The sequence below is a fragment of the Sus scrofa genome, chromosome 17, assembly GCF_054392235.1.
Source record: "Sus scrofa isolate SSC_HxYL_T2T_F1_AM1 chromosome 17, Sscrofa_HxYL_maternal_Yorkshire_Landrace_v2.0, whole genome shotgun sequence".
In the NCBI taxonomy this organism is placed as follows: Eukaryota; Metazoa; Chordata; class Mammalia; order Artiodactyla; family Suidae; genus Sus; species Sus scrofa.
Window position 1 is genome coordinate 55,848,382 of NC_139399.1, and position 228,292 is coordinate 56,076,673.

Here is a 228,292-nt window from a genome sequence, read left to right on the forward strand (position 1 = left end):
CAGGACCTCCTAGCTCTAGGCTTTGAAGAAGAGAAGCCTTCCCAGCACTTGAAATGATGGGAAAGAAAGGGTTTTCTAGCCTTTACTGTGCATCCACCACAGAGATATTGCAAAAAAAAACCAGAAGAGCAAAATTTTTAAGTGGTTTGGATCTAGGCAGACCTGGTTCAAATTCTGCTTCTGCCATTTTCTAAGAGCAGAGGTCAGCAAGCTTTTCCTGTAAAGGGCCAGACAGTATATATTTTGGGCTTTGCAGGCCCTTTAGTTTCTATCGCAGCTCACCTCTGCCGCTGTAGCATGAAAACAGCCATAAACAATACTTTAAGAAAGAGACTGCTTGCTGGATTGGATCTATGGGCTGTAGTTTCCTACCCCTGTTCAATAGTAAAATTAAAAAGTAAATCTCAGAGTTCCCTGGTGGCTCAGTGTGTTAAGGATCTGGACTTGTCACTGCTGTGGCTCCAGTCGCTGCTATGATGCAGGTTTGATCTCTGGCCCAGGAACTTCCATAGGCCACAGGTTTGGCCAAAAAGGAAAAAAATAACAAACAGTGAATCTCCTATATTTAGAATGGATAGAAAACAAGGTCCCACTACATAGCACAGGGAACTATACCCAGTCTCCTAGGATAAACCATAATGGAAAAGAATATTTTTAAAAAGAATATATAGGAGCTCCCGTCATGGCTCAGTGGTTAATGAACCTGACTAGTATCCATGAGGCTGCAGGTTCGATCTCTGGCCTTGCTCAGTGGGTTAAGGATCAGCATTGCTGTGAGCTGTGGCATAGGTCACAGACGTGGCTTGGATCTGGCATTGCTGTGGCCATGGCATAGGCTGGCAGCTGCAGCTCTGATTCAACCACTAGCCTGGAAACTTTCATCTGCCCAGGGTGAGGCTCTAAAAAGACAAAAAAAAAAAAAAAAAAAGAAAAAAGGAATATATGTATGTGTATAACTAAGTCCCTTTGTTGTATAGCAGAAATTAGCACAACATTGTAGATCAACAATAATTTTAAAAAAAGAATTGGAAAAAAATAAAAATAAAAGGTACTTTAATCCCTGATCTGGAAACTTCTGGATGCCTTGGACATGACCCCCCCCCCCCCCCCCGACCAAAAGGTAAATCTCCTTATGAGCCTCAGTTTCCACATCTGCAAAATGGAGAGGATTTAGTACCTGCCTCCCTCCCTGGGTGGAGAGATTTTAATGGGATAAAGTGTATAAAGGGCTGAATCTAGTGCTTGGCACAGCAAAGTGCTCAATAAATGTCTCTAGTTGTTAGTATTAAGTAGTTGTTCAGCAAACAGAAAGTGCTGTGCAAATAAGAACTCAAACCTCACCCCATCCTGTAGGAGTTCCCATTGTGGCTGAGGGGGTTAAGAAACCAACTAGTTTCCATGAGGATGCAGGTTCTATCCCTGGCGTCGATCAGTTGATTAAGGATCCAGTGTTGCCACAAACTACAGCATAGGTCGCAGATGTGGTTTGGATCTGGCGTTGCTGTGGTTGTGGCGTAAGACTGGTGGCTACGGCTCTGATTCAACCCCTAGCCTGGAAAATTCCATATGCTGCAGGTGTGGCCCTTAAAACAAACAAGCAAACAAAAAACCCTACAAAATGGGTGCCATCATCCCCACTTTACAGATATGGAGACTGAGGTGCGGAGGTGAAGTAATTAGCTCAAGTCAGTCTGGCTTCAGAGCTCACGCTCTTAACCGAGTCACTCTATCATCTGGCTTTTTGAATAATCCCATTTAATCCTCAAGGCCATCTCTTGAGGTAGCTAGTGTTGCCCACTTGGGAAACTGGGGTACAGCAGGAGGAAGAAGTAACTGGTCCCAGTGGATAAACACAGGCTCCACTAACCATGGGATACCAAGTTGGATTTCTGCCCAAGAAGTCAACACGTGGGTAGCCTGGCTCCCCACCCCCCCTCCCTGCCTCCAGCTGTGTTTTCTTTGGATCCTTGCATGGCTTGGAGAAGCTGCGTCAGCCCATCTCCCCTCCTGAGTATTCCCCCACCCCCAAGGCCCACCCAAGCCACCCCTCGGGAGATAATCCCCTCCCTCTCACTCTGCCTGAGCCCCTGAGCCCAGCCTCCTGTGGGTGTGTGGGGAACATGCGATGGGGGCCTGGCTGGAATGAGGGGACGGGTGTGTGGTGGGGGAACAGATGCCAGATGAGGAGACCCTGGGTACATCTCCCCAAACACCTGTTTCCAGAACGAAGCTGGACAGAACAGCCCCCCACAGGGGCCAGACATTTACCAGAAGGACAAAGGGAAATAACAGGCCAGGGCTTTCTGGGTGCAGCCAGGGAGGAGCTGCTGACTGCTCTTTTGTGGCTTCTAAAGCTTGGCTACCTGGTCATCTGGTTTCTCCTATTCTTTCCCATTTCCTCCTTTGACTGGGGAAGGAGCTGGCCACCTGGTTCTCCGAAGGCTCTGCCAGGTTTGAAACTCAAGGTTTCCAATGCTTCTCAAAGGATGAGCTGCTTCCCCAGCTCCTGGGTACTTGGCACCCGTGTCCTTGACACCGCTCCAGCTCTGCTTGGATGCTGACCTTGAGGAGCTCACTCATTCTTTCTGATTTCTCTTTGTTTTCTTCATGCTCCACCCTCCTTTGCAGTTTCTGCCTGGTGCAGCCTGCGAGCTCTCTCTGACCCACGGGGGCCTCTCTTTCTCAATGGTCCTCTAAGCCTCCTGCCCTTGTTTGCATTAGTCACCCAGCGTGGGCCTCCCAGCCTCTCTGCAGATTTGAGGAAGCGGGTGGAAGATTTGCAGCAGTGCTGTCTAGATGTTTGGAGTTCATAAACCAGTAAGAAAATTTCAAAATAGTGAAGGGAATGGACAAAAAGAGGTGGTGACTTTTCCTTTTGATAATAAGAATGGGCCACATCTTTGGTCTCAGCTTGTCTCTATTTTTGCAGGGCCTTCTTAAGGTTGCTAGAAGCATCCTGAACATTCCAGCACCTTGAATTCTTTGGAGATGTTTTAAACTAGCCTCAGGGGCCCAACACACACAGGCTTTGATCTAACAAGGATCAACCAACAACCCCAGCAGGGAACCATGAGGACGTTGTAGCCCACCCCCCACCCCCCACCCCACCTCCCTTCTCTCTTCCTTCAAGCTACGTCTCTAGTTCAGCTCCCCCATCTTTGGTACCAGTTCTGCTTCTCTCCTCGTCTTCTCCATCTCAATTGATGGCACCGTCCTTCACCCAGATGCTCAAGTCAAAAACGTGGACATCGTCCTTGCCTCCCTTTTCTCCCTTCTTCTGCCTCCTGATGTTTCTAACTTCAAAAGACGTCCCACATTTATACGTGGCTCTCTATTTGCATCAACACTGGTCCAAGTCATTTTCATCCTTTACCTCCTGGAGAGTTTGCCTCATCTTCCTGCCTCACAGTTGCCCCTATAAGGTCTGGTTTCCCTCACCAACCAAAGCATTTTGTTGTTGTTGTTGTTGTTGTTGTTGTTTTTTGGCTATGCCCAGGCATGGGAAGTTCCTGGGCCAGGGATTGAACCCCATACCACAGCTGTCAGTTTCTTTCTTTCTTTCTTTCTTTCTTTTTGGCTTTTTAGGGCTATACACATGGCATATGTGGTTTCCCAGGCTAGGGGTCTAATTGGAGCCACAGCTCACAGCAACACTGGATTCTTAACCCACTGAGCAAGGTCAGGGATCGAACCTGCAACCTCATGGTTCCTAGTCGGCAAACCTGCAACCTCATGGTTCCTAGTCGGATTTTTTTTTTTGGTCAGTGTGTATTAACTTTATTTTGTTTGTTTGTTTGTTTATTTATTTTTAAAATACTCAATGAATTTATTCCATTTATAGTTGTATAATGATCATCACAATCCAATCTTATAGGATTTCCATCCCACAACCCCAGCACATCTCCCCACCCCCCAAACTGTCTCCTTTAGAAACCATAAGTTTTTCCATGTCTGTGAGAGTATCTGTTCTGCAAAGAAGTTCATTCTGTCCTTTTTTCGGTTCCACATGTCAGTGAAAGCATTTGATGTTGGTGTCTCATTGTCTGATTGACTTCACTTAGCATGAGAATTTCTAGGTCCCTCCATGCTGCTAAAAATGCTGGTATTTCATTCCTTTTAATGGCTGCGTAATAGTCCATTGTGCATATGTAACACATCTTCTTGATCCACTCCTCTGTCGATGGGCATTGAGGTTGTTTCCATGTCTTGCCTAGTTGGATTCTTTTCTGCTACTCTCCAGTGGGAACTCCACTGTCAGATTATTAACCTGCTGTACCACACAGAAACTCCCCAAAGTGATCTTTAAAAAGTAGAAATTGGAAGTTCCCATGTGACGCAGGGGGTTAAGGATCTGGCATTGCTCTTGTTGCAGGTTGCAACTGCGGCTCAGGTTTTATCCCCAGCCCGGGAACTTCCACACATTGAGGATCCAGCCAAAAAAGAAAACAAAAACCAAAACGAACAAACAAATGAAAGTAGTAGAGGAGTTCCCATCATGGCTCACTGGAATCGGACTATCATCCATGAGGATGCAGGTTCGATCCCTGGCCTTGATCAGTGGGTTAAGGATCCTGCGTTGCCGTGAGGCTGTGGTGTAGGTCACAGACGTGGCTCGGATCTGGCATTTCTGTGGCTGTGGTGTAGGCTATCGGCTGCAGCTCTGATTAGACGCCTAGCCTGGGAACCTCCATATGCCATGGGTGTGGCCCTAAAAAGACAAAAAAATAAAGTAGTGGAAATCATAGCATGTTACTCCCTGGCTCAAACCCCTCCATTCCCTCCGCATTGCACACAAAATAAAACCCGGACTCTGGCCATGACCCCCACCACCCCACCCCAAAGGCCCCTCGGGGCTCCCGTCTTGCCCGCCTTCCTGTCCAGCTCCACCTTCTCCCACTGTCTGGGACTCACCAAACTCACGCGGTCTCAAGCTTTCTGCAAAGTCTTCCCTCTGCCAGAAACACTTTGCACACAGAGCTTTGCATAACTAGCTTCCTTCACTGACTTAGATTTCTTCTCAAATGCCACCCCACTGAGAGGCCCCCTCCCCATCATTGCCGGTCATTCTGTTTAATTATTTATTGTCTGTTTCTTCCTGTAGATGGTAAGCTCCATGGGGGCAGGAGCCTGACACTAAGTTATGGCTGTATCCCCAGTGCCAGGGTCTGATACATGGAAAGTGGGCCCTTCTTGTCATCTGCAGACTCGCCAAAAGGAGGAGATTTTATCACAGACTGTGTGGCCCTGGCCCAAGTCCCCCCTAGGCCTCTAAGCTCCCTACTTCCTGCTGTCACCACCACGCCCTTGCATTTCCCCGGGGTTATCTGGAGCTGGTCTGCAGCCAGGAATGTCATACTTTCCTAATCTCTTCAGAGGCCTGAACAATCCCTAAGGTCATGGGAGATGCCCTCTTAGGATCTCAGCTGGGGCTGCAGAAATCAGGACCCTTTGACCCAATCCACTCCCAGACCCCTCCACCTCACCTTCCAACCAGCCCCATCTGCTCTGGGGCTGCCTGTGACTTCTTGGGCGGTTTCTTGTTTCTCACCCCCAAGCCTATTCTGTTTCCTGGTGTGGGAGAGACTGCTGGCCATCTTGAGCTGCCTCTCAGTGAGGTTCCACAGAACTTCAGGCCGAAGTTAGATCACAGGTCCTCAACCCTACTGCACATTAGTAGCTTTCAAAGTAGGGAGGTTTGGAGTTCCCGTCGCGGTGCAGTGGCAATGAATCCAACCAGGAACCATGAGGTTGCGGGTTCTATCCCTGGCCTCTGCTCAGTGGGTGGGGGATCTGGCATTGCCATGAGCTGTGTTGTAGGTCAAAGATGCGGCTCAGATCTGGCATTGCTGTGGCTGTGGTGTAGGCTGGCAGCTACAGCTCCAACTGGACCCCTAGCCTGGGAACCTCCATATACCATGGGTGCAGCCCTAAAAAGCGAAATAAATAAATAAAGTAGGGAGGTTTGGAGGTCTGGTTGTGGCTCAGCAGTTAATGAATCTGACTAGCATCCATGAGGACCCAGGTTCGATCCCTGGCCTTGCTCAGAGGGTTAAGGATCCGGCATTGCCGTGAGCTGTGGTGTAGGTCAAAGACCGGGCCTGGATCTGGCATTGCTGTGGCTGTGGCGTAGGCCAGCAGCTGTAGCTCCAATTCGACCCCTAGCCTGAGAACCTCCATATGCTGTGGGTGCGGCCCTAAAAAGCAGAAAAATGAAAATAAAAATAAAGTAGGGAGGTTTCTGGGAGTTCCCATGGCTCAGCGGTAATGAATGTGACTAGTATCCATGAGGATGCAGGTTTGATCCCTGGCCTCGCTCAGTTAAGGATCTGGTGCTTCTGTGAGCTGTGGTGTAGGTTGCAGACGCGGCTCAGATCCTACATTGCTGTGGCTGTGGTGTAGGCTGACATCTACAGCTCCAATTCGACCCCTAGCCTGGGAACCTCCATACGCCACAGGTGTGGCCCTAAAAAGACAAAAAAAGCAGGGAGGTTTCTGCCCTGTTTTATGTTTTGAATACCTCTGTCTGGAGCAGAGACAGAGGTATTCAAAACAAGATTGAATCCCAAGATTCTGATTTAATTGGTTAGGGATGGATCCTGAGAATCAGTGCCTGCTTTATTTTTATTTTTAAAATTTTATTTATGTTTTGGCTGCAACTGTGGCATGTGGGCATTCCCGGGCCAGGGATCGAACCCACACCATGGCTGCAGCCTGCACCACAGCTGCAGCAATGCTGGATCCTTAACCCATCACACCACATGGGAACCTCCAATGTGTGTTTTTATTTTTTTATTTTATTTTTTTGTCTTTTTGGGCCACATCCACAGCAGATGGAGGTTCCTAGGCTAGAGGTTGAATTGGAGCTACAGCTGCTGGCCTGTACCACAGCCACAGCAACGCCGGATCCGTAACCCACCAAGTGAGGCCATGGATTGAACTTGCGTCCTCATGGATGCTAGTCCAATCAGATTCATTTCCACTGACCCACAAAGGGAACTCCCCTCCAATGGGTGTTTTTAAAAAGTTCCTCAGGAGTTCCCGTCATTGGCGCAGTGGTTAACGAATCCGACTAGGAACCATGAGGTTGCGGGTTCGGTCCCTGGCCTTGCTCAGTGGGTTAACGATCCGGCGTTGCCGTGAGCTGTGGTGTAGGTTGCAGACGCGGCTCGGATCCTGCGTTGCTGTGGCTCTGGCGTAGGCTGGTGGCTACAGCTCCGATTCAACCCCTAGCCTGGGAACCTCCATATGCCGCAGGAGCGGCCCAAGAAATAGCAACAACAACAACAACAACAAAAGACAAAAAGACAAAAAAAAAAAAAAAAAAAAAAAAGTTCCTCAGGAGTTCCCACTGTGGCACAATGGGATCAGTGGCGTCTCTGGAGCACTGGAACGCAGGTAAGGTTCCCGGCCTGGCACAGTGGATTAAGGATCCAGCATAGTAGCCGCTGTGGTGTGGGTCACACCTCCAGCATGGATTCGATCCCTGGCCTGGGAACGTCCATATGCCATGGGTGAGGTCAAAGACAGGAAAAAAAAAATGTTTTTCCCAGCCAGGGTTGCAATCTCTGGAAGAGTTCTAGAAACCCTTCAGCTGGGACCCAGGATCAGTTGGTGCCCTCCCCCTCCCCTCTCTAGGTCAGTGTTTGCTCTGATCTCAGACTTTCAGGAAGCTGCCAGCTGACAGCCTGGCTTCTTTTTTTGGAGAAGTCTGGGATTTAATTCTGCAGACTCAGCTCATTTGGGGTGTAAACACTGTAAACATCCTGCCTCTTGGCCATGCTGCCCAAAGTTGAAAAATGGGCATCAGAGGGAGTGGTTGGCAGGATGGAGGGGACCATGACAGGTGCCCCCGACCCCATCCTGAGATGACTCAAACACTGCCTGGGGATGCAGGGCCCTAACCAGAGCAGGGACCGAACTTGGATTCTGAAGCCCCTGGTCCCACCTGCCAGCCCCCATTTCCTGGCAGTGCTCAGACTAACTAGTCCTCCAAACATAGCATGCCTCTTTGCCTCTTCTTTTTTCTTTTCTTTCTTTTCTTTTTTTTAGGGCTGCATCCACAGCATATGGAGATTCCCAGGCTAGGGGTTGAATCGGAGCTACAGCTGCCAGTCTACACCACAGCCACAACAATGCAGGATCCAAGCTGTGTCTATGACCTACACCACAGCTCACAGCAACACTGGATCCTTAACCTACTGAACAAGGTCAAGGATCGAACCTGCAACCTCAGGTTACTAGTTGGATTCATTTCTACTGTGCCACAAGGGGAACTCCTTATGTCGCATTCCTAACCGGCTGAGCCATGACGGGAACTCCCTATAACATGCCTTGTCACACCTCCAGGCCTTGGCACTGGCCTTACGTTTCCCCTTTCCTTGCCCACCTGGAAAATCCTATTCTTCCAACAAACTTCATCGTTATCTCTTCTGGCGCCTTCTCCTCTGCACGTCCCCCCCGACCGTGTCATCCCAACAGGACCTTATCTCCCCATAGCAGAGGATTTATTTATGTGTCTGCTTCCCTCACTGATCCATGGGCTTCCTGAAGACAAAAAGTCTGCGTTTTTTTTGTTTTTTTTTTTTTGTCTTTTTGTCATTTTAGGGCTGCACCTGCAGCATATGGACATTCCCACGCTAGAGGTCCAATCGGAGCTGTAGCCACAGGCCTGCAGGGATCCAAGCCGCATCTGTGACCTACACCACAGCTCACAGCAATGCTGGATCCTTAACCCACTGAACAAGGCCAGGAATCGAACCCATGTCCTCACGGATCCTCGTCGGGTTTGTTAACCACTGAGCCACAATGGGAACTCCCAAGCCTGTCTTGTTTATCACGGGTTCTCAAGGTTCTGGGGCAGCCTGGGCACCGATCGGGCAGAAATGGAAGGGAACAGGACACCACATCAGACAGCACAGGGCCTCGGAGACTGCGGGAGACGCCCATTCTCCTCATCTATTCTTGGCCTAAACAGCTTCTCTCATCTGGCCCCACAATGGCCAGAGAGCCACTCCCTGCGGAAACCACAGCTTGGGGTGGAAGCCTCCTTTCACAGCTTTCTTAGGACCAGGCCCACTGGCCCTGGAAACTGCCTTAGTGTTATTTAAACTGCAGACCAGGGTCTCTGGGCAGCTCAGGCCCGGCCTTGGTGGGGCGGAAGGTGACCGGGACCAGGAGCGTGTAAGAGCGTCCCTTCCCCAACTGTCCGTGGGGGGCAGACGTGTGGTTCTCTCTCAGCAGCTTCTTGCTGGAGTGAGAAAGAACAAGGGAGTGAAGGTACTCAGTCACCTGAGCCTGTATTTTTTTTTTTTTTTTTTAGGGGCCACACCTGCGGTATATGGAGGTTCCCAGGCTGGGGGTAGAATTGGAGCTGCCAGCTTACACCACAGCCACAGCAATACCAGATCCAAGCCACTTCTGTGAACTGCCCCACAGCTTGTGACAACACTGGATACTTATCCCCCTGAGCCAGGAATCGAACCAGCATCCTCACAGATATTATGCCTGGTTCTTAACCCCCTGAACCACAGTGGGAGCTCCCCGAGCCTATATGTTTCTGTTTGTGGGTTTTTTTTTTTTTGTTTTTTTGTTTTTTTGCTTTTTAGGGACACACTCACAGCATATGGAAGTTCCTAGGCTAGGGGTTGAACTGGAGCTACAGCTGCCAGCCTACGCCACGGCCATAGCAACGCCAGATTCTAACCGTGTCTGTGACCTACACCACAGCTCACGGCAATGCCAGATCCTTAACCCGCTGAGCGGGTCCAGATATCAAACCCACAACCTCATGGTTGCTAGTCGGATTCGTTTCCTCTGTGCCATGACAGGAACTCCTATGTTTCAGTTTTAACATGGAGATAGCTTTGTCCTGATTTGAGGCCAGGGTCCTCAGAGGCCCAGATAGCAGGCTCCTGGCCAGGCCTAGCTATTTCTGGAGGGTCTCTTCTTACCCCAACCATTTCTCCCAACCCAGACCTGCTGTCTATAGAGTGAGGCTTCTTCAGAAAGGTTGCTGGAGTGCTTGAAAGCCCTGGGATTGGAGTTCCCGTCATGGTTCAGAGAAGATGAATCCAACTAGTATCCATAAGGACCCAGGTTCAATCCCTGGCCTCGCTTAGTGGGTTAAGGATCTGGCATTGACATGATCTGTGGTGTAGGTTGCAGATATGGCTCAGATCTGGCATTGCTGTGGCATAGGCCAGCAGCTGTAGCTCCAATTTGACCCCTAGGCTGGGAACCTCCATATGCTGTGAGCACGGGGCCCTAAAAAGACCAAAAAACAAAACAAAAAAAAAAAACAAAAAACAAACCAAAAAAAAAAAAACGGAAGAAGAAGAAGAAAGAAAAGAAAAAGCAAGCCCCGGCATCTTTACTTGAGCTGCTGTCTGCATCTTGGGAGTAGAGGAGTTTCGGCTGCTGGCAGACACTCTGCCACAGTGAGCAGCGTGTTTTTCTTGGTGTCTCAAAGGGCACTGCCTTGGTGTTCTCACCACAGAAACCAGAGCCTGAAATAGACATGGGGATACCTGAAAAAGTCACCCAGGTTTCAGCCCAGTGTGGTCTGTTTGTGGTCAGAAAATATTTACAGAGTGTTGGGTGTAGCACTGAGCCTTGGGGAATGCAGGGGTGACAAGCCGTGGGCCTGCCCTTAAGCAGCCCACAGCCTCCCTCGTGGACGGAGAAATGGACAAACACTGAGCCCAGGCTGCTACAGGAATTCAGCAGAGGGGGCCTGACCTGGCCAAGCTTGGGTGGAGGCCAGTACAGCAAAGACCGCCTGGTGAAGTGGACATCTCAGCAAAGACGAAGCCTGGAATTCGGGGGTGGGGGGGCACACGCCATGTGCAGAAGCCCAGGGTCAGGCGAGAACCTGGCCCATTTAGGGGAATTACAAGTCATTCAAGATCGCTCGGGCCAGAGGAATGACACGAAGCTCCAGGTTGTGAACCACACGAATGTACGTAAAGTGCTCGGCACAGCCCACGGTGAAACACTGAGCTGCGGTCGCTCTCCTTACAACTCTAGGCTTGCAGGCCAAGTTAGAGGCTTGGGACTTTATTGCACAGACATTCAAGGGTTTTTTTGTTTTGCTTTCTCTTCTTATTTTACAGCTGCACCTGCGGCATATGGAAGTTCCCAGGCCAGGGGTCAAACCAGACCTGCAGTCGCAGGCTTACGCCACAGCCACCGCAATAGCTGCAACTGTGACCTAGGACAACACCAGATCCTTAACCCTCTGAGCGAGGTCAGGGATCCAACCCGCATCCTCAGGGACACTGTGTCGAGTCACAACAGGAACTCCTGTTTGTGTACTATTCTTAAAAGAAAAAGGGTTATGGAGTTCCTGTCGTGGCGCAGTGGAAACGAATCCGACAAGGAACTACGAGGTTGCAGGTTTGATCCCTGGCCTCGCTCAGTGGGATAAGGGTCCAGCATTGCTGTGAGCTGTGGTGTGGGTCGCAGACACAGCTCGGATCTGGTGTTGCTGTGACCGTGGTGCAGCCCGGCAGCTACAGCTCTGATTAGACCTCTAGCCTGGGAACCTCCATATGCTGGTGTGGCCCTAAAAAGACCAAAAAAAAAAAAAAAAAAACTAAAAAATAAAAGGTTTAAAAAATAATGGGGCTGGTTCTAGGTCGTGGAAATGAGGATGGAGAGAAGGGATGAGGACTACATGGGGAGGAACAAGTCTGGGGAGGCAGATGAAGAGCAGTGTTTTACCTTCTAAGGTAGAGAAACGTGCCAATATTGACATGGAAACATCCAGGATGTTATTTGCACAGACACGTCACTTGCCCTGGGTCCAGATTCCCTTCTCCACAAGACAGTGAAGCAATGCGGTTTTAGGAACCAGTCTTGGGTTTTGGTGTCAAGAACTCTGGGCTCAAAATCCCAGTTCTCAGGCGTTTCCGTTGTGGCTCAGGGGAAATGAATCTGACTAGTATTCATGAGGGCGCAGGTCCGATCCCTGGCCTCGATCAGTGGGCTAAGGGTCCAATGATGCTGTGAGCTGTCGTGTAGGTCACAGACACAGCTTGGATCCCAAGTTGCTGTGGCTGTGGTGTAGGCTGGCAGCTACAGCTCCTGATTGAACCCCTAGTCTGGGAACCTCCATATGCTACAGGTGTGGCCTTAGAAAGATGAAAAAAAAACAAAAACAAAAACCCAAACCCAGTTCCCTTACTTCCTGGCTGTGAACCTGTGCAATTACTTCGCCCCGCCCCCTCTCCCAGCTTCAGTTTCCTCATGGGTAGATTTGATATAAACATTTCTACTCTCAGGGGTCTTATACTTTACACATGGTAAAGCTGGATATGCACTGGGGATGTTTATGGCTTTGAGAATCAATTCAGAGAACCTAAACTAGGAATGAGAAAATACATTCAAAAATAGCAAAAATAGGTAAAGATTTTTTTTGTCTTTTAGGGCCATACCCATGGCATATGGAGGTTCTCAGGCTAGGGTCGAATCCGAGCTACAGCTGCCAGGATACACCACATCCACAGCAACACCAGATCAAGCCGCCTCTGCAAACTATACCACAGCTCATGGCAATGCCAGATCCTTAACCCACTGAATGAGGCCAGGGATCAAACCCGTGTCCTCATGGATACCCGTTGGGTTCGTTACCGCTGAGCCACAACGGGAACTCCAAGAATAGGTAACGATTGCTGTATACCCTTTACACTCCAATGGAAGGAACTAGATGGCAAGCCTGTAAAACTGGGCATTCTGTAGGTCTAGAGTGACCATATAATTTATTGTTCAAACCACTGCCCTTTTGAGAAAGGAGGCAATATTAATAATTATGTCGGGGAGTTCCCATTGTGGCTCAGTGGTAATGAACCCAACTAGTATCCACGAGGTTGCAGGTTCAATCACTGGCTTCACTCGGTGGGTTAAGGATCCTGCATTGCTGTGACTGTGGTGTAGGCCAGCAGCTGCAGCTCCAATTCAACCCCTAGCCTGGGAACCTCCCTATGCCACACCTGTGGAGAAAAAATGTATGCCAGCACAACAGACATAAATCAAGACTGTCCTGGGCAAAGCAGGGCATGCAGTCCCCCAGTGTCAGTCTGAAGTGGGGACCTGGATCTGATTTCCTGTCAAGCCTCTCAGGTGAACAGTTTTCACTGTGAGGGCAGGATCACTGCACATCCCGTGCCTTTATGGAGCTGGTTTATTTCTAGAAGGTTCAGATCTACTTGGAGCAATTTCCCCAACCCCATGAGGTGATAATAGCTAACATGTATTAGTGCCAGATACAGTCCTGAGTACTCGGCAGTTAATTCACACCAAGCCTTTATGAGGTAGGCGGATTTGTGGTCTGTTAGAGGAAATGAAAACTTAGATGTCAAGCAGCTCCTTCAAGGCCACACATCTAGGGTGGAGGAGCAAGAGTTTGATCCCCGTTAGACTGATGGGAACCCTAGTTCTGTTCACAATACTGCCTCGGTTTTGTTTTGTTTTTTTCCCCTACTGTCCACACCTGCGGCATATGCAAGTTCCCAGGCTAGGGGTCCAATCAGGGCTAGCTACCAGCCCACCCTACAGCCTCAGCAACACCAGATATGGGCCCCATCCACGACCTTCTTTAGCTTGCAGCAACACTGGATTCTTAACCCACTGAGTAAGGCCAAGGATTGAATCTGCATCCTCGCAGATATTAGCCCGGGTCTTAACCCACTGAGCCACGGGTTTTGTTGGCACTCCCGTTACCCCACCAAGTTGCATGGACCAGGCATCAGGGACACCCGGGGAGGCCCAGTTGGGGTAACTGCAGCCTCTGGCTCCACGTGGGAAGCACAAGGCGAACAGCAGGTGGCAAGCTTGTCTTCCTTCCTCTCAGGCTTTCTTCTTCTCAAGCTTTCACTGGGAGGTGAGTTTACTGGGGAGACCAGGAGTGGAGCTAGTGAGTACTCTGCCAGACCTTACCAAAGAATCCGGCAGGCCGCTGGGCACGGGGCACCTAGTGACTGCCAGTCTCCTGCTAGGCTAACTTTTGTGGCCGGTTTGAGGTCTCAGAGAGGTTTTGTGCTGCAACTAGCAACCACTGATGTCAGAGTTAGAAAGTCCTCTGATGCATTTAGCTTATTACAATTTCCTAACTTTACCAAAAGCTTTGTTACATGTCTCCCACATATGGTTGTTTTGAATTTCTTCTACGCAGGGGCTCTTAAAACTTGTGCAGCCTTATTACGGGAGAAGGTTCGATGTGCATGCAGCTTGGGTATGGGAAAAGGTTGGAAAACATTCTTTCTGAACCGAGAACCAGAGAGGGCAAGCGATCGGCCGGAGGCAGCAGAGCCGTGCGGGAGCTAGGACCCAGGTTCCTCCATAGGTACAGAGCCTACGTCATCAGGACTCCGCCCTGAGGGAGGTATCTGGGCCGAGCCCCCCGCAGGTTCCAAACCCACCCCACGCCCCCTGGTGCGCACACTCAATCCGACGCAGCCAGCGCACCGCCCACCCAGGTCCGCTAGCACCAGTGGGTGTGCTCGCGGGGGAAACTGAGGCAAGGAGCGTGCTTGTGAGTGCGTTCCTTCCTCAGTCCACGCCTCAGGGCCCGCGAAGCTGCCCTCCTCCACCCTAGACCTGCATGAAACAGCAGGGAAGAACGGAAGGAAGGGGAGGGGGGCCCAAAGCGAGCAGGGTCCAAGGAGCTGGCCGGTCCTGCCACACTCAAGATGGCGGAGCGGCAGCGGCGAGGTCCCTCAGAGGCGGTACCAGCGCATGCGCAGCGCGGAGTCCCGGCCCGGGACACAAGATGGCGGCAGCGGCGCTGGGGAGGGCGAGGCGGAGGCGGCAAAACGGGCGGTCGAGCAGAACGTGTAACCGCGTCCCCTCGAGTCCGCTACGGGCAGGTAAGAGCCCCAGGAAGCCATGGTCCCGTCGCGAGCCGCGCCAGGGTCCGGGAGTCCGAAGCCAGGCGGCGGTGGCCCCGCCGGCGCTTTCCACTCCTGGCTACCGCTTGCCCCGTCTCTGCCGCCGCCGCCATCTTAGGCCCAAGGGTGGGCGGTCGGGCCGGTGGCCTGGATGAGGGAGTTCGGTCCGGAGAGCGCGGGCGGAGCAGCCTCTAGGGCCCCTCCGCTGCTGCCGCCGCCACCGCCTTTGTGTCGGGCTCCGACTCTGAGTCGCCTCAGCCCGGGGGCGGGAGCGCGCGGCGGGGCGGGGGGCGGAGCCGGGAGATGGGCCGGCGCGCGCGCGCCGAAAGAGCCCGCCCCCCCGGGGGGGTGGGAGGGAAAAGGTGCGCGCGCTAGGGGTCGCGCCTCCCCTCAGCGCGCGCCCCCGCGCCTGCGCACTTTGCGAGGCCTTTGACTCCTCCCTACTGGGTTGGAGTATTCTGATTGGTGCGTTACTGAAATGATCCCGCCTCATCTTTCTCCAATCCTGGACTCAGGCTCTTTTCTTTCTGGTGGGTTCTTTGGTTGCGCAGATACAGTTGTTTATCCTAAAGCTGGTCGGCAAATTGCGGTACGCGTGGGATTAATAAAGACGTTATTTTAGTAATAGTCGTTATCTCTTAGAGTGTACAGTATGCTAGGCTCTACGTATAGAGACTGTAGAGGTTGAGTGATTCTGGTTTATAAATTGGAAAATGGCAGAAGGGTCTGGAACCCGGTTGTGTTCAAACCCAGAACTGGTACTTTGGCTGCTGACCTGCTGCATCCACATCACCTGGGAAATTAAAAAAAAAAACTCCTTAGTCATTAAAAAAAATTGGCAAAGATTTAAAATGATGTGAAGAAATTAATCATCTGGTCTCTCAGTCTCACTCCTGTGGCGCATTTTAAAAAATGCAAATTCTTGTGTATCTCCCCTCCCCATCTCTGACTCCTAAGATGTGGAATGAGGGACAGGAATCCGAGGTTGTTTAACACGTTCCCTGATGGTTCTGATGCACAGAGCTGGCTTTGGGAACACTGCAGTGTCCCAGTTTGGCCTCACTAAGGAATGCAGCTTGTGCCGCCTCTGCATAGTTCATCTGCCTGCTGCATCAGTATCTCACAGTGTTTCTTATGGAAAATATTTTTTCAATAAAGGTGAACTTGCTCCGTTATATAACACTTTTCATGCATTGTTATTTTTTAAAATTGAAAACCTGATTCACATGTGTTTTTCACTCACTCTGGGTGGCTTGGAACTGTGCCCACCTTGAAACTGTATGTTTGTTCACTTTTCTCTTGTCATGGGGTACCTTAGCAAGATCAGCAACACAATTTGTAGGGTCAAGTGTGCAAGGTGAGAGTGTGGACCCCTTGTTAAAAAAGGTATTAAAAATTTGAAGACAGGGAATTGTCTGATGGCCTAGCGGGTTGTGGCTCCTGCGTTCTCAGCGCTGTGGCTCTGGTTGCTGCTGTGCGGTGTAGGTTCAATCCCTGGCCCCGGAATTCCCACATGTTGCCTGTGTGGCAAAAAAGAAAAAAAAAAAAAAATCCCACAAAAAACAAGAGAGGACCTGAAGTAAATGTTGCAACTCTCATTTAAAAAAAAAAAAAATTGAAGACAGTGACAGCAGAGCATTAAACCTCCTCAACGTGGGGCTCTGTGGGACTGTGCAGGCTGCAGGTCTGTGAAGGTGAACCTGTTGGTTGGGAAGCTTGGGAACTACCGTTTCCTCTCCCGAATCCCCAGATCTCCCACAGTGTGTCCTTGGGGCTCCCGACGTGCTCTGTGTCAGTGGCCATCTTGTTGCCCCCGATCTGCACCATTTCACAGGTCTGCGACTCTCTTTTCTTCTCTTTGCTCTGCAGTTGCTGATGCAAGAAATCCCCTGGGCCCCCGTCCACTCCACTGCTGACCAGCCCACCCGCCTGCGCTGAGCTTTCCTGCAGGCCTTCCCACTGCCTCTGTGGGACCCTGTGACGTGGGGGTCCATCCGGCTGGAGAAGAAAATCCTCTCATGCTAGCATTGCAGACCCCAGAGGGTGAGAGAAAGTGAGACCTCGTTCAGCCTTGAGACCGGTGGGCCCAGCCCCAAGGCATCAGGAATTCCTCCTCCCCAGAGAACCAAGGCAGCTCCCTTGGTCAGTGGTTCCAAACCTTTTCGTTATCCTGGCCCCCTTTTGTTGTATGTAAGTTTTCTTGCTCCCTGTACTTTTATCCGCCAAACTGTGCAAAGTAACCATTCATTTTTTCCCCTTCCAAATTGACCAAGGCATCTCTGAATGAGTGAATGAGTGTACAATAAAATGAACGACCCAGTGATTGTAATGATGTTGTCAACAACCAGTCAGAGCTTCTGATGAGCATGGGAGAATCAGTGTGACCACAATGAGTTGATAAAATTTTCAACAGCAAAGATAACTGTTGTTTAAATGTGCCTTTGTAGTCTTTTTGTGGGCAAATGTTCAATTTCTTCTGGGGGTTGTGACATGGCAGACATCTTTAGGAGCACCAGTCTGACCTCACTTGGCCCCTGGCGTCTAACAGCTAGCTTAGGAACCACTTTGGCCATTGAGGCGTGTGCTGGGTGTGCTTTGGGTGGAATAATAGGGAATACACATCAGAAGGAACTGACCTTCTTCCTAGTTTTTAAATTGTCACCTGTGAATTATGAAGGACTGAAACCAGTATCCCTTCTCAGTCCCATTGGTTCTTTTAGTCCCATTGCTTCCTGCTCTAGAGTTAGAACAAGGCATCTAATTCGATGCCATGTCCCTTCCTGGGCTGTGCTGTGGGGATGGGAAGGGGAGAGGGGAGGAGTTACTGTTTCTTCTTATGGGAATAGCTTCTCAAGGGCAGACCCAGTTCTGTTTTGTCTGTCATTGCTGGTGCTTTGTAAACATCAACAGAATGAACAGGGCTCCTGTTGAGTCCCAGTACTGTAACTTAGTGCTGGAGAGAGCTGAACTGGGCCTGGTTCTGAATCCTGGGGATCTAATGGGGAGACAGACTGAGTTGATGGGCCAGACTGTTTGAATGCTGCAGTGGAAGTGTTCATGGCCTTAAGGGGGGGCTCTGACCGCCTCCCCGGGGCAGTGAGGGTCAAGGAGGGCTTCCTGGAGGATGTGAACCTACCTGGTGGTAAGCCAGGCAGAGAACTGGGGAGAGTATTTCAGGCCAGAGGAGCAGCAGAAGTGCGCCCGTCTTGCAGTTGAGAGAACTGCGACTTAGAAGTGCGGGCTTCTCCTGTGGCCCCAGGCTGGCCTTCCAGGACAGAACTGGATTGACTTCTCCACATGGGCAGGTGGTCACTGGGGCCCTTGGTGGGTTGCAGTTGATAGGTGGGGGATGGCGGCGGTGGTGGTGGAACTGACCTCCATGCCCTGCTGGCCCTGACACCCTTCGGTCTTCTCTGCCGCAGGTCCGGTGTGGATGCCGAGATGGCCAATGAGAATCACGGCAGCCCTCGGGAGGAAGCGTCCTTGCTGAGTCACTCCCCAGGCACCTCCAATCAGAACCAGCCCTGTTCTCCGAAGCCCATCCGCCTGGTGCAGGACCTCCCAGGTACTGGTGAGGGGCGGTGGTGGGGTGGTGGGGTGGGAAGGGTGCCCAGGGGCAGCCCTGACCCTGGCTGGCTTCCGTGCTTGTTTGCAGAGGAGCTGGTGCATGCGGGCTGGGAGAAGTGCTGGAGCAGAAGGGAGAACCGTCCCTACTACTTCAACCGATTTACCAACCAGTCCCTGTGGGAAATGCCCGTACTGGGCCAGCATGACGTAATTGTGAGTGTCTGCCTCGGGTAGAGGCCTCAGAGCAGCTTCTGGCATCTGGGTCCACCCCAAATGTACTCCCAGCAGCTGTACCTAGCCCTGTGTCAGGACCTGGGGACACAGTGACAAGCAAGATAGACACAATCCCTGCCCTCATGGAACCTATAGCAAGAGAGACTCTGATACAGAGAAAGGGATTATAATAGTTCGTGATGTTGAGCGTGTACTGCCTGGTGGGCACGGTGCCCGTGATGTGGTTGTGAACCAGACAGACCTGGCCCTGCCTTTGCGTGCTTAGGGGGTGCGTGGCCTGCTGGGGGCGGGGGAGGATTACAGTGTAGCCCCTCAGGAAGACTAGTGTCAGGGTTTAGCAGAGTCTGGGTTGGGTCTGGGGAAGGGGAGGGGACTGGGGAAGCCTCACCGCTTAGGGTCAGAAGGGTGGCTGAGTGCAGGTAGGAAGCGGCAGGTCAGCCTGATGGGGCAGCGTGGGCCCCGGCTGTCTGGCAGGAACACGGGCTTTCAGATCCCTGTCAGTCAGGGCCAACTTGCTCTTCTGGGCACAGTCCGCCCCCATTTTGCAGATGAAGATGCTGAGGCTCAGGGAGGGGAAATGCCTAGCTTGAGACCTTAAGCTGGTAAGGGGCAGAGCAGGGCTCGCACCTGACAGGATTCCAGGGCCACACGCTGCCCTCCGTCACGCTCATCATGCTCTTTGTCACCAAAGGAGATAGGTTCACAGGGCCTTGCTCTTTAAAAAATGAATTTCTTGGAGTTCTCTGGTGGCCCAGTGGGTTAAGGATCTGGCATTATCACTGCAGTGGGTCAGGTCACTGCTGTGGTGTTGGTTCAATCCTTGGCCTGGGAACTTCCACATGCTGCAGGCACGACCAAGAAATACCAAAAAAAACCCTGAGCAGTTTTTGGGTTTTCCCTTTCTTCCTGGCCTTTTTTTTTCCCCTGGTTCTTAAGGAAAAGACCACGTACTTGGCATTGATCTCATGCCAGATGTCATGTCAAAGCGGTCGCATTCATTGACTCACTTAACCCTTTTCCAGTGGCAAGGTAGGGCTCAGGTGGCTGTTTTGACAGTGAGGGAATCGGGACGGGGAGGAAGCCCCAGGTCACGCAGTTGCAAGTAGCAGGCAGGAGTGGAGCCCAGTTCCTCCTGCCTCCCAGCCCCCTGCTCTTCTCCAAGGAGTAGGAGCGGGGGCAGGAGGGCATCAGGACTCCTAAGCTGCTGGCCCTGGCTGCAACTCTGCTGGTCTCCCTCCACCAGTCGGACCCTTTGGGGCTGAATGCGACCCCCCTGCCCCAAGACTCAAGCTTGGTGGAAACCCCCCCGGCTGAGAACAAGCCCCGAAAGCGGCAGCTCTCGGAAGAGCAGCCCAGCGGCAATGGCGTGAAGAAGCCCAAGGTGAGTGTGTGCGGACACTCAGGAGCCAGCTGGTCAGCGGCAGCCTAGGCCGGCAGCGGGCAGGTCCCCTGTGAGGGCTGGTCAGGAGGGGGCCTGGGGCGCAGCTCACCAGGTGTGTGCAGCAGGGGCCAGCTCTCCTGACCTGATGCCTTTGATTTTTGTTGCAGATTGAAATCCCTGTAACACCCACGGGCCCATCGGTGCCCAGCTCCCCCAGCATCCCAGGAACCCCTACACTGAAGATTTGGGGGACGTCCTCTGAAGATAAACAGCAGGCAGCTCTCCTCCGACCCACTGAGTAAGTCTCTGCTGATTGGCTTGGGGGTGGGGGTGCACGTCACTGATGGCCAGTCTGCCCAGAACCGTGGGGCGGCAGGCAGGGCATCTCCTTTCCTTATTGCTCCGGCCTGTGCCCCCAGGCTGTACTGGGACCTGGATATCCAGACCAACGCTGTCATCAAGCACCGGGGGCCCTCGGAGGTGCTGCCTCCCCATCCTGAGGTGGAGCTGCTCCGCTCCCAGCTCATCCTGAAGCTTCGGCAGCATTACCGGGAGCTGTGCCAGCAGCGAGAGGGTAACTACCTCCCGGCCCTGAGCTCCTTTGTTTCCATCCACCGTTAGCACAAGCCCGGGGGTGGCCTGCTGGGCTTGGGGAATTGCACAGTGCAGCCTAGTGGTTGAGAGCATGTGTTGTGGAGGGGACAGGCCTGTTGGCTGTCCCCTCCACAGCACACTGCTGGCTGTGACCTTGGTCTTACCGATTAAACCTCCGTGCAGTTGGGGCTCCTCATCTGTAAGATAGTGACAGTAGCAGTGCTGTGTCAAGGGAGGTTGGGCTCGGCAACTCCACAACAGTAAAGCAGTTGGTAGCACTTGCAGAGCACCCCCCATCTGCCAGGCATGGTGGAAGCCTTTTTAGGAATGTGAAAAGGGGCATTAGAAAAACAAGAGCTCCTACCCTTCACAGGAGTACAAGGAGTGAGTGCTTAATAAACTGGAGCTTTTATTAATTAGTAGGTAAACCTGCTTGATTTTGCTGAAATCTAGAAAATCCTCCCTCTCCTCTTTGTTAACCTTTCAAGGACCCTTTATAAAACTAGTGGTTCCCAGAACATGCCTTGGGAAGCGTAGCCTAGGATGCCAGCTCCTGCAGGAAGGCGCTGTATCTTGTTGATTATTGCACCTCCAGTGCCCTCCCCGTGTCTCCTGGGTGCAGCCTGCCACCTGGATCCAGACCTTCATCAGCTCTCCTGTCCTGCAGGCATTGAGCCCCCTCGGGAATCCTTCAACCGCTGGATGCTGGAGCGCAAGGTTGTGGACAAAGGCTCTGATCCCCTGTTGCCAAGCAACTGTGAACCGGTCGTGTCACCTTCCATGTTTCGCGAAATCATGAATGACATTCCCATCAGGTACAGCCCCACACCTGCAACACCCCACCTCCCCACCCCCCGGGGAAGTTTGGTTTGTGTGCCCAGGCCCGTGTAGAAGGCCCTGACCCTGACCCCCCTCTAACTCAGGTTATCTCGAATCAAGTTCCGGGAGGAAGCCAAGCGCCTGCTCTTCAAATATGCAGAGGCTGCCAGGCGGCTCATCGAGTCCAGGTTTGGCTCTGTCTCCTGACTCCAGCACAGTGGGGCTCTCACCTGAGTGGGGAGGGCCTAGGCCATCTGGTCCGCTCACTGGGCTCTGGGAGCAGGCGCGGGCCAGTTCCCGAAGGAAGAACAAGGGCTGATGGCAGCCCAGCCGTTGACACCCAAAAGCCAGTGGAGTGGGGTGGGAGGAGTGAGGAGGGTGGAGGCGACGCTTACCAGCCAGTCCCTGTCTGCGCCTCCACCGCAGGAGTGCCTCTCCCGACAGCAGGAAGGTGGTCAAGTGGAACGTGGAGGACACCTTCAGCTGGCTGCGGAAGGACCACTCCGCCTCCAAGGAGGACTACATGGTGAGTGGCCCCAGGCAAGAGGCCAGGGAAAGGCTCCGTGGCCACTGCCTCCGAGAAGCCCACTCTGCCTGCCGAGGTGGGGCAGGGCCCCACAGCAGCCTGTTCCTGTACAGACACTCAGCAGTCCCCAAACTCCTGCCCATGGGGATGTCTGTCTAGGCTCCTGGCTTCTCCCAAAGAACATTTATTTTCATTAAAGTTCTTAGTGGAATCCTGTGCCCGGCCACACACCACAAGGAGCTGCCTTTTCAACTTAATAAATGTTCAACATCCCCTTGGAATCTTGGGAAACAGATCGACAAACGGCCTTTTCTTTCGTGTGTGTGGCCCCATTGCAGTTAAGAGCTACCACTAGGTTCAATTGCCCACTTTAACGTGTCCAAAAAAATGCTGTTTTCTGGCCTAAACCCATCACTTCTTTAACTCTCCACCAGCACTAGCAATGGGCTTTCTTTTCAGGATCATTTTTCACAAGAGACAAGGTTTCGCACTTCACGATAGTAACTGTGTACTTGACACGTAGAGAGTGACGAAGGTAGGTGTACTCACTAGCCAGAGTGACTCATTTTCACCCATCACTTTGACACGTGCAATTCAGCATAATTACAAATGCCTACGGTTAACTTCCCAAGTTGCTAAAGGCGCAAGTTGCAAACCTGCAGTGACCAAGGAGTCCCCGTTTTATGACGGGCTCTCTCCCCATAGACTGAAAATGCCTTAGAAGTGGGAACTGTGCCTGGTTTGTCTGTTTCCCCAGCAAGTGTCGGGGGATTTGGCACAGTGTAACCCCAACAATGAGTGCTGGCATTTATTGGACACTTACTGTATGCCAGGGGCTTGGTAAGCCCTTAATGGGAATGATAGCATTCAGTATTCAGACTGCCTTGTTACCTAAGTATATGTTCCCCTAACAGTTGAAGAGTAAGATTCACAGATGCCAAGGGATTTGTCCGAGCGACACAGCCAGCAAGTAGCGCAGAGCGTTTTAGAACGAGGACTGTCCGATTCCAACAGTCCCTGTTCTGAAACAGCCCTCCCCTGCCAGCCCACTAGAGCCCTGATCAGAAGTGTCTCCTCCAGGATCGCCTGGAGCACCTGCGGAGGCAGTGTGGGCCCCACGTCTCGGCCGCAGCCAAGGACTCTGTGGAAGGCATCTGTAGTAAGATCTACCACATCTCCCTGGAGTATGTCAAACGGATCCGAGAGAAGCACCTTGCCATCCTCAAGGAAAACAACATCCCAGGTAGGGGCTCAGGTGGCAGGGAGCCCGGCTGTGCCATCAACTCGGTATCAGGGTCCTGATGAGAGGGACAAGTGAGGCTGAGCCTCCAAGGCCACAGACTGCTTTGGGGAAGCCCACTTCTCCCGGGAGTGCCGGGGGCAGGACCTGCTGTGTCCTTTTGCTTGGTTTCAGCACTCCTTTAGCAAACAGAAGTGATGAGAAAGGGAGAGCCAGGGGTGGAGCGAGAGACAGGTCAGGGGTGAGGAGTTATGTCCATTCTGGTCACAGGATCTGGGGGGAACTCAAAAGTTTGGGCCCCAAAAGATCCCTAAGTATGGAATTGTGACTATTAGGAAGTCAGTGTCACTCTCATGCTTCTGTGTGGCGGCAAACCCACAGCTTGGAGTCCGCTTGCCTGCCAGGCCCCAAGGCCGGCAGGCTGGAGCCCCGAGTCAGTAGAGCGTTGCCTGGCCGTGAACTGCCTGAGCTGCACTCTCCTCTTCCCCAGGATTAGACTTACCTCCCTCGGGTACTGGGATGGTGCGTGTGTGAAGTGCCTGGCACACCGTAGGCACTGTCTGGGGGGAAAGTTGGCAGCCCCTCCTTACTCTCCTGCCCACAGAGGAGGTGGAGGCCCCCGAGGTGGAGCCCCGCCTGGTGTACTGCTACCCAGTGCGGCTGGCCGTGTCTGCACCCCCCATGCCCAGCGTGGAGATGCACATGGAGAACAGCGTGGTCTGCATCCGGTACAAGGGCGAGATGGTCAAGGTCAGCCGCAACTACTTCAGCAAGCTGGTGAGAGCTGCGGGGAGGCCAGGCGGGGCCCCGGGCGGGAGACCTGAGGGCTGGATCGTTGTGGACCTGGTCTTCCGGGGAGGCCAGTGAGGAGGGAGGGCCGCTGCTGAAGCCCACTGCTTTCCGCCCCACAGTGGCTCCTTTACCGCTACAGCTGCATTGACGACTCTGCCTTTGAGAGGTTCCTGCCCCGAGTCTGGTGTCTTCTCCGACGGTACCAGGTACGGGCCTGGGGCAGCTGGGGGAGGGCTCCTGGGGCGGGCCTGTGCCCCCAGGGGCTGAGCACGTCCACTCTGCAGATGATGTTTGGCGTGGGCCTCTACGAGGGGACAGGCCTGCAGGGATCGCTGCCCGTGCACGTCTTCGAGGCCCTCCACCGACTTTTTGGCGTCAGCTTTGAGTGCTTTGCCTCACCCCTCAACTGCTACTTCCGCCAGTACTGCTCCGCCTTCCCTGACACCGATGGCTACTTTGGCTCCCGCGGGTGAGCGTGCAGGGCTGCTGGGTCCCCTCTTGCCCGGGCAGCCCGATGCTGTAGGGCTTTGGAGTTGGGCAGTCTTGGGTGGCGTCCCTGCCTTCCCTCCTCACTGGTTCTGTGAGCTTGGACATATTGCTGCTGAACCTCTGGGAGCCTGTGACATCCCCTCTCCCAGCCTGTGGCCTTCTCAGTGAATGAGCCCAGGTTTGGAGAAGGAGCACTTGGATCCAGGCACTGAGAGGAATGAGCTGTAGTAGAGCCGGGGGCGCAGGGGGGATGAGAGGGGAAGAGGCAGCCAGGCCAGCACAAGGGAAAGCTCAGCATCTGGGGGACGCCTGGGTGTGGCTTGTGCCGTGGTGGCAGCGGGGTCAGAACTGGCTCTGGGCTCCAGCTTCTCCACTACACCTGACCCCTCATCCCTTCAACAGAGGTGGCTACACCTTGTCCCGGGACCAGTTAACAGTGACTCTGGGCCTCAGGCCTGACCAGAGCCATCTCTTCAACGTGGCTGCCTGGGGGTGGGGGCAGCACCTGTTCTTGGTTGAGGGACTGAGTCCTGGTAGGACCTAAAATGCTCACCTCTGTCCCCAGGCCCTGCCTGGACTTCTCTCCCCTGAGTGGCTCCTTCGAGGCCAACCCTCCATTCTGCGAGGAGCTCATGGACGCCATGGTCTCCCACTTCGAGGTGGGTGCGCTGCTGCTGGGGGCAGGGCTGGCAGGCGCAGCGCCCGGCCACCTGGGGGGCAGCCCCTGACGTCCGCCCTGGGCCCCCCTCTACAGAGACTGCTCGAGAGCTCGCCAGAGCCCCTGTCCTTCATCGTGTTCATCCCCGAATGGCGGGAACCCCCGACCCCAGCGCTCACCCGCATGGAACAGAGCCGTTTCAAGCGCCACCAGCTGGTCCTGCCTGCCTTCGAGCATGAGTACCGCAGCGGCTCCCAGCACGTCTGCAAGAAGTGGGTGCTGGGAGAGCGGGCGGAAGGGCTGGGCTGTGGGGCCCGGGCCGAGCCCCTCCCTGAGCTGCCGCCTTTGCCCGCAGGGAGGAAATGCACTACAAGGCCGTCCACAACACAGCCGTGCTCTTCCTGCAGAACGACCCCGGCTTTGCCAAGTGGGGGCCCACCCCCGAGCGACTGCAGGAGCTGAGCGCCGCCTACCGGCAGTCGGGCCGCAGCCACGGCTCCGGCAGCTCATCATCCTCCTCGGAGGCCAAGGACCGGGACTCAGGCCGGGAGCAGGGCCCCAGCCGGGAGCCTCACCCCACTTAACACATCCTGCGGGGAGGCGGAGCCCCAGGGTGCTGGTATGGACTGCAGGGGCTCAGGCTCCTTCTGGGTGGCAGCAGGACTCAGGCTGCCAATGACGTAGGAAGATCATGGCTCTGCCAGGGCTCCCCCTCCCTGCCCCATCCCCCAGCTGCCCACCTCAGACTCACTCCAAGCCCCCTGTAAATAGGCCCCACGCCTCTCCTTCCCCCATCTTGTTGCCACCTTGTTTCATTTGTAAAAGGAAATACAGAAACCTCCCAAGAATGTGTGAGGGTCTTGAGGGCAGAGAAGGCTGAGAAACCTGGAGCTCCTTCTGGGACCACACCCTCTGCATCCAGGCTCACCTCCTCATGACCCCTGGGCCTTCACACCCAACCCAGGGCTCCAGAATCTAACTCCTCATCCCACTGTCCCCACACTTGGGTCCCTGGTGGCCTGTGCCCAGCAGGTCAGAAGAAACCAGAGCCTGGCACCACCCACCTGTAGGCCCCAGACTCCCACAGCTGGGCCTGCGCTGATAGCTCTGGGGAGTAGACGGCAGGGAGTTGGGTCCTGGCAGAAACCTGGATGCCTGCTGGCCCTGGAGCCACCACGGTGAGTGGGCAGCCAGGTGTGTCTTACGCTCACAGGGAGAAGAGCAGCTCTAAGCATGGGGCTGGGGAGGAAGCAGGGTCTGCAGGTGCCCAGTGGGGCTCTCACAGCTTAGCCAGCTCTTCCAGCATCAGGCCTCTGCCCCAGGGGTCTGCCCTGCTCCGGGGCCCTGTACTTACAGAGGCAGAGCAAGATGCACTGTTCCTGGGCAGCCTCCACCTCACTCCCACCCTCGTGGGCTGTAACAGGCTCCTTCTGCTTCCCGTGTCCTTGACCGGTTCAGGCTGTAGCAGCATGTGGACAAAGTGAGCTGTGCAGGGCTGGACTCCGGCCCCTTTATTGATGAGGGACCAGTGGGTCCATCCAAACAAAAATAAATTTCTTTCCCAAAGCCTGCCTGCAGGCTGGGACACCCAGCATGTCCTGGCTGGGCCCCTTGGCTGTCCCCTAACCCCAGCAGCACAGGTCTGGCTCCCCAGGAGTGATAGGATGCTGGCTGCTCAGCTATCTGGAGACCCCACGTGGAGCAGGCAGGGAGCTTGCAGGGGTCCCCCACCCCCAGCAGGGCTGGCCCTCCAATCCGTGTTCTGTGTCAGGGCCCCTGGGGCTCAGTCATCGGTCAGGGTGATGACGTCGTACTCGATGCCCTGGTGCTGCAGCTGTTGGATGTGTTCAGGCACTGCCTCCTCTGTGCCAAACAGGCCTTGGGCTTGGGCCATGGCAGCATCGGCCACCGCTGCCAGGGGAGGGAAAGGATGGTGAGCCTGAGGCCCAGGTGTTAGGCCTGGCCTCCAGCCCCCGAGACCCTCAGGGTCCAGCCCCATACCTGTGACAGCTGAGTGGGCTGCAGCCTCAAGCTGGGCCTGTGTGACGAGCTGTTGGCCCGGGGACACAGGCACATACTGGATCTGGATGGGAGACGCCAATGAGACATGGTCTGACAGGACCCCTGTCCTTGCCCCTGCTGCACCGGGCTCCCCAAGGGCCTTACCTGGGACTCCTGAAGGAACGAGCCCCCTTGTTCATACTGGATGTGTGTGATCTGGCCCTCCTGCACCTGGAGAGAGGAAGCCAAGCCCATGGTCCTGGAAGGAGGCGAAACGCCCTCTCCCTTCACTCCCTACCCTCGGCCGAGGCCCGACCTACCTGGATGTGATGGCCTTCTGGGACCACAACGTATTCCTGGGGGAGCAGGTGCTGGACTCCGTCCTGGGAGATGATGTACTGGACCTGGGGGCGGGGGAGAAGAGGCAGGTGCCGGGGCCCTGCTCGCCAGGAGCTCAGCAAGGAAGGTGGGGGGACACCCCCCATCAACAAGGGCAGCCGCAAGCATGGACCCGCACGGGGTGGTCTGGAAAGAACTGTCCCTCCCTAGAGGAGGAGGCTGGGTGTTCCGCTGAGGTGGGCGGCAGCTGCTTACCTGGTTATCGGCTGTCACTAGGTGCTGCACCGTCTGACCGTCTGCTGTCGTGATCTCCTGGATGTAGGTGGCTTCTTCCTGCCAGGGCCCAGCCAGCTCTAGCTTGAGATCTCTCCGCACCCCCACCCCTGCCCGTGACCTGCCAGCAGGGCCCCCGACTCAGGCTCTCACCTGATTGGTCACTGTCTGTTCCTGGGCCACGATGATGTGTTCCTGGCCCAGTGCCTGTTGTAGCCGCTCTGGGCCCAGGACCCCGTGACTGGACTGCAGCGCAGCTGGGAAGAGATGGGAGGATGGCCACAGGGGCAGTGGCTCGAGTCTGCCCTGCCCGAGAGCACTGTCCAGGGCAGTGGCTCAAGTCCCGGTCCACCGTGGGGCCCCAGGGGCTGCTCACTGTGCAACGTGGCCAGTGTCTCGTCATCGCTGTTGAGGATGATGGTCTGGGTGGGGGTCCGGGCGGGGGCCCGTGCGCTCGGGGTCGCCGCCTTCCTGCCATCAGGACTGTGCAGCCGCTGGATGTGGAACTTGAGGTGCCCGTTGCGGTTGAAACTGAGTGGGGGAGGAAGAAGGCTCGGGGCAGCCCTATCCCGCGTGCCCAGCAGCCCCTGCCCACCGCACTGGCCTCACCGCTGCCCGCAGAGGTGGCAGGCAAAGGGCTTCTCGTTGGTGTGGGTCAGCATGTGCCGCCGCAGGTCCTTCTTGTTCTTGGAGGCAAAGCTGCACTGGCTGCACTGGTGGGGCCTCAGGCTCGAGTGCTGTGCCATGTGGGCCTGCAAAGGGGCAGAGTCAGGGCCGTGGTGGCTCAGACCGTCCCCACATAGAACCGCTGGGACCCCTGACCTCAGCCATAAGGTCTGGAGCTGCTGGGCGTTGAGAGGGAAAAGCCATGGGCTGTCATAAGGCCCCCAGGGAAATCCCTGTCCTTGCTCAGCCAAGGGGGCCTCTGAAGGGAGGCCCCACCCCCCCACCCCACAGCTGCCCTGCCCATTTGGCACGTGGTTGGATCTGAGGACAGTAATCCCCAGTGAATGGATGGCGCCCCAGGAACCTGGCCTTCTCCACGCTGCCCCTCGCGCCTCCCTGAGCCGCTGTGCCGTCAGTGTCCTGGCTGCCTCATGTCCCTAGCTGCCTCGAGCCACCACCCCTCTGTGCTCTGCTCCTGCAGGCCCAGCTCAGCCGTCACCTCTGTGCCGTCCCCCTTTGCACCCCAGGCCCAAATGACTCTTTCCCCATCTGTGCTCTGCCGGGCGGTCTCAGTTCACCCTGGGGACACTGTCAGGTGTATCCAGGTCACCTGGTTTGTTTCCTCGCTGGGCTGGGCCCCCTGAGGGCTGGACCTTGCTGAGTTATCTCTGACCCCAGTGGGGAGCTGGAAGGCCTGGCTCTGGGGGTGGGGGTGCACAGCAAAAGGTCTGGAAGCAGGACGTCAAACTAATACTTGAGATGTAGGGGAGCACCTACCCGGACCTCGGGCCACTGGCGAGCACTGAAGGGGCAGTCGGGGCACTTGAAGGCACTGGGCCCCGCGTGGGCCCGCTTGTGACTCTCCATCTCAGCGCGGCCAGGGAAGGCCTCGGCACAGATCTTGCAGGAAAACTTCTTTGACGACGCCGTGGCTGAAGACGGTGGCGAGGAGGGCGCCACGAGGCCCAGGGCTTTGCTGGCTGCAGGAGGTGGGGAGGCGGAGCCCTGCGGGTCCCCTACCCCGTGGGTCCTGGCTGGAGATGGGGGCTCAGGACCGCTGTCTCTGGGCAGCCCCCCACACTGCAGCAGGGGCCACTTGGCTCCAGAGGCCAGGGCGTCTGGGCTTGGGAAGGAGATGGAACCATCTGCAGTCAGCTGTGGAGAGATCAGGGTGCATGAGGCGCCCAGGAGGTGGGGGGGAGGGGGGGGAGTGCGGTGGGAGGGGGCCTGAGCCTCACCTCGATGTGGTGCAGCTGGGTCCCGTCGGCTGCCATGATGAAGTGGGTGCCAGCGTCTTTCAGGGTGTCATTCACCACCACGGCCTGGGCTGCCTCCCCTGGGGGCTCCTCGCTGTGGACAGAGGAGGGGAGGGGTAGGGCAGCTTCCCCGAGAGGCTGGAGGGCCACAGGAGTGCCCTTTCCCAAGGACGTCATCCACGGAGGAGTGACTGTGCCAGAATGGTCCCCGATGTGAATCCTGGCTATGCCCTCTACCAGCCACACCTCCACTGCCTCTGCCATAAATGCTGACCACCTGTCCAGCTCCAAAGCCGTCACCCCCTGCTCCTCGATGGGCCTGGCAGGGGTGGGGTGCGGCAACAAGGCGAAGGGCTCCAGGACTCCAGCCCAAATCTGGCCAAGCGGGACAGGAGGAGAGGCAGGGCTGCCAGGACCCACGGTCCAGGGTCCAGGGGTAGAGGGCTGCCAGGGCTGGCCCAGGGACCTGGCTCCCACCCAGCTGGACAGTTCGCTCCTTGGATTCAGGGCTTCCTCAGGCTGCCCAGGGGTCAATGAACATGGAAAACAAACATTTTTGCCCCAAGCTCGCTCAGTGTGGAGGAAGCCAAGTACAGCTGCAGGGCCTCCAATGTCACTAAGGAACTGGAGCTCGTTCCACAGGTCAGAACTGACCACCACCTCAGGTATCATCCAGAACAAAGAGCATGTGGGCTCTGGAACCACAGGAACGGGGTCAGATCTACCTCATGTCTGACCTTCGGCGAGTTACTTAACCTGCCTCCTCATTTGTAAAGCAAGGCAAACAGGAATGGTTCAGGTTGAATTCATGAACGACAAGTGGCTGGGACATCTTTAATGGCCAAGATACAGTAGCTCCTGATCTCCTGGGAGGGATGTGACTCCCTGACAGCCCACGTATTAGTTTGACCTCCTGCCCCCAGGCTTGGGTGGGTGGGGTCCTCATCTGACACCGCCCCCACCCACAGCATACCTATAAATGGCTGAAGGGGGTCTTGCAGGTAGTAGGCCTCACCTGTAAGGTGTTCCAGGAGCTGATGAACCCTCCTCCATGGTGGGTGCTGTGATGACACTGTAGCCAGCCCCGCCAAATGGCCCGGGTGCCAGGGTGATCTGCCGCAGGTCAGGGGGGCCCAGCTGGCTCTCAGCGGCTGCGCTACCCCCCGGCTCTGCCATGTGGAGAGTTACCACTTGGGGAGTGGCACCTGCTGGGGAGGGCTGCCCGACAGGGGCTGCCAACTCTGCTTCCACGTCCTCTGACTTCACCACGGCCACCTGCAACGGCACCAGTAGGCATTCTAAGCATGGTTTGTGGCCAAGGAACTTGCGTTCAAGGCCCTTTTCTATCTCAGGGCCTCAAAGCTCACCCAGACTCTGGCTGGACTCTGTGCCACTGCCACTCATTTGCACAACCGCCATTGGGCATTCCCGGCAACTGGAAAGAGATTTAAAAAGAACAGCCTAGTGCTCCCAGGGGCACCGGGTAGTTGCTGGAGACATTTTTGATCATCACAATTGGGGGTGGGAGGCATATGCCTCTGGCACCCAGGGGGTAGAAGCCAGAGATGCTGCCAAACGTCCCACGATGAGCAGGACAGCCCCCCACAATGAGGAACTATCCAGCTCAAAGCCAAGGTTAAGAATTCCTGAGATAGAGAAATAAGTGGCAAATAATTTAAGGAAAAAAAAAAAAAAAAAGCCAGAGGCTCTATCTCACATCTTACCCCCAAGTCTGCTTCAAACGAATTAAAGGCTAAAATGTAATAAAAAAAAAAAAACCTGGAGATATATTAAAAGAAACTGTAGATATTTTTATAACCCTTGGGTTAGGAAGATTTTCTTAAAACAAAGGAAGGTGCTAAAACCTACAGCAACACGAACCATAAAAGGAGATCAGAAAACAAACTGGCAGGGAATGGTATTTACAATTCGTATCACAGGAGTTCCCGTCCTGGCTCAGTGGTTAACAAATCCGACTAGGAACCTGAGGTTTTGGGTTCAATCCCTGGCCTTGCTCAGTGGGTTGAGGATCCAGCGTTGCCGTGAGCTGTGGTGTAGGTCGCAGATGTGGCTCAGATCCCACGTTGCTGTGGCTGTAGGCTGGGAGCAACAGGTCTGATTAGACCCCTAGCCTGGGAACCTCCATATGCCGCAGGAGTGGCCCTAGAAAAGGCAAAAAGACAAAAAAAACCCAAGAACAAAACAAAAACAATTCATATCACAGATTAAAGGTGAACCTCCCACATACACAAAGAGCCTTTACAAAGTGATGATAATAAAAAGACTAATAATTTAATAGAAAAATAAATACAGACACAAACAGGTAAGTCAGAGGAGAAATAAAATGGTCTATCAACATACAGGAAGAGGTTCGATCTCACTTAGGATCACAGAACTGTACCTGGAGCCATGCTGTATACCTCGTGTACCTCATGACACGGAAGCGGTTCAGCGAGGCGGTGGGGACGCGCACTCTAGTGGCACCCATGTAACTGGCCTGTCTTTGAAGACGCTTCATACCTTAGGACCCCCATGGATTCTACTCCCAGGAGGTTTTGTTTTGTTTTTTTGCTATTTCTTTGGGCCGCTCCTGCGGCATATGGAGGTTCCCAGGCTAGGGGTCTAATTGGAGCCGCAGCCCCCGGCCTACGCCAGAGCCACAGCAACTCGGGATCCGAGCCGCGTCTGCAACCTACACCACAGCTCAGGGCAACGCCGGATCGTTAACCCACTGAGCAAGGGCAGGGACCGAACCCGCAACCTCATGGTTCCTAGTCGGATTTGTTAACCACTGCGCCACGACGGGAACTCCTGTTTTGTTTTGTTTTTTAAGACTAAAAAATGTGTTTACAAGCACCTGAAAATCTCTGTGCACTAAAGCACCTCCTTGAGTTAATGAAAAACTGGAGACCACCGACTCATCCAAGGACTGATCAAACAAGCTTCGGAACCCCTACGGCGGAAGGACACGGGGGCAGTGCGGGCCTGGCTGTGCCTTGCTGGCCGCTGAGGGAAGAAGAGCTAGGTTGTCGCTGAGCACGGAGAGTGAGATCGCATTTTTAAAGGATCAAAAGGTCTCCGAGTTAGTGAGCACATGGACAAAACTCGGAAACGCGTATTAACCCGGTAGAAGTGGAATCAAAGGGGTGGGAGGAGCACTGAGGACATGCACCTTCTGAAGAGAGTATTTTTTTTCTTTTTCTGCTTTTTAGGGCAGCACCTGCAGCACATGGAGGTTCCAGGCTAGGGTCTGAATCGGAGCTGCAGCCGCCAACCTACACCACAGCTCATGGCAATGCTGGACCCTCAACCCACTGAGGGAAGCCAGGGGTCGAACCTGCATCCTCATGGATACTAGGTTGGATTCGTAACCTGCTGAGCCACTCCCTGAAGAGAACATTTCTCAATGTTCAAGTTTCACGAGCACATGCTTTATAACGGAGACAGAAGCAGAAGACTGCTGTGCCTGTGGGAATCCAGCACACGACAAAGGGGATATTTCCAACCACGGGGCCAAGTTAAAGGACCTGACCTACTGCACTGGACGATTTTTGGAAAAAATAAATAAGGTTGGTCCCCTACCTTTCTGCATCCACCAAAAGTAAATTCCAGGTGGAATAAAGATTTAAGTGTAATGGAGTTCCCGTCGTGGCGCAGTGGTTAACGAATCCGACTAGGCACCATGAGGTTGCGGGTTTGATCCCTGCCCTTGCTCAGTGGGTTAAGGATCTGGCATTGCCGTGAGCTGTGGTGTAGGTTGCAGATGGAGCTTGGATCCCGAGCTGTTGTGGCTCCGGCGTAGGCTGGCAGCTACAGCTCCGATTAGACCCCTAGCCTGGGAACCTCCATATGCCACGGGAGTGGCCCAAGAAATGGCGAAAAGACAAAAAAAAAAAAAAAAAAAAAAAAGATTTAAGTGTAAAAAAATGAAACTCTAAGAAGAAAATACAAAAGAATGTTTAAATCATCTTGAGCTGAAGGCGGCCTTTCTAAGGATGATATCATAGGCAAAAACTATAAAGGACCGATTTATTTAACTATCTAAAACTTCTGTATTCTCCCAAACCCCACAAACTAAACCTATGAAGAATTCTAGGTCCGACAGCGGGCTTCCTCCTCCACAGAGCCCTGCCCCTGGCAGTACATCCCTGTTCCAAGGTCCAGGAATGTATCATCTCAAACCACAGCCTACATTTTTTCAAGAGGCTGGGAGAGAGGAGGTGCTAATGAGCCTCTGGCCTCAGGGCAGTGCGGCAGTGTGTAGGGGAGGGTGAAGTTAAGACGAGGACTTGGGGGTGGATGTGCTGGGCCGGAGGTGCACAGAACACATGAGAGGTCTGGGCTGGGGAGGCCTTGGGCGCCTTTGGGCTGCAGAGGGTGGACAGGAGGAGGGTGCCGGGCTAGACCAAAAGCCAGTTCAGACCCACAGGCATAGGGTGGCCACGGAGCTAAGGGGAAAACTGGGCAAGAACTGGGTCCTAGAAGCCACGGGGAGGTGCTTCCTGCTCAGCATGGTGGGGTCACTGGTGACTCCGGAGAGCAGAGCGGGAGATGCCCTGCCCTTCCTGGCCTCCCAGCACAGCGGCTCCCCTTCCTCTGCATCTGCCCACTGGGTTTCGGTGGATCTGCCTCCCACTAACTGGGAGCTCCCTGAGGGCAGGGCGCGTCTGCTTCATCGCTCTCCTTCATCACTCATCTCCTCTGCGTCCAAAGCAGAGCTGGCCCCAAAGGAAGCCAGGCCCCAAAAGGAGTGCTGGCAGCTCACCTGCAGGGCCGTGCCGCCCAGCTCCCGCTGAGCGCTCATGTTCAGCAGCAGATCCAAGGCTGTCTGTGTGGCCATGGCCGTTGACTCCTCAGCTCCTGGGTCAGGTGGGACCTGAGCCTTAGAAAGGGCTGGAAAACTGGCACCCACTGCTCCGCCTCCCCACCCTCCGGCCCCCAGCAATGAAAGCCTGGCCCATGCTCCCACCCTCTCTGGCGCTCACCTTGCTGGTAGATGATGGTGGCACCACCCAGGGTGTCAGAACAGAGCAGCGGGGGGCTCCCGGGTGATTGGAAAGGTGCTGTCTCTGGGGGGATCTGTGGGGTGGGAATACGGCCACGTGTGACAGGGGGGCAGCTCAGATTCAAGTGCATGTACCAAGCACCTCCTCTGTGTCAGACATCTTACATCTGCTGGCTTGTTTCACCTTCACACGAGAACCTTTCAAGGTTTTTACCAGCTCAATGTAACAGAGGAACGAAAGTCAAGGATCCTACAGCTAGTGAGTGGCAGAACTGGGACTTGACCCCCAGCCCGTCTGACTCCAGAGCCTCTCTGTCTCCTACCAGCACCCTGCAATGGTCCATCTTTGGGGGCAGGGAGAGTCAGACAACATACTCAGCCTCAAGATTATTTCTCAGCCTCCCTTGCAGGTAGGCAAAGTGTGGCCATGTGACTATACAAGAGCTTCCGGTGAAGTTCACAAGGAAGATAAGACGGATAAATGGCAGGCATTCTTTGTGCTCTTCCCCATTCCCTTCCTGCTTCTTGCCTGGGATGTGGCTAGGAAGGCTGGAGCTCCTGCAGCTATACTGGACCATGAGGCAACCACAAAGCTGGGAGTCAAATGCCTTGGATGGCTGGGAAAAAAATATGGCAAGCTTGGTCCCTAATGACTGACCATGGAGCTGCCAGCCCCGGGCAGCTGATCTTTGGACTTCTTATGAGAGAATAATTAACTATACCACAATCAAGCTACTGGTATTTCCGTCCTCTATCACTAGCACTAGAAAGCCACCTGCACTCTAGGCTTAAGAATGGCATATCCATGACCTCTTAACCACAATCCAGAAAGGCAGGGGTTATTTCATTACATCCAATGTGCAAGTGAGGACGCTGGAGCTGGGAGAGGTGGCAACATGCTGGCATCCTGGCCATGCCCACAAGCCCCTTCTGTCTGCTATCTGCCTGGCTGACCTTACCTCAGGAGGTCCTGGGGAGCTAGGCGGTGGTCCAGGGGCCGCACTATGCTGCTGCTTCAGCTCCTCAATCTGCTGCAGAGAGAAGAAGGGGCGACGGCGGGAAGGGGGCTCCTCAGGATGGCGCCGCCCCCACTCCTCAAAGCTGCTTGCATGTCGGCACCGTACGTGCAGGCGGAGATTCTTCTTGTGCCGCGTGCTGAAGTGGCAGTACTCACAGGCAAAGGGCTTGGCCCCTGCAGGCACACGGGTAGGGATGCTTGGGCTTGCCCGCCCCCTCTAGGAAGCCTTCCGTGACCCCAAGGACCTCTCCAACTGATCCACTCCCAGTGATGTGTCCCCAAGCTGAAGGAAACACACTCTGTTCACGCCGGTGTGCCAGGGCCGAACAGAACCGTGTCTACTCTCTGCACTCAGCCTTCCTCTGAGGGCTTATTTTCAAGGTCACATGACCACACACTCTCTTATGAATCACTTCCCCCTGTAGCCAGGAATCTGCCGAGGGTGCCCGTGGCTGCTCCCTTTCTCCATCTTCCCTAGTGTGCCTGCCACAGGCCGAGCCACTAAGGAGGAGAAAGAACCGACTTTTGCTGCCCATCTTCAGTGGGCCAGAAGGTGATGGGGCTGAGGTCAGGGCCTGTGTAAGATGTGTCTCAAGCCCCAGCGGCCAGCAGACACAGATCAGGGAACAAGTGGAACTCACTTTCATTTATTTTTTTTGGCCATGCCTGCTGCATGAGAAAGTTCCCAGGCCAGGGATCAAACCTGTGCCACAGCTGTAACCAGAGTCATAGCAGTGACAACGTCTAATCCTTAACCTACTGAGATACCAGAGAACTAGAGAACTCACTTTTGTAACCACCACACACGGTCGGCACTTCTGATTCCCCACTTTCATAGATAAGAAAGACTCAGAGAGGGCAAGTGACTGGCCCCAGGCCACACAGAGAAGAGTTGGCAGAGTTGGAATCCGAGCCGAGATGAGAATGACAGTCCCAGAGGGGACTTCCTGGCAATAGGAGGGCTGAGGCTGCCAAGCAGGAGGAAGATGACAGAGCTGAGCCTCCAACTGGGGGCCACGATGTGCTGAGGGGTGGGGCTGGCCTGACCTGTGTGCTTGACAGCCACATGGGACAGCAGGAAGTCCTCTCGGAAGGTGCGATAGGGGCAGAAGTTGCATTTGAAGGGCTTGTCGCTGACATGGGACAGCTGGTGATTCAGCAGCGCTTTCTTGTCTTCACAAACAAACTCGCAGAACTCGCACTTGAACCTGGAGGTGTTTAGAGGGGAGAAGGTCAGCGACAGGGTGCAGTGGGGGTGCTGCAGCCCCAGGGGCCTCCTCTGGGATGTACCTGCGATTGGCGACAGCCTGGATGTGCGTGAGGAGGTGCATCTTAAAGGTGTAACGCTTCTTAAAGGACTTTCCACACTGCGGGGGGTGGGCTGAGTTAGATGGGGGATCCCCTGGGCAGAACCCTCGTCCCCACCCCTGCCCTTGACCCCACCCACCTTGTCGCACATGTGGGGCTTCTCTGTGCTATGTGTCTTCATGTGCTGCGTGAGTCTCTTCTGCATGGGGTACACACGGCCACACACAGGACAGGGGAAGGAGCTCAGCTTCGGGGTCTGGGAAGGGACAGAAGGGGTCAGGTGGAGAGAGAAGAGGGGGGTGGAGGGTGGGACCTCGCCCCCCTGCCCCCCACCCCAAAGGCAGGCCTTAAGCAGGCTCCCTTCCTGGGCCAGGGCCCCAGACTCACCGGATCTGGCCTCTTCTTCCTGGGGGAGAAGGCACGGGAGTTAGATCATCACTTCCCAAGCCCCCCCAGACCTTCTCTCATCTACCAGACGCAGTCCCAGCCCCCATGCGAGCCCTTCTCTTCTAAGAGTATTTCCCCAATTACTTTGCTGGGGAAACCGCCAAGAGGTGCTCCGTAGAAAAGCTCTGCAGTCACCTAAGTCTGGAACAGTTCACTCTCTCAGTCAAAAAATATATTTGCATTTTAAAGGCTCTGAGAAGTTCTGCAGGAAAAAGCTGTTGAACCAGGTGTTCAACCTGGTATCACAAATCTTATTCGGACACAGAACTGCCCCTCGTTTTTAAATTTTTTTAAAGAAAATCTATAAGCATCTTGGAGAGCTGGCTTTCCCACAAAGTCAAAGCCATCATGGATCCCCGTATCCGACCTCTGCTCACAGAGCACCCCCTGAGAAGCTAACTCCTTCCCGGGGCTGTAGATCTAATTATCATTCAATGAGTTATCACCAGGCCCCGAAGGACTTCTGTCCTTCCACTTTCTTGTCCTAAGTCCCCCCATCAGAGCTGTGAGAGATGGAGTGTGCCCTTGGAGCCTGGAAGAGCTTCAGATCATTTTCTGAGCCCTTTTAGGGACAGTTTCCTTTAATCACCTCAACAAGGACTGTCCTCATTTCACAAACCTCCAAGCAAGAAAGAGACCAAATGAAGGGCCTCAAGACCCTGCCGCTGCCTTATTCTGAGCCAAGTGATCTGGGATGAACCGCCCAGCTTTTCCCGCATCTGTAACGTGCTGCAAACAGGGCTGGCCCAGAGCAGGGGCTCAGTAAGCGGGAACCATGGTCACCTGGGGCCTCCCCGCCCCCGGCCCCCACTGACCGGTCCCGGCTGTGCACGGCCGCGTGCCGAATGACGTCCTTGCGGTAGACGCTGGTGTAGCTGCATTCGTCACACTTGTAGGGCTTACTGCCCACGTGGTTGAACATGTGCTCCTGGGAGAGGGGCGGACAGAGGGCTGGGATGCAACCTCTCCTCATGCCTACCCAGCCTTGCCTATAGCCTTAGAGCTGCCCTTCCCCACTGCACTCTGGGACCCCCTCTCTGATGACAAGGTTCCAGAGGACTTCTAGGTCTGGGTCCCTGTCTGCGGGAGGAAGTCCTATGTACAGAAAGCACAGGGCCGTCTGCCCGAGGTGATCCCCGCACCCCCCAACGGCCAACTCTGCCGCACTTTGGCCAGGCCAAGCTGCAGGGTCCCCCGGTCAGTGGAACGAGACTCTCGACACCTGCAACCTTGTCAGGCTGCTTGAGAATGAAATCAGAGCACCTATCAGGCCTGGGTACCGACAGATGCAGGCTGTTGCAGGCCCAGAGGACACTCCTGGGGAGGTGATAAAAGGAACCCTTTTCTTGAGACATGTTACTGCCACCTGCTGGAAGACTTGCTAACACACTGAACTAGATTAGGGCGGGTTTACTGCCATCCGCCAGATGTGGAGCTGTGATGGCATCACGAGGTGTGTGGCCTGCCCACCTCCCATCTTCCTGTGCACCTGCAGCCCAGACACCCGCCCAGGGACGGGGGGCAGGAGGGCACCCGGGGGTGCCTTCTCCTCCACCCAGAGTCCCTTCTACCCCACCCTCCAGCGCCTTCCGCTCCCCTCTGCCGCACCTTGAGCGAGGACCAGCGGCGGGAGCGGTAGCTGCACTGCAGGCACTTGAAGAGCTGGGGGTCGCCGGCCTCATGGGAGTTGACGTGGAAGCGCAGGTCCTCATGGGACAGGAAGCGGGAGCCACAGATGCGGCACAGGAAGGGCCGCAGGAGCGGTTTGGGAGACTTGTAATAGTACCTGCCAAGAGGGTGTCGGGGAGAAGTCTGGCTGGGCTGGGGGCCTGGCTGCCCACCCCCCACACCCCCAGCCCTCATCTCTGCTCCCCGTACTTGCGGTATTTCTTGCCCAGGAAGCGCCTGGAGGGTCGACCCCGGCGGCGGGGCGGGGCGTCGGGCTCGTCCTGGCCGGAGGGTGCCGCGTTCTCCGCATCTGACTGGCTCACACCAGGCTCCACGGGGGGTCTGTCGGCCTTGCTCAGGGCCACCAGGCGTCTTGGCCCCGAGGAACTGGGCGCCTCAGGGTCTTGCGGCTCTGGAGGGCTCTGTCCACTCAGGGAACTCACTAGAGGCTCTCCTTCCACACCTGCCACAGACACACCAGGACAGACGTGGACACGTGTGCCCGAGGCCAGCCACACCACCCCCACCCCCAATGCTGTCAGACCCAACGTCCACACCAGATGACAAGACAGACAGCCTGTGATTAGAGGACACACAGCTGCTCCTACAGCTCCAACGGGACAGTGTGGAGCAGCAGCGAGACAGCTGGTACCACCCAACCAGGAGACCTGCTTGTAGGCTGAGCTCTGTCACCAGCTTACCAGGTGTCCTCAAACAAAGCCACTCCCCTGAGTCTCATTTCCCTATCTATCATACGGAGATAACTGTTGCTCTAGGGACTTCAAAGGAACATCCTAAGGTCTAGGGAGCAATAGTGAGACTTAAACACTGGTTTTCCTGAGGGAGGCCGCGTGGCGGGAGGGGAGGGGAGGGAAGCCATCACGGTACACACCGCTGAAGTCCCTGCAGTCTGGACCACCTGAAAGGGTTACCTACTCAAAACCACCACGGCACCTCGATGCAGTGTTTCAAAAATTGGAAAATGGTATGAAATAGGCCATGCTGGTAACATCTTGTTTCTTTTGGCTGCATCCACAGCATAAGGAACTCTTGAGCCAGAGACTGAACCTGGGCCACAGCAGTGACAACACCAGATCCTTAACTCACTGGGCCACCAGGGAGCTCCCTGTTTCCTGACTGGGGGCCAGGTTATTCAGGTGTGTTCATCTTGTAAAGATTCACTCAGCTGTGCACTCTGGGTTTGCGTGCTTGTCCACACACATATTTCAGTAAAAAGTTACTTTTAAAAGGAGACTGGAGTTTCCAGTGTGGCACAAGAGGATCAGCGGTGTCTATGGAGGGCTGGGAAGCAGGTACGATACTCAGCTGGCAGAGTAGGTTAAAGGATTCGGTGTTGCCGCAGCTGCAGCATAGGTCACATCTGTGGCTTGGATCTGATCCCTGGCCTGGGGAACTCCAAACAACAACAAACACGCAAAACCCAAAGAAAAAATATTTTTTTTTAAAAAAGGAGCTCCTTGGGTCACTATGCTGTACAGCAGTAGAAAACTGACAGAACACTGTAAACAAGCTATAATGGAAAAAAATAAAAATCATTATTATACATATATAAAAACTATTGTGAACAAAGTCAACTATACTCCAATTTAAAAAACCCTGTAAATAAGTGTTTCATATTATAAATAGTCTTTAATGATTTTTAGAGAATACATTGTAAGTTTTAAATGAATAGTTGTCAAAAGGTGAATGATTTCCACCTTAAACAATCAGGTAACAGAAAAAGGTTAAAAAAAAAAAAAAAGGAGCTCCCGCTTTGGCACAGTGGGTTAGGAATCCAACTGCAGCCACTTGAGTCACTGTGGGAGATGTGGGTTCAATCCTCAGATCTGACATTGCCACGGCTGTGGCGCAGGTTGCAGCTGTGGCTGGGATTCAATCCCTGGCCTGGGAACTTCCATATGCAACTGGTGCAGCCATTTAAAAAAAAAGAGAGAGAGAAACTAAAAAATATACTGCACCCCCTCCAAGTGCATGTAGAAAAACCGCTACTGTGTTTTTGGTCTCTTTAAGCCTCACAACAATCCTAAGGCGCAGGTGCTATCACCTCCATTCATAATAAGGGAGGTAAAGTAACAAGCTCCAGGTCACACAGCAGGTGGCAGACAGCACTCACGCCCATGGTGGGTCTTTCCTGTCCCTGGCCTATAATGCTCCACGTCCGTGCTCCTCGGACATAGTCTCAGGCCTCAGACTTGTTCTCATTTCAGTAAAGTCTTATTATTTTACTCAGTTCTAAAGGCTCACGCTTCTGTGCTATGACAGCTTATGGCTGAAGAGGCTTTTCAGAAAGCTGCTACAGCGTAACTCTCAGGCTCGCCATGGGAGGGCGTTCCTCTTGACAGGAGGCCTGCAGGTCACCGCGGTGGGTCTGAGATGGGCTGCTCTGCATGGCACACTCAGTCCCCAGGCTGCACAGCAGCAAGCGAGGAAAGGGGCCACCTCTGGATCCCACCCGCACAGCCCCTCCCACAAGAAACCTTACCACCAGGGAGGCCCAAGGTCTCCAGGCGGGGCAGCTTCCGCGGACGGCCAGGCCTCCTTCGGGGTCTTGGAGTACTGGGAGCAGGGCGCTGGGGCCGCAGCTGCCGGCCCCGGGGCTCGTCCTCAGCAGGGTTGTAGTCGCTGTCCTCTGTGGGGGTGGCAGGGGCAGCATCAGTCCTGACCTTTTGGCCCTGATCCTTTGCCAGCTTCCCTGGAAAGAGGCCCCTTCCCCATGCCTACCTGCTCCTCCCGTCAAAGCCACCAGGGATGCTGCCACCAGGGATGCTTCCCCCAGGAGGCCCTCCTGATGTCCCCGTGGCTGACAGTGAGCTTCCCTCTCAGAGTCCCCGCAGTGCTTTCTCTGCACCTTTTCCTAAGACCTACCGTTAGCTCATAGGGCGCCTTTGTGTGAATGGAAAGAAGGGCTCCTTCCTGGACATACTTTACAGCTGCTGTCAGAAAACAGCTGTCAGTCATTCAAGTCTACAGAATGTGACTTTGTATCCACTGCAGAAGCCACTGGCTGTGTGTGGCTACTGAGCACTTGAAAGGTACCCAGGCTAAATTGAAACATAATTATAACTCTACACATGGGCAGAGTTCCCCTCATGGCACAGCAGAAATGAATCTGACTAGCACCCATGTTCCACCCCTGGCCTCGCTCAGTGGGTTAAGGATACAGCGTTGCCATGAGCTGTGGTGTAGGCCGGCAGCTGTAGCTCCGATTCAACCCCTAGTCTGGGAGCCGCCATATGCTGTGGGTGCGGCCCTTAAAAAACAAAATAAATAAATAAAATACACATTGGATTTCCAAAACTTAGTGAAGAAAGTAAAAATAATATACCAGTTTTTAAAATGATGATTGCATATTGAAATAATACATGTATATTTTTTTCTTTTATGGCTGCACCCACAGCATACGGAAGTTTCCGGGCCAGGGACGGAATCCAAGACATAGCTGTAGCAACACGGGATCTTTAACCCACTGTGCCACAGCGGGAACTCCTTGAAATAATATATTAGACATAATGGGTATACAAAGCATAAAACTGAACTTAAAATTCACTTTTCTCTTTTTTTACTTTTAAAAACGACTACCAAAAGGTACAGGTGTGGCATTCTATTTCTGCCAAATGTGAACGTGACCCTCTTAGACATGTGCTCTTTTTGAGGAACTGGCCTGTACAGCCGCACACAAACGTCCAGGTCTCAAAGCCCCGACTCCTCTATCTTACGCTGGAGGCACTCATGGCTGAGCCGAGCCTGCTCCTCCTTCCTGGCCCTCCCTGCGGGCCAGGGACAGCTCAGGATTTGTTGATGTGGGTGTGGGTGGCAGGTCTGGGTGCCGCGGCAGCCTACCCTCCAGGTCATCGATGGCACCGGCATCTACAATGTCATCGTCATCTTCCTCCTCTGGGCCCTCTTCCTCCTGGGTCTTGGCTGAGGGGCCCCACTTGCGCAGACGTCCCTTCTTACCAGCTGCTGCTGCTGTGGGGCATGTAGGACAAGCTTGTCATGCCGGACTCTTGGCACCCTGGCCCCGCCTGGGCAGGCAGTCAGGTAGGCTGCTACCGACGCACCTGGGCGGAAGTGCCGTTCTCGCATGTGGCGCAACAGCGTGGCCTTGGTGCTGCTCCGGTACTGGCACATCTTGCACTTGAACTGCTGCACCACCACCACCTCCATCATGGCCTCCAGGCTCTGCAGGTCCGGCTCCTCGGTGCCAGAACCCAGGGGTGGCTGCACTGGGGAGCTGGGCCCACCCTGAGCCTCCTCAGGTGGCTCCAGGCACGTAGATGTGGATGTGGGCCCATCGGCCAGGGCCTCAATGGCTGCCAGGCTGTGGGCCAAGGTGGAACTGGACATCGGTGATGCCATGGGGGCACCTGGTGAGGTTGAAGGAGTCAGAGGGAAGTAGAGGGGAAAACTGGCCATGAGCTACAGCTGCCCCCTCAGGCAGGCCCAGGGATCCTAGAACCCAAGTCCCCACCAGAATAACAGTGGGGAGACTGAGGCCCAGAGCAGTAGATAAGCTGCCAAGATCACACGGTGTGCCTGTGGCAGAGCCGTCCTCACCCACTGCCCCGCCCACTGTCGGGCTCCCTAGGTCCAGCGCCTGGGGTCTTACCATCATCAGGCCCTTGCAGGATCAGGTACTGTGTCGTCTTGGCCCCACTATCCTCAGCACTGGTCACAGTGATGCAGCCTGGGAAGAGATGTGGGGAGATGCCCCTCTGATAACAACTGTCACTGGCCACACTCATCCTGACCCAGCCGTGTGACTGTGAATCAGTTCTTCTGCCCTTTTCCCTAGCTCCCGTCCAGGGCAGGGCTGTTGGGACATTTGGTGTGACATGCTGGCCCAGTATCCAGTCCACAGCCGCCTGCCTTTACCATTAAACCTGGAGGATCCTCCTCTTTCCTCTTCAAACTTCTCCAAGGTCAAGGCCTGGCTCCCTCACTACTTTCTTAGGATCGGCTTTCCAGACCATCCCAGGGCTTTTCCAGGTGCTATGGCCCTTACATGCATCATTAATAATAAAAGGTACAATGTGGTCAATCTTGAGCATCAGCTCTGGAGTCAGACTGTCTGAGGTCACGGCCCAACACCTGCTGATGACAGCGGGTACGTTAATTTACGTCCCCTGTGCCTCGACTTTCTCACCTAGACTGTGAGGATGATAATGGCACCTACCTTTTGGGGTTACCATGAGGATTAATGAGCTACTGCACGTAAAGTGTTAAGAGCAGACGCCAGTACAAAGTCAGGCAGTACTGTTTCTATACCGTGTGCATATGCTGCACCAGGCACTATGCTGCCTCGTTAGAACCTCACGTCACTTACCACTGCCCTGAGAAGGGATTATGGCTCCCACATGACAAACTCAGACTGGTATGGCTAATGGCCTACATCTGCACGGCTGGTTCTGCAGGGAAAGCCCTGGGGGGCGACCCTGGCCCTCTGCAGCCTGACTCACTCTGGATGAGCTCGGGCCCGATGGTGGACTCGATGATCTTTTCGATGGCTGAGCCCAGGTCCGAGGAGGAAGCCGTGCAGTCGGACACCAGCATGTTGGGGTCCGGGAGTGCGCTGGAGTGCACCAGGGCGGGGGGGGCACCCGTCACCCCGGCCACTGGCCCGTGGGAAACAGAGGATGAATCAGGGAGGTAGCCATGGGGCAGCGGGTCTGTGCTGGAGCTGCTCTCGGATACGTCCTCCTGGGGGCCAGGAAACAGGGAGAGAGGTAGTTTAGGAGCCACGGATGGGGCAAGGCAGGCTACCCCCCACCTTGGCCCAAGGACATGGTGAGTGGAGCCACCCACACCCTGAGCCCCATCATGGACCAGTGGGAGAAGCCCTCTTGTCACAGAGCCTCCCAATTGCAAGCCCCAGGGTCTCTGGCTTTGGTGAGATCCAAGGCTCCACATCCCCCACGCTCCACCCAACAGCCAGGTGGAGCTGATCTCCCGTCTGAATCGCTCCCTAGCATCACATCATGGCTAACTCCTCCTCAGCCTTCTCAATGCCATTCAGCTGGTCCCTCTTCTGGGAAGCTGACCCTAATGCCCAAGGCCAAGTGAAGACCTCTCCATCCTTAGTGACGTGGTGGCCTGTATCCCCCATCACATCATGGTTCCCAGGTCGGACTCTCCGTGAGGGCTGGGACCACATCTCTCTTGTCTCCTGACGTATCCTCAGGGCCCAGCAGCAGCTGGGCACATGCTAGGTCCATTTCTGCTGAATCAAAATCCCTGGGCCCTAAAGTGAAGGCTATTGCTGTGTTGCTCTATAATGCAATGTCCTGAAAATGATCACCACCTTGCAGACACTGACCACGATAGTAGCTGATACTTAGCGACTGCTTACCATGCACTGACCACTGTGTTCACTGTTTAGCATGTATCGAGTCATTTAATCCTCAATAAAACCCTATTGAAGAAGGTATATTTCTTTTTTTAAATGTTTTTATTGCTATTTCCCCAGTACGATTTTTTCCCTACTGTACAGGAAGGTGACCCAGTTACACATACATGTATACATTCTTTTTTCTCACATTATCATGCCCCACCATTAGTGACTAGACATAGTTCCCAGTGCTACACAGCAGGAGAAGAAGGTATATTTCTTCTTCCCACCCTACAGATGAGAAAACTGACAGCTGAAAGTTGGGTTGCCTGCCCAAGATTACAGAACTAGGAGGTGGAAGAACCGGGAGACTATTTTACAAGGTGTTTCCAAGAAAATGTGTGGTAGGAGCTTGCAACAGAGCACTCTCAGCAGCAGGCATTTCTGCTCCGTTTTACAGGAAGAAAACTGAGGCTCAAAGAGGTCTCCCAGTGAATCAGAGGTAGAGCCAAGACTTGAACTAGGTTTCACCTGCATCTCTAAGAGTGAGGAGAGTGGGTAGTGCAGGAGCTCAGCCCGCAGTCTAGATCTGAATCCTGGCTCTGTGCCTCAGTTTCTTTCTCTGTGAGATGTGGGAAAGACTGATATATGCCTTACAAGGTATGAGAGCCAAAAGAGAAAAATCAAGCCAGGGGCTTGGCACGGTGTCTGGCTCACAACAAACCATAAACAAATATTGGTTATAAGCAAGCCTTGCTGGCTTCCCCTTGGAAGCTGCTGCCTCCCCCCAACGCCGGCCATACCAGAGAGCTGCTACCGCGGTCCGAGCTCTGACCCACGCGGGAGTCGTCGGCCTCCGCCGGCCCCGGGGCGGCCGCCGCGTCGCTGCTGTCGGCCGACACGGCTTCCGAGGTGCCCACACCCAAGCCGCTCTCAGAGGGCTCTTCGGGCTGGCCAGGCCCAGGGGCCGCGTCGCTACTGCTCTCCACCTCGTTCTCTTCCATTGGTTCCGGGGGAGGCCTGACAGGAGGGCGCAGGATCTGGGGCCTTCACTCTGCGAGAAGCGGTGACGGGGGCTGGAACAGGTGGGCCTCCTCCTCGGCCCCGGCCATCGCGGCCCACCCAGCTGCACCCATGCGCCCATTTCGCAGATGCAGAGACCGAGTAGCCGGCGGGGCGGGGCTTTCTAGTGTACCGCGAGGGGAGCTTCGGGAAAACAGAACCAGGAAGCCTTGCTTCCCCGCCTCGGGCTCTTTCCCCATCCCCGGGAGGGTCGTCAATGGCGGGTAATCTTGACCCTTTTCTCCTCCCCTCCATGATTCCAGCAGAGTGGTTCACTCTACGGGGCCCGATCAGGCTCAGTGGTTCAGCCCTTTGGTCCCCCAAGTCCCCCCGGGGGAAGGGTCGGTGGTACAGCCCGCAGGCCCCCTGGGTCAGCAGCTTGCTCCCCCCCTCCCCTGGTTCGCGTGCGGAGGGGGCTGACAGCGACGGTCCCGGGGCCTGGAGACTCGGGGCTGTCCCCGGCGCTGCCTGCGCTCCAGGCCCGACGCCATCTTGTGGTGGCGCCGAGTTTCCGCTCAGGCAAGTCCGAGAGCAACTAAAGGGCCTGGGACCCCGGGGCCCTGTTCGGACAGCCCCGCCGGGCTCGGCACCTCGCTGCCGGGTATCCCCGCATTGTGGCCTCACTTCACGGAAGGGTGCAGTGGGGCGACCTGACTCTACCCGACGCTCACCTGACGCTTCCGTAACCGCGTTCCTCCCCGACTCCGGCATCGACGAGGTCGCCATCCTCTTTCCCCCGTTGCGGAGGGACCCATCGGTGTATTGCAGGCCGGAACTACTTCCTACGCCGGCCCGGAGAAAGACAGGCTTCCAGTGTGCTGGAAGGTGGTCCCGAGGCCTCAAAAGTATACTAGAGCCCTAAGAGAATGTAGAATTTTTTATAGCGCTTAGTACCGGTGGTGGAGTCAGCTATGGTTTGGGGACTACTTTCTCTCGCGGCGGATGAATACCTAGGAGTTGTGTGACGTCATCCCTGGGTCCCTTCCTTGGGCCGCAGGGCTGGGCGCGGCTAAGGCTGGCCCCACTTCCGGGGGCGTGACTCCCAGTGGCCTGTCCACGCCCTTCCCGGAACAGTCCGAATGGAGTGCGACTGGCTTGGCGGGAGGGAGGTATCTGTTATGGGTCCTTTCGCCTGGCTTTTAACCAGTTACTTTGCATTCTCATCGTACCCAATCAAATCTTTCCCGATTAGGTTTGACGTGTCCTGGGAGGAGGGGAGCGTATAATCCTGGTTTTACAAATGGGGAAACTGAGGCCCCGAGATGGGAGGTGGCTGGTCCAAAGTCACATCAAGTATAGGGATTCTGAATGCAAACCCGAATGGCCAGAGTTGGAGAAATGGAGATGAGTGAGTGCCTGGCCCTTCTTGAGCTTTGGACACAGATTTGTTACATAATAGAGATGGAGGTCAAGCTACCTCCACAGCCCTTCTCTGCTCAATATATGTAGATGTATTTAGAAGTCTGCAGCTTTTCAGAAAGGTACGACTTTCCCCTTCTGATGCTTGAAATGCCACCTTTGGCAGTACCCTCTGTTTAAGCCTTTTTCGCATTTTGCTCAGGAGACTGGTTCTCCGGTTTGTCCCAGAGTCTTGTTGCATAAGTTGTTTTCATCAATTGAAAAACACAAATGGGGAAGGGGGCGGTGGGAGAAATCTAAACCCCTGCAAAGAAAACCTGCTTAAAAAGACAGGGTGTTTCAGCTATTATGGTTTGTTGTACTGAGTATGAGGGGGTTTCCCTGGTCTTTTCCTAGGAGCAGGTTTTGGTAGGAGGAAGACAGCATGAGGCCTCTGGATTGGCTCTGCCCACTTGCAACCACTACCCCCCATTCAGCAGTTCCAGGCTCCCAGAGCAGCCCTAGAGAGCTGGATAAACAAGGGCATGATAGCAGGTTGGTTTGCTCCCCACTAGGCAGTTTTTCCAATCTGATTCCTCAGTCCTACAGAGCCACCTCCAATCCCCATTCCACGCCACTGGGATGTATCCTGCCAAGCGACCTCCCTCAAGGACATCCGGGTACTGAGGAGTACCCCCACAGCACCTATTCCATTCCCAACCCAACGAAGGCACAGTCCTAACCTTGGCCTTTGCCACCAAATCATAAGGTTGCAGAATGTCATGATATAGAAAATAACCGCCTCATCAAGGAGCTCAAGACCAGAGAGTGAAAGCTCATGGCCTAAGGTCTTAACGCCTTGAAACAAATATCGCAGTTCTTCCATTACAAAGGCAAGCAAGCCAACCTGGTTTGTTGACTGCTGTTCCAGGGTTCTTCCCACCAGAATATGTAGTTTGTAGTTCTGGCCTCAGCTTTGATGGGGAGACTTCTAGAAGCAGTGAAGGAGCTCCGGGTCAGAAGGACGTTCAAGTGGACCGTTGAGAAAAATGCTGAGGAGAGGAGCCAAGTGGGAAGAAGGCGGGAGAGCACTTTCCGTGAGCCCTACCCCATGCCAGGCACTGCGCATGTGCTTTGCTGCATCACAGTACCTTAAGGAAGCAGGGGCTGTTACAGTCTTCCATGGCAGAGGAGGAAGCTGAGACTCAGAGGAGGGGACATGACTTGTCCAAGGTCACACAGCCTAGAGGATAGTGCTGGGATATGGACCCAGGTCTGTCTGATTCTAAAGCCCCAAGCAGTTTAAATACCATGTGAAGGATGCCTCGTAACTATGGTTACTTAAAATACTCTGTACCAGAGTTCCCGTCGTGGCGCAGTGGTTAACGAATCCGACTAGGAACCATGAGGTTGCAGGTTAGGTCCCTGCCCTTGCTCAGTGGGTTAACGATCCTGCGTTGCCGTGACCTGTGGTGTAGGTTGCAGACGCGGCTCGGATACTGCGTTGCTGTGCCTCTGACGTAGGCTGGGAGATACAGCTCCGATTAGACCCCTAGCCTGGGAACCTCCATATGCTGCAGGAAGCAGCCCAAAGAAATAGCAAAAAAAAAAAAAATACTCTGTACCACTGTTTTTCTTTTTTCTTTTTCTTTTCCTTTCCTCCTTCCTTCCATCCTCCCTTCCTTCCTGTACCTGAGGCTTGTGGAAGTTCCCTGGCCAGGGATGGAACCCACGCCACAGCAGCAACCCGAGCTACAGCACTGACAATGCTGGATCCTTTACACTATGCCACCAGGGAACTCTACAGTCACTGTTTTAAGCACATTCCCTACATTAATTTAGTCACAACTACTCTGAGGTAGTTGCCATTATCATCTCCGTTTTATCTTTTTTCTGGTCTCTTTGTCTTTTAGGGCTGCACTTGTGGCATATAGAAGTTCCCCACCTAGGGGTCCAGTCAGAACTGCAGCCGCCGGCCTATGCCACAGCCACAGCACTGTGGGATCCGAGCCACGTCTGCAACCTACACCACAGCACGTGGCAATGCTGGATCCTTAACCCACTGAGCAAGGCCAGGAATCAAACCTGAGTCCTCATGGATGCTAGTTAGGTTCGCTAACTGCTGAGCCACGACAGGAACTTCTATCATCTCCATTTTACATATGAGAAAACAGGCACAGGACAGTAAAGGGATCTAAGGTGGAGCTGGGATAGAAAACCAGGCATTCTGGCTCTAAGCACCACGCTTTTAGATTGCTATCCTACTTCTCACGTAATAAAATTACCTGGTTCTTAGGTGATCCTTTAACTCTCTTTTCCTGAGCCAGTGTGGTTACTATTTTACCATTTTATGGAAGAAGAAACTAAAACCCAGAGGGAGAAAGTGACTTGCTCAAGATCACACAGCAAGTTTTTCCTGGTCTACTGGAGAGGGCTGCCCTTCCAGGCCAGATCTCCTGCAGCAACTAATAATCACACGAGCTAATGTTTACGGAGCACTAACCAAGTACCCGGTGCTTCCTTAGGGGCTTTATATGCATCTTTAAACTGTAATCATCACAACAGCCAGAGATCCTAGATACTCTCAATATTCCCACATTACAGATGAGGAAACTGAGGCTCAGGAGCAGTGAAGGGACTTGTCCAAGGTCACGAACTGGATGATCAGTTGAGCTGAGATGCAAACCCCGGTTTCCAGACTCCCAGTCCAGTGCTCCTTCCCATGGGTTGCCCCAGGCAGGCAGTAGGTGGGTCTAGGTGCATCTCTATCTTCTCTCCCTGTGTCACCGCCATCTATGGGTTTAGCTAAACCTCTTCTTAAAAGACCTATTTTTAGCTTAAAACTCTCCCACCGCTCGGGATAATGAGTTCCTTAAGTTGAGTCCCGTGGTGTAAATTAAGGCTTCATTTTATTTGTCCTCAATCTTTCTTTGTCAGGATTGGAGCAGGGAAGCCAGGAAAAAGCCCTGGGACCAGAATACTTGCATTCAGAAGCAGGCTTTAGTCCAAATTGTGTTGACAATTCCAGAGACCCAGGCAGTGGGTGACATTTCTGCAGACATCTCATCTGATCATTACAGAGACAGTATTTTCATGTCTTTTAATCTGCCTTGTTTCCTGTGACATTCCTAACACTTAGCACAGCTTTTTGGTCACAAGGAAGCTACCAGAGACCTATTTGTTGAATGACTGAATGACTTTTACTTTATAGACAAGGAAGCAGAGGCATAGAATAGCAGGGGTCTAGCCAGGAAAACAAGACCCAGGCCTGGTGATTCCAAAAAAGGGAATCAGATTGGGAGAAATAGAAATGAAGGTGTTGGGAGGGTTGACTGAAAGGGAAACTGAGGCAAGCAAACCAAGGTTATCAACTCAGCACAGCCATGCTGTCCCCTTGGGCTAGAGCTATAAAAACATATGACACTACTTAGACCAGGAACTGGGGCCACCCAGAGAGGAGCTAGGAACCTCAACGGGCCCTTCAGAGACACCATAGCTACAGAGGTCACCACTCCCCCTGCCCTCCCCAAGGCTGCTTTCCCTTCCTCTTACTCTGATTGCTCACCAAGGCTGCTCATTGCCTGCATGGAGCCAGAAGCTTAGTTGGCAAGTGAGCCAGGAGACATGGTTTGCTATAAGGAGTGAGGAGGAGAAGGGGAATTGAGATAAACAGAAAAATGAACTGACCCCAGTAGTCCCATACCTAGGAGGGGGCCACATCATGTATGCGCACCAGGCAAACCCCTTCCCCACCGCTGCGTTTGCTTCTTTTATGCTCTTTATCTTTCAAGTCCAGCTGAAGCATTACCTCCTCCAGGAAGCCTTCCAGGACTCCTTTCCGGTAGAGTTGCTGTCTCCCTACTAGCATGTATTCTACGTTCCTCTCTCATAACATACATCACAGTGTGAGGCTGCCAGTTACACACACACACACCCTCCCAACTTCCATAGATTGAGCCTCCCAAGGCCGGACCTGAGTCTGATTTGTTTCTCTGCTGGGAAGAAAATGGTTGTTGAATGAGTCAGCTCTTGGGAGGGGTGATGTAGGGTCTGGAGTCAGGCCAAATCTAGGCGCCAAATATCCCAGCACCTACATTTATACGTTGTGTGACCTTCGGCAGCCTTCATTTCCTCTGAGTCTTAGTTTCCTGCTCTGTGAAATGGGAACCACAGTAGTTACCTCCGAGGAGTAAGAGGGAGAGTCCGTGGCAGCGCAGTGAAGTTCAGGCTCTGGGATCAGACTGTCTGCAGTCAGTCCCCAGCTCCTCTTTACTTACTTAACTCTGTCTCTGTTTCCCCACCTATAAATGAGATGATATTAAGAGGTTTAGGTGGAATCTGTGCGTGCGGATTAAATGAAACAATGAATGGGAAACCATGCAGGTGTTGGGAAAGTGGGCCTCGTATCATTACAGATGGTGCTTAGCCCTGGGGCTGAACGCTGAACGGGTATGTTCTCAATGAGGTACATTAAGCAGGCATCTCGTCTTGTTTACCACTATAGCCCCATTACCAAGAACAGTTCCTGGCACATAGTAGGTGCTTAGTAAATCTCTGATGGGTGACTGAACAATGGCTGAGTCATATACGCTAATGTTACTCTGTGTAGACGCCCATCCCCTCGGCCCCTAGCAGCACAGAGGATGCGGGTTCTACACTAGCTCAGCCCTGGCTTGGAGGTAACTTATATGGGTCAAGGGACCATCTTGGAAGGGACTTCTGGGCCTGTGAGGAGGGCGCATGAACAGCAGGGAACATAGATCTGGAGCAAAGGAATCTAATATTCGTGGAGCACCTACTGTGTACCAGATGCTGTGCACACCTTGTTGCATGCCATCCTCACAGGAGCCTGCAAAGCACCCATCATCACCCACATTTTAGAGATGATGAAACTGGAGGGCAGGGAGGTGGTGACACTCACTCAAGGTCATGCTGAAGTGAAGGGGCACAGCTGACTTCAAACCCTGGTCTATCTGGCTCCAAACTCATGCTCCTTCCACAGTACCACCTGCCTCCCAGAGGGCAGGGGATAGAATCTGAACCCCTAGCCCTACAGGAACCCCAGGGAGCCAGTGCCGAGGCCAGGCTCAGGCTGAGTGACAGCTTGAGAGCACGACTTTGACAGCTGTGCTGACGCTGGCCCAGAAGCGAGTGGTGCTAAACTCGGATGCCTGGGAACAGGAGCTGTGATCATAAAGACAAGAGATGGCTGGCGGTTGCAGCAGGTGCCGTAGGGGTGCTAGGCCCCCAAATAGGATGGCCTTGGGCCCTTCTCCCAACAGAAGAAGCTCCCTATTACTGGCTCTGTGACCTTGAGCAAGTCACTCAGCCGTGTCAGTTCAGCACCCTCATTTGTCATACAGGGTCACCACACCTGCTGGGTTGTCATCGAACTACACAAGACAATGCAAAGAGACAGAACTGGGGCAAGTTCAGACCTGAGCTCCAGCACTAATTAGTTGATGTGAGGCAAGTTGCTTCACCTCTCTGAGCCTCAGTTTCCCCAGCTATATAACGGACATAGTCTGTGCCTCACACGATTGCCATGAGGATGCAGCGGTAAGGTGTGGGCTCTGGCACATGATCGCCTGTTCAAATAACGCTCCACCCCCAACAGGCTGTGAGCCTTTGGGCAAGTTGCTTGATCTCTCTGTGCCTCAGCTTCCTCCTCTGTAAAGCGGGGGTGAGTATAAGCACATTCACTGCATGGAGTTATGATGATGAAATGATATGATCAACAGAAAGGACACAGAGCAGCCTCTGTAAGTAATCTGTCTCCGTGAGAAATCATTAGCCCTGGTCTGGCATCTAATAGTACCAAGTCCTTGCTCCAGGCCAGGTGCCACTTTAATCCTCAAAGCAGTCCTATGAGGTAGGTGATATTACTGTCCCATTTTATTCATGAGGAACCTCAGAGTTATTCAGAGGTCCAGTCACTTGCCAGAGGTTACACAGTGATCAGAGGATGGACCAGGATTTGAGCCACACAGATTCTCAAAGGCACTCCTTTTTTTGTTGTTGTTGTTGGTTGTTTTTTTGGCTGCACCCCCCTGACACTTGGCAGTTCCTGGGTGCCACAGCTGCAGGAACACTGGATCCTTAACCCACTGTGCCACACGGGCACTTCCTCCATGTCTGTCTGTCTCTCTCTCTCTCTCTCTCTTTTTTTTTTTTTTTGCTTTTTAGGGCCACACCCGAGGCATATGGAGGTTCCCAGGCTAGGGGTCCAATCGGAGCTGCAGCTGCCAGCCTACCCCACAGCCACAGCAACACAGGATCCGAGCGGCATCTGTGACCTATACCACAGCTCAAGGCAATGCCAGATCCTTAACCCACTGAGCGAGGCCAGGGATCAAACCCACGACCTCATGGTTCCTAGTTGGATTCGTTTCTGCTGTGCCACAACGGGAAGTCCTCAAAGGCACTCCTTCATCCCTAATAAAGGTTCCATGAAAGGGAGCTATTGGAGTGTCTATTTTATGGGCGAAAAAAATTTTGAAAGCGGGAGAGACGGCAGTTATTTGTGTCCAACTGGAGCTGAGCTTAAATGAGTGCTAGAGGCTGGGGGGAAAGGTGGGGTGAGGTGGGGGTGGGGAGGTGAGAGGGATGAGGGACCCATTCACTTGTCTCCATTTGTCTCCAGTAGGGGGCACCCGCTGCCTCTATCACATCTCACAGGCTGATGGTCCTGGCAGCAGCCTGTCCAGGCAGACCTTGGGGACCACAAGGAGGGGCAGCAGCAAGTGACAGTGTTAGTCTGTGCAAAGCTCGGGGCATGCCAAGAGGGGCTTACCTTCCTGTGATTGCCAAACCAGTCTTCTGAGCTGCATTACGCAGAGCTTCCAGAAGGTGCAGATGCTTCAGTCCTTGCGGCCACTCCTCTCTATCAGAATCTTCTGCATAAGGGGCCAGAGATCTGCAACTTTTAAAACTTGAAAGAAATTCTGTGTGGGGGGGTGCAACTCAATAAACTGGAGCTATAGATATTTACTAGATAATGCTCAAGATGTACTGTTGAGTAGTGAAGCAAGTTGCCAAATGCACAGAATTTAATGTTTGTGATGTGGAGGCCAAGGCAAGAATACCAACCAAATCCAAGCCCCCATTTGCACCCCACCCATCCCCCCTTTTGCATGTGGGCACTCTAGCCCAGGTTCAGATCCATTTCCTCCCCACTCCACCACCTGCCCCCAACAGTCAGCTCTTGGCTGCCCCTCCAGCTGGGGGTGCACACTTAGGTAGATGGCCTGCCCTCAGGAGGTTGGGCCCTGGAAAGAGTCCTGCACAGGAGCTGGAGGCAGGCTGTGTTCTTTGGGCTGGAAGTTCTCGGGTCCTGGGTCTCTTGAGTGTGGTCTTGAAGAGGCTCACAAGCCCCAGGTATGCTCACAAGCCCTTGAATTTCTTGCGCCATGGAAAGTGGCACAGACAGAGAAGGGCCAGAGGGAGACACCTCTAAAGCTTGGGGCCCAAGGCCAAACTTGCCTGGGTCTAAGAGCCAGACTATATAGATTAACGTTATAGAAAGGATAAACATGCAAAACAGGATATTGCATACTGATAGATAATGGAAGTTATAAAAGATTTTTAATGCCTGGGAATAAAAAACACGTATGTCTGAAATCACCAAATTTAGAATGGTGTTACCTCTAGGGAGAGTGGAAAAGAGCAGAATCATGGAAAGAAACATAGGGGTCTTCACAGAGTTCCTGTTGTGGCTCAGTGGGCTAAGAACCTGACATAGTGTTTAATCCCTGGCCTCGTTCACTGGGTTAAGGATCCAGTGTTGCTGAAAGCTGTGGCATAAGTCACAGATATGGCTTGAATCCCACATTGCCGTGTCTATGGTGGAGGCCAGCAGCTGCAGCTCCGATTTGACCCCTAGCCTGGGAACTTCCGTATGCTGTGGGTGTGGTCCTAAAAAGACAAAAAAATAAAATAAAATAACAAAGAAAGAAGCAGCGGGGTCTTCAAATTGTGTCTGTCATGTTAAACTTCTTAATCTGGATGGTGGGAACCTGAATTTGTTTCATGATTATCTATACTTTGCCTTTGCCTAAACAATTTCATAATTTAAAAATTAACTTTAAAAGGTAATATATCCAAAAGGTAATCTAGCTTCCTGGGTAAAAAAATTCAAGAAGTATAAAAAGGCATGAGCATTAGGTAAAAATCTCTCTCCCTGTCCCCCAAGCTCAGTGTGACTTCCTAGGGGTAACCACTGTTATCAGGTCTTTGTGTACCGTCCAGAAATGTTTTAAGAATCTGCACAGACCAGAGTTCCCACTGTGGCTCATAGGGTTAAGATCCCGACTAGTATCCGTGAGGATGCAGGTTCTATCCCTGGCACAGTGGGTTAAAGGACCCAGTGTTGCTGCAGCTGCTACGTAGGTCTTTACTGTGGCTTGGGAACTCCATATACTGCTGGGTGGCCAAAAGAGGGGAAAAAAATGTTTTTAATTGTATTCTTATTTGTTTATCTTTATTAAAGTAAAATTCACATGACAAAATTAATCTCTTTTTTTTTTTTTGTCTTTTTGCCAATTCTTGGGCTGCTCCCTCGGCATACAGAGGTTCCCAGGCTAGGGGTCGAATCGAAGCTGTAGCCGCCAGCCTACGCCAGAGCCACAGCAATGTCAGATCCAAGCCCCGTCTGCAACCTACACCACAGCTCACGGCAATGCTGGATCCTTAACCCACTGAGCAAGGCCAGGGATCGAACCTGCAACCTCATGGTCCTAGTCCGATTTGTTAACCACTGACCCACGACGGGAACTCCTAAAATTAATCATTTTAAAGTTTACAATTCAGTAGCATTTAGTACCTTCATAACGTTGTGCAACCACCACCTCTATCTAGTTCCAAACCATTTTTTCTCACCTCCAAAGAAAACCTGATATTCATTAAGCAATTCATCACCATTCGCCACTCCCATCAGGGCCATTTATTTTTCTGCATTGAAAGTTATTGGTCTTTTTCCTAACAGCTTTGTGATTTTGTATGGTGCAGAGAAATGCTTTCCTCAATCTAAGATTATTAAATAGCAAGTCATTTTAAAATGAGTATTAATGGCTAGTGAAATCTTAGAACATGGGAGCTACTGTTCTAGACACTCACCAGTGTGAGTTCCTGGAGAACAAGGATCTGCACTTGTCCCCACCGAGCACAAAACTTGGAGAATAAGTATCCAGTGCAAGTTTGTTAAAGGCAATTCCTACTTCAAACTCATCAAAAGAAAATGTCTCACAGTTTCTTGCAGTCTTTTTAGGGTGTTTTTTTCCCTTCATTAAAATTTTCATTCAAGTGGAATTAATTTGGTGATGGGAAGGTGATAGAGATACAGCTTTATTTTTTTCCCAGTGGCTAGCCAGTTGAACCAATTATTGTATAATTATTATTGAATAATCTGCCTTCCTCCCCTAATTTGAAATGCCCCCTTTAGCATAGATTACATTCCTACATGTCTTTGGCTCTATTTCTGGACTCCCTATCTTGTCCCAGTGACCTCTCTGTCTTGGAGTCTGTACTTTTTTTTTTTTTGTCTTTTGAGGACTGCACCCAAGGCATACAGGAGTTCCCAGGCTAGAGGTCGAATCGGAACTGCCGCTGCCGGCCCACACCACAGCCACTGCAACGCCAGATCCAAGCAGCATCTGTGACCTACATTCAAGCTCATGGCAATACCAGATCCTTAACCCACTGAGCAAGGCCAGGGATCAAACCCAAGTCCTTATGGATGCTAGTCGGGTTCGTTACCACTGAGCCACAGTGGAAACTCTGGCGTCTGTAGCTTTTAAAGCTTCCCAGGTGTTGCTGGTGCAGCCCACCTGCAGCAGGTGCTCATCTAATAAGAGAGATGTTTTTGGATTCTCAGTAAAACAAAGGGGAAAAGTGTCATAAAGTTAAATGTCATTTGATGGCCCATCTTTTATCTTGAGATGATTTTTTTTTTTTGGCCACACCCAAAGCAGTGGAAGTTCCTGGGCAAGGTATCGAAGCACACCATAGCAGTGACCATGCCAGATCCTTAACAGCTGGGTAACCACAGAACTTTACGAAATTTCTTTTTTGTTTTGTTTTTGTTTTTTTTAGAACCGCACCCATGGCCTATGGAAATTCCTAGGCTAGGGGTCAAATCGGAGCTGTAGCTGCCAGCCTGCCCCACAGCCACAGCAACGCAGGATCCAAGCCTACACCACAGCTCATGGCAATGCTGGATCCTTAACCCACTGGACAAGGCCAGGGATGGAATCTGCAGGAGCCACGACGGGAACTCCACAAAACTTTTCTTTAAACTTTTTTTTTTTTTTTTCTTTTTAGCGGCACACTCGCAGCATATGTAGGTTCCCAGGCTAGGGGTCCAATCGGAGCCACAGCTGCCAGCCTACACCATAGCCATGGCAACACAGGATCCGAGCTGCATTTGTGACCTACACCACAGTTCACGGCAATGCCGGATCTTTAACTCACTAAGTCCTCTTTAAACATTTTAACATAAATGAATGCCGATAGTAGAGAGTCATTCTGATTGATTTAATTTTAAGTACATTTTAAAGAAAAATGTCCATAGAGATGCGCACAAATCTTAAGTGTATAGCTTGACGGATTTTCTTTAAGTGAACACACCTGTTAGTGTCCTTGGACCCGTGGAACAAATTACCATCATGTGTTGTACAAGTTCAGCTGTTTTAAGCCACCTAGCGGCTTAAAACAACAGAAGTTTATTCTCTTAGTTTTGGAGGCCAGCGGTCAAGGCGTGTTGGTCTGGCTGCACTTAGCTCTGAAGGCTCTAGGGGAGAATCCTTCCTCTCCTCTAACAGCTTCCAGGGGTTCCAGGAGTTGCTCGGCTCTGCGGCAGCATCACTCCCATCTCTCTGCTGCCATCTTCACGTGGTCACCTTCTTCCCTGTGTCTCTGGGTCTCAAATGTCCCTCTGCCTTCCTCTTGTAAGGACAGCACTCACTGGATTTAGGGCCTGCTCCAATCCAGAATAAGCCCATCTCAAAATCCTTAATTAATCTGCAAAGATCTTTTTTTCAAAATATGGTTACATTCACAGATTCCAGGTGGATATATCTTTTTTGGGGGGGGAAGGGGGACAATTCAATCCACTGCGCCATCACGTGACCAACATCCCAAACCAAGAAGGAGAGCTCAGCACAGCCCCCAAGACCCATCATGCTCTGCCTGGCAGTGTGGTAACCACTGTCTTGACTTACTTTTCCCTCAACTTTTTTTTTTTTTTCTTTTTTTGGCCGCCCCTGACATGTAGAGTTCCTGGGCTGGGGAGCAGATTCAAGCCGAAGTTGCAACCTATGCTACAGCTACGGTGACACAGGATCCTTAACCCACTGTGCCGGGCTGGGATCGAACTCGCATCCCAGCCCTCCAGAGACATTGCTGATCCCATTGTGCCACAGCGGTAACTCCCTTCAATATTTGATTTTGAAAATTCTTTTTTTTTCCTTTTCTTCTCTTTAGGGCCCCACCCACGGCATCTGGAAGTTCCCAAGCTAGGGGTGGCTGCCCACCTAGGCTGCAGCCACAACAATGCCAGATCCTTAACCCACTGAGTGAGGCCAGGGATCGAACCTGCATCCTCATGGATACCAGTCAGGTTCTTAACCTGCTAAGCCATGACAGGAACTCCTATTTTGTCTTTTTTTTTTTTTTTTCCCTTTTCTAGGGCTGTTTCCCATGGCATATGGATGTTCCCAGGCTAAGGAACTTATCGTCTAATCGGAGCTGTAGACCCTGGCCCACGCCAGAGCCACAGCAACGCCGGATCCTTAACCCACTGAGCAAGGCCAGGGATCGAACCCGCAGCCTCATGGTTCCTAGTCGGATTCGTTTACCACGGCACCACTCCTGTTTTGAAAAATTCTTGAACTTTCAGAAAAGTTGCAGGGGAGTTCCTATTGTGGCACAGCGGAAACGAATCCAACTAGGAACCATGAGGCTGCGGGTTTGATCCCTGGCCTTGCTCAGTGGGTTAAGGTCCCAGTGTTGCCATGAGCTGTGGTGGAGGTTGCAGACACAGCTTGGATCTGGCGTTACTGTGGCTGTGGCATAGGCCGGCAGCTACAGCTCCGATTGGACCCCTAGCCTGGGAACCTCCGTATGCTGCGGGTGTGGCCCAAAAAAGCAAAAAAAAAAAAAAAATTTCATGTCACACTTGGTGTTCATGGTCTTCTTGCCCTTTCCTTAAAAAAAAAAAAAAATTATTATTGCTGCTTTTAAAATTTTCTGGCAAAAGAAAGAGTTGGCACCCTCATGTGCATTCCCCAATACTTTAGAAAACATCCTGGTCCTGGCGTCCCCCCTCTGTGACCAGCAGCACAGTCCAAGGAACTTTCACGATGCTGCAGATGATCCATGCTCCATGGGGTTGCCGTCAGCCACGGGCGGCTTTTGAGCACTAGAAATGGGGCTAATGGGACCAGGGAAGAGAATTTCAAATATTATTTAACGAAGACAGTGGCCATCGGTTCAGACAGCCTGGGGCCAGACCAATCAGGGCACAGAGCTCAGGCAGAGCCTGGGTCTGAGCTTCCCTGTCCCCAGCCATCCCCTCGGAGGTGCTGAGTGAAGGGGAGGGGCTCTGAGGTCTAGGGTGGCCCTCCCACCTTGCCAGCCCACCATCCCCTTGTTACTCCTTCCTCAGTGCTCCATGCATATTTATTGAGCACCTACTATGTGCTAGGCCCTGAGAATAAGGGATGGACCGTCTCTAATGTGGCTTTGTCAGAGCGGATCGAAAAGGTCTGTGAATGAGTTTGTCTTACACACCCATTTGCCAACCCCTGAGGTCAGGCCCGGCTGGGTGCCTGACACTTGGAAGGAGCCTAGTAACAGTTTGCTGAATGAATGAATGAATGGGATGCATGAAGGTGGGGGGAAGAGTCTTCCAGATTGCATTTGAGAGGCCAGGACAGGAAGGGCAGGAGGGATGGTGTTGTTTATCTAGAAGATGCTGGTTCAGCTCAGGAGACCGGACTTCCTGTCCAGGTCCTGGCCCCAACTTATTCTGTATTCTTGGCAAATCTCTTCACTTCTCCAGGCCTTGGTTTTACCAGCAGTAAAAAGAGGTGGCTGGGCTGGATCTGGGCTCAGGGCCCCTCTCAGGGTTGGGGTTCAGATATGGGGAGCCACACAGCACTTCCTCTTAACCTATTTTATATTCTGGGGTTCCCTTAAGATCCAGTTTCTTTTCTTTTTGCTTTTTAGGGCTGCATCCACGGCATATGGAGGTTCCCAGGCTAGGGGTCGAATCAGAGCTACAGCTGCCGGCCTACACCACAGCCACAGCAACGTGGGATCCGAGCCGCGTCTGCAACCTACACCACAGCTCATGGCTATGCCGGATCCTTAACTTACTGACCTAGGCCGGAGATTGAACCCGGAACCTCATGGTTCCTAGTTGGATTTGTATCCACTGCGCCATGGCGGGAACTCTGAAGACCCATTTTCTTAAAAGGGTTCTGGGTCTTTCAAAGTTGGGGGACTCCTGAGCCAGATGAGGCCCCCAGAGCTTGTAGGTCAGATTCGGGACAGCTTGAGTAGGGTTTTGGGGAAACTCCCTGGCTCTCCTCATAGGTTCCAGGTCTGCTCTGGGTCTGCACCCTGCGGGGACCTTCCCTCTGAGATGATGATCCAATTCCTGCAAGGAATCGGGGTGCGGTTTGGGAAATGAGCCTTGACTCTTGGGGAGGGAAGAGGGGAGGGAAGCGTACTTCTCACCCACGCAGGGATGGAGGGACTGGAGCCCCAGGGTTTGTGTAACTTGCCTCGCCCACCCATGGGTGACTCAGGCTGACACTGAATGCTGTCTAGGATAATCTGTCTAAGCCTCCTTGGACAGAACTAGACAGATGTCAGTTGCCTTCCATTTGCCCTTTAGGAAAATGCTGCTGCCCTGACAGATGGGGCCCAGATTAGAGGTTGTCAGAGCTGCAAAGCCCTGCTCCTTTTCCGCATGGCAAACTCCTATTCACTCCTCAAAACCCAGCTTGGTTGTTTTTCCTGCTGAAGTCTTCCCTGACCTCTGACCTCTTTTCCATAGAGTTAATCACTCCCTTTTCCAATATGCACACTCTGGAGCCAGACTACCTGGCTTTGAATCCCTCCCTACTCTGCCACTTAATAGTTGTGATACCTTAGGCAAGTTACTTCTGTTTTTGCTTCTTCATCTGTAAAATTGGAAAAATAATAGCACCCACCTTACTGTGTAGTTGTAGGATTAAATAAATTAATACATAGAAATACTTAGAACAGTGCCTAAGACGTAGAATGAGCTCTAAAAAAAGCTGATTATGGTTACTCTTATCCTTCTGTGTTTAAGAAATACCTGCGAATACAGTGAACACAGCAGATAAGGGTCTAGCCCTCATAGTGATCTCAGCTTACAGGGACAGACAGATGAATAAACAGGAAATTCACTCTGAATTATGAAAAATGCCACAATAAGGGAAGTGGTGGGTTGAGGGGGATCATGGGAGCACGCAAGAGCCCCCCTTCTCAGCTTGGGGTGGTCAGCAGCATTTTTCTGGAAGAAATGACATCTCAGCTGAAATCTAAAGGTTGAATAAGATCTAGCCAGGAACAGGGGGAGGGCAGAGAGGGGAGGTGTGGGAACAGTTGGAGGCAGGGCAGGGGGCTGTGTGTGGGGGGGGGCATGGGGGAAGGTGTTTGGAGAGCACAAAAGCCCAGAGGTTTGTCTGAGCGTGAGGCTGGAGGAAGGGGAGAACGGAGTGGGTGGGTGGGCGCCCTCAGCCTGTACACTGGTTACTGAAGGCATCTCCCTCCTGGTTTGTGAGCCCCTACAGGATGAAGCTCGTGTCCCCTTTCATTCCATCTGCCCAGCGCCCAGCACCCAGCCTGGCACTCAGCGGGGCCTCAGGAAATGTTTGCCAAATGGAAGTGAGAGATGAGGACGTTGCCTTTCCCATCAGGGAGCCATCTCCGGCAACCTTTCCCTTTGTTTATACTTGTGAGCAAGGCATTCGCAACAGCCTTGCAGAGTCAAGTTCATCTGTGTGTTTGGAATTGTCCTCTGCTGTGCATCCCAGACTCCTGTGAGTTGGATGGTTCTTTCAGGACAAAGTCATCCTGAAAGTCAAGTTTCTGACACAACAAGGTGACCACAGGTCCCATTCTTATGAGTCCCTCTCTGGACACCTATCAGACTTCAGTGTGAATACAGATCGCCTGGGGGCTGTGCAGGTGATGAAGGTTTGGATTCAGCAGGTCTGGGGCCTGGCCTGAGATTCTGCATTTCTGACAAGCTCCCAGGTGATGCCAATGCTGTAGGTCCATGAATTACATTTTGCATAGCGAGGTGCTAGACAACAGTGCTATTTTTCCTGGCCTCATTTGCATGGATGATTGTAAGAGTAGCTTGGGACCAGGTTCTGAAGGTCCTTTGATACCAGGCTAAGGCATTCAGTCTTTATTCTGGAGACACTGGGGAGCGATGGAAGCTTTCTGAGCATGGTCAGGGAGAGCTGATCCAGGGGAGGAATCTGGAGATGTCACTGCTGGGTATGAGAGGGACCAAGCTATTGTACGGCCAGGTGAGACATGGGAGGGCTGCAGCTGGAGCAATGGCCATGACACAGAGGATGGAGAGAGCCATGGGCTGAACTGTGGCTCCTCCCCTCCTCCCCAAATGCCTGTTTTGTTTTGTTCTGTTTGTCTTTTTAAGGCTGCACCCTAGGCATATGGCTAGGGCTCAAATCAAGAGCCATAGCCACTGGCCTACGCCACAGCAATGCCAGATCCTTTAACCCACTGAGCGAGGCCAGAGATCAAACCTACGTCCTCATGGATACTAAACAGGTTCTTAACCCACTGAGCCACAGAGGGAACTCCCAAATTCCTATGTTGAAGTACCTCCAACTGTGACTGTATCTGGAAACCAGGGTCTTTAAAGAGATGATTAAGTTAAAACGAGGGCATTAGGGCGGATAATCTGGTATAAATGGTGTCCTTATAAGAAGAAATCAGGACACACAGATGCACAGAACGAAGATCACGTGAAGACACAGGGCGAAGATGGCCTTTCTGCAAGCCAAGGAGAGAGGCCTCCGAAGAAACCCCCCCTGCCAGCACCTTGAACTCCCAGCCTCCAGGACTGTGAGAAAGTAAATTTCTATTGGTTAAGCACCCCCTTCTGTGGTGTTTAGTTATGGCAGCCCTAGCAGAGTGATACAGAGGGGAGGGGCTTAAGAGGATTACACAGGTTGTCAACTGTTTGGGTGACATGGGAGTGGGAGGGTGGCACTACAGGATTACATGTGGATGGCTTGGAAATCAAAATCGGCAGGCTCAGGGAGAAGAGAGTGCCATGAATAGAAGCGGGAAGAGGGAGCCTAGAGAGAGGTGCAGGGCTGGAGAGGCGTGGATTTGGGCCATGTAACATCGGAAGAGGCTTTTGGAAATGAGGCTGGTGGTGCTTGCAATCAAAGACACTCAGGAGTCGGAAGAGAAGGAAGGGAATGGTCCTTGGCTCAACTGCGAGCAATCGAAACTGGTTCTGAATCACTTATAAAAAGGAAGGTACTGGAGTTCCTGTCATGGCGCCGTGGTTAACGAATCCGACTAGGAACCATGAGGTTTCAGGTTCGATTCCTGCCCTTGCTTAGTGGGTTAAGGATCCAGCGTTGCCATGAGCTGTGGTGTAGGTTGCAGACGCGGCTCAGATCCCGTGTTGCTGTGGCTGTGGTGTAGGCCGGTGGCTACAGCTCCGATTGGACCCCTAGCCTGGGAACCTCCATATGCTGCAGGAGCGGCCCTAGAAAAGGCAAAAAGACAAAAAAAAAAAAAAAAAAAAAGAAAAAAGAAAAGAAAAGAAAAGAAAGAAAGAAAGAAAGAAAAAAGGAAGGTATTGCAAAAGTTTCTGGAGGCTCTCAGCAGTGATGTGGGGCCAGACTAGGGGAGTGAGCTGGAGGTAAGGGACGCTGGTCAGCTGAGGGCAGGGACAGCCTTTGAGAACTCTCGGGGCCGCTGGGCCACAGTGCCATGTGCACACATTAGCAGATTCTTTCTCAGTCTCAGAAGGGGCCTAGGAAAGATTCCATTACCAGGTAACCAAATAAAGACATGACTCCCATCACCATGTAATGAGCTTATTACTTTCATCCTAAAGATGAGGAAACTGAGGCTGGGGGGCGGGGAGTCATTAACCCCAGGTCATACAGGTCTCTCTGATTCCAGCCCTTCCACTGCATCAGGTGTCACCTGGCAGGTCTTCTTGGAGCTCGTGGATGGAGCTGGAAAAGCCTTCGTGGTCTCTAAGCCAGGCCCCCTTCTGAGGCTGGGAAGGAATTTCACCCACCCCTCCGAAAGGGGGGATCCCTCACCCCCTCTGCTGATGCTCCCCGTCCCCAACCCCCTCCGCTATTGCTATCGGGAGAAATCCAGCATTGCCTCTCACCACTGGCCTTCCTGCTGCATCTGGGCGGAGTCTGTGCCATCCTCCCCTCATCCCAAAGCCCGGGCTTCAGGTGTATCAAAGTCCCAGCGCTGCGTGAGGCTCGAACACATCTCAGCAGGCTTTGTGAATACATTAGTTTTATTTTCCCCTAACATGCCACAGGGGTGGGGGGGTGGGGGAAAGAGGGGGCACTGGAGCTCAATATGCAAATGTATGCAGAGCACATCTAAATGAGGGTGTCCCAGGATTAATGGGAAGGAAAGGCAATCAGCAGGCCTGGGGCTCTGCAGCGGAGCAGCCAGAAAACGGCTCTCCAGGGAGGGTGTCTTGGGCTCTGTTTCAGAGCATGTTCTTTGAAGCAATGTCTCCGCAGCACAGGGGAAGGAAGAGCTGCGGAAATTGGTTCTGGATACTTCCTGGCAAAATGTTCTCAATTGCTTCAACGGTGTTGGGGGTGGGCTGGGGGAGAGGGGGTGGAATCTCTGAGCCTCTCTCAGTTACCACAGCCTGTGGGGGCCACTGATTTCTAAACCAGGGGAGCTTGCTAACATCCAATTCCGGGCTCCACTGATTACTGAATCAGAGTCTCTTGAGAATCTGTATTTTTTTTTTTTTTTTTTAAGTCCCCAGCCTTGGGAAATACAGATGCAAATGAGGGGCTCGAGATCTGGAGTCTCTTACAGGTTTCAGGGGCCCTGTAGAGTGTTGCTAGCAGCCCTAGCTGCATGTGAGAATCACGGGGGCCTTAAAAAAAAAATCCCAATGCTCAGGCCACACCCCAGCCAATTAGGTCAGAATCTCTAGGGGTGAAACCCAGGCATCGCTATTCAAAAGAAAATCTCAGCAGACTCCAGTGTGCAGCCAAATTTGAGAAGCACTGCTGAACAGGTATTCTCATAAGACTCTTTTTTTTCTTTTTAGGGCCACACCTGCGGCATATAGAGGTTCTCAGGCTAGGTGCTGAATCAGAGGTGCAGCTGCTGTTTCTACGCCACAGCAACTGAGGATCCAAGCCACATCTGTGAGTACACCACAGCTCACAGCAACGCTGGATCCTTAATCCACTGAGCAGGGATTGAACCCGCATCCTCATGGATACTAGTTGGGTGTTTTGTTTTTTTTTTGTCTTTTTTTAGCTATTTCTTGGGCCGCTCCCGCGGCATATGGAGGTTCCCAGGCTAAGGGTCCAATCGGAGCTGTAGCCATCGGCCTACGCCAGAGCCACAGCCACGCAGGATCTGAGCCACGTCTGCAACCTACACCACAGCTCACGGCAACGCCGGATCATCAACCCACTGAGCAAGGGTAGGGACCGAACCTGCAACCCCATGGTTCCTAGTTGGATTCGTTAACCACTGCGCCACCACGGGAACTCCCTAGTTGGGTTTGTTACCGCTGAGCCACAACAGGAATTTCTCATATTTGTTAGACCTTTTTCTCTTTGGGGCTAATGCAGCTCCAGGCCCTCCATTGGTGGTAAAGAAAAAGCCTCTCCTAGGAAGGGGACTGATAGTCAGGGCTGATGTTCAGCTGGTAAGAACTGTGGTGAAAATACTGAAATATTGCCCTATCTGCTGGCAACAGATGCTGCTTTGAAACTTTAAGTGCTCCAGACCCCTAAGACTGCTGGTCCAGGAATAAAAGGGTTAATAATGCCCCCCACCCCCAAAGGCCTCCTGGAGTTCCTTAGGTGGAATTACTTCTGGCTAGGGGCAGGGTGGTCCTGGTCGTTGTTAAATATTTGAACCTCAGTCCTAGTTATAATGCTGCGGTGAGAAGTATCAGCTTTACAGGCCTAGATTCCCAGCTAATTTCGGTACTAGCTGTGCGACCCTGGGCACGTGGCTTCACCCCGCTGAGCCTCAGTTTCCTCAACTGCAAATGAGGTCAAAAGTCCTCCTTCTCAACGCTGGGATGAAGCTGGACTAAAGCAGAGGGCTCAGGTTCGAGCAGGCCTCAGAATCACTCGGCAAACTTGTTAAAACAGAGATGGCTGGGCCCCCTGCAGAGTTCTGGGGTGGGGGCAGGCGAGGGGCTGCATGTCTGCCCAGTTCCCAGGCACTGCTGATGTTGCTGGTCCTGAGACTGCACTTGGAGAACCGTGGAACCAGAAGATGCTGGAGAAAGTGGGGCCCGGCCAAGGGTAGGGGGGCAACCCAGGATGGTAAAAGAGGCACAGAAGCTGCCAGCTGCCCTGTGTGCTCTTCTCGCCTCTGCGCCATTCCCCAGGGTTCTCCACGTATCTGGCCAGCAGAGCCGAGTGACCACTGAATGTTTAACGTGGGATTTCCTGAGGGTTAGGTCCCCCCTCCAGACCCCCCACTGTGAACAGGCTCCGATTTAGACTTTGAGAGGCTGCAATCGCTGAGAGTAGGGTGCCTCCCCCCCATATCCCCATATGTCATCCAGGGTAAAACAACACTAAACCCTGAAGTGACTATATAAGGAAATCCACCAAAGAGCTGCCTTTTCCCATGTTGGTTCCTTGAGGCCTTTTTTTTTTTTTTTTTTTTCAAATATCAAAAACAATCTTTGTGGCAGGAAGGGATGAATAAGTGGAGCGCAGAGGATGGTTACGGTAGTGAAACTAGTCTATAGGATGGCCTGATGGTGGATGCGTGTCATGACGCATTTGACCAAACCCCTAGAATGTGCACCACCAGGAGTGAGCCGGAAACCACGGTGACTGTGATGGTCAATGGAGTTTCACTGAAGGGAGCAAAGGTACCAACCTGGTGGGGGATGCTGATAATGGGGAGGCTGCGCAGGGGTGGGGGGCAGGGGTAGAGGGGGAATCTCTGTATTCCCCCCTCAATTTCGCTGTGAACCCTAAACTGCCCCAAAAAGAGTCTTTTTTAAAGTATAGTTGATTTACTATGTTGTGCCAATTTCTGCTGTACAGCAAAGTGACACAGTCAAATGTGTGTGTGTGTGTGTGTGTGTATTCTTTTTTTAGTATTATTTTCCATTGTGGTCTATCCCAGGAGATTGGATAGAGTTCCCTGTGCTGTACAGCAGGACCTCATTGTTTAGCCATTCTAAACATAATAGTTTGCATCTACTAACCCCAAACTCTCTAAAAATAAAGTCGTAATTAAAAAAAACCCCACCAACTTTTATATGTGTATTTGGGGGCTACATCTGCTTTGCTGGGACCCCAAGCATAGGCTCACCTGCCAGTGGGCAGTCTGATGCCAGAGGAACTGGTCCCAGTGCACCCTCTTCCCCTCGATCGCTTTACCTCTCCCTCCACGGCACCATCACTTCTTGTGGACATGAACCTCTTGACTTAAAGGAAACTCTGCCTTCCCGTCATGATTCGGTGGTTAGCGAATCTAAGAACCATGAGGTTGCAGGTTCGATCCCTGGCCTCGCTCTGTGGGTTAAGGTCTGGCGGCTCGGATCCTGCATTGCTGTGGCTCTGGTGTAGGCCAGCAGCTACAGCTCCGACTGATTGGACCCCTAGCCTGGGAATCTCCATATGCCGCGGGTGTGGCCCTAGAAAAGACAAAAAGACAAAAAAAAAAAAAAAAAAAAAGGAAATTCCGCTCGACTGTTCCTCTGCCTCTTCTAGCTACCTTCATCTTTTCTTTTCCCTCTATTATTCACCCCCTCCATTCTTCCCCTAGTCAAATACCTGACACCTGTTCTCGATGTTGGTTCCTAGGCTTTAATCCCCTCCAGCCTGACTTCTGGGCACGCTCCATGCCCCAGGCTGCTTCCCCCACTGACTTCCTTCTTGCCAGATCCAGTGACCTGATCTTAGCACGAGATTTGGAGTCAGAAGACCTAGGCAAGAGCTCTGTCACTCACCAGCTGTGTGACAGTGAGCAGCGTGAAGCGCTTCTCTGGGCCTTGGGTCTGTCACCTTGAAAACGGCTTATGATCTCAGCCTCTCATGAAGTCCAAGGGATTCTGAAAGCTCAGATTCAGGTAGGCTACCAAGAAAATCCACCGTTAGGTACAAACCAGAGGTGATGAGGTACTTGACAGCGCCGGAGAAGCTGTCAAGTGCCCCCAAGCCCACCCCCAGGCGTTGACTATTGGAATGATCACAGATTGGGGTGGCTGGCGGCACATGCGCAATGCTGTGGAAAGAACAGGGGGCTGGTGTCAGGTGTGGGCTGAGTCCCAGGTGTGCTCCTTGCTAACTGTGTGGGCAACTCTCTGAGCCTCAAAGATTCCTCCCCTGTAAAATGCACTCCTGAGTCCTAACTTGTAAATGTGAGCGCACTACAGTCACAGAAACATAATAGCTAACATTTGCCTCTCGAACCTACTGCGTGCTAAAGATTTGCAATGTCGAATCTCATTCAATCCCTCCACACCACTTGGAAGCAAGGACAGTTCTCGCCCCCATTTTACAGAGGAGGACATGGAGGCAGAGAGAGGCAAAGCGACTTGCTTCAGGTCCCACTGCCAGAAGGAGTAGGAACTGGAACTTGAACCCGAGGAGTCTGCTTACAAAGTCTACACTCTACACCTTCCTATAGAAGGAGCACAATGCAGATAGGTGTGGGCATGACAAATAATAACAATTATGAGGGCCTCTGCGAGTCAGCATGGGAAATGCCAGCACCTGGGGCTGGGGTGGCAGGTGTGTTTGTGGGTGGGGTGTGGGCGCTGGAATGATGCTCTCCCCTCGGGCAACGTCTTGCAGTGTGCAGGCCTTCCTGCTTCATCCCAGACACCAGTCACATCCTGCCAGGACCCTCAGGCTGGCTGCCCCTCCCCTCTGGGGCAGATTTGGGAGAAACAGGCTTGGAGTTCCCCCATCCTACACAGGGAGGGAGAGTCCTCACCTCGTGAGGCTGACCTCGGTCTGGGGGCCTGGAGTTACTAATAGCAGCCTGCGGGCCTGTGTCATCCAGCGGGTGACTCAGGGCTCCAAGATCAGCCCCCTCCCCATCCTGAGGCGGCCTCCACCTGAGTGAGGGGCTTAGAGTCCAAGCTCTGACCCGGGACAGGGTTAGAGGGCGCCCACCTCGGGGTAGGTCCCGCTCTCCCAGTGCCTTGGCTAACCTCGGTTTCAGTACTGAAAGGAGGGGCTGGGGGACTGAGGAAGGGATGTGGTGACAGAACCACTTCCTGCCACTGCTGTGTTGAAAGTTCCCCTCGAGGGGGGTTGGGGAGCCCAGAAGGTAAAGAAGGAAGTTGGGAGGGAGGGAGGAAAGGAGGGTTCTTGCTTGGATTGACTCCAGGGATCAAGCTCTGGGGTTCCTGGGGGGGGGTGCGCTCTCCCTGTTCCCCACTTGGTCAAAAGAGCCAGCTGACCCAGAGGCAGTCATGACTAGAGGAGCAGCAGGCACTTATGACCATGTGCCAGACACTTTATTAGCCCATTTGATTGTCACAGTCCCACTATTATTGGCCCTTTTAAGATGGGGAAATGGAGGCGCTAACAGGTTATGTCAACTACTCAGATCCACAGTGGGTCTGTGCCAGAGCTGAGACTTGAAATTCTCAGCCAATTTCCAAAGCACAGGCTCTTCACTACCACTCCTTTTTGCCCCCCAATACTCTGTGGTCTACGGGAAATTCCATCTGGGCCTCGGTTGCCTCATCTACATGGTGGGGATAACTGCAATAAATAAATATGTCTCCTTCTTGTGATATCTGTCTCTCTGTTCTTAATTACTCATTCCATTTCTCCCCCATTGGACTTTCAGCTCCAGGGGTACTGGGACAAAGCCCACCTTGGCCACTCAGTTCTTTTAGCATGATGCTTGGCCCATAAGACTCAACAAATATTTCTTGAACATATGGTATTTTTTTGGGCTGCACCCACAGCACATGGAAGTTCCTGGGCCAGGGATTGAACCCGAGCCATAGCAGCAAGCAGAGCTGCTGCAGTGATAATGCTGGATCCTTAACCTTCTGTGCCACAAGGGAAATCCCTTGAGTAGGTGGTCTTTAAAGGTTTGAGGATCGTCGTCAATGGTAGGCGTATGTGATATAAGGTTTGGACCCTTTTCATAGAAAAATCGACAGATATCAATGGTTCTCAGCTGGGGGTGACTGTCCCTCTCCTGCCTGCCCAGGGAACATTTAGTAAGGTTTGGCAACGTTTCTGGTTGTCACAACTGGCAGGGGGAGGTGCTACTGGCATGGGGTAGAGGCTGGGGATTCTCCTAGCCCTCCAATAGGCAAAGGACAGCCGCTCAAAACAGAATTATCTGGCCCCAAACATCAATACCATTGACCTTGAGAAATGCAACATATATATATACAGAGATAGGGCATTTTGGACAACTGATGGCAAGTGGGGGGGGGGTCATGGATTCTCCTAAAGTCCATGTCTGCTACCAGATAAGCCTCCCTTGGATTGGAGGGTCTCTTTGTTTCCATTGCTAAAATCATATCGCTCTATAAGCCCAGACTCTCAAGTCTGGAGTATGGTTCCCTTGGGTCCTCTGTCCTAACCTCTGATTTCCCCAAGACCTGAACTTCCTCTCTGATCCTCAGTGGGTGCAGAGGATTAAGGGAGAAGGGTTTCAGGTTTACGTTTCCCCTCCCCCACCCATCCCTCCTGCTCCCCTCCAATCCCTGGTCATTTCAGTTCTCTGTAAATGGTGATAAAGATGAAAAGCTTGTGAACCAGGTAGCCTTAGGTTTGAGGCCTAATCCTGAGTACTCACTCACTGTGTGATCACAGCCAAGTTCCTTAACTACTCTGAGCCTCAGTTTTTGCCTCTGAAAATGGGAGGGGTACTCACTGAACCTACCTCACAGAGCGGGGTTGGGGGGGGAATGAAATGAGATGCTTATAGGGAACTTATCACAGCTGTCAACACAGTCCGTCGCAAAAAATCCGTTATTATTATTATGGTTCAGAGATGAAGTGACTTACCCAGGGTCACGGAGCTGGGACCAATAACCAGAACTGTGTGACTCCAAAGCAGATGCTCATTAATTTGTGAGCTCTAGAGCTTCAGGGTTTTGTTTTGCCTTTTTTTTTTTTTTTTAATTTTTTTGGCCACACCCATAACATGCAGAAGCTCCTGGATTAGTGATTGAACCAGCACCATAGCAGTGACCGAAGCTGCTGCAGTGACACTGCCTGATCCTTAACCTGACGTGCCACGGAAGAACCCCTAGAGCTTCAATTTTCTTGTAAAGGAGGTTAACTGTCTCTGTCTCACAGACTCATTTATTAGATAAGCATATAAAGTACCTAGCACATACTAGCCCTTTATATACAGCTTGTTGAACTGCTGTTGTTGTCCTTCCCAAACAACGGGCTTTGAACAAGGCAAATACAGATCCTGCCTCACACTGGAAAGAAGGGAGGGAGGATGCTGGTTATTGGCATAAGAGGTGATTATCGGAGCTGGAGTTTGTGCTGTTCTGGAGAGAGAAGTTCTGGAGAAGTGAAAGGGCTTCCATAGATCATTCCGCAAGGCCCCCCGCTATTTTGCAGTTCAAGAGTCCAAAGCCCAGAGAGGTTAAGGCATTTACTCTAGGTCACACAGCATATTAGAATCCAAGACTCCGGTCTCCTGATTCCAAGTCAGAATCATGACCTTGGCCCAGACAATTAAAAGCGATCACAGCCATTTCTAGAATACTTGCAACATACATGGTACTAAGTATTTGATGTGTCTGATCTCATTTTATCTTCACATCAATTTAAGGACAAAGGGTCCTTTTCTTTTCTCCCCAGCTGAGGAAACAAACTCTAAGTGGTGACATTTGCCCAAGACACTGGAGCCATGTCTGTTGGCTTCCAGACGCCACAAACTCCCCCTTTACTATCCTGAAGGGCTCAGCCTGTTGATGAACGGGGGTTGTCCCCATGAAATTCCCCAGGTCCTGCCCAGCAGAGCCCAGTCCTTCTGCCCCAGGTGGCGCAGGGAGAGGAAGCTGAGTCAAGGATGGCTTCCTGGGAGTAGAGAGGACAGAGCCTGGGAGTGTGGGGAGGGGCCCTCAGATGGAGGGGGTCTGATCAGGAAGGGGGATCATTAGGTTCAGAAAGAGGCCCACAGGGACTCTTCCATGCCTCTCCCTTGGGCTGACCACCTGGGGCCGTCAGATGAAGCTCAAGCCCTCCAGCCTTGCCTCCCCGCCTTCCCTTTCATGCAGTTCTTACAAGCTCTGCAGTTTGCAAAACCCAATCCTTCCCCTATGGGCCTGTGGTTTCCTGTGGGTCTGGGGTCCTGCCTGACTCGGCAATGGGGACTGTGGGCAGGGTGGGGGGAAAAGGAGGTGGTGTAAGCCCTTTCTTTGCCTTCTCATGCTCGGACTGCCCAACACACACACACACACACACACACACACACACACACTAACACACACACTCACTCCGCATCCCCTGAGTCAGCTCTCCCCTAAGCCTGGCGGGGAGGGGCGGGGTCACTGATTCAGTGACAGTGCCTCTTTAAAGCCCCCACAAGGGCAGCTGCAGTCAGACACTGCTACCCTCACGATGAGCCCCTGGCAGCCCTTGGTCCTGGTGCTCCTGGTGCTGGGCTGCTCTGCCGCCCCCAAACCACGCCAGCCCACCTTTGTGGTCTTCCCGGGAGACCTACGAACCAATCTCAGCGACAGGCAGCTGGCAGAGGTATGCACCCGCCCCAGGCTAGGGTTGGGAAGGACTGGCCAAGAGACCCAGCAAGGGCTTGGTGTCTCTGAGGAGACACTTTAGGGCATGTTGGTGGGTAATGGGCATGTCCAGAGAACAGAGGTGTCCAGGATCAGGCACAGGGAGCCTCTAGGCAGTGATTCCCAGGAATGGGCTAATGAGGGTTTCCTAGATGGGCAGTGGTGACAGGGCACTGGAGGAGTTTGGGATGGGCATGGGCTAGGGGTGAACAGGGGTAAATCCTAGGGGGCCCTGAAGTAGGCATGGCCAGGGGCATGGAGGTAGAAAGGTGCTGAGAATGTCTACAGGGAGGCGAGGGTCCCCAGTGGGCACAGGCACTGGTACCCCGGGTACCAAGTCCTGGATACCGTGCCTGTGTTTCTGGTCCCCGAGAGCCTGGAGGGATAGAGTCCTGGCCCAGGGAGCAGAGAAACGGCTCAGGGCTCTGGGATGTCTCCGCCCGTCCATCCACAGGAATATCTGTACCGCTATGGCTACACTCAAGTGGCCGAGATGACCGACAGAAAGCAGTCCCTGGAACCGGCTCTAAAGCTTCTCCAGCAGCGCCTGTCCCTGCCGCAGACTGGCGAGCTGGACACCACCACCCTGAATGCCATGCGTGCCCCGCGCTGCGGCGTCCCGGACCTGGGCAAATTCCAGACCTTTGAGGGCGACCTCAAGTGGCACCACCACGACATCACCTACTGGTGCGCAACCCGGCCCGCTGCGGGAGAACGGGGCTTGGCAGGGAGAGGGGAGAGGCCGGTCCCGCGCGCCGCCCGGCGGTGAACACGTCCGGTCCTAGGCCAATCCCTAGGTTTCCCTAAATGCGCCGCCTGGGGCGAGCGGCTCCACCTCTGAGCCTCCGTTTCCTCGTCGGGGAAATGGACCCCGCATTTTGAGTCCTCCTGCCAGGGCCGCTGTGAATGTACAAGGAGAAAAATACGTCTGAAAGTCCTTTACAGACGAAAGCGTGGAGCGTAGGGATCGTTGCCCATCTTAAGTCGCTGAGACATGGGGTGTCTGCGGTGCCCCGGCTCCCGCCCCTCACTTCTGACCTCTAACGTGCCTTTCCCCCGCAGGATCCAAAACTACTCGGAAGACTTGCCGCGCGATGTGATTGACGACGCCTTTGCCCGCGCCTTCGCGCTCTGGAGCGAGGTGACGCCGCTCAATTTCACTCGCGTATACGGCCCCAACGCCGACATCGTTATCCAGTTTGGTGTTAAGGGTGAGATCGCGAGAAAGGGAAAGCCAGGAGGGTCTGCGACGGGGACAGGGGACGGAGGACCACGGAAAGAGTAGAGAGGGCCCTGAACTGGATTTCCCGTGCCTGTCTCCGCAGCCCTGGCTGCCTCTCGCCCTATGGCACCCCCTCCCGCCTAACACCGCGCAGCGCTGGGACGCAAGTCTCCGCGGCCCGTGGTCGGGATTTCAGCCCGCACTCGGCCCAGCGCCCTTGGGCAGCGCACAACCTGCGCAACTACACGCGGCTAACTCTCTTCTCCACCTGCGTCTTCAGAGCACGGAGATGGGTATCCCTTCGATGGGAAGGACGGGCTCCTGGCACACGCCTTCCCTCCTGGCCCGGGCATTCAAGGAGACGCCCACTTCGACGATGAAGAGTTGTGGTCTCTGGGCAAAGGCGTCGGTGAGTTCCCGAGCCGCCCTAGCCCCCATTCCCTTCTTCTTTCAGGCGCACCACCAGTCTCCCTGACCCCTCTCCCTCTTTGCTGTAGTGGTTCCGACCTACTTCGGAAACGCAAAAGGCGCAGCCTGCCACTTCCCCTTCACCTTCGAGGGCCGCTCATATTCCGCCTGCACCACGGACGGCCGCTCCGACGACATGCTCTGGTGCAGCACCACGGCCGACTATGACACCGACCGCCAGTTTGGCTTCTGCCCTAGCGAGAGTGAGTGCCTACCCCTCTCGCGGACCCAGGACGCTGGGTTTTAATCCCAGCTAGGCCACTAGTGCTGTGTGGCTTGCAAATCACTACCCCGTTCTCTGGGCCCAGTTTCCGCATTTGTGAACGGAGGCGAGGAGGGGCGCAGTACGCAGGTGGTTTGTGGGTCGATAAACTCGGGGCACTTCGGGGTAATCGTGTGGGCCTCCCAGGACTCTTCACTCGGGACGGTAACGCGGACGGCAAGCCCTGCGTGTTTCCATTCACCTTCGAGGGCCGCTCCTACTCCTCCTGCACCACCGACGGCCGCTCAGACGGCTACCGCTGGTGCGGCACCACCGCCAACTACGACCAGGACAAGCTTTATGGCTTCTGCCCTACCCGAGGTACCTCTGCCCCGCCTACCTGATTCAGCCCCGCTCCCTATTTTCGCGTTGGTCCCCGAGCATGGCTCTTCCACCCATTGATTTGTCGTTCCACTCCTCATCGGCCCTCGGGATCACCTTGACTCTGCCCGCCATCGCCATAGCTCCTCCCTCTGCCTTCCAATTGCTGCCGCCGCGTCCGCGGAAGCTTGGCCTTTTAGCCCAGCTGGCAGCCTCTCCATGGGTCTCCAGCCCCAGGCCCCGCCCATCAGCCTAGCCCGGTCTCAGCTGTGCCCCACAACGCCCCCTAGGCTTTTAAAATGGGCCTCCAAGATTCTCTTGCTCCTCGATTGGCCCAACTCTGGCTCCTTTTTGGACCCGTCCCTTTGGCTTAACCTGGGGGGCTCTGGGTCTCTCCAGCTGACTCGACGGTGACGGGAGGCAACTCGGCGGGGGACCTGTGCGTCTTCCCCTTCACCTTCCTGGGCAAGGAGTACTCGGCCTGCACCAGAGAGGGCCGCAGTGATGGGCACCTCTGGTGTGCCACCACCTCGAACTTCGACAAGGACAAGAAGTGGGGCTTCTGCCCGGACCAAGGTGGGCAGGGTTCTGAGGCTGAAGCCTCGGCCAGGGCAGAGGCGTCCAGGAGGGATGGCCGGGGATGGGGGCTTGGCCCAGGGCTTACCTCTCAGGCTCCCTCTTTCGTCCAGGCTACAGCCTGTTCCTTGTGGCGGCGCACGAGTTCGGCCACGCATTGGGCTTAGATCACTCAACCGTGCCAGAGGCGCTCATGTACCCCATGTACAGCTTCACTGAGGAGCACCCCCTGCATGAGGACGATGTGCGGGGCATCCAGTATCTGTATGGTGAGAGTGTGGGGCAGGGATGGAGGGAGCAGAGGGAAAGGCTGGGTTCTGTCAGCCCCCAGTACCCTGAGAACAGGGAGGAGGAAAAAGTTACGACCCCAACATCTATCTGCAAGAGACCCCAGTGCCAATGGGTACAAATGCTGTCAGGTCAGTGCTTGGAGATGGTGATAAGAGCCCAGGCTCTAGAGTGTGATGGACATAGGTTCAAAAGCCAGTCCGTGGAGTTTCTGCAGTGGTGCTATGGGATCTGAGGCATCTTGGGAGCGCTGGGACTCAGGTTCAATCCCCACCTAGGCACAGTGGGTTAAGGATCTGGTGTTGTCACAACTGCAGCTTAGGTCACAGCTACAGCTTGGATCTGATCCCTGGCCCAGGCACTCCATCTGCCCAGGGGAGGGGGAAAAAAAAAAAAAAAAGCCAGTGCAGCCGCTTCCTGGCTAGATGACCTTGGACTTGTTACTTCACCCCTTAACTTCCTCATCTGTAAAGCGGGGCTAATACCTGCCTCATGGGGTTGTTAGGACGTTTCCCTAAGTTAGAATAATGCCTGGCATATAGTAAGCATCATATGTTTGATGATTTTTTAAATCATAATTTATCATTAGTATTTTAAAAAAAAATGGAGATAATAATCTTCACAGGGTTTTTTCCCCCCTGAAGATCAAACAAGCTAATGTGAGTTTATAAAACTCCTGGCACTAGGTTTGGCACTCCATTTGAGAGCTCAAAAAAGACTTCTCTCCCACCAGCCTGGGGGTGGGGGTGAGTGTGTGAAAGGAAGCTGCCTGTCCGGGGCTGGGGGAAGGCAGGCTCCAGCATCTAAAATGAGGAGTGAAAAGTAAAATAAAATAAAATGTGAGTGCTTGGGAGGCTTTGGGGGAGCAGCTATTCCAGAGACACCGGGATGTGTGGGAACAGGGGGTGTCTCATGTCTCGTGTCTTTTTAGGTTCTCGCCCTAAACCTGAACCCCGGCCTCCAACCACCACCACAGCTGAACCCCAGTCCACCGTTCCCCCCACGGTCTGCGTCACCGGGCCTCCCACTACCCGCCCCTCTGAGCGCTCCACTGCTGGCCCCACAGGCCCTCCTTCAGCTGGCCCCACGGGTCCTCCCACTGCTGGCCCTTCTGCAGCCCCTACGGTGTCCTTGGGGCCAGGGGAGGACATCTGCAATGTGGACATCTTCGATGCCATCGCGGAGATCCGGAATCGCCTACATTTCTTCAAGGATGGGTGAGGGGGCAAGGCTGGGCTTGGAGGTGGGACCTGCCTGTGTCTCCCGGCCCCCTGGTCTTCTGTTCAAGGTTCAGCGCCCCGCCATTCCCTTTTCATGTCCCCAGGAAGTACTGGCGACTCTCTGAGGGCAAGGAACATCGGGTGCAGGGCCCCTTCCTTATCAAGGACAAGTGGCCTGCGCTTCCCCACAAGCTGGACTCTGCCTTTGAGGAGCCGCTCAGCAAGAAGATTTTCTTCTTCTCTGGTTAGTTTCCTCATTCTCCCCCGCTGGTCCATCCCCTCCCCGACCCCCAACCTAGGAGGACCGAGAGACCGAGGATAATCCATAACACTTCTCTTGCGAATTAGAAAAAGGCGCCCCCTTCTGGTAGATACAGTTTAGCAAATTTAGCAGGGGCTGAATTTCAGCCTTCCTCACCGCACCCTTTCACAGTTTCACCCACCGAGCGGCGCTGCTTCTTGGGCACAGAGACTGAGGGCACGCCGGGCGCGGAAAGGCCTCGTTGGGTTCTCTCTCTTGACATTCAAGAAAAATGTATGCCCACTCCCTGCCCCCGGGACCGATGTGACCCTTCTCTCCTGCAGGACGCCAAGTGTGGGTGTACACAGGCGCGTCGGTACTAGGCCCGAGGCGTCTGGATAAGTTGGGCCTGGGCCCGGAGGTGGCCCGCGTCACAGGGGCCCTCCCGCGCGAGGCGGGTAAGGTGCTGCTGTTCAGCCAGCAGAACTTCTGGAGGTGAGAGTCCCGGGGACCGCCGGCAGGGGGAGCCCAGGCGCCACCCCCTGCCCGCCGGCTCAGCACCTGTCTCCTCCCTGGGGTCCTGCAGGTTCGACGTGAAGACGCAGAAGGTGGATTCCCGGAGCGCCACCCGTGTGGACCAGATGTTCCCCGGGGTGCCCTTGAACACACACGACATCTTCCAGTACCAAGGTGAGGGCTGAGTACGAGGGTCAGGGCAGGATCGCTCCCGAGACACCTCCCAGGGCAGGCTTGAGAAAGAAAAAGCCAGCGGAGGTTGAAGCCAATACCCCAGCACAGACGAGTTCCTTATGAGGCAGGGATCTTATCAGATCATCCAGGGACACAGGGGCACAACCAGAACTAGGACCCAGATTCCTGTCTCCCCAGCAGTACAGGACACCTGGTTTGCATGGAGACGTTTTCTTTTATTAGGCAATATTTATCAGGTGACTATAATGTACCAGGCACTGTGCTGCCACTGGGGATACAGTGATAAATAAGACAATTTATAGCTGTGTGTCTTTGGGCAAGTCCCTGCTCCTCGTGGAGCCTGTTTCCCCACCTGTAGAATGGAGGTGGGAGCTGGAGTTACGCTTGCTTTCTCCTCACGGCTCACATCCAATCAGCTGACAAGGTTTGTTGACTCTACCCCCAAAACAGGCACTTTTCATCACCTCCTTTGCAAACACCCTCCTCTAAGCCATCCTGGTTGTCTGATACGTCTACTATATTCTCTGGGAGTAGGGAGGGGCTGGGAGTGGAGGGCAATGGTTTTGGGGGTGACTCTAGACCCATGCCAAGGTCAAAGAAACTAACATGACCTGATCTAACCCCTCCTCCCCATCCCCTCCCACTACTTCTGTCATTCCTTTCGCTCTGCTCCACTCACACCAGCCTCTGGCTGCTCTTTGAACACATCAAGGTCATTCCCAGCTTAGGGCCTTTGTGCCAGTTGTTCCCTCTGCCTGGAACGTTTTTTCCTCCAGATTGTCACTGGGCTGCCTCCTGCTCATCCTTCAGGTCTCAGCACTAAGGCCACCTCTTCAGAGAGGCTTTCTCTAACCCTCATTATCTATTCGCTCACTTTTATTTCCCGTATAGCTTTCTCTGTTGAATCTCATTTATTTCCGCATTTGCTTGTTGACCATCTGTCTTACCTCACTCGAGTGTAAGCACCAAAAGGACTGAGATCATGCCTGCATTTTTCCTCGGCTGTACCCCCAGTGCCTCTGACAGTGTTTGGCATGATAAGTATTTGTCGGGTGAATGCATGGACTTGTTGAATGACTTTTCTGAGCATCGCCTGTGTGCCAGGCTCTGTGTCACTGCTTTGGACCTGGAGGTCTGTGCCCTCCAGCATCTCCGGGGATGGGGGGGAGGGGAGGAGGGAAGAGGTGTCCGATGAAAACCTGGGAAAGATCTCAGAAGGGCAGAAGGGATCACTGCAGAGATCCCGCTCCTGTTTCTGCACGCGTACGTGGGAGGGGTGGATTCACCTCTCTTGGGCCTGCCTCTCCCCTGCAGAGAAAGCTTACTTCTGCCAGGCCCGCTTCTTCTGGCGTGTGAGTTCCCGGAACGAGGTGAATCAGGTGGACTATGTGGGCTACGTGACCTTCGACCTCCTGAAGTGCCCCGAGGACTAGGGCTCCTCATCCTGCTTCAGCACTGCAGTGGGGGGCCCTCAAGGGGGCCATCCTGATAAGGAATGAGCCGGCCTGCCGGATCCAAACCGGAGGACAAGGAGAAGGGGAGGTGGGCTGGGCCCTCTCTTCCCACCTTCCTTTTTGCTGGAACTTTTGGAATAAACTTGGATTCTTTAACCTCGAGGAGCAGATGTATGTATGTACGTACACATCACGCGTGTACATGACCAGCCGAGTGCACGCCACGTGCCAGGTGGTGTTCTCAGCACTTCATGAGCAGTGACATTCAATCCTTCCTATTATTCCTGTTTTCAATGAGGAAATATTCCTGTTTTCAATTATTTCTATTTTCTAGCTGAGGAAGTGGCCAGCTTATTATTCATCAAACATTCATTGCGCCCTTACGTGGATCCAGGCCCTGTGCTGGGCGCTGGGGATAGAGACATGACTTGGACCATGTTTCTGTCCTTAAGGACCTCTCAGGGGGCCTCAAACTTTCGGGGGTACGAGAGAGCCCACAAAGCTTGCTTAAAGTACAGACTCAGGGCTCCATCCCCAGAGAGTCCAGCTTAGTTACATGGGTGCTGATTCTGTGGCTGGTGGGGTGGGGTCCCACTCGGAGAGTGTACAGTGTGTGACCCTTTGTTCTAGAATAATGGTGTGTGTGAGTGTGTGTGTGTGTGTCAGAGAGAGAGAGAGTGAAAGAGAGAGCGATTTTCTGCATGTTGTGGTTGAAATCAGGAAACATTTCCCAGCCAAGATGACATCTGAACTTGAACTGAATCTGAGAGGATGAGCAAGTTTCTTCCTGTGCAAGGAGGACTCGCTTCCTAGAGAGTAATTTACCAAGAACCATTAAACCTAAAAGTGTTCCTACTCCCTAACCCTCACCCACGTGTGCACAAAACAACACCCAGAAGGATGTGGATTGCAGCATTGTTCATAGAGCGAGCAACTGGCAGCGACCTAAGTGCACAGAAGTAAGGCAGTGGATAAATAAAATATGGATTATAGACGTTCCCTGGTGGCTCAGTGGGTTAGGAATCTGGCGTTATCACTGCAGTGGCTTGGGTCATGGCTGTGGCGTAGTTTTGATCCCTGGTCCTGGAACTTCCAAGGGTGAGCCCAAAAAATAAAATAAAATAAAATAAAATAAAATAAAATAAAATATGGATTAGATACATGATGAGAGGAACTGCCACTAGTACAGCACCAGCTGTACGCTGGGCATGGACCTGATGCATGTTAACCCAGCCAGTCGTTAAAGCGACCCTATGAGACAGGTTCTGCTTTTACCTTAGAGGTACTATTACTATTACAAGGACGCCACCCCCTGCCTTTTACAAAGCAGGTAACTGCAGCACAGAATTACACAGCCCACCTGAAGTCCCCTAGCTGGCGAGTGGTGACAGCAGGGGTGGAGTGGGAGATCTTTGGGCAAATGCTGGGAGAAGAGAAAAAGCGAGGGGGTATTTGGGGGAACCAGAAAGGGCTCAGCACTCTAGCGTTTTAGCAGAGAGGATTCAGGAATGGCGGAGGTAGGATTGGTGGTCTGGGCTAGATGAGCGAAGGTGGAAGTGGAGGGCAGAGGGACCTGACTGAAGTGTTGGGGCAGGTGAGTGGAGGGGATGGGCTTGGTCAGCTTTGATCATCTTGCACACCTGGGGCCAAGAGGGAGGGTGTTCAGAGAACGTCCTCCTGAGCTTCCTGTGGGCGGTGCCCCTCTCCCCTAACCCAGTTCTCCATCAGGAGCGACCCACTCCCACTGGCATACAAACGCTCCTTAATATGGCTTGTTTAGGGAGTTCCCATTGTGGCTCAGTGCAAACGGATCCGACGAGTATCCATGGGGATGCTGGTTTGATTCTTGACCCCGCTCAGTGGATTGGGGATCTAGTGTGGCCTTGAGCTGTGGTGTAGGCTGCAGACACGGCCTGGATGCCACATTGCTACGGCTGTGGTGTAGGCTGGCAACTGCAGCTCCAATTAGACCCCTAGCCTGGGAACTTCCATATGCCGCAGGTTCGGCCCTAAAAATACAACCACCACCACCACCACCACCCTGTGGGGGAGTTCCCGCTGTGGTGCAGCAGTATTGGCAGCCTCTTGGGCCCTGGGACCCAGGTTTGATCCCCTGCTGGCACAGCAGTTTAAGGATCCTGTGTTGCTGCAGCTGCGGCTTAGGTCACGACTATGGCTCAAATCTGATCCCTGGCCCAGGAGGAACTCCATATGCCGAGGGGTGGCCAAAAAATTAAAAACAGTGAAAAAAATAAAACCCCTGTGGGCCCCAGTCTCTAGATTCTGTTCCATTTCTTTACTTCCCACTCCCACCCACAGGAGAACTTCCCCAAAGTATGGTCTCTGCTCACTGTCTCCACGTCCTCAATTTCCATCCGCTCCTCGTTACTCCCAGCTGGGCTCCCTCGCCACTCCTCCCCTGAAACCGTCCCTTCAAAGCCACCCGGGATCCTCCTGTGGCCGGACAAAATGGGTACTTCTTGGTGTTCATTCTATACCATTTCTTGGCTTGTTTGATACAACCAATAATGCCCTTCCTCCTGAAATTTGTCTTCGCTTGGTCTCTGGGTCACCCCTTCCTCCTGGGTTTCCTCGTGTCTCCCCGGCTGGATCCCCCACTTTCCAACCCTCAAATGATGGCGTGCCCTTGTGCTCGATCCTTGGACGTCTTCTCTGTGTCCACTCATTCCCTGTGATCTCGTCTCGCCCCGCAGCTTTAAATAGCCTCTCTCTCTGCTAAAGACTCAGAAATTTATATCCTCAGCCTTCACCTCTCCCCTGAGCGCCAGACTCAGGGGTTCAACTGCCGACTCCGCACGGTCCTTAGGTGCTGCTCCACCTTCTAAACACCCTCTGCTGTCGGTTGTCACCACCTTTACTAAAGGACATCATCTGCCCTCAATCAAGCTTAAAACCTGACCAGTCCTCAAATCTAGGGATCTGTTAAATGCTTCATTCTGGTACAGGGTTTCTCAACCTGAGCACTCTTGGCAATCTGGACCAGATAATTCTTCACTGGGCAGGGGGGGACTCTCCATATTATTTAGGATTTAGTTTTTGGTTGCACTTGTGGCACTGGGAAGTTCTGGGGCCAGGGATCAAATCTGTGCCACAGCTCCAACCCGAGTCCCAGCAGTGATAATGCCAGATCTTTAACCCTCTGTGCCACCAAGGGAACTCCCATTGTAGAATGGTTGATGTCTTCCTCCCGGAGGTAGTGGGGTCCAAGGACAGATGCGAGACCCATTCAGGGTCTGTTGATCATGGATCCTAACTGGAAGTGGGGAGTGCAGGGAGGTGATGGTGAATCTGTGGCTTAGAGCCAGGCAGTTTTGGTCTTGGTGCAAAAGGCAGATGGCACAAGTGGCCTCTACCCACCAGATGCCAGTATCATCCTCCTTCCAGTTGTGACAAACTAAAATGTCTCTGAGTATTGCCAAATGTTCCCTGATGGGCCACACTGCCCCCCACTTGAGAACCACTGCTCTAATGCAACAAACATACAGACAGGTCAGCCCATCACAAGTGTACATTTCAATATAGTTTCACAAACTGAACACAACTGTAACCAGCATCCAGATCAAGAAACAAAACATCACCGGCATCCTAAAAACCCCCGCATGCCCTCTTGTAATCACTGCCTCTTCATCCCAAGAGTTACTATCATCATTTATAACACCTTAAAGATAGATTTTTTTTTTTTTTGCTTTTTTAAGGGCTACCCCAGAAGCATACAGACGTTCCCAGGCTAGGGGTCGAATTGGAGTTGCAGCTGCTGGCCTACACCATGGCCACAGCAACGCTGGATCCTTAACCCACTGAGCAAGGCCAGGGATGGAACCCTCATCCTCATGGACACTAGTTGGGTTTGTTACCACTGAGCCACAACTGGAACTCCTTAAAGATAGACTGTGACTATTTTCACGTTAGTTAAACAGTATTTTACAGGCATATACCTTGGAGTGGAATTGCTGGCTAGACAGGTATGTGTAAGTTCAACTTTAGCAGATGTGACCAAACAATTTTCCAAAGCGGTTCTGCCCATCTATATTCCCACCAGCAATGCATGAGATTTTCCAGGATCCTCCTTGAGGCCTCTTTCCATTACATGCAACGTCCAATCCAGCAGCAGGCCCTGTAGGTTCTACTTCCAAAATGTATCTGGAATCAGATGACTGCCACCATCCTAGCCCAGCTAACAGCACCTCTTACCTGGGGGTCTGCAGAAACCTCCTCATCAGACTCTCAGTCTCTACGCCTGCCCTTAGTTGAGTTTTCACCCAGCAGCCAGAGTGACCCCGTTAACATATAAGTCAGATTACTTCATTTTCCCGACTCAAAAACTTCTCACGGGTTCCCTGGTAGATTAGGAAAGAATCCAGATGCCTCCCTGAAGCCTTATGATCTGCCTTCATCTCCTCACCACCATGCTTTTCGCTCACCGTTCCAGACACACTGGCCTTCTTGCTGCTCCCTAAACCATCCAGACCTCTTTTCACCCCGGGGCCTTTGCACTTGCTATTTTCTCTTCAAGAGAGCTCTTCCCCCACATCTTTGCTTAATTGGCTCCTTCTCATTAGTGAAGTCTCAGGTTAAATATTCCATCTTCTGAGGAGAGGTCTTCTCAGACCATGCCCTAAAGCAGTCCTTCCCTCTACTCATTATCCCTGGGCCTTCTCCTCTTCCTCCCCTCCTTCCCCTCCTCCTTCTCCTTCCTCTTCTTCTTCTTCTTTTTGTCTTTTTGCCATTTCTTGGGCTGCTCTCGCAGCATATGGAGGTTCCCAAGCTAGGGGTCTAATCGGAGCTGTAGCCGCAGGCCTACGCCAGAGCCACAGCAACGTGGGATCTGAGCCGCGTTTGCAACCTACAGCTCATGGCAACACCGGATAGTTAACCCACTGAGCAAGGGCAGGGACCGAACCCGCAACCTCATGGTTCCTAGTCGGATTCGTTAACCACTGCGCCACGATGGGAACTCCTCACCTCTTCTTCTTAACATATACAACAATCTCAAATTATCTTGTTTATGCGTTTGCTCACTTATCATCTCTCTCCTCTCACACATTAGGACTTAAGCCACACGAGGGAAGGAAGCCAGTGGGTCTCATCCAGTGCTGTATCCCCAGAGCCTAGCACCAATGCCTGAAACACAGGTGAGCCGTCAAGATGTGCTGAATGAATGAGTGTGAATGAAACCCAGATGTTTAGGAGACCCCAGCAGAGGAGCGCCGGTTCCAGGAGCCACATGCTGGGGTCCCTGGTACAGGGAAAGCTCTCAGCAGCGAGGGGGATCCTCAAGCGGTTCCAGTGGAATTGAGAGCCCAGGGCCTCAGAGCTAAGTGATGAGATACAGAGCCTCAGCACAGCGGGCACTAGGACCCTGCGCGGCGCCGCGGCCGGTGGGGGGCGGCCGGCGTGGAGGGGGAATCCGCTCTTTCAGCCTCCTGGAGCCGGGCTGCGGCCACTTGTGCAATCTGGGCCCGTTCCACGGCCGCCCGGCCCCTTTCCGCACCATGAGCCGCAGGTTCACTGTCACTTCGCTGCCACCCGCGGGCCCTGCCGGGACCTCTGACCCGGAGTCCCAACGGCATCCAGCAGCCGGTCTCCGCCACCTCTCTGGGGAAGACGCCAAAGGTAGAGGCCGCAGGGGGGCGGGGCCTACCGATATGGGGGCGGGGCTATGGAGGGGAGGGGGGGGCCCCCCTTGGTGGGCAGGTCTTGTAGGGAGGGGCGGGGCCATGGCGGGGTGGGGTAGGGTCCCAGCCGAGGGCCGGAGAAAGGAGAGCGAGTTGGGATCTAGGAAAGTGGGGTAAGGCTGGTGGAGGGGAAATGATGAAGGGAGGGGCCAGAATAGAGGTGGGCGGGGACACAGAGAAGAGGGTGGGGCTAGAGTTGAAGGGGAGGATCTTGTGATGTAGGGGCTAAGACCTAGGGGGCTGGGCCGGAGGGCAGTAAAGGGGCGGGGTCACATCGGATAGGAGGCGGGACCAGAGAGGGAGAAGGTGGAACCAGGAAAAGGGAGGACCGTGTGATTAAAGGGTGGGTCCAGAGCCAATGGGACGAGGCAGGACCAGCTTGGGTTTGGGGGTAGAAAAGGGCGGGACCACAGAAGAAGGGGTTGGGCCAGCAGTATAGGGGTAGAGTGGCGGGCAGCAGGAAAAATGAGTTCCGCTGGGTCGCCGGGTCATTGGTGCCTGGCGGATCCTTCAGTCCTCAGCCACCCGGGAGGCGTCGCTGCCAGCCCTGGGGAATCCCGGGAAGGAGACGGGAGAAAAGAGAAGTTTGGACCCCAGACAGCTAGATCCTGGGAGGCTCCTTTGGCGACTCCAGTCCCGACCTTTTGGGACTCAGCTCCCTCTACTCCTGCTCCACAAGCAGTGGGTGGTGCCAGCACTAGAGTAATGGATTAGGGGCGTCTTCCTGGAGGGCCCAGGGCAGTGGTCACGTCATGGAAGTTACATACAGGGTACAGAAGAAAGAGGAGGGAAAGGATCCTTCTAACATTCGGTGAAGAATTAGCATCCTGGATGCACACACAGTTTTCTCCGCAAGGGCCACCTGTCAGGGGTTCCCCTCCCTGACTCTGGGCCCCTCAGGTCTGGAAGGAACGTGGAGAATCTGCTCCAAATGGCCCCAAAGCGGGGAGGAGGAAGAGCCTCCCCAGGCCTCCAGGGGTCGCTGCTGAGCCGCAGGTGAGCTCACCCCGATTCCAGCAAAACTGAGCACCAAAAACCCTTTAGGGGTTTCAAACTTTGGCAAACCTCCTCTTTGGGCAGATGACTGAACTGAGGCCTAGATTTCTGGAAGGCTCCAGTCCCGTGAACCAGCCACCTCCTGGACGTGGTCACTAGGAATTTTAGGGCTCTTTTCTTTCTTCATCTTTCCCATAATCTGCCCTTTAATCACTTTCAGGAATGTCCTTATAGCCTTACAGATTTAAAAGTCAGAACTCTAGGAGCCATCCTCAACCCCTTCTTTCCTCCTACTACCAGATCTGATTGTTCCTCATGTCTCAGCCACTCCACCTTCAAACCTTATCCTGAATCTGCCCACATCTCTCCTCCTGTCACCATCACCCTGGTCCAAACTTCCATCATCTCTCACGCAGCTGTGACCACAGCCTCCTCACTGGTCTGCCTGCCTCCAATCCTGTTTGCAAGCCACCCCCAGCCCTCATCACCTGTAAGATAAACTGCCAAACCCTTTAGTCTGTCACTCAAACTCTCCCTTCATCTGCTTCTCATGTACCTGTCCACATTCTTCTGCCCACCTCCATCCATCGGAGAAAGTCCTCATGCTGTGTGTTATAGCTCATTTAACCTCTTCTGAAAAAAACCTTTTTCGCTTTCTCTTGCTCCCAGGCAGAGGCAGACATCCCTCTTCTGCCTGCCCACTGCACCATTACAGCACATGTCCCAGTGGATGGAAGTTATTTACTTGTGTGTCTCCTACATCTCAAGGGCAAGGGCCATATCTTTTTATCTTTGTTTTCTGAGTTCCAGGCCCACAGCCTAGCACTTACTAGGTGCTTACTGATCATTAGGTCAGAGGGGTAGGTTCCCACCTCCTGGCTGTGGGGTCCTACTTCCCCCACGCCTGCCTTCTCTCCTGCCATTACCCATCCCCTGGCCTGGGAATAAGATGGCTCTCTCTTATCTCAAGGTCTTCCCATTCCCATATCCAAGCTCCTGCAGAGTGAAGTACAATCCAGCTCCCACTGTCGGGTGTGCAGGTGTGTGTACAAGTTGGATGTGAATCTGCTGTGGGCTTCTGGCAGAGGCGGTGTGTGTGTGTGTATGTGTGTCTTTGAGTGTCTTGAAGGAGGAGCATCCCACGCTAGCTCTGTTGACCTGTGGGCCAGCCAGTGAGTCAGTGCTTATGTGTCACTGTATGCCAGTGTGCTGATTGGTATGTTGATGTGTATATTTCAGTGTCTGTCTGTGGGGTGGGTACCTGTGTGCCATGAATTTAAGTTCTCCCTTGAGGGTAATTTGGGATTTTTAACCTCTTAGGCCCTGAGACAGCCTCTAGCACCCCCTCCTTGGTAGATCACTAAATGGGACATGGACGAGGACTCTCTAGGGGGACACAAGGTCTGGTGGTGTCTTTCCCACAGCCGTTCTTGTACCAGTGTTCTGGCCCAGGGGGATGCTCTCCCACCTCTTGTCCTCACTCAGGCCCTTGGGGAGAGGTGGAAGGATGTGGAAGGTAGGGGAAGGGTTGGGGGGAGGTTTTGTATGTCAAGAGTGTTGTCTTTCATTCTAGACCCAGGGAGTGGAATTTGCCCGTGGTGGTGCTTCCCACTGCCAGAGATCAGCTCTAGGTGGGAATACGACTTACAGGGGAGAGGAAAAGCAGCAAATCAGAAGCTTATCTTTAAATCTGCCACTAACCCTGGCTGCAGTCCACATGCCTCAACTGCCTCATCTGTACCACGGGGAAATCGATGGTGACTTGCCTGGAAAGAGGCAGGCCTGGCACCCACTGTTACAACTCTGAGCTACTCCCCCATCCCTCTGTACCACTCCCTGCTCTGCCTCAGTTTCTCATGGAGGAAGACAGGGCACTGGGAAGAGTGCTGGGCCTGGTTAAGACTAAGAGGAGTTGGTATGTGTCCCCATGAGTGAGAGGGAGCCAGTTTATGCTAAGGTTTGGAGCAAGACCACGATGCAGCCTATCCACACTCTAACTCCGGCTCTGTGGTAGGCACACTGCTTTCCCTCTCTGGGCCTCAATTTCCCCATCTGTAGTATAAAGAAATTCAACAGGAAGCTACCAGAGGGTCTTTCTAGACATAAAAATGCTCAGTTTCGTTGATGATCTAGAAGGGGGATGTCCCCTACCTCCCCCATACCCAAGCCTCATGTTTCAGTCTCTGTGTCTGTAAATTGGGAAGATGGACCCTGAATTATTGGTATAAATATCTGATCTGGAGATCTCCAGCCTATCCAAAGAGTTCTCCAGTCGCCCACTCGTCTCGCCAGGACTCAGAACCTCACTGCCCAGAACCTCAGCCCAAGGTGAGCCCTGGGAATCTCCATGGCAACAAACTGGTTATGAACGGGGCTGTAGTTGCCATGGTGACTGGCTGCTCCCTCTCCTTCTCCCTCTCATCCTCCTCATCTCCCCTCCCTTTTTCTCAATGAACCAGAGCGATCTGTGGGCATCAGCTCTCCAGGTGGGGTGGGGATGGGGGTGGTTACAGTAAGAAGGGGGTCCAGATTGAGAAAGAAGGAAGATGGGCTGAATCTATAGAGGAATGGGGGGCTGTTGGGGTGCCAGTGCCATTGTGATAGGGCTGCAGCCTGTTAATTAAGCCCCCAGTTACCACGGAGACAATGGTGGTTGACAAGCTCTGTGTTGAGCCCTGTGTGTGTGGGGTGTGCTGTGTGCTGGACTCATCAATTCACTGCAGCGGTTTTGGGTCTGGAGGACAGGGCCTGGGGGTTGGGGAGGAAAGAGTCAAGAAGGGACTTCAGGGCCTTGGTCTCAGAGACCAGAGCTGGGGGGGGGGCAGTTAGGTCATGGGGGTAATGATACAGAGACAAGGATGGATAGGGATTGAGCCATAGGAGAAACACTATGCCTGTCTTTCATGGAAAGAGGACCCAGTCAGGTGGCTGCACTTTCTTCCAAACAGCTCCTTGTCCTGATTCAGTGGCTGGGGCCCTGGGCTGGAGGTCAGGGAGTGAGACTCTAGTCCCCGGTCACCACAAGTTCACCGTATGAAGAAAATGTGTATCATTCCACTTCTAGACTCCAATTTCCCCATAAATGAGTGGTAAAAGATAACTTATTAAGATCCTTCTGGTTCCCAAATCCTGATACTTAAGAGGCAGCTTCCCTGACCTTTTTCTCTCTCCAAGAAGCATAAGGTGGGAGGGGAGCTGAAATTTAGAGACTCAGAGTTTGGAAATAAGACCCTCCCAGCTCTGCATCTCATGATGCTTTAATGAGAGGATTCCCCCGGCCCTAGATCCTTCTAGGGCTCTGGGTGGGGATGGGGCGCTAAGCTGGCAGCCATGTTCCTGGGGCTCAGAGCTAGGAGTCACCTTACTGGCCAAGGCCAGGCTGGCAGGGCAGGAGGTGCCTGCAATGTGTTTTCTGAGTGCCTCACTGCAGAGGGTTGGCCCAAGGCCAGAATGGGGATCAGTATGCTTGAGAGGTGGGGGCTGTGAGTCAAGGGCTGAGGTCTCCCCTTGGGGCTGTCTCCTCGCCTGGTCCTAGCTTCTCAGACAGAGATCCCTGGCTATAGTCTGAGATAAATGGGGAGAAGGCTGAGAGATTTCAGCGTGGGAAGCAGGCCCATGGACTATGCAGTCTAACGCTTCCCTTTTACAGATAGAGACACCGAGGCCCCGGGAGGAGCTCAGTTTTGCCCAGGAATACACAGAGTCTGGGGGCAGAGGATGGGACAGCACCACTTTCTCCTGAATCCCAGGTGCCTTGGGAGAGAGGAGGTCTGCTGAGGGATCACTCCTGCCTTCACCTTAGGATCTAGGTGTTTCTTTTGGGTGGGCTCAGTCCCAGAGTGGCCAGGGCTCTGGACCACCAATGGAGGGAAATACCTCTAGGCAATCATCCCAGGCCTGGGGTTGCTGAAAAAGCTCTGCATTTATTTCACAGCACTTCTCAAACACTCTATACGTTTTACTACGTTACCTGGCTCTATAGAGTAGCAGGAAACATAATGCTGCTGCTGCTGCTGGTAGTGTGTGGAGTGGAGTGCTTAGAAAATTCTTGAACACTGGCCTACTCACCTGCAACCCTTTTAACCCGTGTCACCAACCCAAACTCATCACACACATTTTTTTTTTTAAATGGTTTTCTCTCTGGGAAAGCCAAGAAGACCAATTCCCTTGTCTGAATAGCTCTCCACTCTAAAGAGTCTTTCCAGCGTCCACAAAAGCCAGCATGCAGGGGTATTTTACCGGTGGATCCTTCAGAAGCCCCTTTCAGTCAGCTGCTGAAGACTCCCTGGTTGACCCAGTCTGAATCTGAGCAGCAGGCCCTGTCTATGGTCCTGAAAATTTAAGTCCTAGGAGGGGCTCTCCAGTTACGTGTTTTTTTTGTTTGTTTGTTTGTTTGTTTGTTTTTTGGTAAGGACCCTTGAAGGTCTTCTGGGCCCACCTCCAAATGCAAGCTGAGGGGCCATCCCAGTCCTGCACTTCTGAAGCCTGGGCACAAGGAACAGGAGAAAAGTCATCTCCCACCCCATCCTTGTTCTGCTCTTAGTAGCCAAGGATCAGAGGCTGCTGAGCAGTTTGGATACGACTGCATCTCTGCCCCATTTATTGGAGACAGGGTCCATTTAAAAAGAGGTTATAGTTTATTCCAAATTAGCAAAAGAATCCTAAACTGGAATAAAGGAAACGATTCTAGACCAAGTCCTGCCATTCACTGGCACTGTGTGCACAGGCTGTGTCCTCTTTGGGCCTTAGCCGTTCTTACCTGTAAAATGAAAGCTGCACACTAGCTAAGATGAATGGCATGACCCTCTCCAGCCTTGGAAGTCTCCTGGAACTTAGCGGGCTAGAGCTGGGAGCTAGGGTGAGTCTGAAAATCATTCCCCCTTAATCTGCGCCCCCCCCGCCCCCCCTTGGATGTTAAGATCTTCCAGGGACTCAAAGGGTCCAAACCTCTGATGCCACTTTCTGAGATCTCTCTACCACTGGCCCAAGCCTGGATTCTAGAGGTGCTGAGGAGTCCTGGAACAATCAAGCTTCTAGGGGACCGGTGTTGGGTGGTGGTGGTGGTGGGGGCGACACAGAGAGCATGTCAGCTCTGGAATCCTCAGCAATCCTGGATTAGGGGATTAGACACTCCAGCCCCAGGAGAAAATCTGGTCCCAAACCGACAGGCGGCCTCATTCCCCCCTCCCCCACCCTGCTCCTGGCCAGCCTCCCACTGGCCTGCCCTCCCTTGAGGCTGCACCATCCCCCGCGGGGCGTCAGCATTCCCTAGAACCTCACTGCTGCCTTCTCTCTTCCTCACCACCTCTTCTTTCCAGGGTCATTCTACAGTCATAGGGTCCTTGTCTTTGGCCTCCAGTGATTTGGCTCAGGGGTGAGATGCTAAGACTTTTAACAGTCTAAGCACAATGAAAGGAAAGGGTTGACTGCAACTCCTCAGATTCATGCCTCCCATTTTAAGACGGGATGAGCCAGACAGTTCAGCCCAGTGACCCTGAACCCCCTGGGGGCAGCACAGCGCTTCAGTTAAAGCTTCTGGCCTCCACACATCCCTAGCTCCAACCTTCTGAATGCCGATTATGAGAGAGGGTCTGATTCTCCACCGTTCTTCAGGGCTGGCCTCTCCAGCTTTGCAGACAGGCTCTCCAGGGACCCATATTCCATGGCGCCCTACCCCTGCCGCCTCAGTTCCTCTCATCTTCCCTCTAGGGGTCACCCCAGACCCCCGGCCAGGCAGCCGCTGCGGGGCCGCCTCCCCGCGGCCGCGACCTAGTTCCCTGCCGTTATTTTTAGGGCGCGGGATGGCACCTGCCCACGTGCCGGCCCCGCCTGCGCCGGAGAGTGGGGGGGGGCGGGCGGAGCTGCGTCTGCTCAAGGGAGGCGAGGCCCCTGTCCCCCGCAGCACCCTCTCCCTCCCACCCATGCAAGCCCCCAGTTTGCGTGCAAGGGGCCTCCAGGCGCGCTCTGCCCGCCCCGCGTCGTCCCCTCTTCTTCCTCCCTCCCGCGCTTCCCCCCCCAACCCCGCCAGTGGCTCACGCCTCCTGCATACGGGATGAGGTGAGCAGCGCCGCCGCTGAGAGGGGGCGCGCGCGGGTGTGAGCGTGTGTCCGTGTGCGAGTGTGTGTGCGCCGGGCGGGCGGGCACTGCAGCTTCTTCCTCCGTGGAGCGGAGAGCGAGAGAGAGCTAGAGCGAGCGAGAGAGCGGCGCAGGCGGGCAGAGGGGCGCGGGCGAGGCGGCGCAGCCATCCCCGGGCCCGGCGCCGCGCCGCCACCATGCTAAACAACCTGACGGACTGCGAGGACGGCGATGGGGGAGCCAACCCTGGTAAGCAGCTGTCCCGGGGAGACGAGGAGAGGAGGCAGCTCCGGGGTTAGAGACAGAGCGGGGGCCGCCTCCTTCAGAGAAGAGGCCGGGATTGACGGTGGCGGTGGGCGCTCAGGGCGGCCTGGAGCCCAGCTCCATTGGAATGCGCCAGGCGCTGTCCGAGGTGCTGGAATGCGCGCCGCGCCGGGGGGACAGGGCTAGGGGCTGCCGTTGCCCACCACCTGGGGACAGACAGGGTTAGCTAAGCAGGGGAGGCGATGGGAAGAGGTTGGAAGAGCGAAATGGGCTGACGTGGAGCTCGACGGGCGGGATGACTCCTTTCCCCGAGAAGGGACCCCGGCGTCCTGGCGCAGAGCGCGGACCGCCGGCGCGGGGGTTGCGGGGGGGGGGGCACAGTCTACTGCAGTCCCCTCGCTTTGAGACTTCAAGCTGAAAGGTGGGGGGAAGGTGCTTATGGGGGTTGGAGCCACATGACAGCCCCCGTCCGAGCTGCGGTGTCTCCTTAAGGGGTCACTTGGTGCAGTCCAGGCCTCCTTCCCTAAAGCTGCCCGAGATCCCACCCCAGACTGAAGCGTACCTCCTCCAAGGATTTTTCAGCACTACTTTCCGGAATCCCCCTCTCCCTCTCGCGTGCCCGTGGGTTCCTATTCAGGACGGGGAGACAAGAGCACCCTCCTTTCTTCCCTCTTTCCCCTTCCTCTGGGTACCCTGGGATAGCAGTGAGGTTTCCAGGGCGGGGCAGAGGGGAGTCTTTCTAGTCGGCTCTGCTAGCTTCCCGAGTGAGGCCTCAGGAATGGGGTCCCAGCGAAAGAATCCTCAGCGCCGTGGCGCGGACACTGCAGACGCGCTGCGGTGGGTGCGGAGATTCACCAGGAGCAGAGGGGCTTGGAGCGAGTCTTTTCGCTGCTCCCGCTCTCCCCCGCCCTCCTCCGCGGTATCACGGCTCCGAGGTCTTTGGGGCCAGCCACCCCCTCGGGCTCCCAGGCCCCCCGCCGCCCCCCAGCGGTCTCAGCCATCCATCACGGCTGTCAGCCGCCCCCACCCCCCACCCTCCAACGGCGCTGCGTCCCTTGCGCACTAGCGCGCCTCCTGCTCTGTCTGCGCTCAGTGCCTTCAAACGCTCCCCTGGGCACTGCTTGACCCTCTGGGCCGAGACTCCTGCAGACCTCCCCCTAGGGATGGCCCAAGGGCCCTAAAGGCTGAAAGAGTAGGGCCTTCCAGGGTCTGGCGGCCTCGACTTGAAGTCCTCCAGATCCTAGGTCCAAGTAAGAGCAAAGAGGCCGCTTGGGAAGGCGGTGGACACCAGGGTCCCCGATCTTTTGTCTGATACCCCTTCTTCCTCCCCGAGGCTGAAAAGGGGTAGAAAACTACTGGCTGGCTAGCGCGTCCATCTCCCCAATGACCCTGGGGTTACCTCACTCTGCAGCCGCCACCCTCCACAGCAGGCTTAGGCTGCGGGAGGGAGGGGGTTTCGCAAAGTCGAGTCTGCAGCAGGGCCAGGCATCCCGACGCGGTTCTCAGGGAATGAAGGGGGGTCGTTTTCACCCAGGAACCCCTTCGGATGTCTCCACTCTGAAGAGGGGAGCTCTGCTCCCCCAGACACAGGGGATGGTTCAATCCCCCAGCCTCTGCTTTCTCTACCGGGACAATGGGGCCTTACTAGGCCATGGGGTTTCCACGGGGTCTCAGGTGGCCTAGACAACAGGCATCTATGCGTGTGGAGCATGAGTCAAACTTAGGAACTCCCTTCAGTCTACCCCCTCCCCATAAGTTTTCTAGACTCTGCGGGTAGCAGGCTCATCTAGAGACTTTCTCTCTATACATAAGGCTCCAGGACCTGGGTCAGGTGTTTTGGGTTCCAGAGAAAGAAAGAAGGCCTCCCAGTGGTGCCTGGAGATGGTGGTAGGGGGCTCCAAGGACCTACTGGGCTTGAGGGACGGGGGCCATCAGACCAAAACCCACTGGCATCTCTGAACTTAGGTTCTTGGAAATGTAGGTGAGGACTTGGGTGCTGACCTCGGGTGGGAGGAATGACCAGAGTAAGAAGCTCCTCTTAACTAAAGAGCACAAAATATTGTCTCCGGACCCCAGGTCTCCTTTTTCTCTTGGGGTCTGACGCCTCCCCTAGTCCCCAAATCTGGCTCAGGGATTCCCCCAGGCCTGGCCCCAGGCCCCCAGGGGACGCTCCTCAGCCCGCGCCGCTCGCCTGTTTCCTCCCCGGGAGCTCTGGCCGCAGCAGCTTAATTGAAAGCCGATTCGGGCTGAGAGCTCCCAGGGGGCGGGGGCGGGGGCGGAGAGGGCTCAGCCTCAGTCTGGCTCTGCCTCTCCCGCGCGCGGCTGCACGGCTCTCTCCCATCCTCCTGACTTCTGGCTCTGGGGAATCAGGGCGAGTTCCCCCTTCGCCGTCCTGCTCCTCCGAGAACTCATGAAGCTCACCCCTCCCCCTCCGCCGGTGTTCGAGGGAGGGGACGAAATCAGCCCTCGCAGACGAGGCCGGGAGCCTGGCGTCCCATCCAGACGGCGAGTGGAAAAGGCAGGACCTGGGACGAGCCTGAGAGCCGCCCCCTCCCCTGCCCTCATCTCCTGGCTGGGATCCGACCCGGAGTCTGGCTCCGCGCTGCGCGCCGCGTTACATAAGCCGCTGCGGGCTCGTGGCCGGCTCTGCTCCGCGCTGCGCTCTCTGCCCGCGCGGTCGCCATGGAGACCGGCGCGGGGCGGCTAAGATGCCGGGTCTCGGGCCAGGACGCCCCCCTTCCGGCCCTGCCTGCGCCTGCTCCCCCACGAAGGAGGAGGGGAGGGGGTGTGAAAGGAAGCAGGGCGGGGGATGGGGCTCTCTTGCCTGGCCGTCCTGCCCGTAAAAGCGGATGCCGTGGGAGAGGCACCCAGCCCCACAGGAGACAGGGCCTCTATATCTTGCTGCTGGGGGAGGGTGTGGGATGGCGAGCCCAAATTGGGTGGGATACCACGTATACTAATGATAATTGTAATAGTAACAGCAATAGTTACACTTATGTGCCAAGCATGCCAAATTTTACTTCATCCTCATAACAGCCCTATAAGTTAAACACCGTTACTATCCCTTTGCAAAGTAGGAAACTGAGGCTTAGTTCAAGTGACTTGCCCAACGTGTCCACAGTGAAGCTGGGACTGGAACCTAAGTCTCCCTGGCTCCAGGCCGTTTTCTTAACTATTAAGAAATTTCTTCTCATTTCATCCTCCTTCAGCCCCTCTAGTTCCCACCCTAGGGTGGTGAGAACATGAGGCAAGTGTCAGCATTTTAAAAGGCAGAGGGACCCACCTGACTTTTATTTCTTCTGCTCTCTGGCCCCAAACAGCTCTTCCAGGGGTCAGGAAGGGAGCCTGGGGGAATTTACCTCCACTGGACTTTTCTGATCACCTATTACTGTGCCAGGCTCCCACTGGGAGGACAGGGGGCTGCTAGCCCCAGGAACTCACATATGTGAGGAGAAGAGCGAGCTGGCGGTGGCCTCTGGGGCTCAGGAGTTCCTGGCTTGATGGGTGAGGTAGAGGTGGTGTCAGGAGACAGCGTGTGGTGGGTTTCCCTTGTGTATGTGCGGCATCACCTCCTCCTTCCACAATTTTGAAGCAGGATGAGCTTGGATTTATAGCAAGTTATGCTCTGGGGAGAGACCTGGACTGGGAGCCGAAGGAGGAAGGCTTCTAGGAGGAGGGGATGGGGAGGATTTGGGCAGATGGAGATGGAGAGAGAGATACAGGAGAGGAGGAGGCAGGAAGTTCAGAATGCGAAGGGCCTCAGCTTCACTTATGTTTTGGTTATTGGAGAGTTTCTCCAGAGTCCAAAGAGATGTCTACTCCTGGGTTTCAACCCTGAAATCATCGAGAAAGTGTGAGGCTGGAGTCAAGGGAGTGTGCCTGTGGGAGATCCTTGTATCTCCCTGAAAGGACCCTCTCCTAATGCTCAAGAGGCTTGCTCCTCGGGGCGTCCTGTCCAGGCACCCTGTTTCACGCGCTTCCGACACACCTCTTCACGGTGACCCTCATCTCTTTCTCCTGCCCAGCCTCTCTCCTGGGCCCCAGACTGAGCCGAGCATCCAAGTGCTTCAGGACACTTTCACTTGGGTGTGCAACAGCACCTCACCCTCAGACAAAGCCAGTCTCTTCCCCACCCCCAGTCCTCTCCTTCCCCCCCACTTGTTAAACAGCACCCTCATCCACACATTTACCCAGGCTAGAAACCCAGGCACTCTCCTGGATTTCTCCTTCCCACGCCCGCAAGTACCTGGCATAGAAATATGTGCCAATGGTTCTGGAGTCTGTTCACTGTTCCACTTTGCTCTGGTCTGGGACATCATCAGCCCTTGCCCAGATTTTCTCAAAGTCCCTAACTAGCCTCTGTATTCTTCATCTAAAGGCCGGAGCAACTGCTCTGAAACACAAATCTGTTCGTGGTACTCTTCTGCCCGAGACTCCTCCATGACTTCCCAGTGTCCTCTGCGTGAAGTCCAACATCCTTCACTTGGCCGGCCAGTGGTTTAAGGACGCAGCCGACTCTCAACCCTCTCGGCCTCATCTCCTCACATGCTGCTCCCCATCCCCCAGGGCCTCGCCCCTCCGTGCCCCTTCCTCAGAGTCCTGCAGATCACACTTCGTTCAGCTCTTCCAACCCCCCTGGGCTCACTCTCACCTCTGGGCCATCGGACATGCTGTTCTATCTGCCTGGAACACCCTCCCGCCTCCCTTCCAGTCTAGCTCTTACTCATCCTTCAGTTCTCAGCGACTCGTCACTTCCTCTGGGAAGCCTTCCGTGACCTCCCGGGCTGTGCCGAATGCTTCTCCTGTGTTCCCACAGTCCTTCGTTCATGTTCTGCCACAGACTTTACCACTCTGGGCTGGCTACTAGTTTCCCTCTCCGGCCTCTGGTTTTCCCGAGGGCAGGGATGAGGTCTTAGTCTGTGTTTTACTCCCCCCACCCCATGCCCATGTAGACACATGATAGACACCTACAAATATGTGTTGAATGAAGATGAGTGAGGGTCACAGGAGATGCCAAAGGGGGGTCTTCTCCTTCTTCAGGAGGCGGCACACCCTTGGGGCCGTGGGCTGCTGTGTTCGCTGCCTCCCACCCGCCCCCCGCCAGGAAGGAGCGTGCATCCACCTCTCAACACCAGCATGGGCCACTTATGATCCAGGAGGGGCCCCTGGAGGGTCTAGGGTGACCCAACGAATGAAGGAAGACCCCCAAGGGCAAGGAAGCCCTTCCACCCTCGTTAAATACCCCTCACGTGCCAAGGAGTGCATGAGGCACTTTACACTATCAACTAAAATTCTGCCCAGAAGGTCGTATTCGCTCCAAGTTTCTATGTGCAGATGGGGGTTCAGAGAGTTAAAGTGGCCACACAGCTGAGTGCCCAGGCAGATGGGCAACAACCAGTTGGTGGCAGGTCGCTGACGCCTCTGCCTTCTCAGGTGATGGCAACCCCAAGGAGAGCAGCCCCTTCATCAACAGCACCGACACAGAGAAGGGCAAGGAGTATGATGGCAAGAACATGGCCCTGTTTGAGGTGGGTTGCTAGGGTGTCAGCCTCTACCCACAGTTCAGCTCCCCACTTGTCAGCCGCTCCCTGCCGCCTTCCGTGGGGAGCGGTCACCTCCTCGCCACCTCTCCCCAGATCTACCTCCTTCCACAAACCTCCCCATCCCTTCTTCTCTCCCCCTTCCCCCCTGCTACCCCCGTCCGCATTTTACCTCCTCCTCCCCCATCTCGCGCCCCCTCCATGGTCTGCCCTCCTGGCCCCCATCTCGCCCACCTCCTACCATCTAGCCCGCCCGCCCCCTCCTGAGGCCCTTGTGCTCTAACACCCACAGGAGGAGATGGACACCAGCCCCATGGTGTCCTCCCTGCTTAGTGGCCTGGCCAACTACACCAACCTGCCCCAGGGCAGCAGGGAACACGAAGAGGCAGAAAACAATGAGGGCGGAAAAAAGAAGCCGGTGCAGGTGAGGGCCTTGGGGAAGAAGGGGTGAGGGAGGAAGGAGGGCTGGAGGGGAGAGAGGGTGGAGGAGGAGAAGTCGGTTCAGATGAAGGGATGGCTGATGGTGGCAGAGGCATCAGAGCTTCAGAGCTGGAGGCCGAGGGATGAAGGCAAGAGGTGGGAGGTGAGGGATGGAGCCGGAGGGGAGCGGAGGGGAGTGGTTTAAGGACAGGTGCTGGAGGCCTGCAGGGAGATGGGAGCAGGAGGGGAGGAGGGGAGGGGTGAGACTCAGAGGCAAGAGGGAGGGGGGACGGGATGGAGAGAAGAGGAAAGCTGGGGTGGATGCGCTGGGGAGGAGGAGCAGGCCTGGAGTGTCGGCAGTGACTCGGGGCTGCAGGAACTGACGCCGGCCTCCCTGGCAGGCCCCACGCATGGGCACCTTCATGGGCGTGTACCTACCGTGCCTGCAGAACATCTTCGGTGTCATCCTCTTCCTGCGACTCACCTGGGTGGTGGGCATCGCGGGCATCATGGAGGCCTTCTGCATGGTCTTCATCTGCTGCTCCTGTGTGAGTGACACGCTCCTCTCTTGTTCCCTGACAGCTGGGGCTGAGCAGGGACCTGGGGGTGGGAAGGAGGGGGGAGAAGGCATGAGACCTGAGCTTTTTATAGGAAGGGCTGCGTATAATCTTTGAGAGTAAATTAGGTCTGACTGGTCCTCCCAGCACCTCACAGGCGAGTCCCTGATGGCTGTTAACCAGGTTTTACCCGAACCTGTGTGTGTGTGTGTGTGGAATGACACAGGTAACGCAGACTCATTGATGAAAAAGATAGGTGTACATGAATAAATAAAATTCACCTACAATAGTTAACATTTTGGTAGGCCTAGGCTCACACACACAAAAAATGAGATCATGTGTCACAAACAGCTTTGTAATTGAATTACTCCCACCCTCTCTTAAAAAAAAAAAAAAGAATGTTCACTAAACACTTAAGACATTTCCACCTCCTCGCACATGACCCTTGAGCCACCTCTGCATAGGAGGTAGCCAGTCCTGAAGCTGGTACACCCGCCTATTTCCACAGTGAAGAAACTGAGGCTTAGGGAAGTGAAGTGACTTGTCTTCATTCCGACAGCTGGTCAGAGGCCAGGCTGGGATTTCCAGAGCTCTCTGATGCTGCAGCTTGTATTTCTTCCATGTGCATGGTGAATAAGAGGTTTTCTTGACAAGAAGGACTTGGCAGGAGTAGAAGTTGGAATACGACCAAGGCGAAGCTCGGTGGATGAGGACTTGTGGGTTTGGCGGGTGTTTATGGGGCATAAGGTTTGGCCCCCACCCCAGGTGCCACTCTGATGATCTCTCTCCTCGCAGACGATGCTCACGGCCATTTCCATGAGCGCAATTGCAACCAACGGTGTTGTGCCTGGTATGTGACTGGGGCTTCTTGGAGGGGAAGGGGGCCTGGAGAGTGGGAAGGAGGGGCAGGGCCCTAGGCCTGGGGTGCCATCAGGAGCCCAGAGGGGCCGTCTTGCTCACCTGGGGGCTGGGCTATGATGTTGGCGGGGTAGGTGGGGGCAGCCTTAGCAGGGGAGGGCGGGGAGCGGCTGATGGTGTTGAATCGGGTGATGTGATCTCCTCCCTTGGCCTGAGACCCTCCGCCCCATCATCCCATTCTCCAAGCCGTGACCTCCTCGGAGGGGTAATTAGCAACATGGTCATCAGAGCTGTACAGTTCACGAAGGGTGTCTAGCTGGGTCTCCCACTGGTCCTAGGGCTACAGCTGTAAGGCGTGCAAGGCCCAGAGCAACCCCCCTCCCCACCACTGTCTCTGATCACCCCCTTGCCTCCAGGGCAGCCCAGTGCTGCTCGAACCTCTTGCTGATCCTGGGTTCTTTCTGCAGCTGGCGGCTCCTACTACATGATTTCCAGGTCTCTGGGTCCAGAGTTTGGGGGCGCCGTGGGCCTCTGCTTCTACCTGGGTACTACGTTTGCTGGGGCCATGTACATCCTGGGCACCATTGAAATCCTGCTGGTGAGAGGGGCTGAGGAGGAGGTGTGGGCCCCAGGGTGTCAGTCCGTTAACCAATGCTCCCTGGACACCTCCTGTGGGCCGGGCCACTGAGTCAAGCCGAAGGGAAATCAGATGTGGTTCTGTCTTTAAAGAGTTCACAGTCTAGTTGGGGAGACAGGATACACTAATTATGTAACATGAACAGCTGTCGTTGATCAGGCACCCACTGTGCTCTCAGCAGAGTTCCAAGTGCTTTATAGTCATTAGCTTGAATCCTCATGAGGTTTAAGTGTTATTATGCCCATTTTACAAATGAGAAGCTCAGAGAGGTGGAATGACTTGCTCAAGGTCACTCAGCTACCAAGGGGCAAGGGTGGGTTGGGAAGAGCAAAATATGATAGAAATAACAACAGTCATGGCACACAATGATTGCTGCTTACGTGCCAGGGACAGTGCTGAGGGCTCTGTGAGTGGTCCCTCTAGAGCGCTGAGCACTGGCAGATCGCAAAGGAGAAGAGGGAGCTGAGGAAGAGGTCTCTCGGGAGTGGTGATGAGGAGAAGGCAGGTCCCTGGGCAGTGTTTGAGAGAAATGGCAGCTGACTTTGGTCTTGGTTCTTCCTGCCCTTGCAGGATGAGAGGGGAGTGAAGAGGGTTCCCTCGTACATAGAAAGTGGGGCTGACATTTCTCAAGCCACTCCTCTACCCAGACCCCTCGGCCTGCAATGCATCACTTCGTTTTATCCGTGTGATTCTCTCTCGAGGTAGAAGATGTGCCCATTTTACAGACGAGGAAGGCGAGGTTCAGAGAGTTTAAGGAATGTGTGGGAGGGACAAGAATCTGTGTCTTTCTGACCCTGAGGCTGGTGCTTGTCCACCCTACCACACTGCTTTGGAGAACCAGCCCTAGAAGCTGTTGCGGGAGTTCTCCCGTGACGCAGCGGGTTAAGGATCTGCCTCTGTCACTGCACCAGCTTGGGTTGCTGCTGTGACACAGGTTGGATCCCTGGCCTGGGAACTTCCACAGGCGGAGGCTTCAGCCAACAACAACAACAACAACAACAACAAAAAAGCTGTCTCAGCTTCTGGTCTGGGGACAGAATGGAGGAATCCAGGGACAAGAAGGATGGATGGGTAATAAAGGAGCTGAGAAGCCAAATTACAAGAGAATAACAATAGAGCTCTGTAGCTTTTACAAAAATTAAAAAAATTATTATAAAAGCAATTCTATCGATTGAATAACATTGGAAAAATATCAAAGAGTGTCACAAAGGAGATAACAACCACCTGAAGAAAATCATCATTAACATTTTGGTGTATCCTAGTTTTTGTTTCTCTACGTGATACTGGATTCTGTCTTTATAAAATACGATGCCATAGATTTCCTTAAGTAAGGTAAAACCCGTCATGGCTCGGTGGCTAACGAATCCGACTAGGAACCATGGGGTTGAGGGTTTGATCCCTGGCCTCGCTCAGTGGGTTGGGGATCTGGCATTGCTGTGGGCTGTGGTGTAGGTTGCAGATGCAGCTGGGATCCCAAGTTGCTGTGGCTGGCTGTGATGTAGGCTGGTGGCTACAGCTCCTATTGGACCCTGGCCTGAGAACCTCTGTATGCCATGGGTGCGGCCCTAGAAAAGACAAAAAAAAAGTAAAATTCTTCACAAATATCACTTACAAGGGAAAATAACTTGTAAGAATGTAAACATATTAATATTTAGTATAGAAATTACAGAAAATACTGATGTGCAAAAGAATAAAAATTATTCACATTTTTCACTATTCAGGGGAAACGACTTAATATTTTGATGTATCTACACACAGACAAACATATACACAAATATATTTACAAAATGAGATCATAGGACATATTTTTAAAAAAAATTGTTTTCACCTAATATGGATAGCTTTTTGAGTATGTTCATATAAATCTGTGTTGTATTTTTCATTTGTTTTTTCATTTTTGGCTGCCCTGTGGCATATGGAGTTCTCCGGGCCAGGGATCAGATCCGAGCCACAGTTGCCGCTTAAGCCTCAGCTGCGGTAACACCAGATCCTCAACCTGCTGTGCTGGGCCAGGGATCAAACCCGCGTCCCAGTGCTCCTAAAATGCCACCAATCCTGTTTCGCCATAGCAGGAGCTCCTGTGCTGTTTTTTAACAGCTTCATAGCATATTTGGAAATATCATGACTTCTTCGCCCAATCCTCTGGGGACTAATGTTTATTTCTAATTGAAATAATAAAAACAGTAAATAATCATTAAGAATTATAGTTGATAACAAAAGTAAAAGAAGTTAATAATTCCTGCCAACCTCTTTGCAATATCATCTCTCTCTCTCTCTTTTTGCCTTTTAGGGCTGCACCTGTGGCATATGGAAGTTCCCAGGCTACGGGTTGAATCAGAACTGCAGCTGCTGGCCTACACCACAGCCATAGCAATGCCAGATCTGAGCCATGTCTGCGACCTACACACAGCTTGTGTCAACACAGGACCCTTAACCCCCTGAACAAGGCCAGGGATTGAACCTGCATCCTCATGGATACCAGTTGGGTTCGTAACCTGCTGAGCCACAACAACCCTGCAATATCATCTTTTAATGACTAGAACAGTCCTTGCAGGAAGGCTCATGCTTTCCTTGAACATTCGCCTATCACTGGATGTCATTTCTAGTCTTGCACTACTCTAAATATGCTGTGACAAGTAGTATTTTTCCTGCCTGCACCTCAGGTTATTTCCTTGGGGGGTTCTTAGTTGGTTCTCACTGGGTTACTCGCCTGACCTCCTCACCCCTTTCCTACAGGCTTACCTTTTCCCAGCTATGGCCATTTTTAAGGCAGAAGACGCCAGCGGGGAGGCAGCAGCCATGCTGAATAATATGCGTGTGTATGGCACCTGCGTGCTCACCTGCATGGCCACTGTGGTATTTGTGGGCGTTAAGTATGTCAACAAGTTTGCCCTTGTCTTCTTGGGTTGTGTCATCCTCTCCATCCTGGCCATCTATGCTGGGGTCATCAAATCTGCCTTCGACCCACCCAACTTCCCGTAAGTGCCACTGCTCTGAGCTTAGGGCATCCTCCTCCTCCCTGGCCTGGTTTCAGGGTCTTCACTAGTCTCTGCCAACCCCTCTGCTCTCAGCTCTCAGAATCAGAGTGGTTGTGGATTCAGAGTAACCTCCCTTTGGGAAGGAACATCTCTCCTGGTTTAGGGACAATCTCTTTAGGGGGGGATAACATTTCTGGAGGTGGGCATAATTTCCCTTGTGAGGATCCACTGCTTGCTGGTGGTGTGGGCTTACAAAGATGGAATGATTTCTGAAGGGATGACAAGTCCGTGTTAGGGAAATTGTTCTTAGCTGGGGACCACCTTCTTGGGATGAGACAATCTCTGAGAATTAAGCACCTTCTCTATCATAGGAAAGGACACAGAAGAGAGGGTCTAGGGGCTCAGGTCCCTGTGGGTTCTGCCTCTCTCCCTAGGACAGACTCCCCTATATCCCACGGCCGAGAAGAATGGCTCACGGAGCCTGCTGCCCGTGGTGCTGAAGCACAGCTTGGCACTAAAGTTGTGGTTCTCTGCTGCCGCTGCATTTAGAAGCACTTGGGGAGGAGCTGGGAAAAAAACACTGATCCTGGGCTCCATTCCAACTAAATCGGGATCTCTGGATATGGGGCCCTGGCATCTGTGTTTTTTTCGCACTCCCCTGGTGGTTCTACTGTGAAGCCAGGGCAAGGTTACATCCCTCCCCACTCTCCTCCCTTGCTTCTCTCCCTAGGATCTGCCTCCTGGGGAACCGCACACTGTCTCGCCATGGCTTTGATGTCTGTGCCAAGCTGGCCTGGGAAGGAAATGAGACAGTGACCACACGGCTCTGGGGCCTCTTCTGCTCCTCCCGACTCCTCAATGCCACCTGTGATGAGTACTTCACCCGAAACAATGTCACGGAGATCCAGGGCATTCCTGGTGCTGCCAGTGGCCTCATCAAAGGTCTGAGGGAGGGGAGAGGTCTGGCGTCCAGAGAACACTGCAGGGAGTGCTGGTTAAACAGTTAGGATTAAGGGACTCTCCCTGGGATTCAGTTCAATTCGTCAGTTTTAATTAAGCACCTACTCTGGGCCATGTTGATCACTGAGGGGTAGAGAGGCAAGGGAGCTTTTGAGTATCTTACCACTTCGTGGGAAAGAAAGTCATCAGCTGTAACAGGTGTTCGCTAAGCACCTGCTAAATGCCTAGCACTGTGCTGAGCACCAGAAATACAACACAGATACGTCACAATTCTTGGCCTCAAGGAGTCCCACAGCATTGACAGATGTCATAGCAAATGAAGTATGACATGTGTAGATGTGCACTCAATGAACAGAGACCTCCCAAGGGAGGGAGGGGTCATGTGTCTAAGGGGGCAAGATAAGGCGTTCTGGATTCATCTGAGCAGGGTTTTGAAGGACAAATAAGAGATTCTCAGTTATACAAGGGGGAGGAAGAGAATTACAGGCAAAAGAACAGCTTGCCTAAAAGCATGCAGACAGAAGAGCATATTGTGTCCTGCCAACCACAAGTAATTTAGTATGACTGGGGCATAAAGTGCAAAGGAAGGAGGGGCAAGAGATGTTGTGGAAGAGGCTGGCATGAGCCAGACTGTGGTGAGCCCTGGGAGCCACGTGAAGAGTTCGGACTGTGTTCTCAGGGTCAGGAGGAGCCACCAAAGGAGCCTTAGGAGCCTCAGTAAGGAACGGACATGGTCAGCTTGTTGTTTCTGAAGGTTCACTCTGGCTGCTAATGCCGTTAAAAAAGGGGGCGAGAAAGAGGTAGGCAGCCTAGGAGGAGGCTGATGCTGAGTCCAGACAAGAGATGATGGTTTTCTGACCTACACTGAGGGAGTGATGGAAGTGGGACTGGAGCAGTGGTTCTCCATCAGGGCTGTTTTGTACCCCAGGAGACATGCGACAATGGCTAGAGACATGTTTTAGTCCTCACAACTGGGGGGTTGGTCTGGCATTTGGTGTGCAGAGCCCAGGATGTTGCTCAACATCCCACAATAGCCATAGGACCGTCCCCCCCCCAAAGGATTATCTGTTCTTATCACAATTACCACTAAATGCCAAGAGTGCCAAAGTGGAGGAGCCCTGGAAAGGAGAGAAGGGGCGTATTTGAGAAATATTTAGGAGGACTAAAGGACAGGAGTTGGAGATGGTTTTGAAACAGAGATGGGGAAAGGGAGCAGTTGAGAGCTGTGTCAAGCTGTCTGCGTTGATGGTGGTGCCAGCGACTAAGATAAGAGATACAGGAAAGGAGCTGGTCTGGGGTGAGTGTGTGATGCGGCTTGGGGCACACTGAAAGCAGTCTGAGTTAGGTCTTTGTGTGCCAGTGCACCCCCAGTAGATCGGACCATTTGAGGACAAGGACGAGACCCGATTCATGTGCAAAGCCTGGCTCAAAGCAGGAGCTGAGGAAATGTTCCTGGAAATAAAATGGAGCCAAGGCCCAGGGGGAGTGGGAGGTGGTTGACCTGACCCTTCTTTTTTGCCCACCCCACCTCCTGACCCCAGAGCTCTGACACCCCCAGGTCGGGGCTTCCCCCTAAGCATCCTGTCTCCCCCACAGAGAACCTCTGGAGCTCCTATCTGACCAAGGGGGTGATTGTGGAGAGGCGTGGGATGCCCTCGGTGGGCCTGGCGGATGGTACTCCTGTCGACATGGACCATCCCTATGTCTTCAGCGATATGACCTCCTACTTCACCCTGCTGGTTGGCATCTACTTCCCCTCAGTCACAGGTGAAGGGGAGCTCACGAGGGAGGACTCTGCCTGGGAGTGGGTGGGCAGGAGCGAGGCAGTCATGATGGGGGGAGTTTCTTAGTCCAGCAGCCCCATCACATGGTGGGAGCCACCACTTCAGTTCCCATTGGACAGGTGAGGGAATTAAGGCCCGGGGGAGCCGAGAAACATGCCCCAGTTCTCACGCAAGTCCGTATACCAGGACGAGAGCCCTGGCTTCCTGGCTCTGAGGCTGCTGTCCTTTCTGCTCCGTCTGCCTGGTCTCCTGTGGCTCCTATCCTAGCTGCTCCTCTGTTCACAGGGATCATGGCGGGTTCTAACCGCTCTGGGGACCTGCGGGATGCCCAGAAGTCAATTCCCACTGGCACCATCCTGGCCATCGCCACCACCTCTGCTGTCTGTATCCTGCACTGCTGGGCTGGGACCGCTGTGGCTTGGGGAGGGCTAGATGGAGGGTCTCTGAAGCTGCTGCCTCAGGCTGGCTGGCTCTGGAGGGGTGGGGAGGAAGCGGGCCACCCCCCTGGCGATTGTCCTTCATCCTCTGCTGCAGACATCAGCTCCGTTGTTCTGTTTGGGGCCTGCATTGAGGGGGTCGTCCTTCGGGACAAGTAAGTCAGGGGATTGGGGATGATCCTGTTCTGGGGGAGGGCGAGGTGGGCATGGGGACTGAGTTCCGGGAAACAGGCCTGGCAGGGGCACTGAAGCCTGTGCAAGGTGCCCTGTGGGAGGGAAGCCACAGGGAGTGCTTGTCAGGCCTCTTTTTTTTTTTTTTTTTTTTTTTGCTTTTTAGGGTTGCACCTGCAGCATATGGAGGTTCCCAGGCTAGGGGTCCAATCGGGGCTACAGCTGCCAGCCTACACCAGAGCTACAGCCACACGGGACCAGAGCCACATCTGTGACCTAAACCACAGCTCACGGCAACACCAGTACTTAACCCACTGAGCAAGGCCAGGGATGGATAATGGACTCACGGGTCCTGTTGCATTTGTTTCTGCTGTGCCACAATGGGAATTCCCCATTTTCTAACGTTATAATTCATCTTTTTGATTTATGACACTCCAGCTCAAGAAGCATGAATTAGGTCTTATTTGCTTTAGGATAATGATACTTTTTCTTTAAAATTGACTAATTCATTTATTATTTCTTGGATGTCTAGGTGTTGGTTGCTGTCCAGGGTTCTGGGGAACAGAGATAAATAACACACGGTCTTTGTTCGGGAGGAGCTCTTTGGGGATGGTCGTCAGGCTTGTCAAAAGGCTGTGAGGTGCAGAGCAGTGGGGAGGTGACAAAGCCACGCCTGGGGGCTGTGGACTTGCCCAAGAGGCTGCGATCCAGTCCTCAGAGGGTCGGGGAAGGGGAGGTGCTGCTGGAAGTGCCTTATATACACTTTCTCATCTTCCCGTCCCACTTTACATGTTGAGTGGTGGAGATTCTCAGGTGACTAGAAGGGCAAGGGCATTCCAGGCAGTGGGAACAATATAAACAAAGGCAGAGGAGACAAAGAACCACGTGGGGTGGATGTGTGTGTGTGTTGTATGTGCATGCCAGTGCCTGAAGCTATAAGCAATTCAGAGCCTCTAGGGCACACACTTCTGGAGGGTGTGTGCATACACACGCAGTAGGGTGAAATAGGGCATCCTATCACAGAGGGCAGCTTTTATGGTGCCATTCTGGCTCCTGGGAAGTGGGGGCACGAAGCTGGAGACCTAGGCTTGGAGCTGGTCTGGGAGGCCTGGTTTTTGGCACCAGAAGTTGCAGCTTTATTTTATAATAACATCTTGAAGGGTTTTAAGCAGGGAGGTGACCTGGCCAAATGGATAATTTGTATATACTGCACCTGTTAGCTTTTAGGGAAACTTAGCCTCCATTTATCTCATTTCATTTCATGGTAGACCTCCCATAAGCCTGCACGGGATTTGGCAAGTCATCCAGAATAACCCTTCACCTGATTCTCAAAGCCCATTTGAGCACACCTGGGCTGGCCAGCTCCAGGGCCAGGGCTTAACTATCTGTTGAGGCAGTGTCTTTGGCTTTAAGACACGGTCATAGTCAGAAAATGCTTTTCTTCATTCTCACACCACGTACCATCACCACATGATGAGGCCAGAGCCCCCCTTTTCCAGGTGGAGACACTGAGATTCTAGCAGTTGCAGAGACCTGCCCCAGATAACGCAGTATTACTTAACCAACCGAGTACTAGACTCACTACTGGGTGGAGGGGCAGGATGGGGGTAGGGGATCAAGAGGCACAAACTACTATGTTTCAAATAAATAAGCTACCCAGATATGGTGTTCAGCACAGGGATAGAGCCAATATTTTCTAACTATAAATGGAGTGCAACCTTTAAAAACTGTGAATCACTGTGTTGCACACCTGAGACTTGTATAATATCGTACATCAACCATACCGCAATAAAAAAAAAACTCACTACTAGTACCATGTTCCAGGCACTGTGCTAAGCATCTTGCACATGTTATCCCCTTATCCTCCCACCAATCATACGAGGTCAGTTTATAATGATCCTCATTTTACAGCTGAGAAAACCGAGGCACAAGGATGTTGGATGACTTGCCCAAGGTCACAGAGACAGAAAGTGTCCAGGACATTAGGGGTTTTGTCCCTTCCCCCCAGCACAGCCTGGCCCCCTGCTGGACATATAGTTGGTCCTGAGGTTGGCATAGGAGACCTGCCTGGTCCTGGGATGGGAGATCCAGGTGGCGTTGCTCACCCAGCATCTCCTGTCCCTTTGCTGCTTTATTCCAGGTTTGGCGAAGCTGTGAACGGCAACCTGGTAGTGGGCACCCTGGCCTGGCCGTCCCCCTGGGTTATTGTCATCGGATCCTTCTTCTCTACCTGTGGGGCTGGGCTGCAGAGCCTCACGGGGGCCCCACGCCTGCTGCAGGCCATCTCCCGTGATGGCATAGTGCCCTTCCTGCAGGTCAGTGGGGGGGCGGAGTGTGAGGACAACGGGCTGCTTCCTACACCAGCCTGCCAGGCCCCTGCCCAGAGAGGCGACATGGGGAGCTGGGGCCATGGCAAGCCCTGAACTCCTTCCCCTGCCCCTCGGTGCTGCCACTAAGAAGAATGGGTGTGTCTTATTTTTGGCCCATGACCAGTGCCATCTCTTGGAGCAAGGTTGTCTGCTCTTAGGAGAAAAATAAATGGTCCTTCTTTGGCCTCAGGGGCTCAGGGAGGCAGCCAAAGGGTGAGCGAGAAGGGCGGCTCTCTCTGAGGTGCTTTAAAAAAAAAGATTTATGGCAAATTCGATTATGACTGCTTGTGGGCCCCCTGTAGCACCTCTTCCATCTGCCCCCTCCTTTTCCCCTTCAGGGAATCACTGGAACTTCATTGCACTGGGGTACCAATGGCTGGGTGGGCAAGATACAGCATAAACCGTTAAAGGGTGAGAACTACAGCACCCTCTCCCTGCCTCCTCATTGGTTAGGGGAGCCCTGCTCGACTGTACTGGTCCCCAAGACAGGAGGAGGGAGGCAGGAGGCCCTTAAGGTCTCGGGCCCCTGTGATGGTTGCTCTGTCCTCAGGTTTTTGGCCATGGCAAAGCCAACGGAGAGCCAACATGGGCCCTGCTCCTCACCGCCTGCATCTGCGAGATTGGCATCCTCATCGCGTCCCTCGACGAGGTCGCCCCCATCCTCTCTATGTGCGTGCTGGCCTCCTGCCCTGTGCATCGCTCTGGGGGTCTCTCTACTTGGAGCCTCCAGCTGTGACCCCAGACAGCGCGCCCCACACTTTAACAACCCCACTGTCATCGAGACGGTCCTTTGTTCTGCAGAGGTTCATCCCCACGGCACCGGGGTGTGCTGGAAGGGGAGATGGCCTTTGAACCCCTACCTAAACACCAGAACATGCCCCGGGCCTCTCCCCAGTGTCTCTCCCCCTCTCCTTTCTCTCTTCTGTTTCTGTTTCTGCCTCCCCTTGCATCTCTTTCTCTCCTGGGGCCTTTCTGTGTTCTAGGTTCTTCCTGATGTGCTACATGTTTGTGAACCTGGCTTGTGCAGTACAGACGCTGCTGAGGACACCCAACTGGCGGCCGCGCTTTCGCTATTACCACTGGTGGGTGCCCGTGCCCCGTCCCCGCTCCGCAGGCCCATCCTCCCATCTCCACCTCACCCCAGCCCTTCCCTTCCAGCTTGAAGGATCCCCCCCCTCTGGTTTTTATAGCCCGACTAGCATGAGCAAAACCCTGGAGAAGGCCACCTTCTAATCACAATAACGTAACACAGTATAAACAGTCTCAGCTATAATCCCTCCCCATTCATAGTGCTCGACGTGTATAGCCTAGATAAGGAAACCTCAGGGGACAATAAAGGCACCTACCTCATAGGCCCTTGGGAACATTCCAGCGCCTGGTGCACCAAGATGCTCCTTACGTGGGGCTGGACTTCAGATCATTTTACTTGATGGCTCTTTATCCTCACAATGGGCCTGGGGGCAGACAGGGCAGGAATGATCATGCTTGTTCTACCAAAAAGGAACGGCAGCACCGCTAGGGGAAGGGACTCGCCCAAGGCCACCCAGCAGGACGATGGCACACCTGGCCCGGAACTCAGGCTGCCTGCCTCCCATCTCAGTGCTTCCTGGGGGCACATGCTTCCCAGGAAACCTTGTCTCCAACTCTCCCTGGAGACCCCTGCCTCAGCCCGTCCAGCAGGGTCTAAGGCCCTGGGGCAGGGCAGTGCGCTGACTTGGGAGTTGGCTGGGGCATGGGGCGGTGCCCTGTCTGTGGCTCTCATTCATCCAGAAGGCCCCCTGTCCCCGTGGTGCTCATGCAGACGATGCTGTGACTGCCCCTAGACCTGGCTCTAGCCTCCCGGGTCTTGTCCAGGCCCCACCCCATCTAACCCTTGCTGTCTGAGCGGGGGCACCAGTGACAGCCCTGCCAGGACTCAGAGGCGGTGTCTCCCTCCCCCTGTCCAGGACACTCTCCTTCCTGGGCATGAGCCTCTGCCTGGCCCTCATGTTCATCTGCTCCTGGTATTACGCCCTGGTGGCCATGCTCATTGCTGGGCTCATCTACAAGTATATCGAGTACCGCGGGTAAGCGTGGGAAGTGGGGGAGGGCTGGCGGAGGCCGAGGCATGGGAGGGGTGAGGAGGGGAGAGGGATGACGGGGGCTTCGCGGGTGGGAACGAGGCTGGAAGTGGGAGAAGACGGAATGACGTGGAGGGGAAAGGGTGACTGAATGGGATTGGGAGACGGGGCGGGGGCGGCAGAGGCTGAAGCTTTGAGACATGGAGGTGGCAGGAGTGATGAGCTCCTGAGACCGAGATGGACCGCGTGGCTCTGCACTGGGGCAGCCACTTCAGTGTGGCCGCTTCTCCCTGATGCTCCTTGGCTTCCTGCCTCTCGTGATCCCCCTTCCCTGCCCCCAGGGCGGAGAAGGAGTGGGGTGATGGGATCCGAGGCCTGTCCCTCAGCGCCGCTCGCTACGCCCTGTTACGGCTGGAGGAAGGGCCCCCGCACACCAAGAACTGGAGGTAAGTGGTGGGGGCTCAGGTGTGAGGGCAGGGGTGGGGTCGGCGAGGAGTAGGGCCTGACCCACCCTGCGTGCTTTGTTTTGCTGAGAGGTGGGCCTGCCACTCAGGTGAGGGTGTCCTTACCCTGCCCTCCTCAGCCTCCTCTGAGCTTGAGCCGAGTCCAGACACTTGTTCTCCAACACCCCACCTGCCAGGCTGGTCTCCTGACCGTCTAGCCGTCCCACCATTCACACCATCATTTGTTTAAAAAACAACATAGCAATGCATGTGTGTGCCCAGACCCCTTCTGGTCTCCGGGGTCGTAGTGAGCACACAGGTCTGTGGAGAAGGCACACGGAGAGACAGGTGAAGGTGCTATCATGGAGCATCCACTCTGAGAGTTACAGGGACTCTTAGAAATCTCTAGATTAGCAGCAATCCCTCCATTTGATTCACGGGCAAGTCAGGGCCTAGAGAGGATCTCGGAGGCCACAGAAGGTGGAACTGGACCCAGAATCTTCACCTTCTGCCTCTCGGCCTAGGATGCTTTCTAATCGATTGCTCTGCAAGCCCAACCCCTCATTCTCCTCCCTCAGGTTCACTTTGCTGAGGCCTGGAACGCTGAACTAGGCCTAGGACATTGCACGCAGGTCCATGCTTGTGTTTACTAAACTGGACTTCCAGAGACCTGTGCTTTGCATAATTTGCCTGCGAATCCTCAAATGCTTAGCACAGGGTTGAGCCTAGAATGGGTGCTTAGAGAATGCTACTAAATCAGTGGGGGGTTGGGTGGATGGGATGGCTAAATGAGTAAGGAAATGACCAGATAGAAAGATGGATAGATAGCTAAGTACATATATATATGAACATATAAATATATATCTATATGGGGGGTGGTTGGCTGAATAGGTAACGTGTGAATGGCTGTGGTAGGTGGATGGGTCGATAATTGAGTGAATAATGCTCGGGTAGGTAAATCATCATGGATGTGAGTTTGAAGGATAGATGGATGGATGGGTGGGTGATGGGCAGATGAGTGAGTGAGTGAGGTAGATGGAGAGAGAGGTGGATGACGTGTGGGAGGTGGCTGGATGGTTGATATTCGGGGCAGCGGGTGGGGAGATACAGGTGGATGGAGGACGGAGGATGAGTGCTTAGCGCACTCACCAGGTATGGTGTGTGGGCGTGTGAGTGGATGGTGGATGGATCACGCAACCTTGCACCCTCTTCAGGCCACAGCTGCTGGTGCTGGTGCGTGTGGACCAAGACCAGAATGTGGTACACCCACAGCTGCTCTCGTTGACCTCCCAGCTCAAGGCAGGGAAGGGCCTGACCATTGTGGGCTCTGTCCTTGAGGGCACCTTTCTGGACAACCATCCCCAGGCCCAGCGGGCGGAGGAGGTGAGCAGAGGCCCTGGTGGGGAGGGGGAAGCACAGGGCACCCAGGAAGACAGTCCTGGTTCCTTGCCACTTTGCTTCCCTACCATCTTTGCCACCAGCTGGGGCTCAGGCTTTTCTGTCCTGTTCCTTAGAAGAGGAGTCAAGGGCTCAGTGAGTGAGTTCCTCAGAATCCAACTTGCAGAACCCAAGACCATCAGAGCTGGAAGGGCCCATCTTATGGATAAGAAAACTGAGGCTTAGAGAATTCAGGTCATTTAAGGACAGAAAACAGAGATGCATATTAGAACTGCGAGATTCTAACCTCTTCTTGCCACAGCATAAATCTTTCAAAGCGTTTTCACATGGGTGGGTTCTTTCAATCCCCACACCGTGTGGAGATGGCAAGGTGAGCAGCCCTATCTGGCACAGGAATAAACAGAGGACCAGAGAGGGAAAGCAGCTCTCTGAAAGTCACAAAGCTGGCTGGAAGCGCAGTCTGGATTTGAACCAGGGTCACCTGCTCTTGTTCCCACCCACTAGTCCTGCCCATGGAGCAGTGTACGGAGCCAGTGTGGGCTGGGGCAGCCGGGGTCTGCGTGAAGCGGCACTAACAGGTGTCTGGTGGGTGGCGGGGGCAGTGGCTTCTGTGATTCAGGCCTCTGCCCTCGGGGCTATGGCTAGAAGTGGAGAAAGGAAAGGGGGCCAGAGGGAGGGGCAGTGAGATAGGGCAGGGCACCCCCTAATGGCTTGTGGCAGTTGCTAGTTTCTGCCTCACTGGGTTGTTCACACCAATCCGTCAGGGCCCAGGGCTGGAGGCCTCCACTGGTCAGTTTAATTCAACATGCAGTGGCTGCAAATATGCTGTGTACCAGGCACTGGGCGAGGCCCTGGGGGATGCAGAGAAGGAGAAGACCAGATCCCAGTTCTCAAGGCTGGAGGCTAGTGGGGAAGACAGAACCTACACAGAAGGCTCTTGAACCCGTATGAGGTTGACAGGAGCTACGTCAGAGTTAATAACTTCCGAGTAACAGAATGAGTCGCATGTTTACGATCCGTGAGGCTGTATACTAAGCTCTACTCACACCGTGTTATGTAATCCTCCCTCTTCCTAAATGAGGCAGCTGTCACGATGCCCACTTAACAGATGAGAAAACTGAGGCTCATCCAGGGAAGCGATTAGTCCAAGGTTACTCTGCAGTCACTAACTCTAATAACAGCACCTGTCAACCTCCGTCGGCTCTGAGAGCCTTCTGCGCATGTTCCACCTTCCCCACCAGCCTGTGACCACTTTGAGGGCTGAGGCTTGGTTTCCTACTTCTCTGTGTCCCTGGGGGCCCAGCACATTCTCAGCCTCTGCCTGCCGAATTAAACGGGAGGCAGTAGAGGTTGAAATTAAGGCCCTTTCTGTTTGACATCAGGGAATTGGTGAAGAGAGTGAAGGATGGAGACGGACCCCTGGACTTGAACCTTTACAATAACATCCATTAGCTGTATGGCCCGAAGCAAGCCTTTTTTTTTTTGTCTTTTTGCCTTTTCTAGGGCCGCTTCCCACGGCATATGGAGGTTCCCAGGCTAGGGGTCGAATCGGAGCTGTAGTCACTGGCCTACGCCAGAGCCACAGCAACTCGGGATCCGAGCCACATCTGCAACCCACACCACAGCTCACGGCAACGCCAGATCCTTAACCCACTGAGCAAGGCCAGGGATCGAACCTACAACCTCATGGCTCCTAGTTGGATTCGTTAACCACTGCACCATGACGGGAACTCCCCCGAAGCAAGTCTTAATTTCTCTAAGCCTCAATTTCCTTATCTATAAAATGAGAGTAATAAAGAACACTTCCCTCATGGTGCAGATGGAATGTGCATTTAAAATACTTACCGTTATGCTAACTTAAAAAAAAACCTGTTAAAAACAATTTGTCTGGCTATGCAGAGGAGCCCAGTTTCATTCTGACCTGGGGGTGGGGTGGTGGCTGCAGAAGGTGATGGTTGAGTTGGGCCAGGCGGGTGCAATGGCTGATGAGGGGAGGGATCTGAGTGGTGGTGGAGAGCCTGCAGGGGGTCTGTGTGACCTATGAGGGTGGTGGGAGGTGTAGGGTCTGAGCGTGAAGAGCTTTGATTGAGCAGTGAGAAAATGAGGGCCACAGGTGATGGGGTGCGGGAGGCTGACATGATCAGAGCTGAGCTTCAGGAAGATGGGGGTGATGGAGGGGAGAGATTCGAGCAGGGAGGCTGCAAGGGGCAGGGCAGGGCCAGGGAAGCCTGAGGCTGGTCCTTTTCTGACCATACTCCCACTCCTGCCAGTCCATCCGGCGCCTGATGGAGGCAGAGAAAGTGAAAGGCTTCTGCCAGGTGGTGATTTCCTCCAACCTTCGAGATGGTGTGTCCCATCTGATTCAGTCTGGGGGCCTCGGGGGGCTGCAGCACAACACCGTGCTTGTTGGCTGGCCCCGCAACTGGCGGCAGAAGGAGGATCATCAAACGTGGCGGAACTTCATTGGTAAAGCTGGATGGGGCTGGGGGCTGAGGAGGGCTGGGTGGGGGCGGGGGTGTGTTCCCCTTCTTTGAGCCTGGGGACCATGTCCCAGGCATGACACATATGCATTCGGCATATGCAAGGGATGGGGTTCAAAGCCAGCCATGTGCCAGGCACTGTGCTGAGGACTCAGGTGTGAAGGAGATGGTTTTGGCTCCTGCAGGGCTCAGGACCCTGGGAGGAAGACAGTGCAGGGCAGTGGAAAGAGCTGCAGCTTTGAAACCTCAGAGGCTTGGGTCTAAATCTCCCCCTCTGGCCCACCCTCGCTGTGTGATTGTTCACAAGTGCCTCAGCCTCTCTGAGCATCAGACTCCTTGGTGGTGGCTGGTAACAAACAATGTCATAACATTTATAGACTGAGCTCTGTGTGCCTGACATGCTAAGGCTTTCTCTAGGTCTCTAATTCTCACAGCAGACCCTGGAGGGCTTGGCATTGCTGTCTCCATTTTTGTTTGTTTGTTTGTTTGTTTAGGGCCGTACCCAAGGCGTATGGAATTCCAGGCTAGGGGTTGAATTGGAGCTGCAGCTGCCAGCCACAGCCATAGCCACAGAGGATCTGAGTGAGCCGGATCCTTAACCCACTGAGCAAGGCCAGGGGTCCAACGCTCCTCCTCATGGATACTAGTCGGATTCATTACGGCTGTGCCACGACGAGAACTCCCCGTCTCCATTTTATTGGTGTGAAACTGAAGCAAAGCGGGATTAAGGGCACACAGCTGGTAAACCCTGAGACTTCCTTAGCAGCGGATCCTAGATAGTTAAGCCAGCCCTGCATGGTGGAGCGCTTAGTCAGAAAGAGCAGGTGTTCTTATTACCACTCGGCAGGTGGGGAAACTGAGGCCCAGAGAGGCTTTCCCAAATTCAGACAACAAGGGATAAGGCCCAGGTAGATGGGGGTTTTCTGACTCCTCAGTTCAAGGCCAGGGCGCAGTGGGGTGGGGTGGGGTGCTGGGTGCCAGAAGGGTGGTGACCAGGGTCACTGTTTTACCGTCTGGCCGTTTCCTTGGTCTCCTCCAGAGCTGGTCCGGGAAACCACAGCCGGTCACCTGGCCCTGCTGGTCACCAAGAACGTTTCCATGTTTCCCGGGAACCCGGAGCGCTTCTCCGAGGGCAGCATCGACGTCTGGTGGATCGTGCACGACGGGGGCATGCTTATGCTGCTGCCCTTCCTGCTGCGGCACCACAAGGTGCGCGTGCGTGAGCGTGCGTGCGCGTGCAGACGCGCCCACGTCCGTGGGCGGGGCTTCTGGGCTCCCCCTGGGCCCACCTCCCTGAGGGCAGCTGGGAGAGGGCTCCAATCACCTCCTTTATTCTGAGATGTTGGGAACTGACTGGGTCCCCCTTTGCAGGTATCCTTGAATTATAGAGGAGCAGTGTTTAGCCCAAGCAATGGATGCTTTAATGGGGGAACCCTCTCCCAAGCAGGGACAGTTTTGCAGGCAGTGGCCACAGAGATAGAGGACTGCGGGGTTGCATGTTTGTGTGGGAAGGTGGGTGGGAAGGGTGAGGGACAGGGTTTTCTCTAGGTTCTGGCCCTGGGTCTCTGCTGCATCTAGGCTGGACCTTTCTGGTTCGCCTTCACCCTTCCAGGTTTGGCGGAAGTGCAAGATGCGAATCTTCACTGTGGCCCAGATGGACGACAATAGCATCCAGATGAAGAAAGACCTGACCACATTTCTGTACCACTTACGTATCACTGCGGAGGTCGAGGTGGTGGAGATGGTGGGTCCCCAGGAGCCACCTCTGAAGTTTTGGAATCCCACCTGGCCCTCTTTCCCCTTGGCCCCAGCACCAAATAGGGCAACCCCAACACCCATCAGCTTATGATGCTGGATCCCTCCCTCCGCATCCATTTTTCAGCCTCTCACATATTCTCCCAAGAGCCTGTCTGTCTATCCATCCATCCATCCATCCATCCTCTCCTCTCCTTTATAAGAATAGCCATGTCTAGCAGAGCTTGTTACATGTGAGGCACTGTTCTATGCACTTTATATATATATATATATATATATTAATTCTCACAGCAATCAATGAAATAGGTGCAATGATCAGCATTTCCATTTAACAGATGAGGAAGCTGAGGCACAGAAAGGTTAAGTAATTTGCCCCCAAGACACACTAAATGGAGTCCAACCCAGGCCGACTTGCTCTGGAGTCCGTGCTCCTAGCAGTTACACACTATAACCTCCTCTCATCTATCCATTCCCTAAGCTTAGCCACTTACCCATCCCTCTGTGTGTTCATTAATCTACCCGTATATTCGTTAATGTTTTCATTCATTCACCCACCCATTCATCCAGGTATGTATTCATTCATCTCCGTGTTCCTTTAAATTTCTTCCCCCTCTCCATTCACCCAGGTAATTAATTAATCCACTCATTCATTAATTCACCCATTCATTCACCTAGGCCTGTGTTTGGCTGAGGAGGGAATGAGCTGCTTTGCTTTCAAAGAGCATCACCCTCTGCTTTGTCCTTGCCTTCCACAACTGTCGATTAAACTAGGTCATTGGATAGGGATGCCCTAAGGCTGGCAGAAGGAAGGGCGCCTGCCTCCCTTCCCTTGGCCTTGCACCTGAGCTCAGAGCTCATACTTTCCTCCTTTGCCCCCCTCGCCCCATCCCCACCCTTGCCTGCCCATAGCATGAGAGCGACATCTCGGCTTACACGTACGAGAAGACCTTGGTGATGGAGCAGCGTTCCCAGATCCTCAAGCAGATGCATTTAACCAAGAATGAACGGGAGCGGGAGGTGAGGTTGCCCTGGCTGGCTTCAGAGAGTCTCAAGCTCTGCAGTTCTGGGTCTGCACAGGTTCCACTGCCACCTCCTGGCACTGGGCTCTCCAGCAGCAGGGTCCACACTGCAGGTGCATCTATCAAGCCTCCCAGCTGGGATGCAGAGGGGCTTTGGTGTGGGTCACAGCTCTTTTCTCTGTGACTTCTGGGACCCAAGGGAGAATGGTGGATTCTAAATATGTATGGGTGACGATACTTCAGGGGTGTGGGCTGCCAGTGTAGGGAACGAGGGATCAGATCACGTGATGGATGCTTGGAGAAGGGGCAACAGATGGATATGTCAGGATATAGTTGATGGTGAGAATTGTGGGCAAACCTCCAGGGTTTGGATGGTGGGTTCTCAGGGGTAAGGATGATGTGCACCCATGGGGAGGGGGTGTAAGAGCTCCCCAGTGTGGGTACTGTGGGACCACTAGCCCCCTGAGTTTCAGTGAAAACCCCATCTCAGGGAGTGGCATCTTTGGGGAAATGGGTGATGGTACTCTGGGACTGAGGACAGGAGAGCTCTTGAAGCTAGGTGACAGTAAAATTGTAAGAAGTGGCATGTGCCCTGACCAATCAGAACTGGCACTGAGGAGTTTCTGTTGTGGCTCAGTGGGTTAAGAATCCAACCAGTATCCACAAGGATGTGGGTTCAATCCCTGGCCTCACTCATTGGCTTAAGGATCCAACATTGCCGTGACCTGTGGTGTAGGTCGCAGACATGGCTTGGATCCTGTGTTGCTGTGGTGTAGGCTGGCAGCTATAGCTCGGATTCCACCCCTAGCCGGGTGAACTTCCATATGCTCCGGGTGTGGTCCTAGAAGGAAAAAAAAAAAAAAAGAAAAGAAAAGAAAACCCAACCCCTCCAAAAAACCCAAACTGGCACTAAAAACCAAAACAAACCAGCACTGGACCTTAGCGCTAAGGCAGAGCTCAGCTGGATCAGGTGTTAACCCTTTAGTTGCTGGATAGTAGGGAGGTCAGGGGTTCTGGGGAGGAGTTGGAAGGCCAGGTCAGTGAGGCAATAGCTATTTGGTGTGAAATCATTGCAGTATTTTAACAAGTGGCGCACGTTCTGCTGAACATCAACTCCGGGGGTAGCTCCTTGCAGGGCACGGGGAGTGATTTCCAGGAGAACCAGCACCAACCTGTGTCACTCCCTAGATCCAGAGTATCACAGATGAATCTCGAGGCTCAATCCGAAGAAAGAATCCAGCCAACACCCGGCTCCGCCTCAACGTCCCAGAAGAGACGGCTGGTGACAGTGAGGAGAAGCCAGAAGAGGAGGTGAGTGGTTGGCGTGGTTTGGCCCTAGCCAGTGGGAAGAGAACCTTGGGCTTCCAAAGGAATCACATGCTGTCGCTTCTTGCATCCCTCAGGTGCAGCTGATCCATGACCAGAGTGCTCCCAGCTGCCCGAGCAGCTCCCCATCTCCAGGGGAGGAGCCTGAGGGGGAGGGGGAGGCAGACCCAGAGAAAGTGCATCTTACCTGGACCAAGGACAAATCGGTGGCAGAGAAGAACAAGGGCCCCAGTCCGGTCTCCTCTGAGGGCATCAAGGACTTCTTCAGCATGAAGCCGTACGGGCCTGGGGGCAGAGGGCTGAGGGCTGGGGGTTGGGGTGAGCCCGCAGGGTCTTTGCCCCGGTGGCAGAGCAAACAAGCAGAAGGGGGGGGGTCCTGGTCTGGTAGTTGGAAGACCCGCCCCGACCTTGTTTTAGTTTCCCCATCTGAGGACTCAGGTTGGACCTGACTGCCGAGCACCAGAACTGCCATGTGCAGGTGGTGGAAAGGTGATGGCTTGGGGGCTGGGAGAGCAGGACCTGTTTACACTCAGGGGGTTGATGGTGGCTCAAGTCCTCAGCTTCTCCCACTTTTTCTGACCCCTCTCTTTTTCTTCCTCTCTTTGCTTCTCTTGTGTTTCCCGAAGGGAGTGGGAGAACTTGTAAGTGCCTCAGAATTTAAAAATTCTCTTTCCTAGGTCCGCCAGGGTCCCTACTCTCCTCACTCTATCACGAACTCTACATTCGTGCCCCTGACCTCGGGTCTCTGAATAGCTCAGCTTGGAGAGGTCTGGGGTTGGGGGTCCCTGGTTTGCAAGGACCAGGTCCCAGCAGCCCAGTGGTCCGGGGGCCGGGAGGGCGACTGGTTCCATCTCTCCCCTCCCCCAGCTTCAGGCGCCCTCCTCGCTCCCTCCCTTCCGCAGGAACCAGTCCAACGTGCTGCGCATGCACACGGCAGTGAGGCTGAACGAGGTCATCGTCAAGAAATCCCGGGATGCCAAGCTTGTTTTGCTCAACATGCCCGGGCCTCCCCGCAACCGCAACGGTGACGAAAATTGTATCCTGGACTTAAAATTGGGAGGGAGGGGGAGGTGGACGACAGGGGACCAAGCCTAGGGAAGGAAGAGCTGAGCCGGTTCTCCTTCAGCGTCTCAGACAGGGACGCAAGCCCAGCGTTCCCCTGACCCCCAACGCACGACCCTAATTCCATCGGAAGGGAAGGGGACAGCTTTTCTCCTTGACGGGCGCTCAGACATGGAGTTCCTCGAGGTCCTCACCGAGCACCTGGACCGAGTGATGCTGGTCCGCGGCGGGGGCCGCGAGGTCATCACCATCTACTCCTGAGAGCCAGGACCTGCCACCCGGGCCCGAGCGCGCCCGGCCCACGGCCCCGGAGCCCTCGCCGCGCCCCCCGCCGCTCTCACCGTTTACATAAAGACCCTGTGCCCGCGCCCTGGCCCCTTTCCCCGCTGCCTGAAGCCCGGAGGACACGTCCATCGGGGCTGACTCGGAGAGGACCACCCGGCGCGGAGACCGGAGACCAGAGCCCCGAGCTCCCGGTGGCACGTCGCCCTGTCGCTGCCCTTTTTCAAAGCCTGGCCTCGCCTCGCCGGAGGAGACGCTGCAATAAAGGTCGGAGGAGGCGCGGAGAGGAGCAGAGCTGGGGCCTTGTGGACCCCGGGTTGTCCGCGCGGCCCCTCCCCACGCTTCCCGCGCCGCGCCCGTCCTCACTCTGCGTCCCTCCCGCGGCGGCCGGGAGGGCGTGGGGTGGGGCGGCCGCGCTCCGCCGTCTCCGTCCTTCTTCCTCGCGCGGCCGCGGGCGCGGGCTGGCGGAGCCTATACATAGTGTACAGGAGACATCGCGTGTATTTTTAACGTCCCCATATTTCTGTGACTAGAAGCGCAACGGACTTCTCTTCTCGCCACTGTCGAGCTCTCCCGCTGGGGGCGCCCAGGGAAGGCGGAGGCCTTGGGAGGCTGGGTTTTCCTTGACGTCTGAGAGTTTGAGAGCAGAAGTGCTTTAGGCCCAGGCGGCCGTCCTGGCCCCTCGACAGCCCCTCGACGCCTCCTTGCCCTTTCCACGCGCCCTTGGCTTCCGACCCTTCCTTCTAGTTCCTTGGGAGACGAAGTGAGACAAGTGTCCGACTTTTTCTGGATTCGCCTCCCAGCGGATGTGAGCTTCCACTGCGGCTGCAGAGACGCGCGCAGCCTCTTCTCATCGGCTCTTATGCAAGCTGGGGCCAGGATAGGGGAGGGGCGCTCTTCAGGGGGAGAAACCGAGAGAGGCCCTCGCCCCACCGAGGAAGCCCCGCCCCGGTGCCTTCGCCGGGGGAGCAGGCGTCTCTCCTCAATCGGCTTGTCGCCTGCTCCCCTGATCCCATGGGCTTTTCGCCAAAGACTGAAGTCGGGGAGCTGGAGGGTAGCCCCTGTCCCGGAGTTTCCTCTCTGGGACAGGTGAGGGAGGAGGGGGCGGTTCTGGGTTAGGGGCCAGACCCACCGGGGAGGCCCCAGCGCTGCCCCTGTTGTTCCCTCCCCTGTCGCATCCGGCAGCTCCTTCTTCGAGTCCCAGGGCGGGGCCTCGCTGCCTAGCAGCGGCCTCTAGCTCCGTCTCCCAGGCACCTGGGCCTGGGGGAGGGCTGGAGTTGCCATGTGCTTTGTTCTTAGCGCCTCTCTGCCCTCCTCCAACTAGGACCTAAGGCCTTTGGCTTCTCCAACCCCAGTCCTTGGCGCTTTCTGCTCCAGCAGCCCGGGCGGAGGCGCTGTCCATCCCTAGAGAACGCCCATTGGCCGAGTTCCCTTCCCCCAGGGCACCTTACGAAGGGGCACAGGCACTGCATGCTCGGTCCAGCGCCCTCTGGGACTGGGTACAGTACCTCCAGCCCCAGGGCCCTGACTTCTGCACCTAGTTACACATTCTGCCCACCTCCTAGAGCTGAGGCTAGTGTACTCCTGACCTCACCACCTCTTTTCCTTTGAGCCCAAGGCAGAGAGCTGGAGCTGGTGCCATCTAGACTGGGCCAGGTGTGGCTGGAGGTAGGTTTGCACATCTGCCAGTGAGGCCAAGGCCCCTCTGAAATTTTAACAGGGGGCCGGATAGACTCTTCCAGGTAGTAATCAGAAGTTGGAGGTATTAGACACCAGCACCCCCCACCCCCATCCTCCAAAAGACCTCCCTCTGAGAACCACAGCTGGGTCTAGCCTTCTGGGGGCTGGGGCACTCCCGGGCTTAAGTGGTGGGCTAGGCAGAAGGGTAAGGGGGCTGGATCAACATCAATTAGGGAACCAAAGTTGCACTATTTGGGCCCAGACTGTCTGGTTGGCAAGAGCAAAGTTTCCGTTGATGAAAACAGACATCCCACAACAAAACCCCCAAGTTTTCTGTGCTACATGTGCAATATTTGTTATGAATGTTATCACACGTCATTCATCAAATTATCTTTATAACCATGCAGCTAGATGTTTCATGTCCATTCAAGTGACTTTTATTCTGAGTGCAATATTTCAATAGCCTTGTAGTGATAACTAGTGTTGCTTTTGTTTTAGACGATCTATGTGCAGGGCAATGCAATGAAGTTGAAAACCCTTGTAAATAGGCGATTGCAAACCAAATCAAGAGTATTTATTACTATTACTAGGCCTGCCTTTAATTTTCAGTGTGTTTCAGTATTCCGCATTCTGCCCCAGTATTATCTTGTGTTCTTTGTGCCAATATGAAAAGGAGAGGGTTGGTTCTTTCCTTTTTGTTGAATGCTCCCATTTACTGCTTTATAGCTTTTACTGTATTAATTTTTTAGACTCCTGTCTGCACAAAATGCAATAAAAACAATTTTATTATACCCTTCACAGCCTGAGGTGTGCTGTTTGGACACTCCAGGGGAAAGAATTAGTAGGTGGGAAGGGGGTTGTTCAAGTTACCCCTCCAGGTGGGCCCCAGACTCTCGATCAGAAACACTGACGAGAGAGCCGGTTGGGCTGATCGTCCAGGTCTGGCTCCGTAGTTTGTGTACCGGTTGTTCTGGGGCCCTGTCCTGGAGGGACAGAGGAACTAGCAGCAGGGGCACTGTACTAACAACATCTCCTGAGGGCACTAACTAGGTCAGGCCGAGCACCAGCAGTATTTTGGCCCCTAATCCACTGGAGGCCCCGTACCAGTCACCCCAAGTTTCCTGGTGGGGCTGTTAAATGCTCTCCAGGTCTCCTACCTATGACTCTGGTTCTGTCAAGTCTCTGCGTCAGGGGTTGAACAAGAGGGTGCTAACAGAGACAAAACCAAAACGGGAGAGTGCCCTGCTCTCCAGGGCTTTTGGGCAGAAATGGCCTCCTCACAGTCCTGTTTCCCTTTCCTAGGATAAAAGGACAAACTTCTGACACACTGAAAGTCTGCCACAAACAAGGATGTTTACACAGCATAATTAACCAGCAGGCTTTTACTCTGAACTGTTATAGTGAAGCTTCTAACTAGGTGAGCTGCATAAGATGAGAAGCTAGGGTTACAGGAGGTTCTGAGGCCTGACTGCAGGTTGAGGACAAGAAGGGGCAGACCTCATGGCAGACTGAAACTAGCCGGCTCTCTGTCAGGGAACCTCACCTCCTGACTCTGGGAAGGAATGTCCACAAAGAGGCCCTGAGGATAAGTCACACCCCCAAAAGACAACACAGCTTTCACTTTTTCATTTTAATTAAAAAGTAATCATCTCATCTTATTAACACGAGTTCCAAAGAGGAAAAAAACAAAAAAAACAAAAACAAAAAAAAAAAAAACACTATATAACACAAACAGGTCAGAACATAAAATGCTGCCATTTGGGGACCTTGAGTTTTTGAAATCATTGTTTACTCAGCCACTGGCAGGGACTCAGCTAAAGTCACTGCTCTCCCTCATCTCTGCCAGGGGCCCCTTGAGACTGATCCACAAGGCTCTGACAAGCACCATCTCTAGGGAGACGGCAGCTTCCCTTGACTCCATTTAGAGCAGCGGCCAGAAGTCCTCCCTCCAGTAATTTCACTCTGGCTCAGAAGTTATGACCAGTCGCCTGTATCAAGAACATGTCCAGCTACCAAAAGTCTGACATCAAAATGGTCCCTACCTCCTGCTGCTCAGAAAACAGAACAAGAGCCTGATTTTTGAGCCAAACGCTCAAAACGATTACTGAAAAGGTGGGTGTTTACTGCCAGAGTCTAGAGTTGCCTTCTCAGAACCAACTCCACAAAACTATCTCTGGTGAGGGAGAAGCTGACAGAACTGTTAGGGGTACGAGTGGCTGGGGCCCAGATTCACAGTTTGTGTTAAACGTCTGGTGACTGGAGCTGTTCAGTCCATGGGAGATCCTCTATCAAAGTGAAAGCAAAGAAGAAAAAAAGAGAAAACCAAAACCCACCAACCCTGGGTCAGGCAGAAATGTGCCTGCTCTGTGGCTGCCACTCCTCAATAACTCCAGAGTAGCCGATTTAGGAATCCTCCAGCAGACCCCATGTCTCGGGGATGGGGCATGAAGACGTTATGCCCACTCAGCCCAGATTGGGCTCTGCAACACTGGGCAGGAGCTGCAGACAGGAGCTTGAGCTGCGGTGGGCCTGTGTGAGGCTGGAAAACCTTGGTAAGTTCCAAATGAACAAAGGCGGTGGCTCATGACGTGAAAACGCCATCCCAAACTCAGTCAGTTGGGGCTTGGCTGCTTCTTCCTTCCCGCCCCCACATCCAGCTGACAGAGACTCATGAAATAGCAACGGAGCCCAGACACCTACACTGCCCATGACCCCAGAGATATTTATTTTCTAACAAAACCCACTCCCCAACAAAACAAAACAGCTCCCCCCCACAACAACAAAAAATACACCCCCAATGCAGTATAAACTCTTGACTCTGGGAGGAATAAGCAACACAGCCTTGGGCAGAAGAGAGCAGGTGGTAGAAACCCATGACATTCGATGTAGACCTGGAGAGGTGCAGCGAACATCCTCCAAACGATTCTATTTGGAACGCAACAGGTGGGAGGCCAGGGGATGAGGGACCAGGGGTAGGTGATATTTAGCCTCAGTAATGCCTCTGGTAGGATCCCATGGGGGCCTGGGGCCGCCCCACCTGTGCTGTGGTCTGGCTAACCAGATGGGAGAGAGCAGGGCCACTCTGGATCAGGGTGTCCAGAGCCTTCTGTACACTTGGATTGTCAAAGTTGATAGCGGTGGAAGACACAGGCCTCTGGCTAGCCAAGTTGCTGGCGGGTGCCAGGCGCGTGGAAGGCTGGCCAAAGAGCCCTTGGGACGGAGCCCCAGGCCTGGGGCCCATGTTCCGAGCAGATCCTGCCTGTCCCAAAATGTTTGGAGGCTGATTGCCAGAGGCCTGTGATCTTTGCTGAGGCTGGCTGTTGGCTGCTGTGGAGAAATTCTGGTTCTGGGTGTTTCCGGCAGCAACTGAGGGTGATGCAGAGCTGCTATTGGCCGCAACTGTGCCACTATTGAAGAGGCTGAGGATTTTGGCCTGAAGCTCTTGCTGGGAGGTGGGGGCTGCAGCTGGAGTGGGTGTAGCGGAGGGGAGCACTTGACCGCTCTGGAGCGGTTGGGAGCTTGGCTGCGTCTTCAGCGAGGCACCCGAGGACGCCCCGAGTGGTTGACGGGAAATCGGGCCTAGTAGACAGAAGGAGGAGGTATCTGGTTGAAAAGTACCCTCCATGGGCAGGAGGCTTAGCAGCCCAGGGAAGAACAACAATCACTGATCACATCAATCACGGAGTACACAGACTATGACATTAATTTCCCAAAGGGGCCACTTCATAGTACGTGCTGTTTCCAGAAAACAGCTTAGTTCCCCCAGTTACTTAAAAGAAAAAAGGGCATCCATCTTGGTTACTAGGGAACCAGCAATATTGGCCCACCCACTACCACCTTAATTACAGGGATCAGAATTCAGTACCCAAATCTTAAGGTATCATTACATGAGCATGGATGGCCCATGGGAGAACCCAAGAGACGGGCTCTTTTCCCTTACCCACCCCAAAGAGCCCTGGGCCTGACACCCTCCCAACAGAGCCTGGGGATTAGAGAAATGCAGAGTCAGAACTTCACCTCGGCCCTGCCACGTAGCTCACCAGGCAGAGAGTCGGTGCTGCTCCTCATAAGCCGCTCCTTCCGCTCTCGCAGGTAGTTGATGATCTTGTCAGTCTCTTCGGCAGTGAGGTACCTATTGTCTGCCAGCAGGTTGATGAGGCTTTGGATGGCTGGAGGGTGCCCCCCGCGCATGCCTTCGTCAGGGCCTCCTCGCTCTCTTTCCTGGAGGATGGCTTCGTCCGCCATCTTGGCGGCCTGTCTGGCAATCTCCTCACGCTCCTTCTCCCGGCACTCGTTCTTGTAGCGCTCATAATTTCTGGCCACCAGTACCATGGCGTCTGCCTGGGGCATGTTGCGATGCTCTGTAGGAGGGAACATAACATGAGTTATTTTCTCCCATGACAGATCTGAGTGCCTCCTGCTGGACTCTACTAAGCCTTTCCTAACCTCCCACCAGCAAGAAACCCATTCAAGTGACAAAAAGCCTCGGGATGGGGGACAGGAAGAGGCTGGGAGGGGAGGGGGATGAAGGGTGGGAAGATAGGTGAACAGATTTCTTTGGTGGGGAACAAACATCTTTGTACAGAGCTAGTTCTTAGATCACAGACACGTAGTAAAAACCAAAGAAACATTGACAGTGTCTCTCAGATTCAAAAAGACCATGTGGAGAATAACCACAGGAGGCAGGCCGCAGGGGTCCAAAAAGCCCTTCTGTAAAGTCAGTCTCTCCACTACGCTCCTCAGGACAGAGCTATTTCTGAATTCAATCAGTTCAAAGGTCACAGACTGAGATCAAACTGCGACCCTAAGTAACCTCTTCTCCTCACCCCTGGGCAGCATGATCTAGAGCGTGGTGAGAAGACCTCTCCGCACTTAATATAAATGTCTTCACACACCTTGAGGACTGTTCCTCAGAGAGAAAAAGGACCCACCGGAGAGTCTTCTACACCCTATGGTTCCATATGGGTGTAACTGGTCAGGCAAATACGGCCTGAGGGCGGTGGGAAAAGGGAAAAGTCTGCTGGGAGAGCAGTGAACAGAGCATTAGTTGGCTAAGTCTCACCAATCTGAGAGCGAAGGACTAAAAGCTACTTCAGGGAAGGAATTCAAAGAACCTACCCCAGGCCTCCTTCCTGTTCTCACAGTCCCTCCGCCCACCTCCCTAGCACACTTACAAAGAGTATCCTAACTGCCTGCTGTATTCTTTGTCCCTCATTAGAAAGTCTGGTGAAAGCGAGGACTGTATAGCACACAGCATAGTACGTGCCAGAGCCGTGCTGGAGCTGGCTCTCACTGGAGAGAGCAGACTGTGTGCATCTCTTCCCAACTCGCCCTGAAGTGACTTCATGTTGGTGGCTTGAAATAGAACACAGTGGGAGTATTTACACCATGGCAATCAGCAAATGTTATAAACCACACCGTCCCCTACCCCAGAACTGGTGGTTAAACGTTTGCCAGCACATCACTGTATATACCTAAGGGCTAAATATAATGTCAAATACAGCAGGCCCAGAACTACACCAAATGAAAGAATATCAGATGAATAAATGACTACACTAGCCTCTGCCAGTGCCCTTATAAAAGGGCCCTACCACTTAATGTATTTAAGCTGAAATACATTTACTTAAAACCTGCTGCTTCTGAGGAAGGCATAAAATGGACTAGTGACCACCTCTGGCATTCTGACCCACTTGGGCCTCCATACCTTGTGGGGTTCCAAACATGATGTTGACTGTACAGGAGCGGTGAATCTGGTGTTGCTGGGTGATAACAATAGCAAAGGGAGACCCTCCCCTGCTAACATCCTCCAAGGCTTGTGACAGTGACACCTCTGTGTTAAGGAAGATCAAGTCCACTACCATGCCTAGGTCTCGAACCTTCCGCCCCACAGATTCAGCATAATCTCTGGAGAAACAAAGAGGATCTTAGTGAGCACTCCCTGACCAACTCCTAACGTGCAAACTAAGGCACCTCAGTCAGCTGTGTGCCCTCCCCGTGCTCCCTCGAGCTCTCTTCAGGTTCCAAAGATCTAGACCGATTCCTTCTCTTCATATTGGCCCAGAATATTCATACATGAAGTTGTCATTGCTACAGTATTTAATACCCAGGTCCTTCTCTTCTCTAGTCTAATGACAGTTCCTCAACACCATCCTACTGACCTGTGGCACATGTCTGTCTTTGCAGCAGCTGTACAACACTGTGGGAAAAGTATGGGTTTTAAATGCTAGGAGGATAGGTTTGGATCCTAGCACTAACATTTACTTGCAAAGTTGAAGCTTTAAGCAAGTCCCTTTACCTCTTACAAACCTCAGTTTCTTTACCAATAAGACAGGAATAATATGGCTCAGCTCATAAGTCACTTCCTTGACTTTCTCTCCAATCTAAATCAGATCCTTGATATATTTCTTCTTCTAGGACTCATCACCAATACATTTATTTCTGTCATCTGTCCAGCTAGGGTATAAGCTCCACAAGAGGAAGGGCCCATGTGTGTTTGCTTAGCATTACAGCTCCAGGACCTAGCACCTGCCATACATAGAAAAAATGTGCTGAATGAATACACAGGTAAACATGATGACTGTGAAGAGCAAAAAAATAATTTAAAGTGCCTAGCATGGGGTAGTACACAGTAGGTGCTCAGAAAATGATAGCTATTATTGTATGTCAAAAAAAAAAAAAAAGAAAAAAGAAAAAACAAAAGCTATCTATAAGTTAAAGCAGCATCTATTTCTAAACAAGGCAGCCCAGAGTCTGTGAACTCTGCCTGCTGCTTGGTGTCTCAACACCTATTTCCCTAATCTCTTCCTTGAAATCAGCTCTTTAACCCCAAAGTGCTAGAAAACACATGAAGTTATTTACTAACCACCTGGGGAAAGGGAACACAGCCACTGCCAAGCTTACAAGCTGCTATACTCCCTTCTGCACCTCCGTGCTGCTTCTTCAAGGAAAGAATGCGAAAGGGAGACGGAGTAAAACGGTGCTGTGAACTCTGGCTTGACTACCATGGTCACCTACCAGCTCTGCAAGGCCATGGCACTTCACAAAGAAGACCTGGCTCTTGGCTGACAACGCAGAGATATACGGCTTGGGGATGTGGGATTGTCCCATCAAGGGGAGGTCTACTGTTTCCCTGATCAGCATATATTCCCTCTTCAATTCTCCTTTAGGAAGGCACCTCTTTCGCACTCAGTCCACATGGTTCCACAGGGTTAATCCCACCTTTAGCCCTGGGGGTGGGAACATGACCTAGCCCTGGCCAATTAGGCACCCCAGCACTGCTGGCCAAAGTGACTAGTTAAGGGATGAGGAAATAAGTCACAGGACAATGCAATGAGAATCAATTCCAGGACTTCAGGTGGAAGCAATGGGAAAGACCCGCTCTCTTTCCATGGGTTTGCAAAGCTAAGAAGATACACGCCTAGCGCCAGTGTCTTTTTGCCTTTTCAAGTAGAAAGCCTGTGTGAGAGAGTTCCCGTCGTAGCGCAGCAGAAACGAATCTGACTAGGAACTATGAGGTTGCAGGTCTGATCCCTGGCCTCCCTCAAGAGGGTTAAGGATCTGGCATTGCTGTGAACTGTGGTGTAGGTTGGAGATGCGGCTCAGACCCTGTGTTGCTGTGGCTGTGGCTGTGGCTGGCAGCTGTAGCTCCGATTTGACCCCTAGCCTGGGAACCTCCATATGTCGATGGTGTGGCCCTAAAAAAGAGCCAAAAAAAAAAAAGGACTGAGAATGAAGGCAATACAGATACCAAGTCTTTATGACAGTTTGACCCTGGATGAACTTCCCAGTCAAACAAACTAAAAATTTCCCTTTGGGACCTAAGCCAGTTTGCATTGCTTTTTCTGTCACCTAAACTGACAGAACTCTGACTAACACAGTGCAGCAATGCCAGAATACACAGTCCAAGTCCGGTGTATGGCTGCCAAGAAGGAGCCTGAATTTCTCTTTTGACCCTTCTTACAGAGGAGAAACATCCAAAGGGTTCTTACTTAGTCTGCTTGTTGACCACAATCACAGAACAATCAACAGGCCTCTCAGCATCAAATCGTCTCTGGATTTCCTCAAAATATTGACGATAAAGCTCTTCTCTTCGCCGTTCCTCACGTTTCAAACGCTCTGCAAGATAATACCAAGGAAAACTGAAACATGGACTGTACCTTTCTATGAAAGTAAGTCACAAGCCTCATTTTGAATCCCGAACTACTTGTAGGCGAAGGTCTGAGCACATACACTTTCTCTCTCTGAATTAATACTCTAGACTATTTCCTAAAATTAACCATTATTATTTTACTACAAATTCACTGAAATGGAATGACTGGACTAAAAGGTATGGTTTAATCTGGATTGAAGGTACTATTTTAATCTGAAACATGCTATCAAAATGCCCTCCAGAAAGGCTGTAACTAATTTATTCCTTCACAGGGGTGGATCACCTAGTGCTGTTCCTCCACATCTTAGTCAACCCTTAGTACTGTCATTAAAAAAAAAAAAAAAAAAAAAAAAAGCCACTCCTGCCAACTTGATAGGTAAAAGATGGTATTTCATTATTATTCTAATTTTCATTTTTGGGATAACTATTTAAGACAGGTACTTGTAATTGTTTTTTAAAAATGAGGCAGTAAAGTATAAGTTTTATAACAAATTAAAAATGAAGTTCTTGGAGTTCCCGTTGTGGCTCAGTGGTTAATGAATCCGACCAGCAACCATGAGGTTGCAGGTTCTATCCCTGGCCTCGCTCAGTGGGTTAAGGATCCCGTGTTGCTGTGAGCTGTGCTGTACAGAGCTGTGCTGTACAGCTCCGATTAGACCCCTAGCCTGGGAACCTCCATGTACCATGGGTGTGGCCCAGAAAAGAGAAAAAAAACAAGAGAAGTTCTTGACCAAGTATGAAACAACTTAAAAATCTTTAAAGATGTATTGAGAAAAACAAAGCTCTTAAAAAAATGTTTGTCTTTACTCAAAAAGTAGATGCTGTTGGGTAAAAATTGTAACTAAAACAAAAAATCCTACATGCTACATACATAATGCAGATAGTTGTAGTTATTTGATCAATGGGGAAAAAGCATGCACCTAACCTCTTCAGCTCCAATCTTCTGTTTTTATTTCTTTTCTTATGCTGGAATTTCATATTTATTTCTTCTTGTTAGATGACTAAGCTAGATGATGGTACTAATTTGCCTTTTTAGGGCTGCAACCATGGAGTATGGAAGTTCTCAGGCTAGGAGTTGAAATGGAGCTGCAGCCACCAGCCTACGCCACAGCCATAGCAATGCGGGATCAGAGCCGTGTCTGTGACCTACACCACAGCTCACTGCAACGCTGGATCCTTAACCCAATGAACCAGGCCAGGGATTGAACCTGTGTCCTCATGGATACTAGTCAGGTTCTTTACCACTAAGCCGCAATGGGAACTCCTTACAAATATTTTTTAAGATGAGTACTCTCTATATATGAATAGGCCCTTTGTATTTCTTTTTTTGTAAATTGCTTAGCCAAGTCATTAGCCTCCTTCCAGTCGGTTATCAGTTTCTTTCTTTTGTCAAGTGTTCTATTAGTAATAAGAATAAACTGTTTCTGCTACTTTACCTTTTGCACGAGACTGATTTTCTGGGCCTGGAGGGCCTCGTCCATCAAAGCTATCTCTGTAACGGTCAAAGTAAGAGTCATCCTTCCTCCTGCAATAGTCATCCATTCGCAGGTATCGGTCGTATGAGCCTTCTCTCCTGAAGTTAAAAGAAATTTGCACAAGATTAGCCCTATCCTGCAAAAATCAAATACAGAGAATTCTTTAAGCCCCGGTTGTCTGTGAGGTAGTAAGCATAGTAAAGCATAGGACTTTGGGATTAGTATCTGCAATTTACCGCTTATCAGCTCTGTGGCTGTGACTGAGTTATTAACCTACCTTCCAAAATGACTGGGAGGATGTACAGAAAGCTCTCAGCATAAAGTAAGATCCCTGGCCTAAAGTAAATACAAAATAACTGGTAGCAATTATCGATAATTTTAGTTTTGAGGACTCATTCCATGCCCCCACCTCCTTCCCTGTTTTTTTTTTAAATTATAGTTAAAAAAAGACAAACACTTTTTACCACTCTGAACAGAAATTCATTCGTCATCTCTGTAACCTCTAATCTACTTTGTCTCTGAATTTGCCTTTTTTTTTTTTCACACTGTACAGCAAGGGGATCAAGTTATCCTTACATGTATACATTACAATTACATTTTTTTCCCCCACCCTTTGTTCTGCTGCAACATGAGTATCTAGACAAAGTTCTCAATGCTACTCAGCAGGATCTCCTTGTAAATCTAAGTTGTGTCTGATATGAATTTGCCTTTTCTAAATACTTCATAAAAATGAAATCATATGATATTTGTCTTTTGTGTCTGTCTGGCCTATTTCACTTTGCATAATGTTTTTAAGGTCCATCAAGATTTCAGCAGGTGTTACAACTGCCTATTTTATGGCTGAATAACATTCTACTGTATCGATATACCACTGCTTAAATCCATCTACTGGTGGACATTTAGGCTGTGTCTACTTTCCAGCTTCTGTGAAGAGTGTTTCTATGTATATTCACATACATCTGTGTGAGTTCCTCTTTTCAATTCTTTTGGAGATATATTCAGGAAGAGAACTGATGGGTCATTAACTCTACTATATTTAACATTTTGAGGAACCACCAAACTGTTTTTCACAGTGGTTATACTACTTCACAGTCTCACCAGCAATGTATGAGAGTTCCAATTTCTCCACCCCTTGCCAACATTTACTTTTCTATTTTTAAAATTTTTTTTGGCTTTTTAGGGCTGCACTGGCAGCATATGGAGGTTCCCAGGCTAAGGGTCCAATAGGAGCTACAGCTGCTGGCCTATGCCACAGCCATGCCAGATCCGAGCCACGTCTGCAACCTCTACCACAGCTCATGGCAATGCCAGATCCTTAATCCACTGAGTGAGGCCAGGGATCGAACCTGCAACCTCATGGTTCCCAGTAAGATTTGGTTCCACTGTGCCACAGTGGGAACTCCAACATTTACTTTGCTTTAAAAAAAAAAAAAAAAAAAATTATTGTAGCCATCCTGGTAGGTATGAAGTGGTATTTCATTGTGGCTTTGATTTGCATTTTTTTTATAACGAAGGACGTCAAGCATCTTTTCAGGTATTTATTGGCCATTTGTGTATCTTTCCTATGGTTTTACATGACCAAAACAATTTGTACTCCATCTTTTTTTCCATTTGCACAATGCTGCCTTTCATAAGCCACAAGAGGAGACCTAGGTTCATTCACTAAGCATAATCTATCAACCATTCACACACTCAGCAAATATTTGAGGAGCACATCTACTATCTGATAAGACACTGGAAACACATAGGGCTAATGAAGTCAGTGCTGTAGAGCTTTCGACTAGGTCAGAACACACATACAAAAGACGAATGAAATAGCTGTACATGTACCTGTACATAGGATCTCGGGAGTCTCTCATATCTCTGTATCTGTCATACATGGGGTCCCGGTGATCTCGAAAATCCCTAGAGTCTCTTAGGTCACGAAAGTCTCTAAGATCCCTCAGGTCCCGAGCATCACGCATACTTCTGCTGTCTCTGTGATCCCGCATGTCTCTGCTATCTCTGTGGTCCCGCAAATCTCGGGGATCTCGCATGTCTCGCATGTCTCGCATGTCTCTGCTATCCCGAGCATCTCGGCCATTTCTGCCATCCCTGGGTTCTCTCCTTGGACTTCCTCGAATTGGGGATCGATCACGTCTTGTATCTCGACTGTCTCCAAAACCATATGGATCTCTGTGGGAGGTAGCAAGAAGATGCTAAGAGAAAGAAATTGAAGGAGCCAATCCTTCAGCTCGTTACAAGAGGAAGCCCCACCCTCCAAACATTTTTCTCTAAAACATGGCAGTCACAAACAGTGAGAACACAAAATTGTAAGGACAGTCACCCATCTGGTCAGCAAATAAAGACTAGAGGTTCTAGAATTTCAAGATCAGGATATCGAAGGAAGAATATATGATTTAGAGCCAAGGTTTTGACTGGGGTCCAGTATTTATCAGGTTTCAGGGAGTAATTCAGTATTCCGTATACATGTCAAACTATCATCACCATCTCAACAGCTTTTCCAAGTGAAGTGTCTTCCCCTAGAACTTATTTCCTCCCACCAGACTTGTCTGAAAGAGACTTTAAAAGGAGGGGGGAGTCTAGGGGTGACAGTAAGGGGCAAGACTCATGAGGAAAAAAGTAAATATTATAATCTCATACAAAGTAATGACGATCAAAGGAGTTGTCCTGAAAGTACAAAAAACTTCACTTAAAACATCTAGCAGGAGTTCCCTTCATAGCTCAGCAGTTAATGAACCCGACTCGGATCCAAGAGGATTCGGGTTTGATCCCTGGCCTCGCCCAGTGGGTTAAGGATCTGGCCTTGCCATGAGCTGTGGTGTAGGTTATAGATGTGGCTCAGATCTGGCATTGTGTAGGCTGGCAACTCCAATTTGATCCCTAGCCTGGGAACTTCCATATGCCGCAGGTGCGGCCCTAAAAAAGGCAGAAAAAGAAAAACAAAACATTTAGCAAACTGAATCACTGTTTTTACAGCAGAAATTATCACAGTATTGTAAATCTACTGTGTTTCAATAAACTTAAAAAAAAAACTCAAAAAATCATGGGCAAGATAAAAAAAACAAAAAACAAAAAACAAAAAAACCCCAGCAGGATTAATCAAATTAAGGGGGAAAAAAAAGAAAGAGCAGTACAGTATGATACATATAGTCAAGAACAGGAACATTCAGTTTCTCTGTCTTCTCAAGATAGTTATTAAGAAGTGCTCGCTCTCAGTTTGGGGTTTATGTAGAAAGAACCTGGTTCCTTTTTGCCGGAGTGTTTTTGTTTAAAGAAAAAAGTGTTTGAAGTCACAGGTATGTCTGGCTTGCTCTGATTCAACATTCTTCATGAGACATTCCACCCCATCGGAAACTCATTCCCAAAATATCTAAAATTAAACTTCTTATTCAACCCACTCAGGCCCAATCTGACTTCACTTCTGCCAAAAATCATCCTCCCAGTTTCCAAAGTTTAAGTTACTGAAAGTAATTCTTCTTCCCTATCCCCATTAAGTCACTTGAATCCTGTCTTTCTTGTTCATTCTCACTGGATTCCTAAGTTCCAACACAAGCCCTCATCTCTACACTGGCACCAATAAGAGGTTCCAAGATAGAAAACCAGAACCCAATCTTTCAGATTTCAATTCATTCAGCAAATACCAGATCAACTATCCAAATTTCTACCTGTTACCAACTGCAATTTGGCTACTACACTTCTGGACACCCCTCCCTAACAAATCTGGCCCCTTTCCAAGGCTTATCTCTTCCCCATTTCCTGATTCAACCTCCTGAGCTCTACTTAGGCTGGTCTTATGACTTAACTCACACAATCTATCTGTCAATATTTTTGTTCGTATGGCTTTCCAACATGGAAAATTCAAGCACTAATTCAAGTATCACCCAATCCTCAAAGGCAAGTTCATGTCCCCTGTCCTCCAAGAAATCTTCCTGAATCTCTCTGGTAACTGCTGATCTCTTCTCCTGCTCAACTCTTTTAGAGTATGTACTATTTCTATTATTATCTTGATCTGGTTTACCTTTTTATAACAGTTTCTTGTTTGACCCACTTTAAGGATCACCTTCTCCGTAAAACCTGCCCTGAACTCTTGATCTTTCCCAACAAATATGCTCCTCCTCCAGTCCTTTCCTTTTCAATAAATGATATATACATCTACCTACTCAGTTGTTCAAGCCAGGAAATTGGATGCTGTCCTTTCCTTAAGGCCTCATCCATTCTTCCAATCAAATTTCCAAATTCTATTCACACTTTCTCTGAAATTGATACCCATTCTGTCCATGTTTCTTGTCTCCCCCCTCCCCCTTAGGGCCACACCCATGGCATATGGAGGTTCCTGGGCTAGGGGTCGAATTGGAGTTGTAGCCCAGGCCTATGCCACAGCCACAGCCACACCAGATCTGAGCTGCATCTGCGACCTACACCACAGCTCACGGCAATGATGGATTCTTAACTGACCCACTGAGCAAGGCCAGGGATTGAGCCTGAGTACTCATAGATGCTAGGCAGATTCATTTCCGCTGAGCCACGACAGGAATTCCAATTCTGCCCATGCTTCTTTACTTCCATTGGTACCTCTGAAGGCCAACCCATAATCATCTCTCCCAAAACCACAGTAAGAGTCTTCTAAAGTAATCTCCCCATTTCTGCTCTTGCCTTTTCCTTAATCTTAAGATTACACTAGAGTGATCTTTTAAAAATGTAAAACTCGGGGTTCCTGCAATGGGTTAAGAATCCAAATACATGGAGTTCCCATCATAGTGTAGCAGAAATGAATCCGACTAGGAACCATGAGGTTGCAGGTTTGATCCCTGGTCTTGTTCAGTGGGTTAAGGATCCTGAGCTGCTGTAGCTGTGGTGTAGGCTGGCAGCTGCAGCTCAGATTCAACCCCTAGCCCGCAACCTCCAGAGGCACAGGTTTGATCCCTGGCAAGGTGCAGTGGGTTAAAAGTATCTGGTGTCACCATAGCTGTGGTATAGGTCATATCTGTGGCTGGGTTCAATCTCTGGACCAGAACTTCCATATGCCGCAGGTGTAGCAATAAAATAAAAAAGTAAATAAACAAATATGTAAAACTCTTCACTGGTTTCCCACAGTACTCAGAATTCAGTCCGAAACCTCTACTAAGGCTAGTAAGGTTCTGCACAGTCTTGGCTCTTAAGGTTGTCTCCAACCTCGTCTTTTATTTTTTTTATTATACTTGATTTACAATGTCCAATCTCATCTTACCCTCTCCCCAGTTCACCGCTTTCTTACCATATTGGCCTTTTAGCTGTAACTAATCAAGACTTTTCCTGATACCTCCACTTGAGCAGCAGGAATGAATCCATACTCATTTTCCAGGTTTCGGGCTTAAGGATCCCTTACTCCCTGATTCTGTGGGTTTAAAAGGCTATCTTCTGTCCCTAAATCCTGGCCACATTTTCTCATAGCACTGTGTTTTCACTTATGTCATTTATCGCAATTTGATACCACGTATCAATTTACTTGTTTAATGTCTGTCTGCCCTACTAGACTGTAAGTCCATGAGGATAAGGGCTGTCAGTTTGCCTCTTCACTGTACAGCACTATACAGGTTTATACTATAGCAGATGCTCCATGAATACGTGAAGTGAATCTTGCTCTGCACATATTTCTATTACTACACTTATCATACCTTTCTGTAGTTATTTGTTTACATAGCTTCCCTACCAAACAGTAAGCTCTCTTGAAGGCTTTGTATCTCTAGAACACAGCAGAGTTCAGTAATGTTTAATGAATTGAATCAAATCATTCACCTGAATTGTAAGCCTCTCAAGAGTAGGCATCATGTTTTATTTATACTTTTGTCATCTACTGTGATTACACATATAGGCATTCAATGCCCTCAGCTTGGAAGAAAACCTCAATTTCACTTTATTCACATGGTCACAGAAAAAAAAAATTGTAATGCCAATTTTGCTTCTCTTAAAAGTCCTTGTCATATATCTTAAGGCTCAGAAGTACTTCTGATTTGTGGGAGCAAATATATGGGAGATCAGTGAATTTAAATGAGGACACCTAAATATTTTTCCTATTAGAACACAGTGCAGACCAACCAAGATTATTACTTCAACTTTCATTATGTCACATAATCCTCCTAACACGCATAACATCTGATACAGTGTATAATATGGGCAAACACCCAGGATCCAATGGGAAGGGACAATTGTAAAGCATTTTTGGATTAATGATCGGCAGATAAACCTGGCTTGGGGAACAGTTAGACATAGTCATTAGAGGTGGTCAGATTTCAAGTGTTCTTGGCAATCAAGGTTGAGAGAGATTATGAACCTGACAGACCACAGACCACACACAAAGCTGTGGGCTGGTGAAAATGGGGGTGGGGACATGGATAAGAACACCATGTCACATTTTTCAGAGCCTTAGGATAATTATAAATGCCATATTTGGTTCTCATTCTTGTGAATCCACTGAAATACCTTACTCACCTGTCAAGAGTCTATCCCTGGAGGTTGATCAATCATAACACCCCAGATTCCCAAGGTCTAAGTTCATGGTTCCAGTTTGAGAGGGCAAGCACTCCCCTCCCCTTAATCTAAAGACTGTTCAACGAAGCTGAATTCCCCCTCAAAGTGCCTTCTGGGTAAAAATGTAGAAGAGATAATATTCACAAGGGAAAGAAGAACCAAAAGAAGGGCAGAAGCAGGGACAGATAGTAATTCTCTAAAAAGAAAAGGCAAAGCATTTCCCTTTTCTCCAAAAGATGAGCAGTATGGCAGACTGCTGCTCTGGAGACAAAAACACAGCAAAAACCCCTTTAAGGTCATTTTCGAACCCAAACAAAGAACTCCTCAGAACAAAAGGGCTTCTGCTGCTGGCCCCAACATCTTTCGCAAAACAAGAACCCGATAACAAAAGAGTGGTACAGTGTGCAGGATTTAAAGTGCTGCCAGGATGAAGCCTGCTGAATGAGATGCCTCATCTCGGCTAACAAGTGGACCTGAAGCAAGTTTCCAGAGAATAAAGTTCACCATATCATCCTATGGCACCAAAGGTGTTTAAATGGAGACCAATGCATTGCACCCTCAGATACCAGGTCACTAGAGGCTAAAAAGAAACTGAACAGTAGTTAAATAAATTTCAGTACCAGAGTTAACACACTGAAGGCAGTTTACAAATATCACTAAAATCCTGTCGCAAATTCCTCATCTACTCAGCAGAAGGGAAAAAAGTCAAATATTTTTTGCTTTGAGATAAATATAGTCACACCATTTACAAATATTTGAGAGGTTAAGGAGGGATGGGGGAAGGGAAAAACCACGGCTCAGATGGCAAGTAATGTGCTTCTGGTAGATGTGCTCCTCTTGGGGACTACAGGGGGATGCAGAGCACTAAGCATTTGAGAGCTTACAAGGCAAGCACTGAGGAGGTGATTATCTTGGAAGACTGACAGACTCTGAGCTTCTCTCTGGACAGACTGAGACCTCAAGCCCAGGATGGTGTTCTTTGGTCTTGGCGTACAGAAGGTCAGGGAGGAAGGCCTCTGTCCTTTACTTTGTCAGCATCTCCTTTCTTTCTGTTTACTGGGGTATTTTCCATGGGAGGTCAGCCTTTTTTTTTTTTTTTTTTTTTTGCTTCCGGAAAAAAATCATCAGCTCTTCATACTTCTGTTCTGTCTCGGATACTGTTCGCAAATCCTTTTCTCTAAACGGCTGGCTGCTGTGTGATGTTGATCCCTGACCATGATGGATGGCTCCATGCTACTGCTAGAAACAGACAACAGACTTGTGCAGAATTTTGCCATTAGGTGCAAGTAGGATGAGACATCACATGCCTCACAGATTCAAGTTTTATAAGTGCCCATTCTTCCTTAGAAGTACGAGGATGATTTTCTCAAACACAAATACAACTTTTCTGTGGAGAGAGAGGTGGCACTTACTGAGAACTGACAGTTCTTTAGGTGTTGGGAGAGAGGTAATCACAGCCTGGAATCTTTAATTGTGAGGCCCACCTAGAGCTACAGCTGTCTTGTACCCAAGAAGCAAGCAGTTATCAAAGGAATTAACACTGTGGATACATAGAAATCACCTCGGGCCATGTAAGAAGCTTGTCTAGAGCGGGGTTATCTTTTTCTTTCTTTTTTAACTGAAATGTTGACGATGTCTAGGTTATTTCGATGAAGCCAATCCTTGATTAATTTTCACGAAAGCGGCACCAGGCCTAACATCCTTCATGAATCCATAGGGTAAATTCTTTGTAGAGTTCTTGCTGTAGACAAGTTAATTCTATTTGCTTTTCTTTAGGTCATGCAGGAAGGTGGGAAATACAGTCTCACTTGGAAGCCACATCCGCATAAGGGCTTGTTCCAAGACCTAGATGGCCAAGGTGTTGAGCTAACATGGAAAATGAGAACCGAGGTACAACTAGAATCATGGTCCAGTCTTTGAGGAAGGTAAGGCCTGATGCAATGGTAGACAACTTGCAGTGGTAACTATGCGATGTACTCAAAGGAGTCCAATGAAGTGGCCCACAGGTTAAATGATGAGAATTCAGGTTGAAATCTGATCCAGAATAGGAATCCCTGAGGCAGAATTCTGTGCTTGGCTGGGCCAATACTGTCAGAACCACATTCTGACAGCTAGAGTCATTGGAGAGGCATATTACTGAACAGCAGAACTGGGGCTTACAGAGACATTTGAAGAGGTGATAATTCTGTGAAAATTCCCAAAGATACCTAGGTGTTTTGACACTCAAGGTTAAAGTCCAGCAAAACAAGGTGTTACAAAGGTCCTGCCAGCATGCTTAAAAACAATTTTCTATTAAAGTAGCAACACTGAAGACACAGAGTTACAACTTAAGGGAAATGTTTGCTATAGGTAGTGTTTTTATTTGTTTGTTTTTCCTGTGCATATTGCATTCCCCCATGGCTGGGGGCCCATAATATGATTAGGGTTGCCGAATGAAGGCAGTTGGCTTGCTGTCAACCTATCAGTACATCTGGAATTATCTCAAGGTTTTTGACTGGATGCATGTACCCAAAGAGAGTGATAAGCAATGCTCATACTCAAAGAATTAGCCCTTTCCAGTTTAACCAACCACCCTGCCTACTTATTGTATTTTACTTCTGTCCTATTGGTATATCTTAAGAGATAATACATGATAAGGGCAATGATTAAAATGTTAGTGTTCTGTTTTGCTCAATTTCTCTGGCTCTAGAGTTTGAAATTTTTTATTTTCAAATGTAAAACAAAGCAAAACAAAACAAAACAAAAAAAAACCACACAAAAACTGGGACTCTCTGCTCAGATTTTAGAGGGGACTCAGAGCAGATTTTACTAAACGTGAACATCCTTCTTCCCTGAACTCTATTAAGCATGACCATATGAAACTTCATTATGGTAAATAACATGTTGAGGAACTTAGGAACATATCACCAAGGGGAATTTAAATCAGCATAGCTTATCCCTCCTACTGACTGTATAAATAAAGCGGGAAGACAATGCCCTATGCATATTCTAGACAACCTCATTTTAGAATTTATTTCTGAAGAAGATATACTAAAAGGTATACAAAGTGACACATATTTATGTACCTGGTACAGAGAAGATTTTAAAAGGCCCCCTCCAATGCTGCTTACATCTTTTTCTTTGGTGGAGGGTATTTAATAAAGAAAAAAAGCATAAAGATATTTATTCCACTATAGATGAAACTATGGAGTTGCATTTTAAGCTGGGATGAAATTAATCTTTAAATTTAATGCTCTGGCAATGTCTATATTGGATTTTACCAGGGGTGTCAATTATTTCCCCAACACTGCCAATGTCTGCTGAATACTTACAGTCAACTGGAAAGGTTAAAAGCATCTGGTTAAGTATATTATTAATGGGATGACATAAAATACTCTTCTCGATTCATAGCACAAATGGGAACTACTCTATATTCTGTGATGTGTATCCTCCCACTTTTTCATCTGCAGAAACACACAGTCGACATTATCCAGAGACCATAAGCATCATGGGGACAAGAGGGCAGAATTTTATCAGTGGAATCAGTATCTTCATAGTGACCAAATCCATACTCCTGGTAAGCTACCCATTTCAAATACATATATTAGAGCTCCTTAGAAATTGGATATACATATCTCCTTTCAAAACATTTAGCAACCACAACTTCCAATGGAACCCTGTATTTCTGACCATTAGATATGAACTTTTAGTCACCTATATTCCATGTTTATTACTGGGGCAATGAGGAGCAACACAGAAAGGACTGCTCAACATCTGCAGCACAGTTAGATTCAGCACAATGGAAGCAGACAATATACGGAATTGCTGAAGTTCTACAGGATTCATTTATGTTCTTTAGGATACTCAAACATACACATAAGATCAATGAAGACAGTATTTACCTGCAAGCTGCACGCATTCCTTATGGTGTTAGAACAAACAGTACCAATGTATACACTCAATTCTGCAGTGAAACCAATGGATGACCAGGGCACCCACTAACAGCTGTAGTATAGCTACAGTTGTGGTGTCAGATTCAACTCTTCGTGCAGGCAGAGTGCTCAAAGAATCTAAGTGAAATCAGCAGCATTACTTTGCCCCTAGGCAAAGAACTCTGCAGAACAGACATGTGCAATATATTCCTGGTAGCTTAGAAAATACCCTTCACATTCAAGTGGGGGCACATACACCAAACACATGGAAGCCACTCTTTCCTGTAAGTAGGTAACAAAATATAGGTGTTTTTGCCCCAAAGCAGGACAGCTTTATATGTAAGTGCTCAGCTAGCTGGGTATATCCCCAAGTGACCTGTGGAGATAGGAGAGTAGGATTCACTGCACTCAGCCGTGTTTAGCTCATCACATGAAATGTAGTCTACTGTGTAATACAGTTGAGGTACATAGTTACTGTGGAAAATTGGCATTTTACTTAGGGGCAAAGGCAAAATCCATACCAAGTATCCACTTGGGCCACAAAGAGACACCAGATATAAAATATATCACATGTGTCTACATTCCACACAAAACTGCACACTTGTGTGCTATTTATGGGGCCAGACAGTTTGAATACAACATACTCATGTTTGGCCTAAATGGTAACATTAATAAGGCTCTTCTTTGAGAGAAGGGGCTAGTTTAGTGCATATCTTGAGGGTACACATCAGGTTATGTCTTTTGTAAATACTTAAAGGAAGAATATTTGGGGAAATGCCTTTTATTTCCAGGAAAGCTAAGAAAAAGGGAGACTTCTGAGAGTTGGAGGGTTTTGGCCCTTTTTATTTCCCCTCATAGGTAACCCAAGCATGCGAGCAAACAGGATCTGCAGCACAGGCACAGCAGCAGTCTCTCAGGCAGCACTTTCTGTAAACCTGGGTTAACATCTGGACCGGCAACCATTTGGAATGAAGAGTCGAATCTCTGCTGCCTGCTGCAGTGCAGCATGATACACACCAATGACCCTGGGGCACTCCTCCTGCTGTGGAGGCTCCCAGTGACACGTGAGCTGGGGACAGACAGAGGTTTATCCTCTTCCAATCGCCTGCAACTCATGTTACAAGCTGAACTTGCTGGGTTTGTCACCGAAAACACCAAGCTTCCTCTGCATCTCCTGATGTATGTTTTTAAAAAAGCAGCAAGGCCCTTCACACAAGGTTCATGTTCTTATTGTTTGCTTGAGCGTTTCTGATTTGTTGGGGGGGGAAGAAAAGACCCTTGATGTACGAAGTTGGGCTTAACTCCCCAGAGCCCAACTCTCCCAAGGTAACTCACTGCTTCAGGGTACTTTACCTTCGTGTGGGGCTGGGTCTTGATGGAGCCGTATTCATATTTCTTCTTTCCGCTGCCTTATTAATATCTGAAAAGAATAATCAACCCATCTGTTCAATGCTACGGAATAAAAACAAGATCATCAGCACATTTCAAATGAAAGCAACAACAAAAAAAAACTACAATGACAACCAGATGGTGTAAGAAAATCCATTCAGCAGACACACTGTCACTTGGGCAATTTTTATTAAGTTATGGCAGTACATTGTTAGGGCCTGGTAGGGAATGTCCCTCGGTTTTCCAGCTAACATATAATTTGTGTAAAACTGATTGTGTCAATGCCTTAATATTCTGCTAAACCTAAACCTAGTAACTACCCCCTCCAAAAGGGGAAAAGGTTGTTCTCTAAACTCTTGGAGAGCCAGCTATAAGATTCTTTTTTGAAAGGAGGAGAAAGGGAGAGAATTAAAAAACAGAGCAAAGGCAAATACTTCCATTTTATGTTACAAAATAGTAATGGCTGGAATCCACTGTCTTAAAACTTCTAATATTCCATGATGTCTCCTTTTAGTTTGGCTTGTATTGCATTCCATTGGATAGAATCTTCCAGAATGAGATGTAGGAAAGAAACTTTAATTTTTTTCTAAACGAAGTATACGACATGCTAACATCTATAATCCTCATAGGTTAAGTACCTAAGGATAAGACTGGCATTCGGTATAGTGAGGTTAGGTAATAAAGCACTCCTCATAAGTTCTCACTGCAGAAGCCTGGCATATACAACTAGATAAGAACAGTGGAAATATACAAACTTAGAGAAAGCCAAGCCTGCTAAATAAAAACAAACCTGTTTTGCAAAAACTGTAGTAAATAATAAAAACACTATGTATAAGAACTGATAAAACAGCTAAAGAAATACACTAATCTATGCCCAAAGATCACACCTGACAATTTTTATATGACTTAAGTACATTAAAATTTTCATACTTAGGTGGAGAACCAAAACTGCTTTCCACTGTAACTTTATTTCCCTTGTTCCATATTAAACAATTAACAGTGTATCTAATGACAGTAAGTGGTATTAAGCACTTACATAATTAGAGTGCTTTAAAATAGTAAATTGTGTATTTGAAAAATTCTAACCAGAGTCCTATCACATGAAAGACCACAGTAATAACAAAACTTGCTATGTTTCTTTACCTTGCTATGTTGTCAACTTTGAGTTCCTGTTCAAGTAAGAATGATCTTACTTCATTTTAAGTCAGAAGTCTATTATTATCTTTAGGAGAATGGCTTCTGACAAAACTGAAGGTAACATATCTAAACAGTTAGAGAAGCATATTCCACCTAACACGTCTCTTACCTTTTTAATTGAGCAGACACAAGCTATAACTCCTCTGTTTTTTTCGGAGGGGTGGGGTAGGGTCTTTTTAGGGCCGCATCAGTGGCATATGGAGGTTCCCAGGCTAAAGGTCCAATCAGAACTCTAGCCACTGGCCTACGCCACAGCCACAGCAATGTAAGATCCAAGCTGCGTCTGTGACCTATACCACAGCTCATGGCAACACTGGATACTTAACCCACTGAGTGAGGCCAGGAATCGAACCCAGGTCCTCACGGATACCAGTCGGGTTCGTTAACTGCGGAGCCACAATGGGAACACCTAACACCTCTATTTTTAAAGAATCAGGAAATCTGTTCTATGCAGGGCCTGGCCAGTAATATCTGACCACGGCTGTGGTACTGCATGTCACAATTTCCAACCCTTAAAGTTTATTAAGGCCTGAATTACATAGTATATGACAGGCCTTACAGGGAATATCTAGTTCTTTTGTATGTAATTATGAAGAGTATCAGTTCAGGTTTAGAAGGGTCTACTGACCTAGTCTGCTCACTTTGTACTGCCCCCCCCCTTTTTGGTCTTTTTAGGGCTGTACCTGCGGCATATGGAGGTTCCCAGGCTAGGGGTCCAATTGGAGCTGTAGCCGCCGGCCACAGCCACGTGGGGGATCCGAGCCACGTCTGCAACCTACACCACAGCTCACAGCAACACCAAATCCTTAACACATTGAGCAAGGCCAGGGATCAAACCTGTGTTCTCATGGATGCTAGTCATATCTGTTTCCACTGAGCCACAATGGGAACTCCTGTACTGTTTTCTAATACAGGGTGACTATGAAATGTAATGTCTTTATTTATTTACTTATTTTTTTGCTTTTGAGGGCTGCACTTGCAGCATATGGAAGTTCCCAGGCTAGGGACTGAATTGGAGTTGTAGCTGCTGCCACAATGGGAACTCCTGTCTTTGATTATTTAAGTAAGTTTTCAAAGTAAAGTATCTCTGAAATACATGGGGGTGGGGTGGGGTGGTAGTGGTGTGCAGATTTCTTTTAAATAAGTATCACATTTCTCAGCAGATTCCATGTATTATTAAATGGTCCTGTGAATAAAGAAAACCTATCTAAACAATGACGTGACTTGGCAAACATTTAGATGAGAATGGATTATATGGAATATATGATACTACTTTAATTGGTCTATATTATGGTTTAATTATGTCTATAAATACTACATAATGTGCCCATATCATATGAAAAGGACTACTACACTGTATAATTATATCCAATTCTGTGAGTGCCTACATATAGGAGTGGGGAGACCTAAGTAGTTATATACTATATATACCTCTGGGGCAAAACTGGTTCCAGTTAGAATGAAAAAGAGAAATATTTTCCTTTGAAGCAGGTGAAATTTTCTTTTTTTTTTTTTAGTGCCATACCTGCAGTACAAGGAGTTCCCAGGCTAAGGGTGGAATCAGAGCTGTAGCTGCTGGCCACAGCCACAGCCACTTGGGAACCGAACTGGGTCTGCCATCTACACCACAGCTCACAGCAACAAAGGATCCTTAACCCACTGCAGGGATTGAGCCCGTATCCTCATGGATACCAGTCGGGTTTGTAGCTCGCTGAGCCAAAACAGGAAATCCCTGGTGAAATTTTTTGTAGTCACTTGAAAGATTATTTAAAAATTCCAGATTATATCTTTAAATCATTCTGACTGTAATTTCCTTCCTAATATCTATTTTCATGGAGTAGTCCAAATCAATTATATTTGAATGGGGTGCCTTATTTTTTTCCTACAAAAAAAGAGAACTCTTAGACCATTTTCTTAATTTTAGGGGTTAGCAAACATTTAGTGTGGTATGTCAAGCGTTTGTTTAGAAAATTTTGATAGTTTCATTGCTATCTAAGAGGACTGCTCAGGCTAGGGTAGAGTAGAGGGGTTTGCAGTGAGTTTTGAGAAACTACCATCACCACCAATTCCTATACACAAAAAACATACACATAGAACTTTTGGAAAACCTGAGTTCAGAAGTACAAGAAGAACCAAGAAGCTACCAAAAGTACAAATGAACTTCAGGGAGCTGTTCATGGTACAGCAAAGATTTAAAGAATCAGGAAAAAAAAACCTTCAGAGAATTATATCTAGTCACTTGTGATGAAACATGATAGAGGATAACGTGAGAAAAAGAACATGCGTGTGTGTGCATATGTATATATATATACACACACACACATATACATATAGTCACACAATGGCAGAACAATGTAAATCAAGTGGAGGTTCATTTGGACTGGTAAAGGGGGCTTTTGGATTAATTAGTTGAATCAGATTATTTTTCTTCCAGATTATTTTCTCTGTATTTAAATCTTTACAGAGATAACATAACCTAAACCAAGGAAATAGAAATGATGTTAATATAAAGAAATGAAAACAGATGGAAAGAACTATTTGGGGACCTATCTGTATATTAGGTAGGAACCAAAATTGGAGCGAATTTAATCAAGAGGGCAGTGGCAACTTAGGAGTCTCCAAGGAAACATGGAAAAGGGAAGAAATGGTGCTTCTTTTTCCTCCTGCTATATTTTATACTGGCCAAGTCAGCCTCTTAGTTTCTCTTCTACCTCAGCTTGGTAGTTCTATATTTTATCAATTATATTAGCAATGGGGATGCCATTCAAAATCTGCATCACTATAACCCTGGCCTGAATATAATTTCCAAGTGGTGAAAGCAGTTAAAAGTACCTCTCAGACAAAAAATAAATAAAAAAAAAAAAAACAGCACCAACTGAAGGGATTTACATAAAAGGAAAAAAAGTGGAAAAAATAATCTAGAAAACATGATGTTATACAGGAAATGGCAGAGCTGTTTTAATCACAAAAGAATGGGGTAAAGAAACTTCCAAAGGAAAACACAATGCTTAATCTACAATTTTATTTTATTTTATTTTATTTTTTGCCTTTTCTAGGGCTGCTTCCCGAGGCATATGGAGATTCCCAGGCTAGGGGTCTAATCAGAGCTGTAGCCACCGGCCTACGCCAGAGCCACAGCATCACAGGATCCGAGCTGCGCCTGTGACCTACACCACAGTTCACAGCCACGCCGGATCCTTAACCCACTGAGCAAGGCCAGGGATCGAACCGCAACCTCATGGTTCCTAGTCGGATTTGTTAACCACCGCACCACGATGGGAACTCCTACAATTTTATTTTAGACTAATATATCAGACAAGGTTCACACAATGGTCCTTTGATAATGCTATAAATAAAAATGTATGTTTCACTCATACTATCAAGAACTGCTTTGCTCTATTTTTAATTGTACCATCATAAAACAACTCTTTCCACCTTAAAACCAATTTCTACACTTTAAGGGCTATAGCAATGCAAAACAAGAACTATTCTAAACAAACGCAGTATGAACTGTAATATTTGACAGTATCACCACTGGCTGCTGAAATAATCCAGAAGCCTATACAATTTCAGTAAGTGATTACAAATGAAATAAAGCTTGCCAACAGGCCTAGTTGAAAACCAACTGACAATCAGGGATTATTAAATTGGAAATACATGATGAAAGATAATGCTACTTGGAAAACCATACTGACAATATAGTGGATGTCACACAGAACTCCCAAAATTGGGAAGGGAAAGGACAGGATTTCTCATTTAAATATATCTGATGATATATTAATACATCAGGGATATTATAACAAGTTATACTGTAACGAGTCAGGGATAAGAGAATGCTCTGCCTGCTGTTTCTAAATGAACCCCAAGCTCACTTTGCAAACTATGCATTCCTTCTTTCTCTAATTAAAATTATTATTATATCTTTAACTGTATTAGAATACTATTCCAGGGAACAGGAAAGGGGAAAACGGTGACTTATACTTACAGAAAAATGCTTACTCTGCCCCAGAGCCTGTACTGAGAACATTATGTGCCTTATCTCATGCAATCCTTTCTACAACTCTCAGAGTTAAGTACTATGATGATCTCTATTTTGCAAATGAGAAAATTTGAAATTTAGAGAAATTAAATGATTTATCGGAGGTCACAAGATGATCAGAAAGCAGCGCTAGAAGTCAAAACCAAGTCTGTCTGACACCAAAGTGCTTAACACGCTGTGCTGCCTCCAATAGGGAGTGGAAAGACCATTTTGAACACTTGTGTGAGGACTCCCTGATCAAATGCTGATGGCACCTGGAAAAGGCCCAGTGTATGCTGGTCGCTCCAATGTTTAAGTGCCCCAGACACCCAATAGAGTAGGATCTACTTATTCAATTACCACTTTTGATTTCTATCACCTCAAACCACAATGTTGCTGGCTTTTGCTACTGAAATTCTATTCATTTCAACCCCTCAGACATCGACATTTAATTTCCGGCCCTTTTTATTTCTTTTGAGGAAAGAACACTTGGCTAGGATCAGCAAATCTGAGTTCTAGCCCTACTTTTGTGTGCAGGAGTGAGGGGGTGGGATTTAGTCAAGTCATTTGATTTTTCTGAACCTGATAAAGTGATATTAGTTATGGAGATTCAAGGAGAATATCAGCTAAGAGAAAAAGCTCACGAATTTGGACTGACAAAGGCTGATCTAATATAAACCAGCAAAAAAGCTGGATCTACAAAAAAATTCAAAATACAGGTTTATTTAAATCAGGTAAAATTTCAACTCAATTGCACAAGGAGAGATCCTTAGAGAACTAAATTAATGAACTTGAAAAGTATAGTTATAATCAGTACACCAAAAGCTTCCATACCTACTACCTGTCACACTCTGTACTTGGTCTTAGATATACGGAAATATCAAGGCTCAAGTCTGTGCCTTAAAGTTCACTGTTTAATAAAGGAGAGACGCACATGTATATAGATAGTCACAATATAATTTAAAGTGGGATTATGGCAGAGATAAAGGCCTAACTTTGTGTCTGTGTGGAGCAGGAGAGAGAAGCAGGGCAGAGAGAAGACTGGGAAGGGACAGGTGAGAAGATGGGGAAGGCCTAAAAAGTAACATTTAAACTGAGTTCTGAAGAATATGCAGAAGTTTACCAGAAAAGAGAGACACAGACATCATTCCAAAACATGCAACGGGAAAGGAATGGCATGAAGGACGTAATAAGAAATACCATAGGAGGATTAATGTAGGGAATGGGAGGATAAGGGGAGAAAAAGAGAGGAATTAACAGACGTAAGCCAGAAAAATGAAAAACTGCTATGGAAAAGGAAGAAGCTGGTGTCAAGAGGGCCTTGCAGGAGGCTATGAACTGAGCTACCATAGAGTTTCAGTGAAGCTAAATTAAGGAAGGCTTACTACATGTATATTATCCAAAAAAAGGAGGGAGGTATTTAAACCTAAGACATTCAAAAATTATTGCCCATTATAATAATGGTCTTCAAGGATCACTGGTTTGACACTGAAGGGAACAGGTGGGAGAAAAATATTTAAAAGGCTATGATTTTACCTTCAATAAAGGGAGATAAAATGAACTAATGGCCAGAAGAATCAGTATTTAATAACCAACAATCCACAGCTTGGGAAGAAAGAGACAACAAACTTACCTTTCCTTATTTTTTCCCTAATATCTTTAAAAAACTAATTGTGATTAAAAAAACATATAACATACACTTACCATCTTAATTATTTATAACCTTACAGTTTACTGGTGTTATGCACATTCACGCTGTTGTGCAACAGGTCTCCAGAACTTTATCATCTTGCAAAACTAACTCTCTTATACCCATTAAACAACTCCCAATTTTCTTTTCATTCTTCACATCATATTTCTTTAGTGAAGATACATCAGCTCCACCTGAGAAGATGTTTAAAAACAAGATTCCCAGACACCGCCTTAAACTTTTAGAATCTGAGGATGAAGCCTAGGAATCCATGTTTTAACAAGTTTCTCCGGTGATTCTGGGCAGGTATTCAGGAACTACAGTACTACTCTATTAGCTATTTATCTCTCTAGAGTATACATAGCATATGCTTAGGTCGTCTATTTAGAAATCCCTCTAAACTCTTGTATTCAAGAGGAAATAACTCAGAAACATAACCTGTTACAGAGAATATATCACAATGGTTAAAATCTGTAAATATATATAGTCCCTGAAAACAGTTTAGAAAGTATACTCAAACAGCAACCTCCAAAGGAAATGGGATCATTAACCTAAGTTTCTGTAGTGCTAAAGGTAATAATAATATCCAATTATTAGGTCAGTGCCCCCTGCCCCAAAAGGAGGAGTGGGCAGTCCACCACTTCCCTTCAATTTCATCTGATCACTTAAATCCCCAAAGGTTAAAATTTCTTTTCCCAACCATATAGTTATAAACTAGCAGGAAAACTATTAACCACCGAGCTTGCCAATTTTTTAATAGCATGTTATCCACTTTTTTGGCTAATAAAGGGCAAGCTATCCACTAAAGTTCTCTCTAAATTCTGTAAACCAGAGCTGTCAGTATTGTTTTGCTGGTAGGGGCTACAACTTCTGAGGCATTTTGTTTTCATATCTAAATGCAACTCTTGACAAAAAGAAAGAAATGGCCACACATACATAGAATTTCACATCCACATCGCTACAAGCAAAGTGGAACAAACCTGAAGTTAAGCAGACCATGAACTGTAGTAGGTTTGCTTCCTTCTCATTAGGTGAAAGCATGTGACTGATGTGAATGGAAGGAATTAAAATATCAAAAACTCCAGACATTCTAACTATTCCTATTACATCTAGTTCAAACTATGAAGTCAAAAAACATTTCATAGTTAAAATTAAGGTCTTGCAAAAAAAAAAAAAAAAAAAAATAATAATAATAAGGTCTTGCCCGAAACAAATCCATTAAGGTAAATCCAACCATAAACCAGAGCTGTCAATTTCCATCAGTAATCTGTATACAAACAGATTAGTACTAGAATCTGCTTCCACCCTCCATTTCCACTGAAAACTCATTTCTTAAAGCCCTAAATCGGATTCTCAAAACTTTAATGTACATAAGAACTACATGGATGGCTTTTGAGAGGAAGATTTTCTAGTCCCCACCTCCAGAGATTGGTCAGGGGAATAGGGGTAGGGAGCTGCATTCAAGGATCTGTATTTCCAACAAGCTGTTCTAGCGACTCTGATGCTGTCCTAATATAAATTTCCCAAAGGCTGCAAAGAGTTCAGTCATATGTTTATAAGCCTAATTTTTAAAATGGAATGAAAATCGTGTTTTTCCTATTTTTTCTCTTGACTATCAGAATTTCTGAAGATTAAAAATAAATTTCTTGTATCCTCTTTGACCCTAAGTATCTGTTATTACTAACTCAATTTCCAATTGCATAATTAAGTATACTCACTTAAAGCAAAATCACTTATAATTCAAGGTTCTTCAAAGCTTGCCCACTAGCTAAAGGATCAACCTAATCTTGAGTAATTCAATAATTCCAGATCCAAACCAGGGGACCACTCAAGATATGTTTTATAGCTAAAGAAAGTTATAAGACATTCTGCTTTATAACTGTTCACCAATGCAACTTAAGTTTTCCCGATCCTTGCCTAAAGATGTTGGTTTTTACATAGGTCAACAATAATGTGGGTTTGAATGTGAAATAAAGGGAAAAGAGTCTTATGGTCTAGAGCAGTTTTGATTCTTTGAGGGGAATTATTTTCTGAACATAAAGTAATTAGTCCAGTTGACCCGTTATCTTTTATTTTTTAGTGCTAGGATAAAGAATGAAAATGACTATCACTATAAATATTCATATCTGGTGGTAATGAAACCACCATTTAAAAAGCAGCAGGCATGCTGGTATTACATATTTAGCTGTCAGTATACTTCATATTTCCCTAATGTGCTGCTGCTTCAGACAGTGGCCTTACTCTAATCCTTTCATTAACCCTTCCCATTAATGAGAATAACATAGAGGGTAATCTTCTGTTGGTCACTGCCCTTTTAACTTCTTCATAGTTTACTTTTAATTCTGCTTTAGCTGAATAGCCTAGACACATGCTGCTCACAACTCTTTTGGCACAAGAAAGTTGATGGAGCTTTAAAAGCGCTTGTCTCATGATACATGGTAATCATTAGTTAACCCCAAAGTACAGAGAGCAAACCGAGTGTGGCAGGAAGAGCAGTTAGTTTGGAAGAACACCGAGACCTTAAGGTGTTCACAGAGGAGAGCAAGAGGAAGGCACTGTGATACCCTCCGCTCTTGGACATCTATATCGCACATGTTCAACACCTTAAAGCCTCTAAGACGTTCTGGAGTAAGGACAATGCTTTACCTCAACATTTCCCAATCTTGCTTGACCACAAAATCTTTTATTTTCAATAATATCTTGAATATGTTCTACTAATACGTGATTTGGGCAAGAAATCTAGCCCCTCTAAGCCACTGCTCCCTCATATGAAAAAATATATAATAAGACTGGTTTAGCTAACAAGATGATTAATGGGAGAAAATGAGTTGGTATTTGTAAACCCGCTTTGGTATTTGTGAACCAGAGGCACTGCTGGTTTTCTGTTATCATTACCAGCCTGGAAGGAGAGCAAGGAAGTGAGTTTAAGAATAGATGTTTCATTCCTCAGCAGGAGAGGGAAAACCAAAGAAACAATGTAAACTGAATGGAATCAAATATTAAATATACTTCCTTCAAAGGTTTTCCATTCTTAAACAGTGAATTCCACCAATGTGCACAGTAGTAATAAGCTGTACAAAGGCACTGCCATCTGCAGGCCAGAGAGACTGAATGCTTGCCATGACTATTTAAAATTAAGTTGCAAACCATCAGGTGCTCCTTCTCAACAGACTTCTAAAGTCTTTCCAAAAAATGTTTATTCTTAGCTATTTTTTTTTTTTTTGTCTTTTTGCCATTTCTTGGGCCGCTCCCGCAGCATATGGAGGTTCCCAGGCTAGGGGTCGAATCGGAGCTGTAGCCACCGGCCTACACCAGAGCCACAGCAACGTGAGATCCGAGCCGCGTCTGTGACCTACACCACAGCTCACGGCAACGCCGGATCGTTAACCCACTGAGCAAGGGCAGGGATCGAACCCGCAACCTCATGGTTTCTAGCCGGATTTGTTAACCACTGCGCCATGACCGGAACTCCCTATCCTTAGCTTTTGAGCACTGGTGATAAGGCTCCATTTGCTAAAGTTCTGAAACTAACTGGAGCAAAATAAAATTCTCACTCTCTGCACAGGCCTGCTGCTTAGAATTGTGAGGAAAATTACCTTAGTCTTTTGTAAGTTCTACATTGTGTTCATACAAAGTAACTCCAAGGAATAGGGGATTTTTTACTCAGCCTTGGAGGGGAGAAAAAAAACCCTTGAATGGCCTGAGCTGACTTCTGACTTTTCTCTCGATGAATTAAAGTAAATCTGGGGGGAGGGGGAAGAGTTCTCTAGTGGTGAAGAGGGTTAAGAATCTGTCGTTGTCACTGAAGCAGCCTGGGTTGCTGCTGTAGTGCAGGTTCTACCCCTGGCTGGGGAAGTTCTATCTGCCGTGGGCACGGCCATAAATTTGCTCTCTCACACACAAAAACAGAGCTTAAATACAAAAGACTGTTAACTGATGAATAACCTGTCAATGCCTTTTTCAAAGTGTGATGTTCACAGGCGTGCGCCACTGGGTCTTCCACTGGGTCTTCTCCAACACATTCTACAAGGAAAAATCACTGTTTCTATGTTTTAGGTTAAAAGATTGTGTCAGAGGTTTCAAAGACTATCTGGAAGGTGACAGATGAACTAAAAGAAAGGCAAAGAAACCAGAACGATGGAACAGATGTCAACATATAACCAAGTGATCTCCAGCACTCCAACGCAAAGCTTGGGCTTTACTGTTTCAGAAAAGTCAACGTGAAAGTTAGTTTTCACACCCAGACTGACTCATACAGAAAACATTAAATCGAGAGTTGTCAAAAACCCAAACTGCTCCATCGGCGTTTGCAGACACATCTTTTTAAACTGTCAGGTAACTATGACACCACAAGGCTGCAAGAACAGAGGAAGCACATCAGGGTGCCCTTGAGCGCACAGTTCCTGCAGTTCTCTGGGACTATCCCGCCTTAAGTCAATAATGAGGAGAGTTTACAACGACAAGGCTTAGAATATTAATTACTACCCCCCCAGATCCTGAGACATTTCATGAAATCTGCTATGCCTCAGGGAGAAATTCTGTGCACAAAGCTAGACAGAAGGATCATAATTAACCCCATACTCCTAGAGCAGCGTTTCCCAAAGCGTGGAACGCAGAATAATTTCAGGAGGAACAAGGACGCACCGTTTATTTTTAACAGATAAGTATTTATTTTTCAATGACCATTGTACGGTTGGTGATTTACGTTTCCACCTTAAACACACATTAAAACGGAGGGGGAAAAAGAAGTCAGCTTAAAGAAAAAAAGTAACATTTGGTAAATAAATAGCAGTACACATGAATACACGGACATAAAAGTGCAACGCGAGAGACTGAAATCGGGGTAACGTCGTCCTTAAAAAAAAAAAAAAAAAAAAAAAAAAAAGCCCCCGGCGGGTTGCCTGGGTGCGGAAAGTGCTCGGGGTCCGGAGACGGAGGGTCAGCAAGCTGGGACGCTGGCTCGGTCGCTAGTTGCCAGGGTAACCTCGGGCCCGATTTCTTTCCCCGTTTTCTGGGCGCAGGTCCGTATTATAAAATGGGTGGGTGGGGTCACATAACAACGAGACGTCTCGAGGATGCTGTCAGGGGGCCGCGAGGCGGCGACGATGGGGGACGGAGCACTCGGTTCGCCGCCCCGCGCCGCGCGCCCCGGAGAACGCCCGGTGAGGCCGGCGCCTCGGCCCTGGTTCGAATCCCGACTGCGCCACCGACTCGCCGACGACCCGCAGGCGAACGACTTCGCATTTCGAGAAGGTGGCGCGGAGTGTGCAGCCCTAGCCTACAGAAGAGCCTGGACGACTATTACCGGCGGGTCGCGCACAAACTGGCGGCAGCGGTGCGGCGCCACGGCCCAGAGTCCACCACCGGCCGCCCTGGCAGGCCGGGCCTGCGCCGGACCGGAGCCAAAGGAGGCCGCGCCCCGTACAGGGCATGCGCAGCCCCGCGCGCACCCGGAGAGGAGCCGAGACCGTGGCCGCGCGTCGAGCGGGCCCTCCCGCCTCAGCGTCCCCATCCGGCCCCGACCCCCTCAACCGCCTGCCCGTCAGCCCCACGCCTCGGCGGACGGCTACTGCTTCCCCGCACTCACCGCTACCAGCGCGGCGGGCTCCCGGCCGCTCCTTCGCCTCAGGCCCGCCGCTGCCGCCTCCGCTTCAGCCCACCTGCCCGCCGTAGGACAAAGGCGCCACCAACCGACCGGCGCGGGCACGAGGCAATGGCGGCCGGGGCGGAGAGTGGGGGCAGAGGGCGCGCACGCAGCGGCAGGCGCGGCAATGTCGCAAGAGCGCTCAGGTTTGCGGCAAGGCTGGAGCATCGATCTCCTTAGCAATGAGGGCGGGGAAGTGGGTTGGGCGGCAGTTGGAGAAGCGTGGGGTTGCTTAGTAACGGCGTCCCCGGCTGAAGCTGGGTCCCAGGCCCGGTTCCCTATATCCTAAAAGGGCTTCGCCTTTCTTTTTATATTCAGGGTGCCGCCTTTCCTAACTGTAGAAACAGATCCTTTGAATCCTAGAATACTTTGGAGTCGCCTCACATAAACCTCAATACCTACAGATGTTTGTATTGGGGACTAGTTTATACATTCCTATAACTTCTGGATCACAAGGAGCAGAAAGGTAGAGAAAATGTTTTAAGTTAACGTTTAAGTAGGCTGTGTTTCCTGTTAGTTTCACTGACAAGAGGCAAAAAGCTTCTGGTGATATTCTTGACTTCCTTCTGGAATATTCATTCAATGTCAAAATAAATTTACCAGAATGTAGTTGTTGACTGTGAAGCACATAAAATGTTGTATTGTTTATTTAATCTGTAGAATATATGTGTCACAGGGAATGGAGTTTGCTCACCCAATTGTAAATACACTCTATTAATCACAGTGATGGCTATATGAATCAGGTAGGCTTATTTTTATTAGTTAGGAAATGTCCCAGACCCCATGGGGTCTCATTTTTCTCCTTGTGAGGAGTGCATGCAAAATAAAAATGGTGGCTGTGGAATATGAACACTATGGGAAATAAGATTTCTTTGACACTAACTCATATGCTCTTTCCTTCACTGATTTTCAATCTGAATGTTTATTATACACCTCCTAGGTGGCTCTAGGATTTATTATACACCTATTTGCTAGGCAATAGCATGAGCAAATGCAGACCCATCCCTGCTATCTTGGAGATTACTGTCTAGCAGAAAGATAGAGTTAGGCGGATAATCACACTTGAGTACAAACAAAAATAGCTGAAGGAGAGAAATTGAGAGGCACTCTATTGTCTACTTTTTCTCCTTGTGAATAGTGCAGGATGTGTCTGATCCTATCAGCAGATATGCTTGACCTTTGGATCCTCATAATTCATCACGGCACCTGGGAAAATGGAAGCTGTCTGGTTTCCCACCTCTGCTGAGAGGTTCTGAAGGCAGAGAGGGATTCCTACTCCCAGAGATTTTCCCTTTACTTTATCCCAGTTGTTAGCTCGCTCTAGGTGAGAAGTCTCATGATTTTGTGGATTCACTTGCTTTCCTGATATCCTTTTGTGGGTCAGGTTAAAAAACCACACTTGAGGAGTTCCTGTCCTGGCTCAGTGGGTAACGAATCCAACTAGGAACCATGAGTTTGCAGGTTTAATCCCTGGCCTCACTCAGTGGATTAAGGATCTGGTGTTGCCATGAACTGTGGTGTAGGTCGCAGACATGGCTCGGATCCCATGTTGCTGTGGCTGTGGCGAAGGCCAGTGGCTATGGCTCCGATTCCACCCCTAGCCTGGGAACCTCCATATGCTGCGAGTGTGGCCCTAGAAAAGACAAAAACAAAAAACAAACAAACAAAAAACCACACTTGATGTATGAAATAGATAAACAACAAAGACCTACTGTATAGCACAGGGAACTATATTCAATATTTTTTAGTAACCTATATGAGAAAAGAATCTGAAAAAAATATATACATACATGCATGTGTGTGTATATAACTGAATCACTTTCCACTACCCCTGAATCCAACACAACATTGTAGGAGTTCCCGTTGTGCCACAGTGGAAACAAATCTGACTAGTAACCATGAGGTTGTGAATTTGATCCCTGGCCTCTCTCAGTGGGTTAAGGATCTGGCCTTGTGGTGAGCTGTGGTGTAGGTTGCAGACATGGCTCGGATCCGGTGTTGCTGTGGCTGTGGTGTAGGCCGGCGGCTACAGCTCCGATTCAACCCCTAGCCTGGGAACCTATATATGCTGCGGGTGCAGCCCTAAAAAGAAAAAAAATAAAAAGATGCCAGTAACCAACACAACATTGTAAATCAACTATACTTCAATAAAAAAACAAAGACAAATACTACACTTGATTCAGTTCAGACTCTTATGTTTCTTTCCTTGGTTACTCTTTTTTGGTGCTTATACCATAAAGATGTATGCTTTCATTGTTTGGTTGAATTAATTCTCAATTTTGGAGAGGTACCTTTTAATTTTATATTATTACTTTTTGGTTAGATATACAGGGACAGAGATTCTGTGACTCAATTCAACTTGCTATCTTTACCCATCCAGAAGTTTCACATTATTTCATTTATTCTTCGCAACAGCCCTATGTGATAGATACTATATAATTTTTTTATTATTTTTTAATTACTCAGTGAATTTATCACATCTGTAGTTGTATAATGATCATCACAATCCAATTTCACAGGATTTCCATCCCACAACCCAAGCACATCCCCCCACCCCCCACTATATAATTTTTTTAAACTATTTCTGGGCCCTCTATTCTGTTCTGACACTATATTACTTAAGCTTTAAAAAATTCTTTAACATTTCGGAGTTCCCGTCGTGGCGCAGTGGTTAACGAATCCGACTAGGAACCATGAGGTTTCGGGTTCGGTCCCTGCCCTTGCTCAGTGGGTTAATGATCCGGCGTTGCCGTGAGCTGTGGTATAGGTTGCAGGCACGGCTCGGATCCCGCGTTGCTGTGGCTCCGGCGTAGGCCGGTGGCTACAGCTCCGATTCGACCCCTAGCCTGGGAACCTCCATATGCCGTGGGAGCGGCCCAAAGAAATAGCAAAAAGACAAAAAAAAAAAAAAAAAATCTTTAACATTTCAAACACATATTAAACTACATGAAATACTACCTATCTTTCTACTCACCACTAAGACCCTCCTCTTTTCTTCCCCTCTCTTCCAGAGATAATCACCCTGATGACATATATTTTCACGTATATTGTGTACATTTAGTATAAAGGGGTGCATATGTATTTTTTAATATATATATACCCATAATCTATATTCTATTGTTTAATGTGTTTAGATACATATTATGCATCCTTACACAACTTGCTTTTTTTTTTAAACTACTAAGTTTTCAAGATTGTGTTGAAACATATAGCTGGTATCGTAGTTCTTTTTTTTTGTTTTTTTGTTTGTTTGTTTGTTTGTTTTTGTTTTTGTCTTTTTGCCTTTTCTAGGGCTGCTCCAGCAGCATATGGAGGTTCCCAGGCTAGGGGTCTAATCGGAGCTGTAGCCGCCGGCCTACACCACAGCCACAGCAATACTGGATCCGAGCCTTGTCTTCGACCTACACCACAGCTCACGGCAACACTGGACCCTTTAACCCACTGAGCAAGGCCAGGGACCGAACCCGCAACCTCATGGTTCCTAGTCGATTCGTTAACCACTGCGCCACAACGGGAACTCCTGGTATAGTAGTTCTTAACGTGTGGTCCCTAAACCAGCAATCAGCAGTAGTAAATTTTTTTTTTTTGGCTTTTTTGGGGGTCACACCCACCTCATATGGAAATTCCTAGGCTAGGGGTCGAATTGGAACTACAGGTGCCAGCCTACACCACAGCTCACAGCAACACTGGATCCTTAACCTACTGAACAAGGCTAAGGATCGAACCTGCATCCTCATGGGTACTAGTTGGGTTCTTAACCTGCTGAGTCACAATGGGAACTCCTGCAGCAGTAGTAATTTTAAGAACTTGTCAGAAAGGCAAAAACTTGGCCATACCCAGATCTATTGAATCAGAAACACTAGGAATGGGATCCAGCAACTTCTTTGTCAAGCCCTTCTGGTGATGCTGATACATCCTAAAGTTTGAGGACTACTTCTCTAAATTATTCGTTTTATTTGCTGCATAGTGTTTTATTGTATGAATCAGTCACATTTTACGTATCCGTTCCAAGGAACAGTTAGATTTCTATTATAGGGGGTGCTGCATTGAACACATTGGCATTTATCTCCTTGTGTATACATGTCAGACTTTTCTAGGCTACACACTTAGGAGTGGAATTGATGACTTTGTAGTATATCACATCTTAAACTTTAGGAGGTTTATAGCCAGATTGCTCTCCAAAGAAGCATTAATATATACACCTGCCAGCAATGAATAACTACCATTTCTAGACATCCTTGCCAACTTTTTAGTATTTTGACTTTATTCATCTATTTATCTTTTCTTATGACAATAGGTGTGAAGTGATATCTTTGTTTTAATTTTAATTTTCCTAAATTTAGTGATATTGAGCATCATTTCTTACAGGCTATCCAGGTTTCTTCCTTATTGACCTGCCTATTGATGTTTCCTGACCATTTTCCTGTTGGGTTTATTTGTTTTTCTGATTTATTGATTGATTCTTATCTTGTGTTAGCTAGGTCTTTTGTCTGTGATTTATGGATTTCCTTTGTTTGTTTGTTTGTTTGTTTGTTTTGGCTGCACCCAAGGCCTGTGGATGTTCCTGGGCCAGGAATCAAACCTGTGCCACAGTAGCATCCTGAGCCACTGCAGTGACAATGTCAGATCCTTAACCCACTGCACCATAAGGGAACACCATCGATTTACTTTGTTCATGGTGTCTCATCATGCAAAATTTTAAAATTTTAATGTAGTCATATGTTTCAATCTTTCTCTTTATGGTTTGCGGCGTTCTGTGTCTTGTGTAAAGATTCCTTCCCTCTCTTGATGTCATATAGATATTCTCCTTGGTAAATACTAAATTATGTCAGTTTTTCAGATGAGTCCGTTGAGGCACTGAGAAGCCTGTGTGACTTGCCCAAAGTCACAGAGCACTGGAGGTGAGTGACGGGCTCATGCCCCTGGGTTGCACTCCACTCCACAGATGAGGAACTTCTTGCCACCTCATTCCACTAGCTGTTTCTTGAAAGTGCTTCTACGCTTTTTTCTGTAGACTTGGAAGATGTGCAGAGCTCAGATGGCTGGCAGGTTAAGTGCAATTCTCATTTACTACATCGTGAAACCCTCTGGCTCTAGACTTGATGATTCTTAAAAATATTTTGAAATTTTTCAAATGATTTCAGATTTACAGTGGAGTGGCAAAAAGTAGGATGAAGAAGTCCTGAATGTCCTTCACCCAGATTCCCCACATGCTGAGCATTTTGCCTTGTTTCAAATATAGCTGTTTCTCTGTAATATCTCCGTATTATCTAATCCAGTTTGATTCAGTAATTAGTATCTCTATATTACTTCTGCAGTATCTTTGCCTTATCAAACTTATTTTTTTTTTTTTGTCTTTTTGCTATTTCTTGGGCCGCTCCCGCGGCATATGGAGGTTCCCAGGCTAGGGGTCTAATCAGAGCTGTAGCCACCAGTCTACGCCAGAGCCACAGCAACGCAGGATCCGAGCCGCGTCTGCAACCCACACCACAGCTCACGGCAACGCCGGATCGTTAACCCACTGAGCAAGGGCAGGGACCTAACCCGCAACCTCATGGTTCCTAGTCGGATTCGTTAACCACTGCGTCACGACGGGAACTCCATTGCCTTATCAAACTTATGATTTGGATTTCATCAATTGTCCCACTACTGTTCATTAGAGCAAAATAACTTCTTTTTCTGGTCTGGGATCCAGTCTAGGGTTACATGCTGCCTTTGGTTTTCAAGTCTCTGCCATCTCCTTTAATTTGCAACATTTCTTCAGTCTTTCTTTGTCTTTTGTGACCTTGACATTTTTTAAGAGTCCAGGCTATTTATTTTATTTTATTTTTTTAGGGCAGCACCCATGGCATATGGACGTTCCCAGGCTAGGGGTCGAATTGGAGCTGCAGCTGCTGGACTATGCCACAGCCATGGCAATGATGGATCTAAGCCACATCTGTGTCCTATGCTGCAGCTTGCAACAATGTCAGATCCTTAAGCCACTGAGCAAGTCCAGGGATCAAACCTGCATCTTTGTGGACACTAGTTGGGTCCTTATCCCACTGAGCCCCAGTGGGAGCTCGCAGGCCATTTATTTTGTAGACCATCCCTCATTAGACCCTGTCTGATGGTTTTTCATTGCTAGATTCTAGTTATACACTTTTGACAGGAATACACAGAAGTGATGCTGTGTCCTTCTCAGCTAGTGATTTTCTTTTGACTAGAACCCTCTAAAATATTCTGTGCATAAATGCATTTTTTCAGGCAAAAGGATTAATATCTCCTATTTCCAAAATCTCAAAGGGTTCACATGACTAATAAAGGCCAAGGAATTCTTCATTCCTCCAAGTCGGTCTTGGTGGGAGCCCCTGGCCAGTGAAACCTGCTGCGACAGGCGAGGAGAGAGGCATTGAGAGTGGGGACAGACAGGACTGCAGCTTACTGTCACAGGCTTCACAACACCCCTCTCCCCAGCCCACCATGGACCTGCCTGCCTATTAGTGGAATTTACCATTTATGAAGACTTGGTGGATCAGAATCCAGGCTGTGGAATCCCACATCTGACGTCTACAACTCTGCTTCACCACTTCCTAGCTGGGCAAATTTGAGCTTGTTCTTTAACCTCCTATGTCTCATTTTCTTCATCTGTAAAATGGAGATGATAATAGGACCGACCTCATAAGGTTAGTATGAAGTAAATTACGTTCAGTGCAGTAGCACACATCATACAAAAAGCTCTTAAAATCATGCCTGGCTCACAGTGCAGGCTCAGCAGCTCACAGCTCTCATCTGGGTGCACTTTGTGACACCATGTGCCTTTTTATAGATTTGCTTGTGCTAACAGTTGTTAAACCATCTCTAGAAACAGAGGCCCTTGGATTTCCACGGACCACTCCATTCACAGGTGGACAAATGAAATAAATGTAACTGGAAACTGATCAAGGAGCCCATGTTCCCCAGGACATTGGACTGGGGGTGGAGGGGACTTTGTTGTGATGATTCTGAATTCCTGGTGGGCCCCCACGGAGCTAATAGCTCCTCAAAGCAAGATTCTGGCAGCAGAGTTTGTCCGAATGGGTCTGCCCTCCCCTGCACTTGGAAAAGTGCTGTTGTACATTGAAAGAGGTGGCTCCAGAACTGCAGAACGGTTACCCTAAGGTCCCTCCCAGCCCAGCCTCCGTGATATACCCATTCATGTCAGGATAGCTCTATACGACTGTGGTGGCCAGAATATCGTCCTCCAAAAGATGTCCACATCCTAATCTCTGGAGCCCGTGGATACGTCAGTTTAGGTGGCACAGGAGTTTGCGGAGGTCATTAGATTAAAGATCTTCAGGTGGGGAGACGATCCTCGATGTCATCAGAAGAGTCCTTATAAGAGAGACGTAGGAAGGCCAGAGTCAGAGAAAGAGATGTGATGACCAAAGCAGGAGCAGGGGAGAGAGAGAGATGGAGGTGGATACAGATAGAGCGAGGGAGGGAAGCAAGGAGGGATTGGAAGATGTTATGGCACTGCTGGCTTTGAAGCTGGAGGATGGAGCCAAAAGCCAAGGAATGCAAGAGGTCTCTAGAATCTGGAAAAGGTGAGAAGACAGATTTTTCCCCAGAGCTTCCAGAAGGAACACAGCCTTGCTGACTTATTTTTGACTTTTGACTTTCCTCTCTCTAGAAACTTAACATATATGTTTTTTCCTTTGCTAATTTTACCATGATTTACTTTCCCCTTTTATTTTATTTATTTTTATTTATTTATTTTTTGTCTTTTTGCCATTTTCTTGGGCCACTCCCATGGTATATGGAGGTTCCCAGGCTAGGGATCAAATCAGAGCTGTAGCCGCCGGCCTACGCCAGAGCCACAGCAATACGGGATCCTGAGCCGCATCTGCGACCTACACCACAGCTCACGGCAATGCTGGATCGTTAACCCACTGAGCAAGGCCAGGGATTGAACCCGCAACCTCATGGTTCCTAGTCAGATTCATTAATCACTATGCCACGACGGGAACTCCTACTTTCCCTTTTTAGTAGCTAAATCTTTACTTCAGTTGAGAATGATTTTGATGTATGATGTCATAAGTAGATACCATTTTTGTCTCTCTTCTTTATTATATATCATTCTTTTCTACAGGAGGATTAACTTAAAGACTAATCATTGTTTCCATCATATCTCTGTTCCTTTTGGGGGAAATCCATACCATTTCAATTATTGTCACTCTAGAGAGAATAGATTTAGTTATCTTATTTCCAGAGCCCTGTGAAATATACTTGTAAAAACCTTTAAAGAGAATTATCTTTGATGAAGGTAAGTGAATCTTGTTTGTGCTGCTCAGGTGAACAGGGAATCTAGTTAATGCCCCCTTCCCTTGAAACTCTAAAAGGATCCATCTCCTTATTTGCCTAATTTCCCTACCACTAGGTTGGGGTGTAGAAAAAGAATAATTATAACAAAAAAAGTTTAAGGATAGGGTCAGAGAGTAGGACAGTTCAGCTGAGCCAAAGGCTTACTCTTTCCTGGAGATTATAATTCAGTGAGTCTAGGGCAGAACTTGAGAATCCGTATCTTTATTTAAAAAGCTCTCCCAGGTTTGCAAACCACTGGGCTGGGTAATTAAAATTTCAGAGATAACATACTTAAAAACTATTTACCATGTTTCAGAGTCCACCACAAATAACTCCAAATGAGAATGTTAAGTCTCTCTTATGAGGGTTAGACCTGGATAACTGTCCAGGTCAGTAGAAAGAGAATCTGAGGATGAGGGTTCCTGATTCAAACTTAGTGATTTAAAACAACCATTTTATTCTTGTTCATAATTTCTGGGAATCAGAAACTTGGGAAGGGCTTGGTTGAGAAGTCTGGCTCAGAGTTAGTCAGCCAATGGCTGCAGCTAGAAGAGCAGGGGGAGGGAGCAGACGCTGCCTGGCTGGACACCTCTCTTCAGATGGTCTCAGGGCCTCTCCACCTGGTCTCTCCACGCGGGCCAGTCTGGGCTTCCTCACAGCCAGGCAGGGGCTGCACTGCCTTCTATGACATAACCTTGGAAGTCATATAGCCTCATACAGTTGACCAGATTCAGGGTGGGGGGGGGGGGAGACACAGGCCCACCTCTCAATGAGAGGAGGAGTATGGTCCTACTGTAAGAAGAGTGTGTGCAGGGGAGCTATAGCTGAGGCCATCTCTGAGAAATACAGTCTGCCCAGAGTTATCCTGTGTTCCCACATCCAGTGCATCAGATCCCAAGACTTTCTAAAATCTGTCCACTTCTCTAGGTACCTCTGGCCACCACCCAGTCCAAACTATCCTCACTCCTCGCTTGCCTCCAAACTAGGCTCCTTGCTTCTGCTTTTTCTTCCAATTCTTTCTCTTCTACAACTAGAGCATATATATACATATTATAACACATCTGACTGTCACTCCTCCACTGTCCTTAGGATAATGTTAAAATTGCCTTCAAGGGCCTATAAGACTTGGAAACTTTCTGCCATCCAGCCTTATTTTATGCCACTGTTGCCCTTGCTTTCCAACCTGCAGCCCCAGTGGTATTCTTTCAGGCTCTGGATGAACCGCATTGTTTCTCCCTGGGGACATGTGAACCTTCCATTCCCTCTGCTTAAAACACTCTCCCAGCCCATTTCCTACATCTTCATCCTCCCTCCTCCTTTCTCTGCCACCTCTTTAATTAACTCCTATTCATCCTGAGGGCTTTAGTTTAAATCTTATTCCCCCTCCCCATTCAGAGGAGAGGAATAGTATAGCTGGTAGGCAGGAGCGCAGACTACGGATTCAGACTACTTGAGTCCAAATCTGGCTTTACCATTTACTAGCTGTGCGAGCTTGTGCGTGTTACCTAACCTCTCTCTGTGCTTCAGTTTCCCCTTTTATAAAACAGAGATAGTAATAAGACCTATCTCAAAGGAAAACCGTGAATGTTGCGGCTAGGTCCTGCTCAATAAGCTTTAGCTGGTCATAGTTTGCCAGCCTATGGCACACTCTCATAGGACTGCACACTTCTGTTTTGAAATTACTTTTCCCATCAGAGGCTGTGATGGGATGTGAGGAAAAATTCTGGGTTACCTTCTAATCGCACAGCTGAGAGTAAAGGGGTGCTAAATATATTATAAAGTAGAGGACCTTAACCTGGGGGTCACAAACTGGGAAAAATCTACTTCTTTGTGTTCATCTATCTCTAACTGAAAGTAAGCATTTCATTCAATTAGGAAGGCAGTCAACAATAGTATTAGCAGAGCCTGCTCTGATGTCTCCAATAGAAATCATAGATAGTTCATATTGCATTACAGTTATTAGAGATGTTGAGAATTATCAACATTATTGCACTCATTACTTTGAAATTATGTAAATTTTAGATGTGCCATTAACTCTTATTATTTAACCCATTAATAAAGAAGCACATACAGTCCTATATCACATATTTGTCTTTTTAATATTTTGATGACTGTGTTTCAGTATAATTGGTTTTCTTTGTAACTCCATAATTTTATGCATTTACAAACATTTTTCTGAGAAGGGGCCATAGGTTTCTCCAGATGGTCAGAGGGGTCCAAAACAACAACAAAACCTTAAGAATCCTGCTCTAAAGAAAGCAGTCAATTACCCTTCAACATACATAGTAGCAATACTTTTTCAAATCTGTCTCCTAATGCAAAGGAAATAGAAGCAAAAATAAACAAATGGGACCTAATTAAACTTGAGAGCTTTTGCTTGGCAAAGGAAACCATCAAGAAAATGAAAAGACAACCTACCGAATAGGAGAAGATATTTGCACATCATGACCAATAAGGAGTTAATATCCAAAATATATACACAGCTTATACAACTCAACATTAAAAAACAAACAACCTGATTTTAAAATGGGCAGAAAACCTGAGTGGACATTTTTCCAAAGAGGAACCGCAGATGGCCAATAAACACATGAAAAGGTATTCAACACAACTAATCATCAGGGAAATGCAAATCAAAACCATGTTGAGATATCACCTCACACCTGTCAGAATGGCTACCATCAAAAAGAACACAATAAATGTTGGCGAGGATCTGGAGAAAAGAGAACCCTTGTAGATTGTTGGTGGGAATTGTAAACTGGTACAGCCACTGTGGAAAACAGTAGGGAGATTTCTTAAAAAACTGAAACTAGAACTACCATATGATCCAGCAGTTCCACTCCCGGATATATATCTGAAAAAACAAAACCACTAATTCTAAGATACATGCACCCCAATATTCATAGCAGCATTATTTACAACTGCCAAGATACGGAAGCAAGCTAAGTGTGCATCAACAGATGAATGGATAAAGATGATGTGATTTACATATGTAATGGAATACTACACAGCCATTAAGAAGGATGAAATTTTACCATTTGCAACAACATGGATGGACTTGAAGGGTATTATGCTAAGTGAAATAAATCAGAGAGAAAGACAAATACTGTATGATGTTACCTATATGTGGAATCTAAAAAAATTCCTCTTTGGGATTCAACAAACTAGTGAATATAACACAAGAGAAGCAGACTCACAGATATAGAGAACCAATGAGTGGTTACCGATGGGGAGAGAGAAGTGGGGAGGGGAACTACAGGGGTAGAAGATTAAGAGGTACAAACCATTATGTATAGAACAAGCTACAAGAATACATTGTACAACACAGGGGATATAGCCAATATTTTATAATAACTAGAAATGGAATATAACCTTTAAACATTATGAATCACTCTGTTGAACACCTGTTACATATAATATTGTACATCAACTATACTTCATTTAAAAAAAGAAAGGGGTCAATAGCTAGGATGGGGAGCGCTCCTCAGGGCACACTAAAGGTGAGTCAGTCACTGAGGACTTTATATATATACACACGTATATCCTTATTTAATCCTTGCAGCACCCTAATAGCTAGGTAGATATTACTATCCCTATTTTATAGATGGGAAAGTTGAGGCTCATATAGATGAGTACATTATCCAAGGTCACAGGACAGTATACTAGAGGTTCCCCGGCTAGGGGTCCAATCGGAGCTGTAGCTGCTGGCCTATGCCACAGCCACAGCAACACCAGATCTGAACTTCGTCTGCAACCTACACCACAGCTCACAGCAACGCTGGATCCTTAACCCACTGAGCGAGGCCAGGGATTGAACCTGCACCCTCATGGTTCCTAGCCAGATTCGTTTCCACTGCACCATGACGGGAACTCCTGAAGTATAGGTTTTTAATGACTTCCACATCTTGCTTCCCATATAAATTCTCTTAGTCCTTCCACTGTGCTGCAAAGTATCTTTTTTTTTTCCTTCTTTTTTAGGGCTGCATCTGCGGCATATGGAAATTCAGGGGCTAAGGGTCAAATTGGAGCTGCAGCTGCTGGCCTACACCACAGCCACAGCGATGTTGGATTCAAACCGCACCTGCAGCCTACATCAGATCCTTAACCCCCGAGCAAGTCTAGGGATTGAACCTGCATCCTCATGGACACTATGTTAGGTTCTTAACCGGAGAAGCCACAGAGGGAACTCCCCAAAGTAACTTCTCCCTCCATTTTACAGATGAGGAAACTGAGACTAAAAGAGGATAAGTTCTTTTTTTCTCAGAGTTGAACAACACATGCAGGATTCAAACCCATGTCTGTCTGGCTCCAAAGCTCATGTGTCCCACTGTGCCCTGCAGAGTCAATTAATGGTACCATTGATAAGCCTTGGGGCGCCAATGGTTTATCAGATAAATGACTCAGGCAGACCTTTGCAGGCCATCCATCACAATCAGATAGTTTGGGGAAAAAATGACTTCTTTTACTGCCTTTGCTATGGAGATGTGGAGAACCTCTTCATGGATGTGAAATACACACTGGCATTTGGAAAACTACATCAGCCCCTGTGGTCTAGACAGACAGAGTTAAAAGTAGGAAGCAGGAGATAAAAGAATCCACCAGGAGGAAGTTCTGTATTGGGCTCATGCTGAAACGGAAAGAACCATTATTTTGAAACCATTAATGATGAACTTGGTAAAGATCAAAGTTGTCTTGTGACCTGTAAATTTAATGAAATGAAAATGAGGTAATGGTATGTTTTATAACTATTGAAGATCTGAGAAGCTGGAAATTATCTCTGTGTGAATACTGTATGGGAACAGGGAACAATGGAAGCCATCTAGAAAAGAATCTTTATTCAGCTTTATTTATAGCAAGTATTCGTCTTGTCTTTCAACATGGGGATCACAAAGGAGTTTGTTTCACCTTGCTGGGTGTATGACAATATAATGGTTGTCACAGTCCCCACTGCTTCCTTCCATGGAACATACGCATGTACAAAGGAGGCAAAGGCAGAGAGTGCTATGAAGATGAGGCTGAATAGCTGGGGCTAGGAAAGGTGACAAGAAAAAAGAGAAAATAGGGGAAGAAAAACTCAGAGATTCTTCCTGCCATCGCCCAACCCTCATTTTCTAGACCTGAGCTAATACAGTAGCTCCTAGCTATACATGACTATTTACATTTGTTATGAGGAAATAAAAAGTCCACTTCCTCAGTGGACTCCCCGGGGGATTTAATAGGCACATGTAGTTAGTGGCTACCATATTGGAAGGTCTATCGGACAGCCCTGATGAAACACCCAATTCCACCTAGAAGCCTAGGAGGATTCAAAGTCCAGGACAAGCAGAACCCCTGACTGTAACGTCCCCAGTTCATGGGAAGACACATGAGTATGTCCCACTTCTGAAGGTTCCTATGTGATCTGGTACACATACTCTCTAGGACTCAGTTTTCTAATATTAATGATTAATATAATTTATACTGGATATTATGAGAAAATTACACAATTAATTCTTATGATAACCATGTGAGCTATTAGGCTCATTTTAACAGAGAAAAACCAGAGATTAAGAATGTGCTCGGGAGTTCTCATTGTGGTCAGCAGATTACAAACCCAACTAGTATCCATGAGGATGCAGGATCGATCCCCAGCCTCGTTCAGTGGGTTAAGGATCTGGTGTTGCCATGAGCTGTGATGTAGTTCGCAGATGCGGCTCAGATGCCTCATTGCTGTGGCTGTGGCTGTGGCCAGCAGCTGCAGCTCTGATTTGATCCCTAGCCTGAGAACTGAACTTCCATATGCCACAGATGCAGCCCTGAAAAAAAAAAATGTGCTCAAAGCCACAGTTAGGGGCAGAACCAGTCTCTGGACTCAGGCCTCTGACTTCAGGGTCCACATTCCTACACACCAAGCTACCTTGCTTTCGCTTTCGGCTGCTCCTTCCTCATATGCAAATGAAGGTGACTTGTTTGGATTCTCCCAGAAACAGAAACTGATATAAGGACTTGGGTGCAACTAGTTTATTTGGAAGGTGGCCCCAGGAAGTACCCACAGGGGAATGGGGAAGTGAAACAGGGACAGGAAGGAAGGCACTACAGGGTGGGTTAAAGACCAGGTTATACTGTGGGCAATGGAGCTTAATCTTGATGGTGTAGAGCAGCCGTCTTGGAGTTATCCCTCCTAAGGAACAAGGGAGCTTGGGTATTCATCCACCAACTCCTGGTTATTGGTAGACTTCTCTTCCCAGGGGCATTAACTGGCCCTTCCATCCTCCTCAAGGGCTAAATGAGTTTCTATAGCCATAAAAGCCCTCCCGAGTAGAGGCCACAGGTGCCTGAACTAGGAACAGGTACATGTACGTGGAGGGCATGTGAGTAGGGTACCAACAAGATGCTACGGAGGAGACTGGATTGAGAGCTCTTTCTACTCAAACTAATGGCTAGTTGAGCTTGGCATTAGATTTTTTCTTTTTTTTTTTTTTTTTCTTTTTTTGTCTTTTTAGGGCCACATCTGCGATATATGGAAGTTCCCAGGCTAGGGGTCAAATCGGAGCTGCAGCTATTGGCTTACACCACAGCCACAACAACATGGATCCAAGCCACATCTGTGACCTACACTGCAGGTCATGGCAACGCCGGATCCTTAACCCACTGAGTGAGGCTAGAGATTGAACCCACGTCCTCAAGGATATTAGCCAGTTCCGTTACCACTGTACCACCACGGGAACTCTTGCGTTAGGTATTTTTACATGATAAAATATGAAACCATAATGATTAAGAGTCTTCCAGAAAATGTTTACAGGGAAAGCCTGGAGGTGCAATTAGACATCTGAATTGATTTTCAACATGAACAACAGAAAAAAGAATCAATATTGATATACAAAGATCTCTTCATTAGGGATTGAAGGGCTGAGAGTTTGTCTAGTCAGTAGTATAACTCTGACATGTGACACACAGTAAGGACTCAATGAATATTTGCTGAATGAATAAATGCATGAATGAAATTGATAAAAAATAATTTGGTAGAAAAGTGGGTGAAGGATATATACAGTTAGTTAGTTTGCTTTTTTTGCTATTTTAGGGCCCCACCCACAGCATATAGAGGTCCCCAGGCTAGGGGTGGAATCAGGGCTGTAGCTGCTGGTGTACACCACAGCCACAGCGAAGCAGGATTCGAGCCACATCTGTGACCCACACCACAGCTCATGGCAATGCTGGATCCTTAACCCACTGAGCGAGGCCAGGGATCGAACCCTCATAGATCCTAGTTGGATTCGTTAACCGCTGAGCCATGAAGGGAACTCCAGTTTGGCGCTTTTGAAGGCAATCAGACATTTGACTTTTGAGGATATTTCCCCCACATTATTGGGCCAAGAGAGTATCTGATCCCTTTGTTTTTGGGGGGTCTGGTGTGTGCCCAAACTTAGAAGGAGGAAGGGGAAAGGAGAAGTTGCCTATTTGCATGGACAACTACAACTTGTGGTAAGTGTTCTAAAGGATCATGGCAGTGCAAATCGATGGTTTTGGCGGCTCAGCATCTAAATATGTTTTTTATTTGAGGACAATGGTGTGGGGGCAGGACCCCCCCAAGGAGGCCAAGAGGACATAGATAGCCCCTCCTACCTGTGGCCAGAATATGGAGTATAAACCATGACGGCCGCTCGATATCCCTTCCCAAGACTTTGAGCCCCTGAGGAAATGATGCTCAAGTTCAGGGTCATTTTGAGATGGTGTGAGTTATCTACGCTGTGTTAGAAATTACCCTAAAGTGAGTGACTTAAGGAGTTCCTTTCGGGGCTCAGCGGTGACCTACCTGACTAGCATCTATGAGGACGCGGGTTTGATCCCTGGCCTTGCTCAATGGGTTAAGGACCTGGCATTGCTGTGAGCTGTGGTGTAAGCTGAAAGATGTAGTTCTGATTCAACCCTTAGCCTGGGAACTTCCATATGCTGTGGGTGTGGCCCTAAAAAAAATCGAAAAAAGAAATGTGTATGTGTGTGTGTATATATATATAATGAAGAAAATAAGTGACTTAACAAACACTCATTAGCTCACCGTTTCTGAGGGTCAGGAAATCAGGAGCAGCTTATTAGCAGGTGGTTCTGATTAGAGGATGTCTCACAAGACTGTAGTCAAAGTGTCAGCTGGGGCTACAGTCATCTGAGGCTTGCCTGAGGCTGGAGGATCCACATCTAAACTCTCTTATGTGGCTGGTGACCAGACGCTTCAGTTCCTCGCCATCCACATGGGTTTCTCCATAGACTGCCTGAGTATCCTCATGACATGGCATCTGGCTTCCCCAGGGGCTTGATGGGAAAGAGAGCGAGAGATTGAAAGAGGAGAGAGGGGGAGGGAGGAAAGGCAGAGGGAGGACGTGCAACAGAGCGCATATAACAGAAGCATCAGTAGTTTTATAAACTAACCTTGAAAGTGACATATCATTACTTTTCCTGGTTTCTATCCATCACACAGACCAACCCTGGTGCAATGTGGGAGGGACAAGCCAGGGGTAGGAAAAAGTGGAGGCAGGATCATTGTGGGCTCTCGGAGCCTGGCTGGCACAGAGCTGGTTTGTAAGACCTATTCTGTAGCAGAGTCTTAATGATGTCCTGCCTCCTGCAGTTCCTGCCTGAGTTTGGTTGTTCAGCCTTCCTGTCCATTCCACGAGTCACCTGACACCCTTCCAAAAACACTCCCTTTGATTTAAGCTCACCACCTCTGCTTCTCTTGCTTGCAATGGCAACTCTGACTAGAACAGGTACTCTAAGAGAGGACAGCAGTGGGGAAAGCGGGTTGGTAGTGGAGGAACTCGCTTTAGATAAGGTGATCAGGGAAGGCTTCTCCGAGGAGGTGCCATTTATCTGGAGAGCTGAACGGTAAGATAATTGGCAGAGCAAGAGTGGGAGGAGAGGCATTTTAGGCAGAGGGAACAGCACAGCAAAGGCTCTGAGGTCCCCCCTGAGAGGCCAGGATGGTTGGGGTGTGGCAAGCAAGTGGATGAGTGGGCAGAGATGTCAGAAATAAGATCACACAGGATCTTGAAATCATAGTAAAGAATTTGGATCCGGAGTTCCCGTCGTGGCTCAGCAGAAATGAATCTGACTAGTATCCATGAGGATGCCGGTTCAATCCCTGGCCTCGCTCAGTGGGTTAAGGATCCGGCATTGCCATGAGCTGCAGTGTAGGTCACAGATGTGGCTTGGATCCATGTTGCTGTGGCTGTGGTGTAGGCCAGTGGCTATAGCTGCAATTCGACCCTAGCCTGGGAACTTCTATATGCCCGGGGTGCAGCCCTAAAAAGACCAAAGATAGATAAATAAATAAATAAATAAATAAATAAAAGAATTTGGATCCTTCCCCCAACCAAAGCCATCTCTTATTCCAAACATCAGAGTCGAGAAGGCTGAGGACAGGACCTGAGATCTCCCTGAGGATCGGTCAAGTCAATGAATGGCTTTAATCAGGTCATGATAAATAACTACACTTTGTCAGCCCCCTGTCTGTTTTACTGGCTCTTGAGTTTCCTTAATTTCTGGTTGGTTTTTTTCCTGAATTTCTTAGTTCCCTCCAATAAATCTCAACCCAACTCTGCTGAGCAGGAAGATTTTTGTCTACAGTTGGGTCTGGGAGTCCCAGCTAGAGAGGCCGGCCACCTGGTGGAGACGGGCAGTTCCCCTGGACAGTGTGGGAATGAGCAGGTGGATTCTGATGGATTCCGTCTCTCTCCTTACTTCGCACTCAACAAACATCCACATCCAGCATGTCCCTGGGCTCTGTGTGGGCCTCAGGCTATGAAGATTCTCTTTTCGGAGAATCAAGTTAGGTGTGAGGGATGGCCCAATGCAAACATTATTGAGTGGGAGTTCCTTGTTCCTTAGGAGTTGGTACCAAAGTCACAGGCCCTGCGTGTAACCTGCATTCCAAAGGAGCCAGATACTTTCCCTCCAAGGTTTACTAAAGGGACAGAACTGGTCCTATATCCCCCGGCCAAAACATCACTTTCCCTTTACTTGCCTATATAATAATCTGGGGACCTAGGGGCCCCTTGATTTTATTGAGGAGTATAGTGTTCATGGCAGAAGACACTTCCCACCTCCCAGACCTTGAATTGGGATGTTAAGGGGTGATGTCAAGAAGAGGATGCCAGGATGCTGTTCCCAGTGGGGGTCAAGTAGTGCACCTGCTGATGTCTTCCTGCTGATGCTTATCGGAGCAGAGGAGAAAAAAGGTAGGGGTGGTGGTGGAAGAGCTGACCCAGATGTGTGAGTTTCTCTGGGTCAAGTGGAGGCTGCAGTAGTTAGCCAGGCTTTTTGGTGCCTCCCCCAAGCATGCTGACTGCTGAGCAAGAGGGTCCCACAGCGGCAGCAGCCCTGGTGGAGGAGAGCTCAAGTCTGAGCTGGATGACCCCCCTGTCAGTCATCTCAACACAGCGGAGAAGCCCCTACAAAACTTACTCATGTGCCTCATGAGAAACCACGTATGGACTCCTGCCTCCCTGGGTTAGCCAGGGAAGCAGGGTCAGCCAACAGGGAGAGGGCCATTGCAGAGGGCTGTTCCCACTCCCTTCCCCCAATTTCAATAAGGGGGAGGGTGCTAGGCTATGTCTCCTAACCAGACCATGCTCCCACTTCGCTTTCTTATCCAAACAGGTGGGGTCCTGGCTTGAGTCAATCCTTGAATAAGTAAGGGAGAAGAGAAAATGAGATTTAAATTGAGTTTGAGAATAAAGCTTTCAAGAATGGAGGCTTAACAACAGAAAACGATCCAAAAGTAATGCAATCTGCCCAAGATGTCATTAAGAGATGGAAAACGGAGATGCAACACAGCAGGGCTGAAGGCAGAGATTAGAGGAAAAGAGCTTCATTATTATGTTTCACTGAGTTGAGTCGCCTCAATACACTGGTTGTGTGAGTAAACAGAATAATTGAAATGTGGTGTGATAGGGCTGGAGGCTTGCTTAGGCAAGCAGCTCCTGGGTCCTGAGAGGGCGTGGGGAGGTAGCTGTGCACATCCCAGGTTGGCCGATGGTGAGGGCTTTCCAGAGAAGGGGCCCCTGAGTTGAGCCTTGAAGGATGAGAAAGAGTTGATTCAGTGAAAGGATGCTGGGAAAGGCAGAGATGACAGCACAATCTGGGGCAGTAAGTTGAAGGCAGGAAGGACAGTTAGAGATGCAGGCCCCGAAACTCATGGCCTCGAGGACCTGTGGGCTTAAGAAGTGAGGGATCTGGGGAGTTGCTTCAAACCTGAGAGTGGCACAATCAGGTTGGCATATTAGAACCATCTGGTAACCGGATGCCGGCAGTGCTGCAGACTTGACCTGCAAGGCACACTTCTCACCCATTCACCTGGCCCTGTGATCTTCCTCCAAAGGGCTTTTCTTCTGTGACTCCAAAATCCTGGGTCTCCATTCTTTGGAATGTCCTTTGCCCTATTCCCATGATTAAGCCATTCACAGTTCCACCCTTTGATGGTATCTGACATGTTGCCACCCTCCCCATAAGCATCTCCTCCCTTTCCTCCTCCAGCATCCTCTCCCCGGACCAAAGAGATGCAATGCCTTCTCTGGGCCTGTGCCCGCCAGCCCGTGTGTCTCCTCGGGATATTCACATACTAAAATATCTTCCCTTTATCTCATCCGGTCTTCGCCCCATGGGGCAACCCGAAGGCTACTATTTATTCTTTCACACATTAATTTAAGCTGCTTTAATTGCTGCTATGATATGTTTTATATAATATAATTAATGTTTTAATTCTGTGTACTTGCTTCCCAAGGCAGTTTTGTGAAGGGCCCAATTTTAGAATCAAGCAAATAAAGAATAAGTAATGGCTGAATTTATGAGAGTAACGCCCCCCACTTCCCCCCTAGGAATTAAAACTCTGCTTGTGTTTTCAAAGTGGGTTAAAAAGGGAAAAGATATTTTAAGGTTCTCTTCATCCCAGGCATGCTTGTGTGGCTTTCACGAAGCCCCCTGGTCCCTAATTTCAAGTGTTCCTAGACTACTGGTGTCTGATCACCCACGTGAGGTCTGTGTTGAGGCTACTAGCTTTGTACCCGCTTCCCAATGGAGTCTGTGCCTAGAATGAAAAGTTACTGAACCTACTCATTTATTCATTCAGCAGATGCGTATTGGTGCCCAGGACTGGGATAGATTCTGTCCTGCCCTCAAAGAGCTCGAAGTCAAACGGGGCCAGGCAGATGGGGTGACAGTCCAGCAGGCTAATGCTGTGAGTGCACAGTAGGGGGCAGGGGCTAAGGGGGGGTAGAATATCTACCTCTGTCTCAGGCAGGGAGTTAAGAGGAGGTGAAATTTAAAGGGGTTCCAGGAAGGGAGAAGGAAAGAAGGCAACAGCAAGACACAGTAAGAAAAAAAATTGTGTGTTTGGAAAATGGGGAGAAGGCGAGTATGGCTGAAGCCAGTGTTCATGGGAGGACATGGCAGGGTGTGAGTGTGGGGAGAGAGGGTGAGGCTGAGTGGAGACCAGCCACGCTGTGTCAGGAGGACTTTGGAGCATCCTGAGGGCATAGGAGAGTACAAAGAGGTTTCTAAAGTTTGAAGTGCCTCATCAGACCAGATCTTACAAATAGGACTGCAACAGTGCACCCAGAGAGAGAGAGAGAGAGAGAGAGAGACAGGCAAGAAGGGGGAAGAGGGAGGGAGAGGTAGAAAGAGAGGGAGGAAGCTGTCTGGAACATAGCAGAAGCTGAACAAATGCTTACTGAATGAATGAGGCTGCCGGGACAGCAGGGGTGAAAGATGCTGACTCAGAATTCTGGTAATAGCAAAGGGGATAGAAAAGAAGGGATGGATTCCAGAGGTAGAATCTACACATCTGCAAATGTGCCCTTTGCAGTAGCAGCCCTCTCCTCTCCCATCCTCTCTGGTCCTGTGTAGTGTGTTCTTTTGGCCCGGCCCAGAAATTCAAAGCTTGGAGGGCCACCACCCCAAATGCTATCTAGTTCAAACTCCTCAGGTTTCATTGAAGAAAGCTGAGGCTCAAGGAAATGCATCCCATCAGAGGCAGAGCCTAGACCAGAACCCAGGTGTTTCCTGCTGCAGAGCAGAGTGAGTTAACACTGGTTCAAGAAACGGCTTGGAGAGCCTGAACCAGGGAAATAACAGGTACAAGGGTGTATGTGTTTCTGCAGAACTAGGGGATCCTCAGTCTTCTAAGATTCTCAAAGGGTCCTACCATCCCACAGAAGGCTGGTCTACTCTAAGTGACTGTCTCCAGACGGCAGATGGGAACTGGGAGGGAATAGACTCTGATAGGGATTGCATGGATGGATGGATGGATGGGGAGGCTGGGACGCTGAGCCCACGCGAGGGAATTTCCTTTGAAAGAGAGTGAAACTGTAAGCTGGGAAACTCTTTTCCTTGAAATGCCTCCCCAGCCCTCCTCCCACGCCCCAGCTGTGGCCTTCCCGTTTTCTGGGAACTTCCTCAGGCCTCTCCATCCACGCGGTGGGGGACGTTTTTCGGTTCTGTCGGGATTGCCAGAGGCGGCGGGGAAGAACCGCGGGGAGTTTTCCCAACACCCGGAGGGATCTCTCTTCCCTCCCCTCGGCCCCCCCCCAGCTCCGCCCAGGAAGCAGGCTGCCTCCTGGCTCACCTAAGCTTGGCCTTCGTAGTCCCAGGGGGGCGAGGAGCCCCAAGAAGGGGCTTTTCCTGGACCATACGTCCCCCTTCTCCCCAACTCCCGCCAAAGCGCGTCCCTAAACTCCCGAGGGAATTAGACCACTTGGGAATGTCCTAGGGGAAATCCCGGGGAGGGGCAAGGCCGGGAACTCCGCCCCCCGCCAGGGAGGCTGGTCGCGATTGGTTCCCGAAGACCCCGCCCCTTTCCTGGGAGGTCCGTGGACTGGGACAGGGGAACTGGTAGAGGCCCAGTCCCCGCGGCCTCTGCACTGGCTGCCTGGTTTACGCCTCGCCATGGTTCGTCTGCCTCTGAAGTGTCTCCTCTGGGGCTGCTTTTTGACCGCCGTAAGTTGAATTTCTGTTCCAACCAGAGGCGGGAATTTGAGATTTGAGAGTAGGGAATGGGAAGAGAAGTGAGACTTTGCGGAGGGGAACTTCCTAGCTGATTTGGGGGGTGCGGGGCAGCTGGGTGGAAGCTGGGTAAGGTACACGGGGTCCTGGCTGAATGGGGTGGGCTGCCTCTCTCTCCTCCCAGGCAGAGGGGTCTCAGGTAGCCCACAGAGAGCGCATGGTGGGGTCACTGTAGGAAACTTGCCTAGCCGGCGGCGATGGGGCTGCGGTTTGGGGAACCTGAAGCTTTATCTGGTCAGACTAGAGTCCTGGAGTAGGGGTCTGCCGGGGGCTGGCCACAACGAGACACGACACCGCCACACGAGACACAGGACGGGTTTCCGAAGTGGGGAGGGAGCCCAGCCAAGGGAAAGGGTTGGTCTGGCCAGTTTCCTGTCTCTTTCCTATTGTGGACAGATGCCAGCCTCTGTGAGTGGTTATCACCTCCTGGCCAGCTGGGGCTGCCTTCTTTTAGGGCATCTTGTGGGAACAAGGGATGAATGCAGAGGCCCAGGTGCTTCTTTGAGAAGCCTAGGAGCTTTTAACACTCCCACCTCCAGCCCCAAATCCTGAGTGATCTGACTTAGGAGGGATATCTAAGGCTGTGTTTCTGCCTCCTGAGTTTAAGATGACATAGGAGACTCTGGGGGAAATGAACAGTTTATGGGAACACGAAAGGGTTAGAAGCCCAGTGGGGGTTTCTCTAGGCACCAGAAAGGCTCGGATATGCCCAACCAAGCATATCTCCGGAATTTTCAGAGGCCCACACTTGACTCGCTTTTAGTTTAAATGTATTTTTGTAGTTCCTCATTTTGGAGGCCGGGAATCCCCCCAGTACCTGACACTCTCATTCCAGCCCCTTCGGTCTCCCCCTAACTTTCAAGGGCTGTAGTTTCTGGCATGAAGGCAGAACAGGAATGACCCATGAAGTAGGGGGTTGGCAGCCAGGGAAGAGAGGGGAGGCTGCTTTGGTCTCAGTGCTTTCATGTTCACTCTAAGCAATGGCTCTCAGGGAGAAAGGAGGCAGGAAGAGGGCTCATGGAGAAGAAGCGGAGGAAACGCCGGGGGAGATAGGATGAAGCGTGGTCTGGGCTTCTCAAGAGCAAACTCCCAGTTATAGCTCCAGGTTGAGATGAAGCTCAGCAACAGCTGGAGCTATTTATGGAGCGTTTCCTGGGTGTCAGGCTCTGAGCAAAATGCTTTACTCTCTGTCTGACTTCTTTCAACTCCCCCATTATACAGATGGGCACACTGAGGCTCAGAGAGAGACAATGTCTTGCCCAAATTCTTATAGCTAGGTGGAAACTGCATGTAAATCTTCATCTGCCTGATTCCTGAGCCTGCCTCTCAGATGGTGAGAGTCTCCAAACCTTGGTCCTGAGCTACTTGGTGTCAGAAGGACTGAAGCTGTGAAGTGGGAACTGGGGATTGACAGATTTTCAGAGGAGGAGCTAAATTTCTCATGTGTTTGAACATGGCATAAAGGACTTTCATGGTTCTGGGAGCGTGGTGGGAACATCCACAGAGTTGCACAGAGAATATATATAGGCTAGCATGCTGTGATGCGATGGTGGGGGCAGTAGCCTTTTCTGTTTCCTTCCTCATTTGGGGTAAGATGTATTTCCTCAAGTCATTTGCCCACCCACCTGAATGACAGCCACCCATGAGGCAGGATCCTGTACAACCAGCCAGTTAGCCAGGGTGCTAGGCATCCAAGTGAATACTGGTATATATGTATGCTAATTAAAACTGCCATTTAGGAGTTCCCACTGTGGTGCAGTGGGTTAGAAATCTAGCTGCAGCAGCTCGGGTCACTGGGGAGGTGGGGGTTCCATCCCCTGCCCTGCGCAGTAGGTCTCAGCTGCGAGGCAGATTCAATCCCTTGCCCAGGAACTTCCACATGCTGCGGGTCGGCCGTAAAAAACAAAAACAAAAAATAAAAACACCTGCCATTTAATGAACACCTATTATTGTGTTCCAGATCCTATGCCAGGCCATATATATCAATTCTTTCTCATTTTCACAAACCAATCTTTGGGGTGAGTAGTGTTATTCCCATTTGAGAGATGTAGAAACTGAAGCCAAGAGAGGCAAAATAAATGTTGCAAAGTCATGATTGGAGCCTTAAGCTGTTTAACTGTTACACTGCTCTTTTCACTGGCTTTTCCCAAAGCATGGGCTGATTTTAGGGAGCACGTGGACAGAGAACTGACAACACAGATTCACTTTACAGTTCTGTTTAAAATCCTTTTCAGTTTTTCAAGGAGGAAGTCTTTGGAGCTAGAATATGGTTAATATCTTTCAAATGCCTACTAATCTTCCTTCTTAAACAAAAATCAGGAGCAGGCCTAAGGTGGAAGGGTGTCAGCAGGCCAAGGAACTAGTTGGGGTTTAATGGCATTATTTCGTTTCTGTTGAATTTATTTTTAGGGTTGCCTTTTACTTATGAGAAGTGATACTGGTTTTTCTCTTGTGGCAATGATATGAGGTTTACATTGAAAATAAATGTATTTAGGGAGTTCCCGTCATGGCACAGTGGAAACGTATCCGACTAGGAACCATGAGGTTGCAGGTTTGATCCCTGGCCTCACTCAGTGGGTTAAGGATCCGGCGTTGCCATCAGCTGTGGTGTAGGTCGCAGATGCAGCTCGGATCCCGCATTGCTGTGGCTGTGTGGTGTAGGCCAGCAGCTGTAGCTCCGATTGGACCCCTAGCCTTGGAACCCCCATGTGCCGCAGGTGTGGCCCTAAAAAGACAAAAAAAAAAAAAAAACAAAAGAAAAGGAATGTGTTTAATTTAACAAGAAGTAATTAATAGCATGGGTGGTACCAGGGTATAGTAAAAAACATTAGTGCAGGTGAGACCCGAGTTGATGGAGAGAGGGAGTATTGAGACCCGAGTTCTCATTCAGATTCTATCACTGTGTGACCTCAGGCAAATGACCCAGCCTCCCTGGTCCTTATTCTCATCTTTATTATTATTATTATTATTATTATTATTATTTTGGTCTTTTTAGGGCCGCACCTGCGGCACATGGAGGCTCCCAGGCTAGGGGTCAAATTGGAGCTATAGCTGCTGGCCTACACCACAGCCACAGCAACACCAGATCCGAGCCACATCTTTGACCTACACCACAGCTCGCGGCAATACCAGATCCTTAACCCACTGAGTGAGGCCAGGGATCGAACCTGTGTCCTCGTGGAGGCGAGTCGGATTCGTTTCTGCTGCGCCACGACGGGAACTCCTTCATTACCACTACCACTACTAGTATTACTATTACTGGTCGTGCCCACAGTATGGGGAAATTCCCAGGCCAGGGATCGACCCGAATCCTTAACTGCGAGGCCACCAGGGAACTCCCTCTCATCTTAAGTAAAGTGGGAGAGTTGGATTTTGTCCTTCTGCCTTCACAGCCCTGGTACTTCATGAGGGAGGGGTTAGATGATCAGATGATGAGGGGTTGGAGGGAGAAAACATGGTGTGGCTTGGAGACGGGGAGGGATGGGGAACAAAAGAATAGAAGGAAGAGGCCAGGTGCTAAATATAGCCCCAATCGGGACTAGGACCAGCTGGAGCCAGCCAAGCTCCAGGGGAGGGGCTGGAGTCCTCATGTGCTTTTGGCTCTTTGGGTAGAGGAAAGACCCAGGAGTCAAGCCAAAAGGAAGATCTGTTTAGTTCAGTGAATAGTGTGAGGTTCCAGCGCAATTACCTTGTAAAATACCAGAATGACTCTCTGGGTGCCTTTGCCATCACACCAGTTGGCAGAGTGGTTAAAAACAAAACTCACCAAATAATATGCAGGCCTCCCTTGCCTGCTGTGACTTGCACTTCAGCTCTAACCTCTTGCCTCTTCCTGCCCAGGAGGCTACTGCAGAGATCTCAAGACCCCTTCAAATTGCCCCTGATTCTGCTTTTAGGTCCACCCAGAACCACCCACTTCATGCAAAGAAAACCAATACCCAACAAACAGCCGGTGCTGTAATTTGTGCCCGCCAGGTGAGAGAGATGCTAACCCTCTAGCCCCGTAGTGCGACCCCCCCTTGGTCTGCTGGCAGATGCAGACCCCGTGTGTCAACTGTCAACTTGCGTCCTCGATGACCCCTGGATGGGATGTTCTGGGGCCCCTCTCTGCAGACCCAGCTCCAGGGTTCCTGTCTCTTTTATGTCCCCCACCAGACTACGAAGGCTGGAGGGGTCCAAGACTGTCATCTTTGAGTCCCCTTTCCTAAAGCCCAGCCTAACTGTTTTTCGATAAGTGTCTGACTTATAGAGTTGGCTGGAGGTACCTCACTTCCTGCTCTTTTCCAGGACAGAAACTGGTGAACCACTGCACAGAGGTCACTGAAACAGAATGCCTTCCTTGCAGTTCCAGCGAATTCCTAGCCACCTGGAATAGAGAGAAACACTGTCATCAGCACAAATACTGCGACCCCAGTGCGTGGGCTGCCGGGGAAGGGGCACTTGGGAGCCAGGTTGATATTCCAGCTCATTCCTGACAGCACAGCCTTTCTGTTTTGTTCTGTTTTGAATAGCCAGGGTCTGTTCTGATTGGGTTGGAGTCTGCGTTGTCCTGGTTGGTACCTAATTTGATTGCCATCCCTTGGCAAGGGTCTAAGAGGAAAAACAAACAGGAAGTGTGAGGAACAGGGACCCCCTGCCACCCCGAGCATGGCCAGCAAGGGGTTCCCATCCTTTCTGCCCATCTCTGCACAGACCTAGGTCTCCAGGTCCAGAGGGAGGGCACCTCGAAAACAGACACCACTTGTGTGTGCAGTGAAGGCCATCACTGTACCAACAGCGCCTGTGAAAGTTGCACCTTGCACAGCTTGTGCTTCCCTGGCCTCGGGGTCAAGCAGATGGGTAAGTGTCCTGTCTGGGAATCAGCTGTAGAAGCAGGCTCAGAGAGGAGGCAAGGGCCAAAGGAGAGGGGCTTGGTAGTGGGCACTCAGCCCTGGAGGTGGAGGGACCTGTCCCCATGGGTAGTTTCACTAGAGTGGGTGGGAACGGCAACCTTTTCCTTCCACCTCCTGCCATGGTGATCTGCCTCGGGAGGGCAGTGGGAGAAGCCTTCCTGGGGACTGCCTGACGGGGGGAAAGGTGCTTCAAGCAGGCTGCTCTTCCTATCCTGCCTGTCCCTTGGTTCCCTTGAGAGCCAGACAGGTGGTCCACTATGATGCTTAATGCTTCCTCTTCCCTCCCAGCGACAGAGGTTTCTGACACTATCTGTGAACCCTGCCCAGTTGGCTTCTTCTCCAATGTATCATCTGCTTCAGAAAAGTGTCAGCCTTGGACAAGGTATAAGGACGCATCCCTTGTATTTCCTGCCCCAAGGGCCAGGGACCTCCATTCTATCTGGCCACCTGCCTTTCTGCTCCCCATGGCCATGCACACTCGTACACCTGTAGAACTTCTAGAGTGACCTCCTGGCCTAGCAAACGGACACCTTTCCAGCATTTATTTTTTTTCCCCCTGTCTTTTTAGGGCTGCACCTGCAGTACACAGAGGTTCCTAGGCTTGGGGTCAAATCGGAGCAGCAGCTGCTGCCCTATACCACAGCAATGCCAGATCCAAGCCACGTCTGCGACCTACACTACAGCTGACGGCAACGCTGAATCCTTAGCCCACTAAGCGAGGCCAGGGATCGAACCTGTGTTCTCATGGATACTAGTCAGATTTGTTTCCACTGAGCCACAACGGGAACTCCAACACTTTTCAGCAGGTCTTGCCTGTTCTCTCTTGGTGGGAAGAGATACCGCAGATCGCTAATCTTCAGTGAAAGGCTCCCTTCTTGGGGGCATGTGACATCCCTCCTCTTTCCTTGTACCCCTTCCTCTGCTCCCCATTCCTCCTCCTCAGCTGGTTTTCTAGGCTTTTGTTCTAGGCTCTTCCAGCCCATCCCTTTGCCCGCCTGCCCTGGGCCATCTCATCAACATCCATGGCTTCAGCCACCATCTCCCTCAGGTGGTTCCCAGTCAACGTCCATCTAGATTTGTCTCCTGGGTCCCTGACTGTTGTATCTAACTGCGAAGGGTACACCTCCACGCAGGTGACCCACAGGCACGTGCCAGCTCCCCTCCCCCCTGTGTAACACGCTGGCATGCCTCCTTACCTGCCTCCCTGCCTCTGCTCTCTCTTCCTCAGCTGCTCCCCCATCCTTGCGCCAAGTTCGGATCATGGCACTCCCTATATAATATGCTTCATGGCTCCCTGTGCCTTTTAGGGTGAAACTCAGACTCCTGTGCATGGCCTCTGACCTTCCAGCTCCGTTTCCTGACCTCTTCCCACATCATGCCGGCAACCCCCTCAACACACTGTCTGTTCTGTTCTATCACACTCTTCTGCCTGGCATACTCTTCAACACATGCCTGATTAACTTTTTGCATTTAATTTGAAAAAAAATGAATAAGACAGATGTGAGGGCAGAAGGCACAAAAGGGCCTATAATAATATGGTCCTTTTCACCCTGTCCGTCAGCCATCTAGCAGCCACTGGACCATGTGTATCCTTCCAGAAATTCTATGCACAAATAAATGCTCACACATGCAAATATATTTTTCACACAAGTGGTAGCATCCCCTTATACTTTGCTATTTCTTTACTGTCTGCCTTTCTCCAGTAGATTGCAAACTCCTTTAATATAGAGACTTGACCTTTTTTTCTTCCGTGGAGGTATCCCTTCTGCCTAGAATAGTGCCTGATGCATAGTCGGTGCATAATAAATCTTCGCTGATGAATGTTGAATGAGACAGGGCGGTACCTAGGGGCACTCAGAGCACTGGGTTCCAAACTCACTCAGCTTAGAAAGGGGGCAACCCCGTGGAAGTATGTGGCCCTCATTGGAGCCTTAGTGTCCTCATTTGGAAAATGGGAATGACCTTCATGTCACAAGGCTCGAGGAAAAGATATGGAAACATGCTTTGCAAACTCTTAAGCACGCTTCTTGTGTATGTGCTTTCTCTGAAGCTTCTTTCTCTTTTTCCTACTTTCCATGTTTCTTTCTCTGCAATGTCCTTCTCTGTCCATCCCTTCCCATTTCTCCTGGGACCACCCTGGCCCTAGTCTTCGTCTCATGTTTGGACTCCAGTCATGGCCTCCTAGCTGATCAGTTTTCCTGTGATTTTTTTAATATAGGCTAATTCATATTAGCCTCTATTATAAAGCTTGGCACACATCAGAGACTCATCAAAGAGCTCCTGGTAGCTCTTTGACCAACTGAGTCCCCTCCCAACTTAAGTCATCCGATTAGATGCTGCTATGACCCACCAGCTGAATCCAGTTGAAATCTTCATGGCTGATGATCAGTGATCTGGCTCCAAAGACCCGGTTTCCCATAGTTTCCTATGCCATCTGGCACGTCACCTACCCATCCTTTGTGTTGTGTTGTCCTGCTTAAACAGAATATACTGATGCTCTAAACTGTATATCCCTCAGGCCATACTTCTGCAGGGGAGTCTTTCTGGATGACCCTTAAACCAGAAATTCTCAACTGAGTAGTTTTGTTCCCCCAGGGACATTTGACAATATCTGGAGACATCTGGGTTGTCACGACTTGCAGGGGTGGGGGGAGGGGGCAGGGGGAATGCTACCAGCATCTAGTGGGTAGAGGCCAGGGGAGCTGCTAAACATCCTACAGCATTCAGGGCATTTCCCCACCAGAGGAGAAGAATCATGTGGCCTCAAAATGTTAGAAGCGCTGAGCTCGAGACACCCCCACCATCTCTCTATTCCAGTCACTACGGATTCTGATTCCTCTGAATGCTTCCCAGTTCACGTTAGCCTATATCGCAAAGCTTGGCACACATCAGAGATTCGCCTATGATTACGCCTTTAAGATGTGCAATAATCTCTTCTCTGCACTCTCAAGTCCCTAAGAACAGAGTCGGTGTCTTTCCTGTAATAACCAGCCCGGGAGGGTATGCATAATATGTGCTCAGTGGGCCTGGACTTGCTGGTTGCTGACTGTCTCCCTCTGGGGATGGAAATCTTATGACTGGGGAAACTTAATCTCCCTTTCTGTGTGTGTGTGCACGTGTCTGTACACAGCTGCGAGAGCAAAGGCCTGGTGGAACAACGTGCGGGGACTAACAAGACCGATGTTGTCTGTGGTAAGTCCCAGAAAATGGGCCCTAGCAGCAGGCTAGGAGGATGGGGAACTGAGGGGGTGATGAGGGGGTCCCCTGGAAGCACTGGTAGGGAAAGAGGGAGGGGAGGTGAAGCGAGAGGAGGAGGCGGTTTGGAATTGTGGTGGCCCAGCTCTGCCACTTTATCTGTGGAGCCTGGGCAAGTCACCTTCCCTCTCTGCACCTCAGTTTCTTCTTCTGTAAAATGGGATACTACCACCTCCCTTAAGGGTTGGTGCAACGGTCTAGGGTGGGTTCTTGCCCTCTCATCACTCTTCTGCCGCCCTGCATAGTGAGGACCAGTATGGTATAACACTGTTCCCTCTTGGGACCTTTTTTTTGTTTTGTTTTGTTTTGTTTTTTAGGGCCACACCTGTGGCATATGGAGGTTCCTAGGCTAGAGGTCTAATCGGAGCTGCAGCTGCCCACCTACGCCATAGCCACAGAAACAAGGGATCCGAGATGCATCTGCGACCTACACCACAGCTCCTGGCAATGCCCCGTCCCTGACCCACTGAGTGAGGCCAGGGATCAAACCTGCAACCTCATAGATACTAGTTGGATTCATTTTGGCTGCACCATGACGGGAATTCCTCGGGGCCTCTGTTTTGATTTTAGAGTGAGGAAGCTGGCCTGTAGCACTGATCGCAGACTCAAAGAACTACAGGGGGGAAAAAAAAGTCAGGATCATGTTCATGAGTGAAAAAGGTCAGGGCAGAAAGAATACACCCTCTGCGCTTTTTCATAAAATTCGCTTTTCTCTCCATGGGCCTGGGACTAGAGTGAAGGGAGGCACTCACCTTGGGCACAGTATTTAGGGGGGTGCCAGAAAAATGCAGTAATTAAGACAAAATGCAATATATACTCTTTTGGCCATGCCTGTGACATGTGAAAATTCCCAGGCCAGGGACCAAACCTGTGCCATTAGCAGTGGCCTGAGCTGCAGCATTGACAATGCCAGATCCTTAAACCACTGCACCACAAGGGAACTCTTCAATATTTTTAAAAAAATCAAAGTTAATGCAAAATCCATAATGAACAAAGTAGCAACACTGTAAATAAAGACAACATGCAACTCTGCACTTGTACAACCTTGCTTCACCTGCCTCACCGTAATCCTGGCCCTGGTTCCAATAAAACTTTATTTAAAAAACAGGCAGCTGACCTGTAGGCCAGAGTTCATGGACATGATTTTTTTTTTTTTTTTTTGTCTTTTTGCTATTTCTTGGGCCGCTCCCGCAGCATATGGAGGTTCCCAGGCTAGGGGTCTAATCGGAGCTGTAGCCACCAGTCTACGCCAGAGCCACAGCAACGCAGGATCCGAGCCGCGTCTGCAACCTACACCACAGCTCATGGTAACGCCGGATCGTTAACCCATTGAGCAAGGACAGGGACCGAACCCGCAACCTCATGGTTCCTAGTCGGATTCGTTAACCACTGCGCCACGACGGGAACTCCATGGACATGATTTTTTGAAACACGACACTAAAGTATTGTCTAGTTCTCTTGTGGCTCAGCAGGTTAAGGATCCAGCACTGTCACTGCAGTGGCTCGGCTCGCTGCTGTGATGCAGGTTCACTCCCTGGCCCAGGAACTTCCACATGCTGCAAGTGTGGCCCCCCAAATTATTATCTTAATTACTGAGTTTGTTTAGTGTCCCCTTAAATTTTGTCCCAATACGAGTATGTCACTTGCCTTAGTCCCAGTCCCCACCCTGCCTCTTGGTCGTTCTTTCATTTTCCCATTTAGAATAGAGGTCGGGTACAAGAAATGCTTTCCCTTCCACTGCATTCTTCTCTATCAAGGCAATGGTGCGGACCTAAGTGATGCTGTACCTTGGTGTTAGGAAAAGAGCTGCGGTGGGGGGTGGGGAGTGTGCTGAGCTGGTGGAGACTGCTCTCACTCAGGTCTGGCCAGTGGGTGCCAGGGGGGGCCCCCTGGGGCTGCATCTTCCAAATTTCTAAGAGAAATCAGATATCCAGGTTTTAAATATGCAATCTCCCAATTAAAAAATGTTGGCAGGAGTTCCTTTCGTGGCTTAATGGTTAACAAATCCGACTAGCATCCAGGAAGACGCGGGTTCGATCCCTGGCCTCACTCAGTGGGTTAAGAATCCGGCATTGCCATAAGCTGTGGTGTAGGTCGCAGACGCAGCTCGGCTCTCACATTGCTGTGGCTCTGGCGTAGGCCGGAGGCTATAGCTCTGATTCGACCCCTAGCCTGGAAACCTCCATATGCCACAGGTGTGGCCCTAAAAAGACAAAAAAAAAAAAAAAAAAGTTGGCAAATATTAAGAAAAAAAAGCATGCCAGTCACACTAGAGACATCTACTGTCTACGTTTTGCCAGGGGCCACCTGTTTGAAACCTGTGATATAGATGAGTTTAGACACTGAAGGATTTGAGAGTCCAGCAGGGCGCAGCGGCTTTGGGCAGGGGGTGGGGAGCCATTGCTGAAGTCTCCATTTCTCCAGGTTTCCAGAGTCGGATGAGAGCCCTGGTGGTTATCCCCATCACGCTGGGGATCCTGTTTGCCGTCCTGTTGGTATTTCTCTGTATCAGTGAGTCCCCAGGCGGGCAGGTGCTGGGGGAGGAGGGAGCAGAAGGTACCGTAGAACCGGCCACCTGTTTCCTGATCTGGCCTCACAGACTCCCCACTCCACTTTCTCTCTCCCCACCCCCTTCTCTCTAGGAAAGGTGACCAAGGAGCAGGAGACTAAGGTAAGTCACCCCAGGGAACGGGCTTGGTTTGGGCACACCGGAAAGAAAGACTGACTCCTTGTTGTCTGTATGGCAGCAAAACTGATTCAGGGTCTGTTCCTGCAGCCCGTCGGGTGGCAGCAGAATTGACTACTCATCCCCTCCCCTCTGCTCCAGGGCTCCTCCCTTGCACTCCCTCAGCACCAGCTTTGTCATCTCCCCAGCTCACCTTCCCACGGGGCTGTCCCTGCCCCACTGGCAAAGTCTGACATGTGCTGTTCCCCCATTCGATACATGCGACAACCTCATCTTTGGGGCCTTGCTGTGGGGTCCATAGGTGGGTGCTGGACGGACAGCTCCTTGAACCCACTGGCTCTGGCTACCAAAGCTTCCTGACACCCTCAGTATGGCCAGCAGGGGGCAGGAGGCACCCGTTTAATCGACTGGCACTGACCCTCCTTTTGTGAAAGGGGAAGGGGCTTGGGGCCAGGGGTGGGATCGCTTCCAGGGAAGGGCTCAGAGATGTTGCTAGAGGTAACCCCAAGCCTTGTCTCCCCAGGCCCTGCACCCTAAGACTGAAAGGCAGGATCCCGTGGAGACGATTGATCTGGAGGATTTTCCCGACTCCACCGCTCCGGTGCAGGAGACCTTACATTGGTGCCAGCCCGTCACCCAGGAGGATGGCAAAGAGAGCCGCATCTCCGTGCAGGAGCGAGAGTGAGGCTGTGCGTGGCCAGGAGCGTGGAGGCACGGGCACAGGGGCATGTGACTGGAGAGCCCGGGGCGGCTGCTGCTGCTGTGGCGGTGGTGAGAGGGTGGTGCTGGGCACAGCCCCCTCTGCCTGCACCCCTGCAGTCCAGATACAGTCCACCTCGAGGAGCTTCTCACCCCAGCCCTGGAGCCCATTCAATCTCAGTTTGCTTTTAAAGATGGAGACAAAACTTTGGGGAGTCACAGCCACAGTAATAACCACCAGAGCTTCCAACCCAGAGGTTCAGTACCTGCAGATGCAAGGGATGGCGTCTAGGAGCCCAGGAGGCATATACATGACTGTCCACCACTGCATTGTTCGTGACAGTGAGTGACTGGAAACTGCTTAACTGTCCATCAACAGGGGACTGGCTAAATAAAATTGTAACATGTTTATGCAACAGGATCTCAATAACACTGTCATGGGGGAAAAAGCAGGTTTCGGAATGGTGGGCACAGAAAATTTTTTTTAAAACACGTAACCCCACATAATATATCCTTTACGGATGTGTGTATAAACATAGTATATTTATAGATGTAGGTATGATGGGGTGCTGGCGGGGTTTCTGGGAGAATGCACAGAACATGCACAGCTCAAAGAATTGTAACATCTTGGATGAGGAAGACGGGTACGGGGGAGGGTTGGTTAAAGAAAGATCTGACTTTCCCATAATGCTTCATTTTTTTTTTCCCCTAAAAGGAGAGTGAATTCACACACTGCTTATGTAATTAAAAAGTCATCAAACATGTAAAAAGAAAAATGGGGGTGGACATGCTGGGTGACATGAGCTGTTTCGCATGCTGTCAGGCTCACAGAATTAGGGCACTTTCTGAGGGTGAATAAGAATGTCCCCAGGCGGCTGCCCCTCCAGGGCAGTTTCCGTATGCACTCACATTTGGCATCGTGTTTGCAAAGGGTTCTCCCTATTTGATTCACAGTAATAACAGCAGCCTTTGGAGCAGGCTGGGCCAGCATCCTGCCCTCCCTCTGCCCCTCCCTCCTTGTTTAACAGAGGTGGAAATGGAGGCCCAGAGAGGTGAAGTCACTAACTTATGGTCACACAGCAGTTCAGAATGGTGTCACACAAGTTCCTTACTCCTGGTCCTTTGCTACTTTTCCCAGCCCTGCTTGTTCTCTGGAGCCTCTATCTGCAGCCCCTGCTGTCCTGGGGAGCCCCTGGGCGTCCCACCTCCTTTTGACCTCCCAACTGCTCTAGGAGCTGCTGCTTCTCAGTCAGATGGTGCCCCCTTCCCCCCAAGCAGTATCTCAGGATAAAAATAAACCGTCCTGTTCTCTTTTCCTGCTGTGCCAACTGAGGGGGAGCCTAGCCAGGAGGAGCAGCAGATGGAGTGGGAGCAGAGGGGAGGGGGGGAGAGGGGAGGAGAGGAAGGTTGTAGGACAAGGAGGGGAAGGAAGAGCAGTGCAAAGCCCCAGCACGAAGATGCATGGGGAGGAGGAAGCTGGGCTGATTGAACCCAGGGATCTCACCCTTTCTGCCTGTGCCAAGTTGCTTTGGATTTCCCAGTGTCTCCTGCTGCCTAGAGGGTGGAGGAGGAGAGGGCTTGTCCCCAGTGGTGGCTATGAGGGCAGCTGGGAGCCACAAGAGGGGCACCTGGCTTGGCAGGCTTCCCAGAAGAGCTTCAAGAACCATTTGGATGCACCAGGGGGAGATGTTTGATTTAGAAAGCAGGGCAAACAGGTGGAGGAGAGGTGGGGAGAGGGGAGCTCGCTTTTGCCCCCTACCTAGAGTCTAAATGCTAGCATGACTTCTGTACAAGACAGTGTGGTGGAGAGAGACAAAAGACCCACCTCTGCCACCTCTTATCTGTGTGACCTGGGGTAGGTCATGTTGACCTTTTAGCATCTCAGTGTGCTCATCTGGCAAATGGAGACAATCCCCGTAGCAGATGCTCTGGATGCTTCCTCTGTTCCCTCCTAGGTCACTGGTTCTCGATGTTGAGTGTGTATCAGAAGCCCCTATGAGACTTGTTAAAAGACAGATTGCTGGGCCCCCCCCTCCAGAAGGATTTAGCAGGTCTGGGATGGAGCCTAAGACTTTGCATTTCTACAAGAGTCGCAGGTGGTGCTGCTGGTCCAGGGATCGCACTTTGAGAACTACTGCCCTTGGCACTGGCATTTCTAGATACATAGTTGGTTTCCTGTTGCAAGCACTTTGAATCCCTTACCTTGGGCCCTTCCTTGGTTTTGAAGATGCACTTGGTGTAGGTGTGGGGCAGGTGAGACACACCTGAGAGAGCTAGAGCCCCAGAATACCCATCCAAGTAGGAGTGGAAGTTGGAAGATAAACGCCCCTGCTTCCTTGCCCTTGGGAGGGACAAATAGTGTGTTCTATAGCGCCTCCTAGGTCCCTGAGAATGATCAAGTCACAGACATTCTCTGCATGAGCTTCTTGCCCTTCTCTGTCTCACTCCCCACTGCCTGCCCCCTCCACTGGTGCTTTCTGGGTTTAATTCTAAAGTAAACTACCTGCTTAACTTCCTTGTTGCAGAGTCTGCTTTTGGAGAAGGTCTCCTCCTCCAGCCCCCACCACCACCACCCAAGAGTCAGCAGAGGTCAGTCATGATAAGGTCCAATTTTGTACATCTTAGCATCCCTGACAAAGGGAAGGCGTTGTTATTCTTGGCAGCTGTAGGAAGTTCTGAGTTCTAAATAGAGCTCAGCAAGGAACTTTCTGTGTGACCTTGTGAAAGCTGCTCTCTGGTTCTGGGCTCCCCCCACCCCATGTGATGAAGGGATAGGGTTCTATGAGTTCTAAGGGTCTTGCCAATTCTGAAAAGCATCAGCCCTCTGTAGGGTCTGCTCTAGCCTGTGGATCAATGGGTGGGTGTGAGGCTCACATTAGCCAGAAGGTGGCGCCAAGGCAATGTCTGAAGACCCTCGCGGTTGGCTTTTAGGGACTTGCATTTCCTCCCTCAGCCTCCTGCAACCTTTACTCTACAACTCCATTTGTTTCCCCAGGTCTCCCTCTCCATTGCTTTTTCATTTAACAAACATCAGCTGCATTTCTGCTGTGGCCTCTCCCTGAGCTCGGGTTGTGCAAGATACCATTAAGAATACACACGGACCGAGTGCTCAGCACCTGCTAGGCATAGTGCTAAGAAGGGCATTGAGGAGTTCCCACTGTGGCTCAGCAGTAATGAACCCAACTAGTATCCATGAAGATGTGGGTTTGATTCCTGGTCTCACTCAGTGGGTTAAGGATCTGGTGTTGCTGTGAGCTGTGGTGTAGGTCACAGACCCAGCTTGGATGCTGGTGGCTGCCGCTCAGATTTGTCCCCTAGCCTGGGAACCTCACATGCCACAGGTGTGGTCCTAAAAAAAGCAAAACAAAAAACAAACAAAAAAACAAAACCAAAAACTGCATTGTCTTAAGTCCATAGGACAACCTGCATAAGACACACTGTCTTTCTTTCAACACCCATTTTACAGATGGGGCTCAGAGGCTGAATGACTTGCCAAGGTCTAAAGAATTAGAGCTGGGATCTGGACCCTACATAGGTTGATCCAAGAGCCTGTAGTTCTTACCCACTTGGAGAGTTTCAAAAAAAAAAAAAAAAAAGAGGCACATGTTATCTGGCTGTTAAAAGACAGTGTGACTGCTCAGGATGGAGGGCAAGCCCAGATGGGAGCAGCTAACTGCAAGGGCAGGGATTGCAAACCCATGGGCATGCACTGGAGCTGGAAAGCAAGGCAGGCTGGCTCAGGAGGGGTCAGGATGGCACAGACTCCGCCCAGCTGGGGGGGGGGCAGCACCTGTGGACTCCTCACCATGGTTGCCTTCCAGGAATGAGAGTGAAATATTGCTGGGGATCCAGGTATCTATGTGAAATCCCCCAATGTTTATTTTTTTATTTCTTTGTCTTTTTAGGGCCGCGCCTGCGGCACATGGAGGTTCCCAGGCTAGGGGTCAAATCGGAGCTGTAGCTGCCAGCCTATGCCACAGCCGCACCAGATCCAAGCCACGTCTGCAACCTATACCACAGCTCACGGTAACGCCAGATTCTTAACCCACTGAGCGAGGCCAGGAACTGAACCTGCATCCTCATGGATACTAGTTGCGTTTGTTAAGGCTGAGCCACAACAGGAACTCCCCCAAATCTCCCAATGTTTAAATGTTACCAGTCCCTAAAGTTCAAAACCTCTGCGGGAGTCCAAGAAAGCATGTCACAGAGGGCTGGAATTGAAAGAGGTGGGAATTTCATTATGTCTGACATTTTTTTTTTCCTATGTGGGGAAACTGAAGCCCAGGGAGGCTCCTGAGCCAAGTTAGGCGACATGTCTCAGGCAGGCTGTCTCCTTTCTCTGCACCCCATGCCAGAGGCTAGAGAGAGTGGGGGTGCAGAGAAAGGAGACAGCCTGCCTGGGACAGGTGGGGGCTCCACCCTGCAACCCTGGATAAGAGGGTTGAAACTGCTGAAGCTCTAGGACTGAGGGGCTGGGGCTGAGCTGGATGTAGATGGCCTCTTAATTCTATGACACATCCCCAAGTTCTGCTCTCCCGCACTCCCCTCTTAAGCCTTCAGGGCCCTGGAGTCGATTCCTTGGGCAGCAGAAGTTATTAAAGACTCTGCCCTGAAGGATTTCTCTCCCCTAGAGTGATTCTGGCACAGAAAATTACAAACCCACCTGCAGGGGTGGGGAGATACAGTTTTAATTTGTAAAAAAAAAACCCACGCTGTGGTCTTGGAGTCTGGGGGGTGGGGGAAACTCATGGGGGGCTCCTCTGGGACGTGGCAACATTGCTGCCGGGGGTGGGGGTGGGCTCCTAGGGGGGGTTCAGTAAAGTCAATGAGCAGCTTTCACCCAGACAGACTGGGCCAGTGGGTGGTGGTGAAGGGGGCCTCTGCCTCTCTATTGCAAACTGCCCCCCCCTCCAGTCCCTGGGGCTCTCCGCCTCCCTCCTTGACGACTGGCACCTCCCGCTGGGCCTTGGCGCCCAGCTAGTTCCCTGCTTCCTCCTTCCTCCACGACTCCCTCCCACCCTCTGCGGTCTCTGCCCCTCCCCCATGCCTGCATCCTGCCGCCTGCGCCAACCAACCACCTTCTCCCAGCCCTTCCATCTCACCCTAGTTCTCTTCTGAGCAAGTGAGTTCTTGTTTTGGCTAATCAGTCCTACCCGTGCGGCGCATGCCCCCTCCACCATCCAAGCAAGAAACAGGAAAATCAGGCCACCTGTAAGCCTCCCCACTATCCCCACCAGCCACAAGTTACGGGTCCTTCCAGGCTTGTTTTCTGTGCCAAAAATATTTTTTAAACTTGGGCTATTATTACACACACTGTTTGGTAAGCAGCCTTCTTTGCTTAGCCGTATATACAGCAGATATCTCTCCATGCCAATAAATATAGATGGACCACATGCTTTTTAATTGCTGCATAGGATTCCACTGCCCAGCTGGAGCCTGATTCAGGTGAGGGCTCCATATTGATGGATGTTTAGGTGGCTTCTCTCTCCTTGTCCTCTTGGGTCCCTTCCTGCTTCCACGGCACCTCTCCCCCCTTCGTCTTTCCCTCTCCTCTCCTGCCTTCATCCCCAGTGTCCAGCACCTCGCCCCCCATTCCCTCCAAGCCTTCGGCCCCTTGCGGAGGGCTGGGGGGTGGTGGCGGCTGGTATTTAACATCGGCTCCCCCGTGTCAGACGTGTGCCATCTCATTAGTGTGCCTGTCCCCCCAAGTGAGGCAGGCAGGAGCCACAGTGGCAGCAAGAGGCCTAATTGAATGTAACTAATTATTCACTCCCTTAAATGGGCCTGGGAGGGACAGAATTACTCACTCTGAACTGGGGAGACAGGGAACTGGCCGGCTGGCAAACAAATCCTGGGGCCTGTGGAGCCAGCTCTCCTTGGAATACTAATTAGGTCGGAGTGCCTGGATAAAACCAGGAACGGAGCCTCCGCTCCTGGGCCCCTCCCATCGGAGAAGCCAGGGTCCGGAGGAGAAATGAAACCTAGTGGGAAGCTAATTGCAGGCCCTGGACCCTGAGAAGGGTTGATATGGGGGATGGGGCAGGGGAAATGAACCTTGGAGGCTTCAGCCTGAGGAAGGCAGGGGCTAAGGTTTAACACAGGGAGAGGCAGGAGGGCAGGCAGTGCCCCCCAGAGGAAACGCGCCTCCCCTCCCACCCCCAAGGAACCTGTCTTCCAAATTCCAGGCTCCTTTCTCCTGTGAACAGCTACCTGAATACCACTGGTTTAGACTAGTTCCCTATGAGTCTCTGATCTGGGGAGGTGGACTGGCGGGGTTGGGGGTGGGGAGGTGGGCTGGTTCAAGGGGGCAGGAGGTGAAGGAAGAAGACCTGAATTAGCCCCAGGGGGCTCTGAGTTGCATCATTCTGGGCAGCTCCTGGAGGCCAGAGGTGAGGCTATGGGAGGTGCAGAAAGGAGAGTGAATGGATGTGTGTGTGGGGGGGGGGTGTGCACACGCAGTAATCATGACTCTGCCACGTATGTGCCAGGCACTTCTCACACACAATCTCATTTGATCCTGACAATATTCCTTTGAGGGGAGACAGTCATTCTTGCAAGTGAACAAGGTGAGGCTCAGAGAAGTTGAGTAAGTGGCCCAAGGAAACACAGCATAGCCAGTATGCTATTTCTGGCTCTCCTGGATCCCAAATTCCATGCTCCTTTCTCCTATGTGGCTTTGATTCTGCTATTGCATTTGCGATCTCTTTCCTAGCAGGTGTTAGTGTGGGCGGACTACTCGTGTGTGTGTGTGTGTGTGTGTGTGTGTGTGTGTGTGTGTACACTTCTCCCTCCTGAAAGGGGCTAGCTCTTCACAAGCCTCCCACTCCTGCCCGACACAAAGCCTCCTCCTGACCAGTGGGAGGAAAGAGGAGGGGGCACCAGCCCCGCTTCTTGTCCCCTTTCCCCCCAGCCATCTCCTGTCCCCACTCAGGAGATGGCTTCCCCTTGTGCCTGGGGGGCAGGTGAAGGCCAGTCATCCTGCCAGCCAAGTGACAATCAGCCTCATTTGTAACAAATGTGGAGGGAGAAGCTTCTGCAGTTCCAGGGTAGGTCAATTCCCCCTTTCCCATGAAAGTGCTGCCCCCTCGCCTGCCCCCAGCGAGGATGGCAAGGAGAGACAGAAGACAGTGTGGCACACACTCAGCCCCCCTCCATCCATCCTCCTCAAGTGCACAGGACTTCATCGGGGCTTCGGACTGGGGCACTAAATTTATGAGCCCAACACAGATTCCCCAATCACTTGGCTTGCCAATCCATCTTTTTGGAGTTGGGGATGAAATGAAATTATCATGAAATAAATCTACAGATGATCGAGGGACCAGCAGGTCTGGGGGGTGGGCAGCAAGGGTGAGAGTGGCAGAAGCAGCTGGGACTCGGGTGGGAGGGCCATTGCCACTCCTCCTTGGCCAAGACCCGGGGAGAAGACTCTGCTGACTTGGAGGTCTTTGGTCAGGGTGGAGCAGCTCTGTTCCACCTCTGCCTCCAACTCTCCTTTGAAGCCCTCTGCCCGATAAGACTCTTACCCACAGGGCTGGATGCAGGGCCCTGCTGCTGTGATGAGGTCCTGAGGCACCTGTGCTCCAATCCCGGGGTGGGGGCAGGGCAAACTCAGCGGGGTAGCTGGATGGGGGGGGCTCTGGTGCAGGGAGAGGTGGAGGGTGGGGGCAACAGAATCAGGACCAGGGTCCTGGGTGATGTTCCACATCTTTGGCTGTGCACCTGTTAATCATGGGAAGGGACCAATCAGAAGGGCCCTTGGAGGGGTGGGTCCTGGGTGATGCTCCACATCCTTGGCTGTGCACCTGTTAATCATGGGAAGGGACCAATCAGAAGGGCCCTTGGAGGGGTGGGGCCCTTGGAGGGGCGGGGCCCATGAGGGAGCAGGGCCCATGGAGGGCCCCTACTGTGCCAGATGTTAACTCTAATTTCTGGGAGGAGAGCACCAGGGAAGGGATTGTGTGGGCAGAGCTACTTGGAGAGTTTTGGTCAGCACCTCGTTACCAACATGTTTAGAAGTATAGTTGACCCTTGAACAACACAGGCATTGGTGAGCCCACCCTCTAGGCAATGGAAAATCCACATATAACTCCAGCTGACCCTCCGCAAGTGTGGTTCTGCCTTCAAAGATTCAACCAGCTGTGGACTGTGTAGTACCGTAGTACACATTTATTGAACAAAACTTGTGTAATTGGAGCCATGCAGTTCAAACCCCTGTTGTTCAAGGGTCAAGTGCAGTTCAGTGTTTTCACATCCCCTAGAGCAGGATGGTGTGTTCCAGCTGAATGCGTCTTGGAGCAGGGCAAGGGTTTGAGTCAGCGGGTCCCCAAAGCCCTCAGCTCCCTCTCTCCCTGCTCTGGCTAGGGGTGTCTGGGTCCCCTTCCCAAAGACCCCGTGTGGCCACTGGCCTTTAGGACACTGAGTCGCAGGATGAGCCCAGGGCCGAAGGGACTAGCCAAGCCCAGAGTGCCAGAGCCTTCCTGCCTCCCCCACTGACCTCAGCCCGCTCTCAGGGGACCCTGCACACCCTGAGCAGTGAGCCCGAAGTGGATGCAGCCAGCTGGCAGGGGGACGCGGTCATCCGGCCTTCTGAGCAAGGCCAGCTCTCACCATCGGAAATGGGTGAGACGAGGCTCTGTGGGGGTCACTGGGCAGGATGGGCCCTCCCCTGACCCCCCCGGGATTCCCCTCTTCCCAGGAAGGGGCTCGGTGCCTTTGGGGGATGATAAAGGCCAGCCAGATAGACCATCGGCACCTATCGATGTTTCAGGCTGGGTGGAGGGCCTGGTGTGTGAGCACAGTTCCGGGGAGCTGGGCGGGGGTGGGAGCCAGACACAGCCGGCTAGACGGCTCTGGAAATGAGATTTGCGGTGTTATCTGTGCTCGCTCAGGCCGAGGGCCTTGGGCATTAACTAACCTATCCACGGAGTTAAGAAGTGGAGAGGGGCCTGGAAGCAAAGGGGTGGTGGGAACGGAAACCCTGGTGGGAGTGGCTGGAGCACCTGCAGGAGTGTGTGTGTGTGTGTGTGTGTGTGTGTGTGTGTGTGTGTGTGTGTGTTGTGTCCCTGGGGGGATTTGTATTTGTGCCTTTTTGTCTCCCAAAGTGTGTGTGTGTGTATCTTCCTGCTTAATGGGGTGTCCTTTAAGAGGATGTGTGTGGAAATGTTCTGATTCCCGCTCATGTGTTGATATTTCTTGTGTGTGTGTGTGTGTGTGTGTGTGCGCGCGCGCGCGTGCTCACAATCACACACTCCTGGTGGTTTTGTCTGTACAAGCCCCAGCCCCCTCAGCAGCCTGTGGACCCAGAAACAGCCTAAGGAGTGGTGGTGGGTGGAGTGGGGGGGCCCCAGAGGGTGGTCTGGGAAGAGCTGGGCCCTGGAGGTGCCACTGGCCTGGCAGGGAACAAAGGTACAATCAGTTGAGAGGCCATGAGGGCCCTGGCTGATTGAGGAAGAGGAATGAGCAGGGAGCCCCCAGGGGTCCAGCAGGGGCAGGAGGCCCTGGGATCCTGATGAGGGAGCAGGTGCAGCCAGGTTCACCCGAGCTGCAGGGAGGCAGCCCAGGGCAGAGTGGGGACACCGGCGATGAGCCAGGGACAAACTGTGCAGGCTGAGGACCTGGACTGATGAACCCAAATCCCTGGGGATGGTGGGGATAGACTCTAAAGAACAGATGTCACTGTGACCCTAGCAGCTCACACCTACTCAGAGCTCTTGGAGGGCCTGGTGATGGCAAGGCATCTGCCATGCAGTCCTCACACCACAGTGGCAGTTCTGTCATCAGCCAGGCCCCAAATGAGGAAACAGGCCCCCAGCATGGAGGGGATGCACAGCCACCAATCCAGGTTGGCCTGACCTCAGTGCATGCCTTTTACCTTCATGTCACCATCCATGCCAGTCCCCAGCCCCCTGCTGCATCACCCATGGAGAGAAGTTATAGGGAGACAGATGGTAGGGACAGAAAAAGAGGAATTTATGAATCAACTTGATCAGCAAAGAAAGCAGACTGACCTTGGAGATAGTGAAATGCCCGTCACTGGAGGTATGCAAGAGGCAGCTCACTGATGAAGGGCTTCCTTGAGGACCAGGAGGTTGGGTTCCATTTTCTCCATCACTGTACTGTGGACTTGAGTCATAGCCCCTGAGTTGGAATCCTCACTGTGTGGTCTTGGGCAACTTGCTAGCTCTCTCTGTGCTTCAGTTTTCTCATCTGTGAAATGGAGGGGATGGAGGACTGAATGGCACATAGTAAGCACCCAATAAATCCTAACATTGCACCTTAGGTGGGGGGCAGAATGGGAATGGATGGCGGGGAGGGGGGCGGTCAGAGAGAAAGCTGGGGGAGGAGGAGGGATTTGGGATGGACGGAAAGGAAGGTGGAAATTCAGGGGTTGGTTCTGAGACTCAAGAGGTAAGTGGGGGTTCAGGTGAGGACCTGAAAACACCTAGGCTCCTCTGCTTCAGTCCAGACTTCAGCATCTCTTTTCAGGGCTGTTACTCCTCCCTCTCTCCCTGTTTTTCTTGCACATTCTCTCTTTCTCTAGTCCATGCTCCATCCTTGTTTTTTTTTTTTTCCCTGTTGAATTCTTTTTTTTCAATTTTATTTATTTAAAATTATTTCCCCAATACAATTTTTTCTTCTACTGTACAGCATGGTGACCCAGTTACACATACATACAAACATTCTATTTTCTCCCATTATCATGCTCCATCATAAGTGACTAGACATAGTTCCCAGTGCTACACAGCAGGATCTCATTGCTTATCCATTCCTAAGGCAATAGTTTGCATTTATTAACCCCAAGCTCCCAATCCACCCTGCTCCCTCCTCCTCCCCCTTGGAAAACACAAGTCTATTCTCCAAGTCCATGATTTTCTTTTTTGTGAAAAGGTTCATTTGTGCTGTATATTAGATTCCAGATATGAGTGATATCATATGGTATTTGTCTTTCTCTTTCTGACTTAGTTCACTCAGTATGAGTCTCTAGTTCCATCCATGTTGCTGCAAATGGCATTATGTCATTCTTTTTTATGGCTGAGTAGTATTCCATTGTGTATATATATATACCACATCTTCCTAATCCAATCATCTGTTAATAGGCATTTGGGTTGTTTCCATGTCTTGGCTTCTGTGAATAGTGCTGCAATGAATATGTGGGTGCATGTGTCATTTTTAAGGAAAGTTTTGTCCGGATATATGTCCAAGAGTGGGATTGCTGGGTCATATGGTAGTTCTATGTATAGATTTCTAAGGTACCTCCATACTGTTCTCCATAGTGGTCATACCAGCTTACATTCCCACCAGCAGCACAGGAGGGTTCCCTTTTCTCCACACGCTCTCCAGCTTTTGTTATTTGTGGACTTACTAATGATGGCCATTCTGACTGGTATGAGGTGGTATCTCGTGGTAGTTTTGATTTGCATTTCTCTAATAAGCAGGGATGTTGACATGTTCCATCCTTGTTAATTTGATCACATCACCCCCTCATCCACAGCACTTGATGACTCTCCTCTGCCCATGGAAGTGGTTCTCCATGTGCACCAGGAGAACTCAGGGAGCTGGGGGAAAACCTTAGGCAGTATGTGATCTTGGGTTCCTTGGGGACTTTCTAGTTTCTGGTTTGGTGGTGGTTTGTCTTTCACACGTTTTACCAAAGGAAGATCAGGCTCAGAGCCATCAGCAAGCAACTGCCTCTGTTAGAACTTGATACCACTGGCGTTGTTTTCAATCTGGCTTTCTCCAACCATTTCCTTATTCTCAAAACACCTTTCCTCTTGGCTCCTCAACTGCATGCTTTCTTCTCTGTATCATATTCACTGGCTGCTTCTGCCCAGGCTAGTTTTGGATTCTCCTTTAAAGCTGCCTTGCCATTGGATCCCTTCCTATCTGGGACTCTAACCAGTCCACGGACTTCAACACCATCAGTGATCCCCAAAGACCTCTCTCCATTTTCTCCAGAGAGAAAAGTCCTGCCTCTTTTTTTTGGATCTTTTTAGGGCTGCATCTGTGGCATATGGAAGTTCCCAGGCTAGGGGTCAAATCAGAGCTGCAGCTGCCAGCCTATGCCACAGTCACAGCAATGTAGGATCCGTGCCTCATCTGCATGGCAATGCCAGATCCTTAACCCACTGAGCGAGGCCAGGGATCAAACCCACATCCTTATGGATGCTAGTCTGGTTCCTTACTGCTGAGCCACTGTGGGCACTCCTCTAGCTGCCTCTTGACATCCCCACTTGGATGTCCGACAGGGGTCTCCACCTAAAAGTCCAAAATGGAGCTTGAGTCACCCCACACCTCTGCCTCCCCTCTTGCCTGCCTTGTTGCAGGAGATGCTTAAACATCTAGGAGTTATTCTTGGTTCCTCTGTCTTCCTTGCCTGCCCCGTCCAATCCATCAGCTACGCCTGTCATCTTTCCCTGCAAAACATATTCTGAAACTGCTACTTCCCTCCATCACTTCTTGTTCCTTCTTATTCAGGTGCAAAGTATCATGATCCTTCGCCTGCATGTTACAGTAGCCTCCGCCATGGTCTTGCTGCCTCTTCCCTGCACCCCCACTATCCACTGCACAGCAGGCAGAAGGGGTTCTTTTGGCCACTCCCAGGCATGCAGAAGTTCCTGGGCCAGGGATCGAACCCATGCCACAGCTATAACCAGAGCCACAGCAATGACAACGCTGGATCCTTAACCCGCTGAGCCACGAGGGGACTCTCAGAAGGGCTTTAAAAAATATTAATCAGATGATGTCACTCCACTGCAAAAAGTCTCAAAGAAAATTCTTGTATGCTTGTAAAGATCCAAGCCCTTCGCTCTAGTTTACAAGGCCCCGTGAAACCAGGGGCTTTTTCTGTCTTTTTCTCTTACTTCATTCCCATATGACTCTCCCCCTTGCCCACTCCGTTCCAGTCACACCCAGCTCTGTTCCACCTTATTCTCTCTGTTCAAGGTCTTCTCCTCCTTGACCTTGGCATGTTCAATATCTTCCTTTTAACTGTCCCTTTGAGGGGCCCCCCCTCAGAGAGGCCCTCCCTGACCATCCAACAGCCAAGACAAGGCTGCATCTGCCTCCTCAAGCACAGCAGAGCATGACATTTTTATTTTCCTTTGTTTGGCTTTTGCTTTTCCCCATGGAAATTATAAACCAAGAAGTTTGGTTACTAAAATGTTTGGTAGGAACATTAGTGGGAGGCTGTCTGGTTCTTTGCCATAGCCCCGGGACCAAGAATGGTACCTGGGTCATTGGAGATGATTATTAAGTATTTGTTTCTTGGATTAATGACTTGTCCTTATTTTTATAATCACCTTTGATTGATGACAGCTGTTACTGTTTTGTCCGCTTGAGATAGTGATATAAACTTTCCTTTTAAAGGGAAGCCTCCTACACTGTTGGTGGGAATGTGAATTGGTGCAGGCACTATGGAAAATAGTATGGAGGTTCCTCAAAACACTAGAAATAGAATTGCCATATGATCCAGCAATCCCACTCCTAGGCTTGTATCCAGAGGAAACTCTACTTTGAAAGGATACATGCATCCCAATGTTCATAGCAACACTATTCACAGTAGCCAAGACATGGAAGTAAACTAAATACTAAATGTCTATCAACAGATGAATGGATAAAGAAGACGTGAGAGAGAGAGATATATAATAATGGAACATTAGCCATTAAAAAGAAAGAAATAATGCCATTTGCAGCAACAAGATTATCATACTAAATGAAGTAAGTCAAAAAGAGAAAGACAAATATATGAAATCACCTATACATGGAATCTAAAATATGACCCAAATAAACATATGTACAAAACAGACTCACAGACCTAGAAAACAAAGCTATGGTTACCAAAGGGGAACCGGGGTGGGAGTGGGATAAATTAGGAGTTTGGGATTAGCAGATACAAACTATTCTAGATAGAATAAATAAACAGGGAGTTTCTGTTGTGGATCAGCAGGTTGTGAATCCAACTAGTATCCATGAGGATGGGGGTTCGATCCCTGGCTTCACTCAGTGGGTTAAGGATCCGGTGTTGCCGTGAGCTGTGGCACAGGTTGCAGGCATAGCTCAGATTCTGTGTTGCTATGGCTGTAGCGTAGGCTGGCAGCTGCAGCTCTAATTTGACCCCTAACCTGGGAAATTCCATATACCACAACTATGGCCCTAAAAATGGAAACAGCAAAAAACCCAAGATCCTCTTATATAACAGAGTTAACTACAGTCAATATCCCGCAATGAACCATAATGGAAAAGAATGTATATATGTGCTGAATCACTTTGCTGTACACTGGAAACTAACACAGCATTGTAAATCAAATATACTTCAATTAAAAAAGCTTTCCTTTGAAGAATAAAGCAAAACAAACAAACAAAATATCTTTTAAGAGACTTGTATCCAGGCTCTATAAAGAACTCTTACAACTCAAGAATAAAAGGACAAATAACACAATTAAAAACGGGCAAAGGATTTGAATAGCTATTTCTCCAAAGGTCACATACAGATGGCCCATAAGCACATGAAGAGATGCTCGACATCACTCGCCGTTACGGAAATGCAAATCCAAACCACAACAAGGTTCCATTTCAAGCCCATTAGATTTAGCTACAAGGATGGCTAAAATGAAAAAGATAATAACAAGTGTTAGCAAAGATGCGGAGAAATTGCTCATATATTGCTGGTTGGGATTGCAACATGAAACAGTCACCTTCGAAATAGTTTGGTGGTTCTTCCTCCAAAAGTGAAGCATGTGGTTACCATATGGCCCAGCTATTCCACTTGATAGATGTAAACCCAAGGGGTATGAAAACATAGGCCAGGAAGTTCCTGTTGTGGCTGAGCAGTAACGAGATTAACTAGTATCCATGGGGATGCCGGTTTGATCCCTGGCCTCTCTCAGTGGGTTAAGGATCTGGCATTGTTGTGAGCTGTGGTGTAGGTTGCAGATGCAGCTCAGATCCTGTGTGGCTGTGGTGTAGGTAGCAGCTGTGGCTCTGATTGGACCCCTAGCCTGGAAACCTCCATATGCCACAGGGCTCAGCCCTAAAAAGCACAAAAGAAAACATAGATCCACAACTAGAGATTCTCACACTAAGTGAAGTCAGAAAGGGAAAGAAAAATACCACATGATATCACTTACATGTAGAATCTGAAATACGGCTCAAATGAACATATCTACAAAACAAAGCCAGACTCATAGATAAAGAGAACAGACTTGTGGTTGCCAGGGGGCGGGGAGGGAAGGATTGGGAATTTGGGATTAGCAGAAGCAAACTATTATATATAGATTGGATAAACAACAAGGTCCTACTGTATAGCACAGGGAGCTGTATTCAATATCCTGAGATAAACCATAATGGAAAAAATATGAAAAAGAATGTGTGTATGTGTGTGTGTGTATCAAATTACTTTGCTGTACAACAGAAGTTAATACGACATGGTAAATCAACTGTACTTCAATAAAAAAATTTTTTTAACTCCAAAAACCCCCATATGTACACACAAAAACTTGTACATGAGGAGTTCCCATCATGGTGCAGTGGAAATGAATCCAATTAGGAACCACAAGGTTGTGGATTCAATCCCTGGCCTTGCTCAGTGGGTTAAGGATCCAGCATTGCTGTGAGCTGTGATGTAGGTCACAGACACAGCTTGGATCTGGCATTGCTGTGGCTGTGGTGTAGGCTGGCAGCTGTACCTCCAATTCAGCCCCTAGCCTCGGAACCTCCATATGCCGTGGGTGCAGCCCTAAAAAGACAAAAAACAAGAAAAAAACCAAAAAAAAAAAAAAAAAAACTCTTGTATGTGAGTGTTGATAGCAGCACTGTTTAAAATAGCCCCCAAATGGAAACAACTCAGATGTCCATCAACTGATGAATGGTTGAAAAAAATGCGGTATGTCTATACAAAGGAATATTAGTTGGCGACGAAAAGGAACGAAGTAGTTACATGCGACAACATGGATGAATCCTGAAACCAGTTTGCTAACTGAAAGAAGCCAGTCACAAAAGGCCATAGAGTATATGAATCCATTCATATGAAATGTTCAGAACAGGCAAATCCATAGAAACAAGAAACAGATTAGTGACTGCCAGGGGGCTGGGGGGAGAGGGAATGGGAAATGACAGGGAGTGAGTAAAGGATTTTTTTGGGGGTGACGAAAATATTCTGAAATTAGGTAGTGATGACGATTGTATGACTGTAAATATGCTAAAACCCACTGAACTGTCCACTTTAGGGATTTGTTTTTTTCCACATGGCCCGCAGCACGTGCAAGTTCATGGCCCAGGTATCAAAATGGTGCCACAGCAATGACCCAGTGAAAAAGCTGGATCCTTAACCCACTGATCCACAAGAGAACGCCACACACTGTATGCTTTAAAACGTTGGATTTGATGTTATATGACATATCTCAATAAAGCCATTATTGAAAAAATAAAGTAAAAAAGTGATCATTTAAAGAAAAAAGCCAACAGTTGTACAGAAACACATGGATCTCTAGCAAAATCATGCATGAGGAATATGAGTAATTGAAGTTGGCTTATAGACTTATAAGGATAAAGTCTAGACATCATAGTTTAACATTCAAGGCTTAACCCCAGCTTTGTCTGCTGCTCTTCTCCTTAATCTGGCCACAGCGGGTTGCTCCCTGTTTCTGAAACACTTAGGAATCTTTGAAGCTGCCTTGTCTTTGCAAATCTTGGTCCCTGACTGGGCTGCCCTTTCTCCTTCTTTCTACCTGGTTTAATTCAGCCCAAAAAATATTGGTGGGGTTGATAGGTGCCGCAGCACCTGCCCGACACTGTGTCTGGTGCTGGCAATACAGTAGAGAGAAAAGAGACAGACACAGCCTGGAACCTGGGTTGGCTCCCAGGCAGGATGAGGGAGATGGATGAGTAGCTGGCGATGACCAAGAGGGAGGAAATATCTGGTATGCAGGGAGTACCAGAGCTGCAGAAATGCAGTGGAAGGAACCAACATACCCTGAGCGCTCCAGAGGTGACGGGGAAGATGTCCCCAGTTGTAGAGTTTAGCCAGGCAAAGAATAAGGGGACAAGTGTGGCAGGCAGAGGGAACAGACTGGGTAAAAGCCTCAGGACAGAGCACAGCAGGTTGGAGCAGGCATCAGAAGGTGGATGTGGCTGGAAGGTAGCCCGCGAGATGGGGAGTGACAAGCAATGATGTAGAGAGAAAATGATCACGTGACTGGTGCTCGGGGCCCTTGCTGGCCATGCCAACAACTCTGGAATTTTAATTCCAGGGCTCAGATTCCATACGACACAATATTATGGTGATTTTTTTTCCCTCAAATCACTGATCACTCCTGGCATTGAACATCCATCTGTTTACTGCCGGCCCCCCTACCAGAAAGGACATGAACTTTGTGCTGTTGACTGCTGTGTATTCAACAGCCAGAACAGCTCCTGTAGATGCTCCATAAATACTTATCAAACGCAGGAATTTACGTGCCTGTCTCCTTTGCTTAATAAAGTTATTTAAAGCCAGGGAACGGTCAGATCCATCACTGTGTCCTCAGGGCCTAACACAGGGCTTGGCACACACATGCTGTTTAATAAATATTTAGAGAATAAATGAATGAATCCTCATCTTCTCCGATGGGCTACAAATTCCTGAAGGGCAGGGACGGCCCGATTCATGGCCCTTGTGCCCAATCCATTGCCTGGCAGAAAGCAGACACTCAATAAAGATTTGCTGTGCTAGTGAAGAATCTCCTCTGGATGGGGCAACTGGCAGACCTGCAGTGGGCACTAATGCTTGCACAGCTTCCACAGTGCTGGCTCCCAGGCAGGCAGAGAGCGGGGTGGGAAGGGGAGATCCCCAGCTGCCAAAGGGTCTCAGGCCCTGGGGTCAAAGGTCTGGCCGACAGGACCAGGCTGGGTGTGCCAGGTAGCCAGGAAGACCTGGTGCCTCAAGGAGGACTTCCTGGGGCTTCAGAGACCCCTCCCTTGCTCATCTGTCCCCCCGGCCCCGCCCTTCTCTGGCAAATGGCAGGCAGCCTCACCAATGAGGTGTGGGTGCAGCTGGAGTGGGGAGGTGGTGGTGGTGGTGGTGGGACGGGACAGATGGTGGGAGGAAGGAAACCCCCATGTTCTCCTCCATCTGTTACATTTAATTGACTTGCCGTAGAAAGAAAAAAAAATAATAAACCAGTTGCAAGGATGAAATTGCTAATTAAAAGCCCCTCTGATTAGAGAGACAAATATTTACCAATTATGCCTGACCCTGTCTGTCCCTCTTATGTCTGCAAACTCCCCCATCAGCACGAGGCTGCATGACACCCAGCTGGTGGCTCTTTCACCAATCGCTCTCTTGGGGCTCAGAATGCTCAGACCAGCTACGGGCGAAACAGGGTAAGGGAGAGGCAAATACTGGCAAATAGTCAGTCAACAAACACTCAAAATGCTTATTGCATGTTTAGGCTCAGTGCTGGGCCCCAGGGAGCCAGAGCAGGGTTTCCATGTACAATTCTTCACATTGTGTGCTGTACAAAGGTTCATCACTGGGAGAGTGGGGCTCTACTTGTCCACCTGGGACCCCTGATGGCAGAAGTGTTTTTTTTTTTTTGCACAGTGGGCCATTAGCTTGTCAAGCCATGTTCACAGGATCATGCCGGCTTTTTTCTAATCCATAGAGAATGGGCTAGTGACAGCTCTCCTGAGATGAATATAATTCAGTTCCTGATCTAAGGGCTCTTGGGATAGTGGGGGAGAAAAATATACCTATGAAGAGCCAACAGTCATTTCATTAACATTTATTGAGCACCTAATGTTTGTCAAGCACTGCGTTATGTGCTGGGGGAGAGAGAGAGAGGAGTAACACATTTCCTGCCCTCTAGGATGCTCATCTACATGGAAGAGATGGATATACACACCTGGGTCTGCCTTTTCTGTTCAAACTTCCTTCCTCCCTCCCTCCTTCCCTCCTTCTTTAGGAATATCTGGGAGGGAAGAGTCATAGCTCTGGACTCATGTGGCTGGCATTCAAATCTTGGCTCCATCATGTCCTAGCTGTGTGACCTTGGGCAAGTTACCTCACCTCTCTGTGCCTCAGGTTTCCTCTCTGTAAGTTGGAGATAATAATAGTAGGAGAATCTTGGAGTTATTATAATGATTAAATGAGTTAATCCATGTAACTCATGCCTGACACGCAGCAAGTGCTTAATAAAGGTTAACTATTGTTATGACTATTTTTGAGTTCAATTGTGTGCCCCTTGGGGACACAGAGTTATACCAGTCCAGCGTCCTCTCCCCTTAGAACTCACAGTGTGACACACACACACAGAAACCCATTAACATACACAAGCTCGTATACATTCAGGCTGAGCTGAAAGGAAGTTGTGATGGCAGGGTGTGGTTCTAGAATGAATAAGTCTTAGCTCGGAAGTCAGGTGAGTTGAGGTTGTCTTAAACCCAGGCTGGGGAAATGAAATGAATGCTCGGTGAGGTCATGAGCTCTCCATCACAGGAGGTATGCCAAAGGATGAGGTTGCCACAGAGAGGATCCCAGCTGGTTTGGGGTGTGACAACCCCCTCCTGGGGACACCAGGACAAGTTTCCCTGGACCAACTAACACTGGGCAATGTCCTGGGAGTCCATTCTACCAGCAAAGAGATGGCCAAGCTTCCTGCCATGTATGTCCATTCCCTGGGAAAGGCCCTGAATGGGGGGGGGGGGTCCACTGGCAGAGCAGAAAAGGGGCCCAAATTGGGGTGGGAGAGAGTTGGGATGACTCAGTCCTGAGGGGGTGACTTGGGAACCCACTCTCCTCTGTGACCACTGTCTACTTATACTCCCCACCTCAGTTTTCCCACCTGTAAAATGGGAAGAGAATGGACCAAATAAATATCAGTGTCTAGCCTTTGTTCCTTCTCCTGTTCCCAAATTATGAATAATATGTATTATCAGAATGGCTATCATTAATAAGTCTACAAATAATACATGCTGTAGTAGAGAAAAGGGAACCCTCCTACACCATTGGTGGGAATGTAAATTGGTCCAACTACTATGGAAAACAGTATGGAGGTTCCTCAGAAAACTAAATATAGGACTACTATATGATCCAGCAATCCCACTCCGGGCATATATCTGGACAAAACTACAATTCAAAAAGATACACGCACCTCTATGTTTGCTGCAGCACTATTCACAATAGACAAGACAGAAACAACCTAAATGTCCATCCACAGAAGAATGGATTAAGAAGATGTGGTACATATATACAGTGGACTACTACTCAGCCATAAAAAAGAACAAAATGCCATTTGCAGCAACATGGATGGAACTTGAGATTCTTACACTAAGTGAAGTAAGTCAGAGAGAGAAAGACAAATACCATATCCTATCACTTATATATGGAATCTAAAACTATGGTCCAGATGAACCTATCCATAGAACAGAAACAGACTCACAGACATGGAGAGCAGACTTGTGGCTGTTGGGGAGAGGGGCTGGGGGAGGGAGCTGGATGGGCTGGGAGTTAGTAGAAACAAACAATTACCTTTAGAATGGATAAGCAATGAGGTCCTGCTGTCTAGCACAGGGAACTATATCCAACCACTTGTGACAGAACATGATGGAAGATAATATGGGAGAAAGAATGTATGTATACACACACACACACACACACACAGATGTATGTAACTAGGTCACTTTGCAGAAATTGACATAATATTGGAACTATAAAAAAAATTTAAAAACAAACCAAGAATACACATTAAGTGCTCATCACACGCCATGCACTGGGCTAAGCCTGCTGCACGTAGCATCTCATTGAAATTTCACGTCAAGCCCAGAGCTGGGCGCTATTATCATCATGCCCACTTTACAGATGAAGAAACTGAGATGTCAAGGAAGTTGTCCAAGTTCACCCAGCATGGAAATGACAGAGCCAGTTCTCAAACCCAGACCTGGCTGACCTTGAGACCTGGGATGCCAGTAACCTCACCCTCCCGCCTGCCAGTCCTGCTGGGCTCCCCAGCCTGGCCCCCTCCCTGTGCCACAGCCCTGGGAACACTCCTTCACTCCCCGTCCCCCTCCTGGGCTCATACCATGAAAGCCCCATGCAGAGCCTCCTACTCTAGAGGGATATATATTATCTAAATTTGATAAGACAACTTAATTTCACTCCGTGTCTGTTACCGGCGATAAAACCAGGAGACTTTTATGACCCAGCGTCCTCGGCAAGATTGTCAGGAACTTATTATACAAGGTCTAACTGGATTTCTCTCTGCAGATGGCTGGGAGCCATAGGCTGGAACGCAGTTCGGCAACACATTTGGGGGAATAAATGCAAAATGCTTGTTCCAGAGGCTTAGATAAGGCAGCAGGCCTCCGAGCTCCCCAAGAATCGGATCTGCCTTTCCCAGGCCCTGAAGGGTGATTTGGAGAGGATTTACCCTGCTGGCGGATGAGATGATGGGTTTTCTCTGCCCCGCATCCCTTGATCCTCCTGGCCCAGAGAAGGGATGGGGAGGCGCCTGAGACGTGGGTTCAGAACAGCAGTTCCTGCAGAATGAGCATTTTGGGGCAGCGATGGGGGAGGGAGGAGGGGGTGAATGGGTGGTGGAGGGTGAGACTAAAGATGAGGGTTATGTGCCCTGTTAGAGGGGTAAAGATGAGCAGAAGGATAGGATTGGGCGGGTCTTTCACTTGCTCCCCAGGGATCCCCCCGCCACCCCCGGCCCAAGACTTCTTCCTTAGAGCCCTGAGATGCCTGGCTTCTCCCCACCCCCACCTCCAGGGCTGGTGTGGAGCCTCACACACCGGGCTCCTAAACAGACCGCATCCCTCAGATGTGGGGTTCACATACTTAGGCTCACAGACACCCCAGTACGTTAAGGTTCATGATCAGCATACCCCACATTCAGAGCTCACCTCAAAATCTGATATCTGCTAGGCTTGGGCTCACAGACAGACTTGGGGATCAGCTCAGTCTTGGGAACACCGAGTCCAGATCTGCAGCCTCCCAAACCTGGAGCTTCACGAGTAGGGTCAGCCCCACGTTCAGAGTTAAGGCTCAGTACTGACATCCCCCAAATGTGGGTTTATACACAGATTTGGCACGACCCCAGATTCAGACATCTCCTTGAACTAGACTCTTGGTCCTCAGCTTGGGCACCTCCAGCCTTGGGCTGCCACCAGAATCTAAGGTGTCACCCTCAAATTTGGGTATTCCTCCATCCCCACGACATGCCTTGAGATCACTGAAGTCTCTGGCTCTCCCAGTGCCCACCCAGGTGCAGGGAAGCTGTTTCGCTGGCAATGACTTAGGAAGCAATGACCTGGGAAGTTTCAGGTCTGCCCTGGCCCTTTCTACCGGGCCAGGGAGGCAGCCGAGATATTTTCATCTGTCATCCAGCCCCTGACGCCTCATTTATCTCCCTTTCCATGGACTCGGGACTCCACTAAGGGAAGTCTTGTCTCATTTTCTCAGCTCTCTCTTGCCTCCTCTTCCATCTAGAATCCTCATTCCTGCTAGGCCTCCCAGTTTTGGGAGGGAAGAGGGTAACATTTATTGAGCATCCTCTGTGTGCCAGAGTCTGGCACAACTGTGGTCTCATGGAAGCCTCACCACAACCTCTCCAGCTAGACCGTCTATTACACCCATTCTGTTAATGAAGAAACGAAGGTACAGAGAGGTTAAGGCCCTTGTCCAAAGGCACACAGCCCTGAAGGATAGGAGCTTTGTCTCTGCCAGGATCCTGCCCTAGGGTTTGTAACAGAGCTTGGGGGTGCCCTCAGGCTTTGGGGCTTGAGGGGCGTTGTCCCCTACGTAGGAGACACAGCGAGGGGGCTGCTGTTATCCCTGAGCCTAACTTTGTGTTATTTCTGCATCGGCAAAATGAATTACTTCCAGCAGATGGGAGGATGGGAGGGTCACGGGAGTGGAGGACACTGCAGTGAGATCAAGGGCACTGGCTGCCAGGGCCAGTCACTGTGGAGGAGGAGGTGGTGGCAGGAGCTGGCCTTTGCCAGGAGACAGTGATGAATGGGTTGGGTCCCAGCTGCAAGGTGTTGAAGGGCAGAGACCCAGTTCCCACATGTGTATGTGTGATCAGGGGTCAGAAATCACAGCTACCCTGGAGCAGCTGGGGGCAGGGGGCGGGGGGGGGGGCGGGAAACGACGCTACCCCACCTTGAGTGAAGGCCAGAAAGCCCACGGGGCCTCTGGAATGCTAACAACCCCTGGCAGGTCCTGCAGGAGGATGCAGAGGGCAGGCTGGAGGATGCAGAGGGCAGGCTGAGGCTGGAGCCTGCCCTCTGCATCCCTCTCCTCAACTCTGCAGGTTCCAACTGGATCCTGAGTGAGCTTGGGGTTTGGACCAGGACCTGGGGCTGAAAAAGAGCCTGGCTGTGGCGGGGAGTAGGCGGCTGTTGGAACCAGGCTCTACCACTTCCCAGCTGGGAGACCTCGAGCAAATCATTTTACCTCTCTGAGCCTCAGTTACATGTAAACAGGCGCAATGATGCTGATCTGCGGGGTGGTGAGGGCTGGAAAGTACATGCTAAGTGCTCATTCAGGAAGTGGTGTTTTATAAAGGAGTTACCATGCCTGCACTCCAACAGCCTGGCCTGGAAATTGCCTCTAAGGGGGATAGAGATGGAACCCAAATCCCTCAGCTAAGAGTGGCTTTTTTTTTTTTCATAAGAGAAACAAGTAATATAATCCTCAAAGGATTTTCCCTCTTGGCTCTTAAAAAAAAAAAAAAAAAAAAAAAAAAAAAAAAAAAAAAAAGCTAATATCTTCATTTCCATCCCCCCTTTTAAGCTAATTTGTGGAAAATTAAAACGGGGAACTCACGGTGGCTGGCATTTTAATTGGATCTTGGCTGGCTGTCTCCTGTAGGATTCCCTGATTAGCTTCCTCCATTAAAGTCTTCCATGCTCCGTTTTGCCAGTTTTCTGCCCTGGGCAGGGCCTGGGACAGGCAGGGCCACCCCAGAGCCCAGGTGACTTCCCAAGCAGAAAAGAGGGCTGCAAGCTGGACCCCCAGATGCCCCAGAGGCTTTGGGCTCAAAGTGACCCACGCTGGAATTTTGGCTCCGCCTCCAAGGCGTGATCTGTGCGAAGGACTTGCTGGCTGCACCTGTGTCCTTATCTGGGAACAGGACTCACCTGAGTGACTACCTGGCACACACAGACCCTCAAAACATGGTGTTTCCTTCTTTAGCTCACCTCTAAGATCTAGGGGGCTCTCACAGGGCAGGCAGGATAGGCAGCCCCCCTTGCCTGAAAGGGAGAGCTCTCCCCTGCATCCCTCAGCCACTGCAGCCTTTGGTTAAAGAGAGTTCACTGCCTTTCCCACTTTCAGGGATTTGGATAAAAATAATAACAGTATGTTTCCCGAGTGCTTCTTGTCAGCCCTTCTTTTTTCCTCATGACAAGCCAAGGGGGAAGGAACTGTTGCTCTCTTCCCATTTTATGAAGATCAGAGAGGTTAACTTGCCACACAGCTACTTGAAGCGGCAGAGCCAGAATTGCAATTCAGGCGCTTTGGGCTGGAAGCTCCCTCAACCCAGCCTCAGTCCTCCAGTTTTGGATTAAAATGTGCTTCTCCCAGCCTCGGGCTCCCTGGGGCGTCCCTCTAGGGCTCAGATCGTAGCGGCGCCCCCTCCCCTGGGCTGGCGAGAGACTGGGTGGATGAGAGGAATTCCCAGCACCTCCACCCACCCCCGCCGCCACCGCGCCCCCACCGGCACCCCGCAGTCCCAGACCCAGGCGGGGCTCCCGCCTCTGCCCCGCAGGGGGCCCCCGCAATCAGCGCTAATCAGCCCCGGATAATTACTCAGCCCATGGGGAAGTGAGCGCAGTGGTGCTAGGAAGGTTCAGCCCGGTTTGCTCAGTGGGACGCTGGCACAGGGCTCCTTCTTCCTGGGTCTGGGTTTCCCTGGCTACACTCAGGCGCGGGTGAAGGCAGTAGGTCTTTAACTCGGAAATGCCAGATCCGCCCAGTTCCAAGAAAGCTCTGGTGGTTGTACAGCTCCTGACCAGAGCTGCCTGGTTTCAAACCTGGCCCTGCCCTGAGCTGCTGGGATAACGCTTTGAACCTGGTCAACTCTCACTTTTCCTATCCATTAAATGGGGATAAAGTTAAAGTACTGACATCTGATTAAAATGACTGTTATGAGGATCCAGTATGGTACCTGGATCAGTTCCTGAAATAAATGGCGGCTATGGTTAGGGGGTATTTACCTTGCATGATCTCACTGAGTTTGCAGAGCAACTTGGGTATTACAGAGGGGGAAGCTGAAGCTCAGAGACATAAAATCCCTTGGCTTGGGGGAGCTGGCATCCACTCACTCTGAGCATTCTGGGCATTTACCATGCGCCTTGGTCACTGCTGAAACAGACAGACCAGCTCCCATCTTCTTGGGGCTCACGTTCCAGCAAATTGAGTCCCCCACCCCGACTTTCCCCGGGAGGGACACCTCCCCTGGCTCTTGCAGTAGCTGGGGAGGAAATAAGGGAGGGAGAGTCCCAACTAATGGATATCCTTGGGGTTTGGGTGCTTAATGATCCCCCTTCTCCTCATAACCATCTCATGTAAATTTCTTGTATAATTACACTGAAAGCTATCAAACTATCTAATTTAATTTCTTTGCGAAAATAAATAGCTAAAGTGGCCCTAGGTACTGGCATAAATACTTCAGGCAGAACAGTCCAGGATTGCTGCTTGTGCAGGCCTGACTGGCTGCAATACACACTTCATAAGTACATATTTATTGGGCCTGATCCCCCCACCCCCCAAGAAGAGGCAAGGATTCTGCTGACTCAGCCAGAAGGGGAGGAAAGTGATTGGGGCCGTGGCGGTGATGGGGAGGAGGGGCGGGGGAACGGAGGGAAAATATGCTGGGTAATTAATTATCCGTCTTTGTACATCCATAACTTTTTATTAAACAAATATGCAAATACTGCCTATCAGCTGCCTTCGCCTGGGGTCTGCCATGGGGATGACTATTAATTTGCGGCTGCGGGGAGGAGGGCTTTTCGCAAAATGAGCCAGGGCTGGGCCAGCCTCTCCTCTCTCCCTCACTTGCTGTGGCTCCCCTGGTCCTTGGAGCCCAGCATCACCACTCTGATCTGCTTAAACAAGGCCAGTGGGTCACACCTTCTTACCAACAGCCCTCGTCATGGCCACCTTTCTTCCCTGCTGTCAGGGCTCAGTGTCAGCCTCTCTGGTTCTGGCGTCTGTCTACTTCTTTAGCCTCATTTCCTGTCCTTCTCCCTTTTGGCTGGTATGCCTTGGCCGTCCTGGCCGCCAACCAAACCCTCTGAGCCTCAGGACCTTTGCATTAGGTGTTTCTCTGCCTGGAATGCTGTTTTCCCCTGGTCAGCTCTTTCTTATCATTTGGGTTTATGGTCGATGTAGCTAATGTGGTCACTTTTGCTTTTATGCTAGTTTATTTTTTCTCCCACTGGAATGTAACTTCCAAGAGAAAACCTCCCTGGAGTTTCCGTTGTGGCTCAGTGGGGATGAACCCGACTACTATCCATGAGGATGCAGTGGGGGAGTTGATCCCTGGCCTTGCTCAGTGGGTTAAGGATCTGGCGTTGCTGTGGCTGTGGTGTAGGCTGGCAGCTGTAGCTCCAATTAAAGCCCTAGCATGGGAACTTCCATGTGCTGCAGGTGCGGCCCTAAAAAGCAAAAAAAAAAAAAAAAAAAAAAAGAGAGAGAGAGAGATTGAGAGACAGAGAGAGAAAATAGCCCTATATGATACTGATTGCTGTATCTCCAGTACCCAGAACTGTGTACAGAGTTGGGCCTTGCTAAAAATTCAGGACCTGAAGGAGTGAATAAAGGAAGGAAAATCTCCTGACTCCTCTCCTTGGCTCCAGCCTCCCTCTTCCATGCCCCACACCATTCAGGATAGCCTTTTAAAAACACAAATCTTACTGTGGACAACCGCCCATGGCTCCCTAGTTCTTCGGAATAACATCCAAGTTCTTTTACCTGCCCCTTTATGACTTGGTCTCTGTTAATCTTTCTAGCTGCTTCTTTATCCACCCAGGCTCCCTTCCTCCTCTACACACACTGGCCTTCATGCAAAGCACCAGTCTTTCCCATGAGCTTTGGCACACACTGTTCCAGCTTCCAGATTCCCTTCCATACGCTTCTTTGCTTGGCCAACTTCGCCTTGTCTTCAGCTTCTCAGATCAGGCATCGCCTCCTCCAGAAAGGCGTCTCGCTTAATCTGCTCCACTTTGCTGCTAATACACCTTCCATCGCACTCTCTTACTTGCCTGTCTCTCTTGCTCTAAGTGGAGAGCTTCAGGAGGGAAGGGTGGAGGGGGGTCATTTCTCTTCTTTCAGGCAACAATTGTGGAGCTGGGATATTAACCCGATTCTGGATTCACAACAGGGATTCTGGGTTCATGCCCCCAGTCCTTGATTTACTGGCCGTGCTGGATACTCACTAGATGGCCCCCAATGGGGTGGTGGCAGCTGGTATTTATGCCTTTGCGGAATATCTTCCTTTTTTTTTTTTTTTTTTTGGTCGTTTTAGGGCTGCACTTGTGGCATATGGAGGTTTCCAGGCTAGGGGTCGAATTGGAGCTGTAGCTGCTGACCTATGCCACAGCAACGCCATATCTGAGCTGCATCTGTGATCTACACCACAGCTCATGGCAAGGCTGGATCCTCAACGCACTGAGCGAGGCCAGGGATCGAACTCACAACCTCATGGTTTCTAGTTGGATTTGTTTCTGCTGTGCCACGATGGGAAGGACAAGAGTACCTTCCTTTTGAGTGAGGGCTGGACCTAGTGACTTGAGTTTAATAAATACAATATAGAGGAGGCAGCTGCCACTTTGTAAACTGCTCTGTGGTCTATAGAGAAGCCCACATGGCAAGGAACTACCATGATCTCCAGCCAAGAGCAGCGAGGACCCATGGCACCCAGGTAAGCTGTGCCTGGAGTCCTGACCTGCAGAAACCATGAGATAATAAATGTTTATTGTTTTAAGCTGTTAAATGCTGGGCTAATTTGTTACACAGCGATGGAGAACTAAATACTGACTGGGGTAGTCACGGGTAAGACCTTTCTGTGTCTTTGTTTCTATATCTGCAAAATGGGGATAATACTCACACCATCTTGTAGGATTGCTGTGCAGATGAAATGAATTACTTGGAACACTGACCGGCACAGAGCGAGTGCTGTACAAGTGTACCTGCTGGAGGAGTTCCTGCTGTGGCACAGCGGAAAGGAACTAGACTAGTATCCACGAGAACGTGTGTTTGATCCCTGGCCTCGCTCAGTGGGTTCAGGATCTGGCGAACTTCCATATGCCATGAGTGCAGCCCTAAAAAGCAATAATAATAATAATAATAAATTAATTAAAAAAAAAGAAAAGAAAAAAATTGTGCATGTTGGAGATAATATGCATGGAACAAAATGAGCATGGTTAAGAATAATAGCTACTGTTTATTGCTCTCTGGGTATGAAGTTCCAGCTTCTCAAGATGGCACGCATGGCCTTTTATGATCTCTTAGATTTTTGCCAGCTTCGTTGCCATGGTGCTGGCCCCTGTGTTCAGCTTACCACATCCCATCTCATCCTTACAACGTCTCTGTGATGTAGGGACTATTCTGTAAATGCAAAGACCTAGGTTCAGAGAGGTGAAGTGACTTGTCCAAGGTCACACAGCCAGATCAAATTAAACTAAGTTTGGAATTCAGGAACACCTGGCTTCCGGTTCAGCTTATCTGTATGGCCTCAATGCCTCCCACAGGCTTGGCATAAAGTAGGAAGTGGGTACACGGTCACTGAACTGCTGCCTGGATGAATGTTACCCCCTCTTCCACCTCCAATTTGTCAGATGAAAAAGCAACAAAAAAAGTTCACCCCGGACAAGAGACTTTTGAGAGAGATGCTTAACCCAGAGGACTGACTCACCCAAGGGGCTCTGGGGCATTAGCCCAGCGACCCTGCTCAGTGGCTCGCTTTAATAGAGGAGGAGGAGGCAGCCGGAGCCAGCGGGGAGAGCTGCCCATTAGCCCTAATTAGCAGCCCGTCTGGAAAAGAGCTTGGGCTGAAATTAAGATGCTGTCAGTGGGTCCCAGCTGGGTCGTAGCAGGAGTGGCAGCTGCAACATTTCCAGAGCCTGAGCTTAAAACACTCAGCTGGGAAGGCCTCGCTGCCTGACTCCACCTGGACCCAGTGGCCTCCGGGAGGCAGCCAGACCCTCTCTGGTGGAGGCAGTGATCACTGGGACCCCCTCATGCATCAGAGTCCCCAGCTGCCTTGGTCATCCCCATAGGTCCTCCTGCAGTTCCAGGAAATGGCACCTCTACAGCCTCCTGAGTCACTGTCTTTCACCCCCACCCCTTGTCCCATCCCAAGGCGGGACAGAGGTCCTGGTGCCACCCCCTTTGTGGGAGGAGACAAGTTATATCTGCAAGGTGGGCTAAGTTTGGGGGGTGACGTAGGGTGAAAGAGCAAGAAGGGTGTCAGAAGGGATCCAGCCTGCCTCCACATCTCTACTTCTTCTTTTAAGATGCTAAGAATAAACCAGGATTTAGAATCAAACTAAAAAAAAATCACAAAATCCCTAAAGCTGCCTTCCAAGAAATCCGTGGCAGTGATTTGTGTGGTGGATGTGCTGCTGGATGGTGGGCGGGGCTGCATGGGGGGAGGCGGGCCGGGGGGTGCCGGGAACCAAGGGGGCCTCAACCTGGGTTGTTGATGTTGTTATTTCATAATAATCACAAGCAGCGTGTTGAGGGCTTGGAATGCATGGGTGTGACATAAACGGGAGGTAGCCTGAGCATTCTCCATCCTGGGATGGCCCTCTGGGAAGTACCGGGCTGTCGGTTCTGCCAGAGGTCAAGGCTGGGTCTACACAAAGCTGGGGTCTTCAGAGAGGCTGCGCTGAGCCCTCACAGCCTGCCTACCCCCGCCTCGGGCTCCCGGCCCACCCCGCTGCCAGGCTGAGTTAATGGTAATGGGCTGCCCAGCCGGCAGGCAGCTACTGATGTTTTTATGGGCAGATTGCAGGTAATGAGCTTTCCCTCCAGGACCTGGGGACATTCTAGAAAATTGTATTCGGGTTGGAGAGTGGGAGGAGGGAGAGGAAGGCCAGGAGGTGAGTGGTTCTTCCTGCCTCTGCCCATCTCCTTCCTCACTCCCATCCCTACAGTAGAGGAAGGAAGCAGGTGAAGCCATCATGGGAGGCCCAGAACCACTAGGGGTGGATAGAAGGCACGCTTGTCTTCTCTCTTGGGATTACTTTGGGCTGAACTCTGGTCTTGGAGGTTGATTGCCTGGAATTACAGCAGGCACTGACTGGGCTCACAGAGTCACCCTTTCTTTCTTCCATGGGTGCATCCACCATCTACCCACCCACCATCCATCCATCCACCCATCTAGCTATCCATTCATCGACTCACCCACTCATCCATCCAACAGATAGTTGTGGAGCAGTCTCCTGGGCTAGGGATTGGGAAGGGCCCCGAGGATAGCGAGGTAGGATTGTGAATGGGAAAAAGGAGTTCCCATCCTTCCCAAGCACATCCACGCCCTTATTCACCTATTCAAAAGATGATTATTGATTGGAGTTCCCTGGTGGCTCAGCCTGCTAAGGATCCGCATTCTCATTGCTGTGGCTGGGGTTGTTGCTGTGGTGTAGGTTCGATCCCTGGCCTGGGAACTTCCACGTGCCGGGAGCAAAAATCAAAAACAAAACCAGAAGATGCTTATGGAGTTCCTATTATGTGCCAGGCACCGTAGCTAGTGGCAGTAGAGGGAGGACCAAAAAGGACCCAGTCCCTATGCTCGAGGACATCCGTGAGGATGCCCACCAAGAGCTTTGGGGATGGATACCGATGGGTACTCGGGAGAACATAGGTGATGGACCTGCAAGGGCACTGGTGATGGACCCTGACGGTGCCCCAAAATCCTCACTGGTGAGCACTGATGGTGCCTTCAGGGTGTTGGTGCTGAGCATTGATGTGCTTGCAAGGAAACTGGTAATGGATGGTGCTCCTATGGCATCCAGGGTGGGCACCTTGCTGAGCTCTTGATGATATCAGTGATGGGCACTGGGGGGAGCTGCTCCTGGAGATCTCCATTCCCCTCCCCATCCAGGCTCTTTTTCCCCAGTCAATGAAAGCTCCTGCAGGCAGGCAGACCTCAGGATGACCCTGTGGCTCGCAATGGGATGTGACGGTGGCCCTCTCATCGCCTCTGCCCAGCTGCAGGCCTGGCCTCCCAACTGGAGGCCAATTGATCCCCTTGCCAGGGATTCTCGCAGTGGCTAGAATGTCATTTTCCACCCCAAGCCCTCTTTCTTGCAATTACTGAGAACTACTTATGAAGAGAGCGGGAGAGTGTGTGTATTGATTACCAACCCGGAGAAGCTCAGGGATCATTTAGAGTAGATTAACCTAACTTTCTTTTGCCTTTTGGGAAGTTGGGCTCCAAGTTGTTTAAGCAGATTCATCAGCTCATCTGAAGATGAGACAGTCTTCCAACTTTTATCTCTTTTTGGACCAGCTGGGACCATGTCGTTTTTACCCCGCCTTCAAAGTATCTCTTTCCCATCACCCTGCCTGGATTTCCACCATGACCGCCCAGTTCAATTAAGCAGGGTTCTCTGCCGGCTCCCCTTTAGGGGACAGGAAAGCACATCTCTGGTTGCCATTAGTTTACTCAGATGGCCTTTCTGTCTGGGTCCCAGTCTGGGCACAACCTCAGAGAGACCTGGACCACCCCAGGCCAGTCTCCCCCATCCAAGCCCTGGCTCAACGCAGCTGTCACCTAGCAAGGATCCAAAGATCCCATCCACCAAAAGACAGTAGCTTCCAGAGGCTTTTCTGCCAGGCTTGCTCATCAAGTCTGCAGATGTCAATCCCACCCATTCATTCCTCTGGGTCTCCAGGTGCAGCTCAGGCCGCCTCCTCCTTTCCAGGAAGCCATCCCAGACCATGCGCCATCACTCTGGGAGCACTCATTTTGCTTAGAGAAGCGGAGAGGGGCTGCAAAGGGAGAGAAAGGAAGCAGAGAGGGAAAGGGGAGAGGAAAGAAGACACAGGGAAAGGCAGTGAGAGAGTCCGGGCGGATTCAGCATCTGCCTGACTCCACGACCCGGCTTACAAGTTCCCCATGCACAAGTGGGAAAAGGGTAGGTTCTGGAGCCAGACATATTGGGGTTCAAATCTCAGCTCCAGCCTTTCCTGGCTGTGTGACCTCGGGCAAGTCACTTCACCTCTCTGAGCTTCAGCTCGGTCATCATTCAAATGGGCAATGACAGTTCCTACCTCACAAGGCTGTGCTGATTGCAAATGAGGTCATGCTTAGAAGGGGGCCTGGCGCATTGTAGGTGCCCTACTGGTAGCATGTCACTCTTGCCAGGTCTCATACTTGATGGAGAGAGTTCCGGGGATCCTCTGTGAAGACTTGCTGGATGGCCTGGAACCTCGTCTCTGCCTTGGGAACCTCCATTCCTCCTCCCCCTCCCCCACCAGGTAGAAGCAGATGGGAAGGCCGGTGTCCCCAGGGTCTCTGGGAGGAGGGGCTGGGAGTCTCAGCTTTGGGGGGCTGGGCTGGGAAGCAGCTCCTTTTGAGAACACGGCAGGCCCCCCGCTGCCCCCTCTCTGCCATTTCTCTCCTCTTCCAGGAAAAAAAGTTTGAAGTTGAATGGGTCCCGAGGTGGAATATTTTCCAAATGTCAGTGCAATCTGTGGTACATTACAGCTAAATGCGATCATCTCAGCGCCGGGCTCTGAATGTCAGCGCACCGGCCGTGATGGAGTGACAAACGGCAGGTTGACAGGTGGGGTCTCGGCTTCCCACTCCCCCTGGGAAATCACCCTGGCAGGGGAGGGAAGCAGGCCATCTCTGGGTTCAGTGGACGTGGACCACGGGCCTCTGAGTGACATGCTACGGGCCAGTGAGGGTCCTGTGCATTTTGTGTGTGTGCACGCCCTGTGCACACCTGCTTCCATGCTTCGGTGCCTCTGTACCTCTTCACTGCCACTGTGGGTCCCTCTGACCTCAGGAGGGTGTTCACTGCATGACTGTGTATACGTGGCCTCCATCTCGAGGTGTCACCATATGTCTGTGTGTTCAGGCGCGTTAGTAGAGCTCCTGGAAAGATGGACACACACTCGCACCACCGAGATGGTGTGTCTTTGTAGGTACAGACACCATCGATCTCACGGTGCCTTTATATTTGTTGTGTAAGCTATCTTCCTGTGCCTCTATGTGTAGTTCTGGGTATGCATGCATTTTTGTGTGTCTCTGTGATTGTGTGTGTGTATACAGTCTCAAGACTTCAGCATGCATGCGTGTGTGCGCATGTGTGTCTAGGTTTGTAAATCCCATCTCAACTGCAAAGGTGGATGGGGAAACCAGAGTCAGGAGGGGGCTCTCTCCTCGCTGCCCTCATGGTGGGGCATTCTGATGGCTGCCTGCTCTGTGGAGCCTCTGATTGGCTGGGCAGGAAAGGGATTAAATTGCCTCCAATTACCAGGGAGTGGATGGTGTGCTGTGGGGCCAGCGGGATGGCGTGTGCACGCCAGGGTCTGCCAACCACAGCAGGATTAAAAAGCCCTATGTGTACAGATGGCCCCTGTGTGGGTGTGTGTGCACGGGAATGCCTTGGTCTGTGTGTTTTGTGTCTTTGTGTGTGGCTCTAAGGGCCTGTGAAGACGCACAAGCAGGTCTGCATTATGTGAAACTGGGAGACCAGAGATGTGTCCTATCCCTGTGCCTGCACTGATGCTGATGGTCCCTCTGCCTATGTGGGGGAGCCAGCCAGCATGTAGGGGATATGTGTGAGTTGTGGTCTGTGTCTGTCTGTCTCTGTGACTGTGAAGATGTGTACATATGTGTGTGATTCTTTGTGTGTGAGGGTTCTGCTGAATGACTTTGTGTGTGTGTGTGTGTCTTTGTGTGTGCCTTCATGCTTATGGAAGGGTTGTCTGGGGTGTGCTCTGAATAGAAAGTCTGTGTGTGTGTGTGTGTGTGTGTCGGTGGTTAAATGTGAGGTTCTGAGGGAATCAATGAGTATGAAGGAAGAGGATGGGAGAAAACGATGCCCCGGAGTTCCCGTCGTGGCTCAGCAGTTGATGAACCCAACTAGCATCCATGAGGACGCAGGTTCGATCCCTGGCCTTGCTCAGCGAGTTAAGGATCTGCTGTTGCCATGAGCTGTGGTGTAGGTCCCAGACATGGCTTGGATCCCGTGTTGCTGTGGCTGTGGTGTAGGCCAGCAGTTATAGCTCTGACGTGACCCCTAGCCCGGGAACATCTATATGCCATGGGTGTGGCCCTGAAAATACAAAAGACAAAAAAAAAAAAAAAAGAAAAGAAAACTATGCCCCATCCCAACCCCAACCCAGCTGATGATCAGGGTCCCATGGTCTCCTCCCTCAGACAGTACAAGCTTCTGCCAAAGGCTGGAGGACACGCATGGTCCCAGTGAAAGAGCCCAGGAAGGCCCGGGTCTCTGGTGATAGCTGGTGCTGAGTCTGGTGTGGGGGAGGATGTCTGTCCCCTTAAAATTCACATGCTGAAGTCCTAAGCTGCACCATTTCCGCATGTAACCTTGTGCAGAAACAGGGTCTTTGCAGATGTGATTAGCTAAGATGAGCTCATAGAGCTGGAGGGACCCCTAATCCAATACGACTGGCATCCTTATAAAAAGGGGAGATTTGGACAGGGAGACAGACACACACCGAGGGGAGAAGACAACCATCCAGACGCCTGCAGGGCAGCCTGGCCCTCGCAATCCTTCCTCAACCTAGCCTCGCAAACACGGACCTCAGCTGGGCCCACAAACCCACACGGAAGGAACCAACCCTGTTGACACCTGGCTTTCAGACTTCTGGGCTCCAGCACGATGAGATGGTACATTTCTGTTGTTTAAATCACCCAGCTTCTGCTGCTTTGCTACCGCAGTCCCGGGAAACTGATGGATGTGACGTGTTAAAAAGCGCTTCTCTCTCTAGCTCGCTCGGGCTTCCTGCAGACGCGTTTTGCAGGTGCCTATGCTCTCATCGGCAGGCTCCCTCCAGTGCTAAGCACACCGCCCTCCAGGCCTCGGGTCATCAGTCCCTCCTCTGGGCTGGACAATCCCACCTCTGTCCCTCTCCCCTCTCCCCAGATCTTAGCTTCCTCCAAACTCTCCTGGCAAGGCTGGGCTTTATTACTTTTCCAAAAGTAAGCCCATCTTTTCCTCCCCATTTCCCCCCACCTCCGCATCTGGCTGTGTTCTGCATACAGCAGGTGCCCACTAAAGGTCTCAGCGAGGGCTCCCAGGCTTTCAGCCTCTTTCTGGGCTTGGAGTGGGAAAGAGGACTCCCCTCCAGCACCCCTTCACCCACGCCGAGCCCCTGCGTCCACATCCTGCTCTCACTCTAGACCAGGGCTGGGCTAGTGCAGTCTGGGTCACTCGGTCTTCCAAACAACACATGGGGTAGGTACCATTTTCAGCCCTGTTTTCCAAAGGGGAAGCTGAATCACAAGGAGGAGAAATACATGGTCTAAGATGACGCCTTAGTTCTTGAATGTGAGATCAGGAAGGAAGTTTAGAACCATTTAGGTCATCCCTCTCATTGGCTCCCATTTTGCAGCTGGAAAAACTGAGGTCCTGGTGGCTCCCCTCCCTCCACCTGCCTCTGATGCTTCCTCGGAATTCACCCTTGACCCTCGGATCACTCTACCCTCCCTTGCTCTTACGACCTGAGCTGCCCTGCAGAGCTCTCAGGTAGCTCTCCTCTTTGCTGCGCTCTGGCCCTGAATTTCCCTGTTTTGTGCACATGGACTGCAGGTCCCTCAAATTCAACATGTCCCAAGCCAAACGTACTTCCCATGATCCCTGATCCAAGGCTTTGCTGGGGTCCCCTGTCTCATTACCAGCTTCTCTGTCCTTGTCACTCAAGCCTGAAGCCTTTGACCTGCTCTACCCACCCCATCTCCACATCCCGTCAATCGCCAGCTCCCGCTGGGTCTTCCTCAAATCCACCACTGCTGCCCCCGGTTTAAGCCTCAGCTTCTCTCTCTGAGATTCCTATATCAGCTTCTTATATCAGCTTAGAATTAGGCTTGGCTTCTTTGGACAGAAAACCAAAGTAACAGTAACGTCAACAAGTTGCAAGTGTATTTCTCTCTCATGTAAACTAAGTGTGGATGGGGGCAGTTCAGGGCTGGTACGGTGGCTCCATGAGGTTCAAAGGAACCAAGTCTCCCTCTAGTTCAGTTTGGCATCCGTAGGGTCAGCATGTGCCCTCATGGTCCAAGGCGGCTGCTTGAGTGCCAGCCATCTTAGCTGTGTTCAGCCAGCAGAAAGGAGAAAGGAGTGGGAAACAGAGGCTAAACGCACGGGTCAACAGTCTTTTAAGGAGGTGTTCCCAGAAGCTGCCACTTAACAATTCTGCTTGGATTGTGTTGACAGGACTCAGTCCATGTGATACAGGGTTGTAGTGGAGACTGGGGAATGCGGTCTTTGTAGATGGCCATGGGCCCAGC

General features: G+C 50.7%; 6 protein-coding genes and 2 long non-coding RNA genes across 50 annotated transcripts; 5 read left to right on the forward strand and 3 right to left on the reverse strand.

Moving 5' to 3' along the window:
• The first annotated feature begins 14,744 nt into the window (after positions 1-14,744).
• Positions 14,745-26,776, forward strand: PCIF1 (phosphorylated CTD interacting factor 1). 22 transcript variants are annotated; one of them, XR_014832442.1, is made up of 17 exons: positions 14,745-14,864; positions 16,755-17,075; positions 18,308-18,450; positions 18,541-18,665; positions 19,930-20,067; positions 20,235-20,365; positions 20,487-20,641; positions 21,257-21,476; positions 21,585-21,668; positions 21,907-22,006; positions 23,052-23,249; positions 23,851-24,023; positions 24,158-24,244; positions 24,323-24,507; positions 25,093-25,186; positions 25,282-25,457; positions 25,541-26,033. XR_014832442.1 is itself a non-coding variant. In XM_085004061.1 (17 exons), exons 8-17 carry the CDS (start codon positions 21,364-21,366, stop codon positions 25,767-25,769), a joined length of 1,404 nt encoding a protein of 467 aa, XP_084860187.1. In that variant the 5' UTR covers positions 14,745-14,864; positions 16,755-17,075; positions 18,308-18,450; positions 18,541-18,665; positions 19,849-20,067; positions 20,235-20,365; positions 20,487-20,641; positions 21,329-21,363; the 3' UTR covers positions 25,770-26,776. The 22 variants fall into 22 exon arrangements, 17 of the variants coding, with proteins under 17 accessions (XP_084860187.1, XP_013840871.2, XP_084860185.1 ...); XR_014832444.1 differs by having other exon boundaries at positions 21,329-21,476; XR_014832443.1 differs by having other exon boundaries at positions 16,755-17,027.
• On the reverse strand, positions 26,667-47,336 carry ZNF335 (zinc finger protein 335). Of its 7 annotated transcripts, XM_085004048.1 has the most exons (28): positions 47,249-47,336; positions 46,319-46,569; positions 44,647-44,887; positions 43,797-43,874; positions 43,249-43,554; positions 43,028-43,153; positions 41,670-41,816; positions 39,377-39,629; positions 39,107-39,284; positions 38,314-38,426; positions 37,439-37,457; positions 37,191-37,307; positions 37,034-37,110; positions 36,791-36,951; positions 35,685-35,917; positions 34,706-34,799; positions 34,486-34,580; positions 30,736-30,995; positions 29,703-29,814; positions 29,242-29,619; positions 28,408-28,550; positions 28,175-28,329; positions 27,952-28,055; positions 27,781-27,858; positions 27,507-27,590; positions 27,352-27,417; positions 27,187-27,268; positions 26,667-27,096 (listed from the first exon to the last, which is right to left on the reverse strand). In XM_085004048.1, exons 2-28 carry the CDS (start codon positions 46,517-46,519, stop codon positions 26,969-26,971), a joined length of 4,029 nt encoding a protein of 1,342 aa, XP_084860174.1. In that variant the 5' UTR covers positions 46,520-46,569; positions 47,249-47,336; the 3' UTR covers positions 26,667-26,968. The 7 variants fall into 7 exon arrangements, with proteins under 7 accessions (XP_084860174.1, XP_084860177.1, XP_084860175.1 ...); XM_085004051.1 differs by lacking the exon at positions 37,439-37,457 and having other exon boundaries at positions 38,297-38,426; XM_085004049.1 differs by lacking the exon at positions 37,439-37,457 and having other exon boundaries at positions 38,297-38,426; positions 43,028-43,156.
• A 26,435-nt stretch (positions 47,337-73,771) lies between these two features.
• Positions 73,772-80,864, forward strand: MMP9 (matrix metallopeptidase 9). The gene is given in 13 exon segments (NM_001038004.1): positions 73,772-73,906; positions 74,402-74,634; positions 75,010-75,158; positions 75,450-75,578; positions 75,667-75,840; positions 76,047-76,220; positions 76,620-76,796; positions 76,910-77,065; positions 78,016-78,301; positions 78,409-78,548; positions 78,890-79,040; positions 79,132-79,235; positions 80,571-80,864. Coding segments are annotated over 13 exon segments (2,127 nt in total). The 3' UTR covers positions 80,690-80,864.
• Positions 80,865-86,111: 5,247 nt separating this feature from the next.
• SLC12A5 (solute carrier family 12 member 5) lies at positions 86,112-124,753 on the forward strand. 6 transcript variants are annotated; one of them, XM_021078314.2, is made up of 26 exons: positions 86,112-86,344; positions 99,175-99,269; positions 99,574-99,705; positions 100,103-100,249; positions 101,054-101,108; positions 101,584-101,714; positions 104,490-104,731; positions 105,462-105,673; positions 107,288-107,458; positions 107,761-107,859; positions 108,010-108,067; positions 110,224-110,398; positions 111,003-111,121; positions 111,436-111,534; positions 112,399-112,518; positions 112,854-112,958; positions 114,170-114,338; positions 116,624-116,819; positions 117,873-118,042; positions 118,446-118,577; positions 119,498-119,605; positions 120,796-120,918; positions 121,011-121,210; positions 121,560-121,574; positions 121,836-121,969; positions 122,165-124,753. In XM_021078314.2, the coding sequence occupies exons 1-26, from the start codon at positions 86,224-86,226 to the stop codon at positions 122,254-122,256; spliced, it is 3,420 nt and encodes a 1,139-aa protein (XP_020933973.2). In that variant the 5' UTR covers positions 86,112-86,223; the 3' UTR covers positions 122,257-124,753. The 6 variants fall into 6 exon arrangements, with proteins under 6 accessions (XP_020933973.2, XP_020933974.2, XP_084860194.1 ...); XM_085004068.1 differs by lacking the exon at positions 86,112-86,344 and adding an exon at positions 93,336-93,459; XM_005672980.4 differs by lacking the exon at positions 86,112-86,344 and adding an exon at positions 93,478-93,726.
• An 819-nt stretch (positions 124,754-125,572) lies between these two features.
• On the reverse strand, positions 125,573-158,011 carry NCOA5 (nuclear receptor coactivator 5). Of its 8 annotated transcripts, none has more exons than XR_014832452.1 (9): positions 157,884-158,011; positions 145,356-145,422; positions 135,412-135,756; positions 133,543-133,679; positions 131,946-132,072; positions 129,662-129,861; positions 127,975-128,318; positions 127,272-127,536; positions 125,573-127,109 (listed from the first exon to the last, which is right to left on the reverse strand). XR_014832452.1 is itself a non-coding variant. In XM_085004070.1 (9 exons), exons 2-9 carry the CDS (start codon positions 145,391-145,393, stop codon positions 126,947-126,949), a joined length of 1,596 nt encoding a protein of 531 aa, XP_084860196.1. In that variant the 5' UTR covers positions 145,394-145,422; positions 157,884-158,011; the 3' UTR covers positions 125,573-126,946. The 8 variants fall into 8 exon arrangements, 6 of the variants coding, with proteins under 6 accessions (XP_084860196.1, XP_084860199.1, XP_001929182.3 ...); XM_085004070.1 differs by having other exon boundaries at positions 127,998-128,318; XR_014832454.1 differs by lacking the exon at positions 145,356-145,422.
• Positions 141,877-144,984, forward strand: LOC106506695 (uncharacterized). The gene is made up of 3 exons (XR_001302159.3): positions 141,877-142,016; positions 143,541-143,647; positions 144,861-144,984. It is a non-coding gene; the product is annotated as an uncharacterized LOC106506695 (long non-coding RNA).
• Positions 158,012-164,433: 6,422 nt separating the features above from the next.
• On the reverse strand, positions 164,434-215,890 carry LOC110257463 (uncharacterized). Of its 3 annotated transcripts, XR_014832455.1 has the most exons (4): positions 215,626-215,854; positions 201,827-202,025; positions 165,111-165,293; positions 164,434-164,567 (listed from the first exon to the last, which is right to left on the reverse strand). It is a non-coding gene; the product is annotated as an uncharacterized LOC110257463 (long non-coding RNA). The 3 variants fall into 3 exon arrangements; XR_002340081.2 differs by lacking the exons at positions 164,434-164,567; positions 165,111-165,293 and adding an exon at positions 196,471-199,621 and having other exon boundaries at positions 215,626-215,890; XR_014832456.1 differs by lacking the exons at positions 164,434-164,567; positions 165,111-165,293 and adding an exon at positions 197,034-199,538.
• Positions 180,139-192,235, forward strand: CD40 (CD40 molecule). 2 transcript variants are annotated; one of them, XM_085002849.1, is made up of 9 exons: positions 180,139-180,221; positions 184,184-184,262; positions 184,575-184,738; positions 184,980-185,126; positions 185,468-185,561; positions 188,310-188,371; positions 190,859-190,945; positions 191,077-191,105; positions 191,644-192,235. In XM_085002849.1, exons 4-9 carry the CDS (start codon positions 185,123-185,125, stop codon positions 191,803-191,805), a joined length of 438 nt encoding a protein of 145 aa, XP_084858975.1. In that variant the 5' UTR covers positions 180,139-180,221; positions 184,184-184,262; positions 184,575-184,738; positions 184,980-185,122; the 3' UTR covers positions 191,806-192,235.
• Positions 215,891-228,292: the final 12,402 nt, after the last annotated feature.

What these genes read in the sequence shown, in the direction of transcription:
- PCIF1 (XM_021077369.2), top strand. An exon ending in ATGGCGTGAAGAAGCCCAAG is followed by an intron (nt 20,068 to 20,234) that starts GTGAGTGTGTGC and finishes TTTTTGTTGCAG; the next exon opens with ATTGAAATCCCTGTAACACC. An exon ending in GTCTTCTCCGACGGTACCAG is followed by an intron (nt 24,245 to 24,322) that starts GTACGGGCCTGG and finishes TCCACTCTGCAG; the next exon opens with ATGATGTTTGGCGTGGGCCT.
- ZNF335 (XM_013985418.3), bottom strand. Translation starts at nt 46,519, where the DNA reads ATGGAAGAGAACGAGGTGGAGAGCAGTAGCGACGCGGCCCCTGGGCCT. An exon ending in CGGGCCCGAGCTCATCCAGA is followed by an intron (nt 43,875 to 44,646) that starts GTGAGTCAGGCT and finishes ATCTCTTCCCAG; the next exon opens with GCTGCATCACTGTGACCAGT. An exon ending in CACCATCATCTACCAGCAAG is followed by an intron (nt 34,581 to 34,705) that starts GTGAGCGCCAGA and finishes CACCTGACCCAG; the next exon opens with GAGCTGAGGAGTCAACGGCC.
- SLC12A5 (XM_021078314.2), top strand. Translation starts at nt 86,224, where the DNA reads ATGAGCCGCAGGTTCACTGTCACTTCGCTGCCACCCGCGGGCCCTGCC. An exon ending in GAAAAAAGAAGCCGGTGCAG is followed by an intron (nt 99,706 to 100,102) that starts GTGAGGGCCTTG and finishes CCTCCCTGGCAG; the next exon opens with GCCCCACGCATGGGCACCTT. An exon ending in TGCCAGTGGCCTCATCAAAG is followed by an intron (nt 105,674 to 107,287) that starts GTCTGAGGGAGG and finishes TCTCCCCCACAG; the next exon opens with AGAACCTCTGGAGCTCCTAT.
- NCOA5 (XM_001929147.8), bottom strand. Translation starts at nt 145,393, where the DNA reads ATGAATACGGCTCCATCAAGACCCAGCCCCACACGAAG. An exon ending in AGACCCAGCCCCACACGAAG is followed by an intron (nt 135,757 to 145,355) that starts GTAAAGTACCCT and finishes TACCTCCCACAG; the next exon opens with AGATCCATATGGTTTTGGAG. An exon ending in AAATCAGTCTCGTGCAAAAG is followed by an intron (nt 132,073 to 133,542) that starts GTAAAGTAGCAG and finishes ATTATCTTGCAG; the next exon opens with AGCGTTTGAAACGTGAGGAA.
- CD40 (XM_085002849.1), top strand. An exon ending in CAAGACCGATGTTGTCTGTG is followed by an intron (nt 188,372 to 190,858) that starts GTAAGTCCCAGA and finishes CCATTTCTCCAG; the next exon opens with GTTTCCAGAGTCGGATGAGA. An exon ending in GTTGGTATTTCTCTGTATCA is followed by an intron (nt 190,946 to 191,076) that starts GTGAGTCCCCAG and finishes CCTTCTCTCTAG; the next exon opens with GAAAGGTGACCAAGGAGCAG.